Here is a 260,356-nt window from a genome sequence, read left to right as displayed (position 1 = left end):
TACACCAGCATGGTACCACAGATGGACTCCAGCCTGTAAGTGTAGAACTACAGAGTGCCCCTGTGTGGTCAATGGAGCTGAGAGAATGGACAGTGGGTGTAGAAACAAGGAAGTGGTCATAATGTTGTGGACTGGTGAACAGTGCACTTTCTTTATGTGTGTTTCTAAAGGCCTCTTGTGCAGAAACAGTGAAAACGCAGACAGGGAGTCGGCTCGACTTATTTGGATATGTTCCCTCAGGTTTAAATGCTCTGAATTCCCAATCGCAGACACAGGCTCAATCCCACTTCAGAAGTTACACAACTTTCCCCACTTCCTCTGACCCCAGGACTTTTCTGTTAGTGGACATTCAAGGCATTGTGGTCCCGTATCAGCTGTCCATTTTTAGCTGGTGGTTTAGGATATGGAAAGTGTTACTCTCAGCTAAAATACATTTTCTTTAAGCCCTGCAGCATGGGTTTTCCCAAGTGGGGGTGGAGACAGGAAGAGGGGGACAGATTCATTTTTGTGTTGTGGGATCAGGCCACACACACACACACACACACACACACACACACATAGTGTATCATGTTTTGTGTTCCAAATAGAGCTGCTCCAGTCTCCATTTTGGTCTGTTGGGTAGTCTGGAAAAGTTTTTTTAACAACTACTCATTGGTGGCAAACTGTCTGCCCCACTCTCACTCATCCATCTCCCTTATTCATTCACTCACTCTGTCTGTTCTTAACTCTCTCTCTCTCTCTCTCTCTCTCCATTGATTCATTCCCGTCAGCAACGATCACGTGACACTACTGCCCTCTTGAGGGATTTTGTGGAATTACACCATCTTGCTAATACCCCTCAGTAACCGTCGCATTGGTTAAGTGCCCTCAGCTGGTGGCAGTGTGAGGAGAATGTGTTTAACACATTGAAACATAAATCTAAAAGTAAAGGAATGGAAGATTTGAGATAGTTATAGATACATTTCAATTCTCTCAGTGATTCGTGCTCATTGGGGGTTTCAAACAAGATACCTGTAATTCTGTTTTAGAGTAAAGACTGGTTTAAAGACAGTAATCATTGTAAATATAAGTATATAATTTTAAAGAATAAATAGTAATTTATATATTGAACGTTTTTGTATAATTATTTAATTTGTTTTTATATTTTGAAGGATTCATCCCCCCCTTCAGATTCCTCACAGTGGTTTGCTCCACTGCTTACAAATATGAGAGTTGCCAGATCTGCGTATTTTAAGCAATATTTGGCTTTTTTTCTGTGAAATAGCACACAAATGTTCGTTATCACAGCCGCTATGCCCATGTATTGTGTGTTATCTACAGGCCATTCTTGGTTGAACTGGTTGAACTACTTGTTTACTGGTTGTTTACTTGATTAAAATCCTTGTTAAACTATTTTTTACTTGATTACTGTTTTACTACTTGTAGCCTTAAAGCTAAAGTATTTTGGCGCCCCCCTCAGGAAATGCTCTTGAGAAATTTTACTCTTTAAGCCCCCCACCCCCCACCCCCAAAACACTGAAATGAAATGTACACCCATGTTTAAAGCATACTATACCATACATTCAGTAAAATCTAATTTTATTTTCGTGTATTTTGCCCAAGCAGGTGTGAATCAATCCTATCTTTCATGGGCAATCATGTGGGCGTTTGTTCTGTCATGTTTTATTGAATATTATATTAAAACCGTTTCCTCAGATTCAGTGTGTAGTAATAAAGTTCCACCCTCTGTTCTTGTGGCCCCTGTTTAGAGTTTATTTGGTTTGCCTGTGACTTTGGCTGGGTCGAGAACCCTTCCTTCTGCGGGTGGCAGCCAGAAAGCAACGGAGGAGCTAGCTGGAACATACACAGCACTGGCAAGACCTCCGACCTACTGCTGCCCAAAGTGGATTACAGAGGTGGGATTATTGTTATTCATCATTCCTTTGGTTTTGATGTGGCCTTCAATTCAGCTGCAATTACGTAATATATTACATAACATGTTTAATTAAGTGGTAAGTGGGGTACTAGGAAGATTTTTGATCAGTTGTTCCAGTCAAATATGTCAAATCTTGGTGATATATTAGTGTTAAGGCTAGTGTTAAGCGGTAATGCTGGTGCACAAATTACATCAAACAGCTAAAACAAATGCATTTAAAAAAAAGTCCCAGCTAACAACGGACATGCTGTTTTTCTGACATTCCAGGGACTTCAGACATTCTGTTTTGATTATGAATTACTTTGTAAGTTTGAATGGTTGTAATTTTGAATGTAAAGTTGTAAAATAATCCATGTCTTTGTCATTTTAAAGAAAGTTTTGAGAACATCCTAAAAACACCATTTTGTTGTAAATTGAACTTCATTGGACTTTAAAAACGCAATCGACATGATGCAGCTTTAACAGCAAAACGTTTATGAAATTACATATTTATCAGTGTACTTCCCTTTATTTGACCTTCCTCTAATTAGGAACAGGTACACACAAATACATATGTACTTACTCCTGATTCTCTGTGTCACCAGGTGAGCCAGGAAACTTCATCTACACCGCGCTGTCCACAGGGACGTCCCATCCAGAGATAGACATAGAAGAGGTTAAAGCAATAGAAAAGAAGCCTGAGCCGGAGAGGATGGAAACGGAGAGAATAATGGAGGCAGAGGCGGAAATAGAGAGTGAGGAGAAGAAGAAAGATGGAGGAATTGTGGTCGACAGAGAAGCAGGGTGGGCACGGTTGGTCAGTCTGCCAGTCACGGCGCCTGATGAAGACTTGTGTGTGTCGTTCTGGTACCAGTTCACCGGAGAGCACTCGGGTACTCTGTATATCAGACAGAGGAGAAGGGGAAACCAGGAGGAGGAGGAGAGAGGAGAGGAGCTGGAAAGCACAGTGGAGGAAGAAAAGGGTGACAGGAGAACAGAAGAGGAGGTGATGTTGTGGAGGATGGACAGGTACGAGACCGGCCGTTGGAAAGAAGGAAGAGTCCTGATGCCACGTGTCGACACTCCGTATCAGGTACGGTTGATAAAACACTGAACACACCGTTGAATATGGTGCAGCCACGGTGTAAAACAAATGACAAACGCTGACACACTGAGAAAAATGTACTGGAATAGTTTTTTATTGATGTGAAAATGATACACACATTAAATCCCATAAGTGCAGTTCTTTTCCAGTACAGTTAACACTGACATTTAATTTATTGCTAATACCAGGGCCTAATTTTCTGTCTGTGTGTGTGTGTGTGTGATAGGTGATTATTGAGGGTGTGATTCCAGACGCATCGCCTGGTCATATCTCTGTGGATAATGTAAGAATTATTCCCACTGAGAACCCTGCAGACTGTAAGGGTAAGTCCTTAAATTTTACAAATATTCACCTCTCTTTCTGGAGAGATGCATTTAAAATATTTGTACCTTTTTTGACAATAATGTACCTTCACAGTACATTTTTACAGTAACTTCTTGTTACCCCTCACATTTTTCCAAAACATTTCTCTCACAAGCCACAGCAAAGCCTTTAAATCCTTACAGTGCATCGTAATATCAGACGTACAGTTACGTTTTAATAGTCAAACATTAAAATCCAAACTTGTGCTTGGTGATTAAATATTTAATTATTATTTGATTTTATTTGATTATACAAAAATCAGAACTGCACAAGCCTTATATTTGCCAGTGTTTCTGATACTGTACCATGGAGTGCATTGTGGTTAAAGTCTGTGCTGATTTGTATGTTTCAGATCTTCAAACTGAGGTGGCTACTGTTGGAAATAAGCCTGAAATGGGTAGGTTATCTATGATGTCAATCAATCCTTATTTAAAATAATAAAACTATATATGATGTAATATTAGTGCGGCACGGTGGTGCAGCAGGTAGGTGTCGCAGTCACACAGCTCCAGGGACCTGGGGGTTGTGGGTTTGAGTCCCGCTCCAGGTGACTGTCTGTGAGGAGTGTGGTGTGTTCTCCCTGTGTCTGCGTGGGTTTCCTCCGGGTGACTGTCTGTGAGGAGTGTGGTGTGTTCTCCCTGTGTCTGCGTGGGTTTCCTCCGGGTGACTGTCTGTGAGGAGTGTGGTGTGTTCTCCCTGTGTCTGTGTGGGTTTCCTCCGGGTGACTGTCTGTGAGGAGTGTGGTGTGTTCTCTCTGTGTCTGTGTGGGTTTCCCCTGGGTGACTGTCTGTGAGGAGTGTGGTGTGTTCTCCCTGTGTCTGTGTGGGTTTCCTCTGGGTGACTGTCTGTGAGGAGTGTGGTGTGTTCTCCCTGTGTCTGCGTGGGTTTCCTCCGGGTGACTGTCTGTGAGGAGTGTGGTGTGTTCTCTCTGTCTCTGCGTGGGTTTCCTCCGGGCGACTGTCTGTGAGGAGTGTGGTGTGTTCTCCTTGTGTCTGTGTGGGTTTCCTCTGGGTGACTGTCTGTGAGGAGTGTGGTGTGTTCTCCCTGTGTCTGCGTGGGTTTCCTCCGGGTGACTGTCTGTGAGGAGTGTGGTGTGTTCTCTCTGTGTCTGTGTGGGTTTCCCCTGGGTGACTGTCTGTGAGGAGTGTGGTGTGTTCTCTCTGTGTCTGTGTGGGTTTCCCCTGGGTGACTGTCTGTGAGGAGTGTGGTGTGTTCTCCCTGTGTGTGTGTGGGTTTCCTCCGAGTGACTGTCTGTGAGGAGTGTGGTGTGTTCTCCCTGTGTCTGTGTGGGTTTCCTCCGGGTGACTGTCTGTGAGGAGTGTGGTGTGTTCTCTCTGTGTCTGTGTGGGTTTCCCCTGGGTGACTGTCTGTGAGGAGTGTGGTGTGTTCTCCCTGTGTCTGTGTGGGTTTCCTCTGGGTGACTGTCTGTGAGGAGTGTGGTGTGTTCTCCCTGTGTCTGCGTGGGTTTCCTCCGGGTGACTGTCTGTGAGGAGTGTGGTGTGTTCTCTCTGTCTCTGCGTGGGTTTCCTCCGGGCGACTGTCTGTGAGGAGTGTGGTGTGTTCTCCTTGTGTCTGTGTGGGTTTCCTCTGGGTGACTGTCTGTGAGGAGTGTGGTGTGTTCTCCCTGTGTCTGCGTGGGTTTCCTCCGGGTGACTGTCTGTGAGGAGTGTGGTGTGTTCTCTCTGTGTCTGTGTGGGTTTCCCCTGGGTGACTGTCTGTGAGGAGTGTGGTGTGTTCTCTCTGTGTCTGTGTGGGTTTCCCCTGGGTGACTGTCTGTGAGGAGTGTGGTGTGTTCTCCCTGTGTGTGCGTGGGTTTCCTCCGAGTGACTGTCTGTGAGGAGTGTGGTGTGTTCTCCCTGTGTCTGCGTGGGTTTCCTCCGGGTGACTGTCTGTGAGGAGTGTGGTGTGTTCTCCCTGTGTCTGCGTGGGTTTCCTCCGGGTGACTGTCTGTGAGGAGTGTGGTGTGTTTTCCCTTTGTCTGCGTGGGTTTCCTCCGGGGGGTTTAAAAACTCCAGCAGCACTGCTGTGTCTGATCCACTCTACACCAGCACAACACACACTAACACACCACCACCACGTCAGTGTCACTGCAGCGCTGAGAATGATCCACCACCACATCACACCTGCTCTGTGGGGGTCCTGAGCGCTGAAGAACAGCGTAGTAGGAGGCTAACAATTTATGCAGAGTAACAGATGGACTATAGTCTGTAATTGTAGAACTACAAAGTGCTCCTGTGACAGAGGCGCTGAGAGAATGGACAGTGAGTGTAGAAATTAGGAAGTGGTTATAATATTGTGGTTTATCGATGAATTTGCTCGTGTAATTTCTGACTCTAAATAATATTCTGAAGAGCTTTGTCTATTTAAAACTGTGTTGTGCTGTAACCAGATTTCTCTCTCTCTCTCTCGCTCTGTCTCTCTGTCTTTTTCTCTCTCTCTTCACAGTGGAGTGTGATCAAGAAAAGGACAGAGGAGGGTTTGATTTCAATTCGCACGGGGGCTCTATGTTGAAGACCCTGGACCCCATCCTGATCACCATCATCGTGATGAGCGCTGTGGGCGTCCTACTGGGAGCCGTGTGCGGGGTGGTGCTGTACTGCGCCTGCTCACAAAACCCTGACCGAAACCTTTCTGCCCTCGAGAATTACAATTTTGAGCTGGTGGACGGCCTCAAGCTGAAGAAGGAGAAAGTGAGTGCACAGAAGTCTTACACAGAGGCGTGAGCCCGGACCTCGCCTCGGCCGGCCAGCCGCTGGACTAACGCTGAGGGGAACATTGAGGAGAGTCTCTCACGAGGCCTAAGGACCGTGTCACTGACGCAGTGGGGACGACTTGGTAGTGAGACTGAGCCATGCTTTTCTCAGGATCTGCAGTAAGAGGGACAAACCTCCAGAGGGCGCTGTGTGTAAAGAAATGTACAGTCAATGGTGGTTGTCATTTTGTTGGTTTGTCTGTTTTGTTAGTTGTTTTTATTTTATTTTATTATTTTTTTATACACAAATATGCTGGTGATGCGACCAATCAAAATGAAAGTATTTATCTTCTCTACAAGGTGAGACAGATGTGTCCTGTGGGGCTTTTTCCCCCACTGAAGAAGACAAGAGAGAGTAGGGAGGGAGAGACATTGACGTGTGTGTAGTCTAGAACTGAGCTTTCACTATTTTAGTGCTTTTGTGCCTGTTTGGATGTGTGTGTGTGTGTGTTGTGTGAATGTGATTTAAGATAGTTTAAGGGTGTGTGTGTGTGTGTGTGTGTGAGAGAGAGAGAGAGAGAGAGTTTAAAGGCATGTATGAGTTTGTGGCTTGTGTTCCATTCCAATAGTGCCTTTTTACATGTTTCTGTTGCCTTTTCACACCTAGTCTCACTTCAGTCCTCATCATCCAAGCAACATTACAACCTACAGGCCAAGATACTAAAGCTTAAAAAGAAAGCATTTGAATATACTTATAATTTACTGGTGCTTGGTGAACACTGCCTAATGAACACACTCTACTGCTGCGGGATCTGCTTTAGTGAAGCATTAACAACAGGAGATACATAACCCCTTCAAAACATGTATGGTTTAACCCAGGAGTCAGAATCACAGTTTTATACTTACTCCAGATGTAACTGATCAGCTACAGGGTTGGTGTATTTAAAGGAACATTAGGTAGTGATAGAGCCTCTGTCAGCGCTTCTCCTGATCTGAAACTGCGATAGGTAAATTCTGGAGGCAGGTAGGAACCACTCCCTCCCTCCCCCTTGATTTCAGGGCACTGCTGTAAAAATGTATTTCACTCTGCAACTGTAGAGGGAGCCCAGGAGCAAAATTACCAAACCTTACATAGTGTTCCTTTAATATTGGATGATACCAAAAACTTGATATTGCCACATTTGTTGGTCGTATTTGTTTAGAAATAGCTGTCAGTAATGAATTTGTGAGCAGGAGATTTATGTTTATTAAAGGGAACGTCTATGATTATGGGGAAATGCTGCTGCACTGTGTCATTTAAGGTGGAACGGTATATTTGAGGAAACAAAAAAAACAACTGTTGTTTGTACACGGCTGAAGTTTAATGTGTCTGTACGTTTTTATTCACTGTTTGAATTACCACAGAAACTCATTTGTAACTTGAGTTGTTTGGTTTTGTACCACTTTCAGTCTGTGTTTACGTTTATGCAGTTAGTCGTCTCCCAGATTTGGAGACATTTCCACCTTAACTAATTCAAAACAGCAAAAATAAGTCAGTATTTCCCACCTATGGGGAAGAGCTTTTCAACATTTGAAGGCCTCTTAGCTGTCTTAAAAACAGTTTAGTGAACACAGAGAGAGAGAGAGAGAGAGAGAGAGAGAGAAAGCCTAGCATAGATGCTAGCAGGCCAAGATACTAGCAAACAGAGGGAGCATTTATTTTGACATACTGTGTCCAAACCAGGGTTTGTTTTTTGTTTTTGTTTTCAAACCCTGGGTTGCCACCTTTGGATGGGTTGTGAGTCAATAAAAAAGTAGCAGAAACTAATGACAGTAACTAAATATCTGAATTTTAACAGGTATCTAAACATGAAATGAACATGTACACAAATGCCCCCCTGCAGTAGCCCAGCTGCTGCTATTCTAACTTTAAGGGTAAATCTCTTTTCTTATATTTACTCCTACCCCTTGTTTTTGAGTGTCATCCCACATTACATAGTGGTTAAATATCTTCCCTTACAAAATGGGACAACCCTGATTCATCATTAGAACACAAATAAAAAAGATCAGTGCTTCATTCCCAGGCTGCTAGCAGTGCTCTTAAGGTAGCTGTGCTGCTGGACTTGAGGTAAATTTAAAGCATCATACTCCTTCAGAAGTGTTCAGAAATCTTATATCCTCAAACTGGGTTCAGCTTCTTATTCCACAGCTATTTTTTTTCCTCAGAACCTTCCAGTTCCACCTTAAATGTTGCAGTAATATCAGGCACTTTAAAGTAATTGATTCACCATTTATTTTGGAACTTGACTAGCTACTGGCTGAGACATCAGCGCACTACTAGTGAGGTTTTCTGCTTGTTATGAAGGAAAAACAAATTTTTTAAACCTTGCTCTAAACCACATTCACAAGTCTGTCAAATCGTAATGAAGGTATGATTTGGTTTTAGCAGGTTTAGAAATGTTTGGGCATGTTTTAAAAGAAAAGACTGAAGCCTATATACATCTAGAGTTAGCTAGCATAGCAACATTAGCCTCATAGCTCCAATGCTAAACAAACACCAAACATGGCTGATGGACTATATCTGGAGTAAGTGGAACAATCTGTGCATCTTTAAATTGCCATTGCTTTAATTTAGTATGTACAAAATAGAGATGTACCATTATTCAAATCTTAAATCAACAATGAGTACATCTATTAGGGATGCACCGATATGGGAATTGTGGGCAAGTGCTGGAAAAGACTAAATACGATTGTAAAGTATAGGATTTGGGACCACGTCTCCATGCATTAGTGTTTAAATACAATATTTATTTCTATGGATTCACACATGCAATCAAATTAATTAATATATGATGTATAAACTAGATATTTTCTTTTGGAGTACAGTTTGACATCAAATTTGAAGCATCCTGCGTTTCAATATAATCGTGCATCCCTAAGCTTTTTGTAAATGTGACTTTTTTTCTGTAACCTTTGCTTTTATATGCATATATCACACATGCATCTTCTTGTCACTAAATATTGGTCAGATTTGTATTTGGAGCTGACGTATTTGGGGATGTTACGTTTTGATCCCAGTGTAGTGCAAACAGCATCATGCATCACTATTTCTGAGAGACTTAGGGAGCAGGCAGAGAGGAGAGAGCACCGTGATACAAAGAACACAGGGATACTGCGACGGCCCATAGCCTAAAGCCCTCTGCATCTACTGTGGTTAGACTGTCGTCACATTGCCTTATGAAGATGACACAAATAATAGTTTTTGTTACTTTCTTTCCGTCATTGCAGAGCTCTAAAGAGGCTTTTGTTCCTTCTGTTGAGCAGGGAAGAGTGGTGTTTGGTAAAGGAACCAGTCGTGTCACACTTTGTGCTGAACTTTGATGAAAAGATACTATCTGGTTAGTGTCATGGGGATTTTTTAAATTTTTTTTTTTTTTTTTTTTTTTTTTTTTTTTTTTTTACATATTATTATATGTGACTATGTTTCAAAACAGAGTTCAGAGGTGAAGGTTTGGACTGCTGTCTGTAGAGGAAACCAGAGCCGCTACAGAGAGAAATAGAGTAGTCTATCATTGCACTGAGAAATGTATTTATATGAGATTTTTTTTTATTTCATTAAATTGTGTCTAAAAAAAAAAAGGAAGTGTCACAGACTTTTATTTTAACTTTCAGAATGAACTATAAATATTCAGAGTTTACTAAGCAGCTTCCTTCAGTGATTATACATTTGTTTTAGTTTAATTTCACTTACAAATGTAACTGTCGTCTACATGTTGATTATTCAATAACTAGTTTGTTTTGTTTTTTGTCGTGAGGCTGTTTAACAGACTTTACATAAAGGACTAAGACAAAGGGCAGAGAGAGTAAGCATTTTAAAGCCTTCTAACTCCAACTACACTTTAACCTTCTTTGAAACGTTCAGTAATTGACTACTACATTCCAAAGAGTGGATTAAATAAAATACTTGACTGAGTTGTCGCTTTGTAAATGCTCATTGTTTTTAGACAAAGTATGGCACAGAATTTGTTTGTAACTCTCATATTTAACAAATGAACGGCTGTATTCAGTGCTTTATATTGCATTTTCACCACGTTTCCAAGACTTTAGAGAAGCTATCTGATGTGGTCGCATGCGTCGCATTAAAAGTAATGAGAAAATGATAAGTTACTGAAGTAACTGAGTGAAGGAAGGTCTGGAAGGATACACTCATTCTAATTCTCAGAATCTCTCAGAAATATTACTTACAAAAAAAAGGGAAATCTCTGTTTGATCCCAAGCCCATTTGCAGATCAGTTTGGAGTGGGACACTTACTGAAATGCAATAAAAACTGAAATTTATAATGAGTTATTTCACTTGAACATTTATTAATCTGTTAAAGATCAAAACGTTTAGAAAGCGGTGCCGGAAACACACTAAAAAAACAGGGACAGATAAATGTTTACCACTGGGTCACATCACGCTTTCTTTGAATTATACTTTTTAATCATTTTGTACTTGAAGATACTAATTGTTGTAGTTTTGCATGTGGATTTTTCGCATATTCTTGCTGTTTACAAGATTTGAGCTGCTCATCACTCTGTGGTCGCTGTTGTCTGATTCTTCTCTCCGTGATGTGCATGCATTTTTAATAGGAGACTAAAAGGAGATTTTACTGCGAGCAGGTCAGTCAAGCACATGTACTCTACAACTAGGCAGCTACACTGTTGTAAATCATGCAGAATTGGGCCTGGCATTGTCCTGCTGGAATACAATAACACTGGAGGATACACAGAGAGACATGGTCTTGATGGTAGCATACGTCTCTCCAAAATACCAATATAAGCCTCCACACGTGGTACCTTCACAAGTATGCAGATCTGTACTGCCAAAACTGCACTGTGTAACTTCAACAGGAAGGCAGAAAACTACCTCAACCCTCCCTCTCCTCCTTGGTTTCATGACAGTGCTGTAAAAGTGAATTACACTCAGCAATTTTACAGGAAGCACAGAAGCAAAAATGAAAAACTTGGGGCTGCTTTACAATTTTTCTGGAAATTGGATTTAGTAATTGCTACAATTTCAGCTTCGTCTTCAATTTTGGGACATGGCTATGGGGAAACTACAGGGGTTGGACAATGAAAGTGAAACACCTGGTTTTAGACCACAGTAATTTATTAGTGTGGTGTAGGGCCTCCTTTTGCGGCCGATACAGCGTCAGTTGGTCTTGGGAATGACATACACAAGTCCTGCACAGTGGTCAGAGGGATTTGAAGCCATTCTTCTTGCAGGATAGTGGCCAGGTCTCTACGTGATGCTGGTGGAGGAAAACGTTTCCTGACTCGCTCCTCCAAAACACCCCAAAGTGTCTCAATAATATTTAGATCTGGTGACTGTGCAGGCCATGGGAGATGTTCAACTTCACTTTCATGTTCATCAAACCAGTCTTTCACCAGTCTTGCTGTGTGTATTGGTGCATTGTCGTCCTGATACACGGCACCACCTTCAGGACACAATGTTGAACCATTGGATGTACATGGTCTTACTGGTGCAATGTGCAGTTAATGAAGATTGTCCACCAGGCTGCTCCAGTTTAGCCATGAAACCTCCCACACTACAATGACAGGGGTTTCACTTTCACTGTCTAACCCCTGTACATTTCTGATCTCAGGAAATGTCAACCTCCTCATTCATTCATTCATTCATTGTCTGTGACCCTTATCCAGTTCATGGTGGCGGTGGGTCCGGAGCCTACCCGGAATCACTGGGCGCAAGGCTGGAACACACCCTGGAGGGGGCGCCAGTCCTTCACAGGGTGACACACACTCACACATTCACTCACACCTACAGACACTTTTGAGTCTCCAATCCACCTACCAACGTGTGTTTTTGAAGCATGGGAGGAAACACCACACTCCTCACAGACAGTCACCCAGAAGAAACCCACACAGACACAGAGAGAACACACCACACTCCTCACAGACAGTCACCCAGAGCAGGACTAGAACCCACAACTTCCAGGACCCTGGAGCTGTGACAGAAACACTACCTGCTGCACCACTGTGCTGCCCTCACCCTCAATCCCAGTGGACATCTGCTAAACTGCAATAAAGCTTTATCAGCTCGGTCAGTTGTGTTTACTCTGTGGACATTTGATTAGGGCCTAAGGAAATTGTTCTAAATTTACCCCCTCATCTGATCACAAATCAAATTCATAATATATTTATAATGTATATTTATAAAATACATTTAGAAGCCTATAGTTTTGTCTGGTTATCCCTTGGTCCATCACAAACTCTTCACTTTGTCTAGAGCCAAAAGGTTAAGACAGCCTCGAGTAATTCTTCACTTACTCTGCATCCTGCCTTGGTTCACTGTGCTGTGTTGTCATGGGAACCTGCACTCAGAGGCATGGTTGTGCGGTTCCCCATCAAAACCGCCCTGCTGCACCACTTCTGCTCGAAAACCGCTGATGGTGCATACAACAGGGTGGGTGGTGTTGTGCAAACATTTTGACCTTGTGAACTGTTTACAACTTCCCTAGTGATAGTTAGCTGTCAAACGTTTTTAGAAATATCACACTGTTTTCAGCCCCATGCTAAAGCTAACATAGCTTTCAATGCTATCAGTACAGATCCACCCCTCCCAATACATTAACATAAGCCATGACAATATGTATCTAATTTAAGTACATTTCCTGCGTTATTTTGTTTATTATTGTAAGTTTTTTCTGTACTGCAATATTTGAATCTATTGTGTATAATACGAAATCAAATAAAGTAAATACCACAGGCTGTGACTAAGGTACAGGTTGATAGCTCTTCCCTGCGAAAGGGTGCAACTCCTGGAGTAAGACCAGACCTATGCCCTGCAAAATGCTAGACTTCCATCAATTAAACTGAAGCTAAGCCAGAACTCATAGCTGCTAATGACTACATGCTCAATGCTAAATAATATTCGACAGGAACTAAGAGCTTTGGGAGGAGATGTCCACTTAAGTAGGAGAATACCTACCTATTCTCATATAACTCTATTTTTCAAAGACTGAGGCCAACTCACCAAACAAGTGCAGTCTGCGTAGGGCCTCAGTGAGCGTGCGCCGTTTAGAATTAACACCTAGAGTCTGTTTTCAGGGCGCTTACTTTGGTTTAGTAGGTGTAAGGTTTCAGCACACACCAATAAGCCACAATAGAGTGTTAAATCATCCCTCACACACACACACACACACACACACACAGAGTTTAACCACAGACCCAGGTGCTTCAGCTTCCTTCTGTAGATTTGTTGTAGTGATGAGGTCAATGGGGGTTAAGAACATAAAAGAAAGAAGCAATAGGCCATAGTCACTGAAAAACAGTGTTGAAGTTTTCCCACTGTGATTTCTCCTCTCACACAATTTAACAATGACATTAAAGTGCAATCACTGTGCCGTTTCTAACAGGCATTGATCAGGTCCTAGAAGTACGGCACGTCTGACCCGAGGAGCTAAAGCTGTGGACCTGTTTTACCACGGTGCTTCTCCTCAGAGATACTGCAACAGTCATAAATACAGGTCCTGGAGAGAGCAGAGAGGTTTTCAGATCTGTCCCCTGGAGCACACCCCACCCAAACCCTGCCCCACCTATTTGTTTTTAATAAACCTATCAATATGCAAAAATCAGGTTAAATCGTCCCATTTGTCCAGGACTTTTATTGTTTTTTATTAACTGCCTACAATATATAATCCAATAAAAAAGAAGCACGTGGTGGTAAGAGCTTCTCTTCTGTTCTGCAAATATGAACAGTGCTCGTGCTTCTGATCTGGGGGGGGGTTCTCTCTCCTTATCCAAGTGTTCATCAGTAGCTTGTAAATCCATGATCCTACACTCCACACATGACATTAATTTGCTAGATTAGATTGGAAAAAACAAAAAAAATATCAAAGTTAGAAGATAAAAAATGCTGTTTCATGACATAGCTGATTTATTTATTTATGGAATATCAGCTCCCACCCTGCAATACTTTCACGCCCCACTAGAGGAGCACGCAACCCAGTTTGTAAACCTCTGTCCTAGATGGTGGCTATCAGGTCCAGATCGTTGGTTATACAACAGATAATCTACATAACCTTAAAAATACAATAAAATTCACTACAGCGCTTTAGAAACAGCTGTCCACGCATCCATTCTGATTCCGAAACTAGAGCGCTTACTCTCTGCCACGGGGACCTCATAGAGTATGTGTTAGTACACTGTATGAAGTCAAAACCACCATTAGCAACTCTGTGTTGGGTTTCTGTTATTAAAATTAAATATGGTCATTGTTTCTTTGACCTAAAGGGTTAAAATGCAGCTTTTAAAAGGACACTGGTGAGTTCTCACGTAATCCAGGGTCATGGGTCAATGGCCCAAAAATGATCCAACACAGTTTGGGAGATCACAGTGAACTGGAACCTTCCAGAAATGGCCGTGTTTAAAATGCTTGACTGACCTTCTCCAAAAAGTAGCATAAGCTGCCATCCTTTAATGCGTTTATACAGTTCTTTTTCTCAAACCCAAAGTCGCTTTACATTTCAGGGGAGGTGACAGTAATAACTGGCTTGAAGAGGCTGATAAAAAAAGGTAGGCCTTGAATCCTTCTTGAATACGAGTTTACAGTTTCTACCCAGCAACAGTCAGAGGGGCTGACCTTAACCCAGCTCCTCTGCACCCCCCGACACAAGCTGAAATTCTTAAAAAAGCTTAAAAAGACGCTCAAAACAAACCTTTGACCGGTGGCTACAGCAGTAAAGATCACTCAGCACTGGACCGTGTAGTATTCAGTTATACGTTAAGCAGCTCTACTCACTTGTCTGCTGTCTGCATGTGGTTTAGTTTGTAATAAGACTAATATAGATGGGTCTGTATTTAGGTTTAAAATAGATGTGGGCTTGTACTTAAACCACTTCCATTTTCCTCCACTATTTCTCACACACTACACTATGAAACCTTCTCCGGGGTGAGCGGTCCAAGCTGTAAGAGTGTGGAGTCTCATTTTTGTGTACTGGCTACAGGGTATGAATCTGTGTTACTTCATTATGCCACGACTTCCTTCAGTTCTTATCACTGTTGACTTAAGATCAATGAGTCACAATTAGCAATAGTGTCTGAGGTATATACTGTTCAGGAAGTTAACTAGACACACTTAAATTCTGGACAAAGCACAGCTCACATATTAACTGACTGTAGACCAGATTACAGATAATAGTCAATGTTTTTTATTGTAGTTGGTAACACTCCTCCCCCTATTTATCAGGGTTCAATACCCCACCTTCAGAATACACTGAATAAAGTGTAAATTACTCTGGATAACAGCACTGAACCATTTAAAATGGAATATGTAAGACTGAGGGGAACTGCAGTTCTTGCTGGTTTGTTTATGTTCAGAAGTGCCACATCTTTTAAGGTGGAATGGTGTGTTTGAAGAGGAAAAATGATTTGTTTGGAGGTGGCTAAAGTTTAACTTAAATTTAATTGTAAGTTTTTATTCACTGTTTGAATCACCACAGAAGCTCATTTGTAAATCAGATTGTTTAGTTTTGTAGCCCTTTCGCTCTGTGTTTACTTTCATGCAGTTAGCATTATTCATTCATTCATTCATTCATTGTCTGTAACTCTTATCCAGTTCCGGAATCACTGGGTACAAGGCGGGAACACACCCTGGAGGGGGCGCCAGTCCTTCACAGGACGACACATACTCACACATTCACTCACACACTCACATCTATGGACACTTTTTAGTCATCAATCCAACTATCAACGTGTGTTTTTGGAGAGTGGGAGGAAACCGGAGCACCTGGAGGAAACCCACGCAGACACAGGGGGAATACACCACACTCCTCAAAGACAGTCACCCGGAGGAAACCCACGCAGACACAGTGAGAACTGACCTGTAACTGTGAGAATAGAAGGTTGTTTCTTCTCCAGGCTGAAGAAACTGCATTATTAAATTCTGAAGTGGGGTAAGAAAACACACTCCCTCCCACCCCCCGCCCTTTGATTTCAGGACAGCGCTGTTTAAGTGAATTAAACTCTGTTAATGTAAGGGAAACCCAGGAGCCAAAATACCAAATATTTACTAGTGCCCCTTCAAAGATTTTACTCTCTCTTACAACACTGCAAAGTATTGGTGGTTTCAGCCTAAAAGCCAAGTGGGTCATTACAGGGAAGATGAAACCACCCAAGGGAAGCCTAGGCATTAAAAGCAGATAACCAGCATAACCACATCAAATTCAATTCCACACATTAACCTCAGTAGCCATAAACAGGTACTGTAAATACAACTTAACCTTTTGGGGTCAATGAATGTACCTATGTGTCAAACTGAGTTAATATATAGTCACTGTCCAGTGAATTACATCTTCAAAATAGTGATTTTACAGGAAATGATAAAAACCTTCTTAGTTTCAGTGGAAGTCAATGCACAAAGGCTTTATCAAAAGTCATTTTGGAGCATTTCTATTGGTCCACAGTGTGAAGGACGTCAAAAAGGGAGATACATGTTTCTCATTGGAAAATATGTATTTATTAATATTTGTTCATACCGTTCAGAAATATGGTTCAAATATGTCCCAAATAAGAACATGGAAGACCTGGAGGTTGTGGGTTAGATTCCCACTCCGGGTGACTGTCTGTGAGGAGTGTGGTGTGTTCTCCCTGTGTCTGCGTGGGTTTCCTCCGGGTGACTGTCTGTGAGGAGTGTGGTGTGTTCTCCCTGTGTCTGCGTGGGTTTCCTCCGGGTGACTGTCTGTGAGGAGTGTGGTGTGTTCTCCCTGTGTCTGCGTGGGTTTCCTCCGGGTGACTGTCTGTGAGGAGTGTGGTGTGTTCTCCCTGTGTCTGCGTGGGTTTCCTCCGGGTGACTGTCTGTGAGGAGTGTGGTGTGTTCTCCCTGTGTCTGCGTGGGTTTCCTCCGGGTGACTGTCTGTGAGGAGTGTGGTGTGTTCTCCCTGTGTCTGCGTGGGTTTCCTCCGGGTGACTGTCTGTGAGGAGTGTGGTGTGTTCTCCCTGTGTCTGCGTGGGTTTCCTCCGGGTGACTGTCTGTGAGGAGTGTGGTGTGTTCTCCCTGTGTCTGCGTGGGTTTCCTCCGGGTGACTGTCTGTGAGGAATGTGTTTTGTTCTCCCTGTGTCTGCCTGGGTTTCCTCCGGGTGACTGTCTGTGAGGAGTGTGGTGTGTTCTCCCTGTGTCTGCGTGGGTTTCCTCCGGGTGACTGTCTGTGAGGAGTGTGTTTTGTTCTCCCTGTGTCTGCCTGGGTTTCCTCCAGGTGACTGTCTGTGAGGAGTGTGTTGTGTTCTCCCTGTGTCTGCCTGGGTTTCCTCCAGGTGACTGTCTTTGAGGAGTGTGGTGTGTTCTCACTGTGTCTGCATGGGTTTCCTCCAGGTGACTGTCTGTGAGGAGTGTGTTGTGTTCTCTCTGTGTCTGCGTGGGTTTCCTCCGGGTGACTATCCGTGAAGAGTGTGGTGGGTTTCCTCCGGGTGCTCCAAAAACACACGTTGATGTGAGTGTGTGTTACCCTGTGAAGGACTAGCGCCCCCTTCAGGGTGTGGTCCTGCCTTGCGCCCAGTGATTCCGGGTAGGCTGCGGTTGTAATTTTAAGGTAAAAACACTTCGTAGTGATCCTTTAATCTCTGCTAGGGAGAGGGAGCACCAGAGCATCATGGGATCCATGTCCTCACTTGTCCCTCTGTTCATCTCCCGCAGCTCAACATTCGTGTCAAGAGACACAACAGTGTTATACAAGTTTTATAAACATGTTGGTGTTTTAGAGCCAGGGAGGTGACCATATTTGGTTAGATATCAGTTCTCTTTGCCAGGAATTGATAAAGCCTCGTTCTAACAAGTTTGAAACGTTATGTAGCCTATGTTATGACACGGTGCACTAAAGTGGGAAATGATTCACATTTGTAAAGCCCAGCTACTGCTGAGGTAAGATACTGGCCGCTGTGAGGGTGTCCTTTGCGGGCGGGGCGTGGGTAAAGAAAGAAGGCGGTCACACACACACACACACTCACACTCTCAGAGCACTCTCACCACCCAGCCAAGGGCGAGCTGGACTCACTGCCCTTTGTCTCCGTGTTACCTTTAGCTACTGTCCTTCGTTTTATTTTAGCACTTTAGCCGCCGAGAGGGAACACTGGTGTGTTGTTGTTAATTCCGGAGCGCGAGGTTTGAGCGGGGACCCGGCTTTTACAGTTTGAAGAGAAGCTGATTTCGCTGAGGGATTTTTTGTCAGCAAATGTTGCTTTAAACCGCGTTCGAGAGTCTGATAATTCCTCGGTTACGGTGAGTATTTGAATAAAGCTCGATACAAACGAGCTACAACTGCTGTTGACATATCTGTAAATAATACCGTTAAACTTTGTACTTTTCTGAGAGCCCCTGGAGTTGAGTGCTGTTGAACTGAGGCTTGTTTCGTTGTCTCAAAGAAACCTGAATGTGGGACTCTGGGTGTGGATGTGGCAAAAATAGTCCTCAGTCTCTGAGTTCGGCTATTAATCCCGAAACACATCGGTTAAAACCTTCTCGAAGGTGTGGCCGGTGAACTAGTCTGTCAGAGTCTTGGTGGGTAGCGGGTTTCAAGAACCGAGAGTGAATTTTCCTCTCAGGTTTGCCAGCTGCACGTCCTAACCTGCCGTTCCACCTTAAATCAAATGTTGCAGCGGTCGAATTCTGTTGCCCGGGGCTGTCCGTTGGACCGTTTAAGGTGGAGCGGAGAGTTCGAAAATAACCCGTTTGAGCTTCGTGTTTGAGAAAGATTCTTGCTGGTAGACATCTGGTGCCTCGGAAACCAACTAATTTTAAGGTGGAACGGAGAGTATAAGGGGTTAAATTCGGCGCTGTATTTGAGGCCAAGTGACTGAGACAGAAAGTGAGGAGTGTGAAGAATGGCCTCTGCTCAACAATGCTTTATTTGGTCAGTTGTTGGTTGAAGTCTAACCTAAACAGAGCTCGGTCCGAATTCAACACGGCGCCTCTCCCATTCAGGCTTATAACACTACAAGACGATAATAATAGGGTCGACGTTCCTTTCACCCTCTTTTAAAACACCTAAAAGCGTGTTTCTTTTGTTTTATTTTCTACTTAATGTCAAAACAACATTTTTATTGTGAAATTATCTACGATAACAGCCACGTTAAAAACTTTACATCACGATGTTTCTTTAGCTTTATCCCTCAGAATCAACTGCCATTTTTGTTACTGTTCCTTTAATACCAACGTATGGATTTATGCTTTTTTCTGATTGGCTGCCCTCAGAGGAAGTCCAGGGTGAAACACTCCCTATAACTTCAGTGTCGACGGACAAGCCAAATATAGTGTGGGATAAATATGAAGATATGTGTAAACAAGCTATTTTTTTTGCATCTAAATTTCTGTACATTGATAGAGGAATGACTGCTTTGAAACCGGGCTACATAATAAACAACTAAATTGTGTTTTTACTTTGTGGTCCCCCTCCACTCGCGAATTTAAGACCCTAAAACTAACCTCTCCATCAAAATTATTTATTTATTTCAAATAGTGAGCTTGGATATATCTCTACATTACTCTAATGAATATGGATCTAAGAATATGCTGTAAGTCCTACCTCTGTCTCCACCCACACTTTGCAAGTAGACAGAATTGTTTCTCAAGGTTTATGACCTAAAATGCTTTGGTTTGAGTGCTTAGTTTTGACATTGTGTCTTCTAGAATATATAAATATATAAATAACACAACAAGGACATGTCATTAGGGTAAAAAAAAAAATTGAATTAAACTTTATCTCTGAAAGTAGACGGCGAATGGCTTCCACAATCACAGCAAGTAGATTTTTATGTCTTTTCTAGAAGACACTGCACAGTAAAGGAAAGAAAAAAAGACTCCAACCCCCGAAAACATCCTGCTTTGACTTTCTACAGCCAGAGGACAAAGCTGCCATTTAACGTCTGCTTACATTAAGGATGTTTCAGCGCTTATTTTTGTCCTCTGTGTTCTAAATTCCAGATCTTTAAAAATGACGTGTCCTGGGTTGTGTCAAACGGACTCATCTCTGCTCTATACTTTAGTAAGACAATAGCAACCAGATACTTTATGAAATTAAACATTGGTTTACGTGTTAAACATCAGAAAGCAAAGGTGACCCGTTATATCGCTTCACATATAATCAAAAACAACATTAGAAGCTAAACGCTATGGCTTTTCCCCAAACCCAGACCACCTTTTCACACTGACCCTGCCCTGCGTTGTACTCTGAGGGTGAATTTATCTCAGCTCTGCTCGAGTATTAACATAAGAATGCCCTCAGCGTGTTTGCAGTAATATGTGAACTGCTCAGTTCCTTTAAGTTCTTTGGCATCACTGCACTGTTAATTCCTTGTTTTTAAAATTAGCCTGAGTTCTGTTTGGAAGTGGGAGGCTTAAGGTATTTTCTTCAGCACATTTTAACCACTGAGAACTTTCTATGACAGACAATACAGCAGAGTGATGGGCTTCCTTCTTATTCCATGCTTATTGTATGAGAAACTGTGGTGGTTTCTCATTACAGAAGTGCTCAGCTCTACTGATGCAATATTTCTAAGCTCTACTATTACTATTTAATTAGAAATAAGTAAAACAATCTAAGCAGATGAAATCAATTAAGTATATATTCAGAATATATAAAAGTACAAGCACAGTTCTGATCTTGGTGCCGTTAATTGTGAAGTTCTACAGAGACAGGAAACACAACCAAAGGCTACTGAGAATACATTCTTCAACTGTAGAACAGCCTGAGGGGGTAAACTTAGATTGTGAGCGTATGACATCAGTGTGGGGGCATATGATGGTTCACAGACTGAAGCTTGTGGCGTTTAATATGAGACGGCATTAATTACAGACACGCAGCCTCGTCTTCTCTGTAATTCTGTCCAAATTCCCATCGCTGACTCGAACTGACGCATCGACTCCAAAGCAACCTCCATAACAAACACAGCTGAGCGAGCATGCTTTTAATCACCAGTTAGCAGGTTCCAGAGCGAACGGACGGTGAGGTCGCTGAGAGAGGCCTCAAACTAACCGTAGATTTGAAGAAGATTGTGAGCATGCGGTTACCAGTTTGGGGTTTGATGTTTATGGTTTGTGAAAAGACATCCTCTCTACAGGAGCGCTGCTGCTAATACTTCCTCTAGAAAAAAAACATCCCTCGGGTGCATGGTTGTCTTAAAATAACAGACGGTGCTGGATATCCTGTGAGAGGCAAGGAGGGGAATACGGCTCTGCGTTGATTGTTAAGTCGGTTTTCAGAAGTTAAGCTGCTTTTATCAATGTAGCCAAGTAAACAGCTGAACAGTTGTTACAGAATTCTGTTATTTCATGCTGAAATTTATGGTGCATTTCCACTACATGGGACCCACTCGACTCAGCTCTGCTCTACTTGCCTTTTGGCCGATGATCCTCTAACAGGAACGGTGGGCTTTGGAAACCACAACAGTGATGGCAGTAATGTTGAGGTACTGAATACAGCTCCTTGTAATGTTCAAATATGTCAGCAGAGTTTTATCATTCCTTGTTGCCCCATACAACTCTTGGAGTTTAAGGCAAGTTGGTGTAATTTTACAGGATGTTGTTGTGAGTCAGATGAAAACAAATGTCATCACTACTACTACTACTGTCTGCATTTTGTCATGGTTGAAAAAGTCACTGACCAATCAGTGCTCATCAAGATTTAAGGCCAGTTGATGCTTCTGCGTTGATCCTACCCCATAGGAAAGACATAGGTCCCACATCAAAGCAGATCCTACGCCGTAGCCTATCCTGACCGCACTTCCATCGATGCAGACCAACAATCATGATTCAAGCTAAATTGAGGAAGTCCAGAAACATGAACTCCTCTTTTCCACACCACAGACACAACAGACGGCAGCACATTCATAGTGAGACATTGATTTGGACGTCACAGAATATGTAAAATGTTTGATAAAGGGGAAAAATACAGACGCCTCTGAAAAAACCTCGATGCAAAAGTGGGAACATATGAGGAAAATCTGTCGGTTTTGTATTTGTGGCTTTCCTGGCAATGCGTGTAAACTATGCTGAACAAACACTACGTTATGTACTACATAGAGTGGAGGACGATATTTGTGATTCAGCCCTAGTGGTGCGGTGGTGTAATTGCAGAGCAATGCAGACACCAACACATAAGTCCAAACGCTCACAATGTCGTTGGGCTGTTGGGTAGGCTACGGTGTGGGTTCTTTGAGTCAACACGCAAACACAAATCTGCCTTTACATATCAGGTTTTAGTCTTTACTTGGTTTTAAAAACCCACCCTGGTCAAGGTACGAATTTGCCTAATGGAAAAGCAACAACTAAATCCAGTATCCAAATTCAGAGTTTTCGCTGCTATTTTTGGAGCAAATCATCCATAATTTCAGAAATAAATGAACAAAGATCTCCAGTATTCATCTAAAACCACACGTCTCACTGTTTTCCCTCAAGATCCTCATGGGGATTAACGGATACGCTAAAGTTGCAGTCGAGAGCCACGTTTTAAGCTAAAATGTGAAGCTTACACAGTTATCCAGCTAACTTGACTTGCTATGTCATGAACATGAAGACCTACAGTGTTTTTCTCTGACTCATTTTAGAGTGTCTGACTAAATAAGTTTTGAGAATCAATGTTGAGCATTTAGCCCCATTTATGTGGAAAAACTCACAATAATCATCACAGTACTTGTGTAAGTTATTGCTCATTTTAAGTTTGCGTCCTAGAAAATCGGGTAATTTTTTGTGAATGTTTTTTATTAATTAGTTATTTGTAATGAACTAAAAAATCAAAGAGATTGCAAACCCTTTACAGCTGGACTTATTGAGGCTGGTGTGCTGTAGACAGTAGCTATTTCCCAGTAATCAGTAATACATTGTCAGTGCTTTTTGTTGCACTGTCTGTAATGCAGTAAACCGCCTCCTGAGTTTGGAGACCTTTCCACCTTAAGTGACCCGAAACAGCAAAGATAAGTCAGTATTAACCGCCTATGGAGCAGGAATAGAGCAACATCCTCGTTTTGGTTTGTGCTTTTCAACGTTTGTTGTCTAAAAATACTCCAGATGCCTCTGCCATGAGGAGAGAGAGACAGACACAGGAAGACTAGTGTACCGGACCGAGCCAGTTTGTTTTTTTGTTTTTCTTTCTTTCATTCGCAGACACTGGGGCTTCGTAAACAAATTACCCCCAACACACTGTAGAGCAGGAAATGTCGAGGAAACATCTTCAGAAGTTTATAGCGTTTTAAAATGTATTTAGATTACAGTCGTGAACATCACTTTAACACTCTTTTAAATGTTTACCATGGTGCATGACACCACCACATACACATTCTGAAATACTGAAATTAGACATGATGGTCAACACTGACACGGCTTTCACTTACTACTTTAAGCCAAGTCTGTGACTAATATGTGGACGTTATTATAATCCTATTTCATTTGCCCGTGTCATGACTTTGTAAAATACATTAGTTTTAATCTCTTTTACAGTCTCTGTACTTCCTGTGTAAGATAGTCTTTTATTAGTGATATAAACCACAACAAGTTTTTCGTTTATCCTTTAGATCTGTCAGCACTGACATCCTGTACTGATGTGTCCCTGAGAATTGTAGTTGGGTGTGCACCCGTTTGATTGAGACTGTACTGTTTCATGAACAAAAGCACAATAAGTTGTGATGCTTCTGCTGTGCCTCTCAGTTTAAGGGCTTGTGCTTGGTGTATTTTTGCGTGTCTCAGGCTCTAACATGCCTAACTCAGTCAACCAGGGCTGGACAATTATCAAAACATTTCAGTCTGACTCATCGAATAAAAGCGAGCTGCTGCTTTAATATCTGAGAACAAACAGTGAGCACAAAAAGGGCTCATTATGGTGTAGAATGGGGATGCACCGATCCGATATTAGGATCAGATATCAGTCCTAATATTAACAAAATCAGCTGGATCAGGAATGAGGTAAATAGGCACAGATCCATTCACTTTCAGTTCAAGTTATTTAAGCTACTTACATTTTCTCTTTTTCATCTGCTACATTTTATTATGAATTGAACTGAATGTTTAAATATTTACATTGTTTTTATTGATTGTATTTGACCAAGTTATTTGTTTATTCTCAGCTTCAGCTGCTAGAGTTTATTTTGGATTTCTGTTTAGACTAAATATTTAAAAATAATATTGGTTACTATTTGTGTGTTTGACACAGTGAAGCTATTTTCATTTTTAACTGATACATTTTATATATATATTTTAATACAGTTTGACTTGAATAAATATAGTTTCAGTTCATTTATATCTGTGTTAATTGGTTTATATTTTGTTAATACTGGCAGTCAGTCGTTATGCCTTAAGTCTCTCCCGAAAGGTGAGGTACATGGTTTATTACAACAATTATATTGGATTGGTATTGAGTATCGGCCGATGCGCAAAGTTTGTATCGTATCGATATCGGAACATCAGCGCATCCCTGGTGTAGACGCTGAGGAAATTCTGAATAGAAAAACAACAGTTCAGCTGTGTAAACTCTGCAGGATATCTGTCGAGACCAAGAACAACAATAAAACAAACCTATGGAGTGTTCAAGATGTCGGCTCCGACGTACACAGTTCTTCAAGTGGTGATCTGAGATCAGTTGTTGTCAATCACTGATTCTCATACGGGGTCAGTGTGTACAGACCTTGGGCCCAGTTTTAAACTCACAGGCCGCCTGAGTCACTTCCTGCAGTCTCTTTCGCTGTGACATATTAACAATGGGAAAGGACGGGAGTGGCAAGGGAGATTCCGGTGCAGCTGATTGGCCATGAGTCCAAGAGTTCTGGACACCTTTAACCGGACAAGAAATTAATTTATTTATATTTACAGACTAATTAGCAAAAATGAGGTACTTCATAAACACCAGTGAATAATGTAGCTGAGGGATTGGTGTTGTTTATTGCAACGTCTTGCGAAAACATAATGTTAGCGCCGATATTTTTGATATTTGTGTTTGTAGATTACTTTGTTGGCAACAAGAAAGTAGAAATATATGTGCTATTTTATGATTATTACCACTTTGATGAATACTTCACACACATCAGCTGTTATTCTCTTCACACTTCTTGTAACGTTACTGTTACGTGTTATTAATTTAGAGAGTAAGTCCATTTTTGTGTAGTATGTGTGCATACACGTGCAGTGGTGGTGGCAGTGTAATGGATACTGTAAATGATCTTATCTAAAGATAGTAGAAATATGCATTGTGTGTGTGTGTGTGTTGGCTAGACCCTAGGGTGGGTTAGAGATTCCAGAGCTGAGGGGTGAGGTTTTAGCCCAATCACATCTGCTGCATTCCTTCCAGAATCTGTAATTTGTGGCCTGTAAATATGACATACAGGGAAATGTGTGATGTGTGAAAATGTTTAAGTTTCTGTGTGTTTTATTTAAAGGTGGGGTTTTCCTCTTGCACTCTCCTCTGATCAGACAGATGCTGGCTCTTCCCCGTCACTCATTTTTGTGTGTGTGTGAGTGTGAGAGAGAGAGAGAGAGAGAGACTAAGTGTGAGAGAGTTTTTTTTTTCTTCTATATCTTTTTCATTTTCTTTCCTTTTTCATTATTTATTTATCTCATTTCATTTTCTTTCTTTCCTTCCTTCTTTTCTTCTTTGCTTCTTTCTTTTTTGCTTTGTTTCTTTCCTTTTCTTTCCTATTGTCCCCCCCCCCCACAACTGGGAATTAAGCTTGTGGGTTCCAGAGTTTATTTATGTTGTTGCAAATTAGTCCTGGGCGATGTGACCGTAGATCAATCTCACGATTAATTGAACATTTTTACCTCGATCCCGATTAATTAACAGTGGTTTTGTTTTTGTCTTTTGTCATTAAAATATAAACTCTGATCTACTTACGGTTCCACGCACCAAGCTGCGTTCTGTTGGGAATCTGGCTTTCACCTGCGATGCTCCAAGATTGTGGAATGCTTTTCCTCAAGATGTCAGAGGCTCTGCTAGTGTCAGTGTTTTTAAATCAGAACTCACAACTCTTTCATACATTCACACAATTACTTCAACCATGGAATAGCAGGAAATTGGAAACTTTATTTGAATTTGATTGAATTGTGTCCGTTACGTTATTTTTAATATTTTTTTTACGTAATGTCATGGATATTTAATTTTTGGATATGGTTTATTTATTGGTATAATGTTTTTTGTTTTAAACTTTAGTGGGTGTATAGAAAGGCGCTTGAAATAAAATGTATTTTTATTATTGTTTTATTTGACAGGGACGATAATGATCAATATTGTGACATAAAATGTAACACGTGTAAGGTGTATAGGGCTCGTAGCTAAGTTAAATTTTTTGTATAAACACAGTCCCTGGTTAGGCTTTTAAGTTTAGAAAATTTTCATAACACATTTTATTTTACCCATTTTTATTACTATATTTCAATTTTACATTAAGACTCAAATAGATTTCTATTTCTAAAAGTAGTACATTCCATAACCATACGTCATGATCTATAAAAAAATGTTGCTGGGAGCTTGTCTGTCTTTTTTGGAGCTATGCCCTGTTTGTTTTTGGTGATGTTAGTGATATTAACTTTGGTTGTTGAATCTGTTTTTGTCAGTGTTTACATGCGACTTCTAGGTGTTCAGTGTCATCTTCACTAAAGTCAAAACATGCCCCAATGACAGACGCAGCATGTTGCGTTGGTACGGTGCTCGGTGACACTCTGTGTTTAGGTTCTCCTCCACGTGGCAGAATCATGTGACATGTGCGGTAGTATGAACATGTATTAAAAGACAAGTCACTATAATCCATATAGGCACGACTACATTGATTAGAATTTCTGAATGTTGCTTATGGTTCATTTTTAATTAATAGCCCAGCCTTAGAATGCTTCAAAATGATGTACGCGAACTGGAACAGAACCCATATCATTGCTGGAAAAGGGCTGAGAGAGGGAGGAAAGAAGAAGAACAGCAGCAGCAGACTTTAATTAAGGAAATGGCTTAGCTGCCCTGTGGCAGGGGGAGTTAATGGTGTGGGGGCAGGGGAGTGACTAAAAGAGAAGATCAGCTGTTTGTGTGTGTGTTTATTTTCCATTACAGAGCTCCTCTTTCTAAATCAAAGTCTCCACAAAACAGAAACTTTGGAAGTAGTTACTCAACCTGTGATTCCATTACTCTCTCTTCCTCATGAGAGACTGGGTTTGGTTGGTCATGATAATCGGTTTGGGACTCGTGATTAAGAACAGGAACTGTTTTATTGTAGAAGAATACAGAGCGGCTTAAATAAACACGACTGACAGAAAGCCATTTACGGTCTTTAAATATTGCCTCTCAGAGTCAAGCCTGCAATTTGATTGGTTTGCATGAAGTGTGGATCTGATAATAGCAGGAACACACACACACACAGAGGTTCTCAGGAATGTGTAAAGAATTTAAATCTGTGCATACATCCACAATCTCACACTCATGCATCTCTGAAGGCTGTTTATCTCACAAACGAATGCCTTTGGGCTGCCTCTTTTAAAGGCTAATGCATCACAAAGACGTCAGGACTGTGTTTTAAAGAATGATGATTATCTTTGTCTCAGACTTGCTCTGAGGAGGACACTGGCAGGAGTTTAACGACTTCTCACTAGGACGAGGATCGTGTTACGAAGTCTTTTGTCTGAAGTCTTTTGTTTGAGCTGAAAGTGTGAGTGTCTGTGAGGTGTGTTCTGGATCTGATTTGCTTTGGCTTGTATGTTATATAATGAGAAGGTAAAAAGCCTGTAAATCCAGGAGAACCTGGGCACCACTCATATTTACTGAGAAGTGTGTGTCTGTGAGAAGAGCCAAACACAATAACGATTGAGGTAAATAATCTCTGAAAATAGTAGGGACAAGTCTTGTTTTTCTTGGCCTCATGATGGGACAATCTCATCATGTTCCACTGAGAATTAATTTCCTCTATATTCCTTTTCCGTTGATTTTGAAAATGTGTTTTATGACATCCTTTTAAAAGAATCATGGATATTGCAAACCCCATTTCCAAAACTGTTGATCATTAAAACAGCATTACATAGTGAATTCCATATCTATAGTCCGTTATATCATTACAAAGTTCAGAGAAAGGATGCAGAATCCTCCAGGCTAAACAGGAGACGGACCCTCTGACTAGTTATAAGCAGTTTCTAACACTTATTAACTATTGAAAAGCCAGTGTATGTAGAGGGGAGTGTGCATTAACGCACATGGCATGCGTGCATTGCACATGTTTGATGGCACTGTTAATGCTGAAGGATATGTGCATGAGTCATATGTTGCCAACCAGACAACAGTATTTAGAGAAGGCCTTGCTTATTTTAGCAAATCAAAGCCAACCCATATTCGTCATGATTACAACAGCATTGTCCTGGTGCTAAACTATTTCAGACCCATTGCATAAAGAAATTAAATCAGATTCAACATTTGAAACGTCTTTGTACTGTTTTCAGTTAAACTCATGGTTCAAATGATTTACACATCACAGCATTAACAGCTTTTTCTGGAAATGGGGTTTGTATTTGAGAATTTAGTCTGTCATTTTTAGGTGAAGCCAAAGTATTTTTGTTTGATTCAGCTGGGCTCTTCCTGAAATGGATTCCACAAGGAGCACACTGACTCTGTAACAGTCTACATTTCCATGTGCTCATCAGAATGTGCTGGACGTTTCCTGTTGAGTCTGAACTGTTGACCTGGTTTTCAAAACTGCAAATAACACACACAAAACATGTTCAGCTGGAGATGTTTTTTAAAATTTGCTGATTTTAATGTTGCAACAATTAGGGATGCACTGATACTGAATTTTTGGGGCTGATTTTAGGGCTGGACGATACAACCACAATTTATATCACGATATATCTATAAATTTCAGTCCATATGATATAATTCTGATATTGATATAAACAACATAAAAGCCACAGAATAAGTGCTCAGAACAAATAAGAAACATGACATCACCGTCAAACATGCATCTCTTGGCTTTGTCAATATTAATATTTTAAAACTAACTTTAAAATTGAGTGCGCTGAACTGACGAGTGATAAACAGAGAAACTTGGCGTTGTTACAACAGAGGAGCTGTATTTGGTGGTGTGTATAATCATCTATAGCACATTCCCCATTAATCTGAAGAACCCCTTCACAATGCAAAGAACCAATTAATCATGGAAAAGTTCTTCGAGTGTTCAGGGTTCTATAGAGAACCATTGCCTTTGCTAAAGAACCCATGTAGAGAAAGATTGCTCTACACAGGATCGCCACACATCGATTTTTCTCTCATATGATATATTAACAGAAACAGATCCTAGAACAGTGCTCTTTCTCTAAGAATCTATGTGACTCTGGATCATTTCTTTCCTTCTTTAGGAGAGAACACACACTCTGAGAGCTGCAGTTATTGAATCAGCCAGTTTAATCATGTTTCTATCAAGCCAGACCTGCTCTAACACGCTACCCCATAGTTGTTAGATTGGGAGTGCTTTGTTTTTTGACTGAACTTACTGATATAACTATGTAAAATGTATTATATTTAATGCTGGCTAAGTGTTAATTGATATCCATTGTTTTTATCCCACTTTTCTCTATAAACACATACAAGGGATGGGCGATGTGGCCCTAAAATTATATCACAATATTCCAGGGCATTTTGGTGATAACGATAGTCTTGGCGATACGACTAAAACACTCAAATACTTTAAATAGGTTCACTATTGCAACAAAATAACACACACATACACATATATTTATATAATTTAAGACATGTCAATAATATTACAGGGTTTTATTTATTAAAATGTTGTTTAACTACAAATATAACAAATCAAGAAACATTTGCTTTCACAGTAACTCACCAAGATTCAGATTCTGTATAAAATAATAATGTAGTGTATAAATCTACCACACAACTAAAGTGCAGAAAGTACAGTGTGCATATAAACATCAAACGTAAGCAACTGCTTATGGTGGTGAGACATTTGCTTCTTGGGACATGGCTTCTTTAGTTTCTTACATAACACTGGTTTATTGTAGACATTTTGTAAAAAACCACTTCCACACGACCGAAGTCACTTCCCTTCTTTCTGATAAAATTCCTCCACCTCAGAGCCACTCTCCACCGTATTTCACCGTGTCTAAATGACACAGTTAGAGAACGGCTAGCTGCATGACGCCATTACGTAAACAAGTCAGAATATCACTATTATCACCATATCGATCTTTTTCCTTTTAATATCGTTTCAAAAATTATCGCGATATTATGAACGATACAATATCACACAGCCCTCACACATACACATCTACACAGTATGTTGTACACTGAGAGATCCTCCAGACTTATCTGTAACTGCCAGCAGGTGTGGTCTGTCTCTTGATGTATGTGTGTGTCTGTGGTGAGATATGTGGTGTCTGTGACCGTTGGCACCGTGGGGGGAAATGTTAGCTCCCTGTTTGGATCTGTTTGCCTTGATAGGCATCACAGAAGCCTCTTATGTTGTTATGATAAAGTCCTATTAAATTACACAGGAAGAAGCCATTCTCAAAGGAAGTGACTGTTCATAAGGGAAGGACGAGCTACACCAAAAACTGGTTTAGAAAAGTGGTTTTAGATGAGTCGAGTTGTGTTAGTGCTACACATGTACGGCTCATTCTAATGTTTATCAAACTGCACAGTACTGAGCTTGAGGGGTTCAGGGTGTGGAAAAGAGTAGGTTCTGATTCTGATGAACGTTCTAGTGTTAAATGTGAAGTCTTATTGGTCAAAACTCGGTGCAAACAACGGGGATCGTTTACTGACATTAAATTCTTTGGACTGTAATTCAGTACAATTGAATTCTTATGAGGAGTGTGTTTGTGAGGCTGTTAGCCTTTTTATCCTGACCCTATGAGACACATACCAGAGCTACCTGCTCATAGCGCCAATGCACAAATGGATTATCTTTGCAGTAAAACATTTGCCTGAGTGCTCACTGCTCGCACTGGGCTTTGTAAACGTGTGAACTGAGCGTGCTCAGACGAGTCAGTGGGATGGGGGTAGGGGCCTGGAGTGAGAGAACAGACATTAAAGTGCCTGACCAAATATGGGTATGCATGCATCTCTCTCTTTTGCTCTCTCTCTCTCTCTCTCTCTCTCTCTCTCTCTCCTCCTTTTCCTGTGTCTGTGTTGACTCGTGCTAAGTGGAATGTTGGCTGGTTCATATTGGTGTTACTTCCAAAAATAAAAGAAAAAAATCCTGATTAGAGAGACATCAGCACAAAGTCTGAAGGAGGACTGAGTGGAGAGTGGTGCCTTTAGAATTTTGAGTTCACAGAACAAAGGGATTGTGATGATGTTTATGGGGCATTTCCATAACTGCACTGATAGGTTAGGAGAAAAAGCTTATATTCAATGCTAGCATAGACATGTAGAAAAATGTACTTGGTAGGGGTGGGCGATATGGACCTAAAATACTATCATGATATTTCAGGGTGTTTTGGTGCTAACGATATTATTGGCGATATTAACACAACACTAAATTATAATTTATTTAATTTCAGGAACACACTACTGCAACAAATAAATGTTATAATAATAGAAATATTGTTAAATATATTCCTACATAGGCGGCACGGCTTCTTACATGACTGGCGCCCCCTCCAGGGTGTGTTCCCGCCTTGCTCCCAATGATTCCAGGTAGGCTCTGGACACACCACGACCCTGAACTGGATAAGGGTTACAGATAATGAATGAATGATTTGTACGTTGAATATTTTGTAACCAAACCTCCACAAGTCACTCAAGTACCTTACGGTGCCTAAAAGACTCATGTAAAATACGTATGCCGTATTACGGATAACTGCATGATGTCATTATGTAAACAAGTCAGAACAAGTCATTATCATTTAAAACATTATGGCGATAAAGGACTTGGTCCTTTGTTTTTAATGAAGCTGATCCAGCGTTACAGATCTGTGATTGGCTAAAGCTTGTGAATATTGTGTTAGCTGCTGGTGTGACTCCCTTTTTCAGCAAAAGCTGAAACTAAACATTCCTGGTAAGTGTTGATCAGTCCTGCGCGTCCAGCTCGGAGGACCATGAAGGACAGCTTTAACTCTAAATGTTGGGAGGTTTGCTCAAATGAGCTGCTCACTTCATGGTCTTCCACAAAATATCCATTGGTTTGAGGTCAGGGCTTCGATGGGGCAGTTCCAAAACATGCTTTTTATTCTTCATTTACCTCTTATACTGAACGACTTGTGTAGTTAGGATTGTTGTCTTGCTGTAGACTCACATTCTCTTCAGATTGTGGCTTGTTCACGTGATCTTTAGCAAACTGCTCTCCGAAAAGGACATTACTGCCAATCTGCAGTGGCTTTCTCCTTTCAACTCTGTCATGCACATTGTTGTTGTTGTAGTTCAGTCTTCTCCTAAAGGTGGATAGTTGCTCTCTTATAGATCTTCAGTATCAGGCCGATGCTTTGATTTAGCTGATATTTCAGTCCTGTAATGGCTGATGCTTTTATTTTATGACACTCCGGGGCGATGCTGGTCTCGCTACTGTAGCGCAGCCAAAATGTCTTCAGTATAGAGGTTCTTCAAAGTGAGGGAACACAACGCTCAACTAACATTTAACGTTTTTATTAATCCATGGTGTCTTATCTTTGTTTTTTGTTTTGTTTTTTAAATGTGCATATCACATTAGGATTGGCTTCGACAGATTTATACATGTGTGTTATGGGTCATCGCCATCAACCCAGAGTTCCCTTATTAGTACAAACTTTTAGGCCCAACCTGTTTGAATTTCACGGTTAAACGTGCAGCAGCATTGTTATTGAATCAGAGGGATGCCCCTACACTTTGTCCATACTCTACTAGAACTTCAGTAAAGATCTGTGCTAGATTTGTCGTAAAATGAAATAAAATATTGCATTTGGCTTTAAATGAAGCCTTTTAATGTGTTATTTAAACAATAAGTCTTTACAGTTGTTTTGATATTGTATTGATACTATATTGTCCTCCAAATTGTTACTGTGTAACTGTCTGAAAAATAGGGCGTGTATATGTTTTATTTTTGCTATTTCTTTTTCACACACACACACCCCGGTACATGCTGATAGTCTCGATCCTGTAGATCTGATGAAATGTTGCTGTTATTTCGATCTGTTTCGTTAACATCAGAGTTGTGATGTGATAATTTTTGCTAAATATTTGTTCGTTCATTTTTCTGTAACCACTTCACCTTTAATGGGTTTTTACTTGGAACAGTATGAAAATAAACATAGGTGAAGACTTTTTAAGGTATCTTTAGTAACTCATTAGAATTCATTTAGAATTGAAACTATGTGTGTCATGGCTTTTATTTTTTTCACAGCTGCAAAATAACAGAGAAGGGCATTAAGAAGATATTTATAAATGTCACGATTAATTTCAGAACAGTGGCTCTGTTTATGAGCTGGTTTTTTATGGTTAATCTTATCAGATATTAGAAAAATAATTATATTGTAATTTGATGTTTATGATTAAAGAACTTACGTCACAAGCGTCAACACAAACCCTACGATGTGACCGCGACACGCAGACAACAATGACTGTGATTGGTCAGCAGTCGGATGGACATTGTTTACATTGAACCAAAGAAGTTCAGGAGCAGAAACTCCTCTCCTCCACACACAGAGACTCAGAGAACATTCACAGCGAGAGATTTCCTCAGACACGGGGTGGGCTTTAGGAATGAACACAAATGTTGAACAAAGGGGAAAATATGGACGTCTTTGCAAATAAATATAACTCAAAGAGAAGTGATACCACGCAAGAAAAACGTGCCAGCACTTCATATAAACTCTGCTCTGTCCCAATCAATGACCTACTCCCTAAATAGAACACTTTGAAGATTTATAAAAGTAATTTTACAACCACTCCATTGTTTACTACACACAGTGTGGAGGAAGATGTTTGAGATTATTTCCCACTCAGAGTTGGCAGGGTCTCCCAGCCTGCGTTAGAGTCAACTTCATGAATCGTTGTGTGTTAAATCCTGTGGGTGTCCATGTTGGGTCCCTGAAAGGTAACCTTTGTTCTAATGAGTGTTTTTCTTGTTCTTCTCTTTCAGATGGTGGTGAAGGTGGTGTTGGTAGCAGTTCTGCTGGGGCTCTTCTCCCTGTGCACAGCTCAAATAGGTTCGATAATAAAATATACTTTTTGAATGTCTGTTTGTTTATTTTAAGCCCATGATTCTTAAATAATTAGTTGTGTGCTTTCTTTTTTGCTCCAGGTTTAATTACTTTTAGGTTACTCCTCATCTAGAACTATTTAGAAGAAATTATTGATTAACACTTTCAGCTGGTAGCTGTATAATGTGAAAAAAATTCTTATTTAATAACGTGTAGCTTCCTTTTAAAAAGTCTGCTATTCTCTCATTTTCAGTTCCAAGAATGTAATTTGGCTTGGTGCATTGATTGTAATAGTGTTGTGTGTCTGTTGTGTGTATGTCTTTACAGACGGAAACGACTGCACAAAAGCTTCAGCTCAGTCCTGTGGCGAGTGTATTCAGGTCGGAGAAAAGTGCGGCTGGTGCTCTGCTGAAGTACGTAGCTCTAAACACTGAAATTTAGAAATGTTCTGAGATTTGACAGATGTTCCAGAAGGTCATGGATGTCTGTGTTTGTGTTTGTGCAGCTTGAGAGGATCTGTCTTTTGGAGGGAAATGTTTTCTGTGGCTCAAAGTTATGTTGAATTAAAGCTGTAATAGGCACAGGCACAGATAATTATATATATCTATCAAACTGCAGTTATAGTACTTAAACAGTTTGATGTTTGAACATCTTTGATGTTATGACTGTGATGTTTCAGCTCTCAATTAAACCTAATTAAATATTAATAATGGCTGAAATATTGAAACAAGGGAAGTTTTTGTGGCTTTGTTTGTTCGTGTTAATTACAGGGTAATTGTATCATTTCTTATTAACTGTAGTGGTGTGTTGTGTGATGAAAGAAGACCTGAAACTTGCCTTGTTCCAGAACTCAGGAAACCGTAGCCTTACCTTCATTACCAGCTGTTAAACAAACTAGGGCTGTTAGGGCTCCTCTAATAGCGAAGGTTATCTCAATATGGGCATGTGTTTTGGTGCATTTTAATGTTTTTATTGATTAGTTCACATTTGGATTTCACTTGTCTGTGATGTGTTTATTTTATTTTTTTTACCATCAGTCACTGGGTGGCACTGTTGTTTTCAAAATTCTGTTCTTATTTAGTGCCTTTGTTATACGTTTTTAATCAGTGACAGTGTTAACATTAACTTGAAAGAGGACAGCATTTGTTTTCTTTTATAATTAAAGAAAGACATTATTTGAATCAAAAGCTGAATTGAATCACATCAGATAAATGAAATACATCACTCTTGCTTAATGTTTGAAAAAATGCCTTTAAACTGTCACAACACTTTTATTGTGGTCAGTTCAGCTCTTCTGTAGGTGCTAATGACATTACGAAAGCACAACTGCATGCCAACTTAAGTATTAGTGTATTAGTTCACCTAGGGGGTGTTGTTACCCTTTAAATGGTGTCTGAACACTCGTGCTGTTCTCTTCATTGTGCAGGGATCATGAGTCATGTTCTCAGAGATGGTCTCAGTCGTTCTGAGTCAGCTTCCTGTTAGGCAAAGTGTTTTTGGTGGAGCAGGACCCTTTGTGCTGCAGGAAACCTACGTCACCATGGCTGAATCTCAGATGGCTTTACTTAAGAATTAAAAGACTGATTCCTCCACCCAATTGGACTTGTTATTGTCCAACAAAGAAACATTTGGAGCCGAGCGACGATCCCCTGTTAAGCAAATGGCGTCCAGGTTTTGATAAAAAAAACATTCTAAATATTTTTCATACCTGTGTCTGCAGAAATTCCTCAAGCAAGGAGAATCCAAGTCGGCGCGATGTGATGAAATCAATGCCCTTATTGAGAAAAAATGTCCTGTGGAGAAAATTGAAAACCCTCGAGGGTCGTACATCGCTAATAAGAACAAAACTGTCACAGACCGTAAAAAGGATTCAGCCGATAAACAGGATCCAGCCGATATAACTCAGATTCAGCCTCAGAAGCTCACAGTGAACCTAAGAGCAGGTACACACCTCACATCAACACGTCCAACACGTCCAAACCGAAATCTGAACGTCATTCTTGGTAAACAGAAGTATAATAAAATAATTCTGGCATTCTCACATTACTAAGCAGATCAGATGCTCACTAATTTGAGTCGTGTTATGTGAGAGTACGGTAATCATTTGGACTGTGTACTGATGAACTGTATTTGAAGGACTTTATAAGTTTCATCTGCTTATTCCATACCATGCATACTTTCAGGAATCAATAAAACAACTCATATACCATTGTGTTGTAGTATGAAGATAAAATAGCCTAAAGTTACCTGTAAGTTCTGCGCATGGTTAATAATACACATATATATTTCTTTATTTCAGGTGAACCTCAGAAGTTTGAGCTGAAGTTTAAAAGAGCAGAAGATTACCCCATTGATCTTTACTACCTGATGGACTTGAGTTTCTCTATGCAAGACGATTTGGAGAACGTGAAGAACTTGGGAACAGATCTGATGCGCGAGATGCAGTCCATCACCTCAGATTTCAGGATCGGTAAGACTATTGTACACAAACGAAATGCAGTAGAATATCTTGTCAGGTGTGCCAAGGTCTCAAATGCCTAAACATACTTCCCACAAGGACGGCAATGCCATGACACATGTGACACCCAGCCTGTGTAGCTCCAAACGTCTGTGCTCTTCCTGGCGTGAAGTATGCGTTGGCCCTAAGTGTCCTACTTTTAAGAAACCGAACCTTCTTGAGTGTCAGTTCATATCGACCTTCATATCTGTTGTTTATTTCCAGGCTTTGGTTCCTTTGTGGAGAAGACGGTGATGCCTTATATCAGTACAACTCCAGCCAAGCTTCTGAACCCCTGTGCCGCAGGGCAGAACTGCACCAGCCCTTTCAGCTATAAAAACGTTCTTAGTCTGACCAAAGATGGTCAACAGTTCAACAGCTTGGTGAGCCGACAGCAGATCTCAGGAAACCTGGACTCACCTGAGGGAGGCTTTGATGCCATTATGCAAGTTGCAGTGTGTGGGGTGAGTTTGTTCGGGTGTTTCAAGATTTGGTGTGCAAAATCTGTAACTCAAACATGCAGTACAGCAATTATTATCACGTGTTCAATGAAATGAATCCTGTCTCTGTCAGATCACTTATTTTTTCCCTCTTGTTAAATCAGGGTTTTTACATTATTTTTGCAGGGAATAGTGATGTCCCGATCAAGTATTTTATACTTATATTTTCCTAGATAATACTGTTACAAAATGTGCACTTCCAGCCCAGTGTATCTGCTTGACCCTGAATATACCTCACATTTAAAAATAGAAATGATCTGCACTCAAGTTTCTGCTTAATTATTACTTTTTTAAAAACAAAGCACACAAACTGTACAGACACAGATCAGTAAAATCATCCTGCACTCGGCCCCGATACTGATCTCTGAGATTGGAAAATGTATTTACAAGATACACACTGCCACCAGAGAGGATTAGGCCTGAGTTTTCATTGCAGAATATTATCTCAGATGATAGAACCACAAGCATAAGGCCTATTCACACAGACTCCTGTTTTTACAGACCGATGAAAACACAGTTATTAGTGATGTTTTGAAACTGATGGACTGCAACACTGCGTCAGTTTTTCAGTTTTCTGTGTTGTAGGTATGTTTTAAAACCAGGCTGACTGTTCAGAAGCCTGTTGTCATGTTTGCAGACCAAACAAATAGTCATCAAGACTAGACAAGATTACAAGAACAAGCAACAAGAAAAAATAAATAAGAATAAATAAAAATAAATGTACAAAAATATCAATCATTGTGTGAATAGGCCCTACGTTTCCACAGGTATAAAACCTTTTTTGGCCAGATCTCGAACCAACCGTAGACAATTTAAAAACGGATGTGGATTGACTGTGGACAGCAAATAGTAGACTTCCAATCGGTTGTTGTAATAACAATGTTTTTTTCAGTTTAACAGCTTTCCTGAGACTTACTGAATACATTACAAATCTAGATAAGCTCTACACAGTTTAATGACTCATTGTACAGTGTGCAGCTTACGAATACTTGGTTCTACAACCATGATGTTCGAAGCCATCTCTGAGACCTTTTGGTTTTTTGTTTTATTTTGGCCTGTATTTTAGGAACACATCGGCTGGAGGAATGTTACTCGGCTGCTGGTGTTCTCCACAGACGCTGGCTTCCATTTCGCCGGAGATGGTAAACTGGGAGGAATTGTGCTTCCCAATGATGGGAAGTGCCATCTGAAAGACAATATGTACACCATGAGCCATTACTATGTAAGTTTACTATAATCGTGTCTCAGGACTCTAAAAATATCCTCCCACATACAGAGCTGATTATGTATATATCTCCTCCATTGTAGGACTACCCTTCCATCGCCCACCTGGTGCAGAAACTGAGTGAAAACAACATTCAGACCATCTTTGCTGTAACCGAAGAGTTCCAGCCCGTCTATAAGGTTATCACTTCATTGCTTTGTGCTGACGGTTACATACAATGCCTGGAAATGAAGCTTCAAACCATAATATAAAATAGTTTTAAATTAGAAATTTATTTCTTTGTTTTTTTTAGGAGTTGAAGAATCTGATTCCCAAGTCTGCTGTAGGAACCCTGTCTGCAAACTCCAGCAATGTTATCAAGCTTATTATTGATGCTTACAATGTGAGTAGTGCCAAATAAAGTTCTGTGGTCTCTTTCCTGGTTCATCTGATACTGTAGCCTTAATTTGAGACATTGTGTAACATGAGCAAGTGTGAACATTACTATAAATCCTATCTATAATTCTGTCTCAGTCTTTGTCATCTGAAGTGATCCTGGAGAACAGCAAGCTGCCTGAGGGAGTGTCCATTTCATATGTGTCCCACTGTAAGAATGGAGTGAGCGAGACTGGAGACAACGGAAGAAAGTGCTCCAACATCTCCATTGGTGATCAGGTCAAAATCAGAGAAAAATTAATACTGACAAATTATTTCAGTTAATGAATGCTGCTTTCTCTAAGAGGGCAATTTTCTGATTTGTTTGATTGCTCTTGGAGATTGCGATACAGAAATGTCATATGTGGCAACATTCCCTTGCAGGTAACCTTTGATGTATCCATAACTGCTAAGGGCTGTCCATCTGAAGGTAAATCAGAGACCATAAAAATCAAACCACTGGGATTCACTGAGGAGGTTGTGATCGTCTTGAACTTCATCTGCGAATGTCAATGTCACTCAGCTGGTGTCCCCAACAGTCCAGAATGTCACTTTGGAAATGGAACCCTTGAGTGTGGAGCGTGCAGGTAGGAGAGCGCACCGTCAAATACACACTTGGGTTTTCCTGTGCGGTCAGTGGTGGGTGATTCTTACATTGTTTTCCCAGGTGTAACGAGGGGCGTATTGGTAGAGTTTGTGAATGTAGCAAAGATGATGTCAGGACAGAGGATCTGGACGCAAACTGCCGCGCGGACAATGGCACCGAAGTCTGCAGCAACAACGGAGACTGCATCTGTGGAACATGTGAATGCAAAAAGAGAGATAACCCGTTGGAGAGGTATGAGGGGAAGTTCTGTGAGTGTGACAACTTCAACTGTGATCGCTCCAACAATTTACTTTGTGGAGGTAGGTTTAAAGATCAGTCGTTTAATAATCAACCGCTGTTACATTTGTGAAATCAGCCAGATATAAGCAGTTACACTTCCCTGCAGATATAATGCTAATCTAGTGTTTTCTCTGTACCAGGTCATGGCCAGTGTGTGTGCAGACGGTGTGTCTGCGATGCCAACTACACAGGCAGCGCCTGCGACTGTTCCTTGAACACCCAGTCCTGTATTGCCAGCAATGGACAGATCTGTAATGGTCGTGGGGACTGTGAGTGTGGTGTGTGTAAATGCAATGACCAAAAGTTCCAGGGTCCAACCTGTGAAATCTGCCCCACGTGCCCTGGAGTCTGCACTGAGCACAAGTAAGTCCAGACCAAAGCGGCAAACGAGGCCGTCGTAAATGAGTTGCTCACTGACAACAGTACAATCAATAACTGTAAAACGCACAGTTTATTTTTAGCGACTATAGTTCTGCTCTGTGACATTTACGTGCTTTCCTTCTGCTTACTTTTGCTGAATGTTAACCTTTGCTCTGTACAGACCCTGTGTGCAGTGCCGCGCCTTTAAAACGGGAGAGTATAAAGACAACTGTGACGAAAAATGCCATTTCACTCCAAAAATAGTGAAGAAGAAGGAGGACCTTCCACAGCCGAACAGTCAGCCCTACCTCACTCACTGTAAAGAGCGTGACGCCAACGACTGCTGGTTCTTCTTTACTTATGCCACCAAAAACGACACTGTTGAAGTGTATGTGGTGGAAGAGCCAGGTGAGTGGGACAGTGAATTTAGTGTTTAATGGATTTTCCTCTTGTTATCTAACCTGAGTTTCCTCTGTTATCTAACCTGCAATGTGTAGAAACCCCAAGTACAAACCTCAGCAGAGGGCTTTTAATTTGAAACGAGGGATTCAGGGAGAGGAGAAAAGAGCGAGAGGAGGATTGACGTAGCTAATGTTAAGTTTGCTTTAAAGTTGAAAAGAAAATTCGCAAAGTGACGTCAAGCCTGTGGCCCACCACCCAGCCGTTACAAACCCACTCTGACACTTTTATTAACAAACACTGAGGCCACGTCACAATCCTAGCAATGTACAGCTTTCAGCTCAAAAATGGCTCAATGGAAGTAAACTGATACCAAGTGATGAACCGCTGTTGAAACCAATCCTGGAGAAACCCCTGTGTTCAGTAAATCCATGGAAAATAATTACTTTTAAAATAAAAACCACACTGTGCTAACATTGCCTTCCTTTATATGTTCCCAGAATGCCCAGCTGGTCCTGAGATCATCCCCATTGTAGTGGGTTTAGTTGCCGGCATCGTTCTGATCGGCCTGGTCCTGCTTCTGATCTGGAAACTGCTCATGATCATTCACGACCGCAGAGAATTCGCCAAGTTTGAGAAGGAGAAGATGAACGCTAAGTGGGACACTGTATGTTTGTTTATATGTATTTTTAAGTACAATTTAGTGCTCCTAATCTGGGCGTTTAGCAGTGGCTAAGAGTTCTTTGACCCTAGTCAGAAAGATCAGAAATCTCGTGGGATGTTCTGCGAATGAAGGCGCAGCACCCGTTGCTGTTAAGGCCGATTTATACTTCTGCTTTGACTCAACGCGGAGCTTACTCCGTTATGAGCGTTTATTTTTCTGTATTTGTGTCTGCGCCACTCTGCAGTTACACCGCCACACCACTAGGGTGTGAATCTAAAACATCCTCTACACAGTGTAGTAGAATTATTTTTTATAAATCTTTAAAGTGCAATATTTAGGGAGTAGGTCGTTGTTTGGGACACAGCAGAGTTTACATTAGGTGCTTGGAAAGAAACTAATAGAAAATGGAATGTTTTTCCCACATGTTTCTCATTGTTTTATATTTTTTTCTCAGAGAGTTTAACATTTTTATTCATCCCTGAAGCGCACCATGTCTGAGGAAATCTCTCACTGTGAATTAGCTGTTGTCTGCTGTCTCTATAGCGTGGAGAACAGGTTCTAGTACTATGTCCGTCCGATCGTTGCTGGAGAAGTGAGCATCAGGCTATGCCTTAGGCTACAGTGTAGGGTTCACGTCGACGCAGAAGTATAAATTGGGCTTAATAAATTGCCAGGTATTTATCTCAATTACGTGGAATGACAAGTAATTTACCAAGAAACACAGAGGTAATGCTTTCCAAAGGTATGTATTTGTGTAGTCTGAGCTGGGTGTTGTAGTGAAATAACATTCACAGATAAAATCACAGAAAGGATGCGTAGGTGTTGAGGCTGAGGGCTGAGGGTACAGTGCTCACACATGGGTTAGTCTTGAATGATCCGTTAATAAATTCAGTTATATATCAATCTCAATGACAGGGAAGTATTTGATTCTGTCTTATCTTTACATCCTTACCCTCCCTTACCATTTTTGTTTTCTTTTTCTGTCTCTTTCTATCCTGTTTTTCCAATTCTCCTGTTCTCTCCTTCAGCAAGAGAACCCCATTTACAAGAGCCCTATTAATAAGTTCCAGAATCCAAGTTATGGACGCAAAGGCGGGGCACTCTAAGCCAGAGTCTGTACTCTACTGCTCAAACCTGTCTGTCTCACACTCTGTCTGCATGCTCTTGTCTTTCTGCTCCTGTGGCTGACCTTCACTTTAACGACTAACACAGGTGCTCTGTGTCGAAGTGGAGTGTTGGGGACTTGGGCGTTTGAGGAGGATGAAAATAATACACAGTAATTTGCATCTGAAAGTTGTTTGCCTTTTGAGTGTTTTGACTAAAAAAAAATACATTGCGGCGTTGTGCTCAAGCTCTTTTAGAGTTTTAGAGTTATTTCGATGCATTTTGACATTAGAATAAACACTGGAAATGAATCTGAAGAAGTGAATCTTATAACAGGAGGTTTATATCATCTGCACAGGCTTTGCTCAGTCAACATCCCGTCTGTCTTTAATGGTGTGAGAAAGCATTGCACGTTGTACATATTCAAAGAGGAAGCTGGGTTAAACTTAAGCGATAAAGCGCCAGCGATTGTGGCCGTGGTTTTCACAAGCTGTGGCTAACACGCAAAGAGAAATTCACACTGAAGACCGAGTATCTCACACCGAAATAAAAGTGAGCCTTACTGGTGATACAGCCATTTCATCTGGTCTGGTGTAACAAGAGATGGAGAATATTGGCCAAACAATGCTCCAACAACAACATTAATAATCAGGAATGTTGGCAATGTGTTTCTTTATTAATTCACTGTTGTTATTTGGTAGTGAGACGGATAAATACTCGCTCTGGGCATGCGCAGCTGTTTTGATGCTTAGTCCAAATGCAGGAGGCATAAACAGACCCAGGTTATGGCTAGAACTGAGAGTACTGCTGTGGACCCCCCCTCCCCTCTCTAAATATTTCAATCTTCTCACTTTAAATATGATCTTATTCACACGCCATGAGGAGGGGAGTCGGTTCCAAACGGACTGATTCTTTGACTCGAGACGTGTTCTGCTGGGTCCTACTTACGTAGAGTGCCTCTTATCTGTGGCAATGTAGCTTCAAAAAAAGGGAGCCAGCTTTAAACCAGGTGGGAAAATATTGATAAATTAATGGATGTGGAAATTAATAGTTTAATAAGTTGAAGCCCTAGAGTAAAGCATTAAAAAGCAGCATAATATTTAGCAAGTTGTTAGTTTTGCCGAATAATCAAGATGTGCAAGAAATGACTGGGAAACTGCTTTAAACGCATTACATGTCAGAGGCGGATGTCTCTTCTAACTGCACCCAGGGCATGACGCTCTACTACTGCCGTGACCAAGAGCCCAGTCTGCGCAGATGTGGTCAGAGATGTGCAGTCTTCTTACAGCTGGGGTGACTGTATTTCATCAGCTAGTTCTATGAATATGTTTCTGCTTTCTCAGTTTCAGAACCCTTGTGCGTAGCTGTTACAGGTTGTTCGTCTGATCTGAGGAAACGTAGAGTGAAACGTGCTTCCCACCAGAACATCTCGCTTGTTCCTTTTCAAAGTTCCCCACGGCTTTCTCTAACGCTGACCCCAAAGAGTGCTGTGAATTGCCCTAATCTCATCGTTCTTTCCCAATGTCAGTGTTATTCAGTGTTTTTCTTGTTATTTTCTTTTACAGGGTGAGAACCCCATCTACAAGAGTGCCGTGACCACGGTGGTCAATCCCAAATACGAGGGGAAGTGAAGGACGAAGCCGTCCGTCTCAAACACTGTATGCAAATGAATTCAGGAGAAAAGGACGAGGAGGTTCATGTTCATGTTGTTGTTTTTTTTTTTTTAAAATCACGTTTTGTTAGCTGTGCCTTTTCCACAACTACGTTGTTTTATTAATCTGTATTTCTATGCATTCTGTACAGTGTGTTTATACTTTTTATTGTGGAATTTTGACTTTGTTTTGTTTTTTCTGCGTGCTGTTGCCTCGTGACTGGCTTTGATCATTTACTGTGTGAGTTGTGCCTTTTGAATAAGAGACGTTTTAATGCTAACAGTGTTTCTCCGTCCTGGTCCTGCACGGCATCCTAGTTTTTTGTTTTCTTTCTGCTTCAAACCCTTCAGACTCAGCTCAGCGTGTCGTTTGCGGTCACCGCGAGTTACACGAGGTGTTGGAGCAGGGAGAGCAGTGATCCGTACATGAGGCCAGGACCGAAACATGGTGTTAATGGATTTCAAAGCCTATCATGTCGAGTCAGGTTTGTTCAGAGTTTTAAAGATAGATGGTGTAAACCCAGAGATGGGGAGCCTTTAGTGCAAAACACTGGCTTAGATCTAATCAATGAAAATGCATTATATTTAACCCTATCAATGCCGACAACGACAGTTATTTTTGACGGTGACTGTTTTGGAGAGTTTCACTGGTTCGTGAATGGTGCTCTTCATCACCAGTGTAGCATGTAGCATGTAGCTGGCCACTGGCTGGAGGGTGTGTGTGGTGCTGTTTTCTTCTGGAGATGATGTTTCCAGTCCTCGGGGACCCCTAGCCAGCTCCTATCTAGATATATTCACATGCGTATTGTCTGTTTGGAGCTGGAATAGAGCAAACTATTGGGTTCCTTGAGCATTTTGTTTAAGAACCGCTCCAGAGAACAGATGTCGGGCTGTGGTGGTGTTTGGATGTGATTAGGAAGTCTACAACTGTCAGCTTTCTGTGGATATGTTTCGGAGATGCCCTCACACCTTTTTCCGGTTGTTTTGTTTATTTATTTTTCAAGTTTATACGTGAAGTCGGGCCAATCATTCCAAACACCAGTTTAATTCATCGTCCAATAAAAAGCCAAAATCTGCGGCGACAGTGTGCCTAGCAGCTCATCGCTGACCTGAGGTCCTCGCAGCTGTTCTGGAGCAGACTAGACCCTGTTTGTTTTGTTTTATTTGTAAATCAATCAGTCGCAAAATACGTGAGCATCTCAGGGCCATAAACCACAGTAAGGTTTCCTTTCAGAACGTGTTCGGAAAGACGTAATTAATGCTTGATAAGAACGTAAACAAAGCCTTTATTGTACAGTACTGATGGGTTATAATAACTCTGATTTGAGGATTAAACTCAGGTTCCTAATTCCTCTCGACCACATGAAGCCAAATATATACCGCCTTCTGTGACTTTGAGCAGCCTTGTTGTGAATGTCCTGTCTGTTACCCACCGATTGTGGACTTACTTTACGCTGACTTTGTATTGAACTTTTCCTTGTGTTTTTTCCTGTCGTCTGAAACCTAACTTGGTTTGGTCCTGAACTCAGGCCGGGAAAGGTGCAGTCAAACTTCAATGACTGCATCGTTAAAGATCAGTGTTAATGAGAAGGACCTGTAATCTTCCTGCCTTTTTAAATGCTGTTAACCCTTTGAAACCACACGCCTCACAGACTGCGTTATTTTTAAGTGCCTTTTTATTTCTGCATCATGCTCCACATTTCTTTGTTTCAGAAATTATTTATTAAAATAAAGAACTATAAAAAAAGTGGATTTTTCAGTGGTGTTTTTATGAGCGATTGATAATGTAAATATGTCTAAAAATGTGTGTGTGTGTGTGTGTGTGGTATAAATGTATTTAAAAATTTAAACATTTTGTCATTTTATGGCAACTATAGTATACAACTGTCATTTTATAAAAAAAAAAAGGGGGGCACGGTGTAGCAGCAGGTAGGTGTCACAGTCACACAGCTCCAGGGGCCTGGAGGTTGTGGGTTCGATTCCCGCTCCGGGTGACTGTCTGTGAGGAGTGTGGTGTGTTCTCCCTGTGTCTGTGTGGGTTTCCTCCGGGTGACTGTCTGTGAGGAGTGTGGTGTGTTCTCCCCGTGTCCGCGCGGGTTTCCTCCGGGTGACTGTCTGTGAGGAGTGTGGTGTGTTCTCCCTGTGTCTGTGTGGGTTTCCTCCGGGTGACTGTCTGTGAGGAGTGTGGTGTGTTCTCCCCGTGTCCGCGCGGGTTTCCTCCGGGTGTTCCGGTTTCCTCCCGCAGTCCAAAAACACACGTTGGTAGGTGGATTGGCGACTCAAAAGTGTGTGTGTGTGTTTGTGTTGCCCTGTGAAGGACTGGCGCCCCCTCCTGGGTGTATTCCCGCATTGCGCCCAAGGCTCTGGACCCACCGCGACCCTGAATTGGATAAGGGTTACAGATAATGAATGAATGAATGAATGATTTTATATATAAAAAAAAAAACTATAAAAATTAAGTTTGAAAATGGTAAGCGATCAACGATAGATGGATAGAAGAGCACTTTATATTCTACATTTACAGTCTGTAGCTGTCTATTGCGCTGCAAAAAAGATGTTAGCCTCCTACCACTCTGGTGGTGTGTTAATGTGTGTTGTGCTGGTGTAGAGTGGATCAGACACAGCAGTGCTGCTGGAGTTTTTAAACCCCTCAGTGTCTGGACTGAGAACAGTCCACCGACCAAAAACATCCAGCCGACAGCGTCCTGTGTCACTGATGAAGGACTAGAGGACGAGCGACACACACTGTGCAGCGACAGATGAGCTACTGTCTCTGACTCTACAGCTTTTACAGTTCACATTGTTTATGACATCCGTCAGGAAAAAGCTGTAAAAGCATGTGACTGGTTTGATGTGTTCTTGGGAATAATATTGTATTCAAAGTTAAGTGAGTTTTGGAGTTTTGAATAATGGAGTCTCCACTTGGAGGTGGTTCACAGGGTTTATATATATATATTATTAATAATGTATTTATTGTAAATGATTGTATCAGAGATGTGACAATATTTGTAAAAGAATAATCACAAACACTCATTTATTGTCTGTAACCCTTATCCAGTTCAGGGTGGGTCTGAAGGTTACTCGGAATCACTGGGCACACGGCAGGAACACACCCTGGATGGGGCACCATTCCTTCACAGGGCGACATTCACTCACACCTACGGACATTTTTGAGTCTCCAATCCGCCTACCAACAAGTGTTTTTGGAGAGTGGGAGGAAACCAGAGCACCCGGAGGAAACCCACGCAGACACAGGGAGAACACACCATACTCCTCACAGACAGTCACCCGGAGGAAACCCACACAGACACAGGGAGAACACACCACACTCCTCACAGACAGTCACCCGGAGGAAACCCACGCAGACACAGGGAGAACACACCATACTCCTCACAGACAGTCACCCGGAGGAAACCCACGCAGACACAGGGAGAACACACCACACTCCTCACAGACAGTCACCTGGAGGAAACCCACGCAGACGCAAAGAGAACACACCACACTCCTCACAGACGGTCACCCGGAGGAAACCCACGCAGACGCAGGGAGAACACACCACACTCCTCACAGACAGTCAACCCGGAGGAAACCCACACAGACACAGAGAGAACACACCACACTCCTCACAGACAGTCACCCGGAGGAAACCCATGCAGACACAGAGAGAACACACCACACTCCTCACAGACAGTCACCCGGAGGAAACCCACGCAGACACAGGGAGAACACACCACACTCCTCACAGACAGTCACCCGGAGGAAACCCACGCAGACACAGAGAGAACACACCACACTCCTCACAGACAGTCACCCGGAGGAAACCTACACAGACACAGAGAGAACACACCACACTCCTCACAGACAGTCACCCGGAGGAAACCCACGCAGACACAGAGAGAACACACCACACTCCTCACAGTCACCCGGAGGTTACAGACAATGAATGAATGTAATTATTAAGAAGCTCAGCATGGACGAGAGCCCCAAACAAATATATTTCTGTATGAATTTGGTTTAATGTGTAAATATAATGTGGGAAAAAAAGTTAAGCATATTTACTAGTGTTTGATCTGATGGATTTCGGTAGATTACGTTGTTAAACGTAGCAAAAGTGTGCTTTATTTCAGTTTATGTATCAGAAGTTTGAACATAGCTCAGTGTCAGCTTCATAAGTGTGTGTGTGTGTGAGTGTGTGTGTGTGTGTGTGTGTACTGCACATACTTACTGTAAGTGAAAGGCAGGGCTGAGGGGAAAATTCTAGCCTCAGGTCTTGAAAAAATAGCTACGTTTGGCCCTGCCTTCTAGTCGGTTTTTGCAAATACCTGACAGCACAAACACCATGACAACGACAAGTTAAAACCTGGACACACCAAGTCCGAACAGCAGCAACAGCAGAGTCAGAAACGCAGGCAGTAGCTTTAGTGACAAGCCAGAGCACAGGAAGAATGTAGGAGGGGCGACAGACAGAGAGAGTGTGAGACAGAGAGAGAGTGAGAGAGAGAGAGAGATTGTTGGAAGCAGGTCACTCAGAGTTTCACTGTTGTTGTTTTTTTTTCACTTCTTTGACAGAGGATTTGACCCTGATTCGGCTTCCACTCTCGTCACGTCCCGTGAACAGCAGTTTGGGAAGTAAATAATGTGTGAATTTTCTTCAGGTGTCTTCTGAAGTCAGGTTTCTTATCACTGAGGTCTTGGAGAGCACCAGGTGCGAAGGTGAGTAACTGCATTATTAGTTGTTTCTTTTAAAAACTAGAATATTCAGTTTCCATTCCATTGATCTTAGGAATTGACCTGATCCTGACACAGATGTGGCTGAATGTAGTGAAGGATGCCTTGCCCAAGGTGTATCATGCTGTGGTTAACTGCCTGGGGAATCAGACCCTAGTCCTCTGATTTATTTAGTGCTGTGTTTATAAAGTAGAACGGTGTAGACCTGTTCTTACTGCGCCTTAGTCTTGTGCTTTTGAAAGAAATCTTCCTACTTCACTCAGTACTTAAGAGGGGATCAAAATTCTGTGTCACTAATCTCACTTCTGTGTTGAGTAGAAACCACACTTAACCCCATTGTAAACCTTTCTAAGGCAGGAGCACAGGAAGTGAGGCAATGATTTCTTTTGAAAGCGCTTGAAGAAAATCAAGAATAGCAGTTGTTTCTTGCTCATTTAAAAAAGAAGGTGCTGTGCTTTGATCAGCACAGTTTGTTTGAAATGTGTGAAAAGAAGTGGGAATCCAGGATTGTGACCCACCCTGCACTCTGCTTCCTGTCTAGATTAGTCTCACGGCTTTTTGTCCGAGTTAATGTGTAATCCACCCATAGATCTGATTCTCATTAGTCAGAGGAACTCTGTCAGGATGTGTGTGTACCAAACATGTCAAAGCAAGACCTCTCATTCACTGCTGAGCTTCACTGGAACACAACGTCCAGCTTTTTACACTAGGTTCCACGTATTCTTAAAGGTTACGCTATTTTCCCCATTTCCCCCTGTTCTCCAGCGCTCTGGACCCCCACAGAGCAGATGTGATGTGGTGGTGGATCATTCTCAGCGCTGCAGTGACACTGACGTGGTGGTGGTGTGTTAGTGTGTGTTGTGCTGGTGCGTGTTCTCCCTGCGTCTGCGTGGGTTTCCTCCGGGTGACTGTCTGTGAGGAGTGTGGTGTGTTCTCCCTGTGTCCGCATGGGTTTCCTCCGGGTGACTGTCTGTGAGGAGCGTGGTGTGTTCTCCCTGCGTCTGCGTGGGTTTCCTCCGGGTGACTGTCTGTGAGGAGTGTGGTGTGTTCTTCCTGTGTCCGCATGGGTTTCCTCCGGGTGACTGTCTGTGAGGAGTGTGGTGTGTTCTCCCTGTGTCTGCGTGGCTTTCCTCCGGGTGACTGTCTGTGAAGAGTGTGGTGTGTCCTCCCTGTGTCTGCATGGGTTTCCTCCGGGTGACTGTCTGTGAAGAGTGTGGTGTGTTCTCCCTGTGTCTGCGTGGCTTTCCTCCGGGTGACTGTCTGTGAAGAGTGTGGTGTGTCCTCCCTGTGTCTGCATGGGTTTCCTCCGGGTGACTGTCTGTGAAGAGTGTGGTGTGTCCTCCCTGTGTTTGCATGGGTTTCCTCCGGGTGCTCTGGTTTTCTCACACGCTCCAAAAGCACACTTTGGATTGGAGACACAAAAGTGTCCGTAAGTGTGAGTGAATGTGTGAGTGTGTGTCACGCTATCAATGACTGGCGCCCCATCCAGTGTGTGTTCCTGCATTGCACCCAGTGATTCCGGGTAGACTCCAGACCCACCGCCGCCCTGAACTGGTTAAGGCTTACATCTAAAGGATATACAGGGGCTGGATAATGAAAGTGAAACACCTGGTTTTAGACCACAGTAATGTATTAGTACGGTGTAGGGCCTCCTTTTGCGGCCAATACAGCATCACTTCGTCTTGGGAATGACATACACAAGTCCTGCACAGTGGTCAGAGGGATTTGAAGCCATTCTTCTTGCAGGATAGTGGCCAGGTCTCTACGTGATGCTGGTGGAGGAAAACGTTTCCTGACTCGCTCCTCCAAAACACCCCAAAGTGGCTCAATAATATTTAGATCTGGTGACTGTGCAGGCCATGGGAGATGTTCAACTTCACTTTCATGTTCATCAAACCAGTCTTTCACCAGTCTCGCTGTGTGTATCGGTGCATTGTCGTCCTGATACACGGCACCGGGTCAGCACCCGAACTTCCCTCTCAGACAGCGTCCTCTTGCGTCCACAGTGAATCCTGTTGGATGTGTTTGGTCCTTCTTGGTGGTATGCTGACGTTACCCTGGATACCGTGGCTCTTGATACATCACAAAGACTTGCTGTCTTGGTCACAGATGCGCCAGCAAGACGTGCACCAACAATTTGTCCTCTTTTGAACTCTGGTGTGTCACCCATAATGTTGTGTGCATTGCAATATTTCGAGCAAAACTCTGCTCTTACCCTCTGCTAATTAACCCTTCACACTCTGCTCTTACTGGTGCAGTGTGCAGTTAATGAAGATTGTCCACCAGGCTGCTCCAATTTAGCCATGAATCCTCCCACACTACAATGACAGGTGTTTCACTTTCACTGTCTAACCCCTGTATGTCTAATTTCAGGCCTTTTGATGTCATTGTAGTCTCAGTTACATCTAAACCACCATGTCTCTTTGATATTAGTAGCTGTTTATAAATATTCATGTATTGTGTTAAGTCTTTATGTTATTAGAGTTTTATATTGTGTTTTATATTAATTATAGTGTCTGTAAAGCCTTATAAAGGTTGTCAGGATTAATGCCGTGACAAAACTGAACTCTATGGTCAAGCGATCATGATAGGAATCTGTGATAGTGATCTTTTACTTTCTGAATATGTGTATTGTGTACTCAGGGTGTGTGACATATGTTTATTGTTACTCTTGGCTCCTCCCTTTCATTACACACACACACACACACACACACACACACACACACACACACACACAATAAAACAAGAGCCTCATGCTGGAAAGTGTAAAGTCTGCCTTATCTTGTGTAATTTGTTTCCATTCCTAGATGGACATGAAGGTGGTGATGTTTTCAGCTCTGTTGGGACTCCTCTGCATCACTGTGGCTGAACTGGGTAAGATCCTCTTCTTAACTTTCAGGGCAGTGGTGTAAATACTGATACAAATAAATTAAAAATAAATAGAATATAATTAGAAGCCTTCAAAAAAATACACAATTTTTTTTTCCTCCCACGCTCCAATAACACACGTTGGTAGGTGGATTGGAGACTCAAAAGTGTCCGTAGGTGAGAATGTGTGAGTGTGTGTCGCCCTGTGAAGGACTGGCGCCCCCTCCAGGGTGTGTTCCCACTTTGTGCCCACTGATTCCGGGTGGACTCCGGATCCACCGCGACCCTGAACTGAATTTCATAAAACGTGTTTTTTTATTACAATTGTGAATGTCGCCTTTAATGAAAGAGAAATATAATTCAAAACTAACCCAGTCCAGGCACTGTTCGCCATCAAGCGAAATTATGAGAAGTATACAACAGACCAAAGAAACAACATGGAGCACATGTCCTGCCACATTTTGTAATTATTTTTAGGGGGTAAAATCCCAACGTAACAAAGATCAAATTTTGTGAAATCAAGAATGGGGGTGATTTTCTACCTTCCTCCAAAAGTTAAATAAAAGCGTATTAGTTCTGCACATCAGTGTTTGTTTTCTTTGTAAACAGCACTTCCTCTTTCACCGCTCTTCTGCAGACGCTGCGACTGCGGACGGTAATGAATGTACAAAAGCTGCGGGTCTCTCCTGCGGTGACTGCATCAGGGTCGGACAGCAGTGTGGATGGTGTACACAAAAAGTATAGTATTTTTTTCCCCTTCCTTTGGTTTGGTAAAGACTCTTGAGCAGGTTCCTGAATAAGATTTAGAGTTGTCTCTTGTGTGTTTTTAGTTTTTTAACCAATGTTACTTCACAAAGTCTCATCCCAAGTCTTTTTTCACAGTTGCTTCACGTTTAAATCATTTTGTTCCAAAATAAAACAGACATTAAAAGGCAAATCTGCGCTTGTGTGAGCTGCCCATTCTTGGAAATATAGTGATTTATTTAGAGAATACAAAGAGCAATAAATAGCCATTATTTAAATAAAAAAAGACATTATTTTTGCAATATTTTGATGGGGGTTAATTATATATAAATTGTATACTGTTTTCATTGTGGTGAAACGTAATAAATCATAGTAACACACTGCATTACAACAGTAGCCTCATTACAGCTATTTTTAACATAAGCACAATGAGTAATTCACTAAGTGTGGTATTTAAAAAGTTAATTATAATATTTTAAAGTATAATTATAGTACAATTAATTAAAGTACAATTATAATTATACTGTCAGCTACACCCTCACAGCTCAGCAATTAAATGCGATCACAAAGGAAACTGATTAGAAAAGATGGGACCTGTCCACACAGCCTTGAAAAAACCAGATCAGTGTCACTTTAGCTGGGTAATGTGAACATAGCTGTAATGTAATGTGGCCTACCCGGTTTTTTCATGTGTGTTGAACGTGTGGCTATGTGTTTAACCCGCACCGGTCCCATCACTAAACCTGGAAGGCATCTATATGTTGCTGCTGTACAATGAAAAACGTGTGTCTCCAAAATAGCAACTTTACAGGAGAAAGAAAATACGTTCTTAAGTAATTTTGGTGCATTTCTATTGGTCCATTCATCATCACAGTTTTACACCGTGTGACGGACAGTGGCTGTGTTCAGACGATGAAGTGAAGTAAACATCCACAAACGTGGAGATACATGTTTTTTCATTGGACGAGGCGAGATGTGGCCAGTGTTTATCCTCCTGATTTATCCAGCTGGATTTGCTCATATGGGGGACACATGCTTGTGTTGGCTGTGAATTCAAAGTGGGACTTTTGCCAGAAAAAAATAGCTCAAACAAACATTAGCATGACCACACTTCTGCCAGACAATGGCCGTTATGAAAGGTGCACAGAGCTTTTATCGGGTACTGTTGTTTTAGGGTTAAGCACATGTAGAAGAGACCGTAGGTCGTACAGAAACACCACTCAGATGTAGTCTGTGTGCATCTCGGTGGACAACAAAAATTACACTGATTGGCCTAATGGTGGCGCTATAGCGGAGCGAAATGCACTTCGGGATGTATCTCCTACACCATGAGGCTCAGAGACAAAATCTTTTTCCCCCTTATTCTTTAGGTCCTGACAAATCAAAAATGGGATTAGTCAAATAAAAAATTAAGCTCCGCCCACTTGGATTTTGAGCTAATGTAAAACCTACTTTTACGAACCAGTCCGTGGATTTTTGTCCAATTCTCTTGTTGTTTTTGTTTTTTTCTCCCCATTTCGTTTTTAAATGTTTGGGATATATATATATTTTCAAACCTGAAAGGTGGCCTACCGTTTTCCTGTGCTGAGACCCCACTGTGTGTCCCCACTGCAGGACTACAAGTTTTCACGATGTGATGAGCTCCAAGTTCTGCTCAGTAAGGGTTGTGCATACATCAATGTGGAAAACCCTCGCGGCAATGTCACCATCAACGAAAACAAAGATGTAACAAATCGAAAGAAAGATGTGGCCGAGAAACTGAAGCCCGACCAGATCACTCAGATTCAGCCTCAGAAGGTCACACTCGACCTAAGAGCAGGTACGTGCTTGGTGCACTTTGTAGAACTACAGGTACAGTCTCATGTGGTGGGGGAATATTGGAGTATGCTGTATGGGTGAGAGTGGATCAGCCACAGCAGTGCTACTGGAGTTTAACACCTCAGTCTGAGAACAGTTCACCAAGCAACTTGGATGTTTGCTCTGGTTTGCCATCTGGCTTTATCCAGCCACGTTATTTTGGAAGCTTTCTCTAGCTCCATCCGTTGCGTGTCGGGCAGCACGGCGGCTCTGCAGCTCCAGGGTCCTCAGGCTGTGATTTCAAACCCTGCCTTGGGTCACTGTCTTTGAGGAGGTCTATGTGTTCTCCCTGTGTCTGTGTGGGTGTCCACTGGGTGCTCCAGTTTCCTCCCACAGTCCAAACATATTTATCGATAGAAGTGTGTGATGGACTGGAGTCCTGTGCAAGGTGTGTTCTATCTTTGCGCCCAGTGAATCTGTGTAGGTCTGTAACCTTATATTGAGGAGCAGGACCTGAACTGAGCCTTGATCCTCATTTGAAATCTGTCCTGCAGGTGAGCCTCAGAAATTTAATATGAAGTTCAAGAGGGCAGAGGATTATCCCATTGACCTGTACTACTTGATGGACCTCAGTGACTCCATGATACAGAACCTGCAAAATGTGAAGAATCTAGGAACCGAACTTGCCCGAGAGATGCAAGACCTCACTTCAGACCTACGGCTTGGTGAGCAGTGGAATTATCACTGTAACATTTCTGAGTTGTGTCTGTTTTATACTGTGTAAATAAATGAATAAATGACCTAGCAGATGTGTTCAGTAAATAACACTGTTACAGGTTTATGGACAAAGCTATAGTTGGAGCCCACTGTCTTTTTTTTAAGGAAATATTTCCACAGAAGTTTGGAGTTTGTCTGGGGAGTATGGGGCCCGTGTAGTCAAATCTTATTTGTGTGTGTTCAGACTGTGGCTACGTAACATGCAGAGATTTCCTCCAATCCGAGTGAATTCATTCCAATTTTACGTTCAGACTGGTGTGTTTACATGTGCACTGCATTCACCAATCCGAGCCAAAATGATGCACATAGTACCACTTAGTACAGAGGTCACTGTATATTAGTCCTCCAGAAGAAGACATCAGACCTGCAAGGTCCTGAGAGAGAGAGAGAGAGAGAGAGAGAGAGAGAGAGAGAGAGAGAGAGACAGACAGACAGACAGAGAGAGAGACAGAGCCATAGACAGAGATACAGAGAGAGAGAGAGAGACAGAGAGAGACAGAGACAGAGACAGAGAGAGACAGAGAGACAGAGAGAGAGACAGAGCCATAGACAGAGATACAGAGAGAGAGAGAGAGACAGAGAGAGACAGAGACAGAGAGAGACAGAGAGAGACAGAGAGACAGAGACAGAGAGAGAGAGAGACAGAGAGAGAGACAGAGACAGAGAGAGAGTGAGAGAGAAAGAGAGTGAGTGAGTGAGATAGCTCCCTCAATGACACAGGCTTCCCTCGAGACATCTGAGGCATCACTGGGAAGTAAACCAGTAATCTTTTAAAGTGGCTGATTATTATAAACCCCAGAGTGTTTGTCTTACATCCTTCCACCAAATGTTACTATTGGCATTTGTCCATGGAACTGCCATACTACTTCATGACTAATCACTCCAGAGGACACACTCGGACTGTTCAAGTCTAATGTTTGCTCCTGGATAGCCTTGGAAACCCATTTCATGGAGTTTTGGTGCTTAATTTTCCAGCGGCAGCTTAGAACACTATAATGAGTGACATGGGCTGAGAGGCCATGAGAGATTATAGTCTGTTGTTCACATGATGCATGGCCCTGCTGTGGGCTGTGATGGTTTACCACTTCTTATCCGAGCTGTTGGTGTTTCTACATGTGTCTATTTCTAAGTAACAGGTTTTAAGGTTTACTTGGGCAGATTGTGGCTAAGTTTACTAGCATCTTGTGACATTGCCAACAACTTCAGTATGACTCATGTGCTACACACACACACACACTTGAGTATACTACAAGCACACAAATATTACTATGCTTACTACATAACATTTACTTAGGTTCACTTAATAAAATTACCCTTGAGTGAGTGTGTGTGTGTGTGTGTGCGTGGTGGCACAGTAGAGCAGCAGGTACTGTCGCAGTCACACACCTCCAGGTTCTGGGGACTGTCTGTGAGGAGTGTGGTGTGTTCTCCCTGTGTCTGCGTGGGTTTCCTCCAGGTGACTGTCTGTGAGGAGTGTGGTGTGTTCTCCCTGTGTCTGCATGGGTTTCCTCCGGGTGACTGTCTGTGAGGAGTGTGGTGTGTTCTCTCTGTGTCTGCGTGGGTTTCCTCCGGGTGACTGTCTGTGAGGAGTGTGGTGTGTTCTCTCTGTGTCTGTGTGGGTTTCCTCCGGGTGACTGTCTGTGAGGAGTGTGGTGTGTTCTCTCTGTGTCTGCGTGGGTTTCCTCCGGGTGACTGTCTGTGAGGAGTGTGGTGTGTTCTCTCTGTGTCTGCGTGGGTTTCCTCCGGGTGACTGTCTGTGAGGAGTGTGGTGTGTTCTCTCTGTGTCTGCGTGGGTTTCCTCCGGGTGACTGTCTGTGAGGAGTGTGGTGTGTTCTCCCTGTGTCTGCGTGGGTTTCCTCCGGGTGACTGTCTGTGAGGAGTGTGGTGTGTTCTCCCTGTGTCTGCGTGGGTTTCCTCCGGGTGACTGTCTGTGAGGAGTGTGGTGTGTTCTCCCTGTGTCTGCGTGGGTTTCCTCCGGGTGACTGTCTGTGAGGAGTGTGGTGTGTTCTCCCTGTGTCTGCGTGGGTTTCCTCCGGGTGACTGTCTGTGAGTAGTGTGATGTGTTCTCCCTGTGTCTGCGTGGGTTTCCTCCGGGTGACTGTCTGTGAGGAGTGTGGTGAGTTCTCTCTGTGTCTGCGTGGGTTTCCTCCGGGTGACTGTCTGTGAGGAGTGTGGTGTGTTCTCCCTGTGTCTGCATGGGTTTCCTCCGGGTGACTGTCTGTGAGTAGTGTGATGTGTTCTCCCTGTGTCTGCGTGGGTTTCCTCCGGGTGACTGTCTGTGAGGAGTGTGGTATGTTCTCTCTGTGTCTGTATGGGTTTCCTCCAGGTGCTCCGGTTTCCTCCTATGCTCCAAAAACACACGTTGGTAGGTGGATTGGCAACTCAAAAGTGTCCGTAGGTGTGTGTGAGTGAATGTGTGAGTGTGTGTCACCCTGTGAAGGACTGGCGCCCCTTCCAGGGTGTGTTCCCGGCTTGCGCCCAGTGGTTCCAGGTAGACTCCAGGGCCACCGCCGCCCTGAACTGGATAAGGGTTACAGACAATAAATGAACGTGTACACACTCACTGATAGGTACATAAAAGTAAATGGAAAGCATACTTGCTTATATTTATTTCCAAAGAATGATACTAAAAGGACACTTGTATAAAACTCTTGTGTACGGCTGATCTGTTGAACTCAGTAATTAAATGGGGGTCCATATATGTTGTATTATATTGTTTACAGAACCATTTACCACAATTACACAATTACAAAGCACCTGCATTTAAATATACAACACTAAGAATGAGATGTCGCAAAAGCCACATAAACAAACTGGGACAAACGTTGAGTGGAAATCTCGTTCCTGTAAGCACTCAAACAGCACCCGTGCCTCTCATCTACAGGGTTTGGTTCATTCATGGAGAAGCTGGTGATGCCTTTTGTGATGACCACTCCCACCAAGCTGGCGAACCCATGCGCTCCACTCTCCTGCACACGACCCTTCAGCTACAAGAACGTCCTGAACCTTACCAGCAATGGCCAGGCGTTCACAGACATTGTCAGCATCCAGAAAACCTCCGGAAACTTGGACTTCCCTGAGGGAGGGTTTGATGCCATCATGCAGGCTGTGGTTTGTAAAGTGAGACATGTTTTGTGGCCTTTTCCAGCTCCAGATTGGGTTCAGAGGTGGGGCCTTTGAGGCCTTGTCCAGTCAGACAGCTTAAACCTTAATTATATCCGATGACGTATCAGAAGGGTTATCCTGTTTAGTAGGGGAACATACACTTGTAACTGTATCAGTTGTACACTACAGCTTTTAACTCAGTTCCAATGGGCAGTGGAACACTCTGAAAGTGGTAGTAGGGGTAAAAAAGCAGTGGCAGGTTAAGATAAGAAGCCCACGTGCCAGAAGAGGATGTACCTGAGGTTTTTTGTGTCTGTAGTATAATTAGAAGTCCATGCTAAACAGGAAATAACCACAGCCCACTTGAACCCATGTTTGACGTGCTCTCTGTGGTTCAGAAGTCAGAAAACTCATCTTGTCACAACTCTCAGAGCTTTCATTATTGGTTAATGAACCATACACTATAAGGTCAAAGGCTTGAGGACACATTCTCACACAGAAATATCTTCTGAAATGAAAGCTACCAATAAGGAGTTTGTGTTGCTTTGTTGCAGTAACAGTTTCTGCTTTTCAAGGTATTGGATGGTGCTCCATCACTCCTTTCTACCACTTCTTTCTCAGGCTTAGCACATTTGATAACTTTTTAGAGAGGACAAAAACATCCAAGAGACTAAAACCTGGATCTGTTGTTTCGGAGGTCTCAACCATTAAAGCTGTGCTTATATGAGCTAAAATGCATGCTTTATTCTCAGACGTGACATGTGTCAGGTGTTTCAGCAATCCAGAGAGTGCAGTTACATTACACAACCATTTTCTGGGGCTTTAAAACCCTCTAGACCCATGCATAGCATTGAGCATCGTGCTCGAGATTCCCATTTCATGATTGATGTTCATGAGTTTAATCTAATAAAGGTTTTATACATTTCAGAAAAAGTCTTGTTGCCATTTTTTAGCTCTCTGGTTTGTTTTAGAACTGGAAAAAGGTCAGGTGTTTGTATGTAGCCCTAACTCAGCAAATGGGAACAAACTCAAGCACGGCGGAGAGACCTCCAGCCTTTGAAAAGCGTAAAAAAAAATATGATTCTTGCTTCAGATGTGGGTAACGTTGACTTATTTTTGCTAATACAGTCAAATCACTTAACGAGGTGTCACGGGGAGCACAGCAGAATGTCTGGCCTTAATTGGTTCACTTTAGCAGCTGAATTCCCAAATTGTAACAGGGGTCTAAAAAATTGTACATACATTCTGTGATGACAATTGTTGTAACTATTGATTACCATAAAAGTCACAGTCAGATCAGTGTTAATGTCTATTCTAGCCTTCCTGGCTTTCACAAAAACCTGAGGCCTTGGATTGTTCATAGAATGTGTTCTTTTTCACTGTGTGGTTTTCAGGAGATCGGCTGGAGGACGGCAACCAAGCTGCTGGTGTTCTCCACAGATGCTTCGTTTCATTTTGCAGGCGATGGAAAACTAGCCGGCCTTGTACTTCCCAATGATGGTCAGTGTTACCTGGAGAACAGCGAGTACACCAAGAGTGATTATTTTGTAAGTATGAAGCCACATAGTTAATCAGTTACACACTTATTCAGAACAGCCTTCCAGTGTGTTCATGTTACTGATGCAGGTGAATGCAGGATTAACACAGTTCCCCGGGTTCTTAATGAAATGTGTGTGACATGCTTTAATCAAAATACCACAAGGGTCAAACAACACAGCAGCATTCTCCCCCTGCCTTATCAGGTACCACACCACTTTCTGAGACTTTTACTTTAAATGGAGAAAAACTGAAGGAGACTTTAGTGCACGAGCTCTGGAGTGATGAGTACAGAGCCGTGCTTGTTTTACTCCAGTGCTCAGGTTAAACTGCGTTTGAAGAGCCTCAAATGAGGAGGTGCAACAACTCTAAAATTCTGCATTCTATAAATCATGCGACAAAAATTAAAACGACATATGGCACATTTTAAGATGGAACTGTGTGATTGAGGGGAAAAAAAGGACTGTAAGTATTTATTCACTGTTTGAATTACCACAAGGGCGGCACGGTGGCGCAGCAGGTAGGTGTCGCAGTCACACAGCTCCAGGGGCCTGGAGGTTGTGGGCTCGATTCCCGCTCCGGGTGACTGTCTGTGAGGAGTTGGTGTGTTCTCCCCGTGTCCGCGTGGGTTTCCTCCGGGTGCTCCGGTTTCCTCCCACAGTCCATGATGTTGGTAGGTGGATTGCCGACTCAAAAGTGTCCGTAGGTGTGAGTGAATGTGTGTGTGTGTGTGTGTGTGTGTCTGCGTTGCCCTGTGAAGGACTGGCGCCCCCTCCAGGGTGTATTCCCGCCTTGCGCCCAATGATTCCAGGTAGGCTCTGGACTGATAAACTGAACTGGATAAGGGTTACAGATAATGAATGAATGAATTACCACAGAAACTGGTACTCGAGTTGTTTAGTATTTTTAAGTACTTTGATTACTTTCATGCTGTTAGCACTCTCCCGAGTTTGGAGTCAGTTTGATCTACAGCAAAAATAAGTCAATATTACTTTCCTATGAAGCAGGAATAGAGCAACATCCTCATCTCCGTTCATGCTTTTCAACTTCTGGCGGTCTCTTCATTTTCCGAACTCATTATTCATTACTTTCTTTGTTTCAAACAAATAAACCACAAAGTTTACATTTTAATTCATGTCTGTATGTTTGTAGTTTTTCAAAAATGACTTGTTTACCTGTTAATCGTGTAGTCTTGCTGAGCTCTGAAGTGCCTCCATCTTTCAAATTCATCGGCAGTGAGATCTGCTTTTCTGGTTATGGAGATTCTGAGGCTTTGTTTTAGGTTCAGTACAATCTAATGTTATCTGTTTGCTTGCCGTCTTCTACGGCTGCAGAATGCCCTGTTCTTGTCGGCTTTTCCGTGTGTGTGTGTGTGTGTGTGTGTGTGTCATCTGGCAACCTGGGTTGTGCAACATTACTGGGATTGGACAGTGGTTGGGATCACAGGACAAAACACTAAGCGAGCTCTGCTCCAGAGAGAACAAACCTCACGGAGAATACACTGGTCGCAGCACTGCTGTCAGAGTTTACAGTGCTTCAACTTTGCTTGTTTCCTTAATCGCTCATAACACACCCTGGTCATTTTATGATTTAGTGCAATAAATATATCACAGATTACTCTTTTTAAGTGCATTCCATTTGCAGTACGTCAGCGTGTAAATGTAACTAAACTCATTTTGGACTTTTCTTGCAGGATTACCCCTCTATCTCACAGCTGGCTGATATTCTGAGTGAGAAAAATATTCAAACCATATTTGCTGTGAGCCAAGAAGTCCAGCCGTTGTACAAGGTAAGTGTTACCCTTTTTTGTGTTGACTTTTAACCCATAAGATCCCAAAGGCAGTTCACTATAAAGTTAAAGTATGAGGAACATAAAACAGACTAAAATATCCTGTAATTATTTTTGGATTAAAATCTTAGTGTAACAAACACCACAGCAGTGACTTTGCGTAGGGAACTTTCCAGACCTCATAAAGTGTTTGTGACACATATGTCACCGTGGGCTGTTATGGGCTACGTACTGTGTACACAGGGTGAGTAAAAAACACAGGACACCCTTTTATTTCTTTGATATGCGGATATGATGCGCATGGTGCGGCCATGTTCCGGACATAGCCTAAAAGATAGGCCCCTCACCCATTACTTTCTGGAGTATTCAGATAAAAGGGTGTCTTGCGACTTTTGACTCACACTGTAACACAGTTATTAGGCTGTTACTGTGTGCTTCTGAATACGTGCAAATGCTAGAGAGGTTTTAACACCTGTTTAATCAACATCAGTTTGAAATGAAGGGAATCAATATGTAATTCCATCACCACTTCAGGCTTAACACACCATATTCTTCTGGGAAGGTTTTACACTAGATATTGGAGCATTTCTGTAAGGATCTGATGCCATTCTGCCATTACCATACTTACTGAGTCAGGATCTGGTGCTGGATGATTAGTTATGGATCACAAAACCCTTCAAACTCATCCCTGGGTGCTTCTTCATCTCTCCAGAGAACACATCCCTCTCTGTCTGACATTTGGCATTGCTCTATACCTTTATTATAGTCAACAACAGTGGAACACTTCCAGGAGAATCAAATCTGAGTCTGTTAGCGATGACATTGGACACCAGGGGAGGGTACAGACTTCCAAAGTGAAATCTGATGGCTTCGAAAGAAGCTCCTTAAATATGAAATTGCAAAATATTAAATCTGTTTTGCATAATTTTCAATTTTATTTCATAATTTTGCATATGTTTGGCTATGACGTTTGTGTCTTTTCTTTCCCTAATATGTTAGAAATTGAAATGAGCCTAAGGCAGGAACACACCCTCGACAGGGCACCAGTCCATCACAGGTTATCACACACTCACCCTGTCACACACACACACACACACACACAGAGCTGTAGACAATTCCACACACCAACATATGTTTTTGGATGGAGTGAGGAAACCTGAGCATCCAACGGAGACCTACACAGGGTCACAGACAGTTAATACTGAACCTAGGACCCCACCATCCTGGAGATATGTCTCAGTGACACTCCCTGTAGCGCTACGTTACACTCCTGTTTGAGCAGCTCCAGCTCGGTTTAAAACACTCTGCACTTTTTATTCTGTAACAGCACTTTAGTTCTTTTCTTTTATTGTATCATTTTAAATTGTTTTAATCATTTTTATCATGTTTTCTTTGACTCTTTTTATGTATTTCCTTTCATCGCACTATTTTAATTCTTTTAATGGATTTTTATGATTTTTATTCTTGCTTTTAATTGATGCTTTTTTCTTCTCTAAAGCACTTTGAATTGCTCTCGTATGAAAAGTGCTCTATAAATAAACTTGCCTTGCTTTACTACCCCTTCCCATAAATTAAATTCAGCATATTAAATGTAAGGGAACATGTTCTGCAGACGATAGACGCAACTTGGATAGATTTAACTTCACTACATTTCAAAGTTCAGTATCTTACTTTCTCCTCCACTACATTCTGAGAAATCTGTCCTTACTTTTAGTCTCATGCATAAAAAATATAAATTAGAAAATGAAAGTAGTGTGTAATTGCACCAATCAGGTTACAGCGCGTACTTTGTTAAATTGGGTCGGTCTACGCAGAGCTCTCCAGTTCAGCGTCAGTGCAGCAGCGTCCAGATAAGATACCAATGAATCTTAAATCAGTACGGGGCTTGTTCACAAAATGTAATTCCACAGCAGTTGGGTTCTATCTGATAGTTTTATTCTTTATGACACTTTTAATAGAGATCAGTGACAGATTAATTAATGACATTGTGTTGAAATGTTGCTGAAACCAAGAGTGACATTGTAAAGTATTTTTACATAAAATCCAGAGTCTTGTTACAGAAATGAAAACAGGACGTTGTAAAGAATGTACATTTGAAAGCGAATACCTTTGTTCTTTTACTCGAGTGAACATCTAAACGGAGGACTTTTACTGGAGTAATATTCTACCTTGGGTATCTGTACTTTAACTCAGTACATCGTTTGTATACTTCGTCCACCACTGCCCACAAGTCTGTCTACAAACCTTCATCTTCATAACAGTTTGAACAGAAGAAAATGTCTCTTTTAACAGGAGCTGTCAGCGCTCATTCCTAAATCAGCAGTAGGAACACTTTCTGCAAACTCATCCAATGTGATCCAGCTGATCATCGATGCCTATAACGTGAGTTATAACTTCATTTATTTATTCATTCATTCTTCTTCTCCAACTGCTTCATCCTGGTCAGGGTTGGGTGGGTCTGGATCCTTCTTGGAGTCAATGGGTCAAAGCCAGGAACGCATCCCAGACAGGGCACCACACACTCACCCACTCACTTAAACCTGTGGACAGTTTCACACAGCCAGTCCACCTGCCAGCTGGAGCAGCTGGAGGAGACCCATTCACACATTGTGAGAACACACTAAACTCTTCCCAGACCGTCTTTGAACCCCGGACCAGCCCTGGAGCTGTGTGGCAGTGTCACCACCTGTGGTGCAGTCGTGCGGCCAGAATCTTCAGCAGTGTTTTATTAGTTGCTCAGGATGTTTATGTCAAACGTTGTGCTGCTAATAATTCAGTAGGCTCCTGTCGCTCTGGAGGTTTAACGCCTGATTTAATTTCTTTCTCTTGCTTTGTCATTTCATGAATCTCTGCCTCAGTCTCTGTCATCTGAGCTGAATCTGGACAACACCAAGCTGCCAGAGGGAGTGTCCATTTCATACGTGTCCTTTTGCAAGGATGGAGTTAAGGGAACAGGAGAGAATGGGAAAAAGTGTTCAAACATCTCTATTGGTGATGAGGTGACAATTTTGTATTCATTCCCCCACATCATTAAAGGGGACTTGCACGGTTAAGACACTTAAGGCTCAGTACATTGTAGCGCTCAAATACTACATGCTTGTAGACAATCACTTGCCCAGTGGTTCCTAAAAGTGGGGGGCATGCCCCCTAGTGGTTAGAGCTATTGCACGGGGTGCAGCAAGGCAAGTGAAAGAGATAAATATTGCATTTCTCTTATATTAATTATACTGACATCTACAGGCCTGTAGCTGCCACAGATAAAACCTTTTATGTAATATATTTTCCTTTTTGTATTGTTAGGGCATTGGATATAGTGATTTCTTAATATAATTTACCCATGCCAGCTTTAGGGGGTATGTAAACTGTACTTCTTTTGTTCAGCACTGTAGCTCCAAGGCCAAAGTAACTAAGAACAAATGCATGTTAAAATCATCACACACTCTAATTCATCAAAGTCTAATTCTAAAGCAAACACTAAAACTAAAGCAAACTTTGCACACCTTGACATCTAGTTTGTTTCAGGCCAGGGATTTGGGCCATGATTTAGCTCATTGACTTAGTCAACAAGAAAGATACTTCACTCTTTAAATCTTTAAAATGTTATTTTGATTTTTGAAAGTACTCTTGTTTTTGAAGTTCATTCATTCATTCATTATCTGTAACCCTTATCCAGTTCAGGGTCAGGGTGGGTCCAGAGCCTACCTGGAATCATTGGGTGCAAGGCAGGAATACACCCTGGAGGGGGCGCCAGTCCTTCACAGAGCAACACACACACACTCACTCACACACTCACACCTACGGACACCTTTTGAATCGCCAATCCACCTACCAAAGTGTGTTTTTGGAGCGTGGGAGGAAACCGGAGCACCCAGAGGAAACCCACACAGACACAGGGAGAACACACTGCACTCCTCACAGAGAGTCACCCGGAGGAAACCCACGCAGACACAGGGAGAACACACCACACTCCTCACAGAGAGTCACCCGGAGGAAACCCACGGAGATACAGGGAGAACACACCACACTCCTCACAGACAGTCACCCGGAGGAAACCCACGCAGACACAGGGAGAACACACCACACTCCTCACAGAGAGTCACCCGGAGGAAACCCACGGAGATACAGGGAGAACACACCACACTCCTCACAGACAGTCACCCGGAGGAAACCCACGCAGACACAGGGAGAACACACCACACTCCTCACAGACAGTCACCCGGAGGAAACCCACGGAGATACAGGGAGAACACACCACACTCCTCACAGACAGTCACCCGGAGGAAACCCACGCAGACACAGAGAGAACACACCACACTCCTCACAGACACTCACCCGGAGGAAACCCACGCAGACACAGGGAGAACACACCACACTCCTCACAGACAGTCACCCGGAGGAAACCCACGCAGACACAGGGAGAACACACAACACTCCTCACACACAGTCACCTGGAGGAAACCCACACAGACACAGGAAGAACACACCACACTCCTCACAGACACTCACCCGGAGGAAACCTACGCAGACACAGAGAGAACACACCACACTCCTCACAGACAGTCACCCGGAGGAAACCCACGCAGACACAGGGAGAACACACCACACTCCTCACAGACAGTCACCTGGAGGAAACCCACACAGACACAGGGAGAACACCACACTCCTCACCCGGAGCGGGAATCGAAAGAAAGAGGGCACTATATCTCTAGATCCTTGTTCCTTTTTTGTCACAGGTGAACTTTGAAATTGAAATCACTGCTAAGACCTGCCCATCTAACAGCAAATCTGAGGTAATACACATCAAGCCGCTGGGCTTCAACGAGCAGCTGTCGGTCGTCCTGAACTTCATCTGTGAGTGTGAATGCCACAAAGATGGAATTCCCAAGAGTCCAGAGTGTCACTTTGGGAATGGAACACTTGAGTGTGGAATCTGCAGGTAGGAAACATCACTGGAAAAAATTATGTTTGAATATATGTTAAATTATATATGATAAATGTTGCCAAGTATCAACTATTATGGTTTCTCTTCTTTTAAAAGTATTAAATATTATTGTGTCTGTTTAGACTGGTTCATCCTTAAAGGGGATATATATTGGGAAAAATTCATTATTTTTCTGTGAAATGGCATATTAAGGACCTGAATTCACAAACTGTGAAATAAATATCCCCCTCTTCTTCTGTGTATCAGCCACAACACTGGAGCTGCTTATATGTGAGAGTGCAAACATGTATTTGGAGCAATAAATATACCTAATAAATAATGGCACAAAACAAGAATGGAAAAGAAAAGAACCAAGCAAAAAATTGTTAAAATCAAGAGCTTTTGCTTCTTGCTCCTGGGCTCTCGCGTTGAACTGAGCTGTGGTCACTTTCATTTAAAGGAGCAGGTGCTGAGACTGGGTTGTTTTGGCAGGGTGAGAATGGCGTTGTGTTTTTGGATCCTTGTGGTATTTTGATTAAAGCATGTCACAGACGTTTCAGTTAGACCCCAATGGGCTGTGTTAACTGGGAAAGGTTAATGAGGGTAATGTGTCCTCTTATTTAAATATAAAATTAAGTCATGCTATCCACATTTAGACCAGGGCAGTCGTATGTAAATAGGTTTATTTTTCTGTACATGGACAGTAAGGACAATAGAGTGAATGCTTATATTATCTGATCTCAGTAGAAGTATAAAGTTCCATAAATGCACTCACCTGTTCTTCTCAGGTGTAACCCGGGCCGTTTGGGCCGTTACTGTGAATGCAGCCAAGACGAAGTCACAACAGAGGATCAGGACGCAAACTGCCGCAAGGACAACGGCACGGAAATTTGCAGCAACAATGGAGAGTGTGTGTGTGGAGTGTGTGAGTGCAAGACAAGAGATGACCCAGAGGAGAGGTACGAGGGGAAGTACTGCGAGTGTGACAACTTCAATTGTGAACGTTCTGGTGGCAAGCCCTGCGGAGGTAAGGATCGTTGGAGGTGCCTGATGATATACAATAAAAGTTTATCTAAGATAAACAACATGAGGTTGTATCTCTACACTAAGATTACAGCTTCAGGATCATCATGATTCTCCACTGACTTGCTACTCTGGGCTCAGCACTGCAGAACCTGCACTATGTAACACCCCCACCCTTGATTTCAGAACAGCGCTGTAAAAGTGAATTGCATTCTGAATCTCTAAGGAGGAGCCCAGGGGTTCTTTTAACTATAATTTGTGACATAGAAAAACGGTCTTTTATTATGTGATAATGCAGCAAGACCCTCTTCTATCAACAACACTGTGAAAATATTTGGGAGCAGAGGAGACCAGTTTTGAAATTGAAATATTCACCCAGTTTTGCTTGTTATTTGATTTCTGCTGTTTAACTGCTCAGGGTCTCCGTTGTAGTGTTTTTTTCTCTCATACTGCACCAATTGTTGTTCAATAGATGACAGGTCTGGACTAGTTTAGAACTTGGACTTTTTTACTAAGGAGCCAAGCTGTGGTAATCCATGTATAGTGTTGATTGGCCTTGTTTTACTGAAATAAGAAAGGTGTTCCCAGAATAAGAGACTGTCCTATATTATATATTATTCTGCATTAACAGTACCTTCATGACATGTTCACTCATTAGTACCAACACAGATGCAGGCTTTTGAACTCCGTGCTTATAACCAGCAAGACGGTCCCTCTCCTCTTTATCCCAGAGGACACGGCATCCATTATTTCCCCCAAAAATATTGTTATATTTACGTATTCACTTTGACACAGTTTGTCTTAAAAGAGATTGGGCCCAGAGAAGGGGGAGGCATTTTTGCATCATCTTTATACATGGTTTCTTGTATGCATTTGTCTGTTCCAACCGTGCCACCAGTCTTTCACAGACTGGTAAATCCTTCCTCATATATATACTTCTGAAAGTTTAACCCTGAGACAATTTTATAAACCCAATGTTATCACTGACCTGCTGCACATTAACCTAATTAAAGTTATTTATTGCACAATTTTACCACGGCCCTCTCCGCCATCAAGTTTAAAAATAAATAAAAATATAATAATTTAAAAATAAAATGTGAGTTTCTAAAGCTCTAAACTGTGTTTGTCTCTTTCTCTGTGACAGGTCATGGTCAGTGTGTATGCAGGAAATGTATCTGTGAGAAGGGCTACACAGGCAGTGCATGTGACTGTCCTCTGGACAAGGAACCTTGTAAGGCCAATGATGGAACCGAGTGTAATGGTCACGGAACCTGCGAGTGTGGAGTCTGTAAATGCACTGATCCCAAGTACAAGGGTCCCACCTGTGAGAACTGTCCCACATGTGGTGGAATCTGTGGTGAGCACAGGTGCGTAGAAACAATACCCACAGGCAGGCTGCTGGAAAGGCTGGAACTGGGACTTGTTTATACATAAACACCCCCCCACCCCCCTGTTTAACCAAAATTGGGGCTTCACAAATGAATGGTGTTATACACTGGGGGGAAACTATTAGGAACATTAATGAAATGTGTACTCCTGAGTGGAGCAGCGGTCTGAGCGTTGGCTCTAACATTGGCCGATCAGACGTCCAGCTGAGCACAAGGGGAGGATTGCTAGGATGTTAGCCAGCACTGGTGCCGGTTAGCTAACACCACAGGTCACAGCAGAGTTAGCATTCTCTTCCAAGTGTGTTGAGTTGTCCAGTGGCGTGTGTTCAGCAGTTTGCAAAGAATTACTAGCTGTTCACACGTCTCCAAAAAAGCATTCGTGCCTGTGGCTACCCGATTTTGTGCGACCTGTCCGATCAGGACAGAGCTAGTACAGATCATGTACAGACCTAGCTTAGCAGCAAAGAGACTGTTTTCCAAAACAGAGAGCAGCTTTATCTTGAAGAGTGAGTGACTTTAACACACACACAAACATGAGTTAGCTTTTCCTCACTGTCCTTTACAGTTTTAAACAACTGGAGCACAAGTAATGTGTTTATTTACAGCTGAGGATATCCAGGTTCAGGTATTGTGTTGGGTTTTTTTCTGTTGTTTTTATGTATTTATTTATTTGATAAACACTGACAAGGCAATGAATGTTATAGAAATTCCCTTTAATATCTTTTTTCCCCTTTGACAAATAGCCTAATATATTACAAAATTTTTATGCAATGTATAAGCTCTGTGTAGATCTTTACTAGGGTGACCAGACGTCCTCTTTTACCCGGACATGTCCACTTTTTTAGACTTAAATAAATGTCCGGACGGAATTTCACAAACGTCCGGGATTTTGTTTTTCTAGAGCTTACATAGAACTTCGAGAAGTTTCGTTCACAAACTAGTCCCGCCCTCCCCTACTCCGATTGGTTCGCTTGAGTGAGAAGGGGGCGTGGTGAAGTAGCCTAAAATCTTCTGATTGGACGGTCTGACTGTAGAGCTACCGTTATTGGTCGATAACCTTCTCTGTAAACATTTAATTGGTCAGTCTGCACGTCAGTAGTCAATCCCCCCCCCGCCCCCCCGGGGAGATGTGTCCTCTTTTTCACCATCTCAGATCTGGTCACCCTATCTTTACTCTTTTTTTCTAAATTACAAGAGCCTTTCTAGAGACCAAAGATGTTATCTACACACTGCAGCACTAGTCTTATATAGGAGTAAAACTGTTATTATATTTATATTCTCCACCCTTTTAAAAAGGAATTCCACCAATTTCCAGCATTTCTCCATAATACAGTTATTTCTGAGTGTTCTGAAAGAAATGTTACTTCCTTGAGATGCTAAAACATCGGTTCACAGTGATGAAGAAATATCTCTATCACTAGTGACACCTAGTGTGTCTGAGTCTCTACTTCAAACCTATTTCAAACCTGACCACTCCATGGGCTCGGTTCAGTCAGTAATTACAAAGCAGTTTCTTCATCTCATGTGAGTTGCACTATTTAGAAAAAAGTAATGTATTCACAGTATCTGTGTGCTACTTTTAGGTGGTAAAAAGGACTGATTGCTCTGTTGAATTATTAAAATAATACATAGAAAATTATAACATCTTACTGAATTACTTTTTATTATTATTATTATTATTATCGTTACACTTATATAGCGCCTTTCTAGACACCCAAGGACGCTTTACAATCTACACTGCTCAGAACGCTCAATTCACACACACACACACACACACACTGGCGAGAAGCGGCAGCCAAACGCGCACAGCGTACTCTCAACCAGAAACGACTGTCCACCTGGAGGACTGCATCGGGCACTAGGGTTTAACCCAGGACAGAGCGCCAATCCATATCTGGGCTCACACATATAGACATTCATTCACACACCAGGACAGTTATTAGAGAAGCCAATTCACCTACCCTAACTTTGTTGAAGAAATAATTAATGTACAACTTCTATCTGGAATCCATGTTTAGACTCATGATGTTTTCCTGCTGTTCTTTGCTGTGCAGGGATTGTGTTAGGTGTCGTCTGGAGGAGCTCCAGGGGTCTCGAACAAAATGTAATGGGACATGCTACCAATTCAAGCAGTTCACGACAGTGAAAAAAGTGGATGATTTACCAAAGGCTACTGACTCGTCAAACTTTCATAAATGTAAAGAGAAGGATGAAAATGACTGCTACTTCCACTTCACCTATCAAGCAAATAAGACTTCTGGGGCTCATATAGTGGTGGCAGAGACACCTGGTGAGAATCTTCAGTTTTCTGCATCAAGAAGCTATTACCTATTTCCCTATTTATTTTTGTATATTTTTGAGCTTTCCCTGCTCTAAAATAGAGTTTTATAAATAATTTTATGAAGAGTTTAATGAGTGGTTGATGGAGTGGGGAGGAGTGCCTTCTATCAAGAAGAAATAGCTTTAATGCCCAGTTTGGGCAGATTTACACACTAAAATAGTCATTTCATTGAAACTGATGCAAGGAACTGTAGCACGGCATTAAAAACGGATACAATTCTGTAGAGGAAATCCCTGCATGGGCTCAGACACATTTTGCATGTCCATAAATGCATGTCAAAACTCGATCATGTAAACAAGAAGCCATATATAAACAGGACCCATTAACACTGCCAGGACCCAGGAACGACTTCTGTGGGCCTGCGTTCTTTAAGGACTGAGGTGAAGTAGAAGAAAATGGGTTAGATATGTCTGGTGAGATAGACAAATCGGAATTTTCAATTATTTTAGGAAATCATGGATGCCACGTCCTCTGAGAGGGACCATCCGGTTTGTTCTAAGTGCCAGGATCAAAAGCCAGCATCCGTGTTGGTATGGTGGTGCAGTAGTGCACATGGCTTGCATGAACTGCACATCTGTGAAAGCACCGTTAATGCTGAATGATATATAAACCAGTCAAAAGCTGACACCCAGACAACGACACAAAATTTGGCACATTATGAAAAGAAAAATACAGTAATGGCAACAGGAATTTGCTGAGAAAATTCCATATTATAAACATATATTTAAAAAGTTTCTCAGTTTCAACTTTGGAAATGTCTTTGTGCTGTCATACTAATGGAAATCTTACCTTAAATCGTTGCATTTATTTATATTTACATTTTGCCCAGCGTCTCAACTTTACTAGAAAAGAGGAAGTGGAATTTGTATAATAATAATAATAATAATAATAATAATACTTTTCTTTTTATAATAAAATAACAGTAATAATCAATAGTAATAATGACATATTTTATTATTATTATTGTTTATTGTAATGAGCCCAATTATTTTTCACTTGACAAGTTATTAATTATCTATTAATAATCAAAATAGAACTGTTTTTCCTAATGAAATTCTGAACTCTAATTTGTTGACGCTGGTGACGCTGAGACGCTGGATGTTGTTTTGTGCCGGCATGAAGTCCTGAAAATAATTTATATGACTATATCTGTGTCAAAAAAAAAACAAAAAAAAAAACATTTTTACAAAACAAAATTGATTCCAAAATTTCACTGTGCCAGTTTTCACGGTCTCACCATCATCTAGAACCTATAAATAGAACCTATAGAGCTCATGGAGAACCCTGACGTCTAAAATACTAAAATAATGTCCTGCTCAGGTTCTGGGGCCAAGGTCAAGACGGTCTTGTTGTGGGACAGACCTGAATATTAGAATAAAGCACTTCTTAATGTTCTACAAGTGTATTAATGCCTTTCTGTTTGGTTCCAGAGTGCTACACGGGTCCTGAACTCATTCCTGTTGTGGCGGGTGTAATCGGGGGCATTGTTCTGATTGGTCTGGCCCTGCTTCTAATCTGGAAACTGCTTATGATTATCCATGACCGCAGAGAGTTTGCAAAGTTTGAGAAAGAGAAAATGAATGCCAAGTGGGACACGGTATGTATTCTTTAAATCTTAACGAGTATCAATAGCCAGTCTGTGACTGAAATGGATCGTATTGTTTGCATTTTAGAGCATTATTGCATGGGTTAGCCAGGAACTGTGAAATTAAATTTTGGGGGTGCGGTAATCTCCCACAATGCACTGTTAATTTCTAGTGAACACTTGGATCACTAAATCAGCTGAATGTATTCCATGGTGCATTGCAAATCTCTTGTTACTAAACAACTGAAAGAGGCATTACAGCGCTCTACAGTTGAAAACGGCCCAGTCATAAAGCACAACGTGACTGGTAACTGCAGTGATGTATGAAGAATCAAAAGTGTACGTTAGTTAATTTATTTTCTTTTATCTTTCCCTTATCCTTTGCCCATTTCAGAATATTGTGCCAATGTCACAGATTCAAATAAGAAACCAGCTTCAGTCTTTTAACCTATTCATTTTGGTAATGTGATTGGAGAATACTAAAGCAAGGCAAGATTTGCTTTCTAGCAGAGCACTGCCCCTATGTCTTCCATTAACAGTGATGTTTTCTAGAGAAATAGATTAGCAGAGATTAGATTTTAGAATTAGAATCGCTTTACTGGGCACTCTGCTTGCACACAGAGGAATTTGTTCTCCGTATTTAACCCAATCCGTGCAGTGAAACACACAATTACACACACACTAGTGAACACTAGGGGGCAGTGAGCGGTGGGCAGCCCTAGCCACGGTGCCCGGGGAGCAGTTGGGGGTTAGATGCCACGGCTGCCCTATACGTTAATACTAGTTGGGGAAATTTATATTAAAATTGATTCAAGAGTCAGTGGCATTACAATAATGAAGACTAATAAATGTTATATTCTGACAGGATATAAGTGTATACTGAAATTCTTCAATTAAATGTTTTCACAGACACAGAACCCGATCTACAGAAGCGCCGTGACAACGGTTGTCAACCCCAAATATGAGGGCAAGTGATGGAACTGCACTGTGTTCAATAGCAAACTTTTCTTCTGTGTTTTAATGGTCTCTCTTGTTTTGTTTTACATATTTTGAAATGTGTCAAATGATATGTTGCTGTTGAAATATTTTTGATATATGATGTTGCAGTACCCTATTTCCAAGAAAACATTTGAACAGAAAAAAATAAAACCACTGATAATACCTACCAAGTGATATCAGTTTTGGTCATTTATGGATCTGGGACTCTCTCAGCTCTCAGTCTTATAATAAAAGTACATAATAAATACTGAATATTAGTGGTCATTTGCCATGGTTTTAGCCAATGTGTATAATGAGTTAATTATAGTGTATAATAAACTTATGTAAAATGTTATGTTAACATTTATCAGTTACTGCATTATCTTACACAATTGTGCAATAAATGTAAATTTGCATATCACTATTTGTAATAAATAAATAAAAACAAACTACAACAAACGATAAAAAAATCACTAAGGAAAATGTGACCAATGACCCATTATTTTGACCAAGTAAACCAGGGGTCACAGTCCGAGTCCGGACCCAAACACTGTCCGATCCGGACCTGTAACTGATAAACTATTAAGAGCTGTTTAATTCTGAACAGAGTGTGTTTTTGAAGTGGTGTGACTCTTCTAGTCGTTACAGTTCGGGTTTAGCGCTCCAGGAAACTCACAGACCAATCACACGTGAGGCTACTCAGCCAATCAGATCTGTGCATTATGATGAGCGCTGTGACTCCAATGAGTCCAAAAACACACGTCGGTAGGTGGATTGGCGACTCAAAAGTGTCCGTGGGTGTGAGTGTGTGTCACCCTGTGAAAGACTGCCGCCCCCTCCAGGGTGTGTTCCCGCCTTGCGCCTGGGGATTCTGGGTAGGCTCCAGACCCACCGTGACCCTGAACTGGTTAAGCGCTTACAGACAATAAATGAATGAATAACTTAAAATATTTTCACTGTCAAACTCATACGCATATCTTCAAAAGGTTAACTACAGGAGAAGGAAAAAAATCTACTCTCAGTGGAAGTCAATGTAAAAAAAAGATAATTTAACGTAAATCTGGAGCATTTCTATGGGTCCATTCTTAATGTAATTTTCACACAGTGTGAAGTGTGAACTACAAATTGACAAACACTAAAATACATGTAATTTAAAGAACAGAGGTTAATTTAGAGGGGTTTAATGAATGATTGTAGTAGGGATATAGCCATGTACATTAATTAAGTGCCACATTAAACGTCTTTGAAAGAGCTGAGTACATGTAATATGTGCATTTTAATATTTTAGACTCGGTCACAAATGGGTTAAGATGAGAAGTGTTTCAGGAGGCGGGGCTCTCCCTCGTCTCTTTCCCCACCGACAGTTCTAAAGGGGCGGAGTTAATGGAAATCTATCGCTCGTCCAATCACAAAGCTTCAAGCTTCCATTGCAAAGTTGTAAGCTCAAAGGAGCCTTGGCTATTTTTTTCGGTAGTTGGTTTGCCTGTTAAATTCTGAATAGTGGAGGTTTTCTGGTCTGCTCTCAGTAATCGTCATGGGCGAGGCGTGTGTTGGTTTCTGGGTGATATCTCCTGGCTGTGTCGGTTCCGTTGGTGAAGACGTGGACGGCTCCGAGAGTAAAATGTCTCTCCTCCGCTCTGCGGCTCAGCGTCGGGCTCTAACTAACGCCAGCACAGCCAGACAGCTACAGTTTCCAAACGGATAACCGCCTGCAGACAGAAATGCTGGATATAACCGAACATGTTCGAGCGGAATACTCGCTTATCCGAAGAGGACGGTAATATAAACCTGTTTTTGGGGAGTTTTGGGTGTCTATTAATTTAAACAGTTTTAAGGAATTGCTAACGACTTGCCGCTAGCTAGCGCTTTTCAACTTAGTTGCTTGAGGATATCACTATTAATCATTTGTACAGACGTCTGATGCAGAATTGTATTCGAATATTAATTTTAGATAGTCGGAATGAATGTTTTAATCGTTAAAATGGATTATACCAGCGTTTAAATTTAAAATGGTGAACTTCCAGCCTAGCGTGCCGTGTGCACTTCTCTACTCAGTCGAAGCCGAAGTTGGCGGCTTATTCTCCGGCTCCTTACTCGACAGTCTCCGCTGCTGAGTGTCCGGAGAAAAAAAATCGAATAAGGAACTAACTACAGCTTGGTAGTGAGCGGCTGTGTAACGAGCTGAGGGGAGCGTTTCATCTCTTGTTTAACCTACTGGTCGTTTCTGAGCAGGACGTTGGGGCTTGGAGCTTTTACTGCAGTCATGTTACGTTGCAGCTTGTGCAAATTTTAAGAAACCATCTTTTCCCCCTCCGTGTAAATGGTAGTTATTCCGTTTAAATGAGCCACTTTCTCCTCTTTAAAGATTCTCAAGGCGAGTTATTCAAAACGGGCTCTAAGTTTTCTGCGTACGTGACCTTCGTGTGCGTTATTTGAACTTAAAGGCATAGTGCTAGTGAGGTTAACGTCTTTTAACGTTGCGTGCCCACGCCCGGCGGAAAGTAGGGCTGGTTTAACGGTCATTTGACCTGAGATTTGCAGATGTTGTAATTAATAGAACCTGTAATTCGGGTTTAAACGGCCTTAATTTAACTAAGGCTTTTTAAAAATATCCATATTCTCTCGCTGAACCGACCTGACCTCTGTCTCCGCGGAGCTGAGGCTGGAGATGCGCTATTGTTTGCGTAGGGTGTGGGTTAGTGGCGCTGTCGAGTTCGGTACAGTTTTGATTGACAGTTCACGACCCCCTTTGGCCTAAATCTACACAAATCATGCTATGTGCTAAATGTATAAGACCACAACACACACACACAGTCTGTCAGGCCATTGATACTCTACAATTTACAAGAAATACCCAGCTGCAGTGGGTAGATTTTAGATGTTTTCTGCTGGATATCTTTCAGGTCTGATTCATCATCTTTTTCTTCTGCTGATATTCCACTCAGCATTACAATACACAATTATACCAGGATTCCATGTCATAAGTGAAATAGCATGAGCAAGGGTTTTTCTCGGTTCGGGTTTGAATCAAATGATACAGGGCACAATCAGGAATTCAAAGAATGAAAATGCAATATTCGAGACTTTGTAGACTGGCTACGTAACCCTTTCCACGAGTTAAGTTTCCTGGGGTCTTAAGGAAGAAGTCTGTGACTTGGATTAGCCAAACAAGCACGGCAGCAGCGTTCTCGCCCTGTCTAAACAGTGCTTTTCAGAATGGCCAGCTTCAGCACCTGCTCCTTTAAATGATATTGCGCCAAATACAGCTCACCTCACTGCCAACCATGATGCAACGAGAAGTGAGGCGCAAAAGCTCTCGTTTTGTTTGCTCTCTCATAAAAACGGGTCGTGGAAGACACTATAATTTTAAAGAATTGAAGTTAGAGTGGCTCATTTTTATCCCATGTTTGGTGACTTTTCCAAGTCTTTTCAGTATATTTAATCAGTACCCCCCCACCCCTTTCCACCCACACATTTGGGTTCTTTGCTGCTATTTGAGATACTCAGATGAGGAGGCGGGAACAAACCCTTAGTGCCCTCCCTCTGTCAGATGCAGGATATAATCAGAAATCCTCATTTTATCTCACGTTTACTGATTTTGACATAAAACTGACTGGGTATTTATTTTTTTATTTCACAGTTAGTTTTATGATCTGTGCAGGTGCTTTAGCAATAGACGGTACTTGGCATATCTTAATTGGAGTTTTCAGAGGACCCTGGAGGGGACAAACTATGCTTGAGACGTGGGCATGGAGCAGAGGTGATTTTTAACAGTTAGAGACTATCCACTTCTGACACTGATGCTTTTACATTGTCTGTGTTTGTAATTCTGGAGTTTACTGTACATTGCAGATGATGTGAAAGGTTTGAAACCATTTGTACACAGCTGATTAAACTGTCTGGGTGTTTATAATTAATAGCTAACCAAACTTTTTCCAGTTTGGATTTAATTTAAAATTAGGCGGTGAACGCAAATCGTATTAATAATAAATAATTAATAAAATCGTATTTTATTAAAAGAAATGAGTATAGTTTTAATTAATATTGTCCTTGATGGGTTCACGAATAAGAACAGTAGACATGTGCTTCATATGCAATATGTAATTGAAAGAAAAGCATGCGTTAGTGAGAGCTTGTGTGTTTTTAGTTTCAGTGACGTACATGAAAGCAGAGTTTTAATAATAGCCAAGACTTTATGATGAAGTGAGAATTCCGCCAAACACTTTCTACACACAGCAGCTGCAAGTTTAAATTTAGTCCCTTAACAAAGTTAAATTTGGGCTTACAGTTAGGGCTGGACAAAAACTCATTATCAGTATATATCACAATATAAAATATTTCAATAACAATGAACATTTTCAGTATTTCAATATACATTATTTACAGTGTGTGTCACTGACTGACGGTCATTACAGGGCACCTACCTCTCAGTTCACTGCCCTCAATTTTAAAGTTGGTTTAAAAATATTAACATGGACTAAGCCAGGAGGTTTGTTTGACTGTGATGTCATGATTCGTGTTTTTTCTGGGCACTTTTTCTGTGGCTTTTGTTTAGTTTATATCGATATCCGAAATATATAAACTGAAATGTAGAAATATATCATGATATAAATTTTGCCCATATGAACGGGGTGATATTAGAAGCATTATTGTGCATGAGCTTTTCAAAAGGTGAATCATATTTCACGTCTTAACCCTACCACGCCGTTTTGCTTAGGAGCATCTCAATTCTTATTGGGAAAGAGGGGGAGGGCTGTATACCACTTGGAAACTGTGGTTTTTCAGGTGCACACTTCAAACAAAGGGCTATGAATGCCTGGGGCTATGAATTAGTGGCAAGATGGTGACACAAGCAGCAAAAAAAGTATTTTCTCCTTTCAAAAACTATGATATTCATTGTATTATCTTAGTTTCATGTAATTTCATTGCATAATGTTTCTAATTGATAACAAGCATAAAACCTTAATGCCTCAAATGGTGCTGAACCTCTGCTCCATGGCTTTCAAACGGTAGCTTTGTTGTTTTGACATGAAAGTTGTCAACTTTTCTGAAGTTTTGAAAAGTGTGATGGAAGCCACTGTTGAGTAAAAAAAGCATGTAACAGCCCATCTGGAGTTTGTTAAATGAGATGTAAATGACTCTGGCAATATGTTAAATATTTATTTATTTATTTATTTTGTCTGAAGAGACTACGAATGAACTTTGCACCTCACCTGGCTAATGCTACCCCTACTGTGAAACATGGGCTGCGTCCGAAATCGGGTGCTTGAACAGTACGTACTGAATTGGATTCGGTGCCCATAGCCCGACCGTTAAAGCAGTACGCAAGTGTGCAACATCCATGCAACCTTACCAATATCCTTTGACCTATGACATCACACCACCAACAGCAAAAGTCCCACTAGTCGCAAAAAGCCCTTTCTACCAACCCTATTGTTTTATTGTTTGTTATTTTTGCTAACCTTTCCGGGGCTCTTTTCCCCCATGGGAAACACTGAGACGGTGTGTAGCTCCGAGAAGACACACTATGAAGAATTTATTGATTCTTTACCTCAGGAGAAATGTATGTATTGCTAGCCTTCATTTCTAACAGCTTTAAACATTTGCAAGTTATGTTAATAATACTTTAAACATCAAACAAAAAGGATTGGTTTTTTTCTGCAGAGTTACTCATAAAATTACTTAATGTTGTCTATTCATTCATATATATATATATATATATATATATATATATATATATATATATATACACACTTGTAAAACCAGCTCCCTTTCTGCCATTTTTCTTTCTAAGTGCCGCAGCTCCAGTGGAATCAAATAGGACTGGGGTTGCATGCTTCAAAATTTCTTCTGATGAAGTACGTAGTCCGGGGACTTCACGTACTTCACAATGAACACAGTTGAGGCACGTGGGCCTAGTACAGGAACATTGAAAAATTAACAATTGAGAAAAGTTTTCTTTAACAGTGTGACAATATGAAAACTGCTGAAAAAGAGGCTTCTACAGATCATTGAATTGAAGGAACTGATAACGTCAGTGATTTCTAGATTTTAGTTTTGATGTTTGACTTTGTTAAACCACTATTCTGAGATGTTTTATATTTAAATAATCTGAAACATAAAATGTAGCACATTGAAAGGTTTGAACACCATTTGGTTTATATCAAAGCCTTCAGACACTTCTGGTGGTCGGGTAACAGTCTTAAAGATGTACATATGAGAGTTTTCACTGCTCGTTGCTTCTCTTGCAGAAGTATTTGTAGGATGTCTAGCTCACAGCTCACAAGTGCTACCATTAGATTTTCACGATACTCAGATCTGGGAATTATGAAGTACATTTGGAAACCTTAATCTTTTTATGTCCTATTCCACGGACTAAAACGTCCCAACATTAAGATGGGTTGCTACCATCAAGCTCTAAAAATGAGTTGCTGTTTTTTTCATGAAATGGTAAAATCTCTTACTTTTATTATCTGATGTGCTCAAATATGGGTCTATAAGATATGCAAATTATTACATTTTGTTTTTATTTACATTTTACTGAACATACCAACTTTTTTTTTGATTGTACATTAACTTTTGCAGTAATATTTTATGGAAGATTGTTCAATGCAGATGTTTTATTAATTCTTTACTCTCAAAAAACAAACAAAATGTGTAAATTTTGCAAAAGTGCCAACATTTTTAAATATATATCTACTTAAAAATACAGCTGTACTTTTAATATTCTGGCTCATAAAAATGGATTGGGGCATCCTTTAAATTAGTACTATACAAAAATGTAATTTCATGAATATTTACAAACTTTCTGTGTAATTTAGAATGTATTATGGAATGTCATTCGGTGTGAAATGGTAGTGAACCGGGAATGTGTCCTGTGTCTAATATATACCTATTTTATACTTGCATTCTACATTGATCTTATTAAAAGGGATATGTTATATTTAAAAATTGATTTCATTAGAACATGCGTGTTTCTGGAACTCTTACTAACCCACTAAACTTACTGGGTTTAATCTAAAACCATGAGATAGAAGAGTTGTTTTGATTTTGTTTTGCGTAGGGAGCACGCACTTCAGATCTCGTCTTCATCAGAGTCTCTCCAATTCAGAACCTTGTTTGTGAGTGCACAAAGATGTTATTAAATGCTGCAAAACAAACATGACAATCATAGAGAAATTAGTACTGATATTAAAAAGAAAGAGCGGGTGAAATTGAATAAAACCCAGTTTTCTGTTCCGTCTAATTTTCAGTGTACTGCAAAGAGTATGCTAACAGATATCAGATTACCCATAATCCACTGCTTTGTTTTGTTAAAAACCCACATGAGGCAGTGTCTGAAATTATTCAGTGCCCTATAACAGTGAACTATATAGTGAATTAGGGAGCCATTTCGGACACAGGGTTAAATTGTGATTTGTGGAACTGGATCTGGTAAATATTATGGGTTTAAGTTTGTTTACTGGTGAATTCTTAACTGCTTTGCTGAAAAGTTAGGAAAACCCTGTAAAGTTTCCCTGTAATGGTTTTGTATTTGTTTTCTTAATGGCTTTAATATCTCAATTCAGTGATACTAAATGTTAATTGTGATGCTTGACTGATTTAATGGATTTCCAATGGGTTGTAAAGGTCTTCTACGGGAAAGTAGTGGCCCGTAACAGTCATCCTTATTCCAGTTTCTATTAGTAAACAAACCTAATGGCTGCACTGGTCTTTCTCAGCAGGATGCGCTGCTATGTAAAAGAGGAACACGGTGTACACAGCGCTCTCCGGACCGAGCCCTCACTCCAGGACAGAGTTTGTTTTGAATCGCAGAAAGCGCGCTGTGAGCGGAGAGGGAGGGCTCGGAACCTCAGTGCGCATGCGCAGTAAACCGTGTGGGAATGGCTGTTCTGTGATCAGGGGGTTGGGCCGCGAAGAGCGAACCCAGTCTTAAAGAGTTTTTAATGTCCGCCATGTTGGCCATGGCGTATTGAGCCAGGGAAAGGGAGCGGAGCTGCTGGGAAAAGTAGACCGAGAGAGAGAGACCGAGACCCGGGCCTTCCCGGCGCGGCTCGCCCCGCCATATCAAACCTATAGCCAATCGAAACCAAAACGCTGCGGGATCACGAAATAAAACCATCCATGACAACTTTAACCGGATCCGTGGTGAATATTAGGAGATCGGATAGATTTATGCTGCATCTTGAGTTATAAAAATGAGTAAATTGTCGTTTCGGGCGCGGGCGCTGGACGCTTCCAAGCCTCTCCCCGTCTTCCGCTGTGAGGACCTTCCCGACCTGCACGAATATGCCTCCATTAACCGGGCAGTGCCACAGATGCCGACGGGCATGGAGAAAGAGGAGGAATCGGTACGTTTTGTTGCTTGGGAAACATGCATTCACCATTTTTCACAATTTCGATCTGCGCCCCTCATTTGTCTGCGCACAAAATGGCCGCCATTGCTCTCCGCAGGTCCGCGGAGATTTTTCGCGTTTATTTCACGTTACAGGCGACACTGGACAGATTGTGTCCAAGCGTAAGAGACTAACGTTCTCATATCACTGAAGGACCGCTGTCTCTGTATAATATTTAAAGCAGGAGACGATTTACGGAATACAAAGGAGTCACGTGACCACTAGCCTCACCGCCATTTTGTTATCTTTCTTCTTGCTGCGCTCGGCTGCAGTGGCGGAGAACGAGAGGCAGAGGGACCCAGAGAAGATTCGCCGTTATATATTTATATACAAACGCTTATAGCCCCCTGGCCTCGGTTACAGCCCGGGACTTGGGCACCGAGTCGTTTATCTGCAAAAGAGGGGCAGGAAAGATGGCCAGAGCTCTCATTTTTCTCTAGCTGATCCACTTGGTATCTTATGAAGTGTTTAGGCCAGTGTCATTGAGCCGCTGATAAACAACAAACCGAGTCAGAGACCCGGTCCGCGACTGTAAACAGCGGCGCTCGCTAGCAGTTGGGAATCAAGCCCCGTCTTTGGAAGTCATTTAACTTGGACTTTATTTATATTTTAATTGAGACTCAAGCGGGGGAAACAGCGCCCTTTTTAAATTTTTCGCTAGCGTTGGTGGCTTTTAACGTTAATTTTTGGTCATCTCATCATTAATTGCTAGCCCTATACGTTTATCTCTATGGTTTATCACAGCTTTAGTTGTGGATCTTTTAAACCGCTGTATTTCCACCACATGATTGAACAAGAGTCACTTTATTTGGCATAGTGTATTAGATTTAAGGACGTGTCTTGTTGGGCGCACACATCTACTATTTACTACGTTGACTACCAAAATAAACCAGATCAGGAAAGTACACAGACTGTTTACACACGTTAGTCACGAGAGGATAACTTTAGACTAAGGACAGATTACAAATAATCTGAGTGATGCTTTTAAAATGAAATGAATGGATGAAAACTGAACATAAATGCCAGTGAGAAGGTGCGTGAAGCAAGAGTATTGTATATGTGACTGGGTCTAATGAAAGCCTTAGAGTTGTGCAAAGATGCCTTATTGTACACACAATTTGACCACTGCAAGAGTGCACCAAGCGGGATTGTTTTGGAGTACGTATTGTCTACTGAGTTTAATGAGTGCCACAGCTCAATCGGGGGGAAAAAAGAAATCTTTTTCTGGCCTTGAGTCTTCAGCCAGATGGAAGCGGCTGGAAGACTTGATGCCCAGAATGAGTGGTTGTTCTGGACCTGACCTCTCTGTTAAAGTGCTTCACTTTCCCAGCTACTGCTTTGATAGAGATAACGTTAGTGTGTTCTGTGTTGTGGTCAAATCACCCGTTCCTTTTCATGGTCTAGTGACAGATTGTTTATAGCTCCAGCCATTTAAACTATTGTCATGCAGTCTGGAGTCCATTTGTACTATTTTGAAAAACACAGGAGATATTTCCATCCCAACTGTAGGTTGTTCTGAGGGAATAACTTGAGGATTGAAATGTGTGTGAGATGTCTACTATATTTGACTGCACTTCTGCCTCATCTGTGTGGGTGTGTCTACTATCCCGCCACACATGAATGATGTTAGTAGTGATGAGGCCCTCCTCGAGATTTAATAGAATGGTACTGATGCTGATCTAAGAATTTATCAATATATTTGTGTCATTAGCAACATTAGGTTGATGTTATATGGAGTGTGTTGAGTTTCTGTACAGATAAAGGGTGGGTGAGGGGGTTCATAAAATGTAAACTAAGTTTTAGAAAAATATTTAAGCTGTGTACCTACCAAGTCCAAATGAATTGTTGGCTGATTAATGTATCTGACATTTACCTGTGTGTATCTGCTACTGCCACTACAATAATATTTTAAAACATGAGGAAGTTGGGACTGCTTCTACCAATATTACATTTACTGAGCCATTAACATTCATTCCTATAGGGAAATTAATAAAGGAATGAACTCCCATGTTAAAGCCCAGTATGCCCAAATGCTCTGCTTTTCTTGAGTACAGAGTAATAAATTAAATTGGTTTGAAGTATTTAAGACTTTGTCTGATTATATAATTTTGGTATTTTCATGTTGTATTCTTCTCTTGAAACTCAAGGCAGTTCAGTAGACTGTTGTTACTATCAGTCTCACTTGATGAATTGAATTCTACAGGACTTTTGTGTGCTTGTAGCAGAACACACAACTCAGATTTTGCATCAGACACAATAGGGTTTCAGGTACTTCATGTTCGAACCCCTAATTAGAAAGTGTTGTTCCTGCTTCGACGTACTGGTGATGTCTGTCTGTATTACTCACATTTATATTGACATCAAGGAAAGCAGGCACTGTCCTCTCATTCTCAGTTTGTTTATGTTCGTTCTGACTTGCTTGAAAATTTCTCGATTTTAAACTCAGCCCATGTCCATTTGAGACTGTCCCACGCTTGACAGAGTAGAACTTGACTCTCCACTGACACCAGAGAGATGTTGCTTCAGATGCATGGATGTGTGTGATGTTGCCGTCTGGCTCCCATGGCCTAGTATTTACAAACTGTAATGTTTTATCTACACGCAATGTTGACGGGAGACTCAGCAGTGTACCGTTTCACAGACTGCGTAAAAATGAAGGGAATAATTACTGTAAAAATTGCAATGCCAGTAAAACTGTATTGCTTGGTGTTATGTTATGGTCAAACTTTGGCGATTAATCTGCGGTCCATTCCACCACTACAACACCCAACTTACTGGTAAACAGATTAGCACACTTTAAGATAAGTGTTGTGTGTGTTAGTGCAGGGCGAACCTGCAGACTTCCAGAGCATGGGTTTATCAGGCCAGAACTCAATCAGGGACTTGCCTGCTTGTTCTCTGTTTATTTCTGTCTGATATTTCTAACCCTTATACATGTCATTGTTTGTGTTTAGGAGCATCATCTGCAGCGGGCGATATCGGCACAGCAGGTGTATGGAGAGAAGAGGGATAATATGGTGATTCCCGTGCCTGAGGCCGAGAGCAACATCACCTACTATGACTCTCTCTACCCAGGGGACTTCAAGATGCCCAAACAGCTTATTCACATACAGCGTGAGTTTTGTTTTGTGCATCTGCATCACTACTTTCAATACTTGCATTCTGCCATTGAGGAATTGAAGTGACTGTACCTACTCTGACGTTTTTGTTTTAGATAGTTTTCCTGATTTGATGTCGTTATCTTTCAGTAAAGCGGTGATTTATTGTTGGGCTTTATCTTGTAAAGCCTTACTCTGCAATGTTTGATAAAGTAGTAAAGCATGAATAGAAGACCTTCACTGATTCTCTTGTGCATGGCTCTGCAGCCTTCAGCTTGGACACGGAACAGCCAGACTATGACCTGGACTCAGATGACGAGGCTTTTGTGACCAAGCTGAGGAAGAAAATGGAGGTTGGGGCTCTGCAATTTGAGGAGATGATCGACCGTTTGGAAAAAGGCAGCGGGCAGCAGGTAGAGTGGGAGACTGTGTGTAAAGTTTGCAATAATTTATACAAATTGTTTGCTGCAAAATTTGTAATGTTGGGAAAGGATAAGTGTCGTCTGTATCAGAGGTTGGCAACTAATGAAGTTAATTAGAAGTTCTGTATGATTTTCAATCTACGTAATCTTGAGTGTATAGGTCACTGTTTACATTTATTTATTTATTTTAATTCATTATTTCGTGTACTGTCACTTTAAAAGCTTACTGCTGTGAATGTAGTTGTGATTCTGCCTCATGCAAGCAATGCTGAGGAGAATGTAAATACAGAGGCCAAACCAGCAACTCGAGCAAATTGCACAAAAGACAAATGCTGTGTTTTGGACGTGTTTTGCCTTTAGTGAAGATGACACTGAACATAAAGGATGATATCATAAGTGAATGATATTTTCAGAGCAACAGACAGTTTCTTCTTTAAATGTTTCAGTGCTGTTTTGATGATTAATATGTTTGTTTTATTGATGTCCGTTCCATAAACGCATTGCAATTTTATGTAAGGAGTCTCTCTAACAAATGGTTCTACCTGCTCCTCCTACATTTTAAAAAGCACTTAAGCGTTTGTGTTTATTTATAACTAACCTCTGGCCTTTACCCTCCTCCCTTTCTCAGTTGGTGACCCTCCAGGAGGCAAAACTGTTGTTGAAGGAGGATGATGAGTTGATCAGGGAGGTGTTTGAGTATTGGAGCAAGAAAAGGAAGTTGTGTCAGAGTGGCTCTCTCATTCCCACCGTCAAACAAGAGAAGCGAGACGGCTCTAGCACAAACGACCCCTATGTGGCCTTCAGGCGCAGAACCGAGAAAATGCAGACCAGAAAGGTATGGTCAAACACGGGAAGGCCCACGGAGGATTTGGTTAATATGCTGCGTATTTAGGCTTTATACATAACTATTATCTTCATTCTCTCCACTAGAATCGCAAGAATGATGAAGTTTCATATGAGAAGATGTTGAAGTTAAGGAGAGACTTGAGCAGAGCTGTTACCATCCTGGAGATGATCAAACGACGCGAGAAGAGCAAGAGAGAACTGCTGCATCTCACATTGGAAATAGTGGAGAAGAGGTGAGAGCTCTGACATGGGATTGCACGCACAGATGAGCCATATCTTCTTTGCACATGCACTCATTGGTCTCTCATATATGCACAGAGAAGATAAACAATTATATAGTTTTATGTGGAATAAATCATGCCTGGGTTTTTTAGAATATAAAATTTTGGTCTTTAGATATCGCTTTCACGTTTTGTGAAGCTGCTTGCTCAGTCACAGTGGATCTTTATTGGTTTCCATGGTTAAGAAACCGATTGTACCACTTTAATATGATGTTTCAGCAGATATTTTTGAGCTATACTTAAGCTACTGTGTGCTTTAGGTGTCTTGTAGTCTCGCTATTATAATGTTCTAATTTGGATTAATTTGGTGGTAGTCTCATTTTTAGTCATGACTACATTCATAGAGCTGCTGTCTGTTTTAGCCATGTCAGTGTTTTCAGTTGGTTAAAATAGGGCTGGACAATTATTCATTATCTATATGAAGTTATTCAATAACAATTTATGATTTTAAAGTTTCAGTGTACATTATTTACAGCATCTGTCACTGACGGTCATTAGAGGACGCTGTTGTCAGTTCAGCACTTAGTTTTAAAGTTAGTTAAAAATATAAATATTGACAAAGCAAAGAGGTGGTTGTTTGATGGTGACTTCATGTTTCTTTCGGTTCTTGGCTGTTTTTCTGTGTCTTTTTTTTTATTATTATTATTATTCTTCATATCGATATCGGAATTGGCCAAATTTAAGAATTGTATTGTGATATAAATTTTGAATGTTCAACTCATAGTGAACGCACCTTGAGGCATGCTGTTCAAGGCCCCAGAAGCAGACAATTATTATTTATTTATTTTTATGGTTTACTTTTCTTGTAAAGTTAGAAAGCGGATAATAGGTCACTGTAACTCTGTGCACTTCTCTTGGGCTTCTTTAGCTTGACACACCCACCTATTTCATTAATGATTGTGCTGAAAAAAACCTGCAATACTTTGGTTTCCAGCTGGGAATTGCATAGATCAGCTCATAATTAGGTGCCGAAAAGGAACGGAACCCATTCCATACCTGGTGGAAAAGAGCTAGGTGTTCTTTGTGTATGTTGGCCACGTTTTATTGCAGTATCTTTTGACGTATCTGTTTTGTGTTTTTCAGGAATGGCATAGCTGATTTTGGTGGTGAAGTAATGGCGGAGGTTTTGGCTCAGAGAGCACTGGAGAAGCCAGTGATCCCCTTGATTCCCATCACCAACAGCAACCAGTACAGACACACAGAGCATGACCGTGACTACAAGAACAAGGTACATATGTTTGTACTCAATTCTCAGTCTGTAAAGGCCGCATTTCATTTGCCCATGTGGCAGGTGACTAATCGGTTCCAGTAGTTATTCCTAAACCACCACCTATCGTTTACTGTGGGTCACTTGACAGAATAAGGCTGTTCTGCTCTGTTTTAACCCAAAAGAGCCTGTGATGACATGGACCGCAAACCATTTATAAGATCTGGAAAGTTCCCCACACAGCTTTTTACTTCACTTTAAATCATGACGTCACTAAGTGACATTTACTAAACGTCCTGGATGCAGTCACATGACCGTGTGTGAACCTGTAACCGCTTTTACAGAATGACGGTGTGATTTGTGAGGACATAGAGACCAGAGAAAGATGTTCCAACTTTTTTTAACAATTCATAGTGCTTTAGTCACCCGCCCTGTGTCACATACGACACACTCTGGTCCCATTTTTAAGAACAAAATGTTGAGATACAAGTTACAAAATGGTTGTTGTGATGTTTGCTACAGTGGGATTTTAATACTTTAAATACATACAGAATACGACAAGGAATGTGAGGGGGTGTCGGGAAAGTGTTCCATGTTTCTCTGCTCTGTTTTCTATTTCTCATAATTTGGCTTCATGTTGAATTAAGCCCAGGCTCTTGGGTTAAGTTCAGCTCATCACATGTCGAAATGTATCTTTCCATGTGCGCGTCTCTTTAGGTGGATAAGCCAGAAGTGGTGCGTCAGAAGAGAAAGTATGAGAAGAAACCGAAGCCGTTGCCGCTGGCTGGTTCTCACCATTCCAGCCCTGCAGCCTTCAACACTAAAGACCTCAATCAGTACGACTTCCCCAGTTCAGATGAAGAGCCCTATTCACAGGTACTGTCTCGGACTAAACGTGTCCTGCAGCCCTTGTCTGTTTGCCGTTTCTGGATTTTGTGCTCACCACCTTGTGCTCTGTTTTCTAATTGTTCAGCTGCTTTCCGGCTCGTCAGAGGCAGAGGAGGAGAACGATCCTGACGGTGTGTTTGCGTTTAGGAGACGATCTGGCTGCCACTATCATGCTGTGAGTCACACACATTTACCCATTGTTCTTTGTCGTGCTTTTTGTTTGGTATATGACCCTGAGAAGTCATTTTTCTTTTCCTCACTTCAACCCTTTTTTTCTACCTCAGGTGCGCGAGGGACAAACAGGTTTCTGGCCTTGGTCAGACCCTGCTGAGGGAGATGTTCGCTACAGATACAGTCTCACCACACTTACAATACCACGACGCTGTATGGGGTTAGCACGGCGACGAGTTGGGAGAGGGGGCAGGTGAGGCTCTAACTCCTTCTTGCTCAGTATTTAGGCTTTAATACTTTTCTTTGCTGATTTCCGTGTAGCGAATAAAGCTCACTGAGTAGTCGTCACAGTTGTTTGCTGAATTAGTAGTCAATTAAAATGCAGATGACCGTTTACAGTGAAGTATGTTGCATAAATCCTACGCCCATACTCCATGTGTTAGGCTCTAGCCAGTGCGCACTCAGTAGCTCTTGGCAATTTAATACTGAAGTGTTTGTGTTTCTATTTATCTTACTGACTTACATAGGTTTAAGCTACTTCTTAATTTGGCGTATTGTCTTATTTATCTTTGCACTTAATTTACAGTGTTTACACCCTACACTAATGAGCTGTTGGTGTGTGTTCTGAGTGTATCTTTTTGGAAAAGTTACAGGTGTCTGCTGTAAAGAACTTGGCATTATTTACCCATTTCAGATCTTTTTACAGTGATATGCTGAGCAAATCATTGACGCTTTCTGTCTCTCCAATGTGTATCTGTGTGTTCAGGGTTTTGCTAGACCGAGCTCACTCAGACTGGGGCGCTGTGTATCATGGGCTGGACCTGGATTCTACTGCGTCCCCTGCCACCTCCCCCACACATCAGCCTTTTACTACAGATACCTCACACGCGTTTGTCAGTACCTCCTCTTCCTCCGTCTTGGCTCCTTCCTCTTCACCTTCCTCAACGTCTCCAGATCTCTCGCAGATCCTTCGGAATATCAAAGCCAGCCGCTGGAGGCATTTCAGACCCCGACCAACGCTGTCCAATGACCCTGACAACCCTCAGCCTGGGTTTGTGCGGAGAACAGGCCGTGGCCACCTCACACAGCCGATCAACCCACTAATACGAAGTCGAGCTACCAACAGAACTCCAGCACCTCCTCCCGTGTCTTGTGAGTGCATGCTAATTATAATTATCTACATTTCTGGGTTGAGTAGCGGTCCAACAGACACTCCCTGAATGTTTGTGTCTATGATATTGTTTCTCTCTGTTTGTGCTGTAGTGTTCACAACTGAGCAGTACCAGAAGCATCAAGAACAGCTGGCACTGATGCAGAAAGACCAGCTGGAGCAGGCACAGCAACAGCAGAGAGCTAATGCCAACACACACGTGAGTTTTCCTTATCTGTGAGCAGTACTCATATCTTTTTTTTCCCCAATCTCTCTCTAGGAATAGAATCATAATTTTAATTTTAAAACTCTTATAGTAATTACTACAGTCCTACACCTACACACTAATATAACTTCCTTAAATTTAGGTGATTCATTTTGAACTGTCACTCTGTAAAAGGCATATTATTTTTATTCCAGAGTTTGTCTTCTACGATTTTGGATTCTGCAAGTGCGCAGTTTGCCGCGTCTGCACTAGTGACTTCAGATCAGCTGATAGCAGTGAAGAGCAAAGAAGAAGGACTTCTGGGAGTTGGAGTCAATGGAGTTGTATCTGCCTCAGGTGAGGGGCAATAACCCTATTTTGTGTTTTATATTGGTCTCACAGAGTTGTGGTTAAATATGTTGTCTCTATCATATATCGTCTCTATCAAGACGGTGTTTTACACTAGGTTTATAGACCCAGCGTTACTGAAGCAATAGGAAAAGCTCAACATTTAGTTGATTTGCCATGTATTTGGAGTTCCAGGAAGGAGTGCACTCATTCACAGGGCGTTGTTTGTCTTGTACATGTAATGAAATGTCACTGTTGATGTGTCTGGAGTCTGTTGTAATAAAGTACCATGTGAAAAAGGGTTTTTAGCATGAATTTAGCTATATGAACTTTTGGATCTCTAGTTCTGGCACCATCTGGAAGTCCTCTGTGCTTTACCGTTTTCCTTGCAGCTTTCGACAATTGTTGTGTTTTTCTGTGCAGGAGTCTATAAGGGCTTGCACCTCACGAGCACAACCTCCGCAAGCCCCGCCCCCTCTTCTAACCACCAGTGTGATACCCCTACCTCCAACCCCAACAATGGAACCTCCTCAGCCAATCACGTTGGCGCCGCCAGCCCAGCCCCTGCGCAGGCACTATTGGCTGGGGTGAGAGTGGGTGTGCCATCGCCGGGGGCAACGCTGAGTGTGAGGCATCTCCAACGGCAGCTCACCGTCCCAGCCTCTGCCCTCAAACTCGCCGCCAACGCAAACCGACAGATCCCGAAAGTCACAACAGGGTCAACAACCCTCGACATGGGGACCAGGTGTGTGTTTGTGTGTGTGGACAAAAACGGTGTTCCGTTAAAATTCTCACTCTTTCCACTAATGATGCTTTTCCACTGCATGGGCTCGGCTCTTTTGCTTTTCCATTAGGAAAATCTATTCCCTGGAACTGGGTGCAAATTTATTATTATATTTTTAAAACCTTGCTTGCGTCTGTTATGAAGCAAGTCAAGCAGGTACTATGTGACGTGTAAGCGCTAGGCCAGAGACTGAAATGCAGACCTCCAGCTCAAACTTGCCACTTGTAAAACCTTTAAGTTACAGCAGAGGTCAGGTTTTTAATAAATTAATTTTAAAATCAGAACTGCAGCTTTGTAAAACAATGCTGTGGTGTTTTGAAGAGATGGATTCAGACGCTCCTTGGTGGCTGATGGAAAAACTTCGGCGAGATCCAGTGTTGTACGTCAAGGAAAACTTAGAAGACTGGGGTGTGGAGTGGTGTTCAGGCCCCAGGGGGAAAAAAGTGAATACACAATGAGTAAACGGTGCCTACAGCTGCCGTTGTTGTGATTTTTGAAGCTTGTGGAAAAGTGACCAGGAAAAAGCAGGTGGTGTTGATGCCGTGCAATTGGAAAAGCACCATTAGTTTAGGTTTTTCTTGTTATACTTCATTCCAGTTCCTCGAGTGCTCACTGACAATTATTAACTTTTGATAATTTAGTCACAGATCAGGATTGAACCTTATTTAGTTCAGACCTGCGTCCTGTGACACACTCCACTATTCCTGTTATAGGGAATTAAACTCTGGAGGTTGGTTTCTAGACATTACACGGTGAACAGGGAAGAGTATGGGACTCTGAGGAGCTGCCCACACTAAATAGTCATAAGGAAGGCTGCTGTTATCAGCCGTGTGAAGTCATGTGACCTCAATGTACTAATAAATAATGATCACAGGCCTGAAGGGTAAGACATAGTAGGTTATGGTTAATAAGAACCCAGACCTAGAACTGAGTGTTTAACCACACTGCCTGGGGGAAAACACTGGGCACTGACCTCCAGGGGAAGAGAGTCTCAGCTTTCCAGGATCTGAATGTAACTTCAGAATTAAAGTCATGAATCAAAGCTCTGTTTAATTCTGTGTTTCGCTCCTGTAGGGAAAACCACGATCAAGAGAAGCCAACGCTGAACAGTATAACTGAAAACACAGTAGCCATGGAGGTTACGTAGCCCCCACCTGCTCCACAACACCCCCCACCACCCACTCCCCACCCTTTCCTCCTCCCATCACCCCGAGATTTGGGGCATCTACTTTAGGTGCTGTGCATCGTAGTGACGCTGTGTTTCCATGGCAACCGTTGGGACTTTACTGCAATGCTTGTCGTTTTTTTTTTTTTTCTTTGTTACTGTTTAAAAAAAAATATCAACGTCTGTAAATTATGAAATAAGGCATTTATTCTGTGTACAGTACTCTACATATTTGTAATATGGCCCTTTGTATATAACATTACTTGAATACAGAAATTGTTCAGTTGTGATGTTTTGCACTTGGGGGAAAAAATTAGAAAAAAAAACTAACTGCGACTTTGTTAGTGTGAAAGGTGGGGTGTGTGTATGTGTGTGTGGAGTTGGTTTCTGTGTGAGAGACATCACATGCATGGTGTAAAAACCTGCTGTTTTATCTATTTATTGTGAGGTGTTTACAGGAATTTTTTTTTTTTTTGTTTGTTTTTCTTTTTTTTTTTTTAAATACACTGTAACCTCTTGGGTTTCCGTGCGTGTGGGTGTGGGTGTCTGTGTAACCGTTTTATGTGAAAGTTTCTTGTGAAAAGATGCAGGGTTTTTTTTGCTCACTCGTTCTTTTCCCTTGTTACGTACCACAATCAACTCCATAGTCATCGGTCTCTTGCCATTCTCAAAGATTGAGACACGTGTCTGAAGCCTCCCACATACAGCTGCTCTCCTCCCTCTTGAAGCACTATTATTTTCTTCATTTTTATAATCAATGCTGCTTTTATTTTTTATTATTGCTCTCCTGCAGATTTTTTTTTTTTGAGACCAATTTTGGAATGTGGAAAGGAATTGTTGGAATGAATTTTTCTTTTTCTTTCCTCCCTTTTTAAAAGACTTGATTGTACGGCTCCTGTGTTGAGGTGAGGCTTTAGGCCACTTTCTCAACCCACTTTTTTTTTTTTTTTTGCGCTGGTAACCAAGGTAAAAAGGGAGAGGACTGCAGTGAAATCTCATCATCATTCCACTTTGTATGAGAGAGAAAGAGAGAGGAAAAAAAAAAGAACAAAAAGGATTTTTTTTAATTATTATTATTGTTCTCCGTAAAAATTCTCCAGAGCCACCAGACGTTGTGGTGCCTTCCTTTGGGAACAGCGTGAGCTCTCTTCCATGAAGAGGATGGTACTTCACAAGGCCACTCTGAGTCGTTCTTTTGTATGTACCATGATTTGAATGCCCATTCCAAGGCATACTTAATCCTTGAGGTTTATTTTTGTTTTTCCCCTCCTTCCTTTTTTTTTTTTTTTTTTTTTTGTTGTCTATATTAATTATTTTTGATGTCTCCCTCCCTCCCCCGGTCCCACATGGAAGATTGAATTCTCTGGAAACAAAAAAAACAAAACAAAAAAAAACAACAAACAAAAAAAAAAAAAGTAATTGACCACGTATGAAGAAAAATGTTCAATAAAGCCAGGGCATTAAGTGTTTGACCAGCACAAACTCATCTCTGTTTTTGTGTCTTTTACAACCAGGTTAAATCAACTCAAACCACAAACTTATTTAAAGGAACTCTATGTAATATTTTACCATACGATTACAGCTTCAAAATTATTGTGATGCTTCACTGAGCTGTAATAGAGAGAATAGAGCCTCTGGTGTGGCTACGCTGGGCTCAGAACTGCAGAAACTGCAATATGTAACTTTTGGAGGAGGGTAGGAAACCACTCACAATACCCCTATTTTAATTCATTATTACAGCACTGTTTTGAACAGAATGAGGCAGAGGAGAGAAGTTGGGTGGTTTCCTACCCTCCTCCGAAAGTTACATGGTGCAGTTTCTGCACTGCTGAGCCCAGAGCAAAAAAGCCAAATCTTACCTAGTGTTCCTTTAATTTGCTGCTGCACTCAGTTAAAGGAAACATGTACTTGCTTTATCTGCCTTTCTAAAATAAACATCATGGACACTTTCCTAAATAATTGGAGTCTAAAATGTTTAGAGACTTGAACGAGCTGTTGGCGGATTGAAAGAAAGCTTGGCCCCAACCAGAGGTGGTTAATTGAAACGACAAGATTGTGAAAGACTGTCCACGGACTGAGGCTAAATGTGTTGGATGCTCTCAGTCAGGTGTTTCCAATGTTTGCTGAATGTATAAACAAGATGAGGAAATCTATAAAAGAAAAACATAAGGGTAAACCAGAGAAGGGTGTAGAGGAGCAGGATGGAAAACTCAAAACATGAAAAATATGTTGAGACACACACTGGCAGCGAGACACACCTCTTCCCTGAATAAGTCAATGTCTGTTACACTCTGGGTTGGTTCCTTTATTGGAACCGGTTTATGGAGCAGCTGAGTTCTATCTGAACTGTTTAGTGTAAACAGGACTGGATTTACACACAATACTTAAAAAGAAGGTCCTCCAGCGCTCTTGGAAAAAGGGTTTAAGCAAATGATGTGGATTGGCGACTCAAAAAGTGTCCGTAGGTGTGAATGCGTCGCCCTGTGAAGGACTGGCACCCCCTCCAGGGTGTGTTTCCGCTTTGCACCCAATGATTCCGGGTAGACTCCGGACCCACCGCCGCCCTGAACTATATAAGGGTTAGACAATGAACTAACGAATTAAATCTTCTCTCAACGTAAACAAATAAAACAACATAGAAAGTAAGGGCTTTGCATTTCAAGGATGAACTGAGACTCATCCATCATTTATTAAATGATCACAGCTTGTCTTCGCTGTCTCTGTTCCAGTTTTTGTGACAGAATGGGTGTGTTTACCTGTGGCATGACATGACTACACCCCAGCTCTGGTGGTATACACAGGTCATAATCAATGTCTAAAAGGTCTGTAATTCCTAGCACCCCTAGCAGGTATGAGACAGTAACCCCGGAGCGAACATGGGTTAGAGGATTGTTCCTGGGCGAAGGAACCACTGCGGCCTTCAAGAAGATTAATGCTTTGGCATGGCAGGAACTTCACGATGAGGTGGATCAGATCCAAACCGCTGTTTGGCGAAATCACCAAGCTGTAGATCTGGAAAAAAAAAAAATAAATAAAAAGGGAGGCGCATGGAAGCAAATCTGTCTCATCAGACTCTGAAATATCACCCTTTGAATTAGAACTAAATTGTGAATTGTGAAAACTGAATCTGAAATTGTTCATCTGAATGTAATTGCTCTTGAACAGAACTCGTGAGTTTTCAAGAACACGTTTTCACTGTCACTATTCAAGGGTTAATAAATTCAGATAAAAATTCCCAGCTAGCACGGTAGATCTGGGCCGATTCCGGCTCAGGCTCGGCGTGAGTGCGGCACGCTGCATCTGGCCCAGTTCCGGCTGGGGAGGCGATTGCCATTAGCAGTTAGCACACTACACTGATCAGAGCATTTTATTAAACACGGCGTATTAATCGTATGTGGCCCACATCTAAAAATAAAAGAAAATACTGGTAACTGTCTGGAAAACGATGTAATAAATGTTAAATAAAATAATCATTATATTAACTTGTTAAATGCCATACAGTTATAGGTAGGTTTTGAAGACGACAGCTTTAAAATGAATGAACTCTGAATGAGAAAACGGAAGGTGGCAGAAGCGAACCGCTGTAAAAACACAGAGGAAGAAGAAGATGAAGATTCGCGCTCTTTTCTGTGACCGCGGCGCGAGCAGCTCTCACCGGCCTCAGGGAACAGCTTCATCCCGTAAGTATTTCAATTTAACCTTATATTTTCGGATACATAAGTATTGTGGTATCGCCCAAATGTAGTTAACATCGTTAATGTTACGCATGTTATTTTATAAACTTCTATACGTTACATACCTAATATTGAACCGTTTTTTTTTCAAATGACAAACTTTATAGCTAACCGGTTTAGCTAGCTCTTTTTTTTTTTCCTCTGACAGAAAACATTGAAATGACATGACCATCGCTAATCGTACATCACGGCCGAGACAATGGGCCGAGTGTTTTTGTTCCCGCGTGCGTGATTCGGCCCGAGTGTGGGCCGATATAATTTTGCTAGCTGGGTTCAAGCTCAAAAAAATTCAAACAATATATTTCGAAGTTGCTCAAATACGGCAGACGACGTTCAGAGACCAAAATACGAGTTACAAACAATTCAGAGTCACATCCGGGACACCAAGGATGAGCAATCGATTCATGAGGATTTTCTCTTTCACCTTAAATGCTGCAGTAGTTCCACTCTGTCGCCGCTAGATGGCGACATAAGAACACAACTTCCACACCGTGGAAAAACTACACGTTTAGCTTCCTTCCGCGGATATTATCTCGTTATTTTCAAAGTGTCTCAAAAATCTGAAAGTCTCACTTAAGACACAATATAACAGACTATTGATGTCCTGAATGATATCTCACAAATATTTATAATAATATTAGAAATAACCAGCCATTGTGAATATACACAATAACACCGAAATTTATGAATTAAACTCTGCACTTTGGGATATTATATTTGTACTACACCTTCTGTAATATCAGTTTTAGATTCTTAATTATCTGACAATTAAAAAATAAAAATGCCCTAGGACATTTACTCCACAGTTCATGTTTCCACATTCTGTCAAATCACATGCTCTGTTCACAGGGCCATTACACAACATCTCCACAGTAAAATATCTTCATCTTCAGGACATTGTGTCTTAAGTGAGACTTTCAGATTTTTGAGACACTGAAAATAACGAGATAATATCCGCGGAAGGAAGCTAAACGTGTAGTTTTTCCACGGTGTGGAAGTTGTGTTCGTATGTCGTCATCTAGCGGCGACAGAGTGGAACTACTGCAGCATTTAAGGTGGAAGAGAAAATCCTCATGAATCGATTGCTCATCCTTGGTGACCCGGATGTGACTCTGAATTGTTTGTAACTCGTATTTTGGACTCTGAATGTCGTCTACCGAATTTGAGCAACTTCGAAATATATTGTTATTGATTTTTTTTATCTGATTTTATTAACCCTTGAATAATAACAGTGAAAACGTGTTCTTGAAAATTCACGAGTTCAGTTCAAGAGCAATTATATTGAGATGAATAATTTCGAAGCAAAATATTCCGAGGTGGAAATCTGAAGACTTAAATTCAAAAGCAGCACAATTCAGATTTCAGTGTTTATAAAAGTCTGATGAGACAGATTCGCTTCCATAGAGGCGTCTGAAGGGCATCAATGAGACGTGTCGTTGACATCCGTAATTACTATAACAACATTACTGACATCATTTCACACACTCCTTGGGGAACTTGGCTCATAAACATATTAAGGGTGGGTCGTGATAAATTTAGACCAATTTCTAACAAAACCTTTCTAAGAAAACCTGGATTTCTGAGAAGTGTGTGCTTAGAAAAAGCTTAGTCTCTATCTGTAATAAGAATGAATTCAATTCAGAAACATGCCCCCACCACCACCTCAGATCCATACACTCTTAAAAATAAAGGTGCTACCAAAGTTCTTTGAGCGATGACTTAGAAGAACCACTTTTGGTTTAAAGTGTAGAACCTTTTAAAGGTTTAAAAATCCTTAACTCAGTCGTAAGGTACTTTACCAATTAAAACACATCAACAACAATGGTTCTTTATGGAACCAAAAGTGGTTCTTCTGTGACATTGCTCCAAGAACCATTTGTAGCACATTTATTTTTAGGAGCGTGCGTCTGCTCTGAAGTCGTCCTCACTGTTTCAGTGAAGAGTAAAAGCCGCCTAACAACGTCTTTCACTCTAGAAGTAGAAAGCGCATTACTTTAAATGGAATTAATACAATTTTAATGAAATCATAAAGAACTGAGTGCACAGTGCTGGGACTGAGTGCCACATACTTTTGCTTAAAATATTGACTGAGTAGTTAACTGTTAAACTTCTGGGACCAACCAGTAAAACAGACAAAACAATGAAACCATTAAAAAGAAAAAAGGGACAGACGATGTTCCAAGGCAAGGTCAGGTACCTGTCTTAAATATTCAGGCAGTACGGACGGTCGTGTGTTTGCCCTATGGCCTCTGGCAGCACTCCCTGTGATGTGGTCACCATCCTGATGCTATTGCAGTGCATTAGCTGCCTTTCGTACTCCTTCAGCTGCCTCCAGAAGCCGGCGTTGGGCCGGATGAATGGACGGGCCTCCAGGACCCGCCGGTGCACCTGCTCCCGAGAGAGGCCTTCATGCTTCATGAGAAAGGCCATGACGAGTGCGGGAGACCTGCTCCTCCCTGCGGAGCAGCACACCAGAGAGCTGCCACTGTGGTTCTGCTGGATCCTCTCAGACACGCTCTCAAAGTGCTGAGAGAGTGGGGCATGAGGCTCGTCGCGGATGGGAACATGCAAAAGCTCCACGCTCACAGGCTTCAACGGCAGCTCCTCAGCAGCCAGAACCAGAAGAGTGACCTTCCTGTGGGTCAGAGCTGCTGGGTTCACAGCCTCCACTCCGCTCAGGTACAGAGAGCCTGTGATCTGGGAGATAGCCATGGATCATGCTCCTGAAACATATCCAACAAGGAATCAGGCAGAGCTCTGAGGCACTGTGAACGAGGGCAGAACGATGTCATTTTATATTAGTATGATGTCATTTTTTATTTTTATCATAAATAACCTAAAGGGGAACTAACTCCTCATTCATTTGTCTGTAACCCTTATCCAGTTCAGGGTGGCGGTGGGTCCGGAGCCGTGCCGGAATCACTGGGCGCAAGGCAACTCCCTATTAATACCCTTCATTTCATTAAAAAGTATTTGATAAGCAGGAGTTAAGAAGTTTTCAGCATTTGGTGTAAAAGGACAACTAATGGTTATTTATAAACTAAAATGTGCACCTGTATGACAGGACGACCTGGTAGGTTTTGTAGTAAACGAAGACACAAGACGTTTGAAGGTCATAAAGAGGCCAAAGTATGCAACAGCTATATTGTCGTCCAATGAATAACATTTATCCCCATTTTATGTCCATTTTCATTTAAATACATCATTTGATCACAGCAGCTGCGCTTCACATTGTGTAAAGATTTAATTAAGGGCCAACAGAAATGTTCCAAAATCGTTTACACTTTCATTAAAATGTTAGTAAATGTTTCCTGTTTTGAAGATAAATGGAAATAGTGGAGAATAGGACAAAGATTAACATGAACAATGATCCATATCCAATTAAAACTCACATAAAAAAGATCACACAAATAGACACAGCTAGGAAATTAAGCAATGAACTGAGTGAATGTGTGAGTGTGTGTCGCCCTGTGAAGAACTAGCGCCCCCTCCAGGGTGTGCTCCTGGCTTGCGTCCAGTGATTGCGGGTAGGCTCCGGACACACCTCCGCCCTGAACTGGATAACGGTTACAGACAATAAATGAATGAATAAATAAAACACAGCTAAAAGATTGATTATTTCCACCAATGATTCTTCTTCACATTACGAAACAGTCATTATATTGACACCTAGTGGCCTGGCTGTATTAGAGACTCAGTACTAAACCTAGTTTGAAACATGGCCACCTTCATCTGTGGGAGCTGCTGATTTAGAGACAACAAAGCAGTTTGATTCTTGATCTAATGTGAGGTGCACCTTAGACAGAGAAAACATTTTTAGCGGAGCAAGTAACCACCTTAATAAATCGTTTGCTAGTATTTCTGGGTGCTCCTTTAAGCTGAACTGTGCCCACATAAATCCCAGCTTAAATCCAGGCAGCACTAAAAAAAACACTCCCATCCCCAGTGTAGAATATTTAAACACTGATTAATTTGGTACAAAATCTTGACTACATACCTGTGTTGATTAGGAGAGGAAATCTCCAACACTCTTTCTAACAGCTGTGTTTGGTTTAGAGACAGGAGCTGTAGTCTGTTGGCCGCTCGGTTATAAACACAAGTTGTTGCTTGCACGTTTGCTGGAGCCCCCTAGTGGTCATAAGTGAGTACTACAAATACACAGGCCCTGTCCCAATACTCACACTCACAGCCTTGTTGAAGTCCACGAGGCTGTAGTGCGCCGCACTTGTTTTATTTCCCTCAAAGAATGGCGTTTAAAATCCCAACCCCCTAAAAATAACTACAACAAATAATTATGTAAATTTGTCCTTGTATGTGGGAGTGTACGTGGTCAATAAAGACTCATTCCAATTCTTAATCTACACTTTCACAGATACACACACAAATATATATCCAGGTGTTGCTGCCCAGCTACAGCTAAAAAGAAGGAAGAATTAATAACTATTTATAAAAATCTATAACAATAATTTTGCTTAAACCCCGTGAGGAAATCTGACAGAAAATTAGCATTAGCTAAATTCACAGGATTAGCCTGATGTTCTCATAAACTACTGATTATGGCTCCCAGAAACATACCAGTGTTTAATGACTATAAGAAATGGTCTGTGGTGCTCAGCTGGAGTTACTAAGTATGAATGTAACTTACTAGAGACGTTTAGAGTTTATATTATTTACAGCAGTGTTGGTAACAAGATATCTGTTATAACCCTCACAGAAAGGATCATATAAACACACTTCCTGATGCTGGAGACAGTTTTGATTTCTTGACCGCTTCCTGTAAAAATCAAATAATTATTTAACTTTCTTAACATGTTCAGGTGCTGTTTTTTTTTTTTTACTCCATGGCAAAGCAATTCTGCTTTGAAAGTGCAGTGTTCTAAACTCTCTTAAATGCTCAAGTCGCACACTTGGCGTTTCTTTAGTCATAATCCCATCAGCTTCATGCCAAGAATTTCAGTCTATGCCTCAGTTAAGTGGAAATAGTAGTGCTTATCAACTTAAGGGTGTCGGTGGGTCCGGAGCCTACCCGGAATCACTGGGCACAAGGCAGAACACACCTTGGAGGGGGGGGGGATCTGAGCTGGCACTTCAAAACACTGAAATTTCACTTCATCCGGACCAGGCCAGGGCTTTACAGTGGCACAGCAGTGTCTCAGTCAAACAGGTTCAGGGTCCTGGAGGTTGTGGGTTCGAGTCCTGCTCCGGGAGACTGTGGTGTGTTCTCCCTGTATCTGCGTGGGTTTCCTCCGGGTGAATGTCTGTGAGGAGTGTGGTGTGTTCTCTCCGTGTCCGCGTAGGTTTCCTCTGGGTGACTGTGAGGAGTGTGGTGTGTTCTCTCTGTGTCTGCGTGGGTTTCCTCCAGGTGACTATCTGTGAGGAATGTGGTGTGTTCTCCCTGTGTCTGCGTGGGTTTCCTCCGGGTGACTAAGGAGTGTGGTGTGTTCTCCCAGTGTCCGCATAGGTCTCCTCTGGATGCTCCCACGGTCCCAAAACACATATTGGTAGGTGGATCGCTTACATTTTTCTCTTAAAAAGAGAAATTAATTTTAAATAATGAATGAAGGTGAAGTTGTAGCGATATATTTGTCCCTTTGAATAAGAGAGATTTTTCCCCCCTTAGACATAAGCAATAAAGGTTTTAATTCATCAAATTTGAGCTTTTAAAAGTTAATTTAATAGCTACAAGTGACTTAAAACGTTTGGACATGTAATAAGTCTGCACTGCACTTTGTAATTCTCTGTAAATTACTTCCTACAGCTCAACTACAGAAATAAACGTGTTGGACCAAACCCACCAAAAATATGTGGAAATCTTAATTAGTAACATGTCATATGTTCTCAGATCAAAAAGAGATCCGATTAAAAGAATAAATTAAAAAAGCTGACTCTTATTTGATCATAATTATTTAATCACACGTACATGTACATCATGCAGTCCCTCCAGTAAAAGGTAGCATCATTCTAGTCATCCCTCCCCTGTCCATTCCTTCAGTAAGAACTGTCCATTTGTGCCCTTTTTCTCTTGGAATGATCCAGTGCTTTTCTCTATTGGTCACTCCTCTGGTCAATCACTGATGGAGTTACTCTTACACAGGAATAAAAAAGCAGCTAATTTTCTCCAAGCTTAATGCAAAATATTGTGACCCCATTCCACGAGAGAGCGGATATCTGTAATCAGACGGAAGTCAAATATCTCGGGCCGATACACAGGCAGTATTCTAGTTAAGATATTGCTGAAAGGCATAAACCAGCCAAGAGTGTCAATATGAACACAGAAAACACAGCTACCTAGCTAACGTTAGCTAGCTACTCATTTCAAGTCCCCGTAAGCAGAGTTGAGAAATATTTATGCTGTGTTTCAGTGATATCATGAAGTGTTTACGTCGTTAGACGCTTATGGCTATGCAAAGCTTATAGGCAAGATGATGTCCACCTTCCCTAGATTCATGGTGTCGTTCGAATTGAGCATGTTTATCTTTAGAGTAAACAGTAAGGTCCTTAAACTCCTGGTTGAGGTCTTGACAAAGATTTAATTCGTTTTAAATGCTTCTGCTAAACCAACTGGCTGATCGGTAACAGAGGCAGGTCACATTCAACTCATCTTGGATATCTTTAGTTTTAAAAAGAAAAGAAAACGAAAAAAAGACCTAAAACAGATGCTTTGAGGACCTACGTTTTCTTGTTTTTTTTAACGAAGGCATTTCATTGTAAGAATCATTGCACATTCCACTACACAGGACATCATCTTTACTTCACAACAAACCATAAACCTCCGCTTTTAAAATTGTGTTTAAAACTAATCTAACCGTGTTTGCCTATCGAGTCTGAGTCCGACTACACCCCACTAGAGTCCTTACCAGTCTCACCCTCCCCAAACCATCCACCCCCACCCAAAAAAAAAACAAAAAAACAAAATCATAATTAAATTAATTTCTTACAAAGTAAAAACCATTAACCATCATCTGCTTTGACAGAACTGTTACAGACGCCTTCTATGTACAGCTGGGACTGTAGTGGTAAATACAAAGATCTGATTCACGAAGACAAATCTATTACATTTCCGAGTGAACAGTGCTGTGACTTTTCTTTTCTCCCCAAACGCCTTCTGAGTTCCAGAAGCTAAAACATCACTCAGATCAGAAGAGACCGAGTCGGACAAGGTCACTGAATGTAGTGGAACAGTGAGTGCAGAGATGTGTGTGATCAATAACGTTTGGCCTCAAATTTGCCGTACATTATGGGTGGGTGGGTGAGAGAGAGAGAGAGAGAGATTTTTAGTTAATTAACCTAGGTACATTCAAGATTACTTTTCAGGGTTGTGGTGTTGCTTTGAATTGCCTCTTCTGTTTCTGAATGTGTTTTAGTGTGTGTGTGTGTGTGTACAAGTGTGTTTTCATAAAACAATTCATAGTTTCTGACAGGGGTAAAAGAAAGGTAGCTGAACTGTAGAGCTCATTAATATTAATATTTAAAACTCCTCCCTCAGATGCATGTGGAAGGGACCGTGTTAATGGAATGAAAGTGTTCCATGGTGATATCTGCATTCGCCATCATCTGTGGTGAGCAAGCATAGTCCAAGTCTTCAACTACAACAAAAAGAAAGAAAGAAAACTGTAATTCGCCAAACAAATCTGATCTATTTTTTGACTAAATTCCTGTATTTCCCATTACACTGTAGCCATAAAAAAATTAAAATCCCTCTGTGCCAAAAAACCAACTTATTTCAAAGCATTTTTCATAATTCAGGAACGTGAAAACTTTCACTTTGCTCCTACAAGAGCTTACACAGAAAGTACTGCCAACAGAACAAGAGCATGAGGTCAACGAGCCCGAAGCCAAGAACATTTAGTCACTTTTAAAAAATAAAAATGATATTTCAATGCTTTTAAAATCTAATTTCACAAACCTCTTTTCCTGTTTGTTGACTCCACCCCCTCTGATAGACGTTGGTTGGCTGTTCTGGAAGAGGCTGCTGCCCCCTCCTCCTGCACGGACTACGTTAGGGTGTGTGGGAGAGGCTACGGGGGGCTGTCCTGGGCGGATGGGTTTAGCTGAGAGAGGAGAGAGGGAGTGTCTATGTTAACAGAGCTCCTTTTAGAACAGCACAAGTAACCACAGAGAAAGATCCTTATCTTGTGATGTGCGTATGTTTTATTACATCAGTCTGGCTTTGGGATGCGTAATCACAGTTAACACTAGTCTACAATGGTGTATACGTCACTCTCACAGTGTATAACACTTAATAATCTTAGAAAACAGACGTATGTAAGTTAAAGATGAACATAATGTGGAAGTTAATTCTTTAGGAAACATTTCTAAGAGGCAGATGAGCTGTTTGTTAAACTCCATTAACTACATAACTTTTTGTTCATGAACGCACACACACATAGAAATGAATCACTCTGGCAGTGAACACACACACGGGGCTGGAAAAACACACCCAGAGCAGCAGGCAGCCGCCCCAGGGGAGCAGTTGTGGGTTTGGTGCCTTGCTCAAGGGCCCCTCAGCTGTGGATTGAGGAGGAGGACAGTGCTGTTCCTTCACTCCCAACGCCCCCAGTTTTCCTTCCAACCTTTCCTAAGCCCTCTTCTAAATATGGAATTATTGCATATAATTTATGGAAAGATTATGCTTATGGACTGAACTGAGTACCCATACAGGCTAATACCCGTTTCCAAATTATCATTCCAAGTCTTTTTTGGGTGGTCACCAAAAACTGAAAAATATAGTACACACACAGACACTGACAGATCAATACAAACGTTTTTCATTTGGCATCAGAGACTCTACTTTCTGGTGACTCTTGTGTAAATCACTTAATCTCTAGAAATTGGGTGGTGTGTATTTAAAACTTTCTCTGGGGTAAACACACAGACCCAAACAAGAAAAAGCCCCACCCACAGGGACAAGTGTGAACCCGTAAACTCACCGATCTGTGCAGAGTGTCCGCGGCGGGCCATATTCTTTGCTCTCACAGCTTCTTTGATGCGATCTACCTCCTGCTGGTAGCGTTTGCGGTCCCGTGCTGCATTCTCTTTGGCATCCTTCAGCGCTGTCTCCAGAGCCTTTACCCTCTCTGCTGTAGCCCGGAGACGCTTCTCCAGCTTGGGCAACTCACAGCGCAAATCTGCATTATCCCGCACCAGCTGTTTAAAGAAAGAAGGAAAGAAACGAGAGGTTTCAAAATGAGGCGCCGTAGGTTGTGTTTGCTATTTAACAAGCTTCTCTGTTACTACATTTACCTGCTTGTGAACCTTTGTGAGTTGTTCAAGATTGTTCTCCAAAAAGGAGATCTTCTGCTTCTGTGCTGCACTGCCCCCTGTGTCATCAGAGTCCATTTCAGCGCTCTGAGTAAATACAGACAATCCATTACAGTAACAATCTGATAACACTTTACACTTCAAATTAACACTGAATAAAAATGAAACTAATAACGTCATCCCATTCACTCGTGTGTTAGTGGTATGAAGCATGGAGAGAGTGACTGATGTGGGCAAGAATGGCACTTGAATCATAACCTTTGCAGCATTAGTACCTTTTTCACCCGGGTGGCGAGGTCTTGAACAAACAGCTTCCGAAGGTTGTGTAGAGTCTGCAGTTCTCTGGCCTAGAAGGGGAAGAGAAAAAAAAAGTAAACAATTTTATTAGCGACAGCATCAAACTGACTACAGTTAGCTTACTCTTTTGTTTGTCTTTTCAGAAATCTGAAGGGTAAAAACAAACTCACCACTGTCTCCTCCAAACCCTTCAGGTCCTGCCTGGCCTGCTCCCTACGGTCCTGCATCACCCTGTTACCCATCACAGAGGTTTTAGTAGTTGACCTTAAAATGTTGTACATATAACATAATACTGGCACTTTGACAATATCCAGGTGTTCATGAAGCTAGGGTTAGGGTCTGCACTCTGTCCTCTCTACTTTAAATGAAGGCCTACAAGGCCAGTTTAATGTAGCAGAGTGGGTGTGTGTGTACTAATTTGTTGTCAACACTGAGATCATACGTGAGATCGTGTAATTTCCGACTCTTCTCTTGATCAGCAGCTTTGACTTTCTCATGTTCGACTCTCAGTCGCTCCTGCTCCAACATGATCTTCTGATTATGACTGTGGGGAAGGAGAGAGAGAGATTAAAATTCATTGAAGTGGCAGTCATTCATGCAAGTATATGAGAGAGAGAGAGACAGACAGACATACTCTTGTAGTTCTGTGATTAATTTCTCCTTGCTGTCCAGTTCATCCCTCAGGTGGCTGATCTGTTTCTGATGAGCCTCTCTATGGCTTTGAATCTGTTTATCTACTGCCTCCTACAGGTGCACAGAAACAAAGCAGAATACACGACTGAAGCAAATGTCATAAACAACAAGTGAACACAAAGTTCACCAGAACTAACATCGTGGAACTCACAACAGCATTTGGACCAAGTCCGGCTGTAGAGAAATTGTCTTTTTCAGCAAATTTGATGGAAATGAAATTCCTTACCTTCACCTCGTTGGTGCTCTGTATTTCGTTCTCTTTCTCCAGAGCGTGGACTTTCTCTGCACACACAAGTGATAAGATTACAAACATTATTTCAGCTGAGAGAGAGAAACAGAGAGAAAGAGAGAGAGAGAGAGACAGAGAAAGACACAGACAGTTAGTACCTTGAGCACTGATTTTGACCAGTTCTTCATTGAGTAAATCCACATTCTCCTCCAGCTGCCTCTTCTTCTGCTCCACATTCTGCAGATACTCTGTCAGAGACTTTATCTTCGCCTCATGCTAGAGGCCGACAAAATCAGGGAAGACACACAGTGAATGAGTCACATGGGAATTTGGACCATAAAATAGCGTAATAACATTCAGAATTTTCTTCACATTTGAAGCTAATACAAGTATAAAACCCTTTCTTATTTCCTGAACCTCACACATTGTCATCATTAGACACATGATGCATTAATTAAGAGTGAATTTAACCAAAAATGATATGCGCTGACAATACATTCTTCATTTGTGTGCACTTTGTTTCAGTTTAGATGTGAAAACTTTGATTCATTTTGTAGAACTTTCCTCTGCTCTCTCGTTCATCTCAGCACAGTAACGACCCATTTATTACCTTCATTTCAAATCATCAATAAAAGTTTTACTTGAATTCAATTTACTGAATTCACCTCGTCGTACTCATCGCACAGAAACTCTAGGACACAAAAACTAAAAGATGAGGAGGAGGATGACGACGACAAGGACGGTGTTTGTTACCTGAGAGATGCGCAGCTGACAAGCAGCCAGCTCCTTCTCGTTCTCGTCCATCTTCTTGTTGCTCTCTGCTTGGGTGCTCTCCAACTGCTTACAGCGCTTCACCATGGTCTTCACCTCAGACTTCAGCTTGCTGATGTAGAGCCTGGCGACAGTGAACTCCTCATCAATCAATCCACTGCCCTCGTGCTGCTGTAAACACACAAACAGAAAACGAAGACAGTCAGAATGTGCGAGTCTTCCTGAGCTTGAAGTGAGGTACAAGCGTAGAATTACAGAAATGTAACGTTCATAAATACGAAGCCTCGGACAATCATCAAATATGAAAAAGTGACAAACGGATACTTTTTACTTTTCAATTTCAATCAATTCATTATTATTTTGGCCGTTCTGTGGGAGGTTTATAATTTCCTTTAATGAAACAGAAAAAGAGAGATTCAGCAGCTGGAGCTCAACACACCTGCTCTAGTTATTAGTTGGTAAAAGCACATTTTAATTAATCATCATATACTCTACGTCACATAATCCATTGTCTATCGAATGACTTTGGTATCGGCCCAAACATTTCAGGACAGAAGGAACCGAGTCATGTTCACCTTAACATCATTGCTGCCCACAGCGATTCCAATCTCAGCCAGGTCCTTAAGCAGCGATGACATCATCTCAGTCGTTCTCTTCTTCTGATGATTGGTCATCTCCTTCAGCTTCTGCAGCTCTGAGTCTATGGATGTCAGGATGCTCTGAGAACGTGATTGAGAAAGAGGAATCAGTGTTTGGAAGTTAAATACTAAGAAACTTCTGCGGTCATTTCTCTATCATTAAAACGGGCTGGTAAACGTGTATACGCCCCCAAGCTGAGACATTAGGATACAACTGACAGGGTAGTTTCAAAAGATGATGAAACTTCGGTCCCACTTTATATGAAATGTCTTTAATAACTTTGTAGTTACACATTAACAACACATGCAGCAACAGTGGAACTACTGATTAATTAGTACCTGTAACAGATGGATTACTGTAGTAAAGCTTGTGTAATTATACGTGTATCAACTTCAGTTTTGCCTTTTAACACATACATAATTTTAGAAATGTGACATTGTGAATTAACGGACATCCGCTGTACTCTCACATTACAGAAAGGTTTAAAGCTGAAACTGGTTACAACGTCTCAACAAAAACATTAATATTATCTCAATAATAGTAAAGGCTTCTTTACAAAAGAAAGCTTCTCTACAAAAAACTACTATTTACTAATGTAATTACGCATATGTTATTATGTGTGTGTATTTACATGAATGAGAATACGCTGTTACAATTATGAAGGTCCACTTGTGTAATTACAAAAGGCAAAACTGAAGTTGATACACGTTATTACATTAGCTTTACTACAATAATCCATCTGTAACAGGTATGAATTCATCAGTCGTTACATTGTTGTTGTATACGTTGTTCATGTGTAACTACAGTTATTAGAGACACAATATAAAGGGAGACTTAGGTTCCAAATACTGTTTTACATAGTGTACTGTTCTGAACCAATACATAATTATTGTAAGCTGGCGTAGAGCAGAGGGCTGAAATGTTGTTGGTTCGATTCCCACGAGCAGCAGGAAAACTGGGGGCGGTGGGAGTGAAGGAACAGCACTGTCCTCTTCCTCAATCCACGGCCGAGGATTGAGGGACAGAACCAACAACTGCTCCCTGGCGACAGGGATGTCTGCCCCCCTCCCTGCTCTGGGCTTGTGTTCACAGCCCCTAGTGCACTAGTGTGTGTGTGTATATTCACTGCCACAGATGGGTTAAAAGCAGATGACATTTCATTGTACAACGTCAAATAATTGCACTTACATAACACACTTCTAGAATTCACTAACCAGTTCAGGAAAACGGGGGGAAATAAAGAAAACTAAATGAATTAAACACAAATAAAATTTAAAATACATATATTTAATTCTGCTGCAGTAACACTGATCCTATGGCTAACTCTGAAGGATGTATGTGATGCATGTGGTGCTACTTTTGAGGCAGTTTAAAGAAACACCAAACTCCAACCCTCTCACAAGCAGAAAAGTCTCTTACGGATTTCTGATTCAGCTCTTCGCTGAGGGCTTCAAACTCCTTGGCCTTGTCCTCCACCTCCTGGCTCTTCTGGTCGTAGTTGACGGCGAGCTCTTCCAGCGCTTGCAGAACCTCCTTCACCTCCTCTTTAGACGCCTCATTCTCCAGCTGCAGGCGAGTCAGCTCTGTCTGCAGATTATCGTGGTCCCGCCGCGACGAGGCTAACAACTGTGACGAGAAAACGCACACACAGATTAATTTCAAATCAAACCAAAAACGAACACTTGATTTGATTTACTCCACATGCACCAAGCATCATGGGAACCTTTAACATGACAATTTAGTTAAAAGAGCAAATTCTGAGAATAGATCAGGGATCACGAATAAGAAAAAAAACAGATTTTCATTCCAATCAACCACAAGAAGTCCTTATTTAAATGACTGATTAATCAACACGAGCTCATTTCCTGTCGTATGATCAGTCACAAAACTAAAACACAATGATTCTAAGCAACACATTTCCACATGTAAATAAAAACCCACTCCCGTACAGCTCCTGATTCCTGCTATAGATCAGTCAAACCCTCTAGTGAAAATCTTCTGTAAAACTCAAAAGAAAGAAAAAACGCCAACCTCCTCCTGATCCAGCATTTGTTGTTTGAGTTTCTCCACCAGTTGAGACTGCTGATTAATCTCATCATCCTGGAGAGAGAGAGAAGGATCAGAGCATGGTGAATATCTGGAGGAAACCCACATGTTGATCTGTGTAGATGTAGAGTGTGCCTACCTTGTCATCCAGCTGTTTGTAGAGTTTAGAGAGCTCTGCCTCACATTTGTCTCGCTCTGCATCAGTAAGGCGGACTCCAGGAACCGCGGGCACTCCTGGCGTGGAGGCTGGTTTGTCATTATTCACGACGTTATCCAGAACCAGAGCCTCCATGTTAGCTTTCTCTTTATCATACTGTTCCTCCACAGGCACAGACTCCCCTGATCAACACAGACACACATACAGTATGTATACTCACATGACAGTCACACATTTTCATACCAAAGTCCAATACACTCCTTATTTTAAATGATATTCCAACACAATTACTGTAAACATGTAGGTCAGAGTGCTAACTACACAAACATTCGTTCATCATCTACCTGGAATCACTGGGCACTAGACGGGAACACACCCTGGATGGGGGCCTCACAGTGCGACACACACTCACACCTACGGACACTTTTGAGTCTCCAATCCACCTACCAACGTGATTTTGGAGCGCGGGAGGAAACCCACGCAGACACAGGGAGAACACACCACACTCCTCAGTCACCCGGAGGAAACCCACACAGACACAGGGAGAACACACCACACTCCTCAGTCACCCGGAGGAAACCCACACAGACACAGGGAGAACACACCACAGTCCTCACAGACAGTCACCTGAAGCGGGACTCGAACCCACAACCTCCAGCAATCCCATAATGCAACGCAAGCACAACTGCTCTTCTCCCAGGGCAATAATTAAAATCGTGATTAAAAACATGGAGTTGAATCCACCGCGCTGAAACACAGAGGCGATGCTGGCTGCTGAGGGAAGTAAACACCGGTTGCTCTCTAACTACATCGTCTCAATAATCCGCCTCACGAGGACAGACGACCGTCAGAGAGCTGCCGACTTAAACAGCCGCATACGGAGTCAGTGCCTACTCAGGGAGCGCTGTAGGTTTTAGGGCAGAACCACTATGTCCAGATTTGCAAAACCTTCTAATGAAGGATTTGAACTAGCTCATGTCTCACCCATTAGTAACCCATGCCATGAACTCTGTATTCAAAAGCAACTGCCTAATAGACCTAATGTCAAGGGTGCATCAAAATCTTCTTCAACAGATCTATAGAATCATCCTCATTATATTGCACCTTTCCAAATTGTATTCAAAGCATTATGGCTCCTGTGTACTGTATGTAAATCTGTATGAGCTGATTGTACGAAAAGCAGAATCAGTGAGCACGGTTGTTGCTAAACCTACCACAGAAACAGCCGTGATTGTAGAGATTTCTAAGCAACAGGAACATGTAATTTTACATTAACAACCCCAATTTGTAGCTCATTTTATATTAGAGATGAATATACTGGGTTTTTTTGTTGTTGTGTACAACTGTGTTACTGTTTAACACATGCATTTCTCACCATTCCTCCATCGGTTGAGTTCATTCTCCAGCCACGTGATGGTGTTACGCATGGCCTTGTTTTTCTCCTTCTCTCTTTCATATTTCTTCTTCCACTGTTCTGCTGTCAGCTCCACATTCACACACACTGTGTTCTTAATCGTCTTTGCCCTGGAAACAAAAGACACATGAATGAAGTGATTTAACTTCAGGCTTTTATTTCCGTTACCCATCATAACGAATTACATGTACAGACGTCGACTCTCCACTGCATGGTATCTACACTACTCGACCTGACTCTACTCAGATTTTTGCTTTTCCGTTTCCTGGCAAATCTGGACATTGGTATCTGGAACCTCATTGTTCCAAGCGAGCCAAGCAGGGACTAAAATGTGAACAAAGGGAACCCAGCAAGAGCTGGACAGTGCAACAAGGAACGGAAAATCTATACTGATCTGTCTGAAATGATGTGTGGCCAAGCTGTGTTCAGTCCCAAAAACAAAATCAACACTTGAATATACAGAGAGCAAATGCTTAACGTTTCCGCCACCGATGCTGTAGTTTTCAAAGCCTGCTGCCTCAGATAGTGACAGTTTTGTGACATCACCAGCTACATTTTGGAAGGGAGCTGTGGTAGTTGAAAGAGAACCAGGTACTAGGTTCCAAAAGGCAAGCAGAGTCAAGTAGTGTAGGTACCATGCAGTGGAAAAGTGCCACATGTTCTGTGTTAGTTTGTGCACATGTTTTTGTACCTCTGTCCAAACATGAGTGTTGATTTAGTCTCCGCTTCGTTAAAGTTTGAAGGGGAACAGCAGATGACAATTGTGGTTCTGCAGTTGCCACCCAGAGAGTCCTGCAGGATCCTCGTCATCTTACTGTCTCTGTAGGGTATATATGTCTGAGAGAGAGAGAGAGAGAGAGAGAGAGAGAGATCAGACAATGTTCTTCAAACAACAACAGACAGAATACGCATCTCTAGACTCTTCAAACTAATCTTGAACTTCACAGAAATGAAGGATGTTTAAGCCCGTGTAGAAGTGTCCGGGTGCAAGACTGACCGATCCTTCTGCCAAAGCAGAGATAACGTTCCCCAGTGAAGACAGAGATTTGTTGATGTTTTTGGCTTCATCCAAAACTGCACCCTCAGCTCCTGTTTTACTGACCTGTCAAAAACACCCAGAGTTTAACACCCAGAGACCAGCCTTTGTGCGAGATATTAGTCTTAACACAACAGTAAACAAACAGACTGAAGGTCTTTCAAAAGACCTTTAACCTGATGCTGGAAAATGAACTTGAAAATTAAATAAACCTCAAACCCTTCCTCTCACACCGTACCTTTTCACTACCTGCCAGGTCAACCAGGTAAAGTTTACCGCTCAGTTTCTGCTCTGTCTGAGTGTTCTCCTGCTTTACATTTATCAAGAAGATGCTGTGACTCCGGGAGCTGTGCTCATTCATGTCTGACACAAAGACAACAAGGTGGAATAAATACACATTTTACACATAACGTATACTAAAACAAAAATAAGTAAATAGTATAGTGGTCAGGCCAAGTGAAAAAGTTACTTGGAATAAATATGGGTGGTGTTCATTTCCATTTTCATTAAGACTGTCTCTTTCCATCTACTGTTACAAGTTTGGAGATACAAGCTTTGGTTTCAACAGCAACTCTGTGTGTGTGTGTGTGTGTTTTCATACTTGTCACTGCTACATGTCTGTTTGATTTGCCCTCATCAATGGTGTCCATCACCTCTTCTGGGCTACAAACAAATCTCTCAGTGCAACCCTGAAATTACATCACAACAAAGTTAACTCACTAACATTTTAAAAGATAAGAAAACAACGTATTACAAGCATGTTACTGTAAACTGAATATTAACCATAGCCAAGAGTAGTTTATAGGTTATAAATGTGATCTGGTATTCTTTAATTGTTTAAAAATACACTGACTCTCCAGGTAATAGAGTCTATATATAAACAACTGTAGACGGCTAATCTGTCATTCTACAGAAATGAAAAAGCAGAATTCAAAAACAGCTGCTCATTTTGTATGAAAAGTCAAAGTAAAAAAATGTAAAAAAGTTTCAAAATAGTAAAGTGAAACTTAAAAGGGGAAAAAAAAAATGTCCAAATTCCTCATATATTGTAGTTTCAACAGCGTTCCTCATTTTCACAGAGAGTTGGTCACGTGAAATATGGGAACCGATTCGCAGTGTGAAGACTTACTTTGACGTAGGGAACTCTGTTTTTGTCTTCATGTACAGATAGGTTAGTCTTTGACACTGAGACAAAAAATCAAACAGAGACAGAGTGAGAAAACAAAACTCATAAAAAGCAATTTATTGCAATTTTATATGATCTGGCAACGACAGCTTTTTAAAAATGAGAAAAGGTCAAGAAAAAAAAAAGGCTTACCATCCAAAAGGTCCCGGATCTTATCCAAATAAATCTCAAAATACGAAACCTGTAAAAAGAGTAGATGTTATAATATATATAAATTTGTGAGTGAGAGAGAGAGAGAAAGGAGGGGAAGGAGGTGAACGTGCCTTGATATGGAACTCCAGGTTTTCATCCATGGAGTAAATGTAGTTAAAAATGTCCTGCACTATTCTGGGAATGATTCCCATTGAGTCTGTGTCATGGAGATTACCCTGTAAGAAAAGAAAGAAACAGACTGGAACATAAAAATGCAAAGGCCAGCTCTGAACAGTTTACCTGTGCTCCTCCCCAACACGATCAAGCTCTTAAAGGCTAAGCAGCAGCTCTATGAAAGTGTCAAACAAATGAATACAGTGGAGTTTGAGTTCCTAACTTGTGTTTATTGATAGTCAGAAAACATGTTATTTCTTACTAATTCAAGGAATAAGGTTTAAAAGACCGTTGGTCCCCCCCCCAATGGTGTTGGGAAACTCTAATAGGCGTCTTGCCTGTGACGTAGATGGTGGACAACAACTCTAGAAGCTGCACTTAATTTAATGCAAAATGACGAAAAGGTGTGTTGTTTTTGGCTGCAATCATTCAATGTACAGTGGGACATCTGTGAACAAATGGCCCAAAGATCCCAAAATATCCAGAAAATGGACTAAATTTGTCCACTTTAAACGGGCACTTTGGAAAGGACCATCCGCTCACTCCGTTATCTGTAGCTCATTTCACTGGCGCTTTTCCAACAATATGGGCATGTAAGGACACCAACGAAAGGTGTTCAAGAGCCTCTGTAACATGGAGGTAAACAGGGTAAGGACACTCACTTCGCCTGTTTTAGTTGGTGTTAGTTAACGTTAGCTTGACTCGCTAAACTCGGTGGCTCAGATTATACTCGGCTACGTAGCTGCATTACGGAGGTTTATAGTGTCGGATGAATTCGAGTTCGACTTCGCTCACATTTACAAGAATAACGGTACCTCTACATTTGAGTTTAGCTTATTGCTAGGCTATTGTCATGAATAATGTTGGTTATTTAGCTAGATACTGTCATAACAGTCGGTCATAACGGTGTTTTACCGCGGCGTTGTTCAGCTGTTGTCCACCAGTGACGTCACGGTCGCGTTCGAGAATTTCCGTAGAGAGCTCGGGTTTTTCCGTCAATTTAATAAAATTGTCAGTTTTAAAGCAAATTAAGCTGCTATTTTCATTTTAATTCATACTTATATCTGTCAGTAACTACAATAATGTGAAATATTCATGGAGGTCCATTAAGTGGTGCCTAGCCTTTAGGCAAATTTAACGTTAGACATCTAAGAAAAACAAATCAAGTGAGGACCATTTCCTCTTTAAAATATTAAACAATTCCATCTCTTACCTCCATTGTGTGGGTTTTGCCTGAAGACGTTTGTCCGTAGGCAAAAATGGTTCCATTGTAGCCATCCAAAACATCTGCAATCACAGGAAGATCGTATTTATAGTTCTGACCTTTATAATACAGGCCAAATGGAATATACATTCAAGTCCAATGAGGTGTTTGGTGGGAACAATACCTTTGACAATCTTCTGAGCACAAGTGTTGTATACTTGCTCTTGAGTTGTGTTGGACTGGAGAACTCTATCAAATACGTATGGTTTACCCTACAAGAGAACGAACACACACACACACACACACGATAAGTAGGGACCACAGAAACACACACACTTCTCTTAAGTGGTTTTGTAATATCTTTTCCCCTCCTCACTAGTTCAAATTTGTTCTTTATCCTGAAGCAGTAACAGAAACAATCATGCAGCAAGAATGAAGGTTTTAAACAAGATCATCATGAAAGAAAATAAGATCAGACTTAGAGATCCTATACGGAATTAGACCCAAGTCTAATTTGAAAACACCCATCAACTTAATCCCAAGGAGTTTAATGATGATGAAAAACATGCATCTCCATCACACTGTGTGGAAATTTCATGTTGAATGAACCAATAGAAACACTACAAAATATTTACACATTGACTTTCACTGAAAATTAAGAAGCCCCCCCCCCCCCCCCTTTCTCCTGTAAAGTTACTATTTATGGAGATACATGTTTTTAATTGGACAGTGACGCCTTTTTACTTCCTTAATTAGATACAGGTTGAGCAGCGGGTGTCACGTGATCCTGAAATCCAATGGGAATTAGCATATTTCCTATGTTTTTCAGAGCCTGCCTCACACAAACCTTTTCCACAGCACTTTCAAGAGCAACTTCCACACACTGGACATTAATTAATTAATTAATAAGTTCAGTAATCTAAATTCAGAAGATGCTAAGGTTGTATTAATGTATCATAATTTAGACACAGTACTACATCTAAACAAATGCTAATCACAGTTTACATTTGCAGTCATGTGTTAACCACATTAACAGTTCAAACTCCACCAACTTATGGCAGCATAATCATAATAATAATTTTTAATATCTGCTCACTTCCTTAAAAAATGATCCAGCTGAATTTCAAACAGCAAATACAACAGATTTGAGGTTTACAAAAAAGTCCACTACACCCCCCATTTATAAACTGATTAACTGATTATTGATATCACTGCAGTGCTTTCAATGTAAACACAACTGTGCTGTTTTTAAAGGAACACTAAGTAATATTTTTAGCTTAAAATTACAGTTTTAAAATCATTGTGATGATCCACTGAGCTATAAAAAGGAGAATACAGCATGTGTCTTTTCTACACTGGGCTAAGCACTGCAGAAACTGCACTGCATAGCTTTTGGAGGAGGGTAGGAAACCACACCACCGTTCTACCCTCAGCTATCATTTCAGAATAGTGCTGTAGCTATGAATTACACTATGGGGAGCCTCAGGAGCAATGAGTCCAAATCTTACCTAGCGTTCCTTTAAAATCCTGCAATGCCTACACCATTAACCAGCGCCCCAGGGAAACCCATCACTTCAATTTTTGCATTATACGTATCTTTATTTCTGAGGGGAAATCGCAATAAGACCTTGTTTTCTCCTTTCCCACTAACATCAGCACACAAGGGTTTACTTTCACAGTGAAGCAACTCCCACCACTGAACTTTCTTGTTCTTCCTCCTGGGCAAAGCTCATGGGTTATATAAAGCAACCTGCAGGCTTTGATTGGTTGCTGATATTTAATGAGGACACTCAGCTGACGCTGTGAAAGAACAAACCAACCCATGACCAATAAAAAGACCGGGTTTATTCACACACTCGAGTCCTACAACCATTTCTTCCTTCTCAAAGTCAACGATAGCTCTTAAAGCTTGATGTGTGGGGTCCGGACTTGAATTCCACACAGCGTGTATCTTAGTATCAGAGTTGTTACTGAATAATTTATCCATTATTGAACCAAGATCAAGGTTACTAATCAAGTATGCAAATTCAAGAGCTTAAATAGCATGATGGGACACTAAAACGTACAGATATCACTACATGAACAATTTCAACTTAATTTTCCATGTCCATCATCAAGTATCAACCCGTTTGATTACGTTCTGTCCACAAATGGCTTCTTAAAAATAGGCTTTAGTTTCTAAAAAGGGAGTTTCCCAATAAATAAGCTTTCCACAGACACCCTCCAGGACAACTACACACATCACACTAACCGTGCCCAGACCTCGTGGCCCCCAGAGGCATAGGAACTGTTTGCTCAGGTCAGTGGTTGTCAAACTGCAAATCCCAAGGAGGGAACCCAAGTGGTGATATTGTTTGTGATATTAGAAGAGGAAGAAATAACTACATTTATAAAAGTATGTTAATATAGACAAAGCAGACAGACCCTAACAAAGGGAACATGTGCTGGGAAGTTGAATGCCAGGGACCTGAACGCAGACGGAGAGTTTGTCTGCTGGATTCCAGAGACGGGGAGCGACTCTGGAGAAAGCTACCTGTTTATCTGTTACAAGCTTTGTTTCTATGTTTAACGGAAGTGTGTGTAGAGCTGGTTACACGCGAACACCACCATAGGGTTTTGACCTTAGGCTGGACGAGTCGGCCAAGGTTTATATCACGATATATTTCTTAATTTCGGTCGATACGATATCATTCCGATATCGATATGAACAGTATAAAAATGTCCAAGAAACATGACATCACTATAAAACATAAGCCTACTGGCTTTGTCAACATTAATATATTTAAACTAAATTTTAACTTGAATGCTGCCCTCATGATAGATGAGATTATGAGTTTATTTGGACTGTAAGCATATTCAGACACAGGCTTAGTGTTGTGTATTGTCATTAGTTCAACAACAATAGTACATCGTTAATAAAATGGTTTGATTACTCAAGCAACAGTTTCTTCTCTCCAAGAACATTCTTCAAAGCATAGTGAGGTCACCTACGATAACTTCACAAGCGGGACATGCTTTTTCGATTGTAGATTGTGGTGTTTATCGTGTAGGAGCAGTAAGCCCTGTCTCTCTCCCAGGTTCTGAAACGGCTTTCAGCACTTCTCCACAAAGGAGAAGTGAGGACAGAGCGGCTCTGAGGAGAGCTCTTCAGCTTCTACCTGCTGTCTGAAGATAGAGCCAGGGTCTTGTGCTTTTGTACGACTCTCTGTGCCTGGCAGTGGACAGAGGAGGAATAGGACATGGGCCTACTTTGCACCAGACTTTCTTAGAGTGGCACCCTGAGCCTAGGCGTACCTTACTTCTTTGTCCACATTAAACATACACACTTAAAAATAAAAGGTGCTATGACGGTTTCTTAAAAGGAACATCTACAATTGTGGGGAAACGTAGCTCAAAACTCTACATCTATTAAAGGTGGAATGGTGTGTTTAAGGCTGTTGTTTGTAACTTGTCTAAGTTTTTATTCACTGTTTGAATTACCACAGAAACGCATTTATAACTCACGCTGTTTATTTTTGTAGCACTGTCGGTAACGCAGTAAGCTATACTCCAAGTTTGGAGATATTTCCACCTTAAGAGCTCTGAAACAGCACAAATAAGTCAGTATTAACCACCTATAGTGCAATATCCTCATTTCGGTTTATGATTTTCAACATTTGGTGTTCTCTCCGTTGTGTAAAATGATTGCAGATGCCTCTGCCATGAGCAGAGAGAGGGAGACAGAGAGAAGGAAAGACTAGCATACCGTCATTGACCGGTGCCTGTTTCACTGCTTGCTGACCACTTCATTGACCTAATGTAACCCTTCAGTATGGGATATTCCTGCAGGATAACACACCACGCCATTGGGCTATCCACACAGCGTGGCTCAACATCGCCTGGTTGGGATAGAGGGTTTCCTACACCGTGACTTTGGCACTGTGGATTGAGGAATGATTAAATGCCCAGTTTTGGAAGTGGAATGTCTTGTACACCTAACAGCCACAATCAAGCCTTGTTTGAACTCTGATAATTCATGTCACCTTGCAATGAGCAGGCTGCTCAGTGTTAAACCTCACTCACTATTTATACAGATATGGATATTCCCAAACCATCCCGAGGTAATGCCACTTCATAATCAATTGCTATTCCATGACGTTTAGCATGTCAGTGTACATGTTTATAAAGCTGTATGTTTGTTGTACGTCTGGGGGAATTGTTCAAATTTGTGGTGGAAATGTGTGAGCTAGTTCAAAGAGGTAGGTTGTGCTCCATACCATTTCCCCAAGCACATAGATCTGATTATTGAAAGCCCAATTCTTTTACATAATGAAACTAGATTTGAATCAAAAGCACTGGATGTATTAAAAACATCAGAAGTGAAACTTTAGGCTTTTTTTTTTTTTCCTTTTTCCAAACAAGCCTCCTTTGTCCTGTTCATCCTGACAGAGTACGGCACCCTACAACCAAGTTTTAGCAAACAAATTTTACGTAACAACTTTAAGCACTGTTCATAGGGACATGATGATACAACAACATGCTGCATTAGAGATACAAGTGGTATATTCCAGACAATATTGGCCCCTGAAACTTAATAATTATAAATTCTGATCCCAAATACTGCTATTTAAACACACTTTTAAAAACATTTTAAATATACCTTGTAATACTTTAACATTGAAGTAAACTACATTATAAACCGTGTTAAAACCTAGACAATTATTGTCATTTTAAAAAGTCATCAGCATGTCCCTGAAAGTTAGCACATTTATAAAAGGTGGACATGACCTACACTTCTAATGCCACGTTCAACATTCACCAGGAACTTAATCAAGTCAGGAGACTTTTATAGACACGGGTGGGGAGGGTTATATATTTACACAGTGGCTGTAATGTCCTCATACAGACAACAGCCCTGTGGAAATCAGGAGAAATACTCGGCGGACTGAGGCGCTTAGCGATAAACAGGCGGTAGACTGCAGGCCGAGGCCGCGGAGCTCCTGCAAATCGTACTGTTCGCGCAAGGGTTACGTTTCAGGGTATACACCTTGTGTGTTTTGTTGAAAACTATTCTTTATAAACACTGTGAGCTGTACAGGATTTCTGTTTTAGGCTAGCATTTGACGTTTGTTCAATCTGTTAGACACCGAAACAACACATACAGCGGCTACTTCTCCAACGGCTCCGTGCTCCCTACGTAGTGCACTGCATACTTCACCAAAACAGTGCCCTAACACAATAAACAGGGTGCCATGTTACGTGTGTATTAATAGGAATGCATATTATGTCATTCTGTTAATGTTTAGTGCACTTGTTGGGGGTATAAGCCGTTATTTCCGTATCTACAATGGGCCCTACGCAGGGAGCGGAGTGTGATTTGAGACTCGGCCGTTGCTCAGCTGGCCGGGCTAGCTCGCTTATTGTGGAGGAGAGTTTAGCATGCTACGAGTACATTTTAAAAATGAGCCGTTTCAAAGGTCACTCTTGGGTTTATAATTCTATTCAACGAGGTGTTTATAAACACGACGTTGTTTAGAAATTCCCGGCAGTCTTTATGCTGTCACTATAATAAACTAACGTTAATTAGGTTTTAACATTAGCTCGAAGTGGGTGGACAGCCAACTCGACACAGGGTGTTTTTCCCCCTTTACATCCTACTAATACCTCGGGTACCAGAAAACGACAGCTGTTTGTTGTAGTAGGCCATTAGTCTAGTTTCAAAAGGTCCAATTATGGTTTTGGGATGTGCCCGACATTAGTGCCAAAAGAACCCGGTCCTGTGGATGTTTTCCTCTGGTTCCTGTCTCTGCCGCAGCTGAACTCAACTACAATTCATTCATTTCTTTACACTCCCAGGTGAGAATAAAGTCCAAAAGCACTAAAACAAGACCAAGAACTGCACCGTAATTGAAAAGAGGAGGTTATTTAGAAGTTATCGACTGCTATATCTAACATTTTTACTTTGTAAATAGTTACCCAAGGTAAGATATTATAAAGGACGCCATTAGCATTTATGCTAACCTTCCAGGGGCGATTATTCCCTCTTCATATTTCCTAAAGGGGCGGTTTACTTTGTCAATGTAGACATTTGTGAGAGCGGGTCAGTGGAAGACAAAGCAGTAATGTTTATGCCATCATTCAGTAAGTTAACATCAGGGTGACTGGCGAGTAAGACATTAATTTACAGTTTACTATTATTATTATTAACTGTAGACGTAGGTGTCTGTCCTGCAGGTGGAACATAACTAGAACCCTTACGTGTGTTAGTTCTCGTTTGGGTAAGTTCTGCTTAACTCTGCTGAGGATAAACGCCCAGAGGAAGCGCAGGTCCAGACAAACATTAAAATAACCACCCGAGAAAAGAGAAGAAAAGCGAGCAGGGGCTCTGTGCTCTCACCCCGACGACCACCGTGTCCTCGCCCTGAAACTTGGGGATGTATTTGTCTCCTCTCTCCACCTCGGATTTGTTCAGGGGCCTGAAGCGGCACATTACTTTAATGGTGCACTCCGCCGGGTCCGCCATCTTCCGCGATCACACAGCGTAGAAACACAGATCACGGCGGAGACAACCGAGCCTCCGGAGAGCCGCCGCACCGAGAGAAACCCGCCGCGATCAAATCCAGCCTCCGCTGCCGAGTCCTGGATCCGCAGTCCGCGCAGAGAGACGCTGAGGGCGGCGGGATACGGTCACTTTCCCCTCAATATGGCGCCATACTGCCGGCTCCAGTGCCCCGTCACTGGGGCAGTTATTAAATCCGCCCTGACGTCACCGCCCCCACCACCGCAGGCCACGGGGCAAAATCTAGAACACCCCTGTGAAATTACACCTTCCATAATTCTCTGATTGTAAATATCTAAATAACATATCCTCGACCTAGAACACGTTTCCTCAGTATGTTTAACTTGGCTAATAAACAGTAATCATCCATTTATAACATTAAAAGGGTAATGTGTTGTTTATGAAGTCATAATTTGTTAATGTTGCAGTGAACAACACTATTATTTTTCTTAAGTTTATCTTTTTCACCCTTTATTATTAAATCACAACATGATTTATGGAACTGTTTCTTAATGGATTTGAAATAGCAACACTCTTCCACTCCACCTCATTTTCCCCATTCACTTTTGTTGTTGTTGTATCATTTGTATTTATTTATTTACTTACTTACTAACTATTTTAATTCAGGGGTGGCACAATGGCGTAGCAGGTAGTGTCGTAGTCGCACAGCTCCAGGGACCCACTCCGGGTGACTGTCTGTGAGGAGTGTGGTGTGTTCTCCCTGTGTCTGCGTGGGTTTCCTCCGGGTGACTGTCTGTGAGGAGTGTGGTGTGTTCTCCCTGTGTCTGCGTGGGTTTCCTCCGGGTGACTGTCTGTGAGGAGTGTGGTGTGTTCTCCCTGTGTCTGCGTGGGTTCCCTCTGGGTCACTGTCTGTGAGGAGTGTGGTGTGTTCTCTTTGTGTCTGTGTGGGTTTCCTCCGGGTGACTGTCTGTGAGGAGTGTGGTGTGTTCTCCCCGTCTCCGCGTGGGTTTCCTCTGGGTGCTCTGGTATCCTCCCACGCTCCAAAAGCACACGTTGGTAGGTGGATTGGAGACTCAAATGTGTCCGTAGGTGTGAGTGTGTGAGTGAATGTGTGAGTGTGTGCCACCCTGTGAAGATCTGGCGCCCCCTCCAGGGTGTGCTCCTGCCTTGCGCCCTGTGATTGCGGGTTGGTTCCAGACCCACCACCACCCTGATCTGGATGAGGGTTACAGACAATGAATGAAAAAATGTACAGCGAAAATATATTCATATAAATAATTAAACTGTCATCATATCAGTTGTAAAAATGATTATATCTGAATTTGATATAAATAAAGAACACAGAGGCATATAGCATAGGGAGTACTTTAAAGCCAAAGATATTAAGTCAACTAAATCGCATACATAACACATAATAACACGAAAATCTGGAATCAGAACTGGGTTTGTGAGGAACTGAATCTGTTGTTTCCTGATTTCCAGGAAGTTTCAGGATCGTATTCACCTTCATACACTTTAAACTTTGGACAAATGGACAGTAAGGAAGCATTAGTGGGAAGGAAGAGTAATTTACTCCACGTCTGCTTTGCTGTACATATATCACTTTTCTCATATATATATATATATATATATTAAACAATATTTCTGCTTCATAATTTCCCTTGATTCAAAACATTTACAACTTGAAAAACTTAACAAAGACTCTTCTGTTCTATTTTCTTTTGTTGACGACCTCATCTCAAATTCCCCTCCCTTTACACTAAAGGAAGCTTTAAAAAAATATAAACATTAACCAGAAACATCCTAAATGAATTAAATGCTGTTATATATGTAATTTATTTATTTTTAAATGGATTTAAACATATTCATTCAAAACTGCGCCCAGTGAATGGTACATGTTGCCTTTAATTGTCAGGTTCTGGATACCATGGATATTGTTTACAAAACAGCATGCCCTCAGGGACACCTCTGTTTAGTGAGTGCTGTTCATTCTCACTCTGATGATCCCCCTCGCGTTACTGTTGTGTTGGCCTCCATCTTAGTCTTCTCTAATTTTAATATGAGAACCTTTTTTTTGAACATATTTCATTGCAGTTTTTCTTTTGTTTTTTGGCTGATGGAATACACTGTGTCTTAAATCCACAATTTGTATTTTATTTTCATGGTTTTAAAAGTTATATAACACTTAGATAAGAAGTATATGTTGGTAAGCGGCTGGCACGTGGTGCAGCAGGTAGCATCGCTGTCACACGGCTCCAGGGTCCTGGGGTTGTGGGTTTGAGCCCCACTAGCGCCCCCTACAGTTTGTGTTCCTGCCTTGCACCCAGTGATTCCGGGTAGGCTCCGGACCCACCGCGGCCCTGAACTGGAAAAGGGTTACAGACATTGAATGAATGTTGGTATGCTGTTTTGTTTGATCCTAGTGGTGTTTTGACCAAAGCATCAAACAGATTTTTCATTAAGACCCCAGAGAACTGTGTTAACTTGTGGAAAGGGAGTATATGATGACTGATACGTACTGATAGAACGTACTGATAGAAAAATCAGTTATAATTTGGGATCCAGGGGTTGAAGAGCCTAGAAACATTATTAAGATGAAACAAGAAGATCATAAGCAAACAGTGTGATAGTGATCAGCTGATGAGGGATATTTATTCTTCACTGGGAACTTTTTTGTGTGCTATTTAAAACATAATGGACGCTTTCAGCCAAGTACATTAGGAACCCTTTTACTTTCTGTCATACTGGTTCTGAACCACCTCCAGGGTGTGTTCCCACCCGGTGCCCTGTGATTCCGGGTAGGCTCCGGACCCACCGAGACCCTGAACTGGATAAGGGTACAGTTAGTGGATGAATCAATTCTTTATTTTTTTCTTTCTTTCTTTCTCTCTCTCTCTCTCTCTCTCTCTCTCTCTCTCTCCCTCTGTCTTTGTGTATGTGTGTGTGTGGCTTTTTAAATGATAAGGCTTTTTAAATAATTTCACAATATTTCAGGGTATTTTGGCAATAAATATGTACTTGGCGATACAGCCAAACACTTTATTAAGTTCAAGAACACACATTTTCAACAAAATAACTTGTATTAATATTACTTTATTAAATTATTTAAGATATATGAATAATATTAAATTATTTTATTATTTAAAATTAATTCATTCATTGTCTGTAACCCTTATCCAGTTCAGGGCCGCAGTGGGTCCGGAGCCTACCCAGAATCACTGGGCGCAAGGCGGGAACACACCCCGGAGGGGGCGCCAGTCCTTCACAGGGCGACACACACTCACACCTACGGACACTTTTGAGTCGCCAATTTCATATACAAGTATTGTACAAGTTTCAGTACAAGTATCAAAATCAAGTATTTTCCGCTGTTTAATTTCATTCTGAACTTCTCAAAAGTGTCCTAAGATGTGTGTGTGAATGAAAGTGTGCATGTGAGAGTCGCCCTGTGGGCGCCCCCTCCAGGGCGTGTTCCTGCCTTGCACCCAGTGATTCAGGGTAAGCTCCGGACCCACCACCACGACTATCTATCTATCTATCTATCTATCTATCTATCTATCTATCTATCTATCTATCTATCTATCTATCTATCGTGTTATCATTAAGGTTCTTTCCTTTTTAAGTATTTGTGTAAAACCTGTGTTCATTTTGAAAACCGGAATAAACAGTAAATACTAATAGAGAGGGTGGCGTCTGTCTGTATTTCCACTCAGTGACCACACGGTGGCGCCCACGTTCCACCGGATCCCAGCGCTCCGTCTCCCTAAGGCTCAGCGGGAGCGCGCAGATCTTGGAGCTGCTCTCTGGGAATCAAACTCGGAACAAACAGGAGAACTGTGGCCTCTCGTTCAACAACAACAACAACAACAACAACAAGCTGTAAACAACATCAGACAACGTTGTGATTGCTGTTTTTTTTGCTGGATTTTCTCTGGACACAACAGCACATTGTTTAAGAAAAAAAAAAATCAGGTAATCTACGAGTCCCCCAAAACTTTAATTCCAGATTTAAAAAGCTGTCACATTAATTTACATTTAAACACTTCTTTAGCGTTTACAGGGATTGTTTGCTGCAAAGGGCTGACGTTGGCGTCTTTCCCAAAGACGTCTAACTTCTACATGTCCGTCTTATAAAGCAGCTAAAATGGAACTGCAGCTTTTAAGGTGGAACGGGAATTAAACGCTGGGGAATAAAACCCCAATTTCAGCTTCTATTAGTAGCTACGTGACAGGTAAGAACACTACAGCAGCCAGGTGTGAATATGTGGTTTGGTTGTAGCTTTAACGTTAAAGCTGGTGAGAGGTCAGTCCGCAGTTTCCCCGTCGGAGGAATGAGAGAGAACCTGTTCTGTCATGTCCACAGTAACGCTCAGCTCTCAGGTGGCGAGTCCGGCTACTCTCAGCTCTTCTCTTCGGCATTCCTCAACGTTTATCCCTCAGTTTAAAGAAGGTAAAGTCGCCAAACGACGCCGAACGCCTGCGTTTCCCTTTGAGAGAAGGTTTCTCTGGGGTTTTAAGGGAATTCGTCAACAAATAAAGAGAAATAGAAGGATATTTGTGCGACTCAGGTGAGTTAGCAAGGTGGCTAACGTTAACTCCTCCGAGAGCAAATCCCCTCAGACTCGGATTACAGGCAGGAAAAGACTTCAGGAGCTCAGCAGGTAAAACAAACCAGTTCTCCTCCTTTAAAACAAGAACAGGACCTTGTTTAACGATTTATTTTAACTACAACACCTTTTTATACATTCATTGGAAGCTGTTTGACTGTATTGGGTTTGAAGTACATTAAGACAGCAGTCCATTTCGTATCACTTTTGGATCCTTTATCTTATTTACTTTGAAAGTGAGAAGTGTTTGATACCAACATTGGTCAGGAAAGTAATTAACACTTGGTGTTTATGGCCTCGGGACACATGGGGTCCATGTGAAGGGTTTAAGGCTATTTCCTGTTGTCCATTTGTGTCCAGAAATGCAGGGTTTGTGGGGGATATAGAAATGGTTCTTCACTAATAACACATTCACTACACTTCACTAGAACCGGAGCGGGTCTAAGAACTTTTGTAGTGGTTCTCCGCATCATTAAATAGTTTACAGGAGCTGCACCATACTGTGCCCTGAAGAACATTTATTAAAAATGGTTCTGTACACCATCGTATAGGAGTCCTTTATTCTTACAACTTCCAGACCCTTTTATTTTTTAGGTGATATTATAAAACAACCTTTTCTAAGGATGAATAGAAACCCATTTGGACAAATGGGACATTTTGTAAAATGAAGAAAAAAGAAGGAATCTGTGATTTGTTGTTTTTAAACCTTTATTTAACTGAAGCTAGTGCAGGGAAACATACCCCATATTTTGGCTGAACAGCTTGATTGTGTTTTGTTAGTGTAAACAAATTATAACCTCTATCTGTTTAATCTGTTTCTAACTAGTAACTAGCAAGTGAATAATAATAATAAATGTTAGGAACATCCTCCAAAGGCTCATTCTTTGCAAAGTAGGTCATAACTCACAGCTTTATGCTTAAGACTGTGAGGAAACTGACAAAAGGACATTTAGGTCATCTGTCCTCTACAGCACGTCAAACTATGAACAGATCCAGGAAGTACAGAGAAATCTCAGCCTGTTTGTTGAACGACCTTTGAGCCCTCAGACTGCATTGCATGATGCTACTGTGATTAAATATAGCAGTATGGATTTGGCTATGAACCTGAAAACTGAAAAAGCTTGTCTCTAATCACCCTCTCAGTCTCAATTTATGTTATTTACAGAGGTGGGTAGTAACACTGTATATTTACTCTTTTTAAAATGACAGTTTCAGAGATTTCTGAAAATGTTTCACGGCAGGGATTTACCATTTGTGGAGAGTTTTTTACGTGTGTAGTCAAACTGTGTTCTTAAACTCTGGGGTTTTAGATGGTATTAGTGGTTACGTTATGTGACGTATATCGTAACCCCCTCTTTCCCAGAGAAAATGGAGAATATTCTTTTGAATCGTCTCGTTGTGTATGTTATCTGTAGGTAAAGTCAAATGTGATCAGATTTGTTATTGAACAGTGTTTAGCTGTTATTTTAATGATGATTCACTGTTTAAGGGACTTGTTGTGTACAGTGGGCAGATGTTCAGCCAAGCGCCTGAACGGAGTGAAGTCGTATTTACTTCTTAACCACCTTCAATATACAACCTTCCGATGAGCACCCGAACGTAGCGTAATACTTTTGCATGTCGAAAAAGCTTTCTCTCTCGCTGTGTGTGTGTGTGTGTGTTCAGCCATGTCATTTTTGGAAATTTCACTGGCAGAAGTGCTGATTGTGCAATGCTGTTTTAAAAGAATCCCATCAGAAAGAATGTACTACGACATCAAAGAAAAATGAGAGCAGTGAGTGGATGTGAGAGAGAAGGAGTTAAGAGCTCAGGGTGCTTGTTTCATTCTGTTAGGACTATGTTATAAAAACAACACATGAATAGGCTTTGGTTGCTCATATAGACATTAACACGTTGATCTTTTTTAATGATTTGTGATGGAAAGCTTTTACACTTCAACTATGAGTGTTACAGTTGATTTCTCTAGGTGTAAACTAGAATAAACCTAATGATTGATTCAGTTTCTTAAGAATGAGTGTGAACGCTTGATTTATGATTTAAGGTTTCTTTCCTTAATGTCTTTTTTTTTGCCTTATATTTTAGAGGGTTACACTGTAAGTAATAGGTTTTAACTGAGATTAATCCAAGTAAATCATTACAAAGCTTATTAATCTAGCTGTTTTGATGTTTTGTTCATGCTGTAAATGTTTTGTGGTTTAGGATTATTGAGTTTTTTTAAATTGAATAGTGCTTAATGTCTAACGTCTAAAAAAAAAACAAACAAAAAAAAACTTTTCCACCTAAAACTTTTCTGACTAAGCCTGGGTGATAAAACAGTAGTATTATGTGTCGTGTCGTGATAGACATGCCCTCAATAACGATAGGACAAATAGTGTGTAACTGGTGGTGTCAGCTGTGAAGTGATCTCTCTGGAGCTTGAGTCTACAAGCTAATTTAGTGGATACTTTTTAAAAATGGCAACAGATATTGTGCAGAAGCCACTGTACAATGCTACTCCCTAGTGCTGGACGATGTGAGCGCAAATCAATATCACGATTAATTGTACATTTCACCTCAATTACGATTAATGAATGATTATGTTGTGTTTGTGTTTATGACCCTCACAGTTCAGTGACGAGGCCTGTGCTGTAAATATGCTTCAGGTTTAAAGCTGGGATATTTTCTCTAATGTCACTGGGAGCTTGTTCCTCTGTTGTTTTTTTGAGCACTGTTTACATTCGGTGTGTGATTGTGCTTTGGCTGAAACTGTTTTTTCTAAGCAATTACATTTGAAAACTTTTTGTTCATTGGCGTCTTAATTAAAGTTAAAACCCAACACGTCGAAACCACAGACGCTGTGTTTTTCTTTGGTACGAACTGCTCGAGTTGTGCTCGGTTGGCCTCTGGGTTTAGGATGCTTCTAAGTGGCAGATAGGGACAGAATCACGTGACTACAGGTTGGTAGCGTAGTTTTGTTTTAAGAAAGTATTCATGACACAGGACACTGATCAAATAATTTTTTATGGTCAGAGAAATAAGTTACAGCTTTTCAGTGTGTCAGATTCATTATTGGAGCATGATCATCAAAATGTTAATTTGCATAGGTCTAGTAAAATCTTTCCTTATGGATTTGAGTAATTTTCCTACATTAATTTCATTCATTCATTCATTCATTCATTCAGGGTGGCGGTGGGTCCAGAGCCTGTTCAGAATCACTGGGCTCAAGGCGAGAACCCACCCTGATGGGGCGCCAGTCCTTTGCAGGGCAACACACACTCACATATTCACTCACACCTATGGACACTTTTGAGTCACCAATCCACCTACCAACGTGTGTTTTTGGAGCGTGGGAGGAAACCGGAGCACCCAGAGGAAACCCACGCAGACACAGAGAGAACACACCACACTCCTCACAGACAGTCACCCGGAGGAAACCCACACAGACACAGAGAGAACACACCACACTCCTCACAGACAGTCACCCGGAGGAAACCCACACAGACACAGGGAGAACACACCACACTCCTCACAGACAGTCACCCGGAGGAAACCCACAAAGACACAGAGAGAACACACCACACTCCTCACAGACAGTCACCCGGAGCGGGACTCGAACCCACAACCTCCAGGTCCCTGGAGCTGTGACACACTACCTGCTGCACCACCCAATTTACACACAGTGCATGTATATTTTTTTTCTGAGGAATAGCCAGTGTGAATGATTTAAGTTTTGATAATGTAGTAAAATCATTAACATTGTAATATTTTTTTTAACATTGTAATTATTTTAATTCACTCTGCAATTTTAAGAAGGATTTTCTTTTTTTAACTGTGACAGTGTTACAAAAATGTTATATTGGGATAATTATCAATATCAGTGAATATAGAAAAATGTATAGTGGTAACATTTTTGTGCATATCGTCCAAGCCTAAAAAGTTATATTTGGATGGCATCCCAGCGGAATAATTAGAATTATTGTTTAGTGGGTAGGTGATGCACAAAATACTTGTATTATCATTAACGTCTGAAAAATGGGGACTTAGTTTAGGGTCAATTTTTTGCTAGGCCCCTGGAGGATGGCCTCAATTGTCTATGAAAGTAGAACACACCACACTCCTCACAGACAGTCACCCGGAGGAAACCAACGCAGACACAGGGAGAACACACCACACTCCTCAGACAGTCACCCGGAGGAAACCCATGCAGACACAGGGAGAACACACCACACTCTCACAGACAGTCACCGGAGGAAACCAACGCAGACACAGGGAGAACACACCACACTCCTCAGACAGTCACCCGGAGGAAACCCATGCAGACACAGGGAGAACACACCACACTCCTCACAGACAGTCACCCAGAGGAAACCAACGCAGACACAGGGAGAACACACCACACTCCTCAGACAGTCACCCGGAGGAAACTCATGCAGACACAGGGAGAACACACCACACTCCTCACAGACAGTCACCGGAGGAAACCAACACAGACACTGCAGAAAATGTTGGGGAACCAGTTCTCTAGAAATTGTAATTAAACAGAAATATATATATATATATTTTGCTGCAGCGCTCATTATAAAGAAGAAGAAAAGCTTTAGACCTTATCTAATAGACCCAATGGTGCTGTTTCCTGAGTGTATGAAGCATTAGTAATGTGAGCACAAAGCAGGTGGGTGGGGCCGTTGGCAGAATGGACCTTGGCAGGAGAAACTGCCTCTTGGCGCTTAAAATGTCACCTCACTGGGGAGGATGGAGATAAATATAAGCTCACTATGACGTACACGACCCAAACTGGAACTGGTCTCTCTCTTTCTGGAGTTGCACAGGGTGAGAGGCTACAGGCAAGTGTAGGGATAATCAAGTCCCTGGCTGACAGCTTTAAAATTGGAGTAACAAGAGGGTAGACCCAGTGTGTTTCAGCTTGCAGAGAGAAAAACATTGTGCAAATTTGCCCCTCAGCAGTTCAGAATATGAAATCATCTTGGAGATTGCATTGACTCATATCAGAAGTGACTTGGAGAGGAGTGATTGGGAGAACCAGCCTCCCTGATCAAAGCCCAAGTGGGGGGACGTTATCAGATTTCAGTGCTAGTCATGGATAGCCCATAACTAACACTACTTTCAAATGTAAGGATGCTTGTAAGTGTTCGTGGTACTAGTGCACCTTGGGCCAAAGTCATGTGGTCTTATATGAGGCCATATGATTTGGACACTATCGGGTAAAGAGAGGGACTTGGGTGTAAATTGGTCACCATGTGTGGTGAGTTGGATCGGAAGGTTGGCAAAACTGAGAGAGAGAGCTGGTAGATCCAAACGCGAGGGTTTCCTGGGAAAAGCTGGTCAAGGACTCTGTCCAGAGTGATTTTAGTTGTCACCTCTGAGAGAATTTTTCACACTTTCCAGAGCAGGTGGGGGACATGGAGTTTGAATGGACCTTGTTAAAAATCTCCATTGTGGATGTGGATGCACATAGGTGTGGCCAAAAACTTGTTGGTGCCTGTGACGGTGATAACCCAAGAACCTAGTCGGTGTCACCATCATAGGTACCAGCAAGGTGGGGGGTGCTGTCTAGTGGAAAGGGCCTTTTTTTTTGCCTGGCTTGTGGGGAAAATTCACTCAGTCGGTGTGTACAGACAGGTGAAAAAGACTGCAGCTTTGGCGGTTGCAGAAGCACAATCCAGAGTGTGGGAAAAGTTGGGATAGTCCCCCTATCCCGCTAGATGATTTTGAAAAGGAGACGGAGGTGTGCAGTTGACATTTCAAACGGGGCTAAAGAAGACAAAATACATTTCAGAAATGCAGCATTCAAGGGTTGCTCACACAGTTTAAGCTACTGTGCAGCGTGTGTATGTGTTTAACAGTAGAGGCGCCGAGAGTCTGTCATGTGACCGCTGTAATTGTCTATGAACTCTGGAACTGTTCCGCTGTGTGTGTCTTGAGCACAGAAATTGATTCCCTACTTTGAAAATATTGTGACGGGGGCAGGGGTGTCGACAATGTGGTGGGCCGACACTGCAAACTGTAGCAAACACACTGAGGGAGCTGAGCCATAAAGTTTTAGAGCTGCCTGGCCGCCTTTTCTTGCCCTGTTGCCATAGTGACGAAGATGATGGTGATGATGATCCCTCATGATCTCTGATCTTTATTCATTGTTGATCTGTTTGTAAATGACAGCAGTGCCAATCTAAATTTCTTTCTGTCTTTATTTTTCAGATGTGTTTAAGTTGATCTGTTTTTGTTCTGAAGAATGCTTCCAAAGCTTCTCACCTCTTCTTCATCTTCCTGTTGCTGACCCCAAATTTTGACATCTGATCAGCGTGGCAGTCATGGCAGACCGCGTTGACCTTGCAATTGCCCCAGGTCAGCCGTACATCGAGGTGGAGTATGACTATGAGTACAAGTCCAAAGATCGTATGATCACCATCAAGCAGGGGGAGTGTTACCTGTTGGTGAAAAAGACAAATGAAGACTGGTGGCAGGTGCGCAAGGAGGAAAGCAGCAAGCCTTTCTATGTGCCTGCCCAGTATGTTCGAGAGGTACGTCGGGCCCTCATGCCACCCCCTAAACCTCTTCCACAAACCGGTGGTGGAGTGGGGACTAGAGGGGGATCTTTAAAAAACCGGCCGTCTGCCCTGGAGCTCAAGCAGTCAGATGAGAATTTGATTAAGAGAACTCCTGTCCCCCTACCCGCTGCTGGACAGCAGGTAGCATTGCAGCCTCCCAAGGAGGATAAAGGGAGTCCAAAAAGTCCCCTCCGGCCACCTCAACATGTTTCCCCAAAATCAAAGCATGGATCTCTGCCTCGAACCCGGGCTGAATCCCCTCATGGGCTCAGAGCACCGCTGGATTTGGATGGAGAGAGCGATAGAGAGGATGATCGATTTGGGGATGGAGAGAAGGATAAGAAGAAAGGAATAGAATGGGATAGGAATGAAGACCGAGTGAGAAATGGAGGCAGAGAGAGGAGGAAAGACTCAGAGAGTGTAGACAACGGAGAAAAGGAGAAAAGAAGAGATGGTGAAAAGGAGAAGAGGAGAGAAGGAAGATTGACTGATGGAGAGAGGGAGAAAAAGGCAGACGGAGGTCGGGACAGGTTTGCTGCTTGTGGTGAATCTCCCCGAGAAGCAATCGATAAAATTCAGAATGATTCAGAATCTGGGGACGAGCTCAGCAGCAGTTCTACGGAGCAGCTACAGGTAGGAGTGTTTTTTTAAGGCTCTGTCTCAATCCTCTAAGCCAGTGATCACCAACATTTTTACGTTCAAGATTACCGTTTGAAATGTGAACAAATGAAAGATCTACCAGCGTTAAATACCAGGCTTAGGCTGCTTTAAAAACATAGCTGTATATGTTCCCATAGCCTTAAGTAACATAAAATGAAACAGTTTACTTGATTAATGTACAGCTGAGTGTGGGCTGTGGTGGGACTGAGGCTGTACTCTATCTGTAAAAGCTACACGGGGGTTCTAACAAACTGCGCAGCCTGAGACCCACAATTCTGAATGTTTTCATGGTAAATCTGTTTTCCTCTGGTGCATTTTACAATCTTAATTTACTGTTATTTCATTCAGATTTCCAAAAGTGTACACGTGCAAAAAATTATAAATATATAAATAATTAATCTCTAAAATTACCTGATCTTTGCCTCATACAGGGATTTAGGCTGTGCCTATCTCCTGCTTATAATTACTTCAATGCAGAGCATTTTCTGATTTACTACTTTTAAACTATCGAAATATCCCACCTATTGTTTTATTTAGGCTGCTGTACTTATAAAGTACACTATGGTCACGCATTTAAACAACTCGACAGAACACTGGCTTATAGTGTGACTCTTGTGTGTGTTGTAATCTGTAATCCACATGAAACATTTGTTTAATATCTCCCGTTGTGAAACTTCGTGAATTAGAGCGGAGAATGCGAGCCAGGTCTCGTCTGACATCAGAAATATGCTTCTGGGAGAATGGTCAAAAATGGCCATGAACACGCTCCTAAACCTTGTGGAAAGCCTTCCCAGAAGAGGTGAAGCTGTTATAGCTGCAAAGGGTGGGCCGACATCATATTAAACCCTATGGATTAAGAATGAGATGTCACTCAAGTTCATATGCACGAGAAGTCAGAATAAATGGACATTGGTGATTGGGATGGGTTTGCAAAATACTATATATTCTAACTGTGTGGGTTATAGTTGTATTGTCATTTCCTGCAAGAGCAGGTAGTTCTTGGTCATGATGATATCTCAGCCACAGTCAGAGTTTTTAAACGTCAGTATCGGTGTCATAAATAGTGGCAGTAATTTTGGTCATTATCACATAGTGCAGCTTTTTGCTGGATTAATTACCAAGTATAAAATAAACAGTGGGGCATAGCAAGCTGTTTAGAGGAGGAAAACCTATTCAGACTGCAAAGAAATGCATTTGTTTTGGCAATCCAAATCCATATTGTAGTGCGAGATCTGGTTTAAAGCGTTTTTGATATAGCTAGTCATAAAGTGTCTACATAGAGTCGCTGATGAACGTTTTCGTTTTTAGACTCAGTTAATGTATAACTTCAATAATGCTTTCATCTTATGAACTTATGAATTTATTTTATGTTTTCACTTATTGTCAGCTTGTTTATAACAGAATGCATCTTGAGTTTTGGTTTTGGTCAAGAATTTTAGTACATTACAGGTACTATTTACTGGTGTCTCTGTTGGTGCTTTGCAGAGGGACAATCACAGTTGGCTGTTTTCCTCCAACATTAATTAAAAATGTATTTATATATAAGTTGCTAATCACTCACGTCACATCAGGATGTGGTTTTAGGGTTCACTGGACATGTAGGTGACAAATGTTGATATGTTTGTGTTTTTAAAACCTGATATGGACCTTTAACCCAAGTGCAACAGTGATGGCGTTGAGAATTGTTAACAGACTGAAGACAGAAACTCCTTATGATATTTGCATCTTAAAAACTAAACCAGTTCCCAAGTGAGAGAAAAATCTATAAATCCTTTTCTTGCACTCGCTTGTCTCTGGAGATTCCAGAACAGAATTCCTTGGAATTGTATAGAATGCGGAAGCAGCCCCAGTGTAAATCAGATCTTCATCTGACAGAGATGCCTGCTCATGTTGGCAACCGATGTGGATAAATCTGGAAACAATCCAGTTATGTGATACTTGAAATTCAAGTGTAAAAAAACGTGCTCATTTTTAAAAAAAAGGCTTTCTTCCATTTAATACTCTACTTGTACCCTTTTCTGAATAGATAGCATTTGGAAAATCTGGATGATGATAGTGTTAATGCTTTATGAATAAATAAAAACTAGGAAGCTTAGTAGTAACCAATCTAATAAATAAAAACTGATGCTCATCCAGTCTTTATGGATGCTTCATCCAGGGGGGGGGGACCAACGGTCTTTTAAACCTTATTCCTTCAATTAGTAAGAAATAACATGTTTTCTGACTCTCAATAAACACAAGTTAGGAACTCAAACTCCACTGTATTTATGTGGTTGACACTTTCATAGAGCTGGTGCTTAGCCTTTAAAGGCCTTTGGTAATAATTGCATAAACATGTGTTTATTAAAAATAGACTGTAATTTCTTAAGCTTTGCTTAAACCAGTGGTTCTCAAATTTTTAAAATTTTTCAAATTTCATTACCCATCTCAGACAAAGGAAAATTTCTTGTCCCATATCGCCCCCAAAAAATGGTAATAAAATACACCTGCAAGTTTACATTTCTCTAATTTATTAAAGTAATATCAGCTTCTATCTCTAAATCAATAGATTAACTTTTAACACCAGATACAACATTAACATCAGTGTTCAAAAACTCAAAAATACAGAAAATTTAATATTTAAACTGTGCTAACTTTTCTGTCTGTGCAAAGATGAGCAAAGGCAGGTGTACGGGCATTAGAGTGAGTTTGATATTGGGAGGTGAGGGACATATTTGCTGAGTCAAAGCCCACCCCATACCTAAAATATTAGCTATAAACTGATTCCTGTGTAGATAAGGCAGTAAAATACTGCATTTATAACGATGTGGAACAGCATTTTTCCCAAACAACACACTATGGAACGTTCCATACTACACTACAGAAAGCAGGGCGTATTTTCATGCTGTTCAGAGCAGCAGTGTGCAGTTTCGGACACAGCCAGAGACATTAACTTGCTGCATGTTTAGAGCGCTTTCTCACGACCTGAACACAGCTGATATTAACATTCACTAACTCTCAGATCCTCCTCTGTTTCCCTAACAGTTTATAACTGTAATTATCCGTCTGTTCTCTGTTGTGCTCTCGTCACTGACCTCAGCCCAGAGCTGGTCAACACTACCTTTATAAACCAGACTCTAACGGTGAAGCGGAGGTGAAGCTGATGATTGGAGCAGCTTTACATTTGAACAGGGGCCTTAACGAAGGCTGAAAGAAGACCCTGTGTCTGACTCACTGCCAAAGCGTGCTAATCTCTGTGGTGCTTTTTTAAAATAAAAGTTTGAGAATGACAGCGTATTTTGGTTCTAGGCAAGCTTCATTTTTCTGGTCTTTATCTAATGCTCTTTTATTATGTTTAAGAGCTATTAATGACTCGATTGTGATTGGGTGCTTTTTACTGAGTCAGCATTATCGGCAAAACAGAAAGGCATTAATAAACACAGGGTCATTATTAAAGAAACACGCATTTCTCCAGATTCTTTGCGCCCTACCTGCATGACCTGGGCCTGCCCCACACTTTGAGAAACGCTGGCTTAAACCTTGCACCTAACAAATTGATGGTCAATTTGCTATTTTTTTTCAAGAAGAAAAATGGATTTTGGTAGTCTTTCAATGAATTCTTATCCGCCAGCACTTATTATGTCAGCTAACAAGGTGTGTCCTGTGTGTGTGTGTATGTGTGTGTGTATACATGCATTGGCAGATCAAAGGTTAGTCACAAAAGACCAGTTTGTGTGAACTGCATTCCTTTCTCTCTCTCTCTCTCTCTCCCTCCCCATTATTCCTCTTTTCCTTTTTCCACCTTTCCATTTTCTCTCTCTCCTTTCCCCCCCATTGTATTTATTCATTCATTATGTCTTACTGCTTTATTTTTTGGGTCATGTGTCTTTTGAGCTGTGGAGGAAACCCACACAGACATGGGAAGAAACCAACAAACTCCTAACAAACCCACACCAATGGGACATGTAGGACAGGTAGCGACACTGTCTTTTGGGCAACCATGCCATCCCTGATTTTCTTCAGAATTGGGAAATTTGTTTAGCACAAAAATGATATCGACAAATTGCCTTTAACCAGAGCCAAGAATATGTGACAGACACACATTAAACATAATGAGCCATTAAGGGTTTAAAAACACACTGAATATTTTTTTTCATGGCTTACCCCTTGCCTTATACCCCTCCCTCAATACATTAAAAAATATATATATTTCTCATTAGTAAAGATATACACATTCCATAGTGCCCATGTTTCCTCGTGGTTTATATGAGTTCAGTTGTGGAAATGACCTTATGGGGAACTATAGCTGAAATCTGTAGCCCCTTTGCATCACCTGACTGTGGCTTATTTATAAATTTGATTGTAGGTTGATGATTGCTTAGTGATTTACACGTGTTCATCATTTAAAGAGAAGGAAGTGACTCTGAAGACTGGGCGTGTTTATAGTTTGCTCATGCGGGGACTTTCTTTGTTTTTAAGCATTTCCTAAGCTTCTGTTAGGTACATTTTATGGAAACCAGAGGAACACAATTTATCCTTAGCATCAGTTCCCTTGTAGCTGGTGTTAAACAATGAGTAGTGTGTGTGTGAGAGTGTGAGAACACCTCGTTAGGGAACAGTAGGATTGAGCTTACTGTGTGAATGTTTGTTTAATCCCTTTGAGGGGAGGGCTGTATATGTTTTAATATGTATGTGTGTATGAGAATATTAAAGAAGAAATGAGTTAAAGGGGAGGGTTCATGAAAAAGTGTCATGCATAACGATCAGTGTGTGTGTGTGTCAGAGAGAGAGAGGGAGAGAGAGAGTAAGCAGCGAAGCTGTATATAGAGCTGTGTATTCAGTATTTGAGCAGAGTCAGTGGAGGCAGCTCTTCTCTATCGGATATACTGCACTGAACAACACTGCAGAACCAGCATGTACCCAGAGGAGGTGGTAAGGCACACACACCCTCCCACACACACCCACACTGCAATCATGCACATTCTCCTCCAGGATGAATACAGAAATCCGGCTAAAATGCTACTGCTAGGAATGCATACACATAAAAGGTATAAATGTCCTATGTCAGAAACCGTACATCTACAGATACAGCTGTGGCAGAAATTAAATTAATATTCTAAGGCATACTATTATTTTTCATGCTAGTAATCCTCTAACACGGTAGCATATTTAATACTCAGCAATATAGATCTAAAACAAGGGTATTTATCACTAAATAAATTATATGATAGGTCTTTTAATCTAAAAGAGTAAGACTTAATACTGAGCATCGTGACATGGATTTTTAAAAACAGCAAGGCATTTAGTACTGAACATTACATGTTTTTAGCTTAAACAGCAGGGTGTGGATGATGTCATATCGTTTTCTTCGTTGTCTATTGGTCTTAAAAGGAGTGCATTTAATACAGAGCATTATGACACAGTTCTTTTGGTCTTAAAAGGAGTGCATTTAATATGGAGCATTATGACAGTTCTTTTGGTCTTGAGTGCATTTAATACTCAGCATTATGACATCATATAGTTCTTTTGGTTTTAAAAGAAGTGCATTTAATATTCAGCATTATGACATCATATAGTTCTTTTGGTCTTAAGGAGTGCATTTAATGCTGAGCATTATGACATCATGAAGGTCTTTGTTGTGCTGCAGTGCTACTTACACTGGAGTTTTGTTCCCATGGCTACAGCGGCCTGACTGCACACATACAAAAATTTGTCATTTTATAAAGGAAACTGTTATTACTGGATAGTTGTTGTCAGAAAGATAACGTTGGCATCATAGCATTATGGTCTTGATCTTGCTAGTGTTTGGAGAGGGTGTGTATGTGTGAGAGAGAAGGGAAGAGGATGACCACTCTGTTACATAATCTCTGCTACATAACAGCAGAGCTGTGGACATCTGGTCAGGAAGATGGACACACACTCGGACTAGTGTGCATAAGCACTTAATATACACTGCAGCATTTACACATTGACAGATGTGTTCCCACACACTGATTCTTAATAGAGATGCCCCCCCCCCACCCCCAAAAGCGTTCTCAATGACGATGATAAAGGTGCACTTGCGCACACACCTAGTTTTACTGTTTTTTTTAAATATTTTATGAATTCCTCCTATTGGTATTTGACAGTTTGATTGTAATGAAGGAACACAGTATATTAATGGACTAATTGCTGTGTTGGTTTGTGAATTATTTTGTTATTGAGGTACTAACACAAAAACAGTATTCTGTCCTGGCTTTTATATTCATGATGCATGAAGCTTTCATGAATAGAATGATTAAAATGAACTGTTACTTTAACAGTTAGAACTTTTTAGCACAATGAGCCCTGCAAGGTTATACTGAGAGCTTTTGATTTAGACATTTCAGTAGCATTCACATACATTATAAATACACCGGTCTGCTTCGCAAAATTCAAGTTGCTATCAGTCAAAACCCTAAGCCAACTGACAACTCTCAGTTTTTTGACATTACTTTCAAGTCATTAGTCATTAGACAGTTTAAATAAGCAGCAGATACCTTTTTATGCACATGCCTCCACCAAGTTCCTGAAGCCAGCCACTGCTTCTTTTCAAACTGCTTCCAACTCAGTATCAGCAGGCAGCTCAGCATGCTTGGAGGGGAACACTTGCTGACCAGCTCTTAACGTCAATTAACAGAAGCTGTCACTGACTAGAATTGGCTAGCATTCTTTAGAAGATTACACAAAAAAGGAAACACAGGATTTAAATGCCACATTCAAAATTTTAATAAAAGAAAAATACTTTTCATAAATTCAGAGGTTGTTTCCTCACCATGTTCTTCTCCGGTCTGTTTTTGTGTGGTGAAACAGGTCTGATGTGTTTACACAGCCCTAGTGTCAGTAAACGGTAAAAACAAAAAAGTACAAAGAGGCTCAGTCTATTTTTTTCAGTCTCTCTCTCTCTCTGCTCATGGCAGATAAAATGCATTTGGAGGTGTTTATTTGCTCAAAGAAATACCTACAGATGTTGAACCACATGAAAAGAGATGAGGCTGTTCCTTTATTCCTGCTCTATACGTGGGTAATATTGACTTATTTAGGTTGATGTTTTTACTTAAAATGGAACCGACTCTAAATTTGTGAGTGCTCTAACTGCATGAAAGCATACACAGACCAAACGTGCTACAGAACTAAACAACTCTAGATATGAGTTTCTGTGGTAGTTCAAACAGTGAATAAACATGCAGAGACTTAAAGTGAATGTCTACGGTTGTGGCTAAGCACAGTTCTCTCTGGTTGTTTACTTTCCGAATTGAAGTGTGTTTGAGGGGAAAAAACTACTGGTTGTATGCTGAAGTGTAACTAGTCTGTAGATTTATTTTTTTTTTTCACTGTTTGAATTACCCCCAAAACTTGAGCGGTTTATTTTTGTGTTAATTTTATGTCTCTGTTTTTTTTTATTTCTTTCTGTCTCTTTCTTTCTTTCTTACTTACTTTCTACTCTTTTCTTTCTTTTCTTTTCCTACTTTCCTTGCTTCCTTCAGCCTTGCCCTCTTCCCTACACTTCCTAATAAATTACCTGTGAGCAGTGATTGAGTGGGTGACACTCTAGTTGTTGTTTGAATATCTTGTGTACATTGCAGTGTATATTTAGCTCTGTTCTGATAGAAATTTAAAATGTTTGTGTGTCCTGTTGTTTACCCTGATGTGGCATGTGTTTGATTGCTGCCGTGATTGCAGAGGCCCGTGAGAGTAAAGGGAGGAAGACACTCGCTCCTAAGGGAGATGATTCACTTAAGGATAATTAGATCACTGAATTACCACACTTCCTTTTCCCGCCGCCTCTCTTGACTCTTACTTCTGTGTGAAAGAAAAAGGAACATTATTAAAGAAGTACACTTTATTGCTCGACTGCCTTCTAAGGCGTATGACCTTGAGTGACATCCCATTCCTAATCCATAGGGTTTAATATATATGTTTTTGCAGCTATAACGACTTCAACTCTTCTGGCACAAGGTTTAGGAATGTGTTTATGGCTAGTCAAGTTCTACCTCACCAAACGTGTTCATCTATGGATTTATGTACCTTGCTTTGGGCACTGGTACACAGTCATGTTGGGATGGGAAGGGGCCGTCCACAAACTGTTCCCACAAAGTTGGGAGCATGAAATTGTCTATTGTTTCTTGGTGTTGTAAAGCATTAGGAGTTCGTTTCACTGGAAAAACGAGGCCAAGTCCAAATCAGCATATTCAGTTATGCTCCTTTGGAATTATTAGTGGCTTAATATTTTTTTGCATGAATAAATAATTAAATCACTGAGGGCGGTGGCCATGATAAATATCTTTAAAATCATTTGGCACACTCTTCTGTGACTGAAAAAGTGGGGTAAATTTGATAAACTTTTGTTGAAACATGTCTGTTTAGATACACATCATTTTTTGCCTTTATTTTCCTGATGAATCTCAGCAGTGCAGTCTGTATTTGTATTTGAGACATTCGTGTAGCTGGCAGCACAAGGCTTTTTGGGTGTCTTTGTGCTGGATGTAACCCGAAACAAGGACGTATATAGACACACACTCATGTCTGGGGTAACATTTGGCATGCAGTGATCCAGGGTTATTATCGGTTCAGTTACTGCCTCCTGTCTGCAGGTCAGGTAACAACACTCAAAGTTAAAGATGGAAAGAAGGCAGAGGGCTGGAACTAAAAACTATTACTTGGAATAGATGAGAAAAAAAGATAATTAGAGACAGATGTGTTGTGTTCACACATGGAAACAAATAGAAGTAATATAGGAATATATGATCTGAATGGAAGGTACTTGACTGTGAAGTGTTACTGTTATAATCCTGAAAGTGCTGAATACTCACATTCCACAGCAACTGTTTTAGGAGGACACTGTTCCAACATGCCACACAACCGCAGCTCTTTCACTCGTATTTTCTCAACTGTTTTGTGTGGCACATTTCTCATAAATCCTAAACAAATTCGCATCAATTCTGATTCTCAAAGTTTAATTGTAATTTTTCCTAGTTTTGCTGCATTTATCAAGGTAGATAAAAAGAGGCCGGTGACACAAAACGTCTAAACACAGTGAATGCTTGATATAATTAGAGTAGATGTGCTCCTGAAACATACGGATGAGGTGGGTTTATATTTGCTTTTTCTGAGCACACAAGACAGTGAAGCTCAGTAGCAAATCTATCTGTAACCTTGTCAGTCTACACATGCTAACTACAGAATTATTTCTCTGCCTCTGTCATTCCTCTTTCTGTCCCTCGATCACAGCCTCATCATTACGTAATCGTAGTCGTCCTCAGAGCCCAGAGTGAGGGAGAATTAGAGTAATTAACAAGAGCAAATCTCAACTCAGGATTACTGCATGGATTAGCAGCTGGCATGATTTCCATTTGTGGTTAGCTCTGTCCACACAACAGCCTTAGCATTTTTGCGTAGCTCTGCTACTTTTTCGCTTTTTGTGACTTTTACTTGCCTAGAAAAAGAAAAGAAAAGTAAAAAGGGAAATGTGGGACAGATTAGGGGTGGGCACTGAACTACTGAATTACTTAATTATTCAAGAACGTTTTGAAAATTGATTCATTAATAGGGAAAATAATTTATATTTAGTTGTATTCAATTTTTTTTCTACTTTTTTGGTCAAAGTATTCTTATTGACAATTTTCCATTTTACACACAACATGCCCAAATTCAGTAAATAAATGAATAATAACAACCCCACCCTCCCTTCCCTTAAACCTGTGCAAAAAAAGAAAGAGGGAAAACAATAATTTATACAACATTAAGACATAAATTGAAATTAAATATAAATGTCAAAGACTTGCATTCTGTTTTCATTTATTCCACAAATTACAAAAACGGCTGCCAAATTGTATAAGACCTCTGTACAGATCTTTGAGGAGAGTATCTTATTTTCTCTAGTTTAAGACATTGCTTAACTTCTTTAATCCATTGAGAATAAGTAGAGGGGAAAGGATCTTTCCATCTAATCAATGTTAGTAGCATGGACAACGAGCTGCAGAAGGCCAGTGTTTTGCATTTGTTCTTATTTGGGTGAGTTCCGTCTCTGAACACAGAATAATGCAGCGTACAGAGAACAATCTTTATGTAATTCTAATATGTTATATACAGCTTTTTTTAAATCATTTAATTGCTCAGTTTAGGTTTAGGGTCATTTATGTAAAATGTTTAAAAAAAATTCTGGAGTTTCACAAAGGCTTCCTTAACAAAACAAGTCTCAAGACACCTTTTTAATTAGTTTTTTCTTTTGCTGTCAATTTGTAATGAAGCCTTTCATGCTGCATTTTGCGGTTTATAAACGTCATGAGCCACGTTTTTAAATAATAATCAACCATTGCCAATATTCACATAAATCCTTGCAGCAGAATGATTGAAAAGATGAACAAATAATGTGTTCAAAATATTCAAATATACAAAAATTAGATGTATAGGTGGAGGAAATGGCCAACAGAAAAAATCACACGTTTGTTATTATTTTTTTCCCTTTTGTAGAAACTAACAGTGCTTTAAGAACAATCTCTACTAATAATCTTCCGAAAATATACTTGACAGTAATTCAGCTTGCTCATAAATCTCCAAAGTAGGGCTGGAAAATTAATTGAAATTGACATTCAGAACTTCTAATCAACATACATTTGTCTACACCCATTCTATCTTTAAAAAAAAAAAAATGATTGTGTCATGTCCCCACTGTGTGTTCATGTACTGTCCCTTTTAAAACCACACTACCACACTGCAGTCACGTGATTCTGCCCCTATCCACTACATGGAAGCAACATGGAGGAGAACCTAAACGATGAGGCTGACTGAGCAACTCGACCAGCTCATACAACAGAAAAAATGCATCCAGACCTTACCTTTAGCATATTTGGAAAAATATGCTCTAATTAAGAATGACCAAGAACAACAAACTTTTAGGATGCTCTGTTACTGAGGGTAATAAATGTGAAACAAAGCTAAAAGCACTGGAGTAAATTATTTTTTATCAGTCACCTTCCAGTGTGCTGTAATATAGCAAGGTTGTCTTTTTCATAATTACTGGTTTAAACACTAGGGGGAGGTGTGTGTGTGTGTGTGTGTGTGTGTGTGTGGTTTATTGAAATGTCGTTTTCTTACAAAGTGCTCGTTTCTCTTTTCGACACCCACTGATTCAGACAACCACATGTTCTAGCAGAGTGATAGGGAAGTAGATATCAGAGTGAGATGAGTCGTCCTTTCTCTTAGTAGAGAAGAGACAACATTGTACCGTACACTGAAACAATGTGGAGGCACTTTAGGATCAGTTTGCCCATGTCGCCACACTCTGAAGATGATGAGGTTTTCACTTTCAACACATCAAAGGTATTATTTTGTGTGTGTGTGTGTATCTGCCTAAAACTTTTTTTTTAATGTAAGCATACGAGCTTTTGAGAAGAGCTTTTGCACCTTTTGTGTAAATTTTTATAGTATTTCTGCAAACTTTCTAGAGAACTTAGCACCATTATTATAACGAAGTATAATTAGTTTGCATAAATTAGAATAGTTTCAGAACAGTAGTCTGTGTAAATTGTATTTGTCAAACGTATATCAGTCTTTAAAATCTGTTTGAACGGTACTGATTTTACATGATTACCATAATGCGACACCAATACCAAAACAGCATTGATGTTTCTTGTTCTGAACATAGACCCTATGTTCTCATCTGAATTGTGTAATCGCCAACGTCCTAAACCAAACGTTTAATCATTTTCGTGCCTAGCGTCTAGCATCTGATATCACTGCAAAATTGTAAGCTCTTTCAATAAAAAGTAGTTAATTGAATGATAAATCTTTGATGTACGTTTGCTAACTACATGCATCCCATTCCATTTCTCTTGAAAATTACACGCAGATGTGCATCTAATGTTTATTATTTAGTTGAATTTATCTTTGAAATTAGTTTGATATAAAAAAAACTATATTTAAAAGACTGTGTTATATATATATATCATAAAAATAACTTTCTAGATTGTACCCCTAATATAACAGAAAGTAAGAAAGAAACTAAATCGGAAATGGGTTGGTTTCTGATTGTTTATCTGCTTTGTACATCTGTATATTTGTGAGGTTTGTGCAGTTTAGGAACTCAAAGTTGCTCAGAATGTGTTGCACAATTACCGTCACGTTCAAACTGCACCCACGAGCATGTTATTGGTGAAGCAAGAGTTTATTTTTGGGAAGTAGTTGTAGGAGCCTGTTTTTTTTAGGTTTATGTTGCCTTCCCAAAGACCACTGGTAGCACGTAGCTGTGCACATTCATGACTAAATGGTGCATTGGTGGTGTTTTTTTTAAATAGAGGAAATTAAGAAATGAAATGACTCAAGAGCCTTTCTCACTCTCTCTGGGCGTTTTCACACATGAGAGTCTGAGTAAAGTCTTATATAAAGTTCTTTTCACATATGAACTCCAGATAAACTCAGGAGAAAAAGGCAGGACAAAGTCAGGATAAAATCCAAAGTTTGGATAAAGTCTGAATAATGTCAGGGACCAGAGTTCTACCCTGTTCCAAAAGTTACATAGTGCAGTTTCTACGGTGCTGAACCCAGAGCAGCATAAAGACACTGCTCCACTCCTCTGTAATCAGCCTCGTCAACATGAAAGTCCGCAATGAAACCTAAAACAGCCCCCCCCCCCTCAACAACCAACTTACAATGAAGCGTGGTGTTCATTTTGTCAGCTTTATGCCTCCAATTAGACCAGACCACCTCCACGAAGCTCTGATTAACACTGTGCCCTTAGCCACACAGGGTATGTGTAGCTTTATTATATCTATATAGGCATGTGGGGTTTATTAAGTTTAAGGTTTTATATGTATATGCGTTGTGCTTCTCTCCCGGGTGGGGAATACCTGACTCACCTGTCTATGCTAACCTGCAGGACTTGAAGATCTCTCAGACATCTCTGCCTCCGCTGCCTTCGACCTCTCCTCTGAGCACGCATGGAGACTGGGAGACGCACAAAGATCAGAATGGCCGGCACTTCTACTACAACCGTGCCAGTCATGAGAGAACGTGGAAACCTCCACGGGCCCGTGACAGCAGCATCAAAAAGCAGGAGAGACATGACACCGCAAGCACTGAGGCTGAGGTATCGTGTGTGTGTGTGTGTGTGTGTCTGGGGGGGGGGTTATCTTGGGCTTATTTACTTCGATCACAATACATTGTGTTCAGACAAAAAGCACAAACGTATTATAAGTACGACAAAACAAAGGGTGGGATATTTCGATAAGCTAATAGTAGTACATCAGAACATACTCCCAACTGAAGTATAAGCAGCAGATATGCACAGTATATATCCCCATATGAGGGCAACGATAAGGTCATTAATAATTAAGTGTTTACCTATTTATACGTGTTTTTTCCGAATGTGATTCAGCGTCTACACATTTAGAAAGCTGAAGGAACTATCAGTTAGCCTCAGACACCGAGTCCCACACTCAGCTGTACATTAATGAAGTACACTGTTTGTTACTGAAGGCTATGGGGACTTATAAAGCTTTGTTTTTCTAAAGTAAGCTGCAAGATCTTTCATTTGTTCATATTTCAAAAGGTAATCTTGCACGTAAAAAGGTGACTACTGTTCTTAAAAACGTTTAAACCATGACATGAAATACATGATTTGAATACTTTACTGACCTTAAATCACTCCCTGTCTCCTTCTAATTTCCCATCTTACTTTGTAGTATATTGTCATACGCATGCAAATCAATTTGGGTAATGTTAACTTTTCTGGGTGACGTGTACTAATACATTCTGTTGGTGATGGAACTAATTATTGTTTCACTTTTAATGATTGCCTCCTCCTTTAACCTCTTTTTCTTTAATTCTTCCCTATTTTCTCCACCTCCTTGTTTTTTCCTGCATGTCTGTGATTGGCTGGGTGAAGGTTTTTTCGTCGGAGGAGAACTATCTGAGTAGCCAATCAGATAGCCTGTATGGCTCGCCACCTAGAGGCTGGTCTGAGGAACTTGATGAGTATGGACATACGCTGTATGTGTGTGACTATACTAATGAAAAGGTATACATTCACAGACACAGAGACATTAACACCTACTGTCTTTATACTAATGTTAATATCTATACATAATCTTACTGACTAAACATGCAGTGAAAACTTCAATCTGTGGTTTATTAATTGGCTTTAACCTTTATTTCTCTGACAAATCCCAGAATCTGACAGAATCCCAGAATATTAAAGCGGTAGGTGGTGAAAGACCTAAAGTCTTTACAGTTCTGGGTTGAGAAATGACCTTTTTCAACTCTTCGCCAATTCTCTTATGAAACATGCCTCTGTCCCAATGTTTTTGTGTGTTGCTGGCATCAGTATCAAAATGTGTTTATATTTACAAAACAGAATTATGTTAATCAGTGAAAACCTTGGGAATTAAAAAAAACTGAAGTGACAAACCACAAATTGTTTTTGTTGCAAGAAAGTCTCTACGTTTAAAGGCTAAGCAGCAGCTCTATGAAAGTGTCAAACAAATAAATACAGTGGAATTTGAGTTCCTAACTTGTGTTTATTGATAGTCAGAAAACATGTTATTTCTTACTAATTGAAGGAATAAGGTTTAAAAGACCGTTGGTCCCCCCCCCAATGGTGTTGGGAAACTCTAATAGGCGTCTTGCCTGTGACGTAGATGGTGGACAACAACTCTAGAAGCTGCACTTAATTTAATGCAAAATGACGAAAAGGTGTGTTGTTTTTGGCTGCAATCATTCAATGTACAGTGGGACATCTGTGAACAAATGGCCCAAAGATCCCAAAATAACCAGAAATTGGACTAAATTTGTCCACTTTAAACGGGCACTTTGGAAAGGACCATCCGCTCACTCCGTTATCTGTAGCTCATTTCACTGGCGCTTTTCCAACAATATGGGCATGTAAGGACACCAACGAAAGGTGTTCAAGAGCCTCTGTAACATGGAGGTAAACAGGGTAAGGACACTCACTTCGCCTGTTTTAGTTGGTGTTAGTTAACGTTAGCTTGACTCGCTAAACTCGGTGGCTCAGATTATACTCGGCTACGTAGCTGCATTACGGAGGTTTATAGTGTCGGATGAATTCGAGTTCGACTTCGATCACATTTACAAGAATAACGGTACCTCTACATTTGAGTTTAGCTTATTGCTAGGCTATTGTCATGAATAATGTTGGTTATTTAGCTAGATACTGTCATAACAGTCAGTCATAACGGTGTTTTACCGCGGCGTTGTTCGGCTGTTGTCCACCAGTGACGTCACGGTCGCGTTCGAGAATTTCCGTAGAGAGCTCGGGTTTTTCCGTCAATTTAATAAAATTGTCAGTTTTAAAGCAAATTAAGCTGCTATTTTCATTTTAATTCATACTTATATCTGTCAGTAACTACAATAATGTGAAATATTCATGGAGGTCCATTAAGTGGTGCCTAGCCTTTAAGGAAATGGGGTTTGTAGATACACAAGCTTAAATGCTTGAATGACTTTTTTATTATGAATTAATATTAATGGGTGGAATGAAGCATGCACTTTCTAAATCATACTAATACTGTGAATGATTGCCATGGGATAGTAAGAATAAAATCAGACCCCAAAGAACATTAAAAGAACCAAGAAAAGACTACCCTGCCAACATAAATAAACTACCAACATATCCAGCAGTAAAGCCATTAAGGATCTTACCGTCTTCAAATCATCACCCTATAAGAGCTAGATAGTGTTTAAGTGATAAATGAACATGGCACTGATTATCTAAAATACAACATGGCGATGTCTAGTGTCTGTTTCACTAATTTTTTCTCATTCTTGATGTGTTCAGTTCTGTTTTAGTGGCGGATATGTAAGATAAGAAAGGGTTTTATAATCTGTGTTTAATTATATATTGTATAATGACTTTCATTCAAGCTCATTTCATTTGTTCAAACAATTTTGATTTATTCAACATTTTAATTTCTTTTCCACTCTATGCACTTGGAATTTAAGAGAATCCTTGTTTCTGTGACATTGTTGGATTATTTGTGACATAGCTTTCTATGTTTTGGTTCTTTAATTTTTATTTAATGGGGAGTGGGGGTTAGATTGCGCAAATCTAATTTAAAGCCACTGTCAACTCATTTATATACATTTCCTCTAACCAATTTATCGTATGATAAATTTACTATGAAGTGGTGCAGAAAGAATGATGCAGGACAGAATTTGTGTTACATAGCATCAGGTCTGAACCAGTCAGAATTAGCAACACTTTAATGGTGCATTTCCAATGCATTATTAATTAATAGTGTGAATAGATAAACCAATTAATCTAGATTTAAAACAATTCTGTTTTTATCACTAACGTTTATTGTTACTGCACTTGCCAAGTCCTCTGTGATCGTATTTTTCTCATTTTCATTCTGCTGTCTCTCCTTTTTTCCGGAGGGAATCTCTCCTCTTAATTGTCATGTAATGATTAATCAACTCAATGTGACAATTGCCTCAGCCTCTGCCCACACGTTGACAGAGAGTCTGATACTTTAAATGCATTAATGTGGACTCACTGTCAGGATTTTGCCAAGCTGCATTCTGATTGGCTCTCTGTGTCCTCTTACATGTCATATGCCAAAATAGCAGGCATGTGATTGGTCCATTTTGTGTATCATTCAGCTTTCGTTTCCTGCACTAGAAGGTGGTTCTTGGCCACGTTAAGTGGCAAAAGGCACCAGACTCATCCTAGAGAGACTTGGGCAACTAGTGTGTCAGTAAAATTTACAGCAGGTATCAGCCAGTGTTAGTAATATAGACATTTTAGCCAATTTACACAACATGTTTGTATGTATACGAACATACACAAGTATAGTAAAAAGTTTCAGCCATAAAAACGTCTGTGTGCTTTAGCTATAGGGTATAGTGCGTTTTATTGATATTTATATATATATATATGTGTGTGTGTGTGTGTGTGTGTGTGTACAGTGGATAAAGCACACAGATGAACAGGGTCGGCCGTATTACTACAGTGCAGATGGCTCCAGATCTGAGTGGGAACTTCCAAAAGTCAATCTCACACAAGTACGTTTGTGCTAGTGTTCATGCAAGGTCCTATCTGATGTGAAATAGGATCTGAATATTAATACTCAGTGTGGCCCTCTGTGTCCTCAAAAGAACATAAACTAAGTTGACTCAGGTTTACATTTTTAGAATTAAATTGGTCATACACGATACTCATTCATTTAAAAGTTATGAAGACAACTGGAGATAGTAAGATACAGCTTGTTAATTTCCTGTACAGATGCCAAGTGTCATCTTATGTTAATAACATCTTCTTCTTTTAAAAACACTCAATCCCTCTTTTAAGGTAATGCCTTTAAAATCCACATTGCTTAAACACTTGCTCATTATGTATGTGTTTGATATTGGTCCTCTGCCCAGCAGTCATTTCACTTTGAGCAAGTCTGTGCACACCGACTGAAATAAAGGAATAAACACTTTAGTACAATTCTACTAATTGTTGTCATATTAACTTTTTTCTTTGTGTTTGATATTACATTAGAAGCATGTTGTCAGTGAATCGGTCAAAGATTGGTCCAGTTTTTTTGCTGGTGTTGTGAACTGATTCTAACCAGGAGCAAGACTAGTGCTACTGTAATTTGTGGTGTCTGATTATTAAGAGAAATTAATAACACACTCTTGGTAGTCATTTTTGTTAATTGTCACGTCTTTTCACTTTCTTCCTTTCTTTGATGTAGTTGAATGCCACTGCCTTGACGTCAGGGAGTGGAGATCTAACCAAAACGCGCAGTCTGGACAGGAGGCAGCCGGCCCCCATAGTGCTGAACAAATGGAGGCATAGCACATGCATATTAGAGGCTAATGACAAGGTACATGACCTTGCATGTCCATTATTGATGATGTTTTAATTTTTATTTTAGAGAAACTGCAAGATGTTTTATCCTTTTGTTCTTAAAAGTCAGCCTTAGACGTTGATTTTATTTATTTGATTCTCGTTCTCAGGACAGTTTCTCACTTTTGTTTGACCTTTACCCACTTCAAAATTCTTTGGTTATATTTTTCAGATGCTGAAAATGATTAAATTAAAGTCTTTATTTTGCTGTAAATTATACAAGTGAATGGATCATATCTCGTAACATTTTAGGCTACGTTTTTCTTAGTCTTATTTATCAATCACTTAAACTTTTTTCTGCAGATCTCTCGGCGAAATGCTCACAAAGAAAAGGCAGATACAGTATGTATGCGTAAATAAATGTAGCAGCCAAATCTGTAGTTGAGGATGAGCATCGTGTGTTACTCCATGTCAGAAAGCTTTCATGAATTTAGAGGATTCAGTCAGGTCATATTTGTAATGTTCAACAATTTTATATTGTATCTGTGGTTTGCAAGAAAATGAAGACTTACTAACACAGATTTAGATTTGTAACAAAGCGAACTTGACATGGAATGACATCTCTAAATAGCTAGAAATTTTAGCACTCCTGCCATGAACTATTCTCGTACTGACTGTAGTTTTGATGTAGTGCTTATGTTTGACCAAAGTTAAAACAGAAGTCCATCAAAAACCGGCGAATCTTCTCCCTGCGCAAAGTCTCCATCCGCTCTCACCCTTATAGGCCACAAGTCAGTGCCACTACTTTTACAACAGCAAATTAATTACTTAATCACAGCTCTCGATCTTTCTAACCAATCATAGTTCATTTAGACTTCTGGAACCATGCTTTTGTGATCAAAACGTTTCTTTTTAACCTTTGCATGTAATCCAGAATCAGAAACATGACCAGGTTGGGTTGCCCTTGGACCATCACAAAGCTCAGTTCCTACTACCATTGTTTTAAAATATTTAAACTCATCTTTCTTTGTTAATTTTAGTGATTTTGGAGCATTAGTGGTTAAATCAAAGAGTCTACATGTATCAGGACAAAGGCTGATACATTTCTTTAAAAGTATAACCAACCTCTTTAACCTTTAATTGTTTACTTGGGAGTCTGTGAAGACTCTTACATTTTTGTATTTTATATTTCAGGTTTTTATGTAACAGTTGGTTTTAAAGGGCTTGATTTTATTTCTTATTAAAATATTTTTTAATCTCTAACAAAATAATGGCAACCTGTTTGTTGATTGAGAAATTGATTCATGGAATAAATCTCTGATTAGTTGAATGACTTACTTGTTGGTTGATACACTGACTGAATGATTCATTATTAGTACTTTTTTTTCTTGATCGACACTGTTGGCCAAATTCAAAGACACACTCTGTGATTTTAAAAACAATAAAGTAAGTAAGTTAAAGGTGATATATCCATCATTTTATATATTTATATAGCAGCAAACAACTAATTTCCGTGTAAAGATATAGATGGAGATATAGTGCCATCCTGAGCAGAAAATAAAATCACACATCCTCTGTGTGTGTTGTTCTCTGCTCTTTGTTTTCATATTTGGACTAGCCGTGCATGTTAATCCTGCCCCGTGGAAGCATTTGCCCTCACCATGTTTTGTTTAGCCCTCCCCAAGAGACAAGTGCAGAGTGCAGTACAAAACTTTAAAAAAGAATAAAAGCATTCTTCAGATAAAAGTGCCTTTTACAAATAAATTTAACTGCCCCAATTTGTTTGTTTGTCTTTAGCAACAGCTCTGTTGCTTTTTTGTCAATAGTTTGTAAGTAGATTGACACGAGGAGGCTAAGTCCCCTGTGCAAGCCTTGGTTCCTCCCAAGGTTTCTTCCTCAGCTCTGAGGGAGTTTTCCTTGCCACTGTTGCTTAAACTTGGGTTTTAAGTTTCATGTTAAAACTTTCTTTACTGGAATTCTGTGAACCCTCTATAGCACATTCGCCATCAACCTGAAGAAACCCTTCACGATGCAAAGAATAATTTAATAATGCAAAGGTTTCTTCGAGTGTTCAGGTTCCTATACAGAACCATTTCTTTTACTAAAGAACTCTTGAAGAGCTGTTATTTGTTGGGTTGTAGGAGAACCCTTTTTGGTGCGAAGGGCTCTACGTGTTCAGGGTTCTATACAGAAACATTTGCCTGGTTCTATACAGAACCAAATAACTCTTGAAGAACCGTCATTTACAATGTAGAATTGGTGGCTGCAGTGACGACCACATCATCTACCACAAGTTCCTTATCTGGAGCCAGTGGTGCAGTAACCAGAGCTTGCATTTGTTGAGGCTAGAGCTGGAGCAATACGGTCTTCACCCTAACCATAACTCATGCTAGCAAGGGTGCAAGAAAAAGTTTCAATCTTTTATGTAACTCGGACCTACAATGAGCTTGAGATCAACAACAGCCATTAACTGCAACAAATGCTCTTTATTTTCTTTGAGGCGTAGGCACGGATGTTGTGTGACACTACCTTTTATTATAATGGAAATCCCACATCATTTTGGTGGTGTAAGCCTTGATCCATAAGTGAAGTCATCCTCTGGTGGCCTACAAGCCTGAAATTGAAAGCACTTTAAATCAGAGTGTGTCTTAAAGCTGGCCTTTTATAATCAGGTAGCTTTTGTAATTTACTCAAACCGATCGTGAATTCATTATTAATTATTATAAATCTTTAACTATCAATGATACTGTAAAATTATTATTGAATCATTATCGTCATTTCATAAAATTGGGATTGAATGATTTGGAATATGACATTTTGCAACATCAAATGTTCATAGAAACCCTCTTGTAATTATTTGACTTTATGCATGTTCACATGTATTTAATTACCAAGCTTTCCTGCTGAATATAAGCATGGCGCCTCACTCATCAGGCATTGCCCAAATGAGTGCGTTTGGCACTGTAGGTAATAGTTGTGTTTTCCTTATCAGGAACCAAAAGCTGGCACTCCAGATTCTGACTCTTCCGACCCATCCTCTCCCAAACATCCCCATTCCGTTAGTATCACATGATCTCCCACCATTCTTCTTCTACTTTCCATATTCCTTACTCCTTCTGCCTTTTTCATCTTGCCAGTGCAAGCCAACAAACGGGGCCCAGTTTCCCAATAACATTTTAGAGTTAAGATCATCTTCACTAGAAGAGTGTTCAGTGTGATGCTCACTCCACGACTTGCTGCTTTAGGGAAGCTCAGTCCAGATTTGAAAAATGTCGGATGAGCATTAACTGTTAATGTAAATGTTAATTGATTATATTAATGCCATTTAAAAATATTTAAGTGATAATATATTATTGGATGATAATAATAATGTTACACTTACAGCTCTTTTAATAAACATAAGTCACAGTTTAGAGGGTGTGAATGTATTCAGAAAATAAATTAAACATGTTCAAATTCAATGTTCAAATTCTCCTACCTCTACAAACTGCTCTGGAAGAGTGATGGCTTACCAGAGAATTTTGTAATGCTTAGGAATTTGTAAATATTTTAGATTAAAAAAATAATAATAATTTAATAGCCAAAGTAATAAAAAACAAATACATTGAAAAAATGTCGGCCGAAAACAGCGGGGACACAGATGTTTTTATTATTAACCACAGGGTCCAGTTAAAACACGTTTAAATATATTTCATTTCGGTGATTACATGCAATATGTTTGGTTGCTCTATTTAATAATAATAATAATAATTCTCCAAGCTGACTATGGGGCAGTTAGGTTCTCTAATTTTTTTTTGAATTAATGATTTAACAAGAATTCAGCCAACACTGCAGAAGACTAAATATATAATCAGTATACGAATACAGAACTAAATATTGATCTCCTTTACAGGCCAAAGGAACAGAAAATTAAGCAAGGAAATGTTTACTGAGTTAGAGAGTTATCTTCCAAACATTTCTGTTATGTGTAGGTTGTTTTTGTATGTACAGGGCTGTGTGGATCTCTAAACCTTTCCCCTTCTTTACATCCTGTTTCCTTACACCTTTGTCTTTTCTTCCTGCTTCTCTTCAGTTGCTCTCAGTAAATCCTGTTCTAATTAATACTTTTTCCATTATTCTCTTTAGCCAAGCTCTGAAAAGTCTGGAACCCTGAATATGACCAAGATCACGGAACAGGGCAAGAAAGTCCGGTAAGTAAAAGTACAAGGGGGCAAGCCCATTAACAATACAGTTAAATCAGTTAAAGGAACAGAAGATTTGGGTTTTTGTTCCTAGAGCTCCCCGTAGTGTAATTCATTTTTACAGAACTGTACTGAAATAAATAGTCAAGGGAGGGAAGGTTGGTGGTTTCCTACCCTCCTTCAAAAGATACATAGTGCAGTTTCTGCAGTGCCAAGAGCAAAGTTGCAACAACACATGCCCTATTCGCCCTGGTACTGGTCCGAGAAGCATCACATTCATTTGGAAGCTGTAATTTCAAGATACAAATTTTACATAGTGTTCCTTTAAATAAATTGTTTACTAATTCACCGTAATACTGCAAAGAATATAAGGGGTAGCTCTTTAGGCTTGTGATACTCTGTTCAGGCTTTGATTGAAATCATTGCCTTGTATTCCACATTTTAGGAAGAACTGGACCTCGACCTGGACTGTGTTACAAGGATCTTTACTTATATTTGGCAAGAACCAGGGCACGGCCACAGGCTGGGTGGGTTTGTTTGTTTATTTATTTATTTATTTATTTAGCAGAGAAGTAAACTAGTATAAAGCTTTGATTATCAGACATTGATGATTTTTATGGCTTGTGTTCCATTGATTAATATGTGTCAAGTGTGCTGTTGTGTTTGTGTGTTGCGTCCTGTCTGTGTCCAGTTTGGGAGCCACCAGTCGAAGCCAGAGTTCAGTGTTGACCTGAAAGGAGCAACTGTAGAGTGGGCAACTAAAGATAAATCCAGCAAAAAACATGTTTTAGAGGTATGTGGTCATTTGGCGACAGGACGGTTGACGGTGAGCATGGATTTAGGAATGGGTACTTACTTACCCATTTACTTAAACTTAAAACTCAGATTTGCAAAAACATAAATAAATACACAAACAGACACGGAAGCTGGAAAATCTTATCAGTTGCTGAGGTGTTTTCTGTGAGGACATTTCATATCGTGGTGTAACCAGAGCAGATAAACAGCAGCAGCCTTTTTTCTGGCAGAGGCCTTACTTGGAACTTGATTACACATTGATTACACATTTTGGGTATAATTAAATTAGCAAACAAAGATGACAGCCTCATATTTACTTTAATCTGTGTTTTGTTTTTGATTACTTTGGTTACGTGTTTCTTTAGGTGAAGACTCGTCAGGGTACGGAGCTGCTCCTCCAATCGGACAGTGAATCCACCATCAATGAGTGGTTCACGTCAATAACAGAAGCCATAAACACGCATGTAAGAATACAAGTTTACACACACACACACACACAGTGTTAATTGTTATTTAAGGTGCAGGTCCAGCCAGTTTGGAACTTCCTTTGTTTTAAACTCATTCACATTCATAGCCTCAAGTATAAATTCACTATAAAGCCACCCTCTGGCTAAGCACACCACTGCCATAAGAGTGCATCTCACATATATACATCATAGTTATATCTATGCAAATTCAACAGTGAGTGCATTCGCATGATCGGGGTAAGGTCTAGAAATCTGATTAAGATGTCCAATTAAGAGGGTGGGATTTTAGCTCAGAAATCTGACTTCTCAGGGCATGTATACACACACTGCGATTTCTTTTGGACTTCTTGGGCTGCACATGAGCGCAAACGTAACCAGACCAAGGGGAGATTCGTTAAGTACCACTCGCTCCTACCAGTCCATAGGGTCCATGGTAGCAGGTACCAGATGCTGACTGATCTGGACCTGTAACTGATAAACTATTAAGAGCTGATTAATTTTGAGCAAAGCGGTGTCGTTAAGGTTCAGGTTTAGCGCTCCAGGAAACTCACAGACCAATCACATGTGTTTCTGCATATCACATGTGAGGCTCCTCAGCCAATCAGATCTGTGCATTATGATGAGTGCTGTGACTCCACTGAGTGACACACACAGGGCAGGGTCCAGACACCGCTGTCCTGGGGCCAGTAAAAACAGCCGGCAAAACCAGAAACTTTAATAAGAAAGGAACGATTACAGGTTGAAATTCTCATAACACTGAACATGGATTCTGTTTACGGATAAAGTCCCACCCTCCAGCATTAAGAGCCAATCAGAACGCTGCTCATGGAAAAGTAATAAAGTCATTAGGGACTTTATTTAAAATGCATTTTCAAATCATTGTTTTATTTGTAAATTTCACTTGAAATCAGAAAAGGACATTTGATTTAGAGTATTTGTTATTTATAATATTTATAAACTTTGTTGAAATGTAATTGAAAGTGTAATTTGATTTGATTAGTTGTTAACGATATAAAATGGTGCTATAACTATAAGGCTACTTTAACGTACAGGGCATGGCACTGATCACACAGTTAAAGATATACATTATGCTCCGGACCTTGTCTTGAGGGGATTCTCTCTAACGGGACTGTAATGAATTGTAATGAATTATTCCTGGTGTAGGACATTACCTGTGCGTATATTGTAATTTCTTCTGTCTTGTCTTTGTCCTGTCAGGCCTGGGAGTCTGATGAGGCTATTGAAGAGGACATGCCCGAGTCTCCTGGAGCAGAGAAACAGGACAAAGAGAAAGAGCATAGAGACTCCAAGAAACTCAGATGTGAGTGTAGTATTACTGAGTTCAGCTGGAGTGCAGTTTTAGTGGAACAACAACCACATCCACTGAAGTATATTAAACAGTTATTTACTGTAATATGACGAGCCATTTTTACATATCGCTACAAAGCTTCCTTGTGGAAACACTTTACGATACAAACCCCACATTCTCTATTAGTGCTTTTCCACCAAAAGAACTCTGGTTCTTGAACTGGTTCTGTTAGTGTTCATAAGAACCTTGGTGCTTTTCTGCGAACCAGCTGCATTTACACCAGTTTTAGTGAAACATAGGATACGTCACAGAACACGTCATCAACAGGGGGCGCTGCACAGCGGCAGTAAACAGAAGTGAGTAGTCGGCGGAGCTTGTAGAAGACCTGCGAGTGTTTGTGCTGTCGTTACAGACGCTTGTTTCTCTCTAAAAGCAAACATGGATCAACTTTTGACAATAAAGTGACGTAGAAGACTCCAGTGCGCACTCTTCGTGGGTGTCGCCATCGCTCCTTGCTTCTGTAACTAGCCACGCCCACAGACGTCCTCAGGGTTCGTGCTGAAAAAGCTGCTATTCTTTGGTTCTCGCTGCGAATGAACTTTTTGTTAGTGGAGTTTTTGTTGGTGGAAACACGCCGAACGCTTCAGAATTAGATTCGAGAAGTGTGTTTCACGTTAGTGGAAAAGCGCTGTATTCGTTTTTTGTAATGCAGAGTGTGCAGTTAATTGTACTTTGAACATCAGCCTCGAACCTCAGGCCAATCCTTGCCTATGTCCAATTTCTTTGTCCCGGCGTAGAGCCGAGTGGGCTGTTATCCAATCAGCAACATGTTAGTTATTTGACTCATCGTGTAGTACTCTATATGCACATCATTCAGTCTCTCAGCCTGCTGAAATATAAAGTTAGTGAAAAACAATAAATATCTTCACTTGCAGCATATTTTATACCTTTCCCCATTTCTTTTGACATTAACGTGATTTCCTTTGATGCTGTAGCCATGAAGAACTCGAGCAGCATGGACACGACGGAGCAGAAGACTAAAGTTAAGCTGAAGAAGTTTCTCACGCGTAGACCTACTCTACAGGCTGTTAGAGACAAGGGTTACATCAAAGGTGCCACAAATATGTTTTTATGTGAAGAGTCTATGTATCATTTGAGGTTTAATATGGGACTGTGGGTTTTAATGCCTGTGTCGTCCTCTTTTTCTGTGTGTAGACCAGGTGTTTGGCTGTAATCTGGTCAGTCTCTGTCAGAGAGAGAACACTACTGTCCCTCGTTTTGTCAAGATGTGTATTGACCACGTGGAGAAAAATGGTACTGTAAATTTACTTTGTACAAATTTAATGGTGGGGTCATTAATGTTCAAGTCTGTAGTGTTCTGACGTCTTTCAAAAAAGATGCAGTCAATGGGGTAATTCTGGTCTCCGTGGCTGCCCCAGATTTAAAAAATGAAATACAATTCTCAGTTAAATTCCATGTCCAGAGCATGTACGACTAATGAGCCACAAAGCTGATACGTCTTTCTGACAAAGGAAATAGCAGTTTTGGCTTTGAGAAACTTAAGGACACTAACCATGCTTTCTATCTGCCTGGATCTTTGCATATCATCGCTTTTCAGGAGCAGAAAAAGACTAGTTCTCTGAGGTTCACAGTAAAATAAACCACAGATAACGCCATTAATACCAAGTACAGCTCAGAAATGTGAAAACATCTTTATTGGGAGCAGGTCCAAAAGTTTCATATGTTGTAGACAGCAAACACTGACAAACGTGGATTTCTGTGGATTCCAACGAGCCACGCCCACCTCTGTGTGACCACAGCCCTGCAGCGTATTCTCCTCCAACACTGGCCCCCCGCTGTGAATCAGTGTTTCAGCAAAAGCAGTGTGTATCATCACTGAACTAGATCCACATCAGATTATTTAACCCTTACTGTGATTAATTATAGCCGCTGTTGTGAACAGACAGAGGTTAAAGCCCACATTTAACACGTGTAAAAAAAATTGAAAACCTCTAAAAATGGAGAGTCGTGTTTTTAATCTGCGATATGCATGTTGATAACATCTTTTCACATTATTTGTAACTCTGTAGGATCATGTTTCAGGTGTTCTAACCCAGACAGTCCAAAAGCCTGTATTACTGGGGTACACACACACACACACACACACACACACACACACACACACACACACACACACACACGTACATACACATACATAAGTGTGTTTACTGGAACATTGAATAGAGGAGCTGTATTTGTTGGTTGTATTTCAAAATCAAAAAATCCATGACCCAATTTGTTTCTCTCTGTCATTAAAAAGGTAATGTTTACACTTCAGCAGTGGTCAGAATCATACATCAGCTGAATGTATTTTTCTCTGTCAAAAATCTAAATGTCTTGTTTTAAAACCAGTGTCTTCCCTTCTTTGTCGCTTTCTGTATCGCTCTCTTTGTCTGACTTCCATTTGTTCTCTATCTTTCATTTCAGGTCTGAGTTTGGATGGTCTGTACAGAGTCAGTGGAAATCTGGCTGTCATACAGAAGCTGAGATTTGCTGTTAATCATGGTAATTTAACACCATTTTTAACGAGTTTACAGTTATTTGGGAATCACTTCCTACTCACTGTTTCTCTGTCTCTCTCTCTCTCTCTTTCTCTCTCTCTCTTTCCCTCTCTGTCTCTCTTTCTTTCCCTCTCTCTCTCTGCCTCTTTCCTTCTCTCTCTCTGCCTCTTTCCCTCTCTCTCTCTTTCCTTCTCTCTCTCTCTTTCCCTCGCTCTCTCTCTCTCTCTCTCTCTCTCTGTCTTTCTGTCTGTCTTTCTGTCTCTCTCTCTCTCTCTCTCTCTCTCTCTCTCTCTGTCTCTTTCCCTCTCTCTCTCTGTCTTTCTGTCTGTCTCTCTCTCTCTCAGACGAGAAGTTAAATCTGGAGGACAGTAAATGGGAGGACATCCATGTGACCACAGGAGCACTGAAGATGTTTTTCCGGGAGCTTCCAGAACCACTCTTCACCTACGCACTTTTCAATGACTTCGTCAGTTCTATCAGTGAGTAGAGAGAGAGAATGTTTGAGTGCATGTTCATCTAAAATTCTTCTTAAATCTAAGGAAGAATGATTCTTGACTCCTTCATGAAAGTAATATTCCTCTGTATCCGACGTCCTGTGTGATGTGTGAATGTTTGTGTAGAAATCCCAGAGTATAAGCAGAAAGTGCAGACTGTAAAAGACAAAGTGAAGCAGCTGCCTCGACCCAACCATGACACGATGCAGGTGCTCTTCAAACACCTGAGAAAGTGAGTATACTCAGACAGAAATGTCTTGTATGTACCTACACACACAGTGCAGACACAGGATGATAAATCTGTTGCACTACACATTCTAGTCATGGTGTACAATAATGCACTGCAGTGGCCCTGATGTGATGGAGGGGATCACAGCAGGAGGGGATCTCCTTTGCGTTCCTCTGCGTGTCGTTGCAGCCCAAATTGTTGGTAATACATAGAAGATGATATGTAAATTATATCAGGGTTAAAAACAAATTGACGTCTCAGATATAAAGATATAGTGATACTTATCAGACTCTAATATTGAGTTATGAGCTTCAAACCAGTTTTGTGGAGCTTTGTCAGTGCCGTTTTTATGGCGCTTTTCCACCAACAGAACTCTGGTTCATGAACCGGTTCCGTTCCTGATTCTTAGAACCGTGTTTCTTTGCAGTGAGATATAATACTGTGTAAATGTTGCAGAGTTCAGAGGCGTCCTGCTAAGCTTGTGAACAGCAGAGAAACGTAACCAGGAGCTGAGGAGGTGGAGGCTGTTGTAGCTGTGTGTGGTTCTTCCTCATGTTGCTGAGGCTCCTGTTTGTTAAATTAATAAATTGTTAAATTGCCAATATGTTCTTGTTTCTTCAAACTTCAATCATTCAGTTCACCACCACACACCAAACGTGTCAATGGCAGAATAAGCTGTTTGTCTTTGGCAGAGAGGATCTGACATTTTTACAGGCACAACCCACACACTCAGCTTCACTGCTCCTCCCACTGATGTATGTTCTTTACAAACTCCAGACGGTATAAGATTTATTGCCAAGAAGCATTGTTACAACAAAGAAATAATCTACCAGTCACACATTTCCTTACTTCCTTCCACTTCCTATGAGCACCCAGAGGAAACCCATGCAGACACAGGGAGAACACTCCAAACTTCTAACAGACAGTCACTCAGAGTGCCACCTGCAGCACCACCTTTAAATTACAGCTTAAAAATCATTGTGATGCTTCACTGACCTGTAATACGGAATATAGAACCTCTGTTGCTATTCTGGGTTTATCACTGTAGAAACGGCACTATGTATCTTTTGGAGGAGGGTAGGAAACTGGCCCCCTTTTTTTTATTTCAGTAAAGTGCTGTATATTTGAATTAAACCAGGAGGAGCCCCAAGAGTAAAACAAAAAACAAATCATACCTAGTGTTCCTTTAACAGATCTTTGTAGCACTTCAGTGAAATTCACAGTATTTTGTCTGTGTGTCTGTGTGTTTCTCTAGAGTGATAGAGCATGGTGAGAAGAACAGGATGACCACACAGAGCGTTGCGATCGTTTTTGGTCCAACTCTCCTGCGTCCTGAAGTTGAGACATTAAACATGGCCGTACACATGGTGTACCAGAACCAAATCGTTGAGCTCGTTCTACTGGAGTATGAGGCCATATTTGGCAGGTAAACCACAACCATCACGATCCGCGTAGCAAACATGAGGCACCAGTCCCTGAATACAACTGGAATGTGTTTTCGGAAAGTGAGAAAAAAGCAAAAATAAAGGACTTCTAATGTATTGAAAACACTGCACATATAATATGTAAATACAGAGGATTCATTTAAAGCAAACTCAACTGATTTGGGGAAGGATGATGTTATGACTTCAGCTTCTACTTACTGAAGTCTTCCTGTATTTTCCCTTTATTAATTAGTGAAAATAATGCTTTTAAAGACAGCTTTGATTGTAATTCACTTCTTGCTGGTTTTTGATCTATAAAGCTTTATAGTTTTAAGCACATTCCATAGCTGGATCAGCAAGGCTTTCTGGACTGAAACCATGTTCTGAACTGAGAATCTCAGTTTATTTTGCGTTGTTAAAGCTGAAATGCACACAGAAATCGCATTAACTCCTATCATCTTTTATGCAGTTCATTTTACTTGCCATTATATGGAATATTATCTGCTGGATTTTAGAATGGTAAAGCCCATTTACCAATAGTTTAATGTCAGTACAATTAACCTAGAACAGTCCATTAATCTGTGCTGTTTTTAGCAGTTTCTACTGTATGGCTAAAGATAAGGCTTTGGGAAATGTTTGAGATGAGACAGGGAGATGACCACTGCTCTGGTCTTAGCGGACACACCACGACCAAGTATATTCTGTCTGAAACACACACTCCTTCAATACAGTACATGCAGTATGCCTTGATTTACAGAAACCGAAAGTATGTTACGAATGTACTGTGTGTTTGTATCTACACACGGCATTATGCAAACGCCAGAGACCACCCTTTAGTTTATTTAACACTTAGCTGAAATGCCCATTCCATTACATGTTACTCATTTATTCAAACTCCACTCTTATAAGGTGGTTACCTTTATTACTTCTAACTCATTAAGTGATGTTGAGGTGTGGGTCTTGGGCTCTGTCCACGGGGATCCCGATATTTTTATAGAGGAAGGTTTTTGTCTGTGTTTTGGCCTCCCATCATCACACAAACGGCTTTTTATGTCACTGAAAAGTTATTTTTGAAAAAAACTCTCCAAGGGAGAGATGTTTGAAAACACCGTTGTCTCGTGTGGAGGAAGAAAACACAGCGTTTCTGTCTATAGCTGAAATTCAAATAGCTCTTTAGAGCTGGACGATACGGGCAAAATTTATATCATGATATATTTCTTCATTTCTCTCTGTATCGATATGAACAATAAAAAAGCCACAGAAAATCTGCTGAGAACAGAAAGCAACATGACGTCATCGAACAGCAACCTCTCAGTCAGTGTTTTTTTTTTTTAAACTAACTTTAAAACTGAGGGCTGAACTGATGACAGCGCCCTCTAATGGCCGTCAGTCAGAGACAGATGCTGTAAATAAAGAGTACTGAAATATTGAAAATGTGTTTAAAAATCATATCATTATTGAAACTTTTTATATTGTGATTTATATTGTTATTGAATTATTGTCCAGCCCTAAGCTCCTCATTCCCTGTTCAACACAACACAAGCTACACTGTACACAATCAGATAGCACTTGATTTGTTACAAATACGAATAAATATAAATAATGTTGGATTAGAAATAATCAAGGCCCTGTTACAATCTAGATTCAATCATTTCATGAATTGCGTAGTGCGCTGCATAGAGGTTTAATCCCAATCACACCCTTTCTCCTGTGCTTTGTGGTGTGTTGATGTCTTTAAATGAGGTACTTTCGCCTCCTTTCGTGGTATTCGTCTAGAAGGGGAATGTCCTAAAACAGAGAGAAACATCTGTTTTTAAAAATATCCGGATCTGTGTGGATGGGGCCTAAGTGACGAAAGCTTTAAGAGCTGTTTAATTGAAGACGACCAGGTCTTGGACGGTTATTAAGAGTTACATTTATTTGTATCTATTATATAGTTGTGTAAATAAAGGGTGGTCTCAGACGTCTGTGCAATGGTTGTTTCTAAAAACACACTGGAACAGTATCCTGCTGATTACCCCAAATCAATCCAATCTCAGGTCCTCTTCATAAAGTTGGTAAAGCAGAGGTGGCTTATAAAGGATCCTATCCATTCCATTCCACACACACACACACACTCTCTGATGAGAAGCGGCAGCCACAGCACACAGCCTCCTCTCGACCAGGGACGACTGTCCACCTGGAGAACTCAGACACAAAGACTTCACCCTGAAGAGAGCGCCAATCCATATCTGTGCTCACACACATTCACTCGCACACATACAGGCATTCATTCTCTCTCTCTGTCTCTCTCACACACACACACGAGGACAGTTATTAAAGAAGCCAGTTCACCTCACCTCCATGTTTCTGGATGGTGGGAGGAAACCGGAGACCACACCCCACTTCTGTAATCATCTCAAACCAAGCAGAGGGTGAGGGAGTGAAAGAAATTCTGGGTTTTTTTGGACCTGAATTTGCCACCACTGCGATATCAGACACAGAACCAGGTTTGAACACGCTGTACAGATCACAACAAAGGGACGAAATAGAGCCAACCTTAAAGACATTGTACAGAACTCATGAGTCTTGTGTGGTCGATTTACACTAGAATTGTATTTTCCACTGAATGCTGGTGGCGTTAAGACTGTGGGCCGAACAGTGACGTGATCACTACTGGTGTATTAACACGAGACTGATTTACTAAAAATATATTTTAATTTTTTAAACAGCAAATGGACGTTTGTTGAATGTAATTTTCCAACTGCTGTATGTTACTTTGTCTGTACTGAAATAAATTTGACAAAGCAAGTTGTGCTTTCTTTAAAGTTCTTGTATATAATCATTGATTTTCTCTGCGTCACATTTTTTAGTGGCTACAAACCCTATCTGAGCAACTGTAGTCGTGGACTGTCATTTCTGAACTGGACGTAATGCTTGAGTTGTCTGAAAGCTGTTAAACCCAGAGGATAAAGTTATTTTAGTTTAAAAATAAATCGATCTCCTCCTCCTTCATCGACATTTTATTTCTAATGTGTCTCATTAGACCCCACCCTTATTTTATCCAGCAGAATGTTTCAGGTGATTGAATAAAACACTGCAGCCAAAAGAGCAGAAAAACAGCAAGGTCCTGCGTTCGTTTAAAACACGATATTAATCATTTATCAAGATGAAGTTACTAAAGTGTAATCTCTAGTTTTGTGTGAGATTAATGCTTCATAAAACTCAAAGCACTTCAAATTCAAACTCCTTTAGGGGGAGGGCAGCCGTGAGCTTGAGGCCGGAGGGTCACCGGTTCAATTCCAGAACCAGCAAAGAGTAAATCATTCACGGCTGAAGTGCCCTTGAGCAAGACACCTAACCCTCAAACTGCCCCCTGGCATCGAGGTGGTCACAGCCCCCTGCTCCCGCTGTGTGTGTGTGTTCACTGCCCCTAGTGTGAGAGTGTGTGTGTGTGTGTGTGTTCACTGCCCCTAGTGTGTGAGTGTGAGTGTGTGTGTGTGTGTTCACTGCCCCTAGTGTGTGAGTGTGTGTGTTCACTGCCCCTAGTGTGTGAGTGTGTGTGTGTGTGTGTTCACTGCCCCTAGTGTGTGTGTGTGTGTTCACTGCTCCTAGTGTGGGTGTGTGTGTGTGTGTGTGTGTGTGTTCACTGCTCCTAGTGGGTGTGTGTGTGTGTGTGTGTGTTCACTGCTCCTAGTGTGTGTGTGTGTTCACTGCCCCTGGTGTGTGTGTGTGTGTGTGTGTGTGTGTGTTCACTGCCCCTAGTGTGTGTGTGGGTGTTCACTGCCATGGAGGGGTCAAATGCATAGAAGTAAATTACCCCAAGGGGATCATTAACAGTGTTTCTTCTTCCTCTTTACTGTGAAAGCTGTAATCTGTGTCTGAAAATCTGTAATCTCTGCTGCATGTAATGGAACTTAAAATGTGACGTTTATTACACTGTCAGAAAAACTCTCTCTGTGGTGGTACCCTCAAGGGAACACATACAGTGCCTTTAATTAGGGAACGTAATGGCACTTGACTCTATTATAACTGTAGATTGTAAAATTGTGTTCGTCATTCGCTCCGTTTCATCTCCGGGACTTTTATTGTGTTCTTTTATTCTCCACAGTTGTATAATGAAAGATTACAGAGATCCCCCTCTCCTTCTGGAGAAGAGAATGTAATGAAGCTTTAGGTCGTCGTCATAACTTAATGAGGTTGATGTCATTACACTTTTTATAAAGTGGGAGTGAGGGAGGGTGGAAGGAGTGCAGCAAGTCAAATTAATGAGAAATACGGGACAATAATGTAATAGTTCCACTGTAATTTGTCGCCTTTTTAAACTTTAGTTTGATATGTTGCAGTGTTGTATGAATTACAGTGTTTAAAATTTATTCTATGGGAGTCTGGAAGTCACAAAAAAAGCCCAAAAGATTGTATGGAGTTAAATCAGTGCTAGAACCTGAACCTGAAATCATGATTCTTGAAAATTTGTGTGAAATTTAGGGTTATTGAAATATTTTTTATTTAAATATTTGGAGAAAACATTCAGGTGACCGAAAATGCAGGTAATAAATATTCAGGTACAACATGAAGGTAATTAAAATTCAGGTCCGGAAATTCAGGGAAACATCCGGGCTACTGAGGAAGAGCAAACAGGCGCAGATCTAATCGAACTCACACCTGGCCAATCACAGCACACCTACAGAGGTCAGTGGGAGGGCCGTTATTTTAACACCGAGGCGGGAGCGTTAACGAACCATGGCAGAAGATAACAGCGGACCTTTTCCACCTGTAAGTACTGTTTGGACCTTTCTCTTTATATCAGCTCGCGTTAGACACCACTGTGTAGTATTTTATTGGCCGCTTGTACACACACACTCTCACATTATTGTCTTTTCTACGACGAACGCCAGGCGAAGCCCCGGTTAGCGGCGGGGAGCCTGTTAGCATCGGCGCGCTTCCTACACGATGACGTCACAACGGCCGTGTTATTCCAATACATTCCTGTGAAATTAAAATTGTGAGAGAACAGCACAAATTACACCGATTTTTCTGCTTAAACTAGAATTGCAATAAAATGACGACGCTGAAGTATGTTACTTATTCGCCAGTTTCTTATTCGGATTCTCTGTTCCACCTTAAAAAGGTGGTGAAATAGTTGCATTCTGTCGCCGCTAGAGGGCAAAGTAACATGGAAAAACTACACGTTTAGCTTCATTCAGTGGATATTATCTCTTTATTTTCAAAGAGTCTCAAAAATCTGAAAGGCACAATATAACAGACTATTAATATCCTGAAGATGAGGACATTTTACTGTGGAATTGTTTTTTGTAATTTCCCTGTGAACATAGCATTGGATGTAAATGTGGGGGGAAACTGCATTTGGCTTCATTCATTGGACATTATCTTTTTACTTTTAAAGTGTCTCAAAAATCTGATAGGCTTATTGTAGACACAGTATAAAGACTATCAGAATGTCACTGTGGATGTATTTTTTTATTTTTGTCATGGCCCTGTGAACACGGCGTGTGGAAACATGAACTTTCATGTGAAAAGTTAGGACACCCCATGAAAGCCTTTGTCTTTTTGAACATTTAATTATACGAGCACATGAGCTTCATTTGAACAGTACTGAGAGATGGAGCTTATGTAACTAAACAAATAAACCTGGAGAAATTACTTACAAATATAAGATGTAAAACAGGGGCGGCACGGTGACAGCAGGTTAGTGTCGCAGTCACACAGCTCCAGGGGCCTGGAGGTTGTGGGTTCAAGTCCTGCTCTGGGTGACTGTCTGTGAGGAGTGTGGTGTGTTCTCTCTGTGTCTGTGTGGGTTTCCTCCGGGTGACTGTCTGTGAGGAGTGTGGTGTGTTCTCTCTGTGTCTGCGTGGGTTTCCTCCGGGTGACTGTCTGTGAGGAGTGTGGTGTGTTCTCTCTGTGTCTGTGTGGGTTTCCTCCGGGTGACTGTCTGTGAGGAGTGTGGTGTGTTCTCTCTGTGTCTGTGTGGGTTTCCTCCGGGTGACTGTCAGTGAGGAGTGTGGTGTGTTCTCCCTGTGTCTGTGTGGGTTTCCTCCGGGTGACTGTCTGTGAGGAGTGTGGTGTGTTCTCTCTGTGTCTGCGTGGGTTTCCTCCGGGTGACTGTCTGTGAGGAGTGTGGTGTGTTCTCTCTGTGTCTGTGTGGGTTTCCTCCGGGTGACTGTCTGTGAGGAGTGTGGTGTGTTCTCTCTGTGTCTGTGTGGGTTTCCTCCGGGTGACTGTCTGTGAGGAGTGTGGTGCGTTCTCTCTGTGTCTGTGTGGGTTTCCTCCGGGTGACTGTCAGTGAGGAGTGTGGTGCGTTCTCTCTGTGTCTGTGTGGGTTTCCTCCGGGTGACTGTCAGTGAGGAGTGTGGTGCGTTGTCTCTGTGTCTGTGTGGGTTTCCTCCGGGTGACTGTCAGTTAGGAGTGTGGTGCGTTCTCCCTGTGTCTGTGTGGGTTTCCTCCGGGTGACTGTCTGTGAGGAGTGTGGTGTGTTCTCTCTGTGTCTGCGTGGGTTTCCTCCGGGTGACTGTCTGTGAGGAGTGTGGTGCGTTCTCCCTGTGTCTGCGTGGATTTCCTCCGGGTGACTGTCAGTGAGGAGTGTGGTGTGTTCTCCCTGTGTCTGTGTGGGTTTCCTCCGGGTGACTGTCAGTGAGGAGTGTGGTGTGTTCTCTCTGTGTCTGTGTGGGTTTCCTCCGGGTGACTGTCTGTGAGGAGTGTGGTGTGTTCTCCCTGTGTCCAAATGGGTTTCCTCTGGGTGCTCCGCTTTCCACCCACGGTCCAAAAACACACGTGAATAAATGAATAGGCAACTCAAAAAATTGTCTCTAGGTGTGATTGTGTGTGTGTGTGTATATGTGTGTGTCACCCAGTGAAGGACTGGCACAGCTTCCCAAGTGTGTTCCTACCTTGCGCCCAGTGATTCCTTGTAGGCTCTGAACTATGGACTTTGTATGTCCTATGGAATTTTTATATTTTAATTGTCAGATTATCAAGAATCTGAGAGAAGGTGTAGTACAAATATAACATCCCAAAGTGTAGAGTTTAATTCATAAATGTGTGTTTGTTTAAACACTGAATGTCAGTGTATATTCACAATGCCTGGATATTTCCAATATTATTATATTTTTATTATTATGCCATTTTATAGCAATTAGTCAGGTTGCCTGGCAACATATTAAGATAAGAGGGCCTTAAATATGAAAAAAAAAAAAACATCTGTAAAAAAAGACAAAAGGAATTTGTGGTTTCCCCCAAAAAATACATCCCAAATAGTTAAAGTAATTATTATATTTTGACATACATTAATGAAGGTTGCTCTGAAGCAAGCATTAGCACAGTTTAGGCAGCTCAGCCCATTGAGGCTAAACAAGGCATTGATAAGATTGTTTGCCTAGGCCCTAAAGCTTAAAATGTAAGAAAATTTATTTAAAGGCCATTATTGACCATAACAAAATAGAAATGTTTAAAATTGTGAAAATATCATTTAATTCGATCATTTCACGATTTTAAACATTTCTATGAAATAATACTGAATCAAATGTTGGTCTTGATTGACCTTAGGAGAGTCCCACAGCCAAGATCTGCTTTCAGTAATATTCTTTATGTCAACAAGGCTTTTACTGATGCACTGGGCACAACTGTCATGGGTATCAAAGTGTTAAATTTTATAAACCAACTTTTGAAGTTTCTTACAAACCATGTTCAAAATTTTCATCATAATCTTCATAGCTCAAGACATGAGAACGTATGAACACAGTTATTTATCATGATTAAGACCAGCTCTCAATAGTTATGATCAAAAATGTCTTTTAAATAAACTTCCCTTCATTGTTCGTACTCTGTAAATAGACTCAGAGTCAATTAGTCCTTGTGAAGCCTCACTGGCCCGAACTACTCAAGACTCCCTATTAACTAATGTTACATTTATAAAGTTTTCTCTTGGTACTTTGACTGTTTGGGATGTCTTTTCTATCCACACAGAGGCTTGGGCTTTAGGCCTTGTAACATAATAATAACATAATTTTGAGAGTAGGACCACGCCCGAACTCCTCCTCTCAGCTCTATATATACCCCATAAATTCAATGTCATTTCCGCGTCGGACAAACTCGCTTCATTTACTTCAGGAGACGGATCTCAACTCGACTGCTTCACTACGTCAGCTCTCTCCTCCGCGCCGTGTTCAGCCATTATCAAACCCACCGAGCCTCCTGTTTTAAACTCGCTCCCACCTCCACCCTTTTCTCTTATTCATTTATTAAATGGGGGTCCGGCTTCATACGCATTCATAAGCCGCCCTTTACTCCTCCCCAAAGTTTACCTCCCTGTTTCAGCCTCTATGGGCGTGGTCCGTACTAGCAAATAAGAATATAATAATATTGGAAATAACAAGGGGGCGCAGCAGGTAGTGTCGCAGTCACACAGCTCCAGGGACCTGGAGGTTGTGGGTTTGATTCTCGCTCCGTTTGACTCTCTGTGAGGAGTGTGGTGTGTTCTCCCTGTGTCTGCGTGGGTTTACTCTGGGTGACTGTCTGTGAGGAGTGTGGTGTGTTCTCCCTGTGTCTGCGTGGGTTTACTCCGGGTGACTGTCTGTGAGGAGTGTGGTGTGTTCTCCCTGTGTCTGCGTAGGTTTCCTCCAGGTGACTGTCTGTAAGGAGTGTGGTGTGTTCTCTGTGTCTGCGTGGGTTTACTCCGGGTGACTGTCTGTGAGGAGTGTGGTGTGTTCTCCCTGTGTCTGCGTGGGTTTCCTCCGGGTGACTGTCTGTGAGGAGTGTGGTGTGTTCTCTGTGTCTGCGTGGGTTTCCTCCGGGTGACTGTCTGTGAGGAGTGTGGTGTGTTCTCTGTGTCTGCGTGGGTTTCCTCCGGGTGACTGTCTGTGAGGAGTGTGGTGTGTTCTCCCTGTGTCTGCGTGGGTTTCCTCCGGGTGACTGTCTGTGAGGAGTGTGGTGTGTTCTCTGTGTCTGCGTGGGTTTCCTCCGGGTGACTGTCTGTGAGGAGTGTGGTGTGTTCTCCCTGTGTCTGCGTGGGTTTCCTCCCACAGTCCAAAAACACACGTTGGTAGGTTGATTGGTGACTCAAAAGGCTGTCCATAGGTGTGTGTGTGTGTTGCCCTGTGAAGGACTGGCGCCCCCTCCAGGGTGTATTCCCGCCTTGTGCCCAATGATTCCAGGTAGGCTCTGGACCCACCGTGACCCTGAATTGGATAAGCAGTTACAGATAATGGATGGCTGGATGGAAATAACCAGTTTAAACAAACATACCTTTGAATTAAACTATTTTGGGATATTATATTTGTACTACACCTTCTGTAATATCAATTGCAGATTCTTGATAATCTGACAATTCAAAAATAAAAATGCCATATAACCAAAGTTCGTTTCTACATATTCTATCATGCCATGTGCTATATTCACAAGATTATGACAAAGTAAATCCACAGTGACATTTCTTCATCTTTAGGATTCTGATAGTCTTTATACTGTGTCTACAATAAGCCTTTCAGATTTTTGAGACACTTTAAAAGTAAAAAGATAATGTTCAATGAATGAAGCCAAATACGCAGTTTCCCCCCACATTTACATCCAGTGCTATGTTCACAGGGAAAATACAAAAAACAATTCTACAGTAAAATGTCTTCATCTTCAGGATATTAATAGTCTGTTATATTGTGCCTTTCAGATTTTTGAGACTCTTTGAAAATAAAGAGATAATATCCACTGAATGAAGCTAAATGTGTAGTTTTTCCATGTTATGGACGGTGTGTTCGTACTTTGCCCTCTAGCAGCGACAGAATGTTGTCAGTTTGTTACCAACTTAATTTTTCTGCTTAAACTAGAATTGCAGTAAAATGCAGTAAGATCTGCTGTTATTATCTCACAAGTGATAGAGGATAGTAGCATCACTGTAACAAATTACATAAAGCCATTTTATGACAGATTTACACACTGTGTTGCTTCTGTGTGTGTGTTACTTTATACAAATATCACTGTCAGTGAAGAATGTTATTCTGATTATTTTAAGAATCTTGACTGCAAAACATTACCTCAGGTGCAAGCACAGTAACCGTGTTAGAGGCCAGTTGTGAAACATCAGCTCTAAACACGTTAATAGACTCTACAGGTGTAGAGAGTGTATCAGACGTCTTGTACCCACGTGCAGTGGTCATGTGTAGTTCCATTATATAATAATATAATTAGTGTCAATATGTTTCATATTTTAATGAGCGTTGTGCTTCATGTTACAGGTGGATTTTAGGGATCTCCAGACTCCGGACAAGGCTTGAGCAACGCTCTTTCAAATAATTCTCCTGATTCTGACGACATGCTGTGTGTCATCAGTCAAGAAAGTCTCTTCCTAAGTGCGGCTGGTCTTAGTTTTCCACCAGATGTTGTGAAGGAGGCGTTGGATACTTGTCTTTACTCAGATCTTTGTTCTCTGCTTGCATCTCGAGACTCTCCCTCTTCCATTTTGTGGGAGGTGGGACCCCATGGACATTCAAGACTTAACATCTCATCGAAACACTTGAATGACCTTTTTGAGATTGGACTATCAGCATCACGTGTTGCCAGCAGTCTCAGAGAGAACAGTACATTGTAGAATGCGCGAATACAGTCTGTGTTCTGATGATGATCTAGACACGATGGGAAGAAACATCAAGTCAAGGCTTCCACGTGCAGGCTACCGAACAGTCAGAGGACGTCTCCAGTCTGAGGGCCACTGCGTGCAGTGACAGGAGTGAGAGCCTCAGTGTGTCGTGTTGACTCTGCTGGCGTCTTGTGAAGATCATCGAGTATGGGTTGTGTTATCCGCCGCAAGTGTTCTGTTCCTGGACCGTTGTGCATGCAACACATTGACACTAATCACAAGCTCATCAGGTGGGTAGCCGTTAATGTTGCGTGAGCTGTACTAATGTTCCAGCTCTATGCTTACACACTTCTTATTTTCAAGTTTTACTGTTTTATTGTGTATTTCTGCTTGTATTTTAGAACGTGTACGACCCACATTTGTACACATGCCATTAATTTTATCTGTATATTTTATCTTAATATTTATCTGGTTTCCTCCCGTGGTTGGCACACGTTGGTAGGTGGATTGGAGACTCAAAAGTGTCCGTAGGTGTGAGTGAATGTGAATGCAGCGTACCATATCATTATTAAATAATTAGTTATAATTAGTAAATAATTATTCAGCCATGGTTGTAATTAAATGCTACTTCTGTTTTAACAGATACAATAGTGTAATATTTGGTGGGGTATCGATGGCATCTCGAGAAAGGTAGGCCCTAATTTTGACTTCTATTTTTTTTGCTATAAGCAATGAATGTACTTACAATGCTAGAGGTATCTGTCACACACCAACACACTGTATAAATATTTATAATTAAAATGATTCAATCTTCTTTGCAAAATCAAACGAGCCATTTAAGAAGCTTGATTAATAAAACCAGTGCTTTCTCCGAATTCAACACACAGTTCAGGTGTTTGATTAGTTTTATAAAGCAATGGGGGGGTGGGGGTCTGAATAATTCTGAAACTGCACCATGCATTAAAATTGACATTTATTGTTGACTTTGGAGAATCCACTTTCTTGTAGTGGTTGAGCTGATGGAAACTCATGGTTGGCTTAATGTAAACATTGATGCCGAAAATATGTATTTCATAGTGAAGAGGTACTTTTTCAGATTGTGCTACATTTTATAATAATTCCCGGGTTCCTATCACCAGCCCGTTCTCTGTTGTGTAGAAATTAACCGCACATTACATCAAAAAACTTTTTTTTTTTTCCAGCAAAATGTAAATAAATGGAGAACTTTTCCTGTTATTACCAAGTCATTGAACCTGATCATTTACTGCTTGTTTGAAATTAATATAGAATGTTTCACATGTATATGAGTAGAACATCACATTTGACCTCCATTTTGTTTTACAGATCATGAATCTCAGTGCTGCTTTAAACAACAAAGCTTCAACAGCCGATGCATTCTTCTTGGATGCTGTGGGGAGGTCTGGATGGCCCTACAAGTGAGTAAAAAATTTACTGTCCTTTCTATGACTGAATGGTTTAACGTAGAGAATGTTATAGTCACTGGTGATGTACATGCACTCTACACCTCCCCAGAGAGAGAGCAGATCAGGGTGTGGAGAATGTGGATGTTGCTCGTGCAGTGTTCACAGTACGAGGAACTGGGTGTGGGAGCTTTATATCGGGCAAAAAAATCGAGTCCACAATCAGAGGTATGAACTTAATGTGACATTGGGTCATGTAACTGTTTTCATTTCTGCAATGATGATTGACAACTGCTGCACCAGGTCCAAAACAATCTCAAGAAATGTAGTTATTTATTATACACTGGTTGTTAGTATAACTTCTTTCGCGAGACGTGTGGTTAACTGTCACCCAATTATACTATGATGTTCTTCACACAGCTCCAGGGGCCTGGAGGTTTCCTCCGGGTGACTGTCAGGGAGAACACACCACACTCCACAGTGTCCGCGTGGGTTTCCTCCAGGTGACTGTCTGTGAGTATTAATGCTTACAAGTATGTATCACTGTGTTGTAAATATGAACAGGGATTCAGATTGATGCCATTGACGGGGGAGATTCTGGATTGACTCTCCCAGGACCTAACCAAGGTGTTGTCCTGCCAGATGTAGAATGTCCGTTGGATCCTGGGAGCCTTGAGCTGCTTACATTAGCTGTACAAACAACTGTAGCCGTGATGTCTGCGTCATGCTTTATATTTGTTGGAGGATCATTAAGGTATGTTCTGAAATATTCACTGTAGTTTTAGCCAAATTAGATCTTTAAATGATTCCCCCTTGTATATGTTCAAATCACTTGCATAAATGTTACTGCTTCCTCTCTTTTCTTGTGTAGCAACAGTGGGAAAGAAATGACTTCAAAGAACGTATCCCAGGATTGTGCCTTCTCCCAGAACATGCTGGAGACAACCAGCACCACTGCTCTAGAACAGGGGTGCACAACTCCAGTCCTGGAGGGCTGGTTTCCAGCCACTTGGGCGAGTCCTCTGCTATTCCTCTCCTCACACCCCTTAAACCTGGCAATTAACAGATGAGTTGACTCAGGTGTGTGTGAGCAGAGGTATAACCAAAATTTGCTGGACACCGGCCCTCCACGACTGGAGTTGTGCACCCCTGCTCTAGAACATTCATGGAATATAGGTGAATTAAGAGTACAACGTTTAAAAAACAAACCTTCCTCTGGCCTCAGTGTAGAGGAAGACCCAGCTGACGTAACTCCAAACCCTGGGCTGGAATAGATAGATACATTTCAGTTGTCTTTGCACCATAGAATCAGCTCATTTCAATTGAGTGGAAGTTTGAGCACAATTAAAACATTGTTACTTCTTAAATTATAATTTAAATAGTCAGTCTTAGAGTAAAGGCATTCTTAACATTTCAGTTTAAAGTCCTTGAAACAGGCCAGGAACAGCTACCACTGCCATTTTCAGAATGGGGTAAACTTGTGAAAAATATTTAAGCTGATCTTTCAGAAAAGGCATTCTGCACTTTAAACAAAGTCCTTTACGCGCTGGCAAAAGAAAAGGAGTCACTAAAACATTTAAGACACAACACTAATACACCCCACAAAAAATATCTAAATGAGCCCAAAACCTGGATGATGGGTACCAATCCATGACAGAAAATCATTTCTGAAAGATTCAGAGTTCTCAATGTCTAGGACACTTCAGCACCTCAAAGCAGGTAGCTGCTGTTAGGAGGCTACTTTTAACAATTTCAGGTGGTGAGTTTTCTAGGTAGAAAGGATTAACTACACAAAAAAACTTTAAAAAAAATTCAGAATATCTCAAAAGATACATTTTTAAGCTATTAACTGACTAATCGTATTTTGATACTTTGGACCAACCTCTCGAGTGATTCTCTTGGGAAAAGCAGAGGCACAGTGTCGGGGCGTTGGGACAAACAGGCCACGTCTCATTTGCCGTGAGATTCGTCCAATTACCTGTTAAAATTATAAAGAGCGTTACAGGTAAAATGTCAGTGATACACAGCACAAACCATGAACCCTGTATTCATCCATGCGTATGAAAATCCTACAGCATGAATGAGCATCTTTTCAAAAAGCCATCTCCTGGGCTATCTTCTTGCTCTGAAAGTTCAAACTTCTCAAGCTTTAACACACGAAAAGAAAAAAGGTAAGATACGGCATGTTGACTGACAATGACTAAAACAAATGTTAATAGGACGATGAAATGACGACACACCGCGTCTCTGGAGGTTTAGCCTACGAGCCTGAGTGTATCTGGAGTATCCAAGTCTGGACGGTCCATTAGCTGCACAGCTGCTGTGTCAGGATTTCCAGACAGACGTGGCCCTCCAGGTATAAATCAATGTCCTAAAATTCTCCCAGCCACAGTCAACACGTCAGCGTCAACAAGAAAGTGGGGGATGATGACACCAAATGATCTGGTGACCCCAGTGTTTGCTGAAATGGAGAAATAAAGTGTCCTTTCTGTTGAATATTTAAAAGAATAAATGTTTAGCACCTCAAGTGTCCCACTTGCTGTTTCTTACTCATTACTACAGAATGTGGATGAATTACCTGTGTTCACAGAAAACCCAGACTTCAGAACCATGTAACACCCTCCAAAAGGTTCCATCACCCGTGAAAATGATTTCATTTATTAACAAAACATGCATTCTTAAACAGCTTATTCCTACTGTACCTTCCAGTCTGCAGGTTAAAGGTCAAGCCCATTCCACACGAGTCTACTTGTAGATCAGAGCTCCATCTCGCTCCTCCGGGGTGCTCCTCATATCCCTGTGTAGATTGAAGGGTGCCTGTGTAGCATGATTACTAAACTGTGTCTCTCCAAACTGTGATGTAGCTTGGATGGGGTCTGGGATTGACTGCCACTCTATAGATCGGGAGATCAGGGGAAACACAAACACCCCATAAAGACCAGTGTAACACACACAATTAGGAGTACTTTTAATTTGTAATACAATTAAGCACCAACCTTCCAGACGTGTGGAACTACAGCTGGGCAATATTTCTTCTGAACGATCAGCAGAGCGACATCAGCAAGAACAGACAAAAAAAAGAGGGAGAAATACATTGTTGCTATCAGAACAAAACCGTACGTCACCAAAAAGGTAACCATTTGAAATGTAGATGTACGTGTCATTTTTGATCATTCCTATTCCACTCACATTGATGTTGACAAAATGTATGTATTTCTGGGGAAGTCAGCAAAATCAAGTACGGTGAGATTTTACAGAAATGGAGACGCAGTTCTGATTAATAATTCAGTGAATACCTTTCACCGCGTGAACTTCATGTGTTTCAGTCGCCTCAGAGAGGAACTCTTTCAGGCGTCGGACAGGTCTGAGGAACAGAGGCTGAGAAAATAAAGCACACACTTCACATCGTCACAGCTGTGATTTCAGAACTCAGTATTTGTATCTGTATCAGTGCAAATGTAAACTTTTTATAAAAAGCACTAACGTTTGTTCTCATTTGGTTCATTAACATCACTGTCCACGGCGTCAGAGGCTTCCACAACTGTGACGTCACATGACTTTACTGTTCGGCCAAGACCTGGAGTGGGTACGACGTCTCACACTGTGGCCTGTTGCTGAATGCTTCAGAAGTAGGGGGCAATGGACTAGTGTCCAGCTCTTTCTTGAAGAGGAGTTATATACAGCCACGATCATCTGGGGACACGAGAGAAAGCTTCCGACTACTCCATCCTCCTTAATAAAGAAGGAGAAAAAATAATTAGTTATTGTCCTATAGTTTTTCAATTGTCCTTTAACAAAGAAAAAGAAAATAAAAGAACCATGAAAAATTAAGAGAACGCTTTGATCAGATGGTTCTTTACATTGTGAAGAGGTTCTTTAGACAGATGGAGAATGATGTCTATGGATGGTTACAGTGTCTCTTCCAAAAGCTTCCACTGTCGTCCATATGTAATATTCTCTATCAATCTGAGGAACCATTTCCTGATGCAAAAGTCACACACAGTTCTATAAAAGAACCGTTTAAGGATTATCTTTTGAAGGGTGTAGGCAAGAAAATAAGTGTCTTCATAAAACCAGTGTAACCAGTCTAGACCTGACGCTTTGTAAAGAAGCCAGCCTCCTTTTATCGCCTTTAGCGTTGGATACAGAAGGTTGAGTTGTTCACTGAACTGCAAGAAGAGCAAGTTGCCGGCACATCAAGGAAACGCTACATAACATTTACATTAAAAGGTACAGCTTCAGAATCATTGTGTTGCAACACTGAGCTGTGAATAGAGCTTCTGTCACTGCTAACAAAACTGCAATACAAAGTTTGGGGGAGAATAGGGAACCCCTCCCACTCCCTCCCCCACTGGGTCCCTACTAACTATCCTTTAATATAATGACTCAAATATAAAGGTTTAGTTGGTAGCAGTGCTAGCGTCTCCCCGTTTGGCGACTGGTAAATCACCCGTGCAATTATTATACACTCAACTAACTGCACATACAGAAACACCAATAACAAAGATGTCTTTAGTTCATCACACGTGCCGACCTCCTCCATCAGGAGTGTAACAGTCCTCCTGCCTAAAGCGGCCTGTAACTGCTCAGAATCTTATGGCGACTTCTCGTACTTGGTAAGAGAAAGTGACACTTACTTTCTTAATTTTTTTATGTGGACCTCCTGCTTGGAGTCCTCCTCTACAACGTCGCTTGGGCTTCCCTTTGGAACAAAGAGCTGGAAAGGCCCTGGAGAAGGAAGAAAAAAAAAAATTCAAATACATACCAATTATTTTAATATACACTACATAACTATTATCTAAACCCTTGTGATTTCTGTCAGAACTGTGGGTCCAGGGGGGCTGCTGCATGGCCTTTCACCTCCCTGTTGCCTGCAAAGGGTAACCACAACAAATAAAAATATTACTCTTATATTTGTAGACAGAAAGTGCCACAACACAGCACTTCAAATGACACAGGTTTAAAGCCCAGTCCCTGAACCTGCCGTCCTCCCTGGAGCTCTGAGCTGTGACTGTGGTCCCTTGTCTCTCGCAGGATGAGAGCAGAGACACTAGGAGTCTTACAGAGCGCAACACTTCCGCACGACTCCCCTGTGTCAAGAAATAATGTGCACCACAAATTTAACAAATGGAGCCCTGAATGTGTCAGTGATCTACGGTTTCAATAAAACACCAGCTGAATCTGACATAAGTACAACTCCCCACCACCTGTGAGGGGAAAGACACCTTTTAAAACCTGTAATTAATTTAATAAAAGCGCCCAATCACAACAAATTTACATGAACTGCATGAATTTTAACAACATGGAGAAGGGCAGGAAGCAGAACACTAAACACTTCTGTCATAAATCAAGCTATAAATTAACATTTATGAATTAATAACATTTCAGAAACCACATTAAGAAATGAGCAGCCCGTCTCCTTTATCACTGCAAACTGGACTCTGTAACACATCAGAGTCTATTACTGTGTGAATACGTGCAGTAAATATTTATGGAGAATGTGTGCAGTCACAGAGTGAATTCAGAAGAACATCACATGTGTAAACCTCTGAGAGCAGGATTTCACACTATAAACATTTAAGTTGAAGATTGTCCTTTAGGAGTGATCCTTGGTTCTTCTTCTACTGGACGGGACGGCGCTGAAGTTAGTTACTTATTCGGGTTCTCTGTTCCAAATTAAATGGTGAAATAGTTGCATTCTGTCGCTGCTAGAGGGCAAAGTACGAACACACCGTCCATAACATGGAAAAACTACACGATTAGCTTCATTCAGTGGATATTATCTCTTTATTTTCAAAGAGTCTCAAAAATCTGAAAGACACAATACAACAGAGTATTAATATCCTGAAGATGAAGACATTTTACTGTGGAAGTTTTATATAATGGCCCTATAAACATAGCACTGGACACGATAAAATGCATATGGCTTAATTCATTTGACATTATCTCTTTATTTTCTAAGAGTCTCAAAAATCTGAAAGGCTCATTGAGACCAAACTTCCACAGTAACATTTCTTCATATTCAGGATATTAATAGTCTGTTCTATTGTGTCTTCAGTGAGACTTTCAGATTTTTGAGACTCTTTGAAAATAAAGAGATAACATCCACTGAATGAAGCTAATCGTGTAGTTTTTCCATGTTATGGACGGTGTGTTCGTACTTTGCCCTCTAGCGGCGACAGAATGCAACTATTTCACCACCTTTTTAAGGTGGAACAGAAAATCCGAATAAGAAACTGGCGAATGAGTAACTAACTTCAGCGTCGTCTGGACAGGCTTGATTTTGGCACAACAAAAAAAACGTTAAACATAAATTCTAATTTATGAAATACCCCCTGGTGTTTTTGTAAGAAGCTGTTAACACGGAGTCCTTAATTTGAGGAAATGTTGAAACGCTGGTGGTAAGATTAATTTAGCTAGGAAACTACAGTCCCATAAACATTTCATTATTGTGACATACAACCTTAAATAATAATAAATAATATTTAACTATTATCTTAAGACGTAATATTAAAATAAGAAATGTTAATGCAACATGTCACGAGAAACGCTGAGGCCTGATTAGTACACAACCTTTCACAGACCTTCACTAAATCCAGTCAAACGGCACTAATCACACTCTGTAATGATCTCACCTTATAATTCTGCGCTTAAAATACTCTCTCGTCAGGTTCTTCTGTTCCTTTATGAGCGCTGCTCACATTAATAGAACACTGCTTGAAAAATCGGTGTAATTTGTGCTGTTCTCTCACAATTTTAATTTCACAGGAATGTATTGGAATAACACGGCCGTTGTGACGTCATCGTGTAGGAAGCGCGCCGATGCTAACAGGCTCCCCGCCGCTAACCGGTGCTTCGCCTGGCGTTCGTCGTAGAAAAGACAATAATGTGAGAGTGTGTGTGTACAAGCGGCCAATAAAATACTACACAGTGGTGTCTAACGCGCGCTGATATAAAGAGAAAGGTCCAAACAGTACTTACAGGTGGAAAAGGTCCGCTGTTATCTTCTGCCATGGTTCGGCAACGCTCCCGCCTCGGTGTTAAAATAACGGCCCTCCCACTGACCTCTGTAGGTGTGTTGTGATTGGCCAGGTGTGAGTTCGATTAGATCTGCGCCTGTTTGCTCTTCCTCAGTAGCCCGGATGTTTCCCTGAATTTCCGGACCTGAATTCTAATGACCTTCATATTGTACCTGAACATTTATTACCTGCATTTTTTTACCTGAAATTTCTGTCACCTGAATTTTTTCTCCAAATATTTCAATAACACTAAATTTCACATATATTTTTTTTAAGAATCATGATTTCAGGTTCAGGTTCTAGTGGCACTGATTTAACTCCGTAAGATTGCCCCTGCTGTGATCTTAAAGGCCTATATATGAAAATGTGCATTTTGTCCACCAGAGGGCAGAAAATCACCAAAGGCCTAACAGCGGTAACTGTTAAAAGTATTTGGTTACTAATAAATATTATTATATGTGTGTTTTATGGAGGAAAAAAAACCCAATAATAATTCTTATTCAGTTCGGTGTGTCCCTGGAGTTGATGTATCCACACAGCTGCTGACTGGTTTGCTGTTTGTCCGTTTTCTCTCTGCCAAGTTTTGCTTGTCACTGTTGCAGCACCTGTCACACCGCCTGGTTGAAGATGTCCTGTGGGCTTACGAAACCACTGGAAACACTCAGCCTACTCCTGTGATGGGGCGGTTTGTCTGGAGCATGGCAATGTCTTGGATGGCACTGAAGGGTGTCTGGCTGTGGGTTACAGACAATCCGTAGAACTAATTCTAGACAGTTTCCACTGGATCGCAGGGGTGATACACACACTGCTCTGACACCACACCACAGCACCCTACTGACTAGTGTTTGTACACCTCATCATGCTCATACTGTCTGTCCCAATCCTGGAAGAATGTGAGGCTTTTGTCAGAAAATGGGCATGTGTGGAGTGAAATGTTCTACAGTGGCGACCCCTAGCGGGAGTAACCAAAAGTCACGTTTGCTATACGACCTTGAAGTTTTCCTCAATGTTCTTATTGTTATGAACTTCTCTGTGATCTAGTCTCCACAAAAATCCCCCTGTAACTCACTGAACAAGATATTTCACACCAACCAGTCACAACATTTCACCTTTCAGTGGAATTAACATGTTAGCTACAATAGCATCTGGCAAAGATCGAGAGAGATATGGCAGCAAGTGAACAACTGAGGAGGTTTGGCTAGTTATTCGCCAGCTGCTTATTCGAATTGTCTAGTCCACCTTAAATAAAGCAGTGGTGTTTGTTTGAACGTCTGTTCTTGTCATTATTGTTTGTATGTAATAATTTTGAATTCTTATAATTTTTTTTATGTTGCCTTTTTAAGAACTGGACCACAGAAGAAAATTAGCCTTTTATGCTAACTCTGTTTTACAGAAGGACTCTTTTGACTAATGAGCACTGCCCCATGAAATAAATAAATAATTGAAATATCCTGAATTACAAACTATCCTGAACAAACGGTCCTGAGATCTTGAGATAATTTGAGGGGGGAAAAAATCTCAAATCTCAAACCCCCAGCTAGCATCGGACAATCTTCTCTGAAACAGTTAATATAAGTTTCCATTAATCTACCATCATTAGACAAACAGTAAGTGTAGTGTGTATAGAAGAATAACTGGTTGGAAATCACTACTCTCCAGGAAAAAAAATATTTGTCTGCTAACTTTTTTTTAAAACCACCTAGATGAGCTAGAAGACTGGAACAATATTCCTTGACCTGATGAGACATAAACAGAGCTTTATGGCTTAAATAAACATTATATTTAAGGGAAAATACCTAAACCTAAATAACTATGCAGTGTACAACAAAAATGAAAACATTAAGCCATGTTTGTTGGCATAAACATGCACATTATTTTATAAATATATATAAATTACTTGTGTGTGTTTAAAGTTGTGACGGTACAACTTTTGTCCGGTGTTTATTATACAGCAGGTAGGTGTCGCAGTCACACAGCTCCAGGGACCTGGAGGTTGTGGGTTCGATTCCAGCTCCGGGTGACTATCTGTGAGGAGTGTGGTGTGTTCTCTCTGTGTCTGCGTGGGTTTCCTCCGGGTGACTGTCTGTGAGGAGTGTGGTGTGTTCTCCCTGTATCTGTGGGTTTCGTCCGGGTGACTGTCTGTGAGGAGTGTGGTGTGTTCTCCCTGTGTCTGCGTGGGTTTCCTCCGGGTGACTGTCTGTGAGGAGTGTGGTGTGTTCTCTCTGTGTCCGCGTGGGGTTCCTCCGGGTGACTGTCTGTGAGGAGTGTGGTGTGTTCTCCCTGTTTCTGTGTTGGTTTCCTCCGGTTGACTTTCTGTGAGGAGTGTGGTGTGTTCTCCCTGTGTCTGTGTTGGTTTCCTCCGGTTGACTTTCTGTGAGGAGTGTGGTGTGTTCTCTGTGTCTGTGTTGGTTTCCTCCGGGTGACTTTCTGTGAGGAGTGTGGTGTGTTCTCCCTGTGTCTGTGTGGGTTTCCTCTGGGTGCTCCGGTTTCCTCCCACAGTCCAAAAACTGGCGACTCAAAAGTGTCTGTAGGTGTGTGTATTGCCCTGTGAAGGACTGGCGCCCCCTCCAGGGTGTATTCCTGCCTTGCGCCCTGTGATTCCAGGTAGCCTCTGGACCCACCGCGACCCTGAACTGGATAAGGGTTACAGACAATGAATGAATGAAACATGACTGCAGAGACAAGTACATTCTTCAGTTTAAAGAGGTCTGTTATTTACATTGCTGTAAATGTTGTAAAAAATATTGTAATTTATTTCCTTGGTGACACATTTTCATTACTATCTACAAAGTATATTGTAAACTACAGTAAACAGATGTGTGTGTAATAATAAATATTCATCAAGGAAAAATAAAATGTGTGTATAAATGAAATAAACAAATCATCAATGACAGTTTTTTTAATACTGATGATACAAACATACACAATATACACGTGCATTATTATAAACATGAACATTTAGAAATAATACATCACAATGAATAATACTGTAATGTGTTATGGTAAAATTAACATTAAAATCACATTCACCCTTTTCTTACAAGCGCCTCTTAACATCAAGTGCACTCCTTCGGCTAATTCACTAGTGTATTTCTTCCTTCACGTTTGCACATTTTTTTTTTCCTCTTTCCTATGCCTTTATCCAACAGCTGGCTTCGTCTCCAGACGACCAGCGTGGGTCATAGCCTTTATTCCAACCAATTAGCAAAATAATTGCCAAATAATTGTCATCAGGCAAAATGTGAAAGAGCTTAAATTCCCTGGGGAAAAACAGTTTGATCCATAATGGCCCTTTGATGCTAAAGTTTTAAACCACTATCATACAAACCTAGGTTTTAAAGTACAAATGCCACACTGAGGCGTGCGTTCTGCACTCACCCCAATACTAAGCCAAAGTCAGCTGCGGTGTGTATTCACAAGGCCACCCCTGACATATTCACACTGGTGCAGCCTGGAAAATATGAAAATAATAATATGTGGTAACAGCCCAATGTCTACTTCGTTATTGTCTTATTCACTGTAGTAAATCCTATATGTGAACGTCTATTAATAGCTGAAAAAACCGAGAGCTAAAATGGTGCTCTGATGCTACATCAAACAACTCTAAACTCAACCAAATTAACGTTCTTGGCTCTTTTTTACCAAAGAGTACAGTTGACATGACTGTGTTCAAGTTTTAAAATCCTTCATAAATCTGCTGATTAGTTTGAAATGGTTTCATTTGGTACTGAATTAGGGTTAAATGGAATGAATGGCACTTACAGCTTGGCGGTCTTGCATAAGGCTGGGGGTGTGGGGTTCCTTAGAACGCTTCATAGTTTATCTAACGTTGACACGAAATGACACAGTAAGACAAGACTTGACTAAAATTAGGGGTGCACCAACATCACACGACGTAAAAATGGATTAGCGAATGGTGAACAGCACTAAAATATTTACGCACATATTACCTTCATGATTTCACCAAGAAATAAAAAGGTAATAATATTCTGAATGAAACAAACACAGTTGTTTTGTCATTGAGGATCTCACATTGGTAGTTGCCCACTGCAACGTGTAATAATTTGAGGGGAGTTTCAGAAAATTGAAAAATAAGCTAGAGAAATAAAAAGTACTTGTGAAGATACTCTATTGCACAACTCTCAGTAATGTGCTTCGTAAAACTCAGTGCACCCCTAATGAAACAAAGGCTTTTTTCAGTAAACTAAACACAGACATTAACACTGGCTTTGAGGTCGACACACAATTCCCTGACTGAAAGATTTTTCTTTTTTTTTTTCCTTTTAAACGGAGCCATGTTCCTACATACTATACCACAGAAAAGTGCACTTCAGAATAAGTACCATCTATAAAGAATCGCTAACATAGCAAAGATTTCATGACCTTTTTATGGGCCTAGAGTGTACAGTCAGAACTACAGACCTTTAGGAGTGCTCAATCTCAAACGATGCAAAATGTGTAGCAGAATAAACTACACACAAGGTACTGAGACCCATAATAAACACGAAGGAGAACTGCCCCCTTCGTAATTTGTTTAAAAATGAAAAGTACATTGTTATTTTTTAAATCTTTATAGATGATGCCATGGTACCGAAGTGCAATTGGGAAATAATTTCCTTCAAAAGGCGGACAGGCAGATGGCAAAACAAAAAATAAAAAATAAAACGATGCTATGCTAACACTGGCTGGCCTGCTTTAACAAGAATACTGATCGGTATCTAAAACTTGAGGCATTATGTATCCATAAATAAACAATCCATAAATGTACCTGCAGTGCATTTTAGTTTTATCTCTCAAAACATAGTGACATACTAATAAAATACTGATTTAGTAAACTTCATTGGCAATAAAAATGTATATAAATCTCACCTGACTGTACAGACGGAAAGTTTTAAAGGAAAACCTTTAGTAACACTGACGAACAAACCTGGAGGTTGCGGTCCAGTAACACAATTCAACCCGAAATGGTCAACTAAGCTTTAAATCGTCCAGTTTAGTTGGATTTAACTCGTTTAGAAATGGCTCTAATTATTTTCCTTTCGAAAAACAACAAAAAAAAAAGGTTTGAGGATCAGGCACACATGGGCTTCATACACAGTAAAATACTGACACACTGCTTCTAGAGGAACCCACGGCTCTCGAGACTCCACAATGAGTCTTAATTATTCATCTGTTCATCATCAAATACTAGAGAAAATAAATGTTCCTTTTCTCAGTTGTTTTTTCCCTCCTCTGTTCTTTCCACGCAGTCAGTAACCACCGTTTTCCTCATCTCCTCCGCGTTTTGTTTTTTTACGCTCTCCCCCATGTCCACGATCTCCACAACTTCCTCTAGAGCGTCTATTTCCTCAACCTGCAGCTCCATGGCATCTTCTTCCTCCGTCACTTGCTCTTCCTCTCCATCTTCTTCCTCCTCTTCCTCCTCATCAAATTCCTCCCCAACTCTGACCACTCTTATTTCGCTCATGTCAAAGTCAGCAAACTCCATTTCCTCGTTGGCGTCTCTCTCTCCTTCTCGTTCCTCGTCTTCCTCCTCCTCCTCCTCCGCCTCGCTCTCTCTCTCATCGGAGTCGAGATGTGAAGGAGTGTGGGTTGGCCCTGGTTGGTCGGGAGCTTCTTTCTTGCAGTAGGAGTAGCGATGGTTCATGTGCTGGGAGTAGGAGCCGGAGTGGGAGAAGCGCTTGCCGCACTTGTCACACTGATAGGGTTTCTCTCCGGAGTGAAGACGCGTGTGCTCTATCAGGTGGTGCTTATGTTTAAAAGCCTTCTTACACACGCCGCACTCATGAGGACGCTTACCTGTTTAGTGAGTTTCAAAAGAGAATCAAACATCAGCAGGTAATATCTGCAGATAAACAGACAATCTCACGGGCAGTGCACATTTCATCATAAACACCCTGCTGCTCTGACCACCCTGGTGTTATTCACTTTACAACAGTGTGTATGACGTGTAGCTGACACCTCACACTGTAGAGGCCACTCACACTATAAACTCTGACCGATTCTGAAAGGCAAACCTATTTGAACCCTTAAAGGGCCATTATGTAATATTTTCACCTTAAAATTACAGCTTTAAAATAATTGTGAACTGTAATAAGGAAAATAAAGCACCTGCTCAGCACTGCAGAATCTGCCCTATGTAACTTTTGGAGGAAGGTAGGAAACTACCTCCCTCCCTCACCATTCATTTCAGTACAGTGCTGTAAAAAGTACAATAGGGGGAGCCCCAGCAGCAAAAAACACAAATCTAATCTAGTGTAACTTTAAGATACAAAAATACAAATGTGTGTCTTTAGCCAACACAATGAATGAGCCCAGGTTTGTATTTAGTTATAAAATAGAGACTAGGGCTGCGAATCTTTGGGAATCCCATGATTCGATTCAGAATCGATTCTTGGGGTCACGATTCGATTTTTTTCCGATTCTTTCAAATCCAAATGGTTGCTTTCAAAGACCTTCTTCTTCATCCTCCATTCTTTAGCGGCACAACAACAAACACCGTAACACGACACTAAACACCCCCCTGTAGCCTACTAGACTTGTTTTGCCTAGCACTACAGTGGCTGAGAAGGCACACTGGCACCCGCAAAAAAAAAAAAAAGAAAACGAGAATCGATTCTGAATCGTTCAATGTTAGAAACGTGATTTGAGCGCGAATCAATGTTTTCCTACACCCCTAATAGACACCTCTTCAAATGAGTGTTTTCAGCTAATTATGGGGCACCCATAAAGCCCTTTGGAGCCAGTGAAGTGGGATGCTCTGATGTAACACACACAATGCCAAACATCATCTAGTGGAGTTTAAAACCACCGCAGCATCGGGCTGTGGAGTGTAATGAGTTGTGAATCACACAATACTTACCTCAGCAAATCAATCCTTCATTAAATAAAAACAGCTCAATTTTGATGAGAAATATGTAGTTTCACAGGAAACTAGTAAACATTCTAATGCGTGTGATTTTTCCCAATTCTAAACGTATTTGTAGGTATCAAAGTTATGGAAATTAAACTACAGATCAGGGTTAAACCTGCCTTACTGTGAATACAGGCTGAATGTCAAATTTAAAGTCTGCTTCAGCCACAAGCCCCAAAACAAACCTTTTGTACCTGTGTGTTCATATTTGTGTCGCAGCAACGAGCTGCTCTTCTGGAAGATTTTGTCACACAGGTCACAAGCGAACTGGCCACACTGCAACTTCCTCCTCTTTCTATTTGGTGAGAGGTCACCGTCATTCTGCCCGTCCCACGCCGACGCACATTCACCTCCAGCTTTGGCCGCTTCCTAAAAAACAGAAATTCAAAGAAAGAGAGAAAGGCAGATTATAAATGATAAAAAGTTTAAAACGTTTGACACAAAATATAAAACATGTTGAAAGGTACAAGATCGGAAAACAGACCGAATAACATTGAATGATTGCAGCCAAAAACAACACACCTTTTCGTCATTTTGCATTAAATTAAGTGCAGCTTCTAGAGTTGTTGTCCACCATCTACGTCACAGGCAAGACGCCTATTAGAGTTTCCCAACACCGTTGGGGGGGGGACCAACGGTCTTTTAAACGTTATTCCTTCAATTAGTAAGAAATAACATGTTTTCTGACTATCAATAAACACAAGTTAGGAACTCAAACTCCACTGTATTTATTTGTTTGACACTTTCATAGAGCTGCTGCTTAGCCTTTAAATCCACACTACGTAATGTTTTTATCTAAAATGTACAGCTTCAAAATCATTGTTGTCCTTCACTGAACTGTAAAATGGAGAAAAGAGCCTCTATTGTTGCTACTGTGGGCTCTGCACTGCAGAAACGATTATGTGGTGGATAATGAGCACAGACATTTGAAGAGGTTGTGGATTAATCGCATTAGTAATAGGGCCATGCTGATTGACCCTGCCGAGTGGAAAAACACCATAAGATACTGAGAGAACAGATACTAAATACTGCTCAGCACATTTTCTTACCTGACTGCCGCTAAGTATGACTGTTCCCTGTGTGTCTGCGGATGGCGGGGTGGCAGTGGTGTTGGACGTGTTGGCGGAGGTGGTGGTGATAGCCTTGCTGTTAGTTGAGGGTGTGGCATAGGTGTAGGACAACTGGGGTATGAGGATGGTGCGTTTGTTGGTGGAGAAGGCAGCTCGGATGCAGGGGACTCCGCCTGGCTCTGCTATGGCAACCAACGTGGGCAAAGATGCTGCTACGATGTTTACTGGACTTGTAGTAGGTTGTGTCATGTAAATGGTGTTGCCAGGCAATGCATCCTTCTTGAGGCAGGTGAGATTCAAAGGCTCCTCTTGTGCAGGAAGCGATGGCTTGTTGGTGGATGCTGACGTGGAATTCGAGGCGTTAGCGTTGTTGCAGGAGGACTTTGGGAGAGAAAGGTCCAGAGGTTCAGTTTGCCCTTCCTCTTCTGACTCCTCTGTCTTTACAATGATGAGATCGTTAGCGGAGAGGTTGAGTGGAGAAGGGACACTTTTCTGGTTCAATGAAGAGTCTTCATGGGGTTCACATGGAGTGTTGAGGATTTGGGATGGGGAGTCGATACTTGGGTCCTGTGAAGAGTTTTCGAGAGTCTGATAAGGGGGTGGAAGGACAAATCTCTGTGAGGCTGTTAATAAACAATTTTCTTTCATTTGTAACGATCTCTCTTTACATCTGGGCAGCAAACCGGACTCTGCAGACTTCAATTCCAAACAAGTTGAGATGGTATGAAAATAGAAATGCAAATAAAACTGACAGCAGTGATTTGTAAATGCTATTAGTCCTGTGTTTAAATAACAACACAAAGGAAACTATTTTATCATTCTAATGTTTGTGTAATTAAACATTCTAACTGTATAATGCTTTCAGTTCATAGATCAGGGGCAATTTAAGTCCAGGAACATTGTGAAATTTTCAAACAAACATCTTAAACATTTCATTCAAACAATTCAATCATGTTTATGTAAAAAAAAAAGCATTCTTTATCATCAAGGATGGGTTAATGCTCACACCTCACAGAAAATAATCAAGGGGCTTAAGACAATGTTCCTATGTCAATTACAGCCTTTCAACTTTGCACCTCATTACAGTGTGGAATGTCAGTGACCTTCAATATTTCAGACGCCCTGCATCAAAACAAGCATGTTTCTGTCATGGATATCGCCGAACAGACAGGAATACTCTGACATTACTATGTACTGTTCGTTGCTGCATCTATAAATGCAAGTTAAGACAGTAGGCTCAGCAGAATCCATGCCCAAACATGCTGCTGTCTTCTCATGGTTAAAGCACATCTGAAATCTTGTGGTATGACAGTGTGAGCCAGTGTGTAGCTTTCTCTGAGCTAAAGAATAAAATTAAAATGAAACTTCTTGCCGGCGTAAAGTTCAAAAGCCTACATCGTCCAGCAATGCGTGTATATGTTACTACACCTGCTGCCTTCTGGATTACCTCTTTTTGAGGGACACTGATGCTTATTCTGACATGACAATGCCAAGTCAGGTTCTGCAAACACTGCAAAAGCATGGCTGCATAAATAGATCCTGGAGGTTCTAATCAAATCATATTTATTTATATAGCGCTTTTTACAAACTAGCCTTCCTACACACCAGATATGTACCGGCCTGAAAACTTGGTGTTTTGAAACATAAGAACAAAGTTGTGCTGCATTGGCGCATCAGAAGAGTTTTGCTTTTAAACTTGGATAAATTGGTGTCTTCCCTTTCCCTAAACAAGAAAAGGTGATGTACCACAGCTTCTAATTCAGAATTATTCCTTCATTCATTCATTGTCTGTAACCCTTATCCAGTTCAGGGTCGCGGCGGGTCCGGAACCTACCCAGAATCACTGGGCGCAATGCGGGAATACACCCTGCAGGGGGAATCAGTCCTTCACAGGGCGACACACACTCACACACTCACACCTACGGACACTTTTGAGCCTCCAATCCACCTACTAACGTGTGTTTTTGGAGCGTGGGAGGAAACCGGAGCACCCGGAGGAAACCTAAACAGACACGGGGAGAACACACCACACTCCTCACAGACAGTCACCCGGAGGAAACCTAAACAGACACAGAGAGAACACACCACACTCCTCACAGACAGTCACCTGGAAGAAACCCACTCAGACACAGAGAGAACACACCACACTCCTCACAGACAGTCACCCGGAGGAAACCCACGCAGACACAGGGAGAACACACCACACTCCTCACAGACAGTCACCCGGAGGAAACCCACGCAGACACAGAGAGAACACACCACACTCCTCACAGACAGTCACCCGGAGGAAACCCACGCAGACACAGGGAGAACACACCACACTCCTCACAGACAGTCACCCGGAGCGGGACTCAAATTTCACAATTAAGCTCTAATATTTTCTAACATCACTTTCCTATTTTATAAGCATTTCACATACCCTCCCAACTTTTTGGAATTGAGTTTTTTAACAGTGTGTAGCATGTTTACACTTCTGTGCCTTTCCATATCCAAATTAAACAAAGTCTTCTTATAGATTAGAATTCTACAAAACCATTAGCATCTTAAATATCCAAAAATATTCATATAACACACTTACTTGCTCTGTGGTTTTGGGATAACCCAGGGGTCGGAGTGATATCTTCTTGGAGCGCATTCTTTGGAACCACCTACTGACCACATCCAGAGGCAGACTGACTGACTCAGCAACTCGAGAGAGCTGCTCCTCACTGGGGTGTGAGTCCTTGCTATAAGCTTTGAGGAGGGGTAAAAGACTCTCTACTGGAGGTCCAGAGTCTCCCTCTCCGAGCAGGGAGGAGAGAGATATGCCAGATCCTTGCTCATTGCTGTTGAGACAGTTGAGTATATCAGCACTGCTAGGACTGCTGTCACAGAAAAGACATGTGGCATAGTTATGGAAGCCATCACTACAAGCAACTCCACTGTGAGCTGTTGTAAAGTCTGAACCTATGCTCTTTGCAATTGTTCTTTCTGCTCTTTCTCCCTCCGTCTGCAAGGTGTCTTCTCCATCTGTCTGCATATCAGGCTCAATTTCAACTGGAGACATAGGCTCAGTTTTGATCTGAATCTCCTGTAACAAAGACCTGCTCAGGTCTTCAGGCTGGCAGTTCTCATTGGGAGCAATGGAATCTTCTCCAGCCTGTTTTTGCTGAACAGGTGATATTTGCTTTTCTGTCACCATTGCCTTTTCAGGGCTTGACATATTCTCTATGATCTTGGAGTCTATGGCTGGAATTACCTGTGTGTTCGAATGCACAGTTGTTAACTGTCGGACTACCAAACCCTGCGACCCGTCCGTTCTCCTCAGAAGTAACACTGTTGGCTGTGAAAACTTTGTCTGCGTAGGGAGCGATTGGACCAGCTTAGTTACCTTGTAGATAGATGGCACTTTACAGGAATTACCTGTTTGGATGGGTTTAAGGATGTTTATCTGCGTAGGTAATGGCTTAGTGGTGCCTGGCATTTGGGTTAGAGTAACGTTTGGTTGTGTTGAGTTAACTTGTACTAACTTTGAAAGCTGGGTTGAGTTAACCTGTACCACCTTTGGAGGCTGTAATGAGTTAACGTGTACCACCTTAGGAGGCTGGGCTGCATTGGCCTGTGCTTCCTTTGGAGGCTGGGTGGAATTGATCGGTACCACCTTTGGAAGCTGGGTTGAGTTCACCTGTAACACCTTTGGAGGCTGGGCTGAGTTTACTTGTAACACCTTTGGAGTTTGTGTTGAGTTAAAATGTACCACCTTTGGTGGCGTCACATTTGGCTGCAGCAGTTTTGCTTGTGCCACAGTTGGCGGTGCTATAACAGGCTGCACTGTGTTCATCTTTGACGTGGCGACCTGTGGGTCTATGTTGTAGTTGATGATAATTTTGGCATTCCCGTCCTGATCCACCACTGGCAGGGAGATGGCAGAGATCACCTGTGCCTGTTGATGAGGAGTCTGCACAACCACTGCCTGCGTTTGTGGCTGTAGCTGACCGACAACTTTAGCGGCAGTTCCGTTAGCATTTGTGCTAGCCACTACCTGCCGGATCATGTTTCCATCCATTGCTGCTTTCAGTGCATTCTGTAAATCACTCAGGTTAATACTGATTGGCTGAGTTAATCCCACAGTAGGTACAACCAAAGTCTGTACCACACCCTGAGGGGCAGCAGTCTGAAGAGGAATGGCACTCCCGTTATTGGTGGTGGCGGTGGTTGTGGTCACGACTTGCGAAGTTGTGACGGGTTTAAGTTCATGATTTATAGGCTCTTGCTTAATCTGTTTGGGTGGAAGCTGTTCATGTAAAGGTTTATTACTAATATCCACTTTCTCCCGCAAGAGGATGCGTGTGGGCCGTGAGAGGGTGAGAGCAGCTTTGACCCCGGGGGAGCGAGACAGAGCGTTTAGAGCAGGGGGAGATCCTACACACTTCTTGCTACTGATGTGAGAACTGTAGGAGCCGGAGTGTGAAAAACGCTTCTTACAATTCGAACACTCATAAGGCTTTTCACCTAGGAAGAGTAGAGAACAAAACACAGTTACAGTCCTCAGTTGTGTTACACTGTATTTGCTGCACAGTCCTCCAAACAAAAAGGAAGCATTAAAGGGACACTACGTAATATTTTTTATCTAAAATATACAGTTTCAAAATCATTGTGATCCTTCACTGGGCTGTAATAAAGAGAACAGAGCCTCTGTTGTTGCCACTGTGGGCTCTGCACTGTAGAAACTGCACTATGCAACATTTGGAGACGGGTAGGAAACCACCCCCCTCCCCTTTGATTTTAGTACAGTGCTGTTAACATGAATTACACTGAGGGAGCTCCAGAAGCATTATCTGTAACCACTTATCCAATTCAGGGTCGCGGTGGGTCCAGAGCCTACCTGGAATCATTGGGCGCAAGGCGGGAATACACCCTGGAGGGGGCGCCAGGCAACACAGATACAGACACACACACACACACATACGGACACTTTCTGAGTCGCCAATCCACCTGCAACGTGTGTTTTTGGACTGTAGGAGGAAACCGGAGCACCCGGAGGAAACACACCAACTCCTCACAGACAGTCAACCGGAGCGGGAATCGAACCCACAACCTCCAGGCCCCTGGAGCTGTGTGACTGCAACACTACCTGCTGAGCCACCGTGCCGCCCGCTCCAGAAGCAAAAAAAACAGAATTCAAAAACTTCAATAAACATGTAAATAGCCGCTAACCGCTGTGGATGCGCAGGTGTTCCTTCAGGTGATGTTTATATTTGAAGGCTTTAGAACACTCTGTGCACTTGAACTTCCTGTTTCCTCCTGACTGTGTCACAGCCCTCTGAGAAGGAGACAGAAAAAGAGGGAGCATTGCAATTCCAGTAGATCATGAACGTTTAATTTTGTAACATGCTGAGTTTATTTAAGCACTGTTCTGTAGCATATGTGCAATGTAGAGACAATGATACAAACTCCAAAGAATGTTTAGAAAATTATACATCTCTGAAAAAATGGATAAATTTATGTGTAAATACATTCACATATATTTTCAGTTAGCTTATTGTTGTGATGGTTTTGTCTCAGTCATGTGCTCAGTTTCCGCTCTTATGCTGGGATCCGACTACAAAATATTTTTGTGCCTTTGTGTCAAGATTAGATTAGCACTATAAGTTCGTGCCGGGTCTCAGTCGGGAGACTAGTGGCACTACACGTTTGACACGGACCATTCTTCGTTTGCGTCATTGCGTGTGTTCAGATGTTGTCAAGAAGCGGGTCAATCATAAGGTGACCAGACGTCCTCTTTTACCCGGACATGTCCTCTTTTTTAGACTTAAAAAAATGTTCGGGCGGAATTTCACAAACGTCCGGGATTTCGTTTTTCTAGAGCTTACATAGAACTTCGAGAAGTTTCGTTCACAAACTAGTCCCGCCCTCCCCTACTCCGATTGGTTCGCTTGAATGAGAAGGGGGCGTGGTGAAGTAGCCTAAAATCTTCAGATTGGACGGTCTGACTGTAGAGCTACCGTAAGCAGTGCTTTCTGTAGTGCAGTATTAAGTTAAGTTCCATAGTATGTTGTTTGGGACACAGCCAAACGCTGTCCCACATCAGATTGTAACTAGATATTTTGGGTATAGGGTGGGTTTTGACTCAGCAAATATGTCCCCCCCCTAACATCAAACTCCCTCCTACGCCCCTGCAATTCAGTAAGAAACATTAACAAAATACAAAGGTTAAATGTAGTTAAAAACTGCAAAAAAAAACAAATAATGTAATATATTTTAATAGAGATTAGTTTTACAAGGCACCTGTTCTCGTCCATTTTTATGAGAGGTCATGTGACGGTCGAGCTGTGTGCGGTAGCTGCAGTTGTAGTTGCAGAGGGAACAGCTGAAGTCTTGCTTGCTCTTCTCATGGCGCAGTTTGATGTGATCCTTGAGAGACGTGTGACGCTTATAACCTCGCGAACAGTAGGGACATGTGTGCAGCTGAGAGAACTCGTCAGGAGTACCTGAAAGTGAGGGTTAAGGAGAAAAAGGAACATGTTTATTTGAGTTCTTTATGAGCTTCTGTACTGTGACAGAAGGGTGTATGGAGGTAGACGAGGGAATAGTGGAGACAAACGAAGTTAGTCTGTTTGAACCGTAATTATTACCATTCTCATCATGGCCTCCTCTTTCTGGTGTGCTCTGCTCATCCTCTTGAAAAATGGCCCCTTCATTCCTCTGTATTTGTGTTTCGTTTTTCTGGATTTCATCATCCTCTTCATCGGTTATACACTCCTCTTTTGTGGAAATACAGAAAACTGATCAATACAAAGAAAGGCAATATGCTTTGGCTGCAGAAGCCTTCAAGAATCAGGTGCTATATTTACCAAACAAACAAAGAGTTTGTAAAAGAGCAAAATGTTTATGTGTAAGAAATGAGCACACCTGGTCCTTCTTACTGTTTTAAATGATTCACATCTGTTCTATCAAACCAGCCAGGGAACACAACTGTACAATGAGCTCATTTCGAGAGATACCTTCCCACCTCTGAACAGTTAAGGCCCTGTGCACACGGAACCAGAGATTTCCTCCATGTTTTTGAAAATATCCCCATCCAGGTAAATATGAAAATGGTTGCATTATCATGCTAATCCAGTAGGGGGCTATAGTAGCTCTTAAGTACCCAGTACCTCTCTGGGTGTGTGTTCACAGCCCCTAGTGCACTAGTGTGTGTGTGTTCACTGCCACTGATGTGTTATATGCAGAATACACATTTCATTGTATGTTGTACCAAGACAAATAATTGCACATTAAATTTATTAAGTTTTATGACTTATGTAATTCTCTATATAAGGAATGAGGTGCTCTCTGAATATCAGCCAGAGACAGGGATGCTGTGTGACAACAGCATTTATGAAAAGATGTGTGTTGGTCATAAACACAAAAAATATCTCCACCTTAAAGAGTACCTTCAGAAACCAATATTTTCATTGACCAAACACCAAAACACAGACTAAAACCATCCATCCATTATCTGTAAGCGCTTATCCAATTCAGGGTCATGGTGGGTCCAGAGTCTACCTGGAATCATTGGGCGCAAGGCGGGAACACACCCTGGAGGGGGCATCAGTCCTTCACAGGGCGACACACACTCACACCTACGGACACTTTTGAGTCTCCAATCCACCTACCAACGTGTGTTTTTGGACTGTGGCGGGAAACCGGAGCACCCGAAGGAAACCAACGCAGACACAGAGAGAACACACCACACTCCTCACAGACAGTCACTCGGAGGAAACCCACGCAGACACAGAGAGAACACACCACACTCCTCACAGACAGTCACCCGGAGGAAACCCACACAAACACAGAGAGAACACACCACACTCCTCACAGACAGTCACCCGGTGGAAACCAACGCAGACACAGAGAGAACACACCACACTCCTCACAGACAGTCACCCGGAGGAAACCCACGCAGACAAAGGGAGAACACACCACACTCCTCACAGACAGTCACCCAGAGGAAACCCACGCAGACACAGGAAGAACACACCACACTCCTCACAGACAGTCACCCGGAGGAAACCCACGCAGACACAGAGAGAACACACCACACTCCTCACAGACAGTCATCCAGAGGAAACCCTCGCAGACACAGGGAGAACACACCACACTCCTCACAGACAGTCACCCGGAGGAAACCCACACAGACACAGGGAGAACACACCACACTCCTCACATACAGTCACTCGAAGGAAACCCACACAAACACAGGGAGAACACACCACACTCCTCACAGTCACACTGACACAAATGTATGTCCTTTGTACAATGACAGTCCATGTGAAAAATGAAATGAAATGCACGGGTGTACACTGATGAAACATAATAAGTTCACAGCCTAAAATGCTGTTTGGACCCAGGTTTTCTACATCAGGACAAACCCCCTTAAACATATACCCCACATTACGTGATGTAAAATAAGAGCGGACTCTTATGACTTACCTTTAACTCTGACTGCTCTTATCAAAGCGTCCGGCCCCAGGTTCCCATCTGTAAACATTTCAAATAATAACTTACTTTCAGAGAATTTTGCTTTAAATATACAGTTTTAAAAAGATCAATTTATTAGCTGTTTTTTTTTACTGACCATCCTCTGTGTGTCCATTGTGTATCTGTTGTGCAGCACCTAGCTGGAATACTGTTGGCTTTTCATCTGGAACATCTGAAATACTGTCTTCCTCCACAATGTGAAGTTTATCTTCATCGTCAGAATCAGACGCAGCTTCGGACACGTTCGAGAAACTCCTCACTGTTTGAGAAGGAAGAAGAGAGTGTTTCTGTGATTAATAATAATAATAAAACTAATAAATTGTATTTATAAGTGCCTTTCAAGTACACTTTACAGTACAACGGTAGCTGGGAGCCCAACCAATACTGCATCGCCGTAATCCAGCCTAGGCGTTATAAAAGCATGAAATAGTTTCAGCCAGAGACAGGGAGAGGATGCAGTCTAGTGATATTTCAAAGGTGAAACAAGCCTATTTTGATGATGTCATTGATGTGTGCCACAAGAGAAATGTAGAGTCCATGACAATACCAAGGTTACAGACCTGATTAAAACGTATTGCTTTGTTTTTACCACATGGCATAGAGTTATCTCCCAAAAGCAATTTAACATTTAATGCCTCAAAAAGTCATGTGATTTTGACAGCCCTCGTGCTGACGTCACTAAGTACCAAAAGGTTAAATGATCTGTACTTTATGATCATCCTGGGATGCATTAGCTCATTATGGTTAGCAAAGCTGATTTAAGCAGCAGATATCACACAGTTCAAGTCCAAAGCCATCGTTTATTGACACTAGACCTCTTTGTGGAATTCAGACCAAACCTTAAACCAAAGCCAAAGTAAAACTGTCAAACTGCTTTGGAAATGATTCCATGAGTTGATGCTCTGAGAGAACCACTATAGACTAAGTTTAATTCATTTCTGAATAATATCATCGTGGGGCGGCACAGTGGCACAGCAGGCAGGTGTCGGAGTCACACAGCTCCAGGGACCTGGAGGTTGTGGGTTCGATTCCCGCTCCGGGTGACTGTCTGTGAGGAGTGTGGTGTGTTCTCCCTGTGTCTGCGTGGGTTTCCTCCGGGTGACTGTCTGTGAGGAGTGAGGTGTGTTCTCTCTGTGTCTCTCTGGGTTTCCTCCCACAGTCCAAAAACACACGTTGGTAGGTTGATTGGAGACTCAAAAGTGTCCGTAGGTTGGAGTGTGTGAGTGAATGTGTGTGTGTGTGTTGCCCTGTGAAGGACTGGTGCCCCCTCCAGGGTGTATTCCCACCTTGTGCCCAATGATTCCAGGTAGGCTCTGGACCCACCGTGACCCTGAACTGGATAAGAGTTACAGACAATGGATGGATAATATCATCGTTTTTATACCGTAACCCATTCCAGGGTCACAGTACTTCTGAAGATTCTGATAAAATTGTCATTATGATGACTGTATGAAAATAAAGTCTTACACATTTCTGTTTTTCTCAAAAATCTGATTTGTCACAAACGTAAAGATTGGACTCAGAAACAATGGAGCATAATTTCCTTGTCTTGCGGGCTGATAGGCTTGCTGGAAAATTCATCACTGCATGCCTGTATGGTTGGAGTCTATCCAAAACAGCTTTCTTCTATGTGCGTGTGCGTGCGTGTGTGCACGCCTGTGTGTGTCATTACCAAATATAATCTTATTCCTCTGCAGTCCTCAGTGCGATGGAGAAACATGTAGCCAAGGGAGGACAACGGCTGGAATGTTCCCCAGCAGAGGCACTTAGGGTAGATACCACCTATCAATGTCTGTTTCAATCTCACCTGTCTTACAACTCCAATCTGTACCAGGAAAAATGTCTTTATCCCGACACAAACTGGTTCTGTTATCAAACGAGATTTGCAAACTGGAAATCTGAATAGCTACATCTAATATCTACATAATTATGCTTAGCATGTTGTAGTCTGGGAGGCACAGTGGAGCAGTGGGTAGTGACTCGGTCACAGCTCCAGGGTCCTGGAGGTTGTGGGTTTGAGTCCCGCGTGGGACTATCTGATTTCTAGGCTTTACTCTGATCTCAGAAATCGGAGTATGCTGTTGTTTACACGACCACTTGGATAAACAAGATAACTGTAGAAATCACAGATTATTAACTGCATGTAAATGCATTCCATGTGGAGCTAGGTGAAGTGTTACATTTTTCATTTAATATTTCCTAGCAGGAATCAAACCTGCATCTATTTCCGACAGCAAGACACATCAACAAAACAATAGAAGTAGTATTTGAGTGTGCATGTCAGTGAGAAAGAGATTTAGCGAGAGCGAGAGCGAGAATAGTGCAGTGGTGTGTGTGTGAGACTCTTTGGGGAGTCAGCAGGAGCAGTAACAGTCTCAGGGGCATTATATAAATTACTTCTGACGTTTTGAGGAATTCATCATGGCATTATGCCGTACAGTCTTCAAATACAAACACATTCGCACCGTCTTATGCCCGTTAAGTACTGCTATGCCTACACCTACACATTAACATTTCTCTCAGTAACTGAAATGCTATTTTTTTTGGCTCCTATGATTTTTCAAACGAAATCTGTGTTTCCCGTGGAAGTGTAAACACCATATACGTTTTCCATGCAAGGTCCAGTGATGGCTTGTTGATAACTCATCTACCTAGCCCGCTAACTTTATAAAATTTGGATCATCTCTAACTCAATCAGGACAAGTTTAAAGACTGATGTATTTTCTATGACTGTTGTAGTATATTCACATGAAGAATGTTCTTTTTCAGTAAAGAAACAGAATAATTAGTAAATAATAAGAAAATACAGCAATTAAGAATTTAGTTATCAGCAGTAACCATGGAAACAGGGGTGTTTTCCTATTGTAAATGCTTTGTAAATGATTATATAGGGTTTTTTTTTATTTCTCACTTCCTGATTCTATTTTCCCCACTTTGAAAAATGTCTACTGCTCATACTACTAAATAATCACAATAATATGAACAATACTGACTGGGCATGATTGGTAGCATGTAAACGGAGGCTGGCTATAAGAATCTCTGTCCTGGTTTCTGTCCGAACTCTGGCTAGAACAAGGACCTGTGCCAAGGAAGTGATGTTAATGTGTGCTTTTAAAGGGACACCACGTAAGATTTGGGGTTTTTGCTCCTGGGGCTCCACCTAAGTGTAATTAATATTTACAGCACTGTACTGAAATCATCTGGGACAGGGAGGAGGGGGGATGGTTTCCTGCCTTCCTCCAAAAGTTACATAATGCAGTTTCTGCAGTGCTGAACCTGGAGTACCAATGACAGAGGCTGTGTTTTCGCTATTACAGCTCAGCTCAGCATCTCAATGATATTCAGGTGGTCATTTTAAGGCAGAACATGTAATTGTAAGTTTCTTTTTTTCCTCATCCTCACTCTTACTAAAATGTGTGTATGTTTGGTGGCCAACAGATATACACAGGTTGTTGTACACTGCTTGAAAATCCACTGTCAAAAGCAATATCATCAAAATAATAAAAGCAATGGATGTTGCATGTTTGCTAAAACAGACAAGAGGATGCTGCAGTGCTGGGTTGTGAAAGTTGCCTCTTTAACACCATCTAAAACCATCAGCAAAATGCTTCTTTAACACCGTCTACAGAGACATCTTTCTGTAAAATCTCCAAAATTGAGCACAACAGTTATTATGATTCTGTTCACAAACTGGTTTCATAATCATTACCATTAGATTGTTATTTAAAACCAAAGGAAACCGTTTTACTTTTCCCCAAAATAAACAAACAAAAATCTAAATCAGTCTGGCACAAGGGAACTGAACAGTTCTCAAAGCTTTTACCTCCATTCACACTGTTCTTGAATGTTCTCTCTCATTCACCAGGGTTCATTGGCCTACCTAGTTTTTAGAACACACCAACTATGCCAAACAATACTGGGTGAGTATGCCACGTGCTTCTCTCTCTCTCTCTCTCTCTACCTCTCTTTTCCTTCCTCTTCTAGTTTCACCCTGAGTGAATGAGGATCTAAATTCACACACCCACACTAACAGAGAATCTACATGACCAGTAAACATGTATTGCTCCTTTTTTTCCTTCCATAGTCCCTACATGTCATGGGTCTAAGCAATTTTTATTTCTACACCTGAAGGTCAGGATTTGAAACAACTTGTGAATGGATGTGTGTGTGTGTGTATGTGTGTGTGTGTGTCTGAAAAGCAGACACACTCTTGGCAATTACAAACCCGTCCACTATGACCTCATAATCAACACAGTCAAGTTGTCATGGTAACACACATTTCCTGTGGCGTTTCCTGGGATGAGGTGATTTGGCTCGTTATGTAGCACACCTGCTACCCAACCCCCTACCCCACACACACTTATTCTAGGTATGTGTTTATTTAAAAATAATTAAAAACTAGGTATCAGAATCATTTAAACGTTTTCATACAGAGCAAGGCACTTTAGGCTTACAATATATAAAAATATATAACAATGGAGTCACCAGAATATATCATGCCGATTTTGTGCATCTCTGTGACAAAAACATGATAAAGAAACACAACTGCAATTTCAAGAAAGCTGTCACACTACAGCTGAACGATATGGACAAAATTTATATCACAATGTATTTCTTAATTTCGGTCGATATGATAGAATTCCGATATCGAGACGAACAATAAAAAAGTCACAGAAAAACGGCCAGGAACTGAAAGCAGCATGACATCACCATTAAAAAACAACCTCTTGGTTTGTCTATATTAATATTTTTAAACTAACTTTAAAATTGAGTGCTGAACTGACGACAGCGCCCTCTAATGGACATCAGTCAGTGACTGATGCTGTAAATACTAAAATACAGAAAATGTGTTTAAAAATCAGATTGTTATTGAAACGTTTTATATTTATTCATTCATTCATTGTCTGTAACCCTTATCCAGTTCAGGGCGGCGGTGGGTCTGGAGCCTACCCAGAATCACTGGGCACAAGGCAGTAAGACACCCAGGAGGGGGCGCCAGTCCTTCACAGGGCAACACAAGCTCACACCTACGGACACTTTTGAGTTGCCAATCCACCTACCAACGTGTTTTTGGAGCGTGGGAGAAAACCGGAGCACCTGGAGGAAACCCACGCAGACACAGGGAGAACACACCACACTCCTCACAGACAGTCACCCGGAGGAAACACACACAGACACAGAGAGAACACACCACACTCCTCACAGACAGTCACCCGGAGGAAACCTATGCAGACACAGGGAGAACACACCACACTCCTCACAGACAGTCACCCGGAGGAAACCCACACAGACATAGAGAGAACACACCACACTCCTCACAGACAGTCACCCGGAGGAAACCCATGCAGACACAGAGACAACACATCACACTCCTCACAGACAGTCACCCGGAGGAAACCCACACAGACATAGAGAGAACACACCACACTCCTCACAGACAGTCACCCGGAGGAAACCCACGCAGACACAGGGAGAACACACCACACTCCTCACAATCACCTGGAGCGGGACTCGAACTCACAACCTCCAGGACCCTGGAGCTGTGACAGAGACACTACCTGTTGCACCAGTGTGCAGCATTAAACGCTCCAGACTCTGAACTGGATAAGCGGTGAAAGGAGGAAAATAAAGAAATGGACTACAGTCTGTAATTGTATAACTACAAAGTGCTTCTGTATAATCAGTGGAACTCAGAGAAAGGATAGTGAATTTAGAAACAAGGAGATGGTTGTAATGTTACGGATGATCAGTGTTTACAGTACCTTTATACAGTCCAACTCTGCAAGCTACTGTTGTGCAGTTCTCCAGAAGATACCCAGATATGGCCCACAATCATTTTTTCTTATTATTTTTGGAACACAAAAACCCCAACATCACACACAGCGCTGCTCAACAGTTCATGATTATAAACTATCTCAGTCAGACTAATGATGTAGCTAATGAGTAAGCAAAATAAAAATGTTTATGACATGATAGAAAGTAACATCCACATGTTTGTAGATTAGTGAATAAAATTAGTATGCAAAAGCAATTTACCATAACTCACTGAGATCTTTCACTCTCCTGTTTATATTCCAAACACACACACACACACACACACACCTCAAGGACCAGAGAACTAGTGAAATGAGTAAGGAATGCAAATAGATGATGTACGATAGCAGGATTTTTCCGGTTCTCTTCATAAAAATTAAAACCTGACCAATTTCCTCAAATTATGAATCACATCCCTGAGTTGACAAGGCAACATACTACATCTGCAATCACAAATCACAAATAAAAAGACTAGTGATGTGCTTAGTTCAACCCTGTCATTAATTACCCCACGAGAGCATCACTCCTGTGAAGCACTTGACTGTAATCAGCACAAAGCATCCAATGAAAATAAGCTGCACTCAACTCAAATACTGCGCTGTCGAGATTCTTATGAGGCAGCATTTTGGTTTGAAGCTGCCCTAAAGGTACTTATAAAGAAATAGGGTTTGACATGGGCTTCCAAAGCTACAATGTCACTTTTCCTCTGCATGGGTCCGTCTCTACTCGACTCAACACAAGCACAGTCCCCCCGTCCCCCCCCCCCCCCCCCCCGCCCCCCCCCCCCGATACTGGGAATCGCTCGCTTTGAAAACCACAACGACGACGGAGGTAAGTTCAGGTGCTGTTTACTCGTGTATTCGCTTGGTTTTTGTTTTTTGAACTGATCATGGCTCTGCGCCACAGTTCTCACAGATCTGTTTTCCTTGTCACACGTTGGCTTTTGCTGGAGATTTTCGTTGGCCGTCGGCCCAAGGAACTTTTAAACCTCTTCAAAACACCTCGAGGTAAAGACCGCTGTGAGTCCAATAAAAAATAAATGTGAAAGCTGCTGTAACTTCTGAGGTTTAACAAGCGGTGAGTTTGTGCTGGATTTGAATGAGCTCTACATTTCGTGGTGATTGACATGGCTCTAGCCAATCAGCGCTCTGCAGGGTTTACACCTCACCATTTAGTACCTACTCGGCTCGGTTGGAACCAGGCGCGAGCAGGGACTGAAAAAGTACAGGGTTTCAGGGTCTAGGTATCAGATGTGGCCAGTGGCAAAAAAGCAAAAAAGCCAAGCCGAGTCAGGTAGATTCCATATATTATGAGAGATATATGGGTTTTATCGTGTAGTCAACGTCATTTTGGGTGACTGCACACATTCCTCCAGCTGGAGCCCCGAGAGCTGTTTGCGACTGAGGTTAATATCCCTCAACTCAGAAGCACTCTGTGTGTGTGTGTGTGTGGGTGTGAGAGAGAGAGAGAGAGAGAGAGAGAGAGAGAGAGAGTGTTTTAGCAGAAGCCCCGAGAGCTGGTCGTTTGCATGTGAGTGAGTGAGAGATGTTTAAAAAGGCCTTTAGCCAGTTTTTTCATTCCATATTGCATTTTCCAGCTCTAGTATGTGCTAAATGTCTGCATTTCACCCTGATTGACAGGTCTCTATCACCAGTCAGCGCTCTACAAGGTTTAAATGTCACGGTTTAGTTCCTACTTGGCTCTCTCTGAACCAGGAGCAAACAGGTACTAAAAAAGTACACGGTTCCAGGTACGAAATTTGCCTGATGCAAAATAAATAAGAGTTGATCAAAATTGGTACCATGCAGTGGAAAAGTGCCAATAAAGACACAAAAACCACAGGCTATTTAGAAACACCAAGGGTCTCATTTTTATGAAAACTCTTCCCATGAAGCTCCCAACAACTTGCTAATCTTCAGCATCTGTTTCAGTGCAGCTGATGCAAATTACATCTGTCTTAGGGGAAGTTAGGGCTAAGGGTGTAATTTCTTACTCCAGGAAATTAGCCTTCATTGATTTTATTGAACAAACAATTATAAAGTGTTCATTTTCAGTTTTATTTGTTACATGATTTTATTATTTTTTTTATTTTATTATTATTTTTAATTCTGTTATGTCCCCAATGTGTGTGTGTGTGTGTGTAACTATCCCTTTAAAACTACACTACCACTCTGTAGTCACATGATTCTGCCCCAATCTGCCACATGGAGGAGAACCTAAACGCTGAGGCCGACCGAGCGACTCGAGCAGCACGTACCCAAGAATAACACAGCACCAGACGTGTTGTGTTTCGACTTTAATTTAGACAACACTGAACAAAAGGAAGTCAAATGTAAACACGGAGAAAAAACCATTTCAGCGACTTTAGCACAATCACACACCAAAAATAAACAGAGCTCAGGAAACAAGAGAGGAACGAGCTCCCAGCGACATTAGAGAAGCTGTGACATTAGAGAATGTGATTTTTCTTTTTATTGCATTTTATAATGCTCTTTACATCCTGATAGCAATCGGTACAATAAATGTTCTGACAACAATCCCTTTTCTATAAAGGCCACAGGACTATAAAAACTCAATTTAATTTCACTCTGACAAAATTAGTGCACTACGTAGGGAGTAGGGAGCTATTTGGAACAGACACTAGGACTTTTTCCTGCCTGGGTGCCTGCTGCGAAGGAGTTGAATGTATTTGTCGCTCACGTTCTTCCATTCGTGATATACTCTATGACGTCCAAACTGATGTTTTTTTACATTTTTTCTCCTTAAGTTCACTCACTCCATTGCTGTCCCAATAGCAATCAACAATTACCAGAAAAGTGCACACAAGACTACAACCCCTGACAGGTGAAGTGAACAGCATACAGTAGATTGTGTGATTACAGGGGCGCCTGTCAAATTTGGGATATATTAAGCAGCAAGTGAACAGATGTGTTGAAAGCAGGTGAAATGAACAAGCGTCAGGTTTATGGGCATTTTTTAAAGCAGTGGTACCTTCACACAAAGTCTGACACGCTTTTTCTCAGCGATCTGAAATCACAGGAAGACGCTGGAGGATGAAGAATAAATAGATTTACTGAGTAGAAACAATGAGGAATTTATTATTTTACTGTAAACACTGCAACTAAACGCCACACTGAATCACCCCAGTCTCCAGAACAAGAGCCCAGCAGTGTTTCCGAAGGTCACTGGGGGAGTTTGAGGCTCTGCTTCTGCGTGCTGCTCCTCTCATTAAAAGGGATTATACTGGGTCTGTCCCAAAACCTAGTGAGCTACCTAGGTAGGCACTGACTACGTAGACAAATGTTTAAATCGGCAGATTACTGAGACACTGCAGTTAGAGAGTCACGGCTTTCTCCAGCCCAAAGCACGTAACTGGTGTTCCCTCAGCGGCTAGCGTCGCCTCAACGTTTCAGCGCGAAATGGGGGTGTGAGAAGAGCGAAATGTATGGGAGCTGTTCTGGCATTGCATCCTGGGATTGCCTTCGCGGCTAAGGAAGGGTTCGATGCTACCTTAAAATTAAGATATCTTAGTACACAGCATAGTGAGGTGTCTAAAAATTGTGACTGCCTATGTGTCAGGAGCGCACTCATTATGAGGTAAAATGCTCTCACGTTTTGGGACAGACCCATTTTCTTTAACCTCCACAGATTAGTTCTCAACGTGTTGGTTATATTTTACGCTTGTGTTCTGCTACAAACAAGATGAAATGTTCAACTGCAATCTTCCTGCTCATTTGTTTTGTCTGTATCCATGACAACGATGCTCTGATTGGTCTGCCTGGGTTTAACGCACCCGTAAAACGCAGAATATAGAGCAGGTTCTAACTCAAAATCTGGTGAAGCTCTTTTGGGACACTTTCGGGAAAACAGCGGAAGGTAAAACCAGAAATCTTAATGAGAAGGGAACGATTACTGGTTGAAATTCTCATAACGCTAAATATAGATCCTGTTTACGGATAAAGTCCCGCCCTCCAGCATTAAGAGCCAATCAAATCGCTGGTTATGGAAAAGCAGTAAAGTCAACCGCAACTACAAAAGTCATTAGGGACTTTATTTACATATATATTTTTTTCCAAATTCATTGTTTTATTTGAAAATTCACTTGAAATGAGAAAAGGAAACTTTATTTAGAGTATTATTTACAATATTTATAAATCTTGTTGAAATGTAATTGAAAGTATAATCTGATTTGACATTCAGTTATAAATTGCATTAAAAGATTCTTTAACTATAAATCTACTTTAATGTACAGGATATGGCACTGATCATAATGTTAAAGTTGTACATTATGATCCACACCTTGGCTTGGGAAAATTCTCTCTAACTGGCCCTTCTTGAGTTTAGTTAATTAGCCCTGTCCTAGAGCAAAGACAAGTGAGATCTAACTTCGGTCAAAACACCAGCCCCGCTCTTGCATGCATTTTTGTCTAGTGAGCATGCGCAGTGTTCAGCTTCCAGCCGTTAAAAGAAGCATAAATCACGGTCGCCTGAAAGCAGCCGCACCTTCACGCGCACCAGTTGGTTCTGAGGCTGAATCTCAAATAGCTCCTTGCTCCCTCTGTAGTGCATTATTTAGTCCACGAAACAACGGCTTCTGCACGGTGAAACGCGTTTCTGTTATAAAGCCACAGGCTGCACAACTCCCTGTCTGGCAATAGGTGCGCTGTTTAGGTGTAGAAGTCAGTTTTTAGGACCGCAGCACTGCATTTCTCCTGTGAATATCAAAGCGCTTGAGTGCGTGTGCTTTTCCAGGGCGCTCTCCAGTATTACGTTGTATGTTAAAAGACAAACTGAAACACACCACTCCCCTCTAAATCTATAAGCCAACATTCACAGATCTTTCAGTTTGTCCTGTAACAGAAGGGAAAATATCTTCCCTCTGCTCTCAGACACAGATTTGTGGAGGAGACTGGCGCTGAATCACCTTTGAGAAGGTGCTGTTGCATCACCTTTCGCACCTGTCCGTCTCCCTCCGCGCCGTTAGCGCGAGCTGCCCCACCCGCCCCTCTCTGCGCCACATAACGGTCCGCCATTCCGCCTCAAAATAAGCAAAAGAGGCTTCGACTCAGAGAAACAGACGCGAACTTGACAACAACTAAAGCCACCTACAAACACCTACACGTCGAACAGCGACCTCCCGCTCTTCTTTCGTTCTTTCTCCGTACTTTAGTCGCGGAGTTACGACGACGGAAATAATGAACGGTGAAGAAATACAGAAACAGACCCCGGACAAGGCTAAAGTTTCCACTTTTCCCAATTCACAGTTCCACCTTAAATGATGGAGTTACATTCTAGCGCCCAAGGCTTTCCTTTCCACCTTAAATGATGCAGGAGTTGAATTCTAGTGTCTGAGGCGTTCCGTTCCACCTTAAATGATGCAGCAGTTATAGGTTATAGCGCCCGAGACTTTCCTTACCACCTTAAATGGCGCATGAGACATACACGTCCGACTGCCCGAGTCTCTGTTCCACCTTAAACACTGCAGGGAGCCAGAATGAAGTGCTGCATCATTTAAGGTGGAACGGAGAATGGTGGTAAGTAGCTCGCCCCAGCCTCGTGCGCCAGGCTCCGTGGTGTCGCTCTACCTGCGCAAGTGGCCATTTGCCGCGGCTCCTCTCGCTTGTTCTCGCTGGTTGTGTGAGAGCAGCTCCGGGGACGAGAGGCGCGCGGTCAGCGGTTAAAGATGGCATTGGTTTTATCCGTTATTTAATTTTGTTTTCCCTTTTTCTGCTCTTTCTTTTCCTTTCTTCCTCCGCTCGCCGTTCAGGTAAACACGTTGATGCTCCTGCGCGGGGCGGGGCGAAGCTGCGTCACGCGCGCGCCCGTGGGGCTGGAATAAAGGTATAACGGTCAAGGGCTGAGCGAGAGGAGGATGTTTAAAAGACGCGCTACCGTCGGGAGCTCCCGCGGACACCAACTTTTTGGAGGGTTATTTCGGTGATTTAAAGTTAGTAAACTCCGCGTTGTTGCTAAATGAAGCTTTAACAGAATGTGTAAATAAAACAAATCACTCCTCACACTCACAAAACTGGGGGAGTTAGTCCAAATCTCACCAATTCTCGTGTGAAACCGAGGGTGCGGTGACGGAGCTGTATTATTTACAAACGCGAACAGGGCTTAGGTGGATAAAACACTTGATAGCGGCTTAGAAACAACACGTTTCCTTCAGCAATTACTGTTCTGTGTTATAGGAAAGGTGTCTAGAATATTTGTCGTCGTTTTGTGAGTACTACACGAGCCCATTCTGCGTTTTTCCACACGTTAAACGTTTAGGAACGTCAAACTGCACAGAACCCTGTTTCCTTTCAGGTTGATAGCAAACCTAGAGCTACAGCTAACGGCAGCTCAGCCCAGCCCACACCTCCGAGCAACACCCACACTCTGCCTTTTTGTTTTGTTTAAAGCAGAACTCCACAACAGAAAGGCAGCTCTTGAGATTTCCAGAAAGTACAAGCAGCTCGGTGAATTAGTAAAATGTGGACTAGACCACGACAAGTTAAGAAACGTGAGGCTAAATCGCGGAAAAAACGTCTCTCTCGATTTGTCTGTCTCTCTGAGTCACCCAGGTTCATCTGTGGTGTTTAGTGTCGCTTTACTCCACGCCTCAACCCAGAGTTAACATAGACAAAGTGGATTTTAACTTTAAAAAGCTTTAATAACTCAATTAAAAGCCACAGTAAGCAGAACGAACCGATCGGTGTGCGGAACGGCCCTGGAAAAGGGCACGGAGAAGTTTTGAGACTCAGGTAACGGATAACGGTACAGCCCTCAGACACTATTTTAAACAGTCCACCATAAAACTAAGTGACTCAACAGACCACCAAACTCCCTCAAAGTGCTCCAGCCGCTTGGCGGAGGGCGGAGCTCGCCTCGGTTTGAGCCCCAGCGCCGCGACGGTCACTCACCGCTGTTCCTACGCGGGTTCGCCTGCTTTCTTCGCTTTCTGCACCTGGGGCCGTCCGCCATGACTCCAGCGCCGTGACTTGAGAGTGAACCGATCATCAGAAACGATACTTCTCTGCGAACCGATTCAAGAGATTCAACAGTTCAAAACTAACTTTCCTGTACACCGAAATAAAAACGGTCTCTAAACATGCCCTGATTCAACAGAAGAAACCTAGAGTAGAGAATATTAATCAACATTCTTTTTCCTCATTTATACATTTCATATTAAATCCCATTTTATCCCACATATTGCAAGCCTAGTGGCAGGGTGGCGTAGCAGGTAGCGTCACAGTCACACAGTTCAAAGAACCTGGAGTGTGGTGTGTTCTCCACGTGTCTGCGTGGTTTTCCTCCGGGTGACTGTCTGTGAGGAGTGCGGTGTGTTCTCCCTGTGTCTACGTGGGTTTCCTCCGGGTGACTGTCTGTGAGGAGTGTGGTGTGTTCTCCCTGTGTCTGCGTGGGTTTCCTCCGGGTGACTGTCTGTGAGGAGTGTGGTGTGTTCTCCCTGTGTCTGCGTGGGTTTCCTCCGGGTGACTGTCTGTGAGGAGTGCGGTGTGTTCTCCCTGTGTCTGCGTGGGTTTCCTCCGGGTGACTGTCTGTGAGGAGTGTGGTGTGTTCTCCCTGTCTCTGCGTGGGTTTCCTCCCACGCTCCAAAAACACGTTGGTAGATGGATTGGCGACGATAAAGTGTTCGTAGGTGTGAGTGAATGCAAGAGTATGTGTCATCCTGTGAAGGACTGGCGCCCCCTCCAGGGAGTGTTCCTGCCTTGCGCCCAGTGATTCTGGGTAGTCTCCAGAGTCACCACAACCCTGAACTGGATAAGGGTTACAGACAATGAATGAATTAATTGGAACATTCAAAGCACAGTCTAACAAAGATGATCTGTTGTAAGCAGGATAAACACGTGAATTTTTGTAACTTATTGCATTGAAAAGAAAAATAATAATAATAAATATTCAAGCTTAAAACCATCAAGGTTATTAACCATATATTACGTATATATATATATATATATATATATATAGAGAGAGAGAGAGAGAGAGAGAGAGAGAAAGAAAGAGAGATTAGATTTGATTCAAATTTATTGTCATTGTGCACACCGGTGAAATGCAGATAGCATCTACCCAGAAGTGCAAAATCCAGTATATATATATATATATGCACAGCAAGCAGGTGTTAGAAGAGTGTGTATGAAATCAGTCATTTTAGTTCCTGTTTTTGCCTGTTCCGTTTATTAACCAGTCAGTCTGAACCTGCACACAGAGGGGAGACCAGCATTCATTTGAATCGAACGTTCATTGTATCGAGTTCAAGAGTCGGTTCACTTAACCGAATCGAACTGAACCGTTATTTGCTGTGAAAGCGGCGCGCGCTCCCGCGTCTCCGCACCTGGTTTACGACACTCGGCTTTACGACATCACCTTTCTGGAACACCTCGCCCTTGTCTGTTTTTCAAACCCGTTTGTTTTTGGTCTCTCTTATTATTTATCTCCCTCTGTTTAAATATAAATATATATAAATTAGACAGGGACTATCTCTGTGATTTTGGGATTAACATAATCATGGTCCACCCCTGAAGGCCACCAGTTTAACCCTTTGTCCCCCACACAGCTCCAGGTTCTTCAGCTCATGCTCTCAGATCAATATGGAACATGTTTATCGTGCTAATTTATATCTTAATTCATATTAAGTAAAATTAATTATGCCATATCAATTAAATACATCTTGCTTTTTCTTTTACGAAAGCTATACCTATTTTTTCTCCCTGTGATAGCCGCAGAGTGCTGAGGTGCACAGTTAATAAGTCTCTGCTGACTCAGTAAATGCAGATTTCCGAATCTGCATGGGATTTCTCCTGGTGCTCCAGTTTCCTCCTACAGTCCCAAAAATAGCTACTGTCCAATTACAAGCATGTATCACCATTTTTTAGTTTTAGTTTACTACATAATTTGATCATAATTTGGACAGCAGCTGTCCTTCACTGTAGTAAAACATTGTGATGAATCAACCCAGGGAAATGCTCCCAAAATCACAATAAAATCTTTTTATATTACTTCCACTGAAAGTTAAAAAAATTTTTCTTCTCCTGTAATTACTATTTTGGGAGACGTTTTTAATGGTGGTGGTGCAGCAGGTAGTGTTTCTGTCACAGCTCCAGGATCCTGAAGGTTGTGGGTTCGAGTCCCGCTCCTGGTGACTGTCTGTGCGGAGTGTGGTGTGTTCTCTCTGTGTCTGCGTGGGTTTCCTCTGGGTGACTGTCTGTGAGGAGGGTGGTGTGTTCTCCCTGTGTCTGCGTGGGTTTCCTCCGGGTGACTGTCTGTGAGAAGTGTGGTGTGTTCTCCCTGTGTCTGCGTGGGTTTCCTCCCATGCTCCAAAAACACGCTGGTAGGTGGATTGGCGACTCAAAATTGTCCGTAGGTGTGAATGTGTGTCACCCTGTGAAGGACTGGCGCCCCCTCCAGGGTGTGTTCCTGCCTTGCGTCCAGAGATTCTGGGTAGGCTCCGGACCCACCACCGCCCTGAACTGGATAAGAGTTACAGATAATGAATTAATGAATGTTTTTAACTGGACAGTGTCTAAATCCTGGTAGGTGGATTGGTTATCCAAATGTGTCCATAGGTGTGAGTGTGTGATGCCCAATGAAGAATGAATAAATTAATTTGCATTAAAGTTTTGAAGATACTGGTGTTTCTTTGGACAGTGAATATAAGCCAATTCTAAAACTGCTTATAAGCAATGAATAAGTCTATTACACTCTACAGAAATTGATAGGTGAGTTTCAAATTTAAAGAAAGCAGATCAAAGGGACCAGGATTGGAGAGCGTATTATAATAGGGGCCATAATGGTTGGTTAAAGTCCTACTCCTGTGATAATCAAGATCTTAACCTTGTTAACAAGATTGTGGTGTGTATTACACATCAGGATTAAATTAAAAGTTATTATCTCCATTTTGAAACAGCAGTATTTAAGAATGGTCTAACATTAGGATATGACAAAAGCCAAAGGAATAACTGCCTCAGCTTGTCTTTCATACTGGGAGCGTAAGTTTGGGTGGAGACTGAGAAAGGGAATTGTTTCTTTATAGATCCATGTGTACCGAATAAAGACAAATGTTTAGTTACATCTACGTCATTTTAAGATTTTAGTGAACATTTTTCTTGGAAATAACTCGTAAAACGTGTTTCAGCTGGTAGCGTCACTTCCAGACAGCTCCAAGGTCCTGGGATTGAGTTCAAACCCTGCCTGGGGTCACCGTCTATGAGGATTAGTGTGATTTCCCAGTGTCAGAATAGGTGTCCTCCGTGTGTTCCAGTTTCCTCTTAAAGGCTGTGTGAAATTGCCCATTGGTGTGTATGAATGACTGCGTGAGTGTGTGTGATGGAGTGGCACTCTGTCCAAGGTGTGTTCCTGCTTTGCACCCAATGATTCCAAGACCCTGAAGAGGATGATGCAGTTATAGATAATGGATGAATAATCCTTTGGATGCACAGGGATCAGTTTTTAGGGGTTTAATGATTGACCAGAGGGGGTCTTTGGGCCTGATTTACAATGAAGACGTGTAGCAGATTTTACTGCATTAAATTGAACAGGAAATACACTTTGATACTGTTCCCAGGTTAAAACGTAAAAAATAAAGACTGAGCACTACAGCTTCTGCACTTCTGTCTGTAATATTGTGTGTATATTACTAACTGAATTATGCAGTGAATGATAGTATTATGCAGCACTAGAGAGGTGTAGTGTGTCTTAGGAAAATAAAATCTTCCTGAGCTCCTAATGCTGAAGGTGGTGAATGAATGCTTGAATAAAAGAGTTAAAACAGGTTATAAGACACGACAGAGGAATGAGAATAAACGTATATATATTTATATATACACCATAAACATTACACTTAGGTAAGGAGCTTTATATATAAAAATGCTTTTTCCTGGGGACAATAATTCAATATCAAAATATATCACAATATAAAATGTTTCAATATGATTTTTAAACTCATTTACATTATATACAGCATCTGTCACTGACGGTCATTAGTTTTTAGTCATGGTTTTTAAGTCATCCACTTGGAGAGAGAATATTAAGAACTCTGATAAATGCAGATGCTCTCATTTGAAATTAAAATTGTGTTAATAACATCTCATTACTCCATGCAGTGACCAACAACCTACTACTCAGTTCCTATGCAGTTGTATGCAAGTTTTTTCCAACTTCTGTAACCAGTTCTATCTCCTTGGGTTCAGAGTCTACTGGGAATCATTGAGTGCAAGGCAGGAACACACCCAGGACAAGGCACCAGTCCGTCAGAAGACATCACTCACACACAGACACTCTTGTATAAGCAATCCACCTACCAATGTGTTTTCAAACTGTGGGAAGAAACCCACACAGACACAGGGAGAACGCAACAAACTCTTCACAGATATTTAAGTGTAGTGAAGTCTGAACCTACCACCCCAGCCACTCTACTTCTTCCTCATTTTCAATATATCCAACATTCATTCATTATCTTTAACTGCTTATCCAGTTCAGGGTCGTGGTGGGTCCAGAGCCTACCTGGAATCATTGGGCGCAAGGTGGGAATACAACCTGGAGGGGGCGTCAGGCGTTTACAGGGCGACACACACTCACACATTCACTCTCACACTCACACCTACGGACACTATTGAGTCTCCAATCCACCTACCAACGTGTGTTTTTGGACTGTGGGAGGAAACTGGAGCACCCGGAGGAAACCCACGCAGACACAGAGAGAACACACCATACTCCTCACAGACAGTCACCCAGAGGAAACCCACACAGACACAGAGAGAACACACCACACTCCTCACAGACAGTCACCCGGAGGAAACCCACACAGACACAGAGAGAACACACCACACTCCTCACAGACAGTCACCCGGAGGAAACCCACACAGACACAGGGAGAACACACCACACTCCTCACAGACAGTCACCCAGAGTGGGAATCAATCCCACAATCTCCAGGACCCTGCGCCACCCTATATCCAATATTTCTATTTTAAATATTAATTTAACACATTTACCACATACTAGTTGTGAAAAGAAACATCAAATATCAAAACAATGTGAGTGAATGCACTGATTTGCATCATTTACCTTATACTTCCAGGAAATCTCTGACACGATCACAATAATCAAGCAGTCCGTTCAGTGCTGATGTATTGAAATGTACAAATTACAATGACAACATTGTTACAAAATGTAAAATTAGCAGTATTTAAAAACACTCCAAACAATTCCATTCCATATAAACAAAACAAAACCCACTCATTCTTAATTACTACCACTCCACTGACACCTTCCCTGTGTCCAGAGGCCTGACATTCACACACTACAAAACAAAAACAAATCACACTCACACAGACACCATTTTACCCGTCCTAACGAAAACAGCTCGAGATTTCCCCATTTTCTTACACACAATCTTCATGATTAAAGTAATAAAACATAAATACAACTGTATACAGAGAACTGTGGATGTACAAAACTAATGCTTAATGCTATTGTGTTATAAACATTCATACTAAAACAAGCTATAAACATGTGCTCAAAATGTATATCATATTTGATCTGCACTCAACGTTAGATGTGTATACATTTAAAAACCTCCAAAACTGTGAGTGAGTACAGATCCTCGCTGCTACATAATTCTCTTATAGAAATGCTGCTTCAGTGATACAGCAGATTGTATTAGAGTCTGTAGAAGCCTACGTTGCAGGAACGGTGGAGTGGATTTTAAAAGACGAATCAGAAACCTCTGGGCGTAATTAAACATTGACTTAGAAGTCAGATAGGGACATCAGTGACTGACAGTTTTACAAACATGTCCCGAAGTGCCTTTGCCCTGTGTGTCCAAGTGATTCTGTGGCTCGAACACTTTAAATTTGAAGGATTTTTGAAAGGTGACTGAGCTGAGCCCGCTGAGAGAGAGAGAAAAAAAAAATGATGTGAAACTCTGTAAGACTAGACCTTAAAAACAAACGGACCGACGTAGGATTTGAAAACTAAAGATATATCTGTGTGCATTCACTGCATGGAGTATGTACTTGCGAAATAAGGAAAGCCAAGTGTCAGGAACTGGCCAAATATCTAGAAGACGCTTGATGCTTGACTGATGTAAGTAGCATTGTGTATTAGAAGAGAGGTGCACTGGAGACCTACCACCACTGAGAGTTCAGATAGAGTACACACGTCTGATATTACAATGCCTTTAATACATGCATCACGTGTGTTAGACCGGAGCTTCATTTTGGAACTTAACTCGGCAGACTGTTAGATCACCAGGAGCAGGACTGTTCTGTTTAAAATGTGAAACCCAGATATAAATTATCGTACCAATATGGACATTTTAAAAACCGACTTCTAGAACAGGGCACTAAGCATCCTACAGGTATTTCCTGACACTCGTGTGTTGGTGCTCAGTGCACAGATGGTAATGTAACTCTCTGCTCGTCCATCCTCTTGGCTTGTGAGCGGAGAATGAGGTTGAAAAAGTCCTCATCGGGGACGGTTGGACCACGGATCGGAGCACGAGGAAGTGCGCACCTCTGATCATTCAAACGAGAACCCTGAGAGAGAAAGAAGGAGAGAGAGAGAGAGAGAGAGAGAGAGAAGGAGGGGGAGAGAGAGAGTGAGAGAAGGAGGGAGAGAGAGAGTGAAAGAGAGAAAGGGAGAGAGAGTGACAGAGAGAAAGAGAGAGAGGGAGAGAGAGTGACAGAGAGAAAGAGAGAGAGGGAGAAAGAGTGACAGAGAGAAAGAGAGAGAGAGAGAGAGAGAGAGAAGGAGGGGGAGAGAGAGAGTGAGAGAAGGAGGGAGACAGAGTGAGAGACAGAGAGAAAGAGAGAGAGAGAGAAAGAGAGAGGGGGAGAGAGAGAGTGAGAGAGAGAGGGAGGGAGAGAGAGAGGGAGGGGGGAGAGAGAGAGAGAGAGGAAGAGAGAGAGAGAGAGAGAGAGAAAGAGAGAGTGAGAGAGAGGGAGAGAGTAAGAGAGGGAGAGAGAGAGAGAAAGAGAGAAGACAGGAGAGGGGGACAGATCAGATCGAGGCAGTATAATTAAGGACTAAATGAAATAGAAATGTAAAATCTGTCATAACATTTTGAGCTTAATTGTTGAAACCTTTTATTAACATGTGCTTTAGCCTCGGATCTCATCTGGATACATTTTAGCCAGATTTAATTTACACTTTACCTTGTGTCTGGACTTGAAATGGACTTGGTTTTAGAGAGCGATGCCTCCAACACTGTTATTGTTGCTCCAGATCTATGCCACGATCACTTATTATTTGTTATTATTTTCATTATTTGGTGTTATTTTATTGCCTTAATCCCCATTACTTCACTCTTACATCAGTACTCTACTAACTACACTGACTACACTGAAGGATAATGACAGATGTAACTGGTGATACTGTAAATTCCTATCAATAGTTTGTCCAGAGAAGGTTCCCCTTGAATATCTCGGCTCCTCCCCAGGATCTCCGGTCTCGAAGGAGATTTGTTTCCTGCCACTGCCGCCTTCGGCTGCTCGTATGGGACTTTCTGACTGACATCTGTTCTGACAGCGATTCTGTTTTTGATTTGAGTGTTTAAACCCCATTTCTCAGAAATGCGATCGATCACCAGAACCACATGTTGATGCAAGACGTAAAAACCCTTTTTTTTCCCCCACATCGTGCTCCCAGTAAAATCACAAACACAGACCAGTGACGACATGCACCCATTAAAGAAAATAAAGGACAACTGAAATGAATTGTTACGCACTCTTACACTGTGAGTGGCTATAGGTTTTAGCTTCAGGCTGCACCTGTAGTTACTCTGTGCACAGCAACATGAGTATAGCGTTATGAACAGGATGCTGCAAGCTGTATTTTTACAGGTATCACAAAGGTAATATTACACATATAGCTTTCTGCTGAACACTATTCTTAGCAGACATATTTTAATCAGCTACTCTTAAAGCTTTAATTGTACCGTGCATGTGAGGAAATGCCTATATCTGCAGCGTCCGTATCGAGTAGAATTGTATGCAGTTTGATGCTTTAAGCTAAATATTCCTGCCCACATTTGCCTATTAAACGTCTGGTGCCAAGAGCTACAAGGTAACAACAAGCAGCCATTACATAGTGCAGTCAAATAATGGCCTTGCACAGAAAATGACCAGAAGTTTCTAGAACCTCATTCAGGAGCTTCACCACTTTAAGATGAAGGCCAACAGTTGTATGTATTTCTATTATATATATATTATTATATATTTATTTGTATATTACTGAGAGACTTATCAGATATAACCCAGACTTCATCCAGCTCACACTTTACACCACATACAGGATGTTAGCTGCTCTTACTGCACAGAATAAACGTGTCACTTCTTATTTTGAACAGAATTAACTTGCACTTTATGCACTTTAAACATCATCTGTATGACATACGCACAGCTCAATTTTAGAGGTTGTTTTATTTTTCTTTTGACTTTGTTGTGCAGTTTTAGATTTTATTTATTTACTTTAATATTATTTATTTTGAGAATGTCTATATAATTTATTTTATTTCTACTTCCTTAACTCTTGTATGTTGTTACTGTGTGTGGACAGTCATCAAAGCATTTCACTGCAAGGTGTACTGTGTATCACTGTATGTGACAAATAAAGTTTGATTTGATCTGATGTGAGAATGTACACAATTCAGCACAAACAGTAAACATTAAAAACAAATGCACTTCAAAAAGGACAATAGGAAATCCAGTGATAATAGTCATTTAAATCTCTATATAAAAACAGCTTCAGTTCTGAAGCAAACTGAAGTTACAGCTTCACCACAGGCCTGAACTTAGCTGACGTGACTAACTGCGGTCAGCAGGTGTCACTCTTCAAACTTTCCCCTTGTTTTCAAATCATCTCCAAGATTCACTCATGTCCAGCTTTTAGCTTCAATAAATCATTTTTGAAAAATTAAACAAGTACATAGTTTGCAGGTTAGACGTATGTCCTGTTTATAAGCTCCTAGGAGCGGATTCAGCCACTTCTCTCACCTGGCACTTCACCAACATATCAAAGAACTGGTCATCTGGTTCCGAGGCACTGTCACTGGCCATCAGCTGGTTGAGTACCGCCTGCCTGCTGCAGCTCTGGCCGGGTTGGAGGCTCTGCAGACCTGGTAAACTTCCCACAGCCCTCTGATTCTCCAGCCTCCGACCCTGAGCCCTCGCCAGGCTTCCCAGAAACGCCTCCTGTCCCGGAGACACAGCTGACTCTGACAAAGCTATAGTGGAAAACAAGGACATTGTAGTTTTATTCGCATTGTAAAATTTGAAATAACTTCAGAATATTGATCCCCTGTTTATGGAAATGTAATTATGAGTTTATTACAAATATTGTGCGATTTAAAATGGGATTTATTTCTATAATTTAACAATTAACAAGCTGTTATTAAAGTTAAAGTATGCCCTTAAAATAACAATGTAAAAATATAAAAGTAAATCAGTTGCTTTTCAATTGGAATTATAACATAAACACACTTCATTGTGGTGTTGTCTAATTACTTTAGTAAGTTTACATCTGCACTAGTATTTTTAAAAGGAAATGTATTTCTGCATTTTGTCCTCCCTTTCACACAATGACTAGTAACTAATAACATCTGGAACGCGATGTGCTGAGTACGGTTCCGAATACGGCAAATGACCAGGCAGTTTGGTCAATAAAATGGGTTGGACTACACGTTTTTTTTTAAACTGCCTTTCCTTAGTAACTCCAAACTCCAAATGAATAAACCCTTCACATTTTTCTTCCTTGTCTTTACTTGGATGAAGAGATTTGGTGAAATTTCAGCACCTATTCTTTTTACTACTGACGAAACTGGCACTCACATTTCTTCATGCTTGTGGGTGGACTGGAAGACGCGGAGGACGAGGAGGTAGAGGCGGAGGCGGTTTGTCGGGTTCGGCCCTCTTGAATAGAGCAACGCTGGTCGTCCATCCTGTTGCCCTGGAAACGGCTCAGCAGGTCAAAGAAACCTTCATCACCCAGCATGTCCACGGTCACCCGCTACAGGGGGTCAAAGTTCAAAAAGTCACAAACTGTGTTCCCCTTCTCTCACATGCAGTAAATGTCACTGAGTAAATAACAAGAGCTCCCACTTAAAGGAGGTCCAAAACAGCCCTAAGTGAGACTTTAAAGGATCCAGGGCTCCGAACTCCCCAATACACAGCGTTCTCCATATTCTCCCGAAACTGGAGGAGGACGTAGGGTGTTTGTGAAGTATATTAATGAAATGGACTTTCAGGAACATCCCCTAAATTAATATTCACTTATTGTGAGAAAACTATGTCAACAGCAAACTCATCAAAGGTGTTTAGACACCGTTTTTAAAACAATATTATTTAAAATACGTCATTGTTCACTACATTTCATTGAAATGCTGCAATAAATAATAGTTTTTTTCCCCTATATTTAATTTATTCAAATTACTATTTTTAAATAAAGCAAGTTATGGATTATTTGGAGACAACTTGAATATGAAAATAATAGTTAATTGCGGCCCTAGTACAAAGACACTCACTTTCTGAGCAGACTGGCTCTGAGGGGTCTCCAGAGTGTTGCTGGCGTCCTGAAGAACTTTTGTGGAGCTGCTCTTTGTCTTCTTCCCCCTCAGACGGTTCATAAAGAACAGTTTAGTGGAGGACTTGGCCAGCGTAGGCTTCGACTGCTTACACAGAACATCACTGCCCCATTTCTGACCCTGTACAGAAAAAAAATATAAAATGAATACATCACTGTGTAAATGCACCTTTAAGCACCTAAGAAAACAACGTCCATAAATCTGTTCATCTGAACAGCAGAACACTTCTATTACCACGAATATTGAGATTTAATGTACGTAACAGTGTTCGCTTAACAGTTCCTCTTAAAAGTAGCCCAGTGTACTGAGCCCCCATGCCTTGTTTATTTAAATAATATTACTGTGGTTTTACTGTGAACACTGCAGATACCAGACAGAAACAATGAAAGCCTGTCCTGGGTATCTACCAGGGATTAAGTCTAAGTTTCAGTCAGTTTGAGGCTTTGAGGTTGTAGGTGTCTGGTTGCATGTGGGTGTCTGTAGTTCTGACTATGATTTGGAGGTTCTTGACGTTATCAGGTGTGTTGTGTCAGTACAGAAAGACTACACTCACGCTGAGCTTGTCTGGGGTAAGTTTCACCAGCTCCAGATTCTCCATGCTCTGCCGTCTGCTCATTCGGGGCCTTGCGCCTAGATTTATAAAGTAAACAAACAAAAAAGACTTTCTGTAAGCAGTCAAGGCACAACTGTGATGACTGCCACATGCAGTAGATAAAGAAATGTTGTGCCACAATCATGGTAACATTTAGCTCCATGAAACCACCAGTGGTTTCAGACTAGTAATTGTCACATTCTCTGCTTCATAACTTTTTTATTTTTTAAGATTTTTAAATATAAAAGACAGATAATGAGAAATCTGCCCCAAGCAAACCATCATATATATATAGTATGAAGTTTTTATATTATGTTTTACAATGCACATTTATCATGCAGTACCATCAGCGACAATTAATTTAACGCCTTATTCAAGGTGATTGAGCACTGTTTGACACCATTGTTGACACTTTGGATATTTATTACCACAGTTTTTCAAAATGGACTAATATATGCATCCCTAATAAGTCCATTTTTGCTTATTAGAATCTAATAATGCCCAAAATGGCTTTTCACAGCCCAAACATAAACCATGCAATGTGTATTTGAAGTAATTAAAAAAAAATATATTTATTATGAAAAACAAATTTCGATTCCCCGAAAAAATACCACATGTGATCCTCTATTTAGACTTGAATAAATTTCAAAATAAATATATTGGGAACACTCACAGTGTTCTCTGGTAAAGTTCTATAAATAAATCAACACGTGGATCACTGTTGATGTCTCTAGAGTCATTTACGGTGAAAAAAAAAAACCTGTGAGCGTCTACATTTTTTGGCATTTGGGAGTTAATTGGAAGCATATTATATTACCGTATTTTCCGCACTATAAGGCGCACCGGATTATAAGGCGAACCTTCATTGAATGACCTTTTTTAAAACTTTGTCCATATATAAGGCGCACCGGATTATAAGGCGCATACAATAGACGCTACAGTAGAGGCTGGGGGTTACGTTATGCATCAATTAGATGGAGCTGCGCTAAAGGGAATGTCAACAAAACAGTCAGATAGGTCAGTTCAACTTTATTAATAGATTACAACCCAGCGTAGTTTAAGGTAAAACATGTAGTGCAATGTTAATATACCCCACATCGTTGGGGGGGGGGGGGACTTTTCCTCGATTCAATAATAATAATAATCACAATATAGTAACACTCGAAATAGTGCAAAGCGATAACAATATATCAATAACCACGTTGCTCAAACGTTAAAATCACACAACACACAAAATAAACACGTAAAGCTCACTTTACTAAGTTATTCCTCATCCACGAATCCCGTTCGTTAGTGATTCGTTAATGTTAAATTCTCTTGCTGCTGCTCTATTCCCGTGTGCTTCTGCGTGACTGATCGCCTTGAGTTTAAACTCTGCGTCATATGCGTGTCTCTTAATAGGAGCCATTTTGGGCTTTACATAAAAAACAAATGGAAATGAAATATATATACCGGTATATATCCAGCATGCACCGCGCGCGGAAGAAAATGAAGTAGGCGGCTGCTTACCGTAGTTGCGAGACCTGTTGTGGCTCAATATTGGTCCATATATAAGGCGCACCGGATTATAAGGCGCACTGTCGGCTTTTGAGATAATTTGAGTTTTGCGCCTTATAGTGCGGAAAATACGGTATATTAAAATTATATTAGGATCAAAAACACATATTTTTCTACTTTAAAGTGTCCTTAAAAAAAATATTTTAATTTATTCTAAGTATTTAGAAAGTAATAATCGTTCAAATTTGGCAATTAGCTATTTTTCTGAAATTCTGAAAAATAACTAGAGCCCAAAAGGTTAAGAGAAAATCAAAAGGCATAAATAATAACATATTACTAGAAAATTAAAGGGAAAGTGGAGAAAAGAAAACATAAACGGTAATAATCATATTCATTCATTGTCTGTAACCCTTATCCAGTTCAGGGCAGCGGTGGGTCCGGAGCCTACCCGAACACACCCTGATCATACAGCCAGTCCTTTGTTAAACAACGTGGAGATTTTCACTGTCTTTTGCTTGTAACAAAGGATCCTAAATCATATCCATACAATTTGAAAACTTTTCCTTTTATTTTGTATTCTAAGAAAGGTTTTTAAATGATTGTACAATCTTACCATGCATATTATAATCAATCTCTTTGTTCTCTGACAAGACAGAGTTGTTGGTGCTGTAGCTGAGGCCAAGGACCATCTGCAGATCAGACACATTCATACGGGCCGTCAGCTCACCACTGCGATCTCCGGTCTGAGTGCAAAACACAAGCAATTTTTCATTTTGAAAATGTTAATTTATACTCTTAGAATAGTGTGTTTTTGATGTACATCAGAATAATGTACTGTGTAAGAGTTTCAGTTCACACAAAAGCACAGTCTATATGTAAGAAATGCTCAGTTAGGGCTGGACAACAAATTTTCATTATTTCAATATACATCTGTCACTGACTGACGGTCACTAGAGGGCGCTGTTGTCAGTTCAGCAATCAATTTATAACAGTCTAAAAATATCACAAAATAAGCTGGGCTATAAGAAAGGTATATTCCCTTGTAATAACTCATTATAGAATTGTGGAACAGATTGTGATATAAAAATATTTAATTGCAAATGTGAAGATGTAATTTTCCAAATTTTCAGATGCTCCCTATATCCATAACATGTACAAATTCAGAACTGATTTAAAGCTACATCTACATTTTTTCTTGAATTTCAGAAATTCAAAAACAGAATGTGACCAGCTTTAGACTGAGTGTGCAGCAATATACTCTTATGTTATAAAAGTAAAAACATGTCCCATAGTCTTGTCCATTGTTTCCACTCAGACTCATACACAGATCAGACATAACATTGTGACCACCTCGTTTCTACACTCACTGTCCATTCTCTCAGCTCCACTCACCACAAAGGAGCACTTGAAGGCCAGCTGTTGCTCTGCATACTTTGTTTGCACCTTTTCACCCTGTTCTTCAATGCTCAGGTAAACACAGAGCAGGTGTGATGTGGTGGTGGATCACTCTCAGCGCTGCAGTGACACTGACGTGGTGGTGGTGTGTTAGTGTGTGTTGTGCTGGTGTAGAGTGGATCAGACACAGCAGTGCTGCTGGAGTTTTTAAACCCTGTGTCCACTCTCTGTCCACTCTGTGAGACACTCCTCCCTCGTTGGTCCACCTTGTAGAGGTAAAGTCAGAGACAGTAGCTCATCTGTCGCTGCACAGTGTGCGTCGGTGACACAGGACGCCGCCCACAAGGCCCTTCTGGTTGGATATTTTTAGTTGGTGGAAAATAAAGGTGTTAAAACCGCCACAGCAGCACTGTTCTTCCCACTCTTAAAAGCTCAACACACACTAACACAGTCAGTCACACATTATACATGGTGTGGTCCTGACCATTGTAGAAAAGAGTAAAACAAAGTATGCAGAGTGCCAGATGGACAATTTTGTTGTAATTTTACAATGTATAAGTGCTCATGTTTGGTCAGTGTAGCTGAGAGAATGAACAGGGAATGTAGAAAAATATTGGTGATAATTTAATGGCTGATAACTGTAGGTGCTAATGACAAAAAGTAAACTGGAAAGCATCTAATTGCCCTTGTTATACAGGCATTTTTGCTATAATAAAAACAATAATAACAAATAAAAAGGTTATAGCTCTTGGAGGGGCACATTTATTAATAGAGGCTTTCTTCCTCTACTACTAGAAAGCTTTTGGGAAATCTAGGCCCAAGTCAAAGTTGTGTACCTCTTTAGAGATTTCTAGATGTCTCTCTGCAAAGTGCATGGCTTGGTCATGATTCCCCAGCGCTGTGTGTGCGTTCCCTAAACTCCAGCAGGCACGGCCTTCACCAATCCTGACAAACATAAAAAACATCCAACAGCTAAAATTTTACAAAAGGTATCATAAGCAAATACAGTTGCTTTGGTTTAAGTCCACGCAGCCGGTTCTGCAGTTCTATTACATATCAATGGGACATTTTTCCACAAATGCTTTTCAAAAAATAAATTCTAATTGGAATACTGTAACTTCATAACTTAACACGCTAACAATACAATAAAATAAATAATTCGCTCTGAAAAATTGAAAAAGGGGCGGCACAGTGGTGGAGCAGCAGGTAGTGTCTCTCTCACAGCTCCAGGGTTCTGGAGGTTGTAGGTTCGAGTCCCGCTCCGGGTGACTGTCTGTGAGGAGTGTGGTGTGTTCTCCCTGTGTCTGCATGGGTTTCCCCCGGGTGACTGTCTGCGAGGAGTGTGGTGTGTTCTCCCTGTGACTGCATGGGTTTCCTCCGGGTGACTGTCTGTGAGGAGTGTGGTGTGTTCTCCCTGTGTCTGCGTGGGTTTCCTCCGGGTGACTGTCTGTGAGGAGTGTGGTGTGGGTTTCCTCCGGGTGACTGTCTGTGAGGAGTGTGGTGTGTTCTCCCTGTGTCTGCATGGGTTTCCTCCGGGTGACTGTCTGTGAGGAGTGTGGTGTGTTCTCCCTGTGTCAGCGTGGGTTTCCTCCGGGTGACTGTCTGAGAGGATTGTGGTGTGTTCTCCTTGTGACTGCATGGGTTTCCTCCGAGTGACTGTCTGTGAGGAGCGTGGTGTGTTCTCCCTGTGTCTGCGTGGGTTTCCTCCGGGTGACTGTCTGTGAGGAGTGTGGTGTGTTCTCCCTGTGTCTGCGTGGGTTTCCTCCGGGTGACTGTCTGTGAGGAGTGTGGTGTGTTCTCCCTGTGTCTGCGTGGGTTTTCAATGTTTACAATCCAGCATATCTCATAATATAAATCTGATAAATTGGTTAACACCTTAAGGATTTAATTATTTTAATGTTTTAAAAACATACAACCAAAACTAACCATAAACTAAAATACCTAAGTTTGAACAGGTTTGAATACCTATTTTTAAAAATATCACCAAGACCATCATCAGCATCAGCAAAGACTTGTTGCTCGACATGGCTGTTACTTCAGCTTATAATTTAGTGTTTATCATTATCATCATCATCACTATTCACTTTATCAAGTGTATTATTATTTACTGTTTTGTTGTGACATCTTCAAACCATTTAAACCACGATGGTGCAATAAATATTTGAGTAAACACTTTGGTACCACAGCCAAGTATGTTATTTTATATTCAAAATTCACCTTCTTCATGCTCTCCCGTATAATAAACTTGTGTTTCCAATAATGAGCCCTGTGTTTGCAGGTCATGTCGAAAGACGAGGAGAATGTTAAATGTGTAGATGAGGTCGGTACCTGTCGCTGAGGTCCTGAGCAATGATGAGGTGTTTGAGGTGGTAGTCAATAGCTCGTTCATAGTCCTGCAGTAGTGTGTAAGTGTTGCCCAGACTATAACAGGCCTGTGCTTCAACTGCCCGATCCTTTAGCTGTCTTGCCAACTGCAGAGCTCTCCTAAAAACAGCCCACAAAGAAACACTTAGAAACAATATCACCGTTCCAGCACAGAATCAAATCCACAACACAAACTGCAGGATAAAGTAAACACGGGTGGAAATCATTGTTTTTATATTTAAACACCATATTCAGGAGCATAAGTGATGCCATGTCGTTTAAGCCTGCGTTAATCAGCATTGTCCTAAAAGGACATGAAAAGATGAAAAGTGTCTAGAGCTGCTACCAACCCACAAACTCTGAAATAAATTAACCCATTAACCCATGATCCATGATTTCACATTCAAATCTAATATGGGATTTTGAGCTGTGTCTTTTGTAGCCTGCAGTCACTTTGGTACTGTCCCACCTCTTCGTCTAAGTATTTTTAATCACAGTTTCTTTTTTTTGGCACAAGTTCAGAGATATAAGTGCACTGATTAAAGATAGCGAAAACGTGAATGGAGAAGAACGAACAGTTTCGGCTCCTCGTGCCTCAGTGCTGTGCTCTGGAATAAGCAGGCGCATTCTCCCTTATAGAACAGGTGCTGGAATCAGTCGTTCTGAACAGGAGTGTTTAGACACGATAAGAGAAGCGCTGTGTTGTTGCATTTTTGTGGCATTTTGACAAAGCGTGTGTAAGCTTTTGGAAATGGGGTATAATATTCCCTCTTTAACGTGTTTTAGGAGAGGAATTTCAGCTCAGTAATACACAACCTGTGAGTTATACTTTTCAGAAGAAGCCAAAAAAACATGTTTCTGAACCACAACAAGAATAAAGAGGAAAAAAGCCTCTCTGGATTTTCCTTTAAGAATCAGTTTGCAGAATGAATCAGGAAAATAACATTTCCATTAGATATCTTTACCCCGCCCAAATCAGTCAGCACTAGTTAATACTGTATGAAGAATTTGTGTAACTACAACTGATAATAAACACTGATAATAAGCACTCACTGCCACAGTAATAGACAACATCAATGTGGAATATATAAAGGATAGATCTGTCAGAGAGATGAAGTAAACACTCAGATTAACAGTAGACATACAGTAAGTAGTCAGACACTTAGAAAGGTTAAACATGTATTAACATAAGCATCAACAAAGAAGTGAACCGAACACATGAAAAATTGCAAAACTATAAGCGGTTTTGGTAATAAACAGCTCGATGAATAAGAATATTTACTGACTTGTAGTGTTCAGCAGCTTTCTCAAACTCCCCCAGGAAGATGTAGGCGTTTCCCAGGTTACAGTAGGCTCGCCTCTCTGCTGATCGATCACCAAACTCTTTAGCAATAAGGAGCCGCTGGAGGATTTTAAAAAATATATGTTAATAATTTACACACACACACACACACACACACACACACACACCTTGAATAAGAAAATGAAAGAATGCAACTGCTGTACTATTTAAGGTGGAATTGAACATTTGAATATGAACAATACTTCTACTCAGTTCCTGTTCTGTTCTCTCTTGTCACTGACGTATCATTTATTTTCACATGTTTAATTTTTGGTCAAAACAAGAACATTTGTTGCAAAAGTTTAGAACCAGAAATGTCATTCCTACTCAGTCATATTCACTCATTTACATTTGACAACTGACAGACACAGAAGTCATTACATCTGAATTGTATTAAATGTTTTGCTGGTAACACAGATTTAAAAAAAATGACGTTCATGGCTGTTACAAAAAAAAAAAAAAATTCAGAACGTGTCCACACCATTTGCTAGCTCTAGTGGAGGGTAAACAAGTAAATCAACCAAGTGTCTCAGTTAGACGTTAGGCTTCCTCTCTCTGTGCTCACGGCTCTCCAAACATTTGAAATCATAAAGAGATTAGGACATTTCTTTACTCGTACTCCATAGGTGGGTAATATTGACTTATTTTTGCGATTTAAGATTATTAAAACCACTCCAGCCGGGAGAATGCTAACTGCATGGAAATAAATAGACCAAAGTGCAACAAAAATGAGTTTCTGTGGTAATTCGAACTGAGAATAAAAGCTTACAGACAAGTAAAAGGTCTGCTATGTACAAAGAGCACTCATTTTTCTCCTCAGAAATACAGTTCCACCTTAAAAGACCCAGAGCTTCCGAATGTAAATAAACCAGAGAGAACTGCAGTTCCCCACAGTCGTAGACATTCCCTTTAACTGTATTATTTCCCCTTACCACCAGTGTCTGTGTTAGTCACTAGCTTTTGGTTAGAAGTCTCACCTGTTGGTGGGAGGCAATGGCGCTTCGGAAGTTTCCAAGCAGGTAGTGAGTGTTTCCGAGGTTACCGTAGGTGCGTCCCTGAGATGCTCGGTCTTCCAGTTCCTTCACGATACACAGATTTGCCCTGCGACAGCACACCAGACAGAAATAAACACTACATTATTCTTAACCGCTTGGCACACCCAAACCTCAGACTTCTTGCAAGCACACAAAGATTACGTGCTGCTCTTTTTTGGTTTTATCTGCTAACACACCTCAATCAGCATGTTAAGAGCAAAATTTGAAAATCACTGGGTTAAAGCATGCTATTCACACCATTATTTAATGTTAAAATACAACCATATGCATAAGCGTACTCTCTCACACACACACACACACACAAACACACTTACTCGTAGTACTCTGCAGCTTTATTAAGTGCAGTAGTGACTTCCTCAGGGAAGTTTCCAGGTTCTGAGTCATTACTGCAGCTACTCTTTCCTTTGGCATGGTACACATTCCCGAAATTATAGAGGGCTCTGGCCTGCCCCATCTGTCACAGCAATAAAGACCTCTATTAGATGTTTAATAAGTAAAAGTACACTATATTTATCTCAATATTAACAGTCCAGGCCAACGATACTGTGTTTGCTTTGTGACAGTAATAGAGATGCATGAATTAAATGAGCTCGTATTTAATGCACGTTGCGCAGATATGAATGTTGAAAACAAAACATTTGTAAAATTGTGAATTACTTTTACCATTAAAGAGAAAAATCAGGCTTTTTACACGTTGTTCAAACACGCTATCAGAAATGAGCGTTATTGTGCTTTTTGTAAAGTGCTGACCTTGTCACCAGCTTCTTTGCTAATGTCTAAATGCCTCTGGCAGAAGACCACAGCTTCATCAAAGCGCCCTAATGCCTTTAGTGTGTTCCCTAGGTTACCGCTGGCTTTGGCCTCACCCAGCAGGTCTCCCATGGTCCTAAAACGAAAGCCAAAAACAACACATCAAACAAAGTTTCTCCTCTAAAATGCATATCAACACTGAGGCCAGACATGGTGCTGTACTCTGGAAGTAAACAGATAGTTTGTTTCATAGAGTTAAGAGCTCCATTGGAGGATGCAGTCGATGAAGCATTTGAAAGGAAGATGCTGAAGTATATATGAGCAATGTTTCCAAATGAAAACATGTGCAGAAGGTAGTACATGTAAAAAAAGTGAGTGTGTGTAGCTGCCCTCGTGTGGCGCACATGTGTAAATGCGACCAGCACAAATTTGTTGGAAGACACTGACCGGCCGATATATACATATATATATATATATATGTGTGTGTGTGTGTGTGTGTGTGTGTAAGAGTACTAGTGCTCATTTCATGTGCATGAACGAGTGTCTCTACCTGGTTAATGTTAAGTCATGGTGGTGATACTCCAGAGCCTTGGTGTAGTTGAGTAGATGGAAGTAGGCATTGCCCAGCTGGCTGTAGATGGCACTCAGCACCTGAAGGTCCTCTGTGCCCACTTGTATGGCAGCCTCAAAAAAGGACACCCCTCCATTGTAATCACCCACCTTACACAGGCGTTCTCCTTCTAGAGCCAGCTCCAGACAGGAGGCCTCCATCCTGCAGAGCACAGCAAAGAGAACATGAAAGACCAACAGCCTATCAGGAGGATTCCTGTGCTTCTCCCAAGGCTGGATATTTAATAATCTTATTATTTTACAGTCTTTCACACACCAAGTTCGTGCAGTAAAGACTTTTTCCAGCAGAGCTGTGAATGTAAGCTTTATTTAAATATAAAGGCCATACCTTTGTTTACGACTGGATTAGTATATTAACAGGATCTCTCATCACATAGCATTAGATATAGTAACATATACAATCAAAACTGCATCAATACAGACTTTTAAATCAATGTTTACTTTAAAAGACAAGCTCACATACAGTTTGGATGATCTGCAGAACTTCCATTTATCATCCCTTATAAATGTCTTAAAGTCTCAGGTCGTGACCCGAAGCGTAACCCAATCCTGCTTTTTAAATACCATAACTGTCACAAAAATAATCAACGCCAGCCCATAGCACCTATTTGTCCATTGCATCCAAATCCTTTCAAATCCTTCATAAATCCAAATCTCCTCATCACTTCAACCCTTTGGATGACTAAACTAAGAAGCAATTAGCCTTGACCATAATTTCATCAAAGCTACAGCGCCTACCTGCTGCCTTTCACACAATCACAGCACACGGAGCATCTGATGGGCATCTAAAGCGCTTCTGCTTCGTCTCAGCTGCTCTGACAGCTCTATGGACTTGTTTTTGACCCCTGCTGAGCTTTCCTTGAGGGGTGCATTGACTAAAACTAGCTGCTGCTGATAAACAAACATCACAAACCCAGCAGATACCACCCCATCCAACAAGTTCACATTACAAAAAAAAGGTAAAAGTTAAATGAATGTAAATCAGATATATGAAAGAAGCATAATAACACGAATAAATATGTAGAGCCTGCTTTAACCGTTCCGTATCGAAGGGCAGAAATTGCGTCTGGCTTTGACAGAAACTGCTGCGCTCAGAGTTTTCGCTGCTAATCAGATTGAGTCTTAACTCTCCTCTGTAATCTGTGATTAGGGAACACACAGAGAGAGAACATTAAACTGAGAGGCTACACTACACAGACTCTAAATCAAGGAAATGTGCTAAAGTGACACACACTGTGCTACTGACCTACTCCACACGAGTGGCACCTTAATATACTTACTTTCATTGAACTCAAACAGCCAAAGCAGCTAAGAAGCCTGTTACACACATATCTACCTTTCTTAAAGACTCTGTCCACTGGCAACAGCACCAGCAGCACCTTCCTATTTCCCAGTCAAACCTTTGCTAAGAAAAAATGAAAGAGAATCTGACTGATTCCTAAAACATGCTCCATGCTTTAGATATTGATCCCAACCTTTAGAAAGAGGCATTAAACTCTTTGGTCTGGTTTCTGTAAACAATTCTCATGTTTCTCTAGAGCAGCACAGTTTATATTAACCCAGGCCAGTGATTTATTTAATTACAGAAGAACTCTCCCTCAATAAAAACTGCTCTGATAAATACACTCTCCCAACACTAATGTCCTGGCTGTGAGAGTTAAATTATTTTATTAATAACAGATCAATTTCCCCAAAACATCATTTCAAATGGCTTTTCTCATAGCAGGCGACTGATCAACCTTTTTCACGTTTAAACAGAAAAACAAATGACAAATGGATCTACTAAACAAGCAGGTCCATTCAGTCTAAGATCCTTGGCGTCAACTAGAGATAACAAACCATTGTTGCGGTGCTCTGATGGTCTGATGGAAATGTGAAACCATTTCAAACAATCAATACAGGCGAACACAAAGGGAGGTTTGCATGAAATGCTGCTGCGCGCACTAGTAAGTGGAAAACCGCAGCTGAGGATGTTCACCAGATGGGCGCACAATGGGAAATAAAGCATAAATGATTCAGTGCAATATTAAATATTGAGGATGGTGAAAAGAGCTCTCCTTTCAGAGGCACACCTGCCTCCCCTCGTGCCAGGATTAGTAGTAAAGCAGTCAACAGGTCCAACATGAAGTTTCTGGTGCAACAGAAGCACAGACCTACAGCAAACTCTACTGTAAAAGTCATATTAGCATTTTTATCTAAAATAGACGCAATTATATTCAACTCTACTTTTACATTTTCAGTTTGGTTTTACAGACAAAATGCAGGGTGTTTGAAAAAATGCTATACCTTTCATGACACTTAGCATCCAGCTTTGGGCAGTGAAACACACAGCTGCTTTAAAAGCAACACGAAATGATGCTAAAGTGCCTACCTGTAGCAAACATGAACGGAATTCTCTTCGTCCCCCATTCTAGCCACTGAGCCACTTGCCGCCATTGAAGTGCATAATAAACACAGTGATCCCAGTTAGGTCCGTAACAAAGTTCAACCAAGTTTTAAAAATGTTTGCAAAGTGCTTAAAAGTTACTCCAAAAAAAGAAAAAAAAAACCCCAAAAACCAATCAATGGCGTCTCCGTTGGTATCCAGTGCCTGAGTCTTCAGAGCGCAGTGGAACACAGCCCCAGCCGAAAGTAAAAAGCGAAGTCACAGATCCAGGTTCTCAGTTGGCGTAGGTTTGGTTCAGTGTGTGTGTGTGTGTGTGTGAGAAAGTGCGTGTTTTATCCAATGGCAGTCTCCAGGGCCTCTCTGTGAAGAGAACACAAGAAGCCGTGTGAAGCCTCATTCTGTGCATAACGCCATGGCAACACCCACTGAGCAGCGGCTATGCAAGGCTGTGTGTGAGAGAGAGTGTGAGAGAGTGAGTGTGTGTGTGTGTGTGTGTCTCACATCACTGTGGCCTCTGTGTGTGCTCAAGCTGAATCAAAGCAGGCTGTCCACTTGAAAGAGAGTGTGTGTGATCAATACCAACAGTACTGATAATACAGAGCAGAATGTACACACTTCAGGAAGAAGCAGGAAGACTAGGACAGTGCAGCCCACAGTGGTCCCCAAAAGCCATTTCGCAGTGGCACAAAGCAAGCTCAGAAGAGGCTACTTCCCCACAAAATATAAAAGGGTCAAAGTCAGTAGGTCTAATCCAATAAATCACACTTTGAAAACTTGGTTTAAGTAAATTGAAAGGATTATTATGAACCAACCAACAAACTATTTATTAATTTACACGTTTTTAAACTCAGTGACCTCATCAACCTTAATTCTGCACAAATAATGTACAAAACACAATAGAATTTACTTCCCAACTGTGTTCAGAAGTTATTTGATTTTAAAGAGAGGAAATATGAACTCAGGGGAAGAGGTATGTTCACAGAAACAAGAGCAAGGACAAATATAAACAAATAGATTTATATCCATCAAAGAGGTTCATTTGTGGAACAGTTGTGATAAGAAGTAAAAATGTGTAGCTCACTCTGCAAGTTTACTTTTTTTTTTTTTCAAAAATAGGGCGGGAAGCACTTATAAAAACAAATAAACAAACAAATAAAGTGTGGAATGTTGATTTTCCTTCTGCTGTTGTTTTGCATCGCCATTATACAGAAGTAAAAAGACTGTTAAGTAGCTAAGTAAAAAGGGTAAGAACATTAAGCTAATGCTTCAGCCGACACCTTTTCACACAGTAAATTCTCCAGTGTTAAATCAACACTCTTAGTGTTAACTTATTAACGGTTTCCGGTTTCCTCCCACAGTCCAAAAACATGGAGTGTAGGTGAATTGGCTTCTGTCTAATAACTGTCCTGGTGTGTGAGTGAATGTGTGTGGGCCCAGATATGGATTGGCGCTCTGTCCTGGGTTAAACCCTAGTGCCCGATGCAGTCCTCCAGGTGGACGGTCGTTCCTAGTCGAGAGTATGCTGTGCGCCTTTGGCTGCCGCTTCTCACCAGTGTGTGTGTGGATTGAGTGTTCTGAGCAGTGTTGTAAAGCGTCCTTGGGTGTCTAGAAAGGCGCTATATAAGTGTAAAGATACATACATTACACTAACAGTGTTAATGTAACACTAATAGTGTTGATTTAACACTGGATAATTTACTGTGCAGTTTGTTTTTGTTTTGACTGTCATCTCTATTCATTTATTATTAATAATCATCACTTTTTTATATCTGTATTCATTTTGAAAAACAAAATAAACACTAAAATACTGAGCTGGAATACATTACAAGACATTCACAAGATAATTCCAGACGCTGTGTTAAAAGATTTCATTTAAAAATGAACCACATCTGTGTTTTTCACATTTCTATTAAAATGCCATTTTAAAAATGATCCATAAAAGCTTTCTGCATGTCTCTACTGGGATTATGAACTGCTCTTTTGCAATGATCTTTGTGGTTTTTGTAGTCTTTGTGGTTGTAAGGCTTCTTTGCTGATTGGCGAACAAATTTCAAGTGGTATGAAAAATTTGGTCATGACAAAACCATGATAAAACCAACAGTTTTATCATTCATATCAGTAACACCTGTAGCGTGATGCAGCAGTGGTCGCCAACCAGTCGATTGCGATCGACAGGTCAAACTCCAAGACCATGCACGTCAATCGTGATCTATCATGCTGCTTCAGTATCGCATTTAAGTTACTATAGGGCACACAGTATACATCAGGGACATATAAAGCCACAGTCACGCAGGGTTTGCGTCCGCGAATATTGACACACGAATTTACGTCCCTGACAAATAGCGCTGCTGCTCTGTGTCTGCCCTGTCTGAGCGCTGAGGGTTTATAACGGGAGATATCATACACATATTTAATGTGGATTACAAATAACGACACAGCGAGAGTCTCACTGCTCCCCAGTGTTCTGTTGAGTTGTTTACCTTGTGGAAATGTGCGACCGTAGTGTACTTTTATAAGGACAGGTGTCTAAATAAAATTGTAAGAAGCATCCCCAAATATGCTCCCAACTGCAGTATAGGCAGGAGGCAAAAGATAATGTAATTAAAGGTAATTATAGTTATAATAAATATATTTGTTTCAGTGTGTGCTGTTTTGAACGCCGAAGGAAATAACAGTTAGCGTATATTGTACAGATTTGTTATTTTATTTGCATTTTTAGTGTCACACCAACAAAAGCTGCCAGCAATTGCAGAAACAAGCATTTTGCTCTGCTGCAATGTAAATGTAGTGTTATTAAACTGTTGTTATTGTTTTCCTGACTGTTTCATCACATTCTGGCTCAAGACATTAGCGAATATAATGTGATAATGTGCTGATAATTACATGTGGTTAGGGAATCCTGTTTATTTAAATATATATAACATAGCAATACAAGCTGAACTGGTACATGAAACACGTCTGAACAAACACATGCTTTTAACATTAACCTTTAGCACATGAATGTCAGACAACATGTCCTCACGCGATTCTTTTCAATAAGTTCTCACTTTTGAAAGTCTGATGAATAAATGTCTTTGAAACATGCGTCTTTTGACAATCCTACACAGGATGTGTCAGCAGTACTGAGCTAATCCATTAGCAAACTAATCAGCTTGATAAGGCAACTGGAGACGCATTTACTGTTATTATGACGGGAAATCTAAGAGGTCCGGAGCAGCAGCAAACGAATAAACCATTTCTAATGTGTCCCCAGAGTGTAACTGGCTCTGAAACATTCTGGATTTAAAAAAGCTTAAAAGTCAGGGGTGATGCGACTGGGTATATCTCTGATCCAACAAACCTTAATCAGCTCAAGACTTATTCAGTCGTGCAGTACAGTGAAGTACGGTGGAAAGTGGCTCTGAGTCAGAAAAAAAAAGGGAAGTGAGGAGGCGGTTTGATGTCAAAATATCTGATGTACAATAAACCATGGTTTTATGTAAGAATATATTTAATTTGAATATAATTAACATTAATACAACATTTATTTTGTTGCAGTAGTTTGTTCTTGAAATAAATAAATAAATGTATTTTTCAGTGTTGTGTCGTATCGCTAAGAATATCGTTATCACCACACCACCCTGAAACATTGTGATATTACTTTAGGGCCATATCGCCCAAACCTTTAACAAAACTGTAGATGGTCCCTGTTTATAACATTAATAACATTACTCACTAAATGCCAGGAAAACAATAGGTGTAGTTCACATATGAAGACAATAGGCTTCCAGTCAGACTGTGTAAACATCCCTGTTTTTGTTTTCATTGTTCTATTCACATGAAAATTGATAAACAATCATCTTAGTAAGCAGTGAAGCCTAAACCATCTTCAGTTCCGTTTTTTAATTTATAAAAATGACCAAGACCACTGCTGCGGCTTTGTACCAGCTCCTCTCATGCGCAGAATGTACAATGGATACAGGTGTTTACACGGCTATTATTCTTCTATTTAACACAGTATTTAAAGAATTACCGCCTCGTTCAATCAGATGGAAAATGTAATCTGAATTACCCCAATCAGACTTCTCTATTCCGATGGAGCTATTAGTCGGATTATTAACTGATTATCAGGCTGCATGTAAACGTGGCCAATAATATTGTAAAAGTATATGGAGATGTTCGTACAGCAGGGAAAACAGACCCAAATCGTGTTTTTCACGTGACTCAAATGTGTCATTTGTGTGGCAGTGTGAACAGCAAAATTAAAAACCGTGTATGACATTTCTGAGGCACTTTTATGCAAGACAATAAAATTTGACATGCAGCAATGCGACTCAGTCTGAACAGTCGGATCAGAATTCATCTAAATTTGATGTCAATCCAAGTGGACATTCCTCATAATACCAAGCTGGGAAGGAAAGACTGACAGCAACAATGAGCAATGTCTGTGAAAGTGCCAGTCGATGTACGTTAGTTTTAAATATTACGATCTGGGGATTGGAAAACGGACTGTTCTAGGCATTTTCTTTATCTTTGTCAATTCTAGATTTTTCATGTCAATATGACACCTGCTTAAATGTGGATGACCTGGAGTATTAAACTATTTGTGAGTGGTTTACTGTCCTCCTCTTTGAAAAGCCCATGTTTGCAAGAAAGCTCTTGCACGTTCACGTTTAAAATATTACGTACATCCAGCCTACGGACGTTTACCAACTTCTCTGAATCAGTTTTAACATTCTTTTAGGTTTATAGTGCATTCACTATATCATATGAAGACCATTGCTCATCATAAGAACAGTTCTTTTGGGCAAGCGGCCAATTTAGGAGCGTGTGATCTATTTAGAATAATGCTAGATATAAGTCACATTAAAAAACAGGGTGAACATCCTAACAATACAATCAGATCTGACCAAAAAAAAGACCTGTAGTTTGAATGTAGCCTTGTAACCTTGTTATTCCTGTTTGGCGAACTGTTGCTTTGATTGAGTCGTTATTCTTATTCAGTTTAACAGTTCAACGGATACATGTCAACCACCTAACAACTGATGTCCTGTTATAATCTTTACGCCGTTCAAACCTAAAACACTGGGAAGTGACAACATGAAATACCTATGCAGTACATAATGCATGTATTGCATAGAGACTCTCATTTTTCCACTGATGTGTGACAGGAGTGTGTTTGACAGTTGTGTGCCACTGTACAAAACACATAACACTAAATGAAAGCTCTGCCAAAGCTGCTACACAAAGCTGTTCTGTTTGTTTGTGGGGGCTGATGTATGGAGGGATACGCCTTTAACTGACACCGTGAACAAACATGCATAAGAACAAGGGTTAAAACAGTGACAGCAAGAAGCAGAGAGACCTGGCGTTTCAAGAGAAAAGGCTTGCAATATCTTAGAATACCAACCTGAAATATAGTGCTGCTTAAAATCACCTGTATTTCTAAAAGACCTGCAGAGAACGTGGAAACAAGCACAAAGCACATAGTGATAAGGGTTTTAGTTTAAATCCAAGGTCAAAACATCCACTGAGATAGTTGTCTGCTTTATCTACCGTCAAAATGATTCATCTATAGATTATGTTAGTGTTTATGGGAACAGAGAATGCTTCTAACCAGGAGGTAGATTTACAATAACGACAGTTTAGTGGTCAGCAAAATAAATAAATAAATAAATAAATAACAGACGACTAGGTTTATGCGAGAATAAATGTTGAGAAAGTGGGGTTATTCAGAGTGAAAGAGATGCAGTATTACAGCGACGTGTTCGTATTTGGACAGAAATAAGCTGCGGTGTGACGGTTACAGTTTGTTTAACGATAATGTAAAGCGCTAACGTTAACTTACGTTACCACGGGCTCAACGGTTGACTTCTCCCCGTGAAGCTCTTCGCTAAATACATTCAAGATTCAAGACCCTAACAGAAAATATCCATAAAATATATGACGTTGAATATAAAAAACATTACTTTACCTACAAGAAAGCCAGTGGGCTTTGGTCATTTTTAACACTTTCGTCCTGAGAAGTTTTACAATACAGCACTGAAGAAGCGAATTCCCTGCCTGTTCTTCTTCAGCCAACCAGCAGCGAGTAATTCAAACTAGCCGCGCCCCAGCATCGCCACTGACGACCAATCAAATTTGAATGCTGAATCTAGTGATGAATGTTTCAGCTCTTAATGTGAATCATATGAATCGGCTCAGTTCACAAATAAGAACGGACTCTTACGGCTCCACCACGGCTCTTAATTAAGTCGTACTTTTTAGTCAATAAATAAATAACTAAATAAGGAGTCTCCCCCTGTAAGTATGGGTTTCCCCCTGGGTGATCCGGTTTCCTCACAAAGACCAGAAACACATGTTGGTAGGCTGGCTGTGCGCGTGTCCAGATGTGTGTGGATGATTGACGTCCAGGGATTGTTCTTGCCTTGCGCCCCGTGATTCCATGTTTCGACCAAATGAATAGGATCAGAAAACAATTCATGAATTAATGATACAGCTGTGGAGGATAATGCAGGGGCAGTGCCTTGAATGCTAATGAAGTACCAGAAATATTACTGTTATAATACACACATTAGTTTTGTTTTAATACAAAAAAAACGAATATTGTCCAAAGTGAATCGGCTCCTAAAATACAAACTAAAAATTCGATTCAAAGAATCGACTCATTCGAGATAGATATATTACTAGCTGAATTTTTCGTCGTCGAAAGAAACATTACTTGTCAGTTTGAACTAACACTCACGGTTATTAATGTGTTTGGTAAAATGTCTGTTTTTATTATGAAGACAAAACTATTTACACACAACCATTAAATAGTGCTGAACGATTCCTTTGACTCTCCCCAAGCAACCAAGCTCCGCCTTCTTCACAGAGCAGCCAATCAGACGCTTGAAGACCCGAGTGGCGCGTGTATTATTTATGAGACTTCAGATGGTGGATTGAAGTGTAGTGTTACTTCACACCGTGCTGTAACTCCATCAATGTGTTATGTCATGTTTCATTTACCTCACATCGAGCACCGAGTTTATTAACTGTCAGTAAAGACGGACTCTGGCTGAAGAACGTCATTAAAAGGTAAGACCTTCAGCTACCTAAAGGCTGGCATGTGTTTATTGTCTAAGCTATAATTTTGAGAGCTACCTTCTCACCTGTTTTTATATGTGAAAGACCTCATGGAGCAATCACACACTCATTTACATCACATGTTTAATAAAATGCTCTACAGAGGTGGTCTTTAACGCTCTATGCCAATGATTCTAAGATAAAGATTTCATCTTTAAAGAAACAGGAGAACATTTAACACTACTTCCTTTTATATCTAAACATCTAAACAATGCAAAGGATGTACGTAATAAACAACAAATCTCACTTAGTAGTTACTTGGTTCCTAAATTAAACAAATGAGAGAATATTCTGGCTCTGAGAGCACTCCACACTCCTCTGTTCATAAACCTACTCTGCACAGAACACAATAGAAAGAGCTCCGCTAACTTTAACATCAGTGTTCAGCTTGCGTTTGTTTATTCTTGTGGTTGCTAAGAAATGAATCGAGAAGGATCTGCTCAGAGATGTAAGACCAAGGGAAGAAGCTGCTGGATCGGAGGTGACCCGTCTGCAGAAGAGATCCAGGAGGATGTAGATGACGAGGCTGATTCTCACCAAGGCCCTTCTGTGCTTTGGGAAAAATGTTTAGAGCAAAGTATATTTGTGGACATTGGGGATGACGACAGTCTCCATCTGAGTGACCTGCAAGGCTCCTTCAGGGTGCATGTCTCACAGGGCCCCGAGAGCATGCACTCCAGTGGTGGTAAGACTCTCTCATATTTTACCAGATCAGCACTGTGCTTTATATCTGCAGCTTGTTAAAGCTGTATAAACCACACATACTGTCATTAAAGATTGTATTGAATGCACTGAATGTTTCTTGCCAATATCCAAATGGAACAGTAATGTTAAGGCTGTCCTAATTTAGTTCAGGGTCACGGTGGTACCGGAGTCTACCCGGAATCACTGGGCGCAAAACGGAACACACCCAGTCCTTCACAACACAACACACACTCACACATTCTCTCACACACACACACATTCTCTCACACACTCACACATTCTCTCACACACTCACACCTACGGACACTTATGAGGTTTCCTCCGGGTGACTGTCTGTGAGGAGTGTGGTGTGTTCTCCCTGTGTCTGCGTGGGTTTCCTCCGGGTGACTGTCTGTGAGGAGTGTGGTGTGTTCTCTCTGTGTCTGTGTGGGTTTCCTCCGGGTGACTGTCTGTGAGGAGTGTGGTGTGTTCTCTCTGTGTCTGTGTGGGTTTCCTCCGGGTGCCTGTCTGTGAGGAGTGTGGTGTGTTCTCTCTGTGTCTGCGTGGGTTTCCTCCGGGTGACTGTCTGTGAGGAGTGTGGTGTGTTCTCTCTGTGTCTGTGTGGGTTTCCTCCGGGTGACTGTCTGTGAGGAGTGTGGTGTGTTCTCTCTGTGTCTGTGTGGGTTTCCTCCGGGTGACTGTCTGTGAGGAGTGTGGTGTGTTCTCTCTGTGTCTGCGTGGGTTTCCTCCGGGTGACTGTCTGTGAGGAGTGTGGTGTGTTCTCTCTGTGTCTGTGTGGGTTTCCTCCGGGTGACTGTCTGTGAGGAGTGTGGTGTGTTCTCTCTGTGTCTGCATGGGTTTCCTCCGGGTGACTGTCTGTGAGAAGTGTGATGTGTTCTCCCTGTGTCCGTGTGGGTTTCCTCTGAGTGCTCCGGTTACCTCTCACGCTCCAAAAACACACGTTGGTAGGTGGATTGGAGACTCAAGTGTTTGTAGGTGTGAGTGAATGTGTGAGTGTGTGTCGCCCTGTGAAGGACTGGTGCCCCCTCCAGGATGTGTTCCACTTTGCGCCCAGTGATTCCGGGTAGGCTCTGGACCCACCGCAAATTGAAAAGTATATGGGAACTTCATTATGTGTGTGGTCCCAAATTTCATATGTATTAGTGTTATATTAATTATTATTAAGTCAGATTAATAACTGTATTATAAGTCTGTGGTTTAAGGAATTTAACCCAATTTTGAATTTGTAGAGAACGCAGGTCTTTCTGGCTCATATGAGGTTGAAGAAGATTCCTCTGGGAGTCCTTCCTCCATAAACAGTGAACACAGAGATTACGACAACATCAGAGATGTCCAAATAAATCTGTTACATGCTTCAGTTCCAAAGCCCAACACAGCACAAGAGGGTGACAATACCAGCGATGAAGATCAGGAGGAACTCCCATATGATGGTGAACACAGTTACAACACCCTCCACACTCAGAGCTCCAAAGGAACATTCCTAGAGCTTCACACTGTGAACGAGGCATCCAAGCAGAGCTCTGAAGCACTCCAAATCCTCAGCAGTTCCAAGCGACCTACAAATGGTTCCCTCGAAGGACAGAAGCTTGGCAGAGGTTCAGCTTCAGTCCCTGAGTTCCTGCTTAGGCATTTCTCTCAGGACGAGCTGCTCAGATGTGGACGGCTGATTGAGGCAGAGACACTGCCTGAAGTCTCGCTGCTGGAGAGCATCGATGAGACAGCCTTCAGCAGAGCTCCACCCAGTCCCAAACACTGCTGTGGAGGTAGGGTATAACATTCTCTCTCTCTCCTCTCTCTCTCTCTCTCTCTCCCTCTCTCTCTCTCTCTCTCTTTCTCTCTGTCTCTCACTCTGTCTCTCTCTCTCTCTCTCTCTCTCTCTCTCTCTCTCTCACTCTGTCTCTCTCTCTGTCTCTCTCTCTCTCCTCTCTCTCTCTCTCCTCTTTCTCTCTCACTCTGGTCTCTCTCTGTCTCTCTCTCTCTCTCTCGCTCTCTCTCTCTTTCTCTCTGTCTCTCACTCTCTCTCTCTCTCTCTCTCTCTTTCTCTTTCTCTTTCTCTCTCTCCTCTCTCTCTTTCTCTCTGTCTCTCACTCTGTCTCTCTGTCTCTGTCTCTCTCTCTCTCTCTCTCTCTCTCTCTCTCTCTCTCTCCCTCTTTCTCTCTGTCTCTCACTCTGTCTCTCACTGTCTCTCTCTCTGTCTCTCTCTCTCTCTCCCTCTCTCTCTCTCTCTCTCTCTCTCCTCTCTCTCCCTCTCTCTCTCTCTCTCTCTCTCTCTCTCTCTCTCTCTCTCTCTTTCTCTCTCTCCTGCATGTCTGTTTCCTGTTGTTGCTGTGTTCTCTTGCCTGGCCTGTGGACACTTTTTTGTCTCTCTCATGCTACGAGACGCCTGGTGTTGCCCTGATCCTGCCCCCACCCTTATGCGTCCAGTACAAGATCTTGGCCTTTGGTCTCATCTACAGTATCACTCCTGGTCGTGCAGGGATGCTGTTTTATCCCAAATTTAACTCTACATCTGCTTTTACCCTCCCACAGAATCACTGCCCACCTCCTCCTTCCTCAGACTCATTTCACTAATGTTTCACCTTCACTTTACTGTAACACAATATCTCCATCAGTTCACTTTTACTTCTGTTCTGTTCTCGGTTGCGTTCCCGGTGTCGACCCGAGGAGGCTGGGGTTCTCCCGTATCACTCTTGGTTCTTTCCAAGGGTTCTTCCTCATGCCCTTGGCTCGCTCATCGTAGGCTGGGACCCAGATCTCTGTAAAGCTGCTTTGTGATGAATTTCTGTTGTGAAAAAGCGCTATATAAATAAAATTTGATTGATTGAGGTTTAAAATCAATGTGATACTTCACTGACCTGTAATAGGGAGACTGGAGCCTCTGTCAGTGTACTCTGGGCTCAGCACTGCAGAAACTGCACTATGTAACTTCTGGAGAGGGGTATAAAACAAGTACAGTGCTGTAAAAATGAATTAAACTTGATGGAGCACAAAACCCAAATCTTACCAAGGGTTCCTTTAATTTAACGTAAGGCTCCATAACTTTCGTTCAGGCTTCATTTTATGTTCCATGTATTTGTCTGATATTTGAATGGAGAAAATAACAGTAATTGTACATTAAATGGGCTCCCTGTGAGGGACATGCACTTATTTTTACTTAAAAACATTTGAAGATGTTGAAGTTCAGTGTGAGGCACCTTAAATTAACATGTCATCAGCACAGTGTGGTGCTTCTCAGTCCCAGACGCTCAGAGCCACTGCATGTGGTAGTTTTCTCCTCACTCCATCCACTTCAGTATTGGAAGGGATTGTTCATTGGCTCATTAGTTGCATGAGGTGTGTTGGGAACAGAGGACTCTCTAAAAGTGCAGGGCAGTGGACCACCAGGACCAGGACTGAGAGCCACTGGCCAAGTGAGGTTAAGGGGTAACTAAGTAACAAGCAGGCGAATGTGGCATTGTCTAGGTTGATTTAAATTCTATGTATGTATGATGTGTATGAAGGTGATTGTAGTATATTTTTGACATGTTGTCCACTTTTAGTGACAGGGCTCAGAGTGAACACCAAAGCCAATCCAAGTCTTCTAGAGGAAAACGAATCCAGCAGAGGTGAAAGCCACGTGACATCGGAAGAAACAAAGACGGAATCTCAAAGACGGAATCTTTGGCAACAACGAACAGAAATAAAAACCCCGAACAACACAGATCCATCAGTAAATCACTCACACATCTACAGTCAGTCAGACCCCACTGTAGAGTCCAGAATGTCCACCAAAAGGAGTCCAGACGGTTCGGCTGAAGAAGAGAATGAAGGTAAAGAAGACGGTGTGGAGCAGAGCTGCAGTGCCAGCACTCCAAACCTGTGTAAAGCAGACGTCCAGGTTAGCAGGCTTGCTTTGGGTAGGACACGATCCTGCACTGAGCTGAAGTATGGACAGGGCCAGGTGCACTACCCTTTACCCGACTTCTCCAAAGTGGCCCCTAAAGTCAAGATCCCTAAAGGTAACGGACCCACTAAGCCTGCCTTCCACACGTCAACCACAGACAGAACTCACACAGCACCAAGCAGTCTGGGTAAATCAGCACCGTCCTGTACAGCTGATGTCATCAGTCGAGTTTTGGAGGACTCTCTCTGGCTGACTGAGTTGAGAAAAGACGAGGATGAACAATCCAGAATGGATCAACTTTTACAGGTAAACATTCACGAGTATCAGGCTTTCGGTGGAAGAATTCCAGATTAATGTGTTAATGCACTGAAAAAAGTGATTATAGTGCTGAGCCCAGACTGGAAATGACTGCGCTATTGTTCCTATTACAGGTCAGTGAAGCATCGCAATTATTATGAAACTGTAATTTTAAAAAAATTATACGTAATATTCCTTTTTAACTGGTTGAAGAAAACCAAAAGTTGGGTGCAGCAGGTAGTGTCTCTGTCACACAGCTCCAGGGTCCTGGAGGTTGTGGATTCGGGTCCCGCTCCGGGCGACTGTCTGAGAGAAGTGTGGTGTGTTCTCCTTGTGTCTGCATGGGTTTCCTCCGGGTGACTGTCTGTGAGGAGTGTGGTGTGTTCCCCCTGTGTCTGTGTGGGTTTCCTCCGGGTGACTGTCTGTGAGGAGTGTGGTGTGTTCTCTCTGTGTCTGCGTGGGTTTCCTCCGGGTGACTGTCTGTGAGGAGTGTGGTGTGTTCTCCCTGTGTCTGCGTGGGTTTCCTCCGGGTGACTGTCTGAGAGGTGTGTGGTGTGTTCCCCCTGTGTCTGCGTGGGTTTCCTCCGGGTGACTGTCTGTGAGGAGTGTGGTGTGTTCTCTCTGTGTCTGCGTGGGTTTCCTCCGGGTGACTGTCTGTGAGGAGTGTGGTGTGTTCTCCCTGTGTCTGTGTGGCTTTCCTCCGGGTGACTGTCTGTGAGGAGTGTGGTGTGTTCTCTCTGTGTCTGCGTGGGTTTCCTCCGGGTGACTGGCTTTTTTACAGGTGTAAAATGTCAATCAAAGATTGAGAGCTTGGATTATGTTAGCAGTGTTTTTAGAGTATGTAAGGAATGTGTCGGCTTTCTGACTCTCTGTCTTGTGTCCTGTGTTATTTTTCAGGAGGAGTATGACAGATTACTTGCTAAATATGCAGAGGATGACAGCCTTATCAACCAGATAAGGCTGAGGGGTCAGGTACATTGCCTTTTTATACATTACTGCATTCTAGGTCAGGATCAGTGGCCATCAACTTGACAATAACAAACTTGCACAAAACTGCAGAATACTTTCTCACTGTCATCTTGGTCACCTCTATTTGAATTTGTTAAATTTATTAATAATTCAGTCAAATTTTAATGATCACATTTGTGTCTGTCACACAGCTCCAGGATTTGTGAGGAGTATGGTGTGTTCGCCCTGTTTCTGCCTGGGGAGGAAACCCACACAGACACAGGGAGAACACACCACACTCCTCACAGACAGTCACCCAGAGGTAACCCACGCAGACACAGAGAGAACACACCACACTCCTCACAGACAGTCACCCGGAGGAAACCCACGCAGACACAGAGAGAACACACCACACTCCTCACAGACAGTCACCTGGAGAAAACCCACGCAGGCACAGAGAGAACACACCACACTCCTCACAGACAGTCACCCGGAGGAAACCCACGCAGACACAGAGAGAACACACCACACTCCTCACAGACAGTCACCCGGAGGAAACCCACGCAGACACAGAGAGAACACACCACACTCCTCACAGACAGTCACCCGGAGGAAACCCACGCAGACACAGAGAGAACACACCACACTCCCCACAGACAGTCACCCGGAGGAAACCCACGCAGGCACAGAGAGAACACACCACACTCCTCACAGACAGTCACCCGGAGGAAACCCACGCAGACACAGAGAGAACACACCACACTCCTCACAGACAGTCACTCGGAGGAAACCCACGTAGACACAGAGAGAACACACCACACTCCTCACAGACAGTCACCCGGAGGAAACCCACGCAGACACAGAGAGAACACACCACACTTCTCACAGACAGTCGCCTGGAGCGGGACTCAAACCCACAACATCCAGGACCCTGGAGCTGTGACAGAGACACTACATGCTGCTCCACTGCCTCAATAACAATGTCTCAATAACAATGTTATGTTATTGGTATGAAAGTTTACTAGTTAAATAGTTCTTCAATAAACTTTTGTTTATACTTTTTGTTTGTTGTATTTATAATAATAATATGGATGATTTCATGCCCTTTTAAGAGAATCCTAGGCAGTTGCTACATAAGTGTTATACAGGGAACAATGCTAAAAACAATGCTAATTTAGTTTCTTTTCAATCAAACAGTGTAAAGCCTCAAATGAACAATCTCCTTCAACCCACTGGAGAGAAACAATTGATGTGCTGAACATGACTCATGGCAAAGCCTCGACCAGAGCTGCACCACAAACCTCTCAGTCGACCATAACACGCAAGTCGTCATTTTCTTCACTGTCCTTCTTCCGTGAAACATGACGCTGTCTCTCTGTACTGTAGCCCTGGCTTCAAATGAACAAGAAACCTGATCTGAGTTCCTCAGCCATGAACCACAATGCCACAGTGTCAGCTGATAGTCGAACCAGATATCAGTTATCAGTTTTCTTTAAGACGACACATTTGGACCTGTATACGGAATAGTGGCAAGCAAATTAAAGGAGCCATGCCACATAGAGGAGATTTTGGCAATCCATGGGCTCAAGGGGTTTGTGCCACACATGAACACTATGATCATCCCAGAACAGTTGGTATCATAACTCATCAGAACACACCACATGTTGCTAGTGCTCTAACGACCCAAGCCTAGGTGAGGAGTCCAGTGTTGTGGCATTATCTAACACTCTGGAGGGTCTTTTGCATCCATATCCCTTGAAAGCTAAAGAATGCTGCACTGACCTACGGGATATACACGAGGGACCCACTGCATTAAATGTGGAAGTGATTTCTGACAAAGGCACATGTCTCATGGCATTGACAGATAAGCACCCATGGGAGATAATGCCTTATATGATGTATTCCAGTTAGGACTGGACGATGCAGCCAAAGTTTATACCACGATATATTCCTTCAATTCAGTAGATACGATATTATTCTGATATTGATGTGAACAATAAAAAAGCCACAGAAAAACTGCCCAGAACAAACAGGAAACATGACATCACCATCAAACATAAACCTGTTAGCTTTGTCAATGTTAATATTTTTAAACTAACTTTAAAACGGAATGTCTTGAACTGACAACAGCGCCCTCTAATGAACACTAGTCAATGACAGATGCTGTAAATAATGTCATTCATTCATTATCTGTAATCGCTTATCCAGTTCAGGGTCGCGGTGGGTCCAGAGCCTACCTGGAATCATTGGGCGCAAGGCAGGAATACACCCTGGAGGGGGCGCCAGTCCTTCACAGGGCAACACACACAGTCACACACTCACTCACACACTCACACCTACAGACACTTTGGAGTCACCAAATCCACCTACCAACATGTGATTTTGGACCGTGGGAGGAAACCGGAGCACCCGGAGGAAACCCACACAGACACAGGGAGAACACACCACACTCCTCACAGACAGTCACCCGGAGGAAACCCACACAGACACAGGGAGAACACACCACACTCCTCACAGACAGTCACCCGGAGGAAACCCACACAGACACAGGGAGAACACACCACACTCCTCACAGACAGTCACCCGGAGGAAACCCACGCAGACACAGGGAGAACACACCACACTCCTCACAGACAGTCACCCGGAGGAAACCCACGCAGACACAGGGAGAACACACCACACTCCTCACAGAAAGTCACCTGGTGCCAGACTCGAACCCACAATATCCAGGTCCCTGGAGCTGTGTGACTGGGACACTACCTGCTGCGCCACCGTGCCGCTCCTGTAAATAATGTCTACTGAAATATTAAAAATGTGAAACATTTTATATTGCGATATATATTGATATCGATTTAATGTCCAGCCCTAATTCCAGTACACACACGACACTGTGGATAGAGGAATGCTAAACACCAACAACGTCTGAAATGGAATATTCTGTCCATCTGGCACCCACTAACATGCCTTGTTCACGTTGCCTTGCCATGAGCATGCTGACCAGTGTTAAACCTCACTCATAAGATGACACCTCACTTATTCAGGCGTGGCCATTCCCAAGCCGTCCCCTGAGGTCACAGCACTTCATAATTAATTTACATATGGCTATCCCATTTCATTTGTCCTGTCAGTGTGTATTTATACACAGAATATGTAGATTCATTATCAAAACATAGAGCATATAAAACTTCAAAGTGTTTGTATACATCTGTGGTGTGTGTAGGTTTGGTTGAGGAGAAGAGAGATGCAGTGTGGAGCCTTCCTTCTGAAGAGCAGAGCATGTCTGAGGGCCAGAGACTGACCACAGAGCTCACCACCATTATCAACCAGTTCACGGAGAAGGTAAAACAAAGAGACTCACTAGGCCTAACCGGAAAAGGTCTGAGCATGAGAAATATTAGCAGAATACTAGCAGTCAGTTATTAAAATGTTTGTTTTATTTCACAGGTGGAGGAATTCAAAATTTGCATTAGCAACATGTCCCTATCTGTGGAAGAACAGCAAATGGTAGCATTGTATTTGTTTTCTCTAATTTTTATAACATGTAGTAGTTGGGTGAGCATCATTGGCTGAGCATTGTCTGTAGTTTGTCAGGTTCGATTAAGAATTAGAATTAGAATCACGTTATTGGCCACTGCGCTACACAGAGAGGAATTTGTTCTCTGTATTTAACTCAGTAGCTGTGAAAGACACATTTACACACACACACACACTAGTGAACACTAGGGGGCAGTGAGCGGTGCCCGGAGCCATGACGCCTGGGGAGCAGTTGAGGGTTAGGTGCCTCGCTCAAGGGCACTTCAGTCATGACCTGCCGCCTCTGGAGATCGAACCAGCAACCTTCCTGTTCCTCACCACCAGGCCACGGCTGCCCCCTGTATCTTGTATTACTGGCTTTAGTCTGCTGTTATTAGTAGTGTTTGGATGTTTGAGCATTGTTCATTCTGCCTCCGTGATCAGCTTTAAGAACCATGAGAAATGAAATGAAAACAAACCTTGACTAGAATCCTGATGAAGGTGATCCTGCCCATACACAGACCGTTAGACTTGACAGTTGGAGCTAGACGTTTATGATCATTCTTATCCGTTAGTACACAGTGCTATATTATTGTGCAAAAGGACTTCGGTGGCTATAAGAGATGTGTTGAGATAGAATCACTATCACATTAACAATGTAACAATGTTCCAGTTAAATTCTGAAAGGTGAATTCACCCAGTCACCAACTTCACTGCATTTTAAAAAAGAAGAATGTAAACAGGTTTCCTATGATGTTAAGAATATGTCTGAGACCATGTGAGAACAGAAGTATGTCAAGAACATATGATGTTGTTAGTTTAAAAAAATAATAATCGTTTTTTAAATACATAGATGAAAGTATTTCAAAGTATAATACAATATTTCAATTATAATGCCATAAGATTACAAGAATAAAGTGCCATTATTTTCAGGAAGGTCACAGTATTGTGGCCAAAAATTTGCAAAAGGAAGGCAGGACCCTTTTGTGAAATGAAATGAAGTTTTGAAATTGGCAGCCTTGGTCTAATGGTTAGAGACAGGGCTTGGTCCCGGGAGGTTGCTGGTTTGATCCCCAGGACCCGTAGGAACATCCACAGCTGATGGGCCCTTGAGCAAGGCACTGGACCCCCAAATGCTCCCCGGGTGCCGGGGATGGCTCCCCACTCTGGGTGTGTGTTCACAGCCCCTAGTGCACTAGTGTGTGTGTGTGTTTACAGCCACTGATGAGTTAAATGCAGAAGACACATTTTGTTGTAGTTAGTTATCACTGCAGATGTTTCTGAAAATAACAGCACTGTATTCTAATTGAGTATTTTTTCTTGAAATATTACTGCTTTCCTTTTGAAACGTTGATTTTTCTCAAAATATTATGAATTTATCTGCAAAATACCAATGTAGGAATTGCATGTGACTTTATTTGAAAAAAAAAATGGATGTAAAAAGCATGTCAGACGTAAGACGTATGTCAGAATGTATGTTGTTTTATGTTGTTAGTGTTGTCTGGGAGAAGATGTTTGTGTACACGTGTGGTAGTATTTGGTTTGTGGTTTTGCACAGGTGTGTGTGTGTGTGTGTGGCAGCATGTGTAGTTTGTGTTGTCTCTGAGCAGGTGCTGAGATAATGCTGGTGTTTTATGTTCTTGAAATCAGATGTTTAAGAGCATGATGGAGGCTCAGGATCAGCTGGAGCGCAACTACATGAGCAAGAAGGAGGAGCATAGAGTGTTGGAGATGCAGAATTACATGGGTCTTGACAGGAATACAGGACAGTTCGACCCTGACAGGTAGTAAAACAGAACCCAAACTTCGCTTTTAACCATGTGTCTTTAATCCGTTAGTTGGTGTGTTTGATGTTAGCACTCAAACCTTTCAGAGCAAATTATTTGAAATATGTGCATTTTTACATTTTATGGGAAGAGACCTGCCAAGTGTTACACTGTCATAAACACTGCAGCACTGCTGTGTCTGATCCACTCTACACCGGCACAACACACACTAACACACCACCACCACGTCAGTGTCACTGCAGCGCTGAGAATGACCCACCACCACATCACACCTGCTCTGTGGGGGTCCTGAGCGCTGAGGGACAGGGGGGGAAGGGGGCTAACAAAGTATGCAGAGCAACAAATGGATTATAGTCTGTAATTGTAAAACTACAAAAATTACAAAGTGCTCCCAGTGGAACTCAGAGAATGCCCAGTGAGTGGTGAGTGTAGAAACAAGGAGGTGGTCGTAATGTTATGGCTGATCTGTGTATGTATGGTGTTAACAGATTCTGACTCTGGAATAACTATGTTATTAAATTAAATAGTGATGAAATAACTGAGGACGCCCTGGATGTGAGCTCTTTATAACACCTCCCTTTACTCATGTGGATGTTCGTAAGGCAGGTGGAAGGGGATATATTTCGTCTAGGGATGCAGCTGGAGGACGTAAAGGAACAGATAGACAGAAATGCGCATCGTGTGCTTTCTCCTCCTCCGGCGTCCTCCACTCCCATTCTCCCACCGCACGGAGAGTTGATCTGTTCTTCCTCACATCAGCCGACACTGCATGAGGTGAACGCAGCTTGCTCATGTGCACTCATTCACAATAACACCTCACTGTTTAACCTTCATTCACCACAGCAGGGTTCACATGGATGATGGCACCATGGCTTGCAGACGTTCTGCCATTTGGAATGAAAGAGTATGTTGTTGGTGCCAAGATCTAAACCACTTCCATTGTGCCTCATTTGGCCTTGATGCACTGGAACCACTGTCAGGGACCAATACGTATCATCTAGGTGCGGTCCATCAGAGGAGAGCCTATGAAGACTGAGGGTGGGCTTTAGCCCATGAATACACCCACCCTGAAGGACTTACATTTTAGGGAATTAAACTCTGAAGGCTTCTTTTAATGAAAGGATGGCATGGCTACACTAATCAGGGACAGTCTATGTCTCTGTAGAAGGATACCTGTACCTCTTCTGTACCCGTTAATACAAATATCAGCTCAACAGAACAACACCGACAGCTGCCTGTTTATTCCATGTTCCATATATCAGTCATTGTTTAGAAGATCTTTTAAATGCTTGAAAAACTAGAGAGCATTTAACATCATAGTGAGCGCGGTCTCGACACGAAGGCTGTCCCACTTGTTAGACCTCATTATGCTGCCTACTGAAATACCTTAATCTGGCTGAATTTTAAGGCGGCATCAAACTACTCCTCAGCTGCGAAGGCAATCCCATGATGCAACATAAGCACGACTCACAGCATCTATTTCTCCCAGAGCAATAGTTAAAATCGTGATAAAAACATAAAGGCTAGACACCGCAATTAAACAGCTGTCTACGGAGTCACTGCCTACTCAGGGAGCCCAGGAGGTTTTGGGACAGACCCATTGTCATCAAATTCTAATATACCAGTCTACCTCTCATTGGTAAAGTAATAAAAGAAATGAATAAATGAAGTGATCAAGTGTTGGTGCAAAATCAGTACTCAGAATGATTCTGGGGCAGCACTGCCTTCAAGGCAGTACCAGTGTAATTGGTTACCAGCCAAATAGATGGGTATGTATGTGATTGGTTAAAATGGATTGGGCGGAGACCCTCGTGTTTGCCTGCTCTGTCTCCCAGAAATGACATTGAAAGAAATAAATATGCTGTAGGCTTAGTTCTATTTCATAATTTTTTAGAAGTGTTGACGATAGTGTAACTCTGAGGAAGCTGTAAAAAGCTTTTCTGCCTCTGAGGCAGATTCTAAAGAAGTACTCTCCTGTACATTTGAGTTGTGACTGCTACCTCAGAGGAAGCTTTAGCGTGTTATAAAAATAAAATTCGGTTGTCTATGAGGAAGATTCTAAAGAAGTACATTTTGCACTCGATTTAAGGGTGCTGTCTTTGAAGGAGCTACAGACTGACACAGTAATGCTCTGCTACCTCAGAGGCAGCAGTCATGTGCTATTCAACTATGTCTAAGCCTCTGCCTCAGAGGCAGCAGAGCATTATCATATAACACTCTGTAGCTCTTTCAGAGGCAGCCATCACAACTCAGATATACAGGAAAGTACTTCTACAGAATCTGCTTCTGAGGCACAGAGTTACATTATTCTCCATTTAAGGAAAACAAAATGCTCAAAGCTTTTTAACAAATTATGCACATTTATTTATTCCAGAGTCATTTCTGACAGACAGAGCAGGCAGAGTCCAGGCAGAGCTTTACTGGCTCATGGTGCTGTATTTGAAGATATATGTCCAATCCGTATTAACCATTACAATTTCGTTCCTCCTGCCTCCAAGGCAGCACTGTTTCCAGAATCATCTCGAGTAGTGGTTTTGGACACGTACGTCTTTGTCAGCTGTCATAGATTTCTAAATTAAATCACTAACACATAATGTGATGAGAACTGAATCACAAAATTGTATAAGAACGTTGGCTCTCATCTTACAGGGGTCAGTCTTGACCAGCGGTGGACACAGCGAGAGAGAGGAAGAGGAACACTCTAAAGTCTTCATGAAGGAATATGGAGACTCACTCCTCAGCGAGAGCGAGAACAGCTACCGGCTCCGGTACGTTCTGTTTTCCAGAGTGACATTGTTACACTGTGTTTACTTGTGCTTCCTACATCAAGACAACTAGTTCCAACTGATTCACAAACTCTATTTTCAAACATATTCCAGCTTTCTTTCCTCCAACAAATTAGAGAGTTTACACTGAGTTTGTTAACCCCTTACTTCTAATGTAGTAGATATGTCAAGATGTGTTTGGTGTGCAAGAGAGTGTGTTACCATTCGGCACTTAACGTGGACCAGAACATGCAAAACGACCAATGAAAGTTGGTGCTCCGGTTTCCACCCATGGTCCAAAAACACACGTTGGTAGGTGGATTGGTGACTCAAAAGTGTCCGTAGGTGTGAGTGTGTGTCACCCTGTGAAGGACTGGCGCCCCCTGCAGGGTTTGTTCCCCTGGATAATGGTTACAGACAATGAATGAATGAATAAATATTGTTTCTTGCTCGTTTCCCTCTTGTATAAAAGACCTGAGGATAGAGGCTCTCCTACTCAGGAACCCCAGGAAGAGTACACCAACATAGCACAGGTATCCCACTAACCTTTCTTTTTTTTTAAAAGACTAAAAACATAAAAACGTTTTAATATTTTGTGTCTCCTCTGTAAAGTTTGATGATTCAAGGTTCTGTTGTGACTAAAGGGTGATTGCAAATGGTTTTTTTTTTGTTACAGCGGTTTGTAAGTCCAGAGACAGACAGCGGATTGTGCACCTCTGACCAGAGCCGTCCACCTACAGGACTTTCAGACACACAGCGTGGCACTGAGAGGTACCGCCACACACACACACACACACACACACACACACACACACACCTGCTGCTTCTCTATCATTGTGTGGGTATAACATTCTGAGCTCATCGTAGTGATATTGATGGAATCTATGATGAATTCCTATAACGCTAGGTGTCCTGTAGAACCCTGTACATGTGTATTATGAAATTTAAATGAATGTGAATAATATTTAGTCTGTGATCTATCAGTGATCAGTGTGGAAAAGAATTAACAAAGGTTTTAAAACCTGAAGCTGACAATGTGACGTAACTTTGCTCTTATGAGCCCAAGAACAGCTGGGGACCCATAAATGATCATTAAATCTATTTGTTATACGAGCGTACATTCATGTTAGCACTGATAAGGCATAATGGAAATAGATACACAACTGTGTTGATAATGTAATAATAGGGAATGGTTTAATTTCTAAGCCAGTGTGATTTGTTTATTATGTCTAAATGCTAAATGTCCCATTACGTGTTTTCTCTTCCAGTTCACTCCCTCCTGAGGATTTGAATGGCATGACCAGCGCGAGCACATCTGATAACGATGTCTCCCTCTCTAATCTACACACTGTTTTTTCTTTTACGACTGGATGGCAACCAGATCAACTTCCTAAGACAATGCAGAACATGCAAGAGAATCCCAACAGCCAGAAAGCAACCGCTGGATTGCACACCTTAGGAGAAGATCGATTATGGGTTCAAGGCAAGTTACTGATGCCTGTACACATGGGCATTTATGTTAACTGGTGCAGCTGTAGCCTGGTGGTGAGGGAGCTGGGCATGTAAGAGCCAGCAGGTCATGACTGAAGTGCCATTGAGCAAGGCACCTAACCCCCAACTGCTCCCAAGGCGCCTAGGGCTGCACTGCTCACTGCCCCCTAGTGTTCACTAGTGTGTAAATGTGTGTGTCACTGCATGGATTGGGTTAAATGCAGAAAACAAATTCCTCTGTGTGCAGCTCAGTGGCCAATAAAGTGATTCTAATTCTAATCTTTATGCTCCACACATACACATACAAACCTAAAGGAACACAAATGCCATTCCACTCAAATGCACACATCCAGTGCACATACTTGCTACGTTTTCAGGGGAGTAACAATCAGCCATTTTAAAGCTAATTCAATATCTTTATAGCCATTTTGACTGATTTTAATAGCCAGACTGTGGAATATAGTGGACTAAATGGACAGTGAAAGCCACAGGAGAAAATTAAGGCACATATAACGCTAGTCCACCTTGTAGCTTGTAGTAGAGACCTTAACGCATTTCTTTTTTTTTGGTCAGTTTGTGTTTGTCATTCTCTATACCCTCAGCAGTGTTCAGTTTCTGACCATAGGCCAACATATAACTTATTAGGACTGGGTATATCTGACTATTGGTGGATTATTCTAGACCTAGCAGTGACAGAGAAACTTGGGCCTGTTCAACTGCCACAGTGTTGACAATGATCCTCCACTCAATTAATACCTTTTATTGTTACATTTCCATTAACTGAAGGGTGGTCAGTAACTATTAACCTATAATGTGTATCTGTACATTGATCAGCCAAAGACCAGAACCACTCAGAATTGATTCAGCTGTCATTTTCTCCCCATTAAATCTTTGTTCCACTAGAGGGTGCCACTCTCCATTCTCCCCTTCTGCAAGAACCCAGCCAAGAGGGACAGTCGGCACTGACACAGAAACCGCTTGCAACTGAGAAGCAAATCAGAGGACAATTCTCTCTCTGCTCCTGTCCCAAGTGAGTACAGTCCTGTTTCTCTGCATAATATCATTCACTTTCAAAGGTGAAAATAATATTTGAAAGTGCAGTTCATGAGAATGTTAATTATTTGGTCCTGCACTTGCGCATATTTCATCTCAGACAAACAAAAAATTCACATCAGATGAAAGTACATTTCCATTATCAATGTTTACTTTATGAATTTTTAGGAATTATATCCCCACTATTTTCCACAATGGTGCAGTTTCAGGGAAACATAAGTTTATACAACATTTTATCATCAGTATCATGTCTCTGTGGATGATTCATTCCAGGAACCGACAAAGATACACAATCTATAGTCCCTCATGTCCTTTGTATAAAATGTTGTAGTATTTGTATATTCCGTCCTACACATATCCTCCTGTGTACATTAAATCCTCTCTAGATTCCTCAGAATACCTAATACAATTTAAATGATATATTAGTAGTTATTCTTTACAGAAACTGAGTTGTTCATAAAACAGAAGCAGGGAACGAGTGAGACATTAGCTGAACAATGAGAGAGAACAATGAGAGACTGAGAATCTGTAACACAGCAAGAGGTTACAGTATTCATTCATTCATTCATTCATTATCTGTAACCCTTATCCAGTTCAGGGTCACTGTGGGTCCAGAGCCTACCTGGAATCATTGGGCGGAAGGCGGGAATACACCCTGGAGGGGGCGCCAGTCCTTCACAGGGCAACACACACACTCACACATACATTCAGTCACACACTCACACCTACAGACACTTTTGAGTCGCCAATCCACCTACCAACGTGTGTTTTTGGACTGTGGGAGGAAACTGGAGCACCCGGAGGAAACCCACACAGACACGGAGAACACACCACACTTCTTACAGACAGTCACCCGGAGGAAACCCACGCAGACACAGAGAGAACACACCACACTCCTCGCAGACCGTCACCCGGAGGAAACCCACGCAGACACAGAGAGAACACACCACACTCCCCACAGACAGTCACCCGGAGGAAACTCACGCAGACACAGAGAGAACACACCACACTCCTCACAGACAGTCACCCGGAGGAAACCCACGCAGACACAGGGAGAACACACCACACTCCTCACAGACAGTCACCCGGAGGAAACCCACGCAGACACAGAGAGAACACACCACACTCCTCACAGACAGTCACCCGGAGGAAACCCACGCAGACACAGAGAGAACACACCACACTCCACACAGACAGTCACCCGGAGGAAACCCACACAGACACAGAGAGAACACACCACACTCCACACAGACAGTTACCCGGAGCGGGATTCGAACCCACAACCTTCAGGTCCCTGGAGCTGTGTGACTGCGACACTAACCTGCTGCACCACCGTGCCGCCCGAGGTTACAGTAGGATTTACCTAAATATTCTTCAACATAGTGCTCAACACACAGCAAATTCAAGCTTTGCTGATGTCTATGGAACATATTCTATGTGAAGAAACAGTAGGATTAAGCAAGTTTATAAAAGTGAGAATAGCAAAGTTTGGGATGGTAACGTCGACCAGAAACACTCAGGATGTTGTTTGAAAGAATTGCTCATTGAGTACGAATTAAAGCCGAATTTAAATCTTAATAAACATTAAATATTTACAAAGGATCTACAGCTCTGTTATATTCGTCTTATTTCAGTTTAGATCAGAAGCATCAAGTCAAACTTGAACGAGGTTTTGTGTGTGTGCTGTGTCCAGCAGCGAAGCCATCAGTGCACTGCAGTATGAGGTGTCGTGTCTGAAGAGGGCGCTGGATGAGAGTCTCTGTCACCTGTCACACCCGGGTGTGCGGACGGAGCCCCGGAGCAGTGTGTGCTCACAAGAGAAACGACTAAGGACCCGGCCTCGTGTCCGACACAGACACAGAACTAATTCCAGCAGGTGACACGGCACAAAGGAAATAGCCAATGACAGCTATGGTGACCTTATTTTACCTTATTTTAGTTGGACTCAATCAACCTTTATTTAAGTGTTACTACAGCAAGGTTGTACATTAGACAGATACAAATGTAGATAATGTAAGACAAAGCTAGCAAATCTTAAACACATTTGAGTGATCCCAGTAATCAGACCTTTAATAAACTATCCCTGGGTTAAAATGAGTGTGTTAGAGCCACGGGTCTTAGAGTGTTAGGTCTTATGTGCAAACCTTAAGCTGCAGACTTATCTCCTGCAACAGGTGCCCGACTGCAGATACATCACTGCAGGAGGAGGACTGGAGCTCCTCTGATGTGGAGCTCAGTAAACACAAAGGTAAAAGCCTACCATTTTATATTGAACTTGTATACTGTCACAATAAGTGTCTGTCCGAATAATATGAGTTTTTTTCTCTCTCTCTCTCTCTCTCTCTCTCTCTCTCTCTCTCTCTCTTTCTCTCTCTCTGTTTCTCTCTCTCTCTCTCTCTCATTTCTCTCTCTCAATCTCTCTCTCTGTCTCTCTCTCTGTCTCTCTCTCTGTCTCTCTCTCTCTGTCACTCTCTCTCTCAATTTCTCTCATTCTCTCTCTCAATTTCTCTCACTCTCTCTCTCTCTCTCTCTCTCTCTCTCTCTGTCTCAGGAATTGACAGCAGAGATTCAGATAACAGTGAAATTCCAGCTTCTTATAGTCGCACCCATAAAGGCACACGTACTCACTGCAGAAGTCCCTCCAGCAGGACGTTACAAGACTTGAAATGTTCATCAAAAAGTGGGTTTAAAACTTTAAAATAAGCCTACACTTATAAAGGTTTATAAATGGATTAAAAGCATGTCTATTACATGGATATAAATTAGATTGTAAACACTTTACAGTTCATTTTCACAAGTCATTAATAATCATGTGTAACACAGAGATAGAAGTGCGGCAGTAACCTTTTTTTGTGTCTAAAACTGAAAGAGTCAGAACTAAAAAAAAAAAGAATAGAATAAGCTCAGACCCAAGAAACCACTTTGTTGGTGGTTAATTCATTAAAGGGTTAAACCTATTAACAAATATCTGAGG

General features: G+C 41.4%; 10 protein-coding genes and 2 long non-coding RNA genes across 27 annotated transcripts in view; 7 read left to right on the top strand and 5 right to left on the bottom strand.

The window, feature by feature from the left end:
- LOC136678530 (neuropilin-1a-like) overlaps positions 1 to 9,442 on the top strand; it is a 46,121-nt gene extending 36,679 nt beyond the window's left edge. For both annotated transcript variants that reach the window (XM_066656578.1, XM_066656577.1), the window contains exons 13-18: positions 1,749 to 1,895; positions 2,500 to 2,987; positions 3,226 to 3,322; positions 3,715 to 3,759; positions 5,808 to 7,078; positions 9,112 to 9,442. In XM_066656578.1, coding sequence (XP_066512675.1) covers positions 1,749 to 1,895; positions 2,500 to 2,987; positions 3,226 to 3,322; positions 3,715 to 3,759; positions 5,808 to 6,085 — 1,055 coding nt within the window. In that variant the 3' untranslated portion in view covers positions 6,086 to 7,078; positions 9,112 to 9,442. The remainder of the gene's footprint in view (positions 1 to 1,748; positions 1,896 to 2,499; positions 2,988 to 3,225; positions 3,323 to 3,714; positions 3,760 to 5,807; positions 7,079 to 9,111) is intronic.
- Positions 9,443 to 17,986: 8,544 nt separating this feature from the next.
- On the top strand, positions 17,987 to 44,693 carry LOC136677751 (integrin beta-1-like). The gene is made up of 16 exons (XM_066655358.1): positions 17,987 to 18,307; positions 34,108 to 34,174; positions 34,496 to 34,581; positions 35,889 to 36,111; positions 36,468 to 36,638; positions 36,891 to 37,129; positions 38,232 to 38,387; positions 38,474 to 38,569; positions 38,683 to 38,772; positions 38,904 to 39,044; positions 39,189 to 39,391; positions 39,472 to 39,710; positions 39,831 to 40,053; positions 40,232 to 40,458; positions 40,950 to 41,116; positions 43,783 to 44,693. Exons 2-16 carry the CDS (start codon positions 34,108 to 34,110, stop codon positions 43,846 to 43,848), a joined length of 2,394 nt encoding a protein of 797 aa, XP_066511455.1. The 5' UTR covers positions 17,987 to 18,307; the 3' UTR covers positions 43,849 to 44,693.
- Positions 44,694 to 48,333: 3,640 nt separating this feature from the next.
- Positions 48,334 to 73,852, top strand: LOC136678240 (integrin beta-1-like). The gene is made up of 16 exons (XM_066656211.1): positions 48,334 to 48,581; positions 51,404 to 51,470; positions 52,102 to 52,202; positions 53,823 to 54,027; positions 54,560 to 54,730; positions 57,667 to 57,902; positions 59,282 to 59,434; positions 61,117 to 61,212; positions 63,505 to 63,594; positions 64,071 to 64,211; positions 65,946 to 66,148; positions 66,922 to 67,160; positions 68,301 to 68,523; positions 70,599 to 70,834; positions 72,316 to 72,482; positions 73,380 to 73,852. The coding sequence occupies exons 2-16, from the start codon at positions 51,404 to 51,406 to the stop codon at positions 73,443 to 73,445; spliced, it is 2,394 nt and encodes a 797-aa protein (XP_066512308.1). The 5' UTR covers positions 48,334 to 48,581; the 3' UTR covers positions 73,446 to 73,852.
- Positions 73,853 to 74,906: 1,054 nt separating this feature from the next.
- On the top strand, positions 74,907 to 94,473 carry LOC136678972 (enhancer of polycomb homolog 1-like). 3 transcript variants are annotated; one of them, XM_066657193.1, is made up of 14 exons: positions 74,907 to 75,225; positions 84,799 to 84,958; positions 85,210 to 85,355; positions 85,993 to 86,199; positions 86,295 to 86,443; positions 87,575 to 87,719; positions 88,416 to 88,574; positions 88,672 to 88,761; positions 88,871 to 89,010; positions 89,524 to 89,909; positions 90,021 to 90,127; positions 90,328 to 90,469; positions 90,884 to 91,205; positions 92,319 to 94,472. In XM_066657193.1, exons 2-14 carry the CDS (start codon positions 84,859 to 84,861, stop codon positions 92,389 to 92,391), a joined length of 2,166 nt encoding a protein of 721 aa, XP_066513290.1. In that variant the 5' UTR covers positions 74,907 to 75,225; positions 84,799 to 84,858; the 3' UTR covers positions 92,392 to 94,472. The 3 variants fall into 3 exon arrangements, with proteins under 3 accessions (XP_066513290.1, XP_066513289.1, XP_066513291.1); XM_066657192.1 differs by lacking the exon at positions 74,907 to 75,225 and adding an exon at positions 81,375 to 81,799 and having other exon boundaries at positions 92,319 to 94,473; XM_066657194.1 differs by lacking the exon at positions 74,907 to 75,225 and adding an exon at positions 84,257 to 84,621.
- A 237-nt stretch (positions 94,474 to 94,710) lies between these two features.
- Positions 94,711 to 100,283, bottom strand: LOC136677975 (dual specificity protein phosphatase 14-like). Of its 2 annotated transcripts, none has more exons than XM_066655709.1 (3): positions 100,141 to 100,283; positions 98,341 to 98,908; positions 94,711 to 95,421 (listed from the first exon to the last, which is right to left on the bottom strand). In XM_066655709.1, exon 2 carries the CDS (start codon positions 98,853 to 98,855, stop codon positions 98,346 to 98,348), a length of 510 nt encoding a protein of 169 aa, XP_066511806.1. In that variant the 5' UTR covers positions 98,856 to 98,908; positions 100,141 to 100,283; the 3' UTR covers positions 94,711 to 95,421; positions 98,341 to 98,345. The 2 variants fall into 2 exon arrangements, with proteins under 2 accessions (XP_066511806.1, XP_066511805.1); XM_066655708.1 differs by having other exon boundaries at positions 94,712 to 95,421; positions 98,341 to 98,866; positions 100,141 to 100,279.
- Positions 95,447 to 102,011, top strand: LOC136677977 (uncharacterized). Its single transcript, XR_010796449.1, has 3 exons — positions 95,447 to 96,089; positions 101,506 to 101,644; positions 101,902 to 102,011. It is a non-coding gene; the product is annotated as an uncharacterized lncRNA (long non-coding RNA).
- A 293-nt stretch (positions 102,012 to 102,304) lies between these two features.
- LOC136677974 (kinesin-1 heavy chain-like) lies at positions 102,305 to 122,114 on the bottom strand. Its single transcript, XM_066655707.1, has 26 exons — positions 121,759 to 122,114; positions 115,567 to 115,654; positions 115,392 to 115,465; positions 114,136 to 114,240; positions 114,005 to 114,053; positions 113,816 to 113,871; positions 113,288 to 113,375; positions 112,925 to 113,049; positions 112,648 to 112,752; positions 112,342 to 112,487; positions 111,612 to 111,760; positions 110,219 to 110,418; positions 110,065 to 110,133; positions 109,453 to 109,659; positions 107,970 to 108,113; positions 107,377 to 107,565; positions 106,782 to 106,899; positions 106,621 to 106,676; positions 106,336 to 106,445; positions 106,144 to 106,245; positions 105,872 to 105,932; positions 105,680 to 105,751; positions 105,387 to 105,491; positions 105,074 to 105,290; positions 104,050 to 104,194; positions 102,305 to 103,729 (listed from the first exon to the last, which is right to left on the bottom strand). The coding sequence occupies exons 1-26, from the start codon at positions 121,882 to 121,884 to the stop codon at positions 103,726 to 103,728; spliced, it is 2,910 nt and encodes a 969-aa protein (XP_066511804.1). The 5' UTR covers positions 121,885 to 122,114; the 3' UTR covers positions 102,305 to 103,725.
- Positions 122,115 to 125,698: 3,584 nt separating this feature from the next.
- On the top strand, positions 125,699 to 165,732 carry LOC136678113 (rho GTPase-activating protein 12-like). 6 transcript variants are annotated; one of them, XM_066655966.1, is made up of 19 exons: positions 125,699 to 125,853; positions 132,684 to 133,666; positions 146,568 to 146,777; positions 147,576 to 147,707; positions 150,614 to 150,709; positions 151,387 to 151,518; positions 151,845 to 151,883; positions 154,474 to 154,539; positions 155,607 to 155,671; positions 156,108 to 156,189; positions 156,354 to 156,455; positions 156,823 to 156,921; positions 158,143 to 158,245; positions 159,229 to 159,345; positions 159,449 to 159,547; positions 160,721 to 160,798; positions 161,139 to 161,273; positions 161,415 to 161,520; positions 162,773 to 165,732. In XM_066655966.1, the coding sequence occupies exons 2-19, from the start codon at positions 132,797 to 132,799 to the stop codon at positions 162,945 to 162,947; spliced, it is 2,706 nt and encodes a 901-aa protein (XP_066512063.1). In that variant the 5' UTR covers positions 125,699 to 125,853; positions 132,684 to 132,796; the 3' UTR covers positions 162,948 to 165,732. The 6 variants fall into 6 exon arrangements, with proteins under 6 accessions (XP_066512063.1, XP_066512062.1, XP_066512068.1 ...); XM_066655965.1 differs by lacking the exon at positions 125,699 to 125,853 and adding an exon at positions 126,279 to 126,542; XM_066655971.1 differs by lacking the exons at positions 125,699 to 125,853; positions 147,576 to 147,707 and adding an exon at positions 126,279 to 126,542.
- Positions 165,733 to 174,490: 8,758 nt separating this feature from the next.
- Positions 174,491 to 182,013, bottom strand: LOC136679085 (uncharacterized). Its single transcript, XR_010796523.1, has 8 exons — positions 181,908 to 182,013; positions 179,564 to 179,654; positions 178,411 to 178,658; positions 178,223 to 178,304; positions 177,923 to 177,961; positions 177,629 to 177,820; positions 176,809 to 176,904; positions 174,491 to 176,191 (listed from the first exon to the last, which is right to left on the bottom strand). It is a non-coding gene; the product is annotated as an uncharacterized lncRNA (long non-coding RNA).
- A 2,831-nt stretch (positions 182,014 to 184,844) lies between these two features.
- Positions 184,845 to 211,222, bottom strand: LOC136678919 (zinc finger E-box-binding homeobox 1-like). 3 transcript variants are annotated; one of them, XM_066657109.1, is made up of 10 exons: positions 211,150 to 211,222; positions 198,528 to 198,689; positions 198,383 to 198,430; positions 196,543 to 196,671; positions 196,196 to 196,398; positions 195,125 to 195,230; positions 192,507 to 194,419; positions 189,908 to 190,516; positions 189,053 to 189,227; positions 184,845 to 187,744 (listed from the first exon to the last, which is right to left on the bottom strand). In XM_066657109.1, exons 1-10 carry the CDS (start codon positions 211,208 to 211,210, stop codon positions 187,158 to 187,160), a joined length of 3,993 nt encoding a protein of 1,330 aa, XP_066513206.1. In that variant the 5' UTR covers positions 211,211 to 211,222; the 3' UTR covers positions 184,845 to 187,157. The 3 variants fall into 3 exon arrangements, with proteins under 3 accessions (XP_066513206.1, XP_066513207.1, XP_066513208.1); XM_066657110.1 differs by having other exon boundaries at positions 189,908 to 190,495; XM_066657111.1 differs by lacking the exon at positions 211,150 to 211,222 and adding an exon at positions 209,830 to 209,994.
- A 5,095-nt stretch (positions 211,223 to 216,317) lies between these two features.
- On the bottom strand, positions 216,318 to 239,893 carry LOC136678152 (G-protein-signaling modulator 2-like). Of its 5 annotated transcripts, none has more exons than XM_066656063.1 (15): positions 239,790 to 239,892; positions 239,226 to 239,269; positions 231,371 to 231,592; positions 230,821 to 230,956; positions 230,385 to 230,524; positions 229,993 to 230,116; positions 228,960 to 229,075; positions 227,638 to 227,793; positions 226,146 to 226,254; positions 224,528 to 224,657; positions 222,379 to 222,455; positions 221,766 to 221,945; positions 221,074 to 221,251; positions 220,240 to 220,469; positions 216,319 to 217,782 (listed from the first exon to the last, which is right to left on the bottom strand). In XM_066656063.1, the coding sequence occupies exons 3-15, from the start codon at positions 231,589 to 231,591 to the stop codon at positions 217,633 to 217,635; spliced, it is 1,947 nt and encodes a 648-aa protein (XP_066512160.1). In that variant the 5' UTR covers position 231,592; positions 239,226 to 239,269; positions 239,790 to 239,892; the 3' UTR covers positions 216,319 to 217,632. The 5 variants fall into 5 exon arrangements, with proteins under 5 accessions (XP_066512159.1, XP_066512157.1, XP_066512160.1 ...); XM_066656064.1 differs by lacking the exon at positions 239,790 to 239,892 and adding an exon at positions 239,664 to 239,769; XM_066656062.1 differs by lacking the exons at positions 239,226 to 239,269; positions 239,790 to 239,892 and adding an exon at positions 233,822 to 234,036 and having other exon boundaries at positions 216,318 to 217,782; positions 224,528 to 224,603.
- Positions 239,894 to 254,765: 14,872 nt separating this feature from the next.
- Positions 254,766 to 260,356, top strand: part of LOC136677602 (uncharacterized) — a 7,504-nt gene continuing 1,913 nt past the window's right edge. The window contains exons 1-8 of the mRNA XM_066655167.1: positions 254,766 to 254,841; positions 255,311 to 255,371; positions 255,515 to 255,609; positions 256,107 to 256,321; positions 257,233 to 257,359; positions 259,076 to 259,258; positions 259,557 to 259,630; positions 259,934 to 260,062. Of these exons, the coding sequence (XP_066511264.1) occupies positions 254,786 to 254,841; positions 255,311 to 255,371; positions 255,515 to 255,609; positions 256,107 to 256,321; positions 257,233 to 257,359; positions 259,076 to 259,258; positions 259,557 to 259,630; positions 259,934 to 260,062 (940 nt within the window). The 5' untranslated portion in view covers positions 254,766 to 254,785. The remainder of the gene's footprint in view (positions 254,842 to 255,310; positions 255,372 to 255,514; positions 255,610 to 256,106; positions 256,322 to 257,232; positions 257,360 to 259,075; positions 259,259 to 259,556; positions 259,631 to 259,933; positions 260,063 to 260,356) is intronic.

The sequence above is a fragment of the Hoplias malabaricus genome, chromosome Y (genome assembly GCF_029633855.1).
Source record: "Hoplias malabaricus isolate fHopMal1 chromosome Y, fHopMal1.hap1, whole genome shotgun sequence".
Taxonomy (NCBI): domain Eukaryota; kingdom Metazoa; phylum Chordata; class Actinopteri; order Characiformes; family Erythrinidae; genus Hoplias; species Hoplias malabaricus.
The sequence above is the reverse complement of the archived record's forward strand: the minus strand, read 5'-3'. Positions and strand labels throughout refer to the sequence as shown.

What these genes read in the sequence shown, in the direction of transcription:
- LOC136677975 (XM_066655709.1), bottom strand. Translation starts at nt 98,855, where the DNA reads ATGGCTATCTCCCAGATCACAGGCTCTCTGTACCTGAGCGGAGTGGAG.
- LOC136678919 (XM_066657109.1), bottom strand. Translation starts at nt 211,210, where the DNA reads ATGGCGGACGGCCCCAGGTGCAGAAAGCGAAGAAAGCAGGCGAACCCG. An exon ending in ATCCCAAAACCACAGAGCAA is followed by an intron (nt 190,517 to 192,506) that starts GTAAGTGTGTTA and finishes CCCCCTTATCAG; the next exon opens with ACTCTCGAAAACTCTTCACA. An exon ending in ACACAAATATGAACACACAG is followed by an intron (nt 187,745 to 189,052) that starts GTACAAAAGGTT and finishes CTCACTAAACAG; the next exon opens with GTAAGCGTCCTCATGAGTGC.
- LOC136677751 (XM_066655358.1), top strand. Translation starts at nt 34,108, where the DNA reads ATGGTGGTGAAGGTGGTGTTGGTAGCAGTTCTGCTGGGGCTCTTCTCC. An exon ending in CACCTCAGATTTCAGGATCG is followed by an intron (nt 36,639 to 36,890) that starts GTAAGACTATTG and finishes GTTTATTTCCAG; the next exon opens with GCTTTGGTTCCTTTGTGGAG. An exon ending in GGAGTCTGCACTGAGCACAA is followed by an intron (nt 40,054 to 40,231) that starts GTAAGTCCAGAC and finishes TGCTCTGTACAG; the next exon opens with ACCCTGTGTGCAGTGCCGCG.
- LOC136678972 (XM_066657192.1), top strand. Translation starts at nt 81,647, where the DNA reads ATGAGTAAATTGTCGTTTCGGGCGCGGGCGCTGGACGCTTCCAAGCCT. An exon ending in TGGAGAAAGAGGAGGAATCG is followed by an intron (nt 81,800 to 84,798) that starts GTACGTTTTGTT and finishes GTTTGTGTTTAG; the next exon opens with GAGCATCATCTGCAGCGGGC. An exon ending in TGGAGTTGTATCTGCCTCAG is followed by an intron (nt 90,470 to 90,883) that starts GTGAGGGGCAAT and finishes TTTTCTGTGCAG; the next exon opens with GAGTCTATAAGGGCTTGCAC.
- LOC136678113 (XM_066655966.1), top strand. Translation starts at nt 132,797, where the DNA reads ATGGCAGACCGCGTTGACCTTGCAATTGCCCCAGGTCAGCCGTACATC. An exon ending in CAAAAGTCAATCTCACACAA is followed by an intron (nt 150,710 to 151,386) that starts GTACGTTTGTGC and finishes TCTTTGATGTAG; the next exon opens with TTGAATGCCACTGCCTTGAC. An exon ending in AGACAAGGGTTACATCAAAG is followed by an intron (nt 159,346 to 159,448) that starts GTGCCACAAATA and finishes TTCTGTGTGTAG; the next exon opens with ACCAGGTGTTTGGCTGTAAT.
- LOC136677974 (XM_066655707.1), bottom strand. Translation starts at nt 121,884, where the DNA reads ATGGCGGACCCGGCGGAGTGCACCATTAAAGTAATGTGCCGCTTCAGG. An exon ending in GATCCGGGACCTTTTGGATG is followed by an intron (nt 113,872 to 114,004) that starts GTAAGCCTTTTT and finishes TTTTTGTCTCAG; the next exon opens with TGTCAAAGACTAACCTATCT. An exon ending in AGAGCACCAACGAGGTGAAG is followed by an intron (nt 106,446 to 106,620) that starts GTAAGGAATTTC and finishes GTGCACCTGTAG; the next exon opens with GAGGCAGTAGATAAACAGAT.
- LOC136678152 (XM_066656060.1), bottom strand. Translation starts at nt 233,886, where the DNA reads ATGGCGGCAAGTGGCTCAGTGGCTAGAATGGGGGACGAAGAGAATTCC. An exon ending in GCAAAGAAGCTGGTGACAAG is followed by an intron (nt 230,525 to 230,820) that starts GTCAGCACTTTA and finishes TTGCTGTGACAG; the next exon opens with ATGGGGCAGGCCAGAGCCCT. An exon ending in GCTCAGGACCTCAGCGACAG is followed by an intron (nt 226,255 to 227,637) that starts GTACCGACCTCA and finishes TATGTTTGTCAG; the next exon opens with GATTGGTGAAGGCCGTGCCT.
- LOC136678240 (XM_066656211.1), top strand. Translation starts at nt 51,404, where the DNA reads ATGGACATGAAGGTGGTGATGTTTTCAGCTCTGTTGGGACTCCTCTGC. An exon ending in GGAATCTGTGGTGAGCACAG is followed by an intron (nt 68,524 to 70,598) that starts GTGCGTAGAAAC and finishes TTTGCTGTGCAG; the next exon opens with GGATTGTGTTAGGTGTCGTC. An exon ending in AGTGGTGGCAGAGACACCTG is followed by an intron (nt 70,835 to 72,315) that starts GTGAGAATCTTC and finishes GTTTGGTTCCAG; the next exon opens with AGTGCTACACGGGTCCTGAA.